General features: G+C 44.1%; 2 protein-coding genes and 3 long non-coding RNA genes across 7 annotated transcripts; all 5 read left to right on the top strand.

The window, feature by feature from the left end:
- Nucleotides 1-29,243: 29,243 nt before the first annotated feature.
- On the top strand, nt 29,244-185,206 carry plxnb3 (plexin B3). 2 transcript variants are annotated; one of them, XM_052058670.1, is made up of 39 exons: nt 29,246-29,541; nt 55,256-55,669; nt 55,746-56,466; nt 64,099-64,278; nt 66,127-66,255; nt 66,335-66,435; nt 81,292-81,424; nt 81,502-81,661; nt 81,784-81,892; nt 82,323-82,431; nt 82,777-82,893; nt 82,973-83,086; nt 83,168-83,258; nt 95,565-95,734; nt 95,806-95,957; nt 147,508-147,613; nt 147,707-147,843; nt 149,207-149,383; nt 149,455-149,620; nt 149,692-149,823; nt 153,924-154,028; nt 154,119-154,280; nt 154,364-154,515; nt 154,600-154,700; nt 154,776-154,993; nt 155,063-155,241; nt 155,337-155,403; nt 155,486-155,632; nt 155,775-155,852; nt 170,891-170,969; nt 171,053-171,156; nt 171,231-171,318; nt 171,388-171,554; nt 172,482-172,642; nt 172,725-172,872; nt 172,956-173,020; nt 174,591-174,666; nt 183,470-183,544; nt 183,625-185,206. In XM_052058670.1, exons 2-39 carry the CDS (start codon nt 55,272-55,274, stop codon nt 183,727-183,729), a joined length of 5,679 nt encoding a protein of 1,892 aa, XP_051914630.1. In that variant the 5' UTR covers nt 29,246-29,541; nt 55,256-55,271; the 3' UTR covers nt 183,730-185,206. The 2 variants fall into 2 exon arrangements, with proteins under 2 accessions (XP_051914632.1, XP_051914630.1); XM_052058672.1 differs by lacking the exon at nt 149,692-149,823 and having other exon boundaries at nt 29,244-29,541.
- LOC127596384 (uncharacterized) lies at nt 105,037-114,214 on the top strand. Of its 2 annotated transcripts, XM_052058811.1 has the most exons (6): nt 105,037-105,386; nt 107,100-107,121; nt 107,255-107,323; nt 110,490-110,540; nt 110,652-113,662; nt 113,760-114,214. In XM_052058811.1, the coding sequence occupies exon 5, from the start codon at nt 111,278-111,280 to the stop codon at nt 112,463-112,465; it is 1,188 nt and encodes a 395-aa protein (XP_051914771.1). In that variant the 5' UTR covers nt 105,037-105,386; nt 107,100-107,121; nt 107,255-107,323; nt 110,490-110,540; nt 110,652-111,277; the 3' UTR covers nt 112,466-113,662; nt 113,760-114,214. The 2 variants fall into 2 exon arrangements, with proteins under 2 accessions (XP_051914771.1, XP_051914770.1); XM_052058810.1 differs by having other exon boundaries at nt 107,100-107,323.
- On the top strand, nt 123,430-128,926 carry LOC127596429 (uncharacterized). Its single transcript, XR_007961457.1, has 3 exons — nt 123,430-124,124; nt 125,454-125,675; nt 128,857-128,926. It is a non-coding gene; the product is annotated as an uncharacterized LOC127596429 (long non-coding RNA).
- Nucleotides 176,856-177,494, top strand: LOC127596453 (uncharacterized). The gene is made up of 2 exons (XR_007961484.1): nt 176,856-176,887; nt 177,268-177,494. It is a non-coding gene; the product is annotated as an uncharacterized LOC127596453 (long non-coding RNA).
- A 3,519-nt stretch (nt 185,207-188,725) lies between the features above and the next one.
- On the top strand, nt 188,726-189,482 carry LOC127596444 (uncharacterized). Its single transcript, XR_007961475.1, has 2 exons — nt 188,726-188,800; nt 189,220-189,482. It is a non-coding gene; the product is annotated as an uncharacterized LOC127596444 (long non-coding RNA).
- The last annotated feature ends 83,322 nt before the right edge of the window (nt 189,483-272,804 follow it).

Below are 272,804 nucleotides of genomic sequence, written 5' to 3'. Positions count from 1 at the left end.
GTCAGGCATCATTGCGGCTGAGATAAGTGGACACATCGATCAATACATGAGCGAAGTACAGAAGGGCATTGGTCGAGATACCAGAGGAGCCAAACATTGGCTCCTGGTTCACAGAACAGTCGCACAAGACTGCAGGTCCCAACATACCAACCTGGGCACAGCCTGGATTGATTACACGAAAGCCTATGACTCGATGCCACATACATGGATCACTGAATGCTTGGAGTTGTATAAGGTGAACAGGACCCTAAGAGTCTTCGTTGGGAACTCGTTGAGGATGTGGAAAACCACACTGGAAGCCAATGGCAAGCCACTTACCTAAGTATCCATCAAATGTGGCATATACCAAGGAGATGCACTCTTCCCACTGCTGTTCTGCATAGGACTGAACCCCCTAGCAGACATTGAGGACAGCTACAAGTACTTTGGTATACCACAAGCCAATGCCAACCTCGAACTGGCAACAAGGAAAGCGGCTACGGAAAAATACCTCCTGCGAGTGAGGCAAGTCCTAAGAAGCCAGCTCAATGGCAAGAATAAGACCTGGGCAATTAACAGCTATGCCCTACCAGTGATCAGATACCCTGCAGGAATAATAAGGTGGCCAAAGGAAGAGATTTAGACCACGGACCTTGAGACCTGATAGCTCCTAACCTTAAACGGAGGGTTCCATCCCAAATCCAGCACCCTGAGACTGTACGCAAGCCGATAGGAAGGAGGCCGGTGACTAGTGAGTGTGAGAGCCACTGTCCAGGAAGAAAAATCCAAGCTCCATGAATACATCAAGGAGAAGGCTCCAACGGATGACGTACTCAGAGAATGTCTCAGACAATGGGGAACAGTTGATGAGGCCCTGGGCGAGGGACCATAATAGGAGGACAAGCCCCTACAAGGGACGTACCACCGGACCATAACTGAAGTGGCCGATCTCAAGAAGTCCTATCAGTGGCTAGAGAGGGCTGGCCTGAAGGACAGCACAGAGGCACTCATCCTGGCTGCTCAGGAGCAGGCCCTGAGCGCCAGAGCCATTTAGGCCCAGATATACCACACCAGACAAGACCCAAGGTGTAGGTTGTGCAAAGAGGCGCCTGAGATGATCCAACACATAACTGCAGGGTGTAAGATGCTAGCAGGGAAAGCCTACATAGAACGCCATAACCAAGTGGCTGGCATAGTCTACCGAAACATCTGTGCGGAGTATGGACTGGAAACACCAAGGTCAAAATGGGAAACACCTCCGAAGGTGGTGGAGAATGACAGAGCGAAGATCCTGTGGGACTTCCAGATCCAGATTGACAAGATGGTAATGGCGAACCAACCAGATATCGTGATCATAGATAAAGGGTAGAGGAAAGCCGTTGTATTGGATGTAGCGGTCCCAAGTGATGGAAACATCAGAAAGGAGGACCACGAGAAACTCGAGAAATACCAAGGGCTCAGAGATGAGCTGGAGAGAGCCTGGAAGGTAAAGGTGACAGTAGTGCCTGTGGTGGTCGGAGCACTCGGGGCTGTGACCCCCAAATTAGATGAGTGGTTGCAACAGATCCTAGGAACAACATCGGACATCTCAGTCCAGAAATGTGCAATGCTGGGAACAGCAAGGATACAGCGCAGAACCCTCAAGCTTCCTGGCCTCTGGTGGAGGACCCGAGCTGAATGAGGGACGGACACCACCTGAGGGGGGGTGAGCCGAGGAATTTTATATATATATATATATATATATATATATATATATATATATATATATATATATATATATATATATATATATATATATATATATATATATATATATATATAATACACACACACACACACAAGTTCAAAAGCCAGCATCTGTGATTGTATTGGGCTGTGTTAATGTCAATGGCATGGGGTAACTTACACCTTTAATTCCGTTATTGAATGTTGTTGAAGGAAAAAGTTTATTCTGAATTTTTTGGAATGTGTTGCAGTATGAAATTCAAAGTTTATGATGATTTGATAAAAAAAAATTGTTATAACATTAAATATCTTGTCTTTGTCGTGCATTCGCTTCGCAAAAGATCTGCGATCCCTAGGCTCAAATGTGCGGATCAAACCGTCGCCAATTCCTAGTGGATCGCAGTGAAGTCCGTAAGGGAGCCTCCACGCCGAATTGACGGCCTTTACATCACTGGAGAGTTGGTGCGAAGTGGTAATGACCTTCGGGTCAGCAAAATCCCGCGGGACCGCGTCCGGCGGAATACAAATCCACTGCAGTCCTAGCGTTAAGCGCCTAGCAAGGCGGCAGACCGGATCCCCAAGCCGACCATCCCCATGGGTTATGAAGAAATGCCCACCCTTCAAAATAAAACACCGGGCCCGGCGCACCCACGGTCCAACCTCGGGTGCTGCAGACCCCCTGGACCACCACCGTCGGCCACCGCGCTGCCGTGGACCCTGGCCACGGGGTCGAAGTGCGGGGGCGGGGTTGCGACCCGTCCCCCTCCCTCACGCTACATAGCCCCCAGGATGGCGATTCTCCCCCCTCCCTTTCCTCCCCCCTCAACCCGTTTCGCCCTTCTCCCGATCCCCTTAACCTCAAGAAGTCCGGCGGCGACGGCGCGGGGCGTCGGGGACAGGCTCAGATGAGGGCCCACGTGCCTAGTTCCACAACCACACGTCGGCGGCCGTGGCACGATGGTCGCTCCCCTTGCGAACTGGTGATGGTGCAGGGGAGAGGCAGCGACCACTGTGGCGGAGCAGGACTCTTTAGTCGTAGCGCTGCTCCGCTCAATCCGAGGAAGGGGCAATAAAAGGCGGCCTAAACACACCCATCACCGCCACCGATCGGCTGGAGACCCGCCTCCAGCAGATTCATCCTTCATGCGGGCGAAACAAATACAAAAACAATAACCGGACTGCTTTCCTGGATATCGGTGCTTGGAATGTACGAACCCTGATGGACAATGCAAGAGCAAAAAGACCGGAGCGCAGGACTGCCCTCATCGCCCTTGAGATTCAGAAGCTCGGCCTGGACATTGTGGCCCTCTCCGAGACCCGTCTCCCTGGTGCCGGGCAGATCGAGGAGCCTCGGCACGGGTACACCTTCTTCTGGAGCGGACGAGCTGTGGAGGAGAGAAGAATTCACGGTGTAGGGTTCTGCGTTAAGTCACGTCTGGTTAGGAATCACAACATCATCCCCGTAAGAACTTCTGGGAGACTCATGTCCATCACCCTACCTCTATGTCAATCCCAATCACTTGTGATCATCAGCGCCCCGGACGCCTCGGAGGAGACGAAGGAGTCCTTCTATGCCGCGCTGTGTGTTCTGATCCTCCGCGTCAACCCCCGGGATAAGCTCTTGGTTTTGGGGGATTTCAACGCGCGGTGGGCCGGAACCATCAGCTTTGCGGAGGGATTCTGGGGAAGGAAGGCGTTGGCACTGCAACGAAAATGGAGAACTACTCCTTGGTCTCTGCGCAGAGACAGAGATGGTAATAACCAACACACTGTTTCGGATGGCCAACAAGCACAAGACCACCTGGCAACATCCAAGATCCGGCCACTGGCACCTGATCGATTACGTCCTTACCCGCATCTGCGACGGAGCGGACGTCATGGTCACGAGGGCAATCTGCTCCATGGATGACGGATAGTCCGATCACAGGCTGGTAGCCTCAAGACTTAGGCTGAAGATCACGCCTGCGAAAAGAAGGAAGAAGATCCCCAAGATGATACGTTTCAATGTTGGGCTGCTGAGGAATCCCGAAGTCCTTGAACAGTACCAGACGTCCCTCGTGGACAAACTGGACACTCGACCTCGGACCCTTCCTACCACTGTCCACTCAAGTCAAGTCAAGTCAAGTCAAGTCAACAGTATTTATAGAGCACTTTCGATCAGCCATCGCTGCATACAAAGTGCTGTACATGGAGCGATTTAACATGCACAATAAACAGTAAGACGAATCGGTAATAAAGGCGGTGGAAAGCACCAAGCAGTAAAATCAAGAACAAATCTAAGTCATGCTGAGTCGAACGCCAAAGAATACAAGTGAGCTTTGAGGAGGGCTTTAAAGATGGGCAGCGAGGAGGCTTGCTGAATGTTCAGTAGGAGGTCATTCCAGAGAGAGGGACCAGCAACAGAAAAGGCTCGATCCCCTCTGAGCCTCAGTTTAGCTCTTGGTACCTCTAACAAAGACTGGTCCACAGACCTGAGGCGCCGGGCAGGTGTGTAGGGGCGGATGACCTCAGAGAGGTAAGGTGGCGCGAGATTATTCAGAGATTTGAAAACAAAGAGGAGGATCTTGAAAATAACTCTAAAATGAATGGGGAGCCAGTGAAGGGATGCCAGAGTGGGAGTTATATGCTCCCTCTTACAAGTACCAGTCAAGAGGCGAGCAGCGGCATTCTGGACCAGCTGAAGGCGCTTAATGGAGGACTGGCTGACTCCAAAGTACAAGGCATTGCAGTAATCCAGCCGGGATGTGACAAAGGCATGAATTACTGTCTCAAAGTGTTCATGTGAGAGGAGAGGTTTTATTTTGGCCAGCTGTCTCAGGTGAAAGAAGCTTGATTTAACAACGGCACCAATTTGCCGATCGAGTTTGAAATCACTGTCCAGTTTAAGGCCCAAGTTTGAGACCATTGATTTCAGATAAGGAGACAGGGGGCCCAAGTCTACAGGATGGAATGTACAAGGGCCACTAGGACCAAACAATATCACCTCTGTCTTCTTTTCGTTGAATTTCAAGAAATTTTGTGCCATCCAGGTTTTGATTTCTTCCAGACAGGATAGGAGTGGCCTTAATGAGAAGGCGTCTTTCTTGCTCAGTGGGACATAGATCTGGCAGTCATCTGCATAGTAGTGGAAGGGAATACCATGTTTCCTTAAAATGGAACCCAATGGGAGCAGATACAGCGAGAACAGCAAAGGCCCCAGAATTGAGCCCTGTGGAACACCACAAGACAGGGGAGCAGTGCGTGACTCAGAGCAGCCAAGGCTGACACATAAGGTCCTGTCAGCTAGATAGGACCTAAACCACTCAAGAGCACTGCCGCCAATGCCCACCAAGTGCTGCAAACGAGTCAGCAGAATACTGTGATCCACTGTATCAAATGCTGCAGTTAAGTCCAATAAAACCAGACACACGTGGTCTCCAGAGTCATTTGCCAGGAAGATGTCATTAGAAACGCGTAACAGGGCTGACTCCGTGCTATGCATCGTCTTGAAACCTGACTGGAAGACCTCCAAGATGTTATGTTCATCCAAGAAAAGTTTCAAATTCATGTGCACCACTTTTTCCAGAATTTTGGAAATGAAAGGCAGTTTGGAAATGGGCCTGTAACTTGACAGCACATCTGGATCAAGACCAGGTTTCTTGATCAAGGGTTGGACCACAGCATGTTTAAACTGTTGGGGAACTACACCAGAAGAAAGGCTGCTGTTGATGATATCCAAGACCGATGCACCAACATTCGGGAGAACCTCCTGAAAGAAGCGTGGGGGAAGAGAGTCGCAAGGGGAGCCAGATGGCTTCGTCTGGCGAACTACATCCTCCAAAAGCGCCAAGGACACAGTATCAAAAGAATTTAGTACAGCTGAACATGGAACATGGACAGAGGGGTCAGATGCGGTATTTGAGACCGGAGTCCTAGCTGTAGAGACCTTATCAATGAAAAACTGAAGGAATCTGTTGCACGTCTCGGGTGCAGAATCCGAGTAAGTAGGCAGAGTGGGTTTCAGTACAGAATCTATCGTTTTAAATAGTGCTCGTGGGTTGTGACGGTTAGCTAGAATAAGGTCTGACAGATAATCTCTTTTGGCCTCTTTTACTGTGAGCTGGTAGTTACACCAGCAGTCTTTCCAAATTTGATAAGAGACATGCAATTTGTCTTTTTTCCACTTGCGTTCAGCTTTGCGACACTCCTGCCTAGCTGCGCGGGTAATGTCGTTAAACCATGGCTTTGGTTTAGGCTTTGGGAGCACAATTTTTAAAGGAGCCACCAAATCCAGGATGGCACGGCATGACGAGTCGAACCAAGAGGCAAGTTCCTCTGTGTTAGACGAGGGTACGCAAAGGTTATTAAAGGCATCAGAGAAACCACTAGCAGTGCGAGGGTTAAAAATTTAGTGTTTACAACTAGGAGCGCCAGATTTCACAACAGCATGCGATAAGACTACGTCAAATAAAACTGCCATGTGATCAGAAATCCCATTTTCAAGGACTTCCAGATTTGACACCGGTAGACCATGAGCAAGGACAAGGTCTAAAATATGTCCTTGTTCATGTGTCGGGCTGGTCACATACTGCACAAAATTAAAAGAGTCAATAAGTCTTGAGAAGTCTTTTGCTAGCTGTTTTTCCGGACAGCACACATGGATATTAAAATCCCCCATTAGGAGGATATGATCATATCTCAGCCTCAGTGCTCAGACTGGGAGCACTTGAAAACTGCGCTCACCAAATCCGCGGAAGAGGTCCCCGGTATCCAGAAGAGGAGAAATCCCGATTGGTTTGCCGAAAACCTGGAAGAAATTGAGCCACTGATCTCAAGAAAGAGAGAGGCTCGCATTGCATGGCAGAACTATGTTTCCTCCAAGAGACTTGAAGAAGTCTACCGGGCGGCCAAGAGTGAAGCACAGAGAGAGATCCGGAGGATCCAAAATCAATGGTGGGTCAACTTTGCCCACCAAATGCAGAGTTTCGCTGACCGTCACGATACCAGATCCTTCTTCGAAGCAACGAGGAAGATCATTGGTCCGGCTCACAGTCCTCCAATGGCTGTGAAGGCAAAGGATGGCACAATCCTGCAGGAAAAGGAGGATACTCACTAGCGATGGAAGGAGCATTTCATGGAGCTCCTGAACCGTCTAAGATGCGCAATAGACGGCTTCCTCGATCCTGTCCCCCAGCTCCTCGTGCAACACTGGATGACGGAGCTGCCGACTCTCCGGGAGATCTCTAAAGCCCTGAGGAGGATGAAGAAGAACAAAGCTGCTGGAGTCGACGACATCCCCGTAGAACTTTTACAAGCTGGGGGTGCACATCTCCTCAACCGCCTCCACACCTTCATCCTCCAATGCTGGGTCGAGGAGACGGTGCCTGGAGAACTGAAGAACTCCGTCATCGTCACAATATTCAAGAAGGGCGACAAACTCGACTGTGGAAACTATCGTGGAATTTCCCTGCTGTCAACTGCTGGAAAACTCATCTGTCGTATACTGGCCGAACGACTCACCTGTCTCGCTGAGCGGGTTCTTCCGGAGTCCCAGGCGGGCTTCCGTCCAGGCAGGGGAACCGCGGACATGGTGATCTGCACCAGACAGCTCCTGGAGAAGTGCCGGGAGCAGCGGGGGGAGTTCCACGCCATCTTTTATGATCTGGCCAAAGCGTTTGATTCTGTGCCCCGAGCAGCAATCTGGAAAGTGCTGGAACGTCAAGGCTGCCCCCCCCCCCCCCCAAATTCATATCCCTCATCCGGATGTTTCACGACAGCATGAAGGGTTGCGTCCTGACTCAGGGCGAAATGACGCCCCCATTCCATTTTAATTAGTGTGAAATTTGAAAATAAACACATGTGAAAATATACTTCATTATTAAGAAATGACTGAAACAAGCACTTCTACTGTAAGCAGAAAGGCAACACTTAAAGGGTCTCCTTCCAAAATAAATATAATAATCACATTCAAAAGGTTTTTTTTGGGTCTATTTTCTACACATTCTGTACACACACACACACACATACACACACACACACAAAACCCCCTGAGAAACTTGTCGATTGCCATGTTAAGTACGATGTGAAGTACCACCTGAAAGTCTCATGGAAAGTGTGAATGCAGCACTGTGGGCGATCCCTACCGTAACAATCACGGAAACCAATGAGCTGATATACGCTTCAGCATCAGTGATCCTTGAGATGCTTGGCTATAAGAGCAACCATGAAAGCCATGAGATACGTTACCCACCATGGAAAAGACGGTTGGAGGCTAAGATCAAGGCGGCTCAGAAAGATGTAAGTCAATTGACGGAGGCCCAGAGAGGTGTGATGAAAAGGCGGTATACCCGAGAGGTACATCCATATGACCATACCTGAAGCACTCGAAACTGCCAAATAAAGGCTCCAAGCCTTGTCCAGCCGCCTAAAGCGTCATTCAAAGAGAATGAGGCCAGACGAATAAACAGGCTGTTCGCAACACAACCTGTGAAAGTGTACGCTCAGTGGCAGGGTCCTAACAACAGAGCTGACCCAAAAAGACTGGAAGCTGAAAGGTACTGGAAATGCATATGGGAGAAGGAGGTTGCACATAACAGCAGTGCACAATGGCTGGTGACCCTGAGAGAGGAGCAGAGCAACCTCCCTGAACAGAACCCAGTTACCATAACAGGGGCAGACATACAGGAAAGAGTCTCAGACATGAAGAACTGGACAGCACCAGGCTGGACATGGTCCACACCTATCCTGATCATGAAGGATCCCTCAAAGGGTGCAGTCCCATACAACTATCGGCCAATAACCTGTCTCTCCACGACATGGACGCTCATGTCAGGCATCATTGCGGCTGAGATAAGTGGACACATCGATCAATACATGAGCGAAGCTCAGAAGGGCATTGGCCGAGATACCAGAGGAGCCAAACATCAGCTACTGGTTCACAGAACAGTCGCACAAGACTGCAGGTCCCGACATACCAACCTGTGCACAGCCTGGATTGATTACATGAAAGCCTATGACTCGATGCCACATACATGGATCACTGAATGCTTGGAGTTGTATAAGGCGAACAGGACCCTAAGAGCCTTCGTTGGGAACTCGTTGAGGATGTGGAAAACCACACTTGAAGCATATGGCAAGCCACTTACCTAAGTGTCCATCAAATGTGGCATATACCTAGGTGATCAAGACCAATTTGTTGATCCAACTTGAAATGACTGTCCAGTTTGAGACCCAAGTTCAAGACTGATGGCCGGAGGACCCAAATCCGCAGGATGGGAAGTGCCACTGAGAGCAAACACCATCACTTCTGTCTTCCTTTACTTGAAATTCAAGAAAGTGCCACCCAGGTCTTGATTTCCTCCGGACAGGACAAAAGTGGCCTAAATGAAAAAGCGTCTTTCTTGCTCAGTGGGTCATAGATCATCAACAGTCATCCGCACAGCAGTGGAAGGAAAAACCTTGTTTCCTTTATATGGAACCCGATGAGAGCAAATACAGTGAGAACAACAGAGGCCCCAGAATTGAGCCCTGTGGAACGCCACACGACAGTGGCGCAATTCATGACTTCGATCTACCCAGGCTAACACAAAAGGTTCTGTCAGCTAAATAGGACCCACACCACTCAAGGGGGCTGCCACCAATGCCCAGCAGGTGCTGCAAACGAGCCAATAGGTGACTGTGATCCACTATACCGAATGCTGCAATTAAATCCAATAAAACCAGACACACAAAGTCTCCAGTGGCAATTGCCAGGAGGATGTCGTTAAAAATGTGGAACAGGAAGCTACGAAGTTTGGTAAAATGAGACCTGCGGGCCCCACACTTGTTTTTGTATTTTTTCCCTTCCCCATTTAAAAAAAAAAACGCTGATAAAGATTCATTATGTGTTTTCCTTGACAAATAGGGATAACATTGTCAGAGATTTTCTCGGACAAAGTTAAAGAAACATCTCGGCACACAGGAAAATTGTCTTCAATATCGACGGGAGCGGACCTCTGAGAGCGAACGACAGTTGTTGCTCCGCGATCACACTCAAAGTCCCGTCCCCGCGAGTTCCACATTTTATTGTTACACATGCAAAATACAAGAAAACACTGCCCCCAATATTTGCATGCCGCACCCCCGGTCCGGCCCTCGGTAGTGATTGATTACCTGTTTTTCAAACTTGAACCATCAGTACATTGGTGCCTTTTCTTTCTGGTCTACATCGAATTAGCATGTTGTAGACTTTGCGGATGGTCAATGTCGTCTGGGCGCGACGAGTGTTCTCAACTTGTCTTTTGTTGCTCAACCGCTGTTCCCGAATTATTCATTCCCCTTTTGTGACCAAGTTTCGCCTTCTCCCCTGTGGTCGCCCACCTGTATTGACGTGCTAATTGTGGACTTTAACAGCCCTCTGGCCAGGTGGCCGGCGCCTTTGTGTGTAGGCATTTGGGGGTGCTGGATATGCACCCAAATGCTTCGATGTGCCCAAATAAATGAAACTTTAAACATGACACAATTTTGCTCATAGATTCTTCTAACATTCTCACCTCTGTATCATAATTAAAGTTACGTCAAACGCCCAGGTGACATTGATATGCAATTGCACGGGTGGGAGGAAAAACTGTCCTGAGGGGAAGGGGGTTGTGGTGTAACAAAACCAGGACAGAAAACCCTTCCCGGGCAATGGCTACACATTAAAGGAAGATCAAAATCTAAACACACATAAAATGAAAATTAAAACCTAACAAAACTAACTACTAACTAACTACTATATACAAAGTAAGCCAACCCAAGAACATCAAACACTCACATCTGCAATGCTTTTCTGTGAAGACGTCCTACGGGCTTCCGTAAGGTTTCAGTAAATCAAGCACCAAAGTCAGTGTTAAAATAGTCTTCGTCAGACTCCATGTGCACCTGTTGGTACTCCGACATGGCCACAGTCAAGCTGAGCCGCCACTTCACTTTGATAGCATCCGTGAATTTGGCAGCACAACCTCTGACCAGCGGGATCGCGCAAGCGACAGGAAAACAGGAAAAGAAAAATATACCAACAATTGTCTCCTGCCTCCCGACGTCGAATCCCATGACACAAGTCACTCCTTTCGTGGGCCTGAGTGCCCACCGTGACATCTCTTAGGCCCATGAGGATGATGCCGGTGCCGATGATGCTGATGATGCATAGGCAACGCTCGACTGCCCTTTCTGTGGTCTTTCTTGAGAGGGGTGCGTTTACCACGGAAAACCCTCTCCCCCACTGTGGTCTTTCGGCGGCACGCAATGTCAGCGCACTTGGACTTAGGTGCTGATTCTCCTTCTTGGGACTGGCGTCGCTAGGCCCCTCAACCTCAAACCGAAGGAGCTTGCACCGCAACTGGTGGATCCAGACGTCGCGCCCTTCGATCTTGACCGCAGTTTTTGTTGCTGCAATCACTTGGGAGGGGCCATTCCAGCGTTCACTGTCCCAGAGAAGTCTTTTCAGCACCTTGAGGAAATTCTGATCACCACTCCGGACCTGGCGAGTCTGTGAAGCAGAACATCCTGGCAAGTCACTGTGTCTATGCATCTCTTTCTGATCATATTGTGTTTTAGTCTCTCTCATTGTCTCAATGAGTCTGGATTTGACAGTTCCGCATTCCACAAATCCAGCTGCTTGCGGGTGGTACGCACAATGTTGCTTCAAATCAGTGTCCAACAATTCGCCCAATGCTTTCACGACAGTTCCCGAATTATCGCGAGCGCTCAAAGACAGTTCAACCCATTTTGAAAACACATAAACAATGACAAGACAGTATCGTTTCCCTTATGTTTTGTTCAAACAGATTACACAATGTCTACATTTTTTGGGGGGGGGAAAATGCATAATCCTATGTGTATGATAATATTGGTGCACCTGTGCTATCAACGCTATCATCCCCGCTGTTGACACATGTGACAAGCCATGTGTCAACCTCGCAGCACATTCGAAGCTCTCTTGTTTGTCCAATGTTTTCGTTCTGTGTGAGGTGTGTTAAGGAATTATTCCGCTAGAAGTAGTAGTAGAACATTGTTGAATTTCATCTTGGTATGAGAACTATTGACACTAGTCTCTCTCCTGAGAATCTGCTGAAGTAGTTAAAACAAAGAATGTACTGTGAAGTTTAGAGCCCATTTCCCTTTGGTTAATTAACAGCCCCCCAAGGGTTTTCTTGCCTCCACCACCTCATAAAAGTCCCTGAAGGCTCTCAAGTGCCCTCAAAGAGGAACCCTAGTCTCAAGATCTGTGACCAGCAGCAGTGGTCTATACTTTATGGTGTTGTTCCTTTCTGTTGGTTGTGTTTGTTCAGACACTGAAAGAAACAATGTACAATGCGGTTGAAGGTATTTCCTGCTCAATGTTATTACAATCAACTTTAGTGCCCTCGACCCCCACCACTTCTGGGGCCCCCCTCCACGGGACATGTTTTAGAGGAGCTGTTATCTCAGGTGTCTGTGTTCCTGCCATCGCACCAAATGGGGGGTAGTGGTGGTCTGGTCTCACCTCACCGCTCCTGGCTTCCTCCAGCCACACCGGGTCAGATGACATGTTACTTTCTTTGTTTCGGGATTTGCATGAGAGGCGTACCTCCCCGCCTCTCATTATCATATTGTCTCTATATAATCTCATGAATGTGTTTCTTCGGGGCTTCCTGATGAAATCTGAGACTCACAGGAGCCCGAATCGATTCGTGTTGCGTTGCGATAAACTGAAGAAAAGACTACGTGGTGTTGGGTCTTCTTCCACCTTATAGAGAGATAAAAGAATCTGTAACCAAGGAAGGGCCAAGAGCAAATTGACAGCTCCCATTCCTCAACAAATGGCGTCACGAACAGGATCTCTCTGGAAAAAGACTGACACCGGTTTCAGGACCTTCAGACTCAGGCAGTAACCAAGGAGCGCTCCACTATAACCAGGTAAGACACACCTGTTCCTGTTATTACGGGCAAAGTGTCAAGATTCGGCTTATGTCCAATAAGGACCGATCAAATCAAACTGCTCTGAACCTGAATGTGTTGAACCAAGTATAGTGATTGGGTCTTGTAGGTGGCAAATAACAAATTGATAATGAGTTGTATGAAATATGTGACAATGGAAAAATGAAGTACTGTACAGGAAAAAGGAATTAAAGTATAGGTGTGAGGTATATTCAAAACAATATACCGTCCAAACTTTGCCACTGAGTAGTAGATAACTGAATTGGCACAGTTATTGAGTCACCAAGTAGGCGGTTTAAATTAGGTAGAACCGCTGAGTCGTAGGTTTGGCTAGTAGCTGACGAGCAAAGACCATACTGAGTTCGTAGGCAAGTAAAAAATTAGTGGTTAATTGCTGAGGCAGGTCCAGGTAATTTGTATTATTCTGGATGCTGTTAAATTGTTGTAGGACTGACGACTGGAGATCGGGGTCTGAGTAAACAGCTGTATATTTAGGGCAAGTTAGGGACAGCTCCATTGTTACAATTGGAGAATTACGTGACGTCACACGGTCCATAAGGGAGTACATTGGACGGTGAGTATGATAAAAACATGGTGAACTGTAAGATGGACGGAACGCCTGAAGGCAAGAAAACGGTTAAAATATTCTGGTGGTAAGTAGGAAAGAAAGGAAGGCGAATGCATTGCGCAGAGAGAGAAATGTCACGTCGCGTGCTCGCCAGCAGGTGGCGGGTTCTCCCGCCACCTGTTCGGCACACCTGCCCGTTATTTCGGGCTGATTACGTGCCTTTATTAGGCGACTCCGGCAGTCATCTCACTGCCGGAGAATTCCTTACCGTGCCATTGTTCGCTATTTGCTATTCTCGTCGTTCGACCATTTCTCGCTGCCCTATTGCCTTACGGCCCCAATCTTCGCGTACTTCATATTGTCATCTAATTGTTATCTCGGTAGTTCCTCGCCCTTTATCGTTTCGCGAGCGTTTTCGGTTATCTTCCATATTTTTTCCTGGTTCTTATTTGACCAGCGCTTTCTGTTACCGTTTTCCCTGTTCGGGCTCCTTTTGTTATTTATTAAAATCCCTTTGTTCTCACAAGATCTTTTCGTTGTCTGCTTCCCCGGGGATCCACCTCGTTTTTTTCTGTTGTGCACGAGGCGATTTCTCATCGCCTCGGGCTCAACGTGACAGAATTCTCCGGCCACCATGGATCCCGCAGACGCCGAAAAGATCTTGTCCGCTCTTGCTCGACAAGAGCGGCAAATGAGTCAGCACAGCCAAGCCCTTACGGAACTCAGCGGCGCGGTCTCCATGCTGGCTCATCGGTTCGATGATCTCGAACCTCGCCTTATTCGGGTGGAGGAACGAAGACCACCTTCCGGGCTTCGTCCTACCATCCCGGAGGCTCCCTCCTCGTACCCTACTATGTCGAGGGAGCCCTCGCTTCCACATCCCCCTCGTTACGGGGGTGAGCACGGGCAGTGTGGACACTTCTTACACAACTGCTCGCTAGTTTTTGACCAACAGCCGTCCTCCTATGCCACTGACGCCGCCAAGGTGGCTTATATCATGAGTCTCTTGACAGGTCCGGCGGCATCGTGGGCAATCGCGACCAGCGACGCTAAGCCGAATCTCCGCACCTCCTATCCGGATTTCGTGGCAGCCTTCCGTCGGGTGTTCCACCATCCCGTGCGGGGCAGAGAGGCGGAGGGGCGGCTGCTCGCCCTGCAGCAGGGAAGGCGTTCGGTCGCTGACTACTCCATCGAGTTCCGGATCCTGGCCGCGCAGAGCGGTTACGACGATCGGGCCCTGTGTGGACTGTTTCGCCGTGGCTTGAACTCATTACTCAAGGACGAGCTGGCGACCCGCGACCACAGCACCGATTTGGAGGAGCTGATCGACCTCGCCCTCCTTATGGACAATCGCCTGAGGGAGCGAGGCCGGGAGCGTGGAGGTGATCGGTATCCGTCCCGCCGCACCACGTACCGTGAGGAACATCGTGGGTTCGGTGATCACTCCCGGGACGAGCCGATGCAGCTGGGCGGCAAGGACGGTGGTGCGGAGGAAGAAAGGCGCCGTCATCGCGACCGTGCTACAACAAGCGGCGTCCAACCATCCCCCCGCGCCGCAACCAGCCATCCGGGATCGTCCTTCCACGCTCCTCCCGAGTACTGTGAGTCACGGCCCCGCGCGTCGCCCCCCGAGTCTAGGCGAGTCGATAAGCGACCAGGACATCCTAATAGACTCGAGCTCGAGGCGGAGGTATTCGGCGAGTCCCGGTCAAGACGGGTTCGGGCCCTGGTGGATTCGGGAGCCGATGATTGTTTAATGGACACTAATCTCGCGTCCGAACTGGGGTGCTTTTTAGAGGAGTTGGTTGTGGCGAAGCGGGTGCGTGATCTGGATGGGCGCCTCCTGGCGGTGGTAACGCATCGAACGGAGCCGTTAAAGCTTTCATTATCCGGGAATCATATTGAGCATCGTCGTTTTTATGTTATGCGGTCCCGGAACGCCCCGATCATCCTCGGTTTACCCTGGCTCCAGACGCATAACCCGGTGATCTCATGGGCGCGCCCCGCTATCGATAGCTGGAGCCCTTATTGTTACCAGCACTGCCTGCGGTCAGCCGTCGGGAGGCACGAACGCGTCACGCCCCCCGAGGAGATCTGCCTTGACGGAGTGCCGGAGTGCTATCGGGACCTTGGGGAGGTCTTTAGCGAGGATCGTGCGCGCTCCTTGCCCCCACACCGCCCCTACGATTGCGCGATAGACCTGCAGGCGGGCGCTCCGTTGCCAACCTCGCGTCTGTATCAGGTATCCCATCCCGAGCGTGAGGCGTTAACGGAGTATATTAACAGCTCGCTCGCTGCAGGTCTCATCAGACCATCACGCTCACCGTTAGGGGCGGGTTTCTTCTTCGTAGGGAAGAAGGATAAGTCCCTACGACCCTGCGTAGACTATCGTGGACTAAATGAAATTACAATTAAAAATAGATACCCGCTACCCTTGTTGGACTCCGCCTTCGCCCCATTGCAATCAGCCACCATCTTCTCAAAATTAGACTTACGCAGCGCGTACCACTTGGTTCGCATCCGAGAGGGCGACGAGTGGAAAACCGCGTTTAAGACCCCCCTGGGCCATTTCGAATATCTCGTCATGCCTTTTGGCCTCACAAACGCACCTGCCGTCTTCCAGAACCTCATTAATGACGTGCTCCGGGACATGATCAACATCTTCTGTTTTGTTTATCTTGACGACATTTTAATTTTTTCTCGTTCTCTGCATGAGCACCAGCAACATGTTCGGCTGGTGCTACAACGTTTGCTCGAGAACCGGCTCTTCGTCAAGGCAGAAAAGTGTGAGTTCCATGTTCCCGTCATCTCCTTCCTGGGGTTCATTATAGAACAGGGCAAGCTACGGGCGGACCCCATTAAGACGCGTGCGGTCACTGAATGGCCGGTCCCGTCCAACCGTAAGGAGCTGCAGCGCTTCTTGGGGTTCGCCAACTTCTATAGGCGTTTCATCCGTGGTTACAGCCAGATGGCGCTTCCCCTAACCCGCCTTACCTCGGTCAAAATCCCTTTTAAGTGGGACCCTGCCGCGGATGCGGCGTTCACGCGTCTTAAGGCGGCGTTCACTAGTCCCCCGGTTCTGCAACATCCAGACCCTGACCGCCCTTTCGTCGTAGAGGTGGACGCCTCGGATTCAGGGGTGGGTGCGGTGCTGTCCCAACGCTCCCCAGTCGACCAGAAGCTGCACCCCTGCGCCTTCTTCTCCCGTCGACTCAGTGCCGCCGAGTCGAACTACGACGTGGGCAATCGGGAACTGTTGGCTGTGGTCACCGCATTACAGGAGTGGCGGCACTGGCTCGAGGGGGCTAAGGAACCGTTTACCGTATACACGGACCATAAGAACCTCGCCTATCTCCGCTCCGCGAAGAGACTTAACGCCCGTCAGGCCCGGTGGGCCCTCTTCCTCACCAGGTTCGACTTCGTTCTCACCTACTCCCCCGGTTCCAAGAACACTAAGCCTGACGCCCTTTCCCGGCTCCACGAACCTGCGGGGAGGGACCGTTCCCCGGAGACCATCCTCCCGACCCAGTGCATAGTGGGGGCCGTCCAGTGGGAGATTGAGCAGCGGATCCTGTCCGCCCTGGTGGGGGTGCAGGTGCCGGCGGGGTGCCCAGCAGGGAAGCTGTTCGTGCCTCCTGCCCTCCGTTCGGAGGTCCTGCAGTGGGGACACGCATCCAAGGTGGCGTGTCATCCCGGGGTGAACCGGACTGTGCAGCTCGTCGCCCAGCGTTTCTGGTGGCCGGAGCTCCGCCGCGACACGACGGAGTTCGTCAAGGCCTGCACCTCCTGCGCCTGCGGCAAGTCGTCGCATCAGCCCCCGGCGGGACTGCTCCAACCGCTGCCCATTCCTCCTCGCCCGTGGTCTCACATCGCGGTGGACTTCGTCACGGGCCTACCGCCTTCCCGGGGCCGGACGGTCGTGCTCACGATCGTGGACCGCTTCTCCAAGGCCGCTCACTTTGTGCCCTTGTCCAGGTTGCCGTCGGCGCTGGAGACCGCCAACCTCCTCATCCAGCACGTCTTCCGTCTCCACGGCATTCCGGCGGACATCGTATCGGATCGGGGGCCCCAGTTTGTGTCCCGCGTCTGGAAGCGGTTCTGCCGGTCCCTCGGAGCTACGGCCAGCCTGACCTCGGGATACCACCCTCAGTCCAATGGGCAGGCTGAGCGCGCCAACCAGGATCTGGGGGCGGCCCTCCGCTGTGTTTGTCTCCACCGTCCGGCATCCTGGGCCGACCACCTGCCCTGGGTGGAATACGCCCACAACACTCTCGTCTCCTCCGCTACAGGCAGGTCGCCGTTCATGACGGCCTACGGCTACCAGCCACCGCTGTTCCCGTCCCAGGAGGGGCTGGTGGAGGTCCCTTCCGTGCAGCGCCACCTTAAGCGGGCCCATCACGTGTGGAGGGAGGCCCGGGCTGCGTTGTCCCGCACGGCGTCCCGGAACCAGCGGATCGCTGATCGTCGTCGGCGCCCGGCGCCCTCATATGCGGTGGGAGAGAAGGTGTGGCTGGCTACGAGGGATCTTCGCCTGGCCGGCTCGTCTGCCAAACTGGGGCCCCGATTCGCTGGCCCGTTCGAGGTCGAGGCCGTCATCAGCCCCGTCGCGGTCAGGCTCCGGCTGCCGGCCTCCATGAAGGTCCACCCCGTGTTCCACGTCTCCCTGCTCAAGCCTGTGTCTTCCAGCGCCTTGGCGCCCCCTCCCGCTCCGCCGCCGCCCCCGCGGGTGGTCGACGGGGACCCGGTGTACACGGTTCGTGCCATCCTGGACTCTCGGCGCAGGGGCAAGGGCTTCCAGTACCTGGTCGACTGGGAGGGCTACGGGCCGGAGGAGCGGCAATGGGTGCCTCGCTCCTGGATCCTTGACCCGTCCCTTCTGCGCGACTTCCACACTGCTCATCCGTCCAAACCGGGTAGTCCGCCGGGAGGCGTCCGTTGAGGGGGGGGTACTGTCACGTCGCGTGCTCGCCAGCAGGTGGCGGGTTCTCCCGCCACCTGTTCGGCACACCTGCCCGTTATTTCGGGCTGATTACGTGCCTTTATTAGGCGACTCCGGCAGTCATCTCACTGCCGGAGAATTCCTTACCGTGCCATTGTTCGCTATTTGCTATTCTCGTCGTTCGACCATTTCTCGCTGCCCTATTGCCTTACGGCCCCAATCTTCGCGTACTTCATATTGTCATCTAATTGTTATCTCGGTAGTTCCTCGCCCTTTATCGTTTCGCGAGCGTTTTCGGTTATCTTCCATATTTTTTCCTGGTTCTTATTTGACCAGCGCTTTCTGTTACCGTTTTCCCTGTTCGGGCTCCTTTTGTTATTTATTAAAATCCCTTTGTTCTCACAAGATCTTTTCGTTGTCTGCTTCCCCGGGGATCCACCTCGTTTTTTTCTGTTGTGCACGAGGCGATTTCTCATCGCCTCGGGCTCAACGTGACAAGAAAAGGGCGAATGCACTGCGCAGAGGGATAAGTAAAGCGAGAAAACAAGGTCTTAAGAATAAATTGTAAGAATAATAGTTTGAAATATAAAAAGAAAAAACTAAGTGTATTCAATTTGAGCTATAATAATAATATAATAATAATAATAATCCTCTCCGTGAGCCGTCACCTTACCGTGGTGGAGGGGTTTGTATGTCCCAATGATCCTAGGAGCTAAGTTGTCTGGGGCTTTATGCCCCTGGCAGGGTCACCCATGGCAAACAGGTCCTAGGTGAGGGACCAGACAAAGCACGGCTCACAAAGCCCCTTATGGAAAACAAAATCAATGGTACTCAGTTTCCCTTGCCTGGACGCGGGTCACCGGGGCCCCCCTCTGGAGCCAGGCCTGGAGGTGGGGCTCGTTGGCGAGCGCCTGGTGGCCGGGCCTACACCCATGGGGCCCGGCCGGGCTCAGCCCGAAGAGGCAACGTGGGTCCCCCTTCTCATGGTCTCACCACCCGTGGGAGGGGTCGGGTGCAATGCGAGCTGGGCGGCAGCCAAAGGCGGGGACCCTGGCGGTCTGATCCTCGGCTGCAGAAGCTAGCTCTTGGGACATGGAATGTCACCTCTCTGGCAGGGAAGGAGCCCGAACTGGTGTGTGAGGCAGAGAAGTTCCGACTGGATATAGTCGGACTTGCCTCCACACACAGCCTGGGTTCTGGTACCAGTCCTCTCGAGAGGGGTTGGACTCTCTTTCACTCTGGAGTTGCTCACGGTGAGAGGCGCAGAGCAGGTGTGGGCATACTTATTGCCCCCCGGCTCAGTGCCTGTACATTGGCCGGGCCTACACCCATGGGGCCCGGCCGGGCTCAGCCCGAAGAGGCAACGTGGGTCCCCCTTCTCATGGTCTCACCACCCGTGGGAGGGGTCAAAGGGGTCGGGTGCAATGCGAGCTGGGCGGCAGCCAAAGGCGGGGACCCTGGCGGTCTGATCCTCGAGAGGGTTGCATCCCTCCGCCTGCGGGTGGGGGGACGGGTCCTGACTGTTGTTTGTGCATATGCACCAAACAGCAGCTCAGCATACCCACCCTTTTTGGAGTCCTTGGAGGGTGTGCTGGAGAGTACTCCTGCTGGGGACTCCCTTGTTCTACTGGGGGACTTCAATGCTCACGTGGGCAATGACAGTGAGACCTGGAGGGGCGTGATTGGGAGGAATGGCCCCCCCGATCAGAACTCGAGTGGTGTTTTGTTATTGGACTTCTGTGCTCGTCACGGATTGTCCATAACGAACACCTTGTTCAAACATAAGGGTGTCCACATGTGCACTTGGCACCAGGACACCCTAGGCCGTAGTTCGATGATCGACCTTGTGGTCGTGTCATCGGATTTGCGGCCGCATGTTCTGGACACTCGGGTGAAGAGAGGGGCGGAGCTGTCAACTGATCACCACCTGGTGGTGAGTAGGCTCCGATGGTGGGGGAAGATGCCGGTCCGTCCTGGCAGACCCAAACGTATTGTGAGGGTTTGTTGGGAGCGTCTGGCGGAATCCCCTGTCAGAAGGAGTTTGAACTCCCACCTCCGACAGAGCTTTTCCCATGTTCCGGGGGAGACAGGGGACATTGAGTCCGAGTGGACCATGTTCTGTGCCTCTATTGTTGAGGCGGCCAATCTGAGTTGTGGCCGTAAGGTGGTTGGTGCCTGTCGTGGCGGCAACCCTCGTACTCGCTGGTGGACACCAGCAGTAAGGAATGCCGTCAAGCTGAAGAAGGAGTCCTATCGAGCCTTTATGGCCTGTGGGACCCCAGAGGCAGCTGACGGGTATCGACTGGCCAAGCGGAACGCAGCTTTGGTGGTCGCCGAGGCAAAAACCCGAGCATGGGAAGAGTTCGGTGAGGCCATGGAAGCTGACTTCCGGACGGCTTCGAGGAAGTTCTGGTCCACCATCCGACGTCTCAGGAGGGGGAAAAAGTGCACCACTAACACTGTGTACAGTGGGGATGGGGCGCTGCTGACTTCGACTCGGGACATTGTGAACCGGTGGGCAGAGTACTTCGAAGACCTCCTCAACTCCACCAACACGCCTTCCTTGGAGGAAGCAGAGCCCGGGGACTCTGAGGTGGGCTCTCCTATCTCTGTGGTTGAAGTCACCGATGTGGTTAAAAAGCTCCTCGGTGGCAAGGCCCCAGGGGTGGATGAGATCCGCCCGGAGTTCCTCAAGGTTCTGGATGTTGTGGGGCTGTCCTGGTTGACACGCCTCTGCAACATCGCGTGGTCAACGGGGAGAGTGCCTCTGGATTGGCAGACCGGGGTGGTAGTCCCTCTTTTTAAAAAGGGGGACCGGAGGGTGTGTTCCAACTACAGAGGGATCACACTCCTCAGCCTCCCTGGTAAGGTCTATTCAGGGGTGCTGGAGCGGAGGGTCCGTCAGGAAGTCGAGCCTCAGATTGAGGAGGAGCAGTGTGGTTTTCGTCCCGGCCCTGGAACAGTGGACCAGCTCTACACCCTTAGCAGGGTTCTCGAGGGTATGTGGGAATTCGCCCAACCAGTCTACATGTGTTTTGTGGACTTGGAGAAGGCGTTTGACCGTGTCCCTCGGGGAGTTCTGTGGGGGGTGCTTCGTGGGTATGGGGTACCGAACCCCCTGATACGGGCTGTTCGGTCACTATACCACCGATGTCAGAGTTTGGTTCGCATTGCCGGCAGTAAGTCGGAATCGTTCCCAGTGAGGGTAGGACTCCGCCAAGGCTGCCCTTTGTCACCGATTCTGTTCATAACCTTCATGGACAGAATCTCTAGGCGCAGCCGAAGCGTTGAGGGGGTCCGTTTTGGTGGCCTCAGTATTGCATCCCTGCTTTTTGCAGATGATGTGGTGCTGTTGGCTCCTTCAAACAGGGCTCTCCAACTCTCACTGGAGCGTTTCGCAGCCGAGTGTGAAGCGGTTGGGATGAAAATCAGCACCTCCAAATCTGAAACCATGGTCCTCAGTCGGAAAAGGGTGGAGTGCCCCCTCCGGGTCGGGGGGGAGATCTTGCCCCAAGTGGAGGAGTTTAAGTATCTTGGGGTCTTGTTCACGAGTGAGGGCAGGAGGGAGCGAGAGATCGACAGGCGGATCGGTGCAGCGTCTACTGTGATGCGGACGTTGTATCGGTCTGTCGTGGTGAAGAAGGAGCTGAGCCAAAGGGCGAAGCTCTCAATTTACCGGTCGATCTACGTTCCAACCCTCATCTATGGTCACGAGCTATGGGTCGTGACCGAAAGAACGAGATCCCGGATACAAGCGGCCGAAATGAGTTTTCTCCGCAGGGTGTCCGGGCACTCCCTTAGAGATAAGGTGAGAAGCTCGGTCATCCGGGAGGGGCTCGGAGTCGAGCCGCTTCTCCTCCACATCGAGAGGAGCCAGATGAGGTGGCTTGGGCATCTGATTCGGATGCCTCCTGAACGCCTCCCTGGTGAGGTGTTCCGGGCATGTCCCACCGGGAGGAGACCCCGAGGAAGACCCAGGACACGCTGGAGAGACTATGTCACCCAGCTGGCCTGGGAACGCCTCGGGATCCCCCGGGGAGAGCTGGAAGAAGTAGCTAGGGAGAGGGAAGTCTGGGCTTCCCTGCTTAAGCTGTTGCCCCCGCGACCCGGCCCCGGATAAGCGGTAGAAGATGGATGGATGGATGGATAATAATAATACATTTTATTTGGGGGGGTCTTTCTATGAACTCAAGGACACCTTACAACAAGCAGTTAAAATCACGAATACAATGTTAAGATCAACATCAAATAAAATAAGAAAAAAAATACAACAACATTGGGTCCTTCACAACAACTGGCGTTTGAATTGCTATCTGAGGTACACCCAATGACTTATTTGGTTAATTGTATGGATGCTTGGGTGACTGTCACAGGACAGGACCCCAAGTCATCCATTGAATCAAGCTTTGTTCAGGCAAGCAGTGCTGGGGGGTTGTCCGTCTGATGTGCAGAAAATGATGACTAACTCTCCCACTCTCCCCACTTCAGATGACGTGAATTGGCGAACTCATTTCCTATATTATGTGCAGCAATCTCGAATGAGAGCCGAGGAAGAGACTGAGAAAACATCCAAGCTACAGAACAACTTTTTGAATTCACAAATACAAGGGGCTAAGAGAGCCTCCAGTAATGCATGCAAAAGAGAGAAACTTGGGAGATCTAATCAAATGTCAATCAGTGTCTCTCAACAGGCTCCACCACGGCTGATCACACCCACACCGCAGCTCCAAGCCACACCTCAACATTACGGCCTGCCCACAAGGCAGGGCCGAGACGCATGGCTGGGGGGAGGTTCGAGACGGGAAGGTGGGCGTGGACGAGGAAGTCACGGGAGCCAAGCTGGCTGTTTCATTTGTGGTGATGTGAATCATTGGACAAGGAAATGCCCGCACCGCCGGCACCCACCTGTTCATCAATCAGGCTATGATCAACAAGCTCTGACTCCTCCTCCGCAAAACCAACAACAATGACAGGATACGGCACCCCCACATGGACAATACCCATCTGCTCCATGGGTACCTGAATCCCCAACAATAGGGATCACTGCTGGCCCCACTGAAAGACTGTCATGAACTTGAACATGCTGGACCACACTTGCTCCCAATGCCTGCTGATACAAGGCTGGCTGTTGCTAAAGTCAGCCGATGACCCACCACTGAACTCTGTCTTCCAACAGTATCGGCTTTGGTCTCCTTAGACTTCCTCCATATGACCTTACCATCCGCTGATCGTCCTTCCCACTGCACAATGCTTTTGACAAACTAGAGATTGAAATTTATCGCATGGCCTGGTTGGGTGAAACACAAGGCAATTTATTTAATGTTCCCTCCTCCTCAATTATTGTCCTTAAGGGTGTGGCAGCCAGAGTGCACCTGTCAGAGGATCTCATCTCATTGACTGGTATCTAGGCCTGACATGGCCGTGCCGCTCATACTTTTTTGCCGTCTACTCAAATATCCAAAAATTCTCATTCGTACACCTTTTTTGTAATCGATTTAGCTAAGGTTTTTTCCATATACCACTTTCAGAATCGTATAGGGAATTTTCTCATTCTCTCACCTTGGAGTTAAATTTTACTACACTCGGTTGGCCCACGTATTCGATTTTGTCTTCTGGAATTTTTATCCAAGTGCTTAAACAGCTACTCTACTCTTTCCGACCTACGGATGACATTGTGCTTATTCGGTATAGTAATGCATCATCTAAGATTTGTTGTTTGGATGCCATGTGGTGGCTCCTTTGACGTTTGGCTTTTTGCGGTTTCGAATTATTCCGCTAGAAGTAGTAGTAGAACATTGTTGAATTTCATCTTGGTATGAGAACTATTGACACTAGTCTCTCTCCTGAGAATCTGCTGAAGTAGTTAAAACAAAGAATGTACTGTGAAGTTTAGAGCCCATTTCCCTTTGGTTAAGTAACAGCCCCCCAAGGGTTTTCTTGCCTCCACCACCTCATAAAAGTCCCTGAAGGCTCTCAAGTGCCCTCAAAGAGGAACCCTAATCTCAAGATCTGTGACCAGCAGCAGTGGTCTATACTTTATGGTGTTGTTCCTTCCTGTTGGTTGTGTTTGTTCAGACACTGAAAGAAACAATGTACAATGCGGTTGAAGGTATTTCCTGCTCAATGTTAGTACAATCAACTTTAGTGCCCTCGACCCCCACCACTTCTGGGGCCCCCCTCCACGGGACATGTTTTAGAGGAGCTGTTATCTCAGGTGTCTGTGTTCCTGCCATCGCACCAAATGGGGGGTAGTGGTGGTCTGGTCTCACCTCACCGCTCCTAGCTTCCTCCGGCCACACCGGTTCAGATGACATGTTACTTTCTTTGTTTCGGGATTTGCATGAGAGGCGTCCCTCCCCGCCTCTCATTATCATATTGTCTCTATAAAATCTCATGAATGTGTTTCTTCGGGGCTTCCTGATGAAATCTGAGACTCACAGGAGCGAGAATCGATTCGTGTTGCGTTGCGATAAACTGAAGAAAAGACTACGTGGTGTTGGGTCTTCTTCCACCTTATAGAGAGATAAAAGAATCTGTAACCAAGGAAGGGCCAAGAGCAAATTGACAGCTCCCATTCCTCAACAGGTGCAAAAATTTGTCTTAATTTCAAATCATCCTGTGTTGTGTCCTGTGCCTCTGTTGCTAGTACGTCACGTGTTACTGCAATTTGTCAGCTGAAATGAACGGCCGGAGTAGTCATCACTTCCCAAATGATGTATTGACGCACCCAGCCATCCTGTGTTTCCTCGCACCCCGGACTGGCGGGGGAGGGGCTCCACAGGTGGTTTGGAACGGAGCTCGCAAGGTTATTCATGTTTTTCCACTCACATTGCTCTGGTTTACCGAGCGGTATGAAAATGTGTTGCCCTTGTGCGAGGAGGGGCTTGACCGCCCTTCCTACCCGCGCTGTGGCGAAACACCACTGATCTTTCCAATACACGTGCTCAACAACAATACCCTGGGGTTGCAGCCCCAGAAAAACTTGTGTAGTCAGTGTCTGGTCCTGGTGTCTGCTTACGTCTTATAGTCATGTGCAGGTTGTTCGCCGTTTGCACGTTACCTCCTGGCTTTAATTTGGTACCTGCCAATCGAACTAGACATTCGGAACTCCGAGTTACGTCATCGTTCGGTAAATCGAGTGTCCAAAAATAGCGAGCATCATCTTGACTATTCCCCATGCGGGCTTCAACCTGGCCCTTGTGATTTACGATCGTGTAAATTTCGAGTTGCGTTTGAGCATCCCGTCCCAATAAATTATGTGGACAGTGAGAATTTAGTGCGGCTTCGACAAGTGCCTTCCGATTTGGGTCTGTGGGGGAAGTAATGGTTACTGTTTGCGATAATATCAGGGGCTGCACGGAGCTATGTAATCCTTTCATGTGAATTTTGCCATCGCTTGGGTTCACAGTATCGCGATCCCAACGACCGAGAACAGTGATATCGGCACCTGTGTCAACAATGAAGACGTTCGGGATTCCTTCGACAAACAACGTCATTTCCGGTTTAGTTATGGACGAGGTTTGACATCTCAGCAGGTGGTTTTCTGTGTCGAAAAAATGATTGCTACCGGCTAAGATGTCACCCCCGTCCTCACTTGAGGCGGGCGATTCAAACAAAGGCGCAGAGGCTTTTATCGCTGTCCTAGCTACCTCCTCTTTTTTATTCCGTAATTGTTTGTTAATCCTCCTCATCTGATAAGGAGGTCCCCGTGCTACTATCACGCTCCCTCACGCGCCTGTCCTTCCGCTGTTGTCTACATTCTTTCACCATGTGACCCTTTTGCCCACAAAGAAAACATCTGCCTTCAACAAAACGTTTTTGGTCTCTAGGGGTTAATTTGAAGGGAGCAAACGATCGTATTTGTTTATTACCTTTATAAGGAGGACCTGGGATTTTCCTGTATGCATTTGGGTTTTTTGCGGCGTAATAAATGTTGGTCATGTGACTCTCATTCTTCCTTTTCTTGTTCTCGAGTCGTTCGTAATTCCGTGCGTACTTCAAAACCTCATCTATCCTACATGTTGGCCAATTCAAATGATGTCTTTTAACATATTGGGCAACATCAGGATGTGCTTGGTTTAGCAAATGCTGTTTTAAATGCGAATTGAACAAGTCTGACTGTGTATCAGGGATACCGCCGTGTATATAACCACTGTTCGCAGACGATGGAAAAAATCGTCCGTAGTTTCGTCAGCCTTTTGAATGCATGTGGCAATTCCTTTTGGGTTTTGCGTCCGCTGGTATGCCTTGGCGCAACGTTCCATAATTTGGTCAAGGGGTCCCCTACCTGTGTGAGTTCATCATAACACAGATAACCTCCCGCAGCTTTTTTACCATTAAAGTTGCCCACAACGGCGCCAAACTTAGACCCGGTAGTTAATGAGAGCAACTTCAGGGCCTCACTCGCGTTAAGCCTGTGGCTGTAAACTAAATCGGACAGTTCTCTTACGAACTCGTCCGGGTCATCCTTTGGTTTTGGAAGGGACGCGGCGATGTCTCGGAATTCAGCCGGCGTCCACGGTCTATAAACGTACAGCGATTCCTCGTTCGTCGACGGCATTTGAACCATGGGGAACGCTTGGAAAGGGTACCCTTCGAGTCTAGATTCATGCGAATCATGCTCTAGCGGGGTGGATGGGTCGAGGATCCGCCTCCACCCCCCCACTGTGCCCTTGGAGCGCGCTTGGTGTTGATGTCCAGGGTTTGGACCACCCTGCGGTTTGACCGGGTTCTCTAGACCCCAATTATGTGCGGTAGTTTGATCTTGATCGGGAGGTGTTAAGGGAGTTTGGTTCGTTCCCCCGGACGTAGGGGGTACTGAATTGTTTTCTCTCGTTGGTTGCGAGTGTGGGGCCGGGTACAGCTCTCCCGAAATAGCAGGCCGCTGGAGAGGTTAAGGGTTGCGTAGCAGCAGCCGCTGCAATTAAATCTTCATCCAGCCTCTGACGTCTGTCTTTCGCTTTGTTCGCCCGTATTCGTCTGGCCCTTTCAATGAGTATTTTACACTTATACCATTGTTTTCCGTATTCATTATTCTTCCGCTTTTCTTTGTCTTTCAGCGATAATTTGCCCAACACCGTTTCCAATTCATCGCAATCATTAACGTCTCCCGAGAATCCGTATTTCTTTTTCCACTTTTTCACGAATCGTGTTGACCCTCTGTAGTCAATTTCAGCTAATCGCGTGTTTTCAATGATCGCTTCTACATCGTGACGTGCTGTTGTCTGCTGTGTTCGGCTCAATCGCCAACAACCCGAGGACTTCCGTGTCGCCATGTTGCCTAGCAACAGCCGGAAGCGTTCAGTTATTTTACAACCCCAAAAAATCGCGATCTAGATCTGGGTCGTTACCCGAAAACAAAAACGAGCCGCGCCGCAGTTTATATTGGTTACGTTACCACAATAGCGTGATCGCCAATCACTCTCACTCACTAACACAAAACCGATACGCGCAATATACGCATACAACGTTAGATGCAAACACGCCGAGGTGGTCAACCTCCGCAGGAAGACAAAGCTTCCTCACCGTTTACGCTTAGCGAGAAACGGTGTTAAATGAGCCGATGCTCTCACAGATGCGCTTGGGCTCTGTGTCCCGGGAATCTAATTTTCCGCGTACCGCTAACCACAAAACGGTACTCGAGCTAGCCTACTCCTTTTCGGCATTAACTCGTCTAATTCCGTCATATTCAGTGGAGATAACCGACTACGCAACGGCTTCTCCACCACGCGGATGGTCAATGTCGTCTGGGCGCGATGAGTGTTCTCAACTTGTCTTTTGTTGCTCACCTTATTTTTCAGACAATTGTCCCGATGCCGAGTTGAACCCAGGTTCATTGGATGGTGGCGCTTGCTCGCTCCTCGCGGTGTCCGGTGTGGGGCTGGCTCCTCCTGAAAAAGTCTCCACGAGGTCTGGTTGGCTTCGGAGGCGCAAAACGCGCAATCAGCCACGGATCGTCCACCGGAGGAAATCGGAGAGTCCAACAAAAAAAGTTCAAATCCGTTCGAACAAGCACATCATCCTGCCAACAACGCCAAGTTTCTGTCAGAGATTTTCTCGGACAAAGTTAAAGAAACGACTCGGCACACCGGAAAATCGGCACAGTCTTCAATATTGGCGGGAGCGGACCTCTGAGAGCGAACGACGGTTGTTGGTCCGCGATCACACTCCAAGTCCCGTCTCCGCGAGTTCCACATTTTATTGTAACATATGCAAAATACAAGAAAAACACTGCCCCCAATATTTGCATGCCGCACCCCCGGTCCGGCCCTCGGTAGTGATTGGTTACCTGTTTTTCAAACTTGAACCATCAGTACATTGGTGCCTTTTCTTTCTGGTCTACATCGAATTAGCATGTTGTAGACTTTGCGGATGGTCAATGTCGTCTGGGCGCGATGAGTGTTCTCAACTTGTCTTTTGTTGCTCAACCGCTGTTCCCGAATTATTCATTCCCCTTTTGTGACCGAGTTTCGCCTTCTCCCCTGTGGTCGCCCACCTGTATTGACGTGCTAATTGTGGACTTCAACAGCCCTCCGGCCAGGTGGCCGGCGCCTTTGTGTGTAGGCATTTGGGGGTGCTGGATATGCACTCAAACGACAATGTGCCCAAATAAATGAAACTTTAAACATGATACATTTTTGCTCATAGATTCTTCTAACAAACATCGAGTAAAAAAAGATTGTGAAAAATCTCAAATCTGGAAAAAATATTGAAAAAAAAGAAAAATAATCTGCAAATATCCCAATCCGGAGGTGCCGAACTGCGAATATGCAGGGGTCGACTGCAGTTTTAAGTCACAATATCGCCTATCACCGCAGGATGGCAAGCATATGTTAATATGCTTACATTGGGGCTGAAACTGCCCAGTATATATTCCAACATGAGAAGGCCTTATAGTTTTATTATTGTTTTGAGCATATTAGAGTAACACATTCCTTTCTAATGCTTTACCAGCATAATTGCTGGAGTGTGGTGCATTTTTACTTTGTGAAAGTGGCATGTTGTTATTCAGCTATCGTTAAGGTGCTGGAAGGGTGTGGATCACTGACAAAGCAGTAACTCTTCTCTTTCTCTCCGCTGTCATAACATCATGCATCTAGGTGCTGATGAAATATTGAAGACCTCGGCCACACCCTCTGTAAAACACGCCCCTCGAGTGGACTATAATACCCCTCCCCCTCTACTTACACCTTTTTTTTCTCTGTCAGTCTCAGTGTCTCTCATCCTCTCTCTTACAGAACAATGAGTCGTCGACAATAGTGGGATTACAGCCCCCATACCCCCAATGCCCACAGCCACCAGTGCCCCGCCCCCCTCACTCTCCTCATCAGTCTGTGGCGGTTCGCTGTGCCTTACTCTGTTTCATCTACTTCTTTGAAGGAATGAAATAACGAGCGAATGTCTGCTGATTCAAGTAAGTGCCTGTCATGCTCTTGCTCTCTTTTTTATTGACATCTGCCTGTTTAACAACACTGATTAAGGTCAGCTCAGACACGCTGGCCAAGTTTCCGCAACATTGTGTTTTCTGGTTCTGGTGCTACTTGTTCGATGCTGCTTTGATCTCCGCTGAGCCCTCGGGTCCATTGTGTTGAGATGTTCTGTTTGGGATTAGAGTGAATCCTGGAATAAAATCATTGAAGAATGATGTTGTTGCATACAGGTTCATCACGATACATTTGTGAAGATTATAATGGCAAGCACCCGATTTAAAAAAAAGAGATGTTTTTCCTACAGATACACATTGGTGTTTGTCTGTTTTCCATTGTTCGTAGTTCCTGTCCAGCTCCAAACCATTGGTACTTTGTACTGTTCAAATGTTCTTTGAACATTCAACCAGCTCAAATATGAACTGTAGTCTTGACATATAAAATCCATGAAAGAGCGCAAAAGTAGTCACAATCATAGTCAATAATATATTTTATACATCTATTAATTCATCCATTTTCTATTCTGCTTATCCCCACGATGGTCGTGGGCATTTTGCAGACTATCCCAGCTGTCTTTGGGCACGAGGCGGGGAACACCCTGAACTGGTTGCAAGTCAATCGCAGGACACAATCATTGACACTCGCAATCATACTTAGGGACACTTAAGAGTGTTCAATTAACCTACCGTGCATGTTTTTGGAATGTGGGAGAAAACTGGACGACCTGGAAAAAACCCATGCAGGCACGGGAAAACAAACAAGCTCTACACAGGAAGGCTGGGGCCAGAATTGAACCCAGGACCTCTGCATTGTGAGATGGACATGATTAGTACCGTATTTTCACGACTGTAAGGCGCCATTAAAAGTCTTAAATTTTCTCCAAAATGGACAGGACGCCTTATGGTGCGGAGCGTCCTTTATATGCGCTGAGTTCCAAAATCTGACTGACACCCGACACGCTGTTTATATAGAGAAAAGGCGGAAGTGACTGTGGCCGCATGCGGGAAAGAAGTCGGCCAATCAGGGAAGGGTGGGCGTGTATATATACATATATGGAGAGGGAGAGAGGGAGAGAGGGAGAGAGAGGGAGGGAGAAGACAGGCAAGCTAGTCCGCCAATGGTGAAGGGTGGGCGTGTAAGTGGACGCCTCAAGCCAGTACCAACACTTGTATAGAGTGTGGCAATGTGCATTGTTGCAAAACAACTCCGGTTTTGGTTTCTAAGAACCCCTGAAAATAAATTCGACAAAAAGACACGCCTACGAAGCTCAGTTCAAACTTAAAGCCACCGGTTATGCTTTTGGCATGCGTGCCCATCTCACAGCAGCGGTGAAAAAAAACAAGTCAAGCAAATGAACTCTGAGCTTGCCGTTATTCCCGGAGGGTTGACTAAAGAACTCCAACCGCTGGACATTGGCATCAACCGGGCGTTCAAAGTAAAGTTGCAAACGGCATAGGAACAATGGATGATCGGTGGCAAACACAAATTTACAAAGAGTGAGAGTCAGCACTTGGCGAGTTACGCCACAATACGCAACAACGAGAGGGAATGCGGCGTTTTTGATGGATTACGGTACTTGCACAATTGTTCAATTCTTTCTACACACACACGCGCTGCCACCATGTTTCGCTCTGTTCTTTACTTTCAAATGTGGGAAAGCTTCACACGAGAGAAATGTTGACTTTGCTGTTGCTACTCCTTCTTTCCGCTCGGCAATGCGTAGCAACACACACTAGCATGTGATGCATTCAATGACAACTGAGATGTGCAGTCCTCTGCTTCTGATACAGAGGATGAGGACTTTGATGGATTTCTGGGTGATGATTGATCGCTAAACGTGAGAACATTGTACGGTGGCTAAATAAAATACACCCGAACTCAGTTCTGCTTTCGTTGCCTTTTTAAAAACGTGTTTTTATCTTATCTGTATGTCTTGGCATGCTACCGTATGCTGCAAGCTAACGTGTTAGAGTGCGCGCATGCATGACGTATGTTTAAGCTGGCGTATGTTTTACGACTGTAAAACTGCGGCCATTAGTACGATGCGTCCTGTGTATGTGTAAAATACAGAAATGTCACCCATTAATGAGACTATGGCCATTAGTATGATGCATCGAATAGTCGTGAAAATACGGTAATTGATGTTTGAATACCATATTCGAAAAAAAAAACAATTTCACAAATTTTTAAACAATAATAAATGCTTCAACCAGTGGCATTCAACATTCAACTATTACTTGTCATGATTCGGTTTAGGGACCAACGGGTGGTACTGTAGGGCTCCCCCGGCAGCAGGTCATAGGTAATGAGGGCTTTAAAAGGACTCCCAGCCCGAACACTCGGTGTCGGGTCATTGTTTGCTCTTGCTACTGTCATGTTTGTTTGTTTGCTATTCCTTTACTGCTGTCAGGTTTGTTTCGGTCACTGTTCTGTTTTAGCTTCAGCTATTATTTTTGTTTGCTACTTTGGACTGCTTGTTTTTGGATTTATTTTTCTCTGTGTTTTATCAATACACTTCTTCAAGTTCACCCTGCTCCTTCCACCTGCCTGCTTTTTGGGGTCCATGAACACCTCGCAACGTGACACTACTAAGTACTAGTACTAATACAACTAGTATTTCTAATACAAAGCACATCTACTGTTGGTAAGTATAACTACTAATCCTACAATGAGTACTAATATTACAAGTACTTTTATTACATGTACTACTACAGCTACTAGTGCAACTCCTACAACAGCACCAACGACTATAAGTATTATTACAAGTATGGAATGTGGGAGAAAATGGGAGTAACTGTAAAATGAAAAAAATAGAAACCCATTCAGGCACAGAGAGAACACGTTAAATTCACACAAGAAGGCTATATATATATATATATATATATATATATATATATATATATATTCATTCATTCATTCATTCATTCATTCATCTTCCGAGCCGCTTGATCCTCACTAGGGTCGCGGGGGGTGCTGGAGCCTATCCCAGCCGTCTTCAGGCAGTAGGCGGGGGACACCCTGAATCGGTTGCCAGCCAATCGCAGGGCACACAGAAACAAACAACCATTTGCACTCACACTCACACCAAGGGACAATTTAGAGTGTTCAATCAGCCTGCCACGCATGTTTTTGGAATGTGGGAGGAAACCGGAGCACCCGGATAAAACCCACGCAGGCCCGGGGAGAACATGCAAACTCCACACAGGGAGGCCGGAGCTGGAATCGAACCCGGTACCTCTGCACTGCTAAGCCAACGTGCTAACCACTGGACTACCGGGCCGCCCATATATATATATATATATATATATATATATATATATATATATATAATCACCGAGACAGGCTATGGATACCGCCTCAGAAATGGAGCTACAATCAGTCACCTCCTCTACATGGATGACATAAAGCTGTATGCTAAGAGCGAAAGGGACATAGACTCCCTGATCCACACGACCAGGATCTACAGCAGCGACATGGGGATGTCATTCGGGCTCGAGAAATGTAGTCGGATGGTGACTAAGAGAGGAAAGGTAGTCCGTACTGAAGGGCTCTCACTCCCTGAAGGAACAATAGCAGACATTGAGGACAGTTACAAGTACCTTGGTATACCACAAGCCAATGGCAACTTTGAACTGACAACAAGGAAAGCGGCTACGGCCAAATGCCTCCAGCGAGTGAGGCAAGTCCTAAGAAGCCAGCTCAATGGCAAGAATAAGACCTGGGCAATAAACAGCTATGCCCTGCCAGTGTTCAGATACCCTGCAGTAATAATAAGGTGGCCAAAGGAAGAGATTCAGACCACGGACGTTAGGACCCGAAAGCTCCTAACCATGCATGGAGGGTTCCATCCCAAATCCAGCACCCTGAGACTGTACGCAAGCCGATAGGAAGGAGGCCGGTGACTAGTGAGTGTGAGAGCCACTGTCCAGGAAGAAAAATCCAAGCTCCATGAATACATCAAGGAGAAGGCTCCAACGGATGACGTACTCAGAGAATGTCTCAGACAATGGGGAACAGTTGATGAGGCCCTGGGCGAGGGACCATAATAGGAGGACAAGCCCCTACACGGGATGTACCACCGGACCATAACTGAAGTGGCCGATCTCAAGAAGTCCTATCAGTGGCTAGAGAGGGCTGGCCTGAAGGACAGCACAGAGGCACTCATCCTGGCTGCTCAGGAGCAGGCCCTGAGCGCCAGAGCCATTTAGGCCCAGATATACCACACCAGACAAGACCCAAGGTGTAGGTTGTGCAAAGAGGCGCCTGAGATGATCCAACACATAACTGCAGGGTGTAAGATGCTAGCAGGGAAAGCCTACATAGAACGCCATAACCAAGTGGCTGGCATAGTCTACCGAAACATCTGTGCGGAGTATGGACTGGAAACACCAAGGTCAAAATGGGAAACACCTCCGAAGGTGGTGGAGAATGACAGAGCGAAGATCCTGTGGGACTTCCAGATCCAGACTGACAAGATGGTAATTGCGAACCAACCAGATATCGTGATCATAGATAAAGGGCAGAGGAAAGCCGTTGTAGTGGATGTAGCAGTCCCAAATGATGGAAACATCATAAAGAAGGAACACGAGAAGCTCGAGAAATACCAAGGGCTCAAGAGGAGCTGGAGAGAGCCTGGAAGGTAAAGGTGACAGTCGTGCCTGTGGTGGTCGGAGCACTCGGGGCAGTGACCCCCAAACTAGATGAGTGGTTGCAACAGATCCCGGACATCAACAACATCTGACATCTCAGTCCAGAAATGTGCAGTGCTGGGAACAGCGAGGATACTGCGCAGAACCCTCAAGCTTCCTGGCCTCTGGTAGAGGACCCGAGCTGAATGAGGGACGGACACCACCCGAGGGGTGAGATGAGGATTTTTTTTTTTTTATATATATATATATAATATGGGTGTTCAGAGATGCTCTTCTGCCTACCTTGGTTGTAACGGGTGGTTATTATATATAGAGTCACTGCTGCCTTTCTATCAGCTCAAACCAGTCTGGCTATTCTCCTCTGACCTCTGGCATCTACAAGGCATTTCCGCCCACAGAACTACTGCTCATTGGATATTTTTTCTTTTTCGGACCATTCTCTGGTGATGGTTGTGCATGAAAATCCCAGTAGATCAGCAGTTTCTGAGATACTCAGACCAGGCCTTCTGGCACCAACAACCATGCCACGTTCAAAGTCAATCAAATCACCTTTCTTCCCCATACTGATGCTCGGTTTGAACTGCAGGAGATTGTCTTGACCATGTCTACATGCCTAAATGCACTGAGTTGCCGCCATGTGATTGGCTGATTAGAAATTAAGTATTAACGTGCAGTTGGACAGGTGTACCTAATTAAGTGGCCGGTGAGTTAAAAAATAAATAAAAATTATGATAATTTGCGGATGTGGGTGTGAATGGTTGTTTGTCTCTCTATGTTCCCTGCGACTGACAGACGAGCAGTTCAGGGTGTATTTGGCCTTCTGCCCAAAGTCAACTGGCCTAGTCTCCCCCCCGCGACTCTGTAACAGAGACCATTTAGTTCATCTTTCCAAGATTATGAGTTATCCTAGCTATCCCTCATTCACCTCCTAAGGATATCGAGCATGGGTCACCAACCTTTTTGAAAATTAGGGCTTCTTCTTGGCTACTGATTGATGTGGATGGCTACCAGTTTGATAGTATGCAAAATTTGCTCGAACTACCATCACATGTTATAATTACTGTTTAACGATATTCATTTCTGAAAAGACACTTATCACATTAGCAATTTCTCACACTAATTATGAAACAGATACATATAAATTGGCCACACTTTATAGTAAATATCTGCCAGTGTTCACATTTTGAAATGATCGCTTCTACAAATGATCGCTTCTACAACATTTCTGAAGAGTCTCAGTGTCTCATCACTGGTGAGCCATTTTTGGAATAGGCCTGCGAGCTACTCATGTAGTCCTTGAGGGCTCACTTAGTGCTCGCGAGTGACACATTGGTGACCCCCTGATATAGAGCATTACATTACAATGTCAATCAGATCAGATAAGTTTGGGCGAATTATATCTTGGCTTGTGAAGATGATCACAATGCTCTTCAGAACACTCTGAAGAGAGCATAACAAATGTGCAGGACAGATACAAATACTTTAGAATTCCACAGGCATATCCCAACCACATGAAGACAGTTTGAAGGACGGGCACTCCCAAATACCTAAGGAGGGCGAGGCAGACCCTGAAGAGTCAGCTGAATGGCAAGAATAAGCTCCAGGTCATTAACATCAATGCCCTGCCAGTAATCAGATACCCCACTGGCATAACACCAGTGGAAGAGATGCAAGCTGTGAGGGTTCCTAGTCAAGCATCCTGAGACTGTACAAAAAAACGTAAAGAAGGGAGGCATGGGTTAGTGAGCATCATGAGCACAAACCATGATGAAAAAAACAGACCTCCAAGAATACATTGAGATTATGGCCCTTAGGTGTAACCTGTTGAATGAATGCCTCAGGCAAAAAAAAACCCAGTGAGGTTAAGGATGGACTGTCATCTCATGGAAAGCCCATCAAAATCAGCGTAATTTTTCTTGGCAAACTGTGTTGCCATTGCAACAGCGTTTGGAAAAAAAAGGAAGCTTTTCATGGTCATCATGAACATTTTAGGATGAAACATAAACAGTTTCAAGAAACTTGTAATCGGATGAAGTTTATTGGATGAAATTTTTAAAAATGCAACCTCTATCAAAGGCCAAATATAGTCCAAATGTGGATGAAAATTCAGCATGGCAGGCATCCTGTTAGCTTTTGCAACAGATTGTTTTCTAGATCTTGGGGTGTTAAATATACCTCGAAAATCTCTTGGTGGCATACACAGCCAGTTTTGGTTCGCTAAATATTTTTAGGGAGTATTGTTTAGCCATTTAAAAATAAATCATCCATTAACCTAATACAAACCCAATTTCATGGCCCGGTGTTCGACTGGTTAGCGTGTCAGCCTCACAGTGCAGAGGTGCAGGGTTCGATTCTGGCTCCGGCCTTCCTGTGTGGAGTTTGCATGTTCTCCCCATGCAGGTGTTGGTTTTCTCCCATATTCCAAAAATGTGTGGCAGGTGAATGGAACCCTCTAAATTGTCCCTAGGTTTGAGTGGGAGCAAGGATGTTTGTTTGTCTATGTGTGCCCTGCGGTTGGCTGATAACCAGTTCACAGTGTCCCCCGTCAACTGCACAAAGACAGCTGGGATTGGCTCCAGCATGCATGAGGATAAAACACATTTGAAAATCAATGGATGGATGGATGAAATCTAATTTCAAGGTTGGGACATAAGTTTAAACATGAATTAAAAACAGAATGCTGTTTTTTTGCAAATCATGTTAAACCCTTATTTAATTGAATACACTACAAAGACATGATATTTAGTGTAAAATTTGTTTGTTTGTTTTTCAAACAACTCTCGCTGGAACAAGATCCAAAAACGCTAGACAGGGTTATTTTTACCCCTGTTTCATCACCTCTCCTTTTAACAACATTCAATAAACATTTGGGAACCGAGGACACCAATTGTTAAAGCTTTGTAGAAGGAATTGTTTTACATTCTTGTTTGATGTACAGCTTCAGCTGTTCAACAGTCCTGGGTCTCCGTTTTTTAATTTTACGCTTCGAAATGCACCACACATTAAATAGGAGACAGGTCTTGATTGAACCCCTGCACTCTTTTATTATGAAGCCGCGCTGTCATACAATGTGCAGAATGTGCAGTTCACTGCCAATGGGCTAGGTGCACAAGGTTTTACCTACCTGCACCAGATGAACAGTTAGCACCTTGTTGAGTTCCAGTTGCATCAAATTATAACTCCTGTACATGGCACAGTGACCCATTGAGTCACATCTTCCATCCCCTCCAAGGACCAATTCCTTCTTCTTAATGGACCCCAAAAGAGCACATTGCATCTTTGTCCATGTGGTTGTCAGTGCTTCATGGAGATACGTGGCCTTGTGGTGGTAGTATGTCCACTTATTGTGACAATGAATATTCAGGAATCTGAAAACATATAACCAATACATGTTGATTTTTCAATTCATAGCCCAGAACAACAAGTGTAACATTATATGCATAGGTCAAAATTACATTTAATTTGCTCAATTTCATCATTTGTGCTTCATAACAATCCAACCTGATGTTTACCTGAACATTTGTAAAGCCTTGCTTGGCAAACTTCCAGTGAACAGGATTGCAGAGCTGAGGAGGACATTTAGTACAGGCAGGTTTCTAACAAAGGGCTGATTACACCACTGATGCTTGTTTCCACAAACAGTGCAAACTGCCTGGATCTTCAACAGTGCCCCTTTGACATAGCGGAAGCAGGCGCTTCTGCATTTCCAAAGGCCACAAACGGCCAAGAGGGCGATCAGGGAGGACTCGAACACAAGTACCGGTACTTTTGCTGCTTGTGAAGGTCTTCACTTTCATTGCTCCTGCAAATATTTATCCTCCTTACTACCAGGGGAAAAATGTTGTCCAATCATATTTATTTTGAAATTCCCCAATCTATGTGAAGTAATTGGACTACTCCAAAAGAAAATTTTGAAACTCCACTACATTTTGACACACTTGAATACTAGGCTCAAATACACTTAAAACAACTCAACATGTTCATAAGAGTCTTATAAATAAAATGCCAACAGCATTTCAAGACAAAATGCGTTTGACAAAAACTATTACTTTTCCTCTTCCCATTAAAGTGCTTTCACTAAGGGAAGCCATTTTCTTACTTTTTCTAACCCCTACAAATTTGTTATCATTGGAAAGCACTGACTGTCCTCTTTCGAGTAGCAAAAGGAGTTAATGCGATTGGATGTACTGTGTGGGAGATATTTACTGTAGGTTCATAAATGTCCTCTGTAAATTTGAACTTCTAGTAGTCAGGAGGTTACATTTCAATAATGCACAATTACCATTATGAGACAAATGTGAGTAATTAGAGCTTGAAAATGCAATTAAAATGACATATGCTCTTATCAATTTAGCAAATTTCAGTTTTGTGGTTGTAAATGTTGATTTGTATTAATCGCTTTCACAATGAAAATAATTATGATAATCTTACTGGATTTCTTCGAAGCTGACATGTGTCACTTCATCATCTGATGAACTTGGTTCATCTTTATCGCTGTCCTCCCCTGCAATATACTCCACATCTTGGTCCAGGACGTGTCTACTGTCCTTTTCCACGTCACTCTCCTCTTCATGTCTGTGTCAACCAGTGGCATACAGACCTTTTTACTGTTGGGTTCTGGTTGGCCCAAGTTGCATTGCATACCAGTGGACCGGTAATTTGCCCTCTTCTTACATTTCTCGCATGGAGGACAATACTTTAATGTCTGTTTTGTTTTTTTTTCCCCAAGATGGCGGCCGAGTAGGCAGCCTTCGGCAAGTGCTCTTCAAGAGCCTTGCTTTTTTGTTCTTTTTTGCTGTTTTTGTCTTTTGTTTTGTCACATGTTGTTTGTTGTTTCATTGTGTGGACCTGATATGGACTGTTTTCAGCGCTTTTTGGCCACGACATTCGTCAAAGGAGCAGTATCTGTGCTTGGTGGTTGCGCCTTCTCGGCAGCACGCCTGTACCAGCACAGATTTTGATTGGGAGGAATGTCGGCGCCATTGACTGTCGGTGCTGGACAGACCAGGGGCGCTTGTGTTTTTTGCGCCAGTAATGGGCAGCATTTTTCACAACCCCGATTTGTTCAGTGGCTATGTCAGCGCTGTTGGACAGTCGGCGTTGGTGCGGCTGGATGGATGGCCGCAGAAGTTGAGGATGAGGAGAGAGGCGCGTTGGCGAAGAGTGCCCATGCGTATTTGGAACCGTGAGTCGCCGCTTGGAATTGACATGGATTTCCATGTGACAGGAGAAGTGAACCAATCTCTTTTTTCGTCAATGGATGCTACAGCTTCTTGTTGACTTTGAAACTTAGCTTGTAGCCGACGTGTGCACATTTTGAGCATGACGTCTCTGATCCACTGGTTAAAGGACACTTTGATTCTCTTCTCTTTCATCTCAAACCGCTTCAAACAACAAAGCGTGTGATGGAAAAGTGGTTAGAACTGCATGACTGTCGTGTTTTATGTTATGTGTTGTGTTTATTAAACTGTTTTGTAAAGCGCTTTGTTACAGCTGCCGCTGTTGTGAAAGCGCTATATAAATCAGCATGTATTGTATTGTATTGTATTGTATTGTCTGCACCACTGAACAAATTGAAAATATACTGGATATTTATAATCAATGTATGCATATGTTTATCACTAATGGCCATCCTCATCATCATCATCACTTACCTTTATCCTCACTATGTGGTGGTATAACTTCATCATCTTGATGGCTGTTTGAACTGGATTCATCCAGCAATAACTGACCCCCACACTCAGCCGTCTCAGAGATGATAGCCTCATCTACGGTTCACTTCCTGTCTCGCTTAGCTGCTGCTGCACGCTGGACAGGTGGATATTGAATTTGCTGGTCTGGTGGAGGCAGGTGAATTGTTGGGACAGCAGTTGCATTGAGTAATAACCTGTAGAATAAACATGAGGAGACACTAGAAATATATTTTGCTCATGAAACCTATAGAACCTAAAAGAAATACTATCACATCTTTTCTAACCCGTCTTACCAAATATTTAATTATTAAATAAATGATAAAATGCATTAGGAGTGACAAATGATTGGCAGTTTTCCAAGAGGATGTGCCATGAATACAATAAAGTTGTATTCAATTCAATTCAATTCAATTCAATGTTCATTCGTCAACAAGGCAGCGCTGCCAACCGATTGAAATGTACTTCCAGAACAATTTGTCTGACTGCCGTTATTACTCATTGCTGATATGAAGAGCATCGATCGGGGTTTGCCTCGAGCCGAAAACTAACGTCGCTATCGCTAGTTTCTCCTGTCCAACGTTGCTAGCTTCTCGAGTTACCTTTCGGCTAACGTCGCGACCTTCTCCTGTTCATTCCACAAGAGTTGGCAGCTATGCTTTGACAAAATTGTAAGCTTATGTAAATTTTTTTTTCATTTTATATTTGAGCATTATATTCTTTTATGTTATAGTTATCTAAATTATATTCTGTTTAATAATTGTTGAAACATTATTATGTCGCTTGCGTCTGATTGGCTAAAGAGAAGCAGGAAGTGTTTTCGTGACTGTTAAGGGGTGTGTTCTCGTTCATCCGTTCGGAGGTGCAGACGTTTTTTTTCTTTCTCCTTTTTAATAAACTGCATTACACGATTCCCTCTCTCCATCTGTCATTCGTAAAGAAGAGCTATCAACTGAAAAACAACGAAGTAAAGCATTTTAATTGTCAAGGGTGTTGCAAAGTGTTAAACAAAGAATCTGTAAGGGTTGCATTAAAAAAATGGAAATATGCTTATAATTGTTCAGCCATTGATATTACTCAAAAACATGGTTGGCCAACTTTACTTCACACTTGGTCTTTAACGCAACACTTGAAAATCACAAGATCCTTCTTGAAGTGACCCTGCCTCTTGAATGAAGTCACCTGATACAAGTACAATTCAACACTATGTGGTCAGTATATATGTTTAACTTTTAAAGACAACATTTTAGTTGAGTCTAGTGGCATTAAGAAATAAAAAATTGAAACAGAATCAGTACAAAGATAATGTGTTTCACATTACTGTTAGCCTAAAACTAAAGGAGCTTTCCTCTTCTAATGTTGAACTAAATTCTTAAATATATCGACAAAATGACAAAGAGGTCAAACCATCCATCCATCCATCCATCCATCCATCCATCCATCCATCTTCAACCGCTTATCCGGGGCGGGGTTGCGGGGCAACAGCTTTAGCAGGGAAGCCAAGACTTCACTCTCCCTAGCTACTTCTTCCAGCTCTCCCTGGGGGATACCGAGGCGTTCCCAGGCCAGCTGGGTGACATAGTCTCTCCAGCGTGTCCTAGGTCTTCCTCTGTGTCTCCTCCCGGTGGGACATGCCCGGAACACCTCACGAGGGAGGCCTTCAGGAGGCATCTGAATCAGATGCCCAAGCCACCTCATCTGGCTCCTCTCGATGTGGAGGAGAAGCGGCTCGATTCTGAGCCCCTCCCGGATGACCGAGCTTCTCACCTTATCTCTAAGGGAGAGCCCGGACACCCTGCGGAGAAAACTCATTTCGGCCGCTTGTTGGGGCACTCCACCCTTTTCCGACTGAAGATCATGGTTTCAGATTTGGAGGTGCTGATTTTCATCCCAACCGCTTCACACTCGGCTGCAAAACGCTCCAGTGAGTGTTGGAGAGCCCTGTTTGAAGGAGCCAAAAGCCACATCATCTGCAAAAAGCAGGGATGCAATGTGAGGCCACCAAAACGGACCCCCTCAACGCTTCGGCTGCGCCTAGAAATTCTGTCCATAAAGGTTATGAACAGAATCGGCGGAGTCCTACCCTCACTTGAAACGATTCCGACTTACTGCCGGCAATGCGAACCAAACTCTAGACCTTACCAGGGAGGCTGAGGAGTATGATCCCTCTGTAGTTGGAACACATCCTCCAGTCCCCCTTTTAAAAAGAGGGACTAGCACCCTGGTCTGCCAATCCAGAGGCACTCTCCCCGTTGACCATGCAATGTTGCAGAGGCGTGTCAACCAGGACAGCCCCACAACATCCAGAGCCTCGAGGAACTCCGGACGTATCTCATCCACCCATGGGGCTTTGCCACCGAGGAGCTTTCTAACCACAGAGATAGGAGAGCCCACCTCAGGGTACCCAGACTCTGCTTCCCCCAAGGAAGACGTGTTGGTGAAGTTGAGGAGGTCTTCGAAAAACTCTCCCCACCGGTTCACAACGTCACCCATCGAAGTCAGCAGCAGTACTGAGTCACTTTTTCATTATGTCATCATCAGTGCCTGATTGTGCAAATAATTCTCAGCTTTTGCACTTTCACCAGAACAATATGTTATTTTAGGTTCGCTTTGATAAATCTGTTTACAATTACCTCAAATAATGATTGTTAAAAACACTAAGACTCTATTCTGAGCAAATATTTATGCTCGTCAAATGCTAGTGTAAAGACATCCTTATCGGATGGATGGAATTCGATGGCAAATGTTAACCCAAATTGTTCTTTTTGTCATTTTTTGGCATGCGTGCACATCTCACAGCAGCGGTGAAAAATGAAGTCAAGCAAATAAACTCTGAGCTTGCCGTTATTCCCGGAGGCTTGACTAAAGAACTCCAACCGCTGGACATCGGCATCAACCGGGCATTCAAAGTAAAGTTGTGACCGGGCGTTCAAAGTAAAGTTGCGTGCGGCATGGGAACAATGGATGATCGATGGCAAACACAGCTTTACAAAGAGTGCGAGGCAGTGCTGGGCGAGTTACGCCACAATTTGCGAATGGATTGTGGCTGCTTGGACGAACGTGTCTGCTTGCACTGTTGTTCGAGTTTTTGGCAAAGCCGGCATCATTTCTGTGGAGCCACATGGCAATGAGAGTGACTCTGACAACAAGAGGGAACACGGGGTTTTTGATGGATTACCGGTGCTTGCACAATTGTTCAATTCTGATACAGAGGATGAGGACTTTGATGGATTTCTGGGTGATGATTGATCGAAAAACATGAGTACATTGTACGATGGCTAAATAAAATACAACGGAACTCAGTTTTGCTTCTGTTGCCTTTTTAAAAACGTGTTTTTAGCTTGTATCTGTATGTCTTGGCATGCTACTGTATGCTTCAAGCTAACGTGTTTTTAGCGTGCGCGCATGCATGCCGTATGTTTAAGCTGGCGTATGTTTTACCACTGTAAAACTGCGCCCAATAATACAGTGCGTTTTGTCTATGTGTCAAATACAGAAATAGCACCCATTAATGAGACTGCGCCCAACCATACGGTGCGCCGAATGGTCGTGAAAATACGGAACGTATGATAGTGAGTTGAGGGAATATCAATTTCAATAAATAGCATGGATACAACAGGTATGAATGAATGATAGTCAATATAATAATTTCATTGTTGATTAATACTTGGATTATCAAGCAAATGTTAATTCTAAAGTTTACATTTGAAATGTTTAGGATGGGGGCGGCATGGTGGTAGACTGATTAGCACTTCTGCCGCACAGTGCAAAGGTTGTGGGTTCAAATCCGTCTCCAGCCTTACTGTGTCGAGATTGCATTAAGGGTGTGGAAAATAATCGATATTAATCGATACATCGATGCGCACGTGCGAGATGCGAGTGCATCGGCTCATTCACTGGGCACGACGCGATTGACGGGTGAAATCGCGATTCCTCACGATGCATTGGGGGGTATCGGTAAAATCCGATTCAAGCGCCGTTTTATTCATGTTAAACGTCACCTATCTGCCCTTTCCTAGGCGCAATGAATGCACCATCATTGTTTTGCGTTTTGTGTTGAATACGGACGGTAGCCGTGCGTCACATACAGTCCAGTACACAACTAGCGAAACACTATTGAAGTTCGCGCAAGCAGCAGCGAGGAAACTACTGTATTTAATGCTTTCGCAACATTCAGATCTTATGTTTGGAAATACTACGGCTTAGAAAAGAAAGACGGAAAGATTGATAAAAGCACCGTAATTTGCATAGAATGTCGCACTACGAAGCCATACAACGGCAGCACCACAAATATGCAGACCACTTAAAACGATGGCACAACATCACCGACAAGTTTCCCGCCCTCTCCCCCGCCTCCTCGTCCAGTTCCTCGTTGGACACCGGAGAAACTCTTGGCAAACCAGGTCAGGATCAGAAAAAAATCGCCTCTTATTTTGGGGGTTCACTTGCAGCTCACTGTGACCGCGCAAGGAACAACTATATATGGATGACTCTTTTGGACATTTCATTTTGACACTCAGTGAGAGTGGCTTGTCACAGCAGCTTTGAGGCTGTGACTGCCACATTGTTTCAATTGTATTTTTTTCTGTCCTATGGAGATGGATATTTCACATAAGACACTCAGTGAGTAGTCTGTTTGTGTTTACACTACAGCAACAGCTGTGAGTCTCAGGTGCCAAATTGTTTACATTTTCTTTGCACAAAACCCAATTGTGAAAGGGCATAAATAAGTTGTTTTACACGTTCTACTGTTTATAAGGAATAAAGTGGTCTACTTTTTGCAATACCATACTGAATTTCATCTTTTTTTAAACTTTTTTTCTTTGCGTATTTGCATCATGTTTAATTGCACAATATCACAACAAATTGCACTATATCGTATCGGATCGCATTTATTTGAACTAAATGTGTATCGCGTCGTATCACATCGTGAAGACGGTGAAACGTATCGCATCGTGTCGCCAGAAAATTCCATGTATCATTTAAGTATCGCATCACTGGTAGTGCATCGAGATGTGTATCGAATCGTCCTCAGTGCTGAGATTCACATCCCTAGATTGCATGTTCTCCCCGTGCCTGTGTGAGTTTTCTCTGGGTGCTACGGTTTCCTCCTATATGCCAAAAACATTATATAGCGCTTTCACAACAGCGGCAGCTGTAACAAAGCGCTTAACAAAACAGTTAACATAAAGTAAAATAATAAACACAACACATAACATAAAACACAACGTCATGCAGTTCTAACCACTTTTCCATCACACGCTTTGTTTTTTGAAGCAGTTTGAGATGAAAGAGGAGAGAATCAGGGTTTCCTTTAACCAGTGGATCAGAGACGTCATGCTCAAAATGCACACGTCAGCTACAAGCTAAGTTTCAAAGTCAACAAGAAGCTGTAGCATCCATTGACGAAAAAAGAGATTGGTTCACTTCTGCTGTCCCGTGGAAATCCATTTCAATTCCAAGCGGCGACTTACGGTTCCAAATACGCATCGGCGCTCTGCGCCAACGCTCCTCTCTCCTCATCCTCAACTTCAGCAGCCATTAAGATATCCTTTATTTGTCCCGCAATGGGGAAATTACAATTGGAATTCAGAAAGAAAAAACGCTGGGTAGGGAGAGGGAAAAAAAAAACACGCTCGAACTATCCTCTTCCGAGGATAATTTAAGTCCAGGATAAAAAAAAAAGACCCTAGCACACAAATAAGCATATGACATTTACAACAAGTCACAAGACATAACATGTATAAGGGGGAGGATGAATGTGAAGGGGGGGGGGGGGGTAACCGCGACGCGGCCGAACAATGACCAGCTGCACGGTTCGCCGTTGCGCTCCGCATTATCGAACCACGTCACGGGGGAAAAAGAATCAGAGCGATGAAGACGGTGATAAAAAGGATGTGTATGTGCGTGTGCTTGTCCAGTCATGTATGTGTATGCGTGTACAGGTCATAGCTGCTTCGTCGAGGTCTGCTCATCATGAAGACAGTCCCGGCTTATGTCCATGGCCGAGAAGGAGCGGGATGGTGGTGGGGGGCCTAGACTCCATGCGTATTTCCATCCAGGGGAAAGGCCAGATAGCATTGTTTGTTTTGGAGAGACGGCCGCCAACAATTCCAGACAGCCTTGAGTCCTTGGTCTGTATCTCCTCACTGGCGCCAATCATTCAGATCCGAAAATTCTTTCGCAGCGTGGATTCCAACGTCTCCATGGTATTTTCAATCGCGCGGAGTCGCATGTGTGTTAAAAACCATGCAGACATTAAAAACCATGCGGTTTTTAACGTCTGCTCTACAGCACAAGTTGGACGCGAAGCCCTGATACTACTGAACGGTGAACAAATGCAAGAGTTTTTGAAGGCAGCAAATGTTGCGTTGTCATCAGGATTCATCAGGGTTCATTAAATCGCACATGTTCACTAAACTGTCGCCTGTACCTTTCTTGATGCAAGGACATTTCAAAATGCAGTTAACTGCATAGACTAGCTATTATTCATACTTTTTTTAGGGGTTTCCCCCTCAACATGTTCAAAATTTCCTTGCAACAAGAACATCCCCCACCCCCCCAAAAATAAATGTATTGCCGAACATCTGGCAAACTTCAGGCGAATGGTTTGTGAACTTTTGCAACCTCTTATGAGACCTGATGAACTCTTATATAAACACATTTTCTACCTTGGTTTCCTTGGTTACCTTGGCAGTTTTTCGTCACTTTCCATGTCACTTACCAAATATGTTGGGAACTTGTAATTACAAAAATTACTTAATTGTTTACTAGCTGTTCCAGTCCCAGCCTAAATGGATCTGCGACCCAAACCTAAAAAAAAAAGCAAAACATCGAAAAATAGGTGGAAGCAGCTATTCTGCATGTTGGCGTTCCTACTTTTCCTCTCTCTCTGTGTCTCCAGACACACACACATATGCACACACACACACACACACACACACACAAATGGACGCACACACACACACTCACACACACACACACACACACACACGCTCTCACACACACACACACACACACACACACACGTCATGCATATTTTTTACCGAGATCCTCATACTTGCCATCTTCAAAGAGATGTCAAGCATGGGTGTGTGTGTGTGTGTGTGTGTTTGCATGCCTGAGGTAAGACAGCGTTTAATATCACTTGGACTTGCATTTAAATAGAGAGCGAAGGAGGAGGCGAGAACCCTGGAGAGTAATAGAAACCCAGGAACAGGAGAAGCAAGGAGGTTTGTGTGGGGGTGTTCGTGAGGTTTTGAGGCTGTGTGGGTGGGGTGCGGTTGGCTGGGAACAAAAGAACATTGTTGTTGAAACAAAACCACACACTTCACGAAGTAAACTGCTGAATACTGGAATATTTCAAACAGGCAGGCAACGTTCTTCCTCCTCACTGTTGCCATGGTTATCAGCAATGGGATGCACCTCTGAGCTTCTATGGAAGTGACCTAAAGCAGTTGATACACAGCAGCAAATCAGACCTTGGCATTGCGGTTACTTCCAGACCCCCCCCCCCCCCCCCCACACACACACACACGGTTCCCTTTCCAACACCAGTTCTGGATCCAGTTCTTTTCTGTTTCTGGGACCAGGTTCTGATCACTGAGGAGATCTGATGGTCATTATTGTGAGACCTAAAGAAGTCTGCAGGCAGTGCTTGTGGGCTCTTCCTAAGCAGACCGCATTGTGTTGAACAAACTGCTGTGTTGTGTGTGTGTATGTGTGTATATGTGCGTGTAGGTGTTTGTGTGTGTGTATGTGTGTATATGTGCGTGTAGGTGTTTGTGTGTGTGTGTGTGTGTGTGTGTGTGTATGTGTGTATATGTGCGTGTAGGTGTTTGTGTGTGTGTGTGTGTGTGTGTGTGTGTGTGTGTGTGTGTGTGTGTGTGTGTTTCGAGTCCAACAGTGACCGGGGGCCCTATTTTTATGCCAAGTGCAAGTCTAGGGCAAGGTGGAGTCTCACTTTTGTGCATGAATAGAGTTTTCTTTCTTTGGATATTCTTGTAGGCGGGCGCTGGTAGAAAGTAGCATTCACACCATTGTGGGGTTGAACACAGCCAACTTACTTCCTGGACAATACTGTAATAGTAGCTCCACTCAGTCCTTGCCGTTTGCAAGCAGTTTTTGTTCTCGTTGTTATCCTGATTATTGTACAAGTGTCCTTATTTGTACTTTGTCTGCCTCATGCCGTTTTTCTGTAAATAAATACTGTATATTTTTTGACATTCATCAGAGTCTATGTTTATAGTGTCCGATTTGTTCAGAAAATCTTCGGACATCCTGGCAAGTACATTTATAAGGAACTTGCAAGCAGCCCTGCACGGATGTTGTGAAGTTGGCCAGGTCGATCAGTTATAACTGCAATGAAGTGAGCAGTTGAAGACCGCCTTTGAGTCCAAATCTTCATTTTCCTGTGTGACCCTCCCAATGATTGCTGTGGGGACTGTTTTAATAAATTTAATAAAGATAATGATAATAATGATGCGCTGAATGTACTGATTTCTACAATGATGCAGATAATTCTGTGCATGCTGTTGTCATATTTACAGGGATGAGAATGGCGAGTGATGAAAAAAGCGGAAGGGGGCGTGTCTGGGACGGGTCTGGGCCACTTACAAAAGTGGCTCTAAACATGCTGAAGATGAAATGTATTCTATTTACACACTATTTGAAACTTAAACAGAAAAAAAATCCCAAGATTGTTCACTATTCTTTCAAGTGAAAATTTGTGCAATTTTGCTTATGCATACCTGATGAGCACCGACATGTAACTTCAAATTTGCTACTCAAAATCAAAACTAAAAAAGGAAATGCATTCCCTGCCATATTTAACACACATATATACATATATATAAGATATTGTTCATTACTTGTATTCATAAAGTCTTGTGTAAATGTGATAAAAAGGCTGTTGATTCTTACCTCATACAGTGATAGTGAAGTCCCACACTGTTACTATATATGGGTTATGAATGTATTTTATTCAATAAAGTGGATGTCTATTTACAGTATATACAACAATATTGCCATGAGGTAGAATACTTTATTTTCTCTTCATTTTAAGCGTTTTAGCAAGCGCTAAATGCTTATTGGTCCTCTACGTCTACGTCACATGCTCCAGGCTGTCGAAAAGCATCTGAGATCGAGCAGTTACTTTTCAGTAGAAATGTCTGTTTTCGGTGTTTCACCGAGGTTGCGTGACTGTCAAGCTTTCCATCCTCTCGATCCGTATAGAATGACATTGTCACACATTGTACACAGAGCTTTATCGGCGACATCGAGCTTTTTCACAAAATCCGACACAAGCACAATGGTTCCTCTTTACTGTTTCCTACTGGGGACACCGTCAGCTTTCTATCTAACCAGTCCAATCGAAACGTGCTTTCAGATCCGCATCTATCTGACGCACTTTAGCTTCGTTGCGAGTCTCGATAACATTCGGCATTCGCGAGAAAGGGATTGAGGAAGGCAAACACGGATTGGTTGTGATTTGCATTTGCCGATATAGCGACCAATCACAACAAGTAAGCATACACGTCCAATCGCAGGGCTGTTTACAATCGGAAAATGGAAAGACTGATCGGGAGAGCTCGTGAAAACTCGACGATGAGGTACCTGACCCCCCCTAAAATTTTCTCAATAGGTTTAGACAATTCACAAAAAATATCACTTTAAAAAATAAAATGGCAGATTTCCCCGTATACGCGGAAAATGGTCAAATTCCCAAACATGGTTAACCAGAAATGCCTAGCATGAAAATGACCAGTTTTTATGCTTGAGCGCATGTACACTTTCTATGAAAATAGAGCCGATGGTCTTTTTCATTCCATCACATGATTCACATGATACATGGTTTGTATCATATCTGGACACTCACTCACTGTAAAGCAGTGGCCCCCAACCACCGGTCCACGGGGCATTTGGTACCAGGCCGCACAGAAAGAACTTGCCTTAATTCCAATGTATTTATTACAGAATACGAAATATATTTTATTTTGAAAAATTACCGGATTCTCCGTTACATCTGTCTATCAGGCTTGATACATGTCAAACTTCCCCGTCACGTGACCAATTAGACTAAAAACAAAACGCCGGAGCTTGTAAAATGAGTAAAAAATCTGCTGGAGATCGCAAATGAAGGAGGCCTTAAAAGCATGTTCGAGACAACTGGATTAAAGTTATGGCTGAATACTCTGAGATTGCCACAATAGCACTGTTGCTATTTCCGACATCCTACCTGTGTGAGGCGGGGGGTTTCTGAAGCAACGGCGACTAAAACAAAATTACGAAGTAGACTGGACATAAACCACACACTTGACGTGTCATTGTCTCCTTGTATCCTGAGATGGGACCGTCTGGTTGCAGAAAATCAAGCTCGGGGCTGTGGTGAGTCGACATTTTCGTGGCCTTTGAATTTGCGTTGTATTGCATTTTGAAGACATTAAACATTACCATACCGATCAGAGTGTTGCGGCCAGATTAGACTCTCATGTTTATTATAGTATTTCAAAAACACCACAGTTTTCATGCAGCTCATACCATATTATTTTGTTGTATTATTTCCGCCACACCTTAAATGCCGGTCCCTGAAAATATTGTCTGACATAAACTGGTCCGTGGGGCAAAAAAGGTTGGGGAACCCTGCTGTAAGGCACCTCTCTCTCTCTCTCTCTCTCTCTCTCTCTTTATCACACTCACACACACACACACACGCGCACACACACACACACACACACACACACACACACGCACACACACACACACACACGCACACACGCACACACGCACACACACACACACACACACACACACACACACACACATGTATGCACACTTTGATTTTTCTCTGCCTTCCAATTTTGTCTCATTGACTTTCCGAAAACATTCATGTCTTCTCTATGAATTATTGATGAGTTTCTTTGTATTAGATGGAGCAACTTATTATAATGCTGTGTGTGTGTGTGTGTGTGTGTGTGTGTCTGTGTGTGTGTGTGTGTGTGTGTGGGTGTGTGTGTGTGTATGTGTGTGGTGTGTGTGCGCGCGCGTGCGCGGATGTGTTCATGCATGCGTAAACTGAAAGTCAGCATGGAAATATTGAACTGGTCCATGAATGTGTTTAAGGCCTGAGGCCCCAACATACAGTATCCCAGCATGCATTTTGGGAAGTTCAGAAGCAAGTGCTCATTCAACAGTGGGAGGTTGGGGGAAGGGGCTTGCTAGATTTGGAGATGGTTTGGTTCATGTTATGAAAATGGGGTTTGCAGTTGAGAAAAAGTGACTTATTTTGCTCTTTTTATATCCAACATGCACTCAAACGACATTAGTGTTCTGTCAGGGTCACCTGCTGGCTGGAATCCTCAGTTTACCTCATCCAAAGATTCATGTATGCACAGTACTTTGTGTATGAGTGTTTTATTGTATAGTTAGGGGTGGCCAACCAGACAGAGACTAAGAGCCATTCTTTTTACTGTGTTAATGCAAAGAGTCACATCTCGTACATGCATGCGCGCGCCCGCACACACACACACACACACACACACACACACACTAGGGATGTAAATCTCAACACTGAGGACGATTCGATACACAATTCGATGCACTACCAGCGATGCGATAATTAAAACGATACATGGAATTATCTGACGACACGATGCGTTTCACCGTCTTCACAATTTGATACGATGCGATACACATTTAGTTCAAATCAATGGAATCCGATACGATACAATGCAATTTGTTGTGATATTGTGCGATTAAACATAATGCAAAAAAGCAAAGAAAAAAAATACAAAGGGCATAGAGTCATATGTAACTGGCCAAAATAGTATCTAAGTCATTCCCTAAACCAAATAGGAAGTTCACCATTTTGATTTTACTTTGGAATTTGGTGCATGATTCGACCTTTTATCGATGTGAAATTTTATTGAATTCCTCCAAGAAAATGTATCTGATTGTTTTCAAACTCCGTTTGAAGACAATCAGACTTGCCAGTCAGTCACTCGGTATTTTTTATTTTTCTCTTTAAAAAAAAAATAAAAATCCTCTTCTCACCGGGGTGGTGTCCATCCCTCATTCAGCTCGGGTCCTCTACCAGAGGCCAGGAAGCTTGAGGGTTCTGCGCAGTATCCTTGCTGTTCCCAGCACTGCACATTTCTGGACTGAGATGTCCAATGTTGCAACCACTCATCTAGTTTAGGGGTCACTGCCCCGAGTGCTCCGACCACCACAGACACAACTGTCACCTTTACCTTCCAGGCTCTCTCCAGCTCCTCTCTGAGCCCTTGGTATTTCTCAAGTTTCTCGTGTTCCTTCTTTCTGATGTTTCCATCACTTGGGACCGCTACATCCACTACAACGGCTTTCCTCTGCCCTTTATCTATGATCGCGATATCTGGTTGGTTCGCCATTACCATCTTGTCAGTCTGGATCTGGAAGTCCCACAGATCTTCGCTCTGTCATTCTCCACCACCTTCGGAGGTGTTTCCCATTTTGACCTTGGGGTTTACAGTCCATACTCCGCACAGATGTTTCGGTAGACTATGCCAGCCACCTGGTTATGGCGTTCCATGTAGGCTTTCCCTGCCAGCATCTTACACCCTGCAGTTATGTGTTGGATTGTCTCAGGTGACTCTTTACACAACCTACACCTTGGGTCTTGTCTGGTGTGGTATATCTGGGCCTCAATGGCTCTGGTGCGCAGGGCCTGCTCCTGCCAGGAGTGTCCATCAAATGTGGCATATACCAAGGTGATGCACTCTCCCACCTGCTGTACTGCATAGGACTGAACCCCCTAAGCCAAGTAATCACCAAGACAGGCTATGGATACCGCCTCAGAAATGGAGCTACAATCAGTCACCTCCTCTACATGGATGACATAAAGCTGTATGCTAAGAGCGAAAGGGACATAGACTCCCTGATCCACACGACCAGGATCTACAGCAGTGACATTGGGATGTCATTCGGGCTTGTGAAATGTAGTCGGATGGTGACTAATAGAGGAAAGGTAGTCCGCACTGAAGGACTCTCACTCCCTGAAGGAACAATAGCAGACATTGAGGACAGTTACAAGTACCTCGTATACCACAAGCCAATGGCAACCTCGAACTGGCAACAAGGAAAACGGCTACGGCCAAATACCTCCAGCGAGTGAGGCAAGTACTAAGAAGCCAGCTCAATGGGAAGAATAAAACCCGGGCGATAAACAGTTATGACCTGCCAGTGATCAGATACCCTGCAGGAATAATAAGGTGGCCAAAGGAAGAGATTCATACCACGGTCATTAAAACCTGAAAGCTCCTAACCATGCATGGAGGATTCCATCCCAAATCCAGCACCCTGAGACTGTACGCAAGCCAAAAGGAAGGAGCCCGGGGACTAGTGAGTGTGAAAGCCACTGTCAAGGATGAAACATCCAAACTCCATGAATACATCAAGAGAAGGCTCCAACGGATGACATACTCAGAGAATGTCTCAGACAATGGGGAACAGAGGATGAGATGCTGGAAGAGGGACCATCATGGGAGGACAAGCCACTACACGGGATGTACCACCGGACCATAACTGAAGTGGCTGATCTCAAGAAGTCCTATCAGTGGCTAGAGAGGGCTGGCCTGAAGGACAGCACAGAGGCACTCATCCTGGCTGCTCAGGAGCAGGCCCTAAGCACCAGAGCCATTGAGGCCCAGATATACCACACCAGACAAGACCCAAAGTGTAGGTTGTGCAAAGAGGCACCTGAGACGATCCAACACATAACTGCAGGGTGTAAGATGCTGGCAGGGAAAGCCTACATAGAAGGCCATAACCAGGTGGCTGGCATAGTCTACCGAAACATCAGTGCGGAGTATGGACTGGAAACCCCAAGGTCAAAATGAGAAACACCTCCGAAGGTGGTGGAGAATGACAAAGCGAAGATCCTGTGGGACTTCCAGATCCAAACTGACAAGATGGTAATGGCGAACCAACCAGATATCGTGATCATAGATAAAGGGCAGAGGAAAGCTGTTGTGTGGATGTAGCGGTCCCAAGTGATGGAAACATCAGAAAGGGCAGAACACGAGAAACTCGAGAAATACCAAGGGCTCAGAGAAGAGCTGGAGAGAGCCTGGAAGGTAAAGGTGACAGTTGTGTCTGTGGTGGTCGGAGCACTCGGGGAAGTGACCCCCAAACTCGATGAGTGGTTGCAACAGATCCCAGGAACATCGGATATCTCAGTCCAGAAATGTGCAGTGCTGGGAACAGCTAGGATACTGCGCAGAACCCTCAAGCTTCCTGGCCTCTGGTAGAGGACCCGAGCTGAATGAGGGACGGACACCACCCGAGGGGCGAGACGAGAATGATATACAATGTATATATATAATAATAATCCTCGTCTCACCCCTCGGGTGATGTCCGTCCCCGATTCAGCTGTGGTCCTCCACCAGAGCCCAGGAAGCCTGAGGGTTGACTGCAGGGATTTCGGGGGGGGGGTGCAGGTGGCAGTGGTCAGTGACACAGTATCAACACAGTGTGTCAGTGAGTCGACATGCTTCATGAGGCCTCATGGACCCATCACTAGTTCCCAGTCCATAGCTGACAACTGGGTCTGCTGGTACCCGGGTCGCTGTGGCTTTTGGAGCCGCTTTGGGACCCAGTTGGAGGTTGCTCAACAGCCACAGCACCGACATTTCCGTTGAACAAAACGAGGCTGTGAAAAATGCTCCCCATGACAGGTGCAAAACACAAGTTTTGGGTGTTGACTGTGGCAAAAAGATTTTGTTAAAAATCGTTGCAACGCAGGGAGCAACGTTAGATCAGTTCCCACTCAGTGACAGTGTGGATGCAGGTGTGAAGGGTTGTTTATCTCTCTATGTCCCCTGCAAGTGATTTGAACTAGTTAAGGGTGGAATCGGCTTCCGCCCAAATTCAGCTAGGATAGACTCCAGCAGTAAGTGAGTGAGTGGCACAGCGTCAGAGTACATGAACGTGAATCACGTCCTCTGCAAGAGTCCTCTTTGGCTCTTCGTGAGCGTGGCCTGCCAGTGTGTTTGTGATTGACCACCCGTGATTCTCTACCTTACACATGCATAGCCTACATCCTATATTGGAAAGTTAAATGAAATAAGACATCGATCCCTTGCCCAATATTGTGCTTCCAACTTGTTGGTGTAAGTGCACTGCATGCTGACAAATTAATTGTTTAAATGAAAGTTATACTTTAGTTAATTAAATCCATACAAGAGTGCTACTATTGTTTTTAATGTACAAAACAATCTTACTTACAGATATGTGAATATGAAGAGCAGCGCTCTGTGGCAAAATGTCTGTTTGTCGGTGCATGTTTAGTTGTCACTGAAAGGCATGTCTTGTGTTTCCCCTGGCAGGTAAGGAGGAGGAGTCATGCTGGTCTCCATGACCCCCCCGTCACTCCTCCTCCTTCTCTTCATCCTCATCCCTCTAGTACCCCTCCTGGCCCAGGACTCGTCTGTGCAGTGGGTGACCCTTCGAGGAGCCCCCCTCTCTCACCTGGTGCTGGATGCGGAGACAGGGCTTCTGTATGTGGGTGGAATGGACCACCTGCACCAGCTGAGCTCGGACCTGGAGTTGATGTCCCATGTGAAGACCGGACCTCATTTGGATTCCCCCAACTGCCTGCCCCCCATTGCCCTCAAAGACTGTCCCTCAGCCCGGCCGACCCACAACCACAACAAGCTGCTGCTGCTGGACCGGGGTCAAGCAATGGAGCAGGGTAGCATGATTGCTTGTGGATCATTGTACCAGGGCATCTGTGAAAAGAGGTAAGATTTCAAAGTCTCAGCCTAACACATGCTCGCCGACATGTGCTGACTTTGTGTGTGTGATTGTTCGCTGCAGGAGTCTGACCAACATGTCGCAGCTGTTGTACCAGTCCACTAACCCGGTGGACACGCAGTTCGTTGCTGCCAATGACCCCCATGTTTCCACAGTGGGCATCGTGCTCACCACTAGGGACAGAGCTGGTGGAGAGATGCTGCGCTTCATGCTCGTGGGGCGTGGTTTCACTGGAATGGGTTTGGGCGACATCCCACCCATCACAGCCCGCCGCCTCTACCCAGCAATCCTTCCTCAGCGAGCCTTTGCTCAAGAGGACGAGCTGGGCAAGCTGATCATTGGGAGCTACTCTGAGTACGACATGCATTTTGTCAAGGTGGTCACTTTCAAAGACCATGTCTACTTCCTGTTCTTAAGGCGAGACTTTCGCAACAAGATGGAGTACCACACATACATATCCCGCGTCTGCATCTCCGACCGCAACTTCTACTCATATGTTGAGGTGCCTCTGCTATGCCACGGTGGCTACAACCTGCCCCGAGGAGCATGGCTGGGGTTACTCTCAGGGAAGCCCACACTTTTCATCGTCATGGTGGCTGGATGGACATCAACGTCTTTGGCCACAGATAACGCTGCGCTGTGCGTATTTGGGATGGCGGAGGTGGACGCCATGATGGAGCAAGCACGGGAGTCCTGTTACACCAAAGGTGGGCGTGGGGTCAAAGGGCAGGAGGAGGCCTATGTGGTCTACACACTCTCGTCAAACTGTCTCACTCTTCCTCAGGTAACTCTCACATCATCATATCATTGCATTGATAAGTTATAGCGTTACAACTCTCAGCATTCCCTGGCCTAAAGGAGGACAACATGGAGCATGACACACATTGATATCATCTTGTGATGTCACGGATTACAGGCTTTTTAGTGGGCATCGCTTCTGACTTTAATACTGTGTGTGTGTCTGAGAGTGAGTGAGTGAGTGAGTGAGTGAGTGAGTGAGTGAGTGAGTGAGTGAGTGAGTGAGTGAGGATTACACTCGATATCCTCAGCAGCTGGAATAATCATCAGACAGATGTCACGATCTTGTATGACCCGTACAAAACATACACACGCACACACACTAAAATAGTAATGCAGGAGAATGAACTGCACCTTCTTTCTGATTTTATGTGTATATGTATGTTATTTAGTGATGCGTTCCACAAGGACAATGAGAAAGGAGCACGTCTGTTGATGAGAATAACTCAGCCACTCGAAGGCAGGGGTGCCTAAGTCCAGTCCTCGAGTGCCCCTATCCAACCTGTTTTCCATATTTCCTTCTCTAACACATGCGATTCAAATGATCAGGATCATTATCAGCCTAAGCAAAAATAAATAAATAAAGGTGACAATATAAAGGACCTTAGCAACTGGGAACTTAAACGACCCAACACAAAACACAGTCACAACCAGTCACAATTGTACCCACCTCAAGGGGCACCACCCGATGCCCTACACGGCTTGTGAGGGAACTCCCTGTAGCTGAGACAGTTCGGGAACGAACTGAATGGCGATCAGATTCCACAAACGTAGACACAATTTGAACACAAATATTTATTTCATAACAAAAGTGCACCAACAAAGTATCAACAGAAATCGTTGGTCAAAAAGAACCAGGAAAGACTATAGACTAACAAAAAGTGCTTGCAAAAGCAAGGAAATAGTAAATCAAAGATTATAAATGGAATGTCCAGAGTCCAACTTCACAAAACAAAAACATGAGCAAGATCAAAGACAAAATAACATATATACTTACAAGGCAGCAGACTGGAGAGCAACAACGACAATGACAAGATTGAGAGGTCTAGAAAATAATACTTGAGCAGCAAGGTCAATAATCTGACACAGACTTGGCACTTAGGAAGTCCTTAGATACATGGCTTAACTTGATGAACAAATTGGCAGCATGTATGCATACTGGAGGGAAGGCCCTCCTCTGCCACACCTGTTGGAGAGACACAAGAACAGGACTATGATAGGAGCAGTCCTGGAGGAGGGAGAAGTCAAGGATGAAGGACCTTGAGACCCAGGAACGTTCCTCAAAGCTGTTAGGAGAGTGGCCTGTGGAAGCTAGAAAAGACCGGCTTGAGGAGAGAGACATGATAATAATAATAATGATAATAATACATTTTATTTATAAGCGCCTTTCAAGACACCCAAGGACACTTTACAATAACAAAAAATTTTCATCAGGGGAAGGTCGAGATAGCAGATGTTGTTTTGGTAGCAGGCTGCCCAAGAATTTAAGACAGCCTTGAGTCCGTGGCTCATGTCTCTTTAGTGGCGTCGATCAGTCAAATCCATGATTTCAGTCAGTAATTGAACACGGATTCCAGTTTTCTCCAAATTGTTGTCCATCCTGCTAACCCGCAACAGTTTGTGCTCTTCTCATCGAGAAAATGTTGTTGATGGCATTGAGAGACCAGCCAACCAATTCCATGTTTGTTTTTAGGATGAAAATATGACAGGAGGCTAGGAAAAGTCAGACATAAGACAGCACAAGGACTGAGTCGCGAGCAGGGAAGGGTGGGGTGAGGTGGGGGACAGCGCAGAAAGCAAAAAGGGTCCGCCTTCGTCGAGAGCCAAGCAAGAACTCAAAAAGGGAAAAGGGGGGACGAGTCCACAGCTCTTTAAATAGCCCGTTAGGAGGCCACACTTGAAGGGTGGGCAGGTGGACAGGTTTGGCCCTTCACTGGCTCTTTCTGTTGTAGTTGTCAATCCGAATTCCCAGGAGAATTCTGACTGAGAGACTCTGGCACATCCTGAGTGGACATCTGATCTTGGAGCTCCTCCCAGAGTGTGCAAAAACAAACCGTATTTTGTCCGGATTCATTCCATCCACTCTCTGAGGCCAAAAACCTGAATCCAGTGCCCTTGATCTGCAGCTGACTGAGAACACTGACCTCATGCAATCAGCCTCACGACTGATTAATAAAAGGCTGCTCAAAGACTCAAGACAAAAAGTAGCGAATGATTCCAACATGAGGGTGAAAAATTGAATCTTTGACTCAAACAAATTGGCCCATCTCCCTGATCTTCCCCGAATCAAGCTGATAACATTCGCCAGAGTAGTGCAATCGTTCTAATACACTTTGAGTTATTGCCTGAAGACAAAGGAAATGTTCAACAGGAATCGTCATAAGTCCCCATCTCACCGAATATTGTTCGGGTGATGGAATGTTGAGTTCCCGAATAAAAGGTGAAGCAGCAGCTGACGATCCCTCCCTGATTGGAAGTAGAGGGATGAGTTGGAGCAAGTGGTGATGTCTGCAACAAAGCCCTGGAGACTGGCTGGATGGCCATTGTGTTGACGGTGGTGGAAAGGTTCTGAATAGATTCCATAATTGCACGTAGTAGTTCCTCATGTGTGTTGAGGAGTGCTCCCTGAGTATGGACTGCTTGGGAGAGTCCTCAAATACAAAAATGCAAAGTAAAAATAGTGAGCCGGTCTGGATGCAGAACACAAAATACCAAGTTACAATAGAGAGCAGAGTTATTTGGAGAAGCCATGGAAGAAAGTTTGACATTCTGACTATGTGTCACTGAGAAACTCAAGCTTAAATACCAAGAGACATATTTTGTCTTATATGACAAAATAAGGTTGTTGTTGTTGTTTTTTGACAATGTATAAACAGTAATAACATTGACAGAAAGTAAAGATAAGTAAAATTGTAAAAAAAAGGAAAAGAAAACAGATTTACATGTTCAAAGGAGTAGGAAGATGTTAAAAAAATGTATCTCGTCCCACGCTTTATGTATTAATATCTAAATAGTTGTAGTTGTAAATCAATTTGAAAAGAAAAGGAAGCAGTCTGCATACAGTATAAACAAATGTTTTTACCCTGATATGTGCTATACTTATCTATTACTAAAACTTTTGGTTTGTATAGGGACTACATACATACACACTCTCGCACATTTATGTCGGTTTTCTTGCATACTCATAATCAATATTCTCAGACTCATAATCAATATAACAACATAAAGAACCAAAGTAAGTGACAAGGACCCAACCTAAAACAGTTACAAGCAGTCACAACTTGGGAAAGCTAATGAACACTCACTCGCTTTGCACTGGCTTCAAACACACATGAAGTCGTGACCACAGTATTGTGATTTAATTAATTTTATTGCATTCATTAAATTAATGCACGTACCTGATTTGTGAGTGTGCAGCGTGGGATTGGTTCCCATGAGGTATGGTTGTGGGTGTGACTGGTTGTTTGTCTCTATATGTGCCCTGCGACTGACTGGCGACTAGTTCAGGATGGAGTCCAAGTAAAGTACCGGTAAACATACTTTAGCTAAAACATCCAGAGTCACTCTTTATCATTTTGGGTGATTTTAATTAAAACAAAGCATCACTGGTGTAGACGCGATGTCAATCTGCACAGTGCTCTGAATGTCAGTGATGAAAAAAAAGTGATGAAATTCAATGAAGCGTGCTGAAACGGAGGGAGTAACTATGACCCTCTTAATGAAGCACAACGTAACCATGAACTTCGCAGGAAAATCAGCACATTGATTGTTTCACCAAAGAAAGCAACATTCTAGACCAGTGGTCCTCAACTAGAAATGCAGTCGGTCTACTTTTTTTTTTTTTTTTTAAATAAGACCATGGTCCGGTCCCATGCACTGTGGTCATGAGGAGCAGGGCTATACCAACCAATAATGGGGTGCATGAAAAAAACAATTATTCACTTTGCCAGTACACAGCAAATAAGAGAGGTATTGTGTTGAGGCATAGGAACTCTTTTATTTTGTTAAGTTGTGCCTGCTTAATAATAGAAATAGCCCTTTTAGGGAAATAAGTCATTTTTACTTTAACTTTGTTAAACAGTAGTTGTTTTTTTCCCTTAATTTAACAAAAACAAAACAATATACTAATTTTACCAAAATAAATACTAAACATAAAAGCAAAAATATCCTTTTCATTTGTACAATTCCCCTTTTCACATCCCCTCTGAAATCACTGAAAAATATATCAGAAGAGGAGTTAAGAACCACTTTAAGTACTGACACAAGGAAGCACAGGAATCTGCAGTGCTGTTCTTCCCATAAAGATAAACGCAATGTCTGAGGCATGCAAATATTATTTTCGGATTGGGATGTTCATTTACCATGTTGCGGTGTTCTGCTGTTAAACAGCTGCAAAGATCCCCGGGTAGACGGCAGCAAAACTGCACACAATCGAAACCTCCCGCGATTCGTCTTGTCTAATTGTGTGTGGCTCTCCTGGGCTGAAGCTGTGAGCACACTGTGGCGTCGCACATGCGTCTGTTTCCTGACAAGATCATCCAATTTGAATGTGCGTGTATTGGGATAGACGCGTGCTGACGCTTATGTATGGACACACCTTAAGTTCAGAGGAGCCAATCAGCGCATCGTTATCGCCGACATGCCCTGCTCAGCCTGGGTCTCCAGTGAGTCAAACATTATACACACAAAGTCGCGCTGCTGTGGTCCTCTGCATTACATCTGTTAGTGCACGCAAAGAATACAACTCATCATTTTAACAAGCGATCGCGGTAATGCGCAGATTATAGTCCACAAATATAAAATGTATAATGTAAAAATCACTTTATAAATTATTATTTTATACAATTTGCCGAGGGTCCGGACAGAGGAGGTCCAGACAGAGGAGGTCGGCGGTCCGGTCGTGGATCGCGGTCCGCCAGTTGAGGAAGACGGTTCTAAACCATTCCTACACAACACTTAAATATGCATACAGATCTTTTGCCCATGTAGCACTGGGCTTTTCTGACCACTGTTTAATACACGTAATTCCTACATACAGGCACAGACTCAAATGCGTAAAACTGGTTGTCAAGACTGTGAAGAGATGGACCGATGAAGGAAAGTTGGCACTACAAGAAGGCTTGGACTGCATCTGGGGGGATGTCTGAAACTTTAACTGGCAACTTGGATGAATACACAAACACTGGAACAACATACCTCGGTTTTCGACCATAATCCGTTCCAGAGGGCTGTTCGAAAACCGATTTGCTCAAAAACCGAAACCACGGTCTCAAAAATCTTTATTGAACACGTCTACTCACAATGGAACGCTGAACGAAGAAGCGTCACTTCCTCGTCTACCCGAGGAAGTGTCGCTTCCTCGTGTAAGGAAAGTGAGAGGAGTCAAGTGGCGCATTCAAGTGCGCTCAGTTTGGTCGAGAATTCAAGGCATAAAAACCTCAACATTTTTTATCGAAAACCGATTTGGTCGAGGACAGAGACGTTCGAAAACCGTGGTTTGACTGTTCTTCACTTTCTGAGAGGACATGTGTGTACCCACAAAGTCCCTGCGCGCCTTCAACAATAACAAGCCATGGTTCACTGCCAAACTCAGACAACTTAGAAAAGAGAAAGAGGCCACCTTTAGAAGTGGAGATAGGGCACTGTACAAACACGCCCAAAACCAATTGACAAAGGAAATAAACATCTCAAAGAGAAGCTGAAAAACATTTTTCTGCTCATGTCAGTGTGGAATGGCGTGAGACCAATGACAAACTACAGGACACCATCCCCCAAGCAGTGAACAATAAGGGAAGAGGACAACGATGACAATGTTTTTCTGCAGATTCGAAAAGGATACCTCCACTTTCCACACCTGCCCACCCAGAAACTACCTTATTCATACCCGAGACCTCATTCCCTGTCCCAGAGATCCACAAACAGGGCTTGAGATGGCTCTGAGCAGGAGAAAATCAAGAAGACCGTGGGGTCAGATAAGGTATCCCCTTCCTGCCTAAAAGTCTGCGCTGACCAGCTGGCTCCGGTCTTCATAGAGATTTTCAACAGATCCCTGGAGCTGTGTGAGGCCCTATCCTGCTTCAAACAGTCCACCATCATCCCAGTGTCCAAGAAACCAGCAGCATCGGAATTAAACGACTATAGGCCTACTGCTCTGGTGTCTGTGGTCATGAAGTCCTTTGAACACCTTGTGCTGAACCACCTGAAGAACATTGCTGGACTCCTTCTGGATCCTCTGCAGTTTGCCTACCGGACAAACAGGTCTGTGGATGAGCAACACAACGGCACAGGCACTTACACAAGGATTCTGTTTGTGGACTTAGCTCTGTGTTAAACACCATCATCGTGAAACTCCTCACAGCCAACCATCTCCAGCTTAGTGTGTCCCCAATGATCTGCCAGTGGATTCTCAGCTTCCTAATGGACAGGACATACACAACAGCTGAGGCTGGAAGGACAACATCATCAACAGTGGGACTACCCAAAGATGCGTCCTCTCTCCGCTGCTCTTCTCCCTCGACACGAATGACTGCGCCTCAAAGCACCAAGCTGTCAAACTCAGAAAGCTCGCCACAGTCATCGGCCTCATCAAAGACGGCGACGAGTCTGCGTACCGACAAGAAGTGGAGCAGCTGGTGCAGCCTACACAACCTGGACCTGAACACTGCAGACTGCAGAGGTGATCGTGGACTTCAGGAATCATCCTTCACCACAGCTACCTCTCACATTATCCAGTGTCAATTGTCCAAACATTCAATTTCCTGAGAATCACAGATCAACAATGCGAGGCACAATGTGGCTACCAAACACAGTTTTGAGCATGTGTACAGAGATGGCTAACATAGCATTTAGCATTAATATTAAAGGTGCTGGGCGGCCCGGTAGTCCAGTGGTTAGCACGTCGGCTTCACAGTGCAGAGGTTCACTCCCTGTGTGGAGTTTGCATGTTCTCCCTGGGCCTGCGTGGGTTTTCTCCAGGTGCTCCGGTTCCCTCCCACATTCCAAAAACATGCGTGGCAGGCTGATTGTACACTCTAAATTGTCCCTAGGTGTGAGTGTGAGTGCAAATGGTTGTTCGTTGCTGTGTGCCCTGCGATTGGCTGGCAACCGATTGAGGGTGTCCCCCGCCTACTGCCCGAAGACAGCTGGGATAGGCTCCAGCACCCCCCGCGACCCTAATGAGGATCAAGCGGCTCGGAAGATGAATGAATGAATTAAAAGTGCTCATTTAATTACAGAAATTATTGGTTTGGTAGTGGTGGTCCTTAAAACCACATGCTGATTTTCAATCTCTCGAGGGCATATGTACTTCATAATACTGTAAATTGGTGAGTTGTTGTATGTTGAGAGGGAAGAAATTTCATCTGTGCTGTATGTTACACATACAGTACATTTGACAATAAAGTTTATCCAATCCAATCCAATCCAATCATTTCATGCGGCTATGGATCAAAAGGAAGGTAGTGTCTCCTCTTGCTGAACCTTCTCGGTGTGTGACTGAAACCAGTGACAGGACGTCTCCCTCCTGAACTACGGCCTTCGATGATGCTAGTGATGATAATGATGCTGATAAAAGGCATGATACATCCAGCTACCTTAAAGCTCGTGCCTGGTGTTGCAGGTATCCGTCTCGGAGTATCTCTGCGGATGGGAACACACACCGAGCCCCATTGGCAGTATCAAGCCTCTCCCGGCCATTCCAACCTTGACCACTACTACCCAGCTTACCGCTGTCGCCACAGCAACAGAGGCAGGCCACACAGTAGCCTTCCTGGGTGACCGTGAGGGACGACTGCACAAGGTGACACACTTTGGCTAGCATTCGCAAGAGGAAGCTTGTTTCTTTAAAACAGAGTAATAGTAATAATAATGATATTTAATAATAATAATTTTATTTATGAGCGCTTTTCAAAACACTCAAGGACACCTTACAATCAAACAAGAGCAATAAAAACACAGATAAAATTATCAATAATAAATAAAAGAAGAGATGAGTTTAAACTGAGTATGCAATTTTAAATAGGTGGGTTTTGAGATGAGTTTTGAATGTAAGAAGAGAGTCAATATTACGGATGTCGGGTGGCAGTGAGTTCGATTTTGGGGGTGGAGCGGCTGAAAGCTCTGCACTAGTGATGGGATTTCCGGCTCTTTTCGGTGATACGGTTCATTTGGATCACCTCAGTGAAAAGAGCTGGCTCTTTTTGGCTCTCAAATGGCTATTTTAACTTGAGCTTTTCTTTTAAATATTTCTGACAAATTTAGCATACATTTTGATAAATGACTTGGTGAACTAAATATTGCCCTCTACTGACTGCAAATAGCAACAATTATCAAGCAAAGAAATTGTGTTTTATTTATTTTATTGAACATTAAAAAGGCTCCAAACAGTAAACAAGCAACAAAATTAAACTTCAACCAACAACAATCAAACACGCTATAAAATAGTGAGTATTAACTGATGATACGAGCAGCAGTGAACAAAACAAACATAAGCTACTCCTTGCTTTATTTTAACAAACATAAGCTACTCCTTGCTTTATTTTAAGGAGTGGACGGGCTGATTCGCCTCCTTCTGTCAGTAATTATTTGTCCAGTCATTGAGAACGCCCTCTCTGACGGGACAGATGTTGCTACAATGCATAATCTACTCTCGATTACTTTCATGAAACGGGGGTCGACGGAAGCTCGGTATTTCCACCAGCTCAGTGGATCAGCTGCCCTTGAAATCTGTGGTTCTTCAAGTGTCTGTCTGTGGCTGCGCAGACGCGACGCAGCATGTGCTCAGTGTGCACTCCGCGCAGTACCTACCACGCCCCTCCCCCCTCCCCTTTCTCTTCCGGTCTACCTCTCTGAGCAGGACAGCTGAGCCACTGCCAAACCTCGCTTCAGACATGTGAAAAAGAGAGAGCGACACACACACACACAGAGAGAGAGAGAGAGAGAGAGAGAGAGAGAGAGAGAGAGAGAGAGAGAAAAAACGGCTCTCGAAGGGAGCCGTTCACATCAAAGAGCTCTTTGTACCGGCTCGTCCGCGACTGACATCACTACTCTGCACCCCATCGAGCTGAGACGGGCAGAGGGAACACATAGGTGGACAGATGGGGGGCGGGGGATGGGGAGAAGGTTAGGTTGGATTTAAATGTAAAGAGGAGTATTTTGAAGTTGATCCTCATTTTGACAGAGAGCCAGTGGAGCTGTTGGAAGATGGGGGTGATGTGATGGAAGGAGGGGATTGTTCTAGTGATGATACGAGCTGAAGAATTCTGGACCAGTTGAAGTTTATGGAAGAATTTGTGATGATGTCATGCTCCTGGCTTAGCATGGGTGGGCAAGCTCTTTTGCTCAAGCAGCTTTTTACATTTTAAATCAGACAGGTTGACTTGGTCATGTGAAAATGAACAAAAAAGTTCAAATGTGTGCGGAAAATAGTTCAAACGATGAAAAGGTGTTAATATTTAGAACCTTGGGGGGCTATTTATTATTATTGACAGAATATAACACACATTTTAGGAAAATAGCCTAATTCAGCAAATGTTACAGGACTCTCGATAATATAAATGCTAAGTGGGCCACATTAAAGAACAACGCTGACAGCAGTTCGCCTTCAGGCCTCCCTTGTATTGAGCTGTAATATTGTTGTCATGCACAGGTGCTGGTTCGGTCCAATGGTTCGGGCGAAGTGTTCGGGAGTGTGCTGGTGGACAGTGGCAGTGCAATCAAAGCTGACCTCCTATTAGATACCAACCAGCAGAACCTTTTTGTTCTGACCAATAGCAGGGTGCGTGGGAAATGTCTGTTTTCCAAGGATGCTATGTTCCTTCCTGTTTTCATCCAAAAGTAATGGACATGTCTCTCAGGTGTCCAAAGTTGCCATGTCATCATGTGAATGGAATGCTGACTGCCACTCTTGTCTGGCCACCAGGGACCTTTACTGCGGCTGGTGTGTCCTGGAGGGAAGGTAGGATGTCATTCTGTGCTCCCCCACCACTAACATCCACCAACCCCATTAAAAAAATGTAATCATTGCACATTATTAATAGTATCCATTCAGTGTAATTTTACTTCAAACAATGAATTTAAATTATGCATTCCATTGGTATTCAACATGATGATGACACATTTTTCAACATACTGATGTTCTCATTGCTAAAACTTAATTTTACATTAAACAATGACTTTAAAGGATGCATTCCATTGGCATTCAACATGATGATGACACATTTTTCAACATACTGATGTTCTCATTGCTAAAACTCTCTGTTTCAACATTTTAAACCCATCAAGTCCCCTTTCAAGACATCCTTACATACCAATTGAGCTCATTCCAAGGGTTTCAGAAGGGAAGTTTTAGGTGACTTGGTAGACTCCACCTCCACCTCGGATGCTTTCCTGTTCAACTCCTGTTTCATTTTACAATTACCGTATTGGCCCGAATATAAGACGGCCCTGATTATAAGACGACCCCCTCTTTTTCAAGACTCAAGTTTGAAAAAAGACTTTTTGAACACCAAATTAATTTTTATACAGAAAATAATTACAGTACAGCGGTTCACTTGGGCCTGGGGAGTCAATTTCAGCATTCACTCCCCTGATATCTGGCGGCATCTAACGTCATGAATGGTTATAATGTCTGGAGCCCGAATATAAGACGACCCCCACTTTTTCAGTCTTATTTCAATACAAAAAAACACTGTCTTATATTTGGGCCAATACGGTATATACAATATATTCATTGATGTTTTCACATATTTGAATATCACATTCTTATAATTACACTGTGCTGTTTTTCTTATAATTACACACTACAGAACGTTAATTTCGCTGCCTTCTCCGGGACATTTTTCATGTTCAATTCCCATCTCAGTGGTCAGTCAAACCTCTTTTTCATTTCATGCAATCCATCCATTCATCCATTATCTCAACCGCTTACCCTCACAAGATTTGCAGGTGTGCTAGATTGAATCCCAGCCTTCTTCAGGCAGTCGGCGGGGTACAGCCAATTGCAGGGCACACATAGACGAACAACCACCCGCACTCACAATCACACCGAGGGACAATATTCGAGTGTTCCATTAACCGGCCGTGCATGTTATTTGGAATGTTGGTGGAAACCGAAGTACCCGGAGAAAACCCACGCAGGCACGGAGAAAACATGCTAACTCCTACAGTTGAAAATACCATGGAGACGTTGGGATCCACGCTGCGGAAAGAAATTTCAGATCTGAATGAAACGCCAGTGAGAGATACAGACCAAGGACTCAAGGCTGTCTGGAATTGTTGGCGGCCGTCTCTCCAAAACAAACAACGCTATCTAGCCTTTCCCCTGGATGGAAATACGCATGGAGTCTAGGGCCCCCACCACCACCCCCCTCCTTCTCGGCCATGGACTGTCTTCATGATGAGCAGACCTCGACGAAGCAGCTATGACCTGTACACGCATACACATATACGACTGGACAAGCACATGCGCATACACATCCTTGTTATCACCGTCTTCATCGCTCCGATGCTTTTTCCCCCGTGACGTGGTCGATATGCGGAGCGCTCGTGTGAATCCGTGCAGCTGGTCATCTCGGCCGCGTTGCGGTCACCCCTCCCCCCACCCCTCCACATTCATCCTCCCCCTTATTACATGTTATGTCTTGTGACTTGTTGTAACTGTCATATGCTTATTCATGTGCTAAGGTCTTTTTTTAATCCTGGACTTAAATTATGCTCGGAAGAGGATAGTTCGAGCGTGTTTTTTTTTCCCTCTCCCTACCCAGCGTTTTTCCTTTCTGAATTCTGATTGTCATTTCCCCATTGCGGGACAAATAAATGATATCTTAATCTTACTACTGTTACTAAGCACTACAACTAGTTAGCACTACTATGAGTGCTACTATTACTACAGGTACTGTAATTCTACTACATGTACTACGACAAGTACTGACTATAAGTAATACTCCATATACGACTGCAAACACTACTACTACATTCTTCTAACAACCAGGCGTATGCAGGAATAGTTTTTAGGCTATGATTCTGTTATTCTTAATGTTTTATGTTATGTGTCTGTTATATTATTTTTGTTATTTTATGTGAATGTTCTGTAAAGCACGCTGCTGCTGTTGTGAACGCACTATGTAAATACTGAGGTATTTGTACTGCGAGCTAGTACTGATTGATACTACGGCTACTACTACTCATTGCGACCACTAAATATTACTATTATTTCTAAATACTACCACTACAGTATTTTTACTACTAGTACTACTACGACTAAGTAATGGGACGACTTCAACTACTACAAGTACTACGACCACAACTACTACCAAAAACTATGAAGTATTACTACTAGGTACTCCTACTATCATTAACACTAAACGTTCTACTAAAACTTCTACTCGTAATAGTACTACTATAACTACTGCTGCTAAATACTACTACTAGTACTTCTCATACTATTACAACTACTACTACTACTACTACTACTACTGAGTACTATCTCTTCCATGACTAAATGCTACTAAAAAGTACGACTCCAAAGTTTCGCTACAACTACACTTTTAGCTGATTCTAAGTCATTCATTATATATCATTCCAATTCATTCATTATCATTTCACTTTATTTGAAGTCTTTCCAAATCATTCCACATTTATATATTCACAAAATCATGCCTTCCAGGGTATAATTTTCCTTGTTTCAATTTTTTGTTCACCTCCTTTTCATTCCCAAATTAATATTCATCAAAACAGATTGATTCCATTGCCCTTGGAAATTCAGCATATTCCGCTCATTCACTTAATCAAATGTGAGCATTTTGAAAATTCACACATACCCCGAAATATATCTTTTAAAATACCCCCAAAATTCACAAATTAATATAGTCTACATTCTTCACCTCTGGTTATATATTCATTCACTCTTTCACGCTATTCCAACTTCAACACACTATTAATGCTATTCAGGCCATTATTTTGGTCTTGAAAAAATTCTCATTCACAAAGTTCGAAAATATTTCACCAAATAATCACTGTTAATTTGAAATGGTGACAATTTGAAAGGTTAACTGTTAGCAGAGTCGCTTTACAGTGCGTGCAGATTGGCATCCTTCTGCCCAACATCCAAGAATGACACGATGAATGAGGTGTTTCCTTTAGCCATGTATCGGGGTGTTTATTGAACAGGTGGAGAGAAGAAAGACAGAAAAAGAAAAAGGCGTGTCCCTTTTATAGGCCGACCATGTCACTCACTATGAACAAAAGTAGAGTTATATTGCCTTCTACTGGCTCAGTCGTAAAAGGCAATCATACAATCTTAACACTCTCCCACTTAGTCAACCTACATATAACAAGGTTGCATACAAACAGTGAACGCCATACACTAAACCTTCTATGTGGCGAACATAGCCTTTGTAAATTTAATTAACTTCAATTTGGAGACAGGTTTGGTCATCGCATCGGCCACCATTTCCTCTGTGGGACAGTAAAAAATTGTGATATTTTCATCTTTTACAGTGGATCGAATGAAGTGGTACTTTATATCCAAGTGTTTACAGCGTTGTCTGCACACAGGGGTTTTGACGAGTGCAATTGTTCCTTGGTTATCTTCAAATCGTTTTCTTGTACACATTCTGTAGGTGTCTATACCCTTCAGAACTTGTTCCAAATCGATGCATTCTTGTATTGTCAGAGCCAGAGCCATATACTCGGCTTCACATGTTGATAGTTCAACTGTGGGTTGTTTGTTGGTTTTCCACGAAATCAACGCGCTTGTCTCACACAAACTCACACAGTCGCCGCTCATACTAAGTCTGTCCATTGGATGCGCTCCCCAGTCGGCATCACTGTATGCTCGGGCCAAGTCCTTCAGTGCTCTTTGGGAAACAAAATTGTTTGTCTGCTGTACCCCTCAGGTAGCGTAAAACATGTTTCACCGTGATCCAATGTTCGTTTAAATAGAAAAAATTTGTGATACTTTGCTTACCACAAAACATAAATCAGTGTGCATGTAGCCAGATAAATAAGGCAACCAACGGCTTCTCTGCATTTCTTCAAATCAGTCATCTGAGGCGAATCTTCAGAAAAAAAAATTCTTTTGGTCACACGGTCACCCTTGTTTTACACTCCTGCATGTCAAATCGTTGCAAAATCTTTCTCACATACTTTTCTTGTGACATTTTGACACACTGATCAGACTGGCTGAATTCTATGCCCAGAAAGTGTTTTAGCCTGCCAAGGTCTTTCATCTTAAACCTAGTGGAAAGAATAATTTTTCACCTGTTTTAGACTCTCAATGTTATTGGCTGCGATGATGAGGTCAACCCAAATAACAATGATGATTTTTTCCTGTCTTTGTTGACTCTTCAGCTGGGTTCTGTGTAAAGCCATCGTCAGTCAAACATTTGTGAAGCATCTCATTCCAATTGCGGTCCAACCGTAAATGGACTTCTGCCGTTTATACACCAACTTTGCTCCCACTTTTTCATAACCCTCAGGCTGTTCCATGTAAATGTCTCGGTCAATGGGTGCATGCAGGTAGGCCATTTTTACGTCCATTTGATGTGCCGGTAATATCAAATTTTCTTCGGCTGGCTTCTACATGACCACTCTCACACTCGTCAAATTTGCTGTGGGTGAGAAGGTCTCACTATAGTCTATGCCTGCCCTCTGAATATAGCCTTTAGCTTCCTTTTTATGGTCATATTGTTCACTGTTCTCTATGATTGAATAAACCCATCTACCACCCACTGTTTTCCTGCCTTCTGGTAGGCTAGTCAGGGTAAATGTCTGGTTTTCTTCTAAGGACTTAATCTCGTCATCCATTGCCTGTTTCTATTTTCTTGACTCAGTGGATGCCATGGCCTCCTTGAAGGTTAATAGTATACCACAAACTACTTTGTAGCAGTAATCTACGCTCGTTCGCGTGCTGTCTTCGTCACTACTACCATCTTGAGTATAATCAGAGAGGTAACTCAGAGGTTTACGGTCTCTATTGGGATACCTTGAGGCTTGTGGCGTCACTTGAGGGCGCTTCTCGCCAACATCCTCTGGTGACTGTGACACTTCTGTTTCTATATCTCTGTTCAGGGTCCCCAGCTGCGGTGTTTCACCCATCTCAACATCTGCAATAGAGTCTAGGCCAGGGGTGCCCATTACGTCGATCCTGATCTACGGGTAGATCTGACAGGTCCCAAGTAGATCCAAAGAGTGTCGAGGAGAAAAAAAACGAACAACCATTTGTGTGTCTTTGTATGTTAGTAACATATTTTTTTGTGTTCATGTACGCTGCACCCTAATCATCTTATCAGTTTCATTTTCACCCAAAAATATTTAAAAAATAAAATAAAGCAGGTAAATCTGAATTTACGGTGGCTTGTGATTACGTCACCGGACATTGTTAGCGCTCAGCAGCCTGCAATTGCAGGTTGTGATCAGAGCTGTTGCGCTCTATCTTTTATCGTCATTATTCTCATTCAGAGTTTGCTTCGTGTAAAATTCACCGAGGGCACAGGCAAATAATTGTAATCTAGGAGGAGCTACAATAGTTAACAGGCTGCAAAAGTGTTTCGCATGCCTCAGTTTCAGGCTGTTTCTCATCATGGCGTGCGTGTGTGTGTGTGTGTGTTTGTGTGTGTGTGCGCGCGCTCGTGTGTGTGTGTGTGTGAGTGTGTGTGTGTGTGTGTGTGTGTGTGCGTGCATGCGTGCGTGTGTGCGCGCCGGTAAGTGTAGATCCTGGGATCCTGGGATCCGAAAAGTTTGGGCACCCCTGGTCTAGGCCAACCTCCTGTGTCTGGGTTTCACTCTCACAAGTTGTCTTAGTGATAAATTTCACTAATCTGTGCTTTTGTACTTTTCCTTTACCAGGGTAGTAAATTATAAAAGCAGGGCTTCCCTTGTCGTGTCCTACAAAGAACCCTTTTCACACCTTAAATCTAATCTTTTTCTTGTTAATAGGCATAGCGCTCTGCCCCGAATTTGTGCATTTTTGATAAATCACATTTCTTGCCGGTTAGTGCTGTGTAGGGGGTAGTACCCGTATGCTTATTAAAGCATCTGTTTCTCGTGTATGCAGCTTCCTGGGTAGCATAGTGCCAAAGGCTTTTGGGTAAATTGCTATCAATAAGGTTACATCTTGCCATCTCAAAAAGAGTGCGTCTCTCCCTCTCTGAAATCCCATTCTGGTGTGGGGAATAGGGACAGGATGTTTCATGCTTGATTTTATTCTTCCTCAATCGTGTCTGAAACTCTCTGTTTGTGAATTTGGTTCCATTGTCAGACCGAATACATTTTACAGGGCTGTAAGGCGCTACATCCGCCAAAAACCTTTCTGTTGCCTGTACTGCATCACTTTTTGATTTGACTTTTGATTTGAGAAAGTAAGTAAATCATGCCCCTGTACATACATCTGTGAAAGATATATTTGAAACCGTCAATAGACTCATTGCTCACCGGTCTAAGTCAGTTTTAACCAAGTCAAGTGGGTTGTTTACTTTTTCAACTGCATCTCTATTTCTTGTTTGGGTAAACTTGCCTTCAATGCATTCTTTGTCAGGTCTATGTTTGTCACCTTTGATGTGCATACCCACTGTCACACCCTGCAACCTAAGAATGTCATCGTAATTGCAGTGGCCCATGATTTCGTGCCATGTTTGTATGTCATGCCTGATATTACACACATCACTTTCAGTTTGTAGATAATACATTCGTTTGCACACATGAATGTCAAACTTTGTGCCGTCAGGTACCACAAGACTGTCTTTACCTTCCTTGAAGATGACCATGGCACCGCTGGCAGTGGCACACTGAAAATATTGCTTGGGAAAGGAGGGAATATAAAGTGCATTCTTTAATGTCACTGAACATCTCCGTCCGCTGCTGTCCTTGAGGCACACCCGCGTGTCTCCTCTGCCTTGGGCCAACCCAAAAGTGCGTTTCCCATCCGCCAACTCCATGCTGTGCCGCTCCGGCTTGAATGAGTTGTCGAAGGTCTTGAATCTGCTCCTTTCATTGATGATATGAGATGACGCGCCTGTGTCCACAACAAGCCCTTAGATTGGTTGTTGCTCCGCCAAACTGCTGGTAAACACAGTCTCTGCTCAAAAACTGTGGCCACCTCCTTCAGCTCCTTGCTCAAGGCTTAGCCCGCAATTTGATTCATGGCCACCGCCATATTGAACACGAGCACACCGAGAGCCCCTCTCTTTCTTTCTACATGCTTTGTCTGCGTAGCTTGAGCTTTTGCAGAAACTGCACCAGGTCTTCTTTGAACATTCATCCTTCCGATGCCCTTTTTTTGCCACACCTCCAGCACGTCAGATCTGTAGGGGGGTCGCTCTTTTTCTTTGACACATATTTGGCTTGAAGTACTCTCTCCCCAGCTTCCTCTGCAGCCGGTGGGGAATCCTCTGAAGCTTCAAAGTTTCTCAGTTTGGCTTTGAACTCTGCTAGCTTCATGTCAGTTGGGCCATGAGTCATCAGTGTAAATGGCTTGTATTTTTCCGGTAGACCTCTCATAACCATCGCCATAATTAACTCTGCACTTGGTGCCTCGCCTGCTCCCTTGAGTGCTGTAATGATTTGCTCCGCCCTTATAATATACACAGTGATAGTCTGTCCACTTTCTTCAATGACGTCAGTGTAATGTACATGCAGACGATGCGTGGCCTACTTTTTCCGATGTAGTGCTCTGTCAGTACTTTCAGGCTTTATGGCTTACCACCATCTTGATAGCGCCGCACACTTCTCATCAAACTTTCAGGATTCTCGTGTCTGCTCAGCTGGGCCCATAACCTGTTAGCAGAGTCGCTTCACAGCACGTGCAGATTGGCATCCTTCTGCCTAACATCCAAGAATGACACGATGAGTGAGGTGTTTCCTTCAGCCATGTATCGGCGTATTTATTGAACAGGTGGGGAGAAGAAAGAGAGAAAAAGAAAAAGGCATGTCACTCACCACGAACAAAAGTAGAGTTATATTGCCCTCTAGTGGCTCAGTCATGAAACGCAATCATACAATCTTAACATTGACAATGTTCATATTTGAAATTAAAGTCATTCAGCACATTCAAATCACATTGGGAATGATTTTCAACATGCCCGTAGTTCCCACTTTAGAAATATTCAACAATTCCACCCTTAAAATATACCTTAATATATGGATTGGAGTCCTGAGGACTCCTCAGTGGGGCAGCCACCTTGGACAGATTATTAGGCTCAACCTGGATCGGTAGCGGGAGACCGACAGGCAGAGTGGTGCAGCGTCGAGAGTAACACAGACTCTGCAACAGTCTGTTGTGGTGAAGAATGAGCTGATTCTAAAGGCAAAGCTTTCAATTACCAGCTGATCTACACCAGTGGCGGATGCTGGTCTGTCAAGGAAAGGAAGCTCAGTTTTGGACACCATCATCAAATGTATCCGTGATGTCCACTGCCCACAGAACTCCCCGAGGGACACGGTCAAACGCCCTCTCCAAGTCTACAAAACACATGTAGACTGGTTGGGCAATTCCCACGTACCCTAGGACCCTGCTAAGGGTGGAGAGCTGGTCCACAGTTCCACGGTCAGGATGAAAACCACACTGCTCCTCCTCAATCTGAGGCTCGACTTCCTGACGGACCCTCCTCTCCATCACCCCTGAATAGATCTTAGCAGGGAGGCTGAGGAGTGTGATCCCTCTGTAGTTGGAACACACCCTCCGGTCCCCCTTTTTAAAAAGTGGGACCAGCACCCCGGTCTGCCAATCCAGAGGCACTCTCCCCGATGACCACGCGATGCTGCAGACGTGTGTCAACCAGGACAGCCCCACAGCATCCAGACCCTTGAGGAAATCCGGTGGATCTTATCCACCCCTGGGGCCTTTCACAGAGGAGCTTTTTAACCACATCGGTGACTTCAATCACAGAGATAGGAGAGCCCACCTCAGGGTCCTCAGACTCTGCTTACTCCGAAGAAGGTGTGTTGGTGGAGTTGAGAAGGTCTTCGAAGTACTCTGCACACCTGTTCACAACGTCCCGAGTCGAAGTCAACAGCACCCCATCCCCACTGTATACAGTGTTAGTGGTGCACTGCTTCCCCCTCCTGAGATGTCGGATGGTGGACCAGAATTTCCTCGAAGCCGCCCGGAAGTCGGCTTCCATGGCCTCACCGAACTCTTCCCACACCCGGGTTTTTGCCTCGGCGACCACCGAAGCCGCGGTCCGCTTGGCCAGTCGATACCCGTCAGCTGCCTCTGGGGTCCCACAGGCCATAAAGGCCTGATAGGACTCCTTATTCAGCTCTACGGCATCCCTTACTGCTGGTGTCCACCAGCGAGTACGGGAGTTGCCACCACGACAGGCACCAACCACCTTACGGCCACAACTCAGATTTGCCGCCTCAACAATAGACGCGCATTCAGAATCAGAATCAGAATCAGAATCATCTTTATTGGCCAAGTATGTAGAACACACAAGGAATTTGTCTCCGGTATAACACGCTGCACTAGTATCATCGTAAACAACAAAATCATTGAACCATTTTAGAGTATACCAGTAGTTTTGTAATACCATTTTGTGGTGCAAGAAGAGTGACTATGTCAGTGACTGTTTAAGGAGTTAATGGCTAGAGGGAAGAAGCTGTTTAAGTGTCTACTGGATTTGGTACGCATAGATCTGTAGCGTCTGCCTGAGGGGAGTGGCTGAAAAAGGTGGTGGGCAGGGTGCGGGGGATCCAGGAGGATTTTCCGTGCCCTTGTCTTGATTCTTGCAGTGTGCAAGTCCTCAAGTGTGGGTAGGGCGATGCCAACGTTTTTTTCTGCCGTCCTAACTGTCCGTTGAAGTCGGATTTTGTCCTTTTTTGTGGCGGCCCCAAACCAAACCGTGATGGAAGAACACAGGATTGATTCGATGACTGCCGTGTAGAACTGTCGTAGCACCTCCTGTGGCAAGCCATGCTTCCTCAGCAGCCTCAGGAAGTACATTCGCTGCCGGGCCCTTTTCAGGATGGAGATGGTGTTGACTTCCCACTTCATGTCCTGGGAGACTGTGATTCCCAGGAACTTGAAGGTCTCGACGGTTGACACAGGGCAGTTGGATAGTGTGAGGGGCAACTGAGGAGAAGAATGTTTCCTGAAGTCCACGATCATCTCTACAGTCTTGAGCGTGTTCAGCCCGAGGTTGTGTCGGCCGCACCAGAGCTCCAGCTGCTCCACTTGTTGGCGGTACGCAGACTCGTCGCCGTCTTTGATGAGACCGATGACCGTGGTGTCGTCTGCGAACTTTATGAGTTTGACAGCTGGATCTGTTGAGGTGCAATCGTTTGTGTAGAGAGAGAAGAGCAGTGGCGAGAGGACACATCCCTGTGGGGCTCCAGTGCTGGTGGTGCGTATTGATGATGTTGTTGCTCCCAGTCTCACCTGTTGTGTCCGTCCCGTCAGGAAGCTGAGGATCCACTGGCAGATCGCAGGAGACACACCGAGGTGGAGTAGTTTGGGGGTGAGGAGTTCCGGGATGATGGTGTTGAACGCAGAGCTGAAATCCACAAACAGAATCCTTGCGTAGGTCCCTGTGCTGTCGAGGTGCTTGAGGATGTAGTGCAGACCTATGTTGACTGCGTCTTCCACAGACCTGTTTGCCCGGTAGGCAAACTGGAGAGGGTCCAGCAGGGGTCCAGTGACGTTCTTTAGGTGGTTCAGCACAAGGCGTTCAAAGGACTTCATGACCACAGACGTCAGGGCGACAGGCCTATAGTCGTTCAGTTCCGATGTTGCCGATTTCTTGGGAACTGGGATGATGGTAGACTGTTTGAAGCAGGATGGGACCTCACACAGCTCCAGGGATCTGTTGAAGATCTGTGTGAAGACCGGAGCCAGCTGGTCAGCGCAGACTTTCAGGCAGGAGGGGGACACTTTGTCGGGCCCCGGAGCTTTCTTGATCTTTTGCTGCTTGAAGAGCCGTCTCACGTCCTGTTCGTGGATCTGTAGTGGAGAAAAAGAGGGTGGGGGGTAGGTAGAGTGGTTTCTGGTAGAGGTGGGTGTGTGTGGGAAATGGGGGTGTCCTTTTCAAATCGGCAGAAAAACATGTTTAGTTCATCAGCAAGACCCTTATTGTTCACTGTTTGGGGGGATGGCATTCTATAGTTAGTGATTGCTTTCAGGCCATTCCATACAGATGCAGAGTCGTTAGCAGAGAACTGGTTTTTCAGCCTCTCTGCATAGCTTCTCTTTGCGATGTTAATTTCCTTCGTCAATTGGTTTCGGGCATGTTTGTACAGTGCCCGATCTCCACTTCTAAATGCGGCCTCTTTCTCTTTCCTGAGTTGCCCGAGTTTGGGAGTAAACCATGGCTTGTTATTGTTAAACGAGCGGAAGGACTTTGTTGGTACACACATGTCCTCACAGAAACTGATGTATGATGTTACAGTGTCTGTGTATTCATCCAGTGTGCCCGTTGAAGTTTCAAAGACGCCCCAATCAGTGCAGTCTAAGCATTCTTGTAGAGCTAGCTTTGCTTCATCTGTCCATTTTTTCACAGTCTTAACAACCGGTTTAACACATTTGAGTTTCTGTCTGTATGTAGGTATTAAGTGGATTAAATTGTGGTCAGAAAGACCCAATGCTGCACGGGCGACCGATCGGTATGCATTTTTGATTGTTGTATAGCAGTGGTCTAGAATGTTGCCTTCTCTGGTGAAACAGTCGATGTGCTGCTTATATCTGGGAAGTTCACGGTTAAGATGTGCTCTATTAAAATCGCCCAAAATGATCAGGGGTGACTCTGGGTATTTTAGCTCGAGTTTGTTTACTTGTTCGGCTAGCGTTTGTATCGCCGTGTTAGCGTTAGCTTGTGGCGCAATGTAAACACCGACTAGTAAAAAGGAGGTGAACTCACGTGGCGAGTAGAATGGCTTGCAGTTTAAAGACAGCGACTCCAGGTCCGGGCTGCAGTGTGCGTCGAGCTTCGTGACATCAGTGCACCATTCTTCGTTGATATAGAAGCAAATCCCACCACCTTTCGATTTCCCTGATAGCTCCGTGTCGCGGTCGGCTCGGAGAAGGCGGAAGCCGGGTAGATGTAGCGCGGGATCTGGATGGCGGTCACTGAGCCAGGTTTCAGTGAAGCAGAGCGCAGCAGAACGTGCAAATGTTTTGTTGGTCTTTGTGAGGAGAAGAAGTTCATCCATCTTGTTTGGCAGAGATCGTAGATTAGCAAGATGGATCGATGGGAGCGGGGTTCGAAATCCACGCTGCCGGAGCTTGACGAGCACGCCGGCTCGCTTCCCCCTCCGGCGGCGTTTCCATGCTGCGTACAGCGCAGCCGCTCCGCTCGCGATTAGCTCCGAAAAACCCTGTGGATTTTCGTGTACTGGTGAAAAAAGACCGAGCGTAGACTCCCCAATGAGCAGCAACTTTTCCCTCGTGTAAGTAAGCCGCTCAGGGTCGCCAAAAACAAACGAAAATGACAAAAACAGGGATAATACTAGGGAGCGTGTGACCGAGGCTGCCATACCTGTCGGCGCCATTTGACCACGCCATTCGGACTCAATGCCTCCCCCGGGACATGGGAAAAGCTCTACCGGAGGTGGGCATTCAAATTTCTTCTGACAGGGGATTCCGCCAGACGCTCCCAACAAACCCTCACAATACGTTTGGGTCTGCCAGGAATGACCGGCATCTTCTCCCACCATTGGAGCCTACTCACCGCCAGGTGGTGATCAGTTGACAGGTCCACCCCACTCTTCACCCGAGTGTCCATAACATGCGGCCGCAAATCCGATGATACAACCACAAAATCAATCATCAAACTGCGGCCGAGGGTGTCCTGGTGCCAATTGCACATATGGACACCCTTATGTTTGAACAAGGTGTCGTTATGGACGATTCGTGATGAGCACAGAAGTCCAACAACAAAACACCAATCGAGTTCTGATCGGGGGGGCTGTTTCTCCCAATCACGCCCTTCCAGGTCTCACTGTCATTGCCCACGTGATTATTAAAGTCCCCCAGTAGAACAAGGGAGTCCCCCGCCCGAATACTCTCCAGCACACCCTCCAAGGACTCCAAAAATGATGGGTATGCTGAGCTGCTGTTTGGTGCATATGCACAAACAATGGTCAGGACCCGTCCGACCCACCTGAATGCGTAGGTAGGCAACCCTCTCGTCTATCATGTGAACCCCAACGTACAGGTACTGACCCGGGGGGCAATGAGTATGCCCACACCTGCTCTGCGCCTTTAACGGTGAGTAACTCCAGAGTGGAAGAGAGTCCAACCCCTCTCGAGAGAACTGGTACCAGAACCCAGGCTATGTGTGAAGGCAAGTCCGACTATATTCAGTCGGAACTTCTCTACCTCATACACCATCTCGGGCTCCTTCCCTGCAAGAGAGGTGACATTCCACATCCCTAGAGCAGAGGAGTTCTGCAGCTGAGGATCGGACCACCAGGTTCCCCGCATTTGGCTGCTTCCCAGCTCACATTGCACCCGACCCCTTTGGCCCCTCCCATGGGTGGTGAGCCCACGAGAAGGGGCACCCACGTTGCCTCTTCGGGCTGAGCTCGGCCGGGCCCCATGGGTGTAGGCCCAACCACCAGGCGCACGCCAACGAGCCTCACCTCTAGGCCTGGCTCCAGAGGGGGGCCCCGGTGCCGGGCAAGGGAAACTAAGATGATCCATTAATTTTACTAATCATAAGGGGTCTTTGAGCCGTGCTTTGTCTGGTCACTCACCTAGAACCTGTTTGCCATTGGTGACCCTGCCAGGGGCATAAAGCCCCAGACAACTTACCTCCTAGGATCATTGGGACACACAAACCCCTCCACCACTGTAAGGTGACGGCTTATGGAGGGGTTAATTACTCTCCAACAATCAATATGGTTTCAGATCTGGCAGATCGATCTAACTTGAAACAAAAGGCAAATAACAAATGCTTTTGAACAAATACAAGATGCTGTTGGAATTTGAATCAATATTAGGAAATCTTTTATTGAAATCAACAATGGTGTAGTAAGTTTGACGATTATTGCTTCAAGGCATTGGGCTGGACTAGATCCAAAGCAATTTTATAGAACATACATCACTTCAGTTTATGGGTGTTCATAATATTTTGATATTGTGTGTACTGAACCCCCTTGGGTGTTGGGCCCGAAACTTTTTATTTTGTGTATTGAAGATATTGTACCTGGTGTTTTTTTTTGTTTGTTTGTTTGTTTTGTTTTGGGTTTTTTTTTTTGTTTTGCTGATAACACCAATATTTTCTGTTCTTGGGAAAATAAAAATGATGTTTATTTGAGCATATTTTGTTCATGAGAATATTGGTCAAACTCCAATTTGTACACCTTTTGGGCATTCTACTTATTTAAGAACACGACTGCCTGTTCCTGCCCGTTCTTCATGAAGTAGTACTACGTATCAGATAGAGCGGCCCGGCGGTCTACTGTTTGCGTGTCGACCTCACAGTGCAGCGGTTGTGAGTTCGATACCGGCTCCCGCCTCTCTGTGTAGAGTTTGCATGTTCTCCCCCTGCCTGCATGGGTTTTCTCCACATAATCAGGTTTCCTCCCACATTCCAAAAACATTCACGGCAAGCTGATTGAACTCACCTAAATTGTCATAGGTGTGAGTTTTAGCGCGGATGGTTGTTCGTTTCTATGTGCCCTGCGATGTGCTAGCTGCGTCAGGGTGTCCTCCACCTCCCGCCCGAGGACAGCTGGGATCGGCTCCAGCACCCGCCTGCCCCTCGCGCGACCTTTAGAAGGATAAAGCGGATCAGAAAATGATGGAGAAAGAGAATTGCCGCCTCTTTTGGTCACCAGTGCAACTGCAGCAAAAAAGTCTGCCATTTATTTGGTACAGATGCTCCCGCAAGGACGAGTGTCAGCGCCACGTTCATGCCAATCACTGGATCTGGAGCTTTAACTCATCCAATCAGTGTGTGTTGGTGCAGAGCGTGCAGCCAGCCAATCAGAGCAAAGATGAGCAGACTCAGGTAGCTTGCACTAGAATAATGGTGATTTATGACTTTGGTCTGAGAAGTCAGAGGGTCATCGTGTCCTGATTTTTCAGGTAATGCTGACACTGCCCCAGCTGCCAGCCCTGAAAGAGACTGAGTCACTTTCTTGCATCTTTCATCATCTTCCTCCTCAGCCGGCCTTAATCACTGGAACCAGCATCAACTGTCAATCACCTGAGCCGACGCTCCTCCCACCACTGCCCACAGGAAGTGGTGAGTACACAAAGTTCTCAAAGTAGCAATCAAAGGGTTACTTTATGCAGGTGTGTGATGCTGACCTGCTCGGTGTGGCTACACGACGCCTCTCTTTTCATCTTTTGTTGTTGTTGATGTAGATCACGTGATTGTGTCTCTGTCGCTGACATTTGGTCATGTGACCATCAGCACGACCAACATAACCTTCTATGACTGTGGAGCTGTCAGCCGACTCAACCAGACTTCCCAGTAAGACAACACTTTAGAACTCATTGTATCACATTTTCTTGTTGTGTGATTGTTCCACATTATAACCCAGGTCAACACCCTCACACATTCTTGCACATTGTAACACACTAAAACACAATCCCACACTTTTTTGCATGACACAGCACACGATATCATGTTACAGCATGGTTCTAGCAGATTGTTTCACGATGCAAAATTAATATATTTTAACAATACATTATTATACATGCGAGCAAGTTATATAATAGCCTTAGAGTAACACACTCTTACTTACACTCTTTGATACCATGTAACATGTCACACAATGTATCATAATGACACATAGTATTAGTATTACACTACAACACATAGTTGTATTTTTTTTACAGTACTGTACAGCAGTTTAATTAGCAGAGATGGTGAGGAGGATGACAGAAATTATATGTTTCAGGTGTCTGGCATGTGTCTTCAGTGTGTGGAAATGTAATTGGTGTCCTCTGGACCAGCAATGCACGCACCACGACCAATGTCCGAATGAGCACACTACCCTCAGCCACAAAGTGAGTCTGTTTACCTGTCTGTCTCTCCGTCTTGCCACATATCTGTCTACTTGTCTGTCTGATGTGGTCTACTTAGCAATCTGCCTGTCTGTCCATCTACAGTAGTGATCTGTATGTCTGTCCTTACGTCTGTTAAAGACCCCCTCTGTTTACCTGTGTAATGTCTCTATCTATCTCTGTCTCTATCTATGAGTCTGCCTGTCTGAGTTGGTTGTCCGTCGATCTGTTTGTTTGTTTGTCTACCTGTCTGCATGTCTGTATTTCAGTCTAAGTGTGTTTTATTTGTCTACCTTTTGGTCTGTCTGCACTGTCTGTCTCTGAGCCTACAATCCTGTCTGTCAACAGGAGTCTACTCATCCAAGTCAGTGTCCTAAAGTGTTTGGCATTCAGAGTTCTGCCTTGGTTCCGGTGGGCCTGACAAGGAGTGTGGTTCTGAAGGCCCACAACTTGTACATCTTCCAGGTTGGATGATGCATCACAGGATGCCATGAGACATCATTCAATAAAAGTATATTTAAATAATATGTGCGACTGTGTGTAGGACGATGCGACTTATGTGTGTGTGGTCACGGTTGAGGACGTCCAAATCAACCTGACTGTTATTGTCCAGAAGGCTAACGATGATATATATTCTTTCACGTGCAGCCCCCACCAGGTAATGCTGACACACACACACAAGCGCACACATGGCAATCACAGTGAGTGTAACCTGCCTGTCTACCTGTACTCCCTGTAGTTTCAGTATGCTGTGAGTCGACTTGTGTATTCCGCACCAATCTTTCTGAGGAGAGGAGCAATGCGCATCGATACTTTACCTGGTCTTCAACGTAAGAACTTCAAGTGTGCATGTGTCCGCAGCATTGCCACAGTTACCTTGAAAACCTAAATTTGTTACTTCATTGATAACTTGATAAAAGAAATAATTTACTTTACTGATTAATTGATTTTAAAAGTTAACTACAGCATTGTCCACACCATAAGGCGCTTTGGAGCATTAGGTTTAAAGCATAAGCTTTAATGAATCCCTATGATAAAATTATTTTCACACACACACACACACACACACACAAACACACACACACACACACACACACACACACACACACACCTGTTTTAGATCTACAGGTAGATCAGGATCGACGTAATGGGCACCCCTGCGGTAGACTATACCAGCCACCTGGTTATGGCGTTCCATGTAAGCTTTCCCTGCCAGCATCTTACACCCTGCAGTTATGTGTTGGATCGTCTCAGGTGCATCTTTGCACAACCTACACCTTGGGTCTTGTCTGGTGTGGTATATCTTGGCCTCAATGGCTCTGGTGCTCAGGGCCTGCTCCTGAGCAGCCAGGATGAGTGCTTGTAGCTGTCTTCAATGTCTGCTATTGTTCCTTCAGGGAGTGAGACCCCTTCAGTGCGGACTACCTTTCCTCTCTTATTCCCCATCCGACTCCATTTCTCAAGCCCGGATGACATCCCGATGTCGCTGCTGTAGATCCTGGTTGTGTGGATCAGGGAGTCTATGTCCCTTTCGCTCTTAGCATCCAGCTTTATGTCATCCATGTAGAGGAGGTGACTGATCATAGCTCCATTTCTGTCTTGGTGAACAGCAGTGGGGAGAGTGCATCACCTTGGTATATGCCACATTTGATGGACACTTAGTCAAGTGGCTTGCCATTGGCTTTAAGTGTGGTTTTCCACATCCTCATCGAGTTCTTAGGGTCTTGTTCACCTTATACAACTCCAAGCATTCAGTGATCCATGTATGTGGCATAGAGTCATAGGCTTTCTTGTCATCAATCCAGGCTGTGCACAGGTTGGTATGTCGGGACCTGCAGTCTTGTGCGACTGTTCTTTCAACCAGGAGCTGATGTTTGGCTCCTCTGGTATCTCTACCAATGCCCTCCTGTGCTTCGCTCATGTAGTGATCCATGTGTCCACTTGTCTTAGCCGCAATGTTGCCTGACATGAGCTTCCATGTTGTGCAGAGACAGGTTATTGGCCGATAGTTGGATGGGACTGCACCCTTTGAGGGATCCTTCATGATCAGGATCGTTCGCCGTTTGGTTACCCATCCTGGGTGAGTCCCATCTCTCAGCAGCTGGTTCATTTGGCTAGGCGCTCATGGAGTGCTGTGAGTTTCTTGAGCCAGGAGGTGTGGACAAGTTTGTCATATCTGAGACTCTTTCCTGTATGTCTGCCATTGTTATGGTAACTGGGTGCTGTTCAGGGAGGTTGCAACCTCCTTCTCCCATATGACTTTCCAGTACCTTTCAGTTTCCAGTATTGGTGGGTCACCTCTGCTCTTAGGACCCTGCCACTGAGCGTACACTTTCGCAGGTTGTGTTGCGAACAGCCTGTTTATTCGTCTGGCCTCATTCTCTTTCGTGTACCGCTTTAGGCAGCTGGACAAGGCTTAGAGCCTTTGTTTGGCAGTTTCGAGTGCTTCAGGTATGGTCATCTGGATGTACCTCTCGGGTATCGGCCTTTTCATCACACCTCTCCGGGTCTCCGTCAATTGACTCACATCTTTCCAAGCTGCCTTGATGTTTGCCTCCAACCGTCTTTTCCATGGTGGGTAACGTACCTCATGGCTTTCATGGTTGCTCTTTTCGCCAAGCATCTTTAGGATCACTGATGCTGAAGCGTATATCAGCTCATTGGTTTCCGTGATCGCTACGGTAGGGATCACCCTCAGTGCTGCATTCACACTTTCCATGAGACTTTCAGGTGGTTTTCACATAGCCGTTGTAATCAGTTTCTAGGTTGCCCAGCTTTCATTCTCGCCATGATCAGGTCAGTTGCTGCCTCGCTTAGCATTTCCTTCATTGGGGCTGGCCTCCCAATCTCATTGTCTGCATTCATTGGGGCTTGCCTCCCAATCTCTGGTATGACCTCCTCCTCTGATCTGGCAGCCTGGGGCCCTTCGCCATAGAACCTGCGTTGTATCTCATCAATCTCAAGTTGTGACAGCAGTTGCCGTTTGTGGATGTTGGAACACTGAGCTACTCGTTGTTTCGTGGTCAAACGTGACTGTGGATTTCGAAGTAACATATTTAGCCCACATTCTCTGCATGTAACCCCCCTCTGGTTGCTTGAGTAGTCGCATTCCAACAGAGCCATGTTATCACAGCTCGCCGATGTCCGCTTTGTTCCAGTAGCCCATTTTTCAGGTTCCCCAGGACCTGACGCAGACGTTGTCTGGTCGGGCGACGTCATCCGTCATTTGTTTCTCATCGTTGTATGAGGTACGCATTCGCGTGAAGGATCTTGCCCAAGGACCCACACTGGATGATGTTATGTGCTCATTTTTGTCCCAACCGGGATTCGAACCACCACCTCCCGTACGCCAAACCGATGCCTTACCAACTGAGCTATCCAGCCATATATATATGATATATACAAATATATAAAATCTGTGTCTGTGTCTGTGTCTGTGTCTGTGTCTGTGTCTGTGTCTGTGTCTGCGTCTGCGTCTGCGTCTGCGTCTGCGTATGTGTATGTCTGTGTGTGTGTGTGTGTGTGTGTGTGTGTGTGTGTGATGGACTATAAACTTTTGTGACGAGAACACCGTACCCACCAGGACTGTGCGGTGATTTTCCAACAACAAACCATGGATTAATCCCGACATAAAGGCCCTCCTGAAGGAGAAGAAGAGGGCTTTTATGTCGAGAAACAGAGAGGAGCTGAAGGCTGTGCACATCCAGACGAGGAGAAGGATCAGAGAGGGAAAGAAGACCTACAGGATGAAAATGGAGGATCAGCTACAGGCCATTAAAGTCACTCTGGCCCAAAAGCCCAAAGACATTGACTAAGAAGGACAAGAACTGGGTAGATGAACTGAACCGTTTATTCAACCGGTTCGACCAGACGTCTGTCCCTCCAACCACCAGCTGCACCCACTCTCACTGAAGACTTCATCTCCTCCCCTTCCTCTTTCGACCAGCTCACAGCAACCCAGTCTGTCTCCTGGTTCCTGCTTGTCCGTCACGACAGAGCAGGTGAGGAACCAACTGAGGAAGATGAATGTGAGGAAGGGAGCAGGTCCGGACAAGAGCAGTTCCCTTCTCCTCAGTACCTGCTCTGACAATCTTTGTGACATTGTCCAGCACATGTTCAACCTGAGACTGAAGCTGGGCAGAGTTCCACAGCTGTGGAAAACGTCATGCCTGGTCCCAGTGCCCACAACCCCCCACCCTAAGAAGTTGAACAGCTACAGACCGGTGGCGCTGACGTCTAACCTGATGAAAACGCTGGAGAAAGTCGTCCTCGCCTACCTTAGACCGCTGGTGAGCTCGGCACTGGACCTGCTGCAGTCAGCCTGGCATCGGCATTGAGGGCGCCATCCTCTACCTCCTCCACTCAGTGCTGTTACACCTGGAGAAGGCTGGGAGCACTGTGAGAATCATGTTCATTGCTTTCTCCAGTGTCTTGAACACCATCCAACCTAACTTACTGGGGGACAAACTGCAGAACTGGACCACCACCTGGAGTAGACCACCACCTCACATCATGGATTACAGACTACCTCACAAACCGGCTAAAGTACGTGAGGGTACAGAGCTGTGAGTCGGACAGGCTTCTCTGCAGCACTGGAGCGCTGCAGGGGACTGTTTTGGCTCCATTTCTGTCCATTCTCTACATCTCGGACTTCAGGCACATCACTCCAACCTGCCAATTTCAGAAGTTCTCTGATGACTCTGCGATTGTAGGCCTCATTACAGAGGGAGTCACTCCTTAAGACATTCTATAACTTGGTGGTTGCTTCGGCCATCCATTATGGCATTGTCTGCTGGTCAGGCAGCATCTCGGCGGAGAAAACCCACACTGGGAGAACATACAAATTTCACTGGTTGAGTGGTTAGCGCGTCAACCTAAAAATGCAGACGTGGAGGGGCTTGATTCCGATTCTGGCCTTACTGGGTAGAGTTTGCATGTTTCCGGGTTCTCCGGTTTCCTCCCACATTCCAAAAACATGCATGGCAGGCTGGTTGAACACTCAAAATGGTCCCTCGGTGCGAGTGTGAGCGCGGATGGTTGTTCGTCTCTGTGTCAGTGTTATGTCCAAGGACCGGCAACCCAAGGCCAAGGACTTGACTCCGAGGCCAAGGCCAAGACCAAGGACTTGGAAAATTGTCCGAGGCAAGGCCAAGGCCAAGGACGTGAGAAATTTTTCGAGGCCAAGGACCAAGGACTTGCCTCCGAGGGCAAGGCCAAGGCCAAAGGACCAAGGACTGATTTTGAAGCTGAGGCCTAGCCGAGGGCATGTATAAAACAATGCTATCATACCACTTGGCAGGTGCTCATGATTTGCAACACCCCTCCATCATAACCCTTTGCACTCCCATACACTTGAATGAAGTGTTTTTATTCAAAGAGTAGAACAGTCAGAGTACGTGTTATTTACACTGAGAAAAAAAAATCATATGATATACAGTACATTTATGAATTAATGTTTTAGTGCAGTAGTTTCTTAAGATGAAGTAAAACAACACTCAACGGGCATGACATGGCACGGAACACAGGTTGAGAAATGACTTTGCATAGAAGTCAATCACTGACTGCAGAAAAAGCGGTAATCTCTCAGTGATAATTTTAGAATTTACCGGCAGCGAGTCCCAGGGACTCGCTGATCAGAGAAGTATGAGTGCAATTATGGATTGAGAGAGTCCCAAATTTCGAATTCTGAAAGGGTCTACTTATTCAATTGCATATGATAATAACACAAACAACAACATATACAGTATGTACAATGATAAACAAATGCTGCAAAAATTTAAATAATTCAGGAGTAGGCCTGAGGATTTCGGAAATTCACGGTAACCATTTTTTTGGTTCTGTCAGATTACCCAATGGGAAACCACGATAATAAATGTTGGGTTCTGTAAACGTTCATCATGGGAACCCATTTTTCTATTTTGACTGATATTGATAATCAATAATTCCGAAACTCAAAAATATAGTGTTTCAAGAGTAAATGTTTGAGAACTATGCATTAACAATGAACATTACATCAGCAGCTGTGTACTCCAGGTTTATTCCAAAAAATAAATGGATCAAAAACTGGTGTACTCATGTGGCATCATCAGAGTCTTTTTTCCAATCTCACACTGCAAAGATTAATTGACTGGTAAGTATTGATGTGGCTTGACATTTTGAAGTCAAGATGGCGCCCAAGTAGGCAGCCGTCAGCAAGTGCTCTCATGACCCTTGCTTTTGTTGTTGTTATTTTGGTTTGTTTTGTCACTCTGTGTTTGTTGTTACGTCGTGTGGCCCTGGTGTGGACTTTTTTTCAGCATTTTTGGCCACGACATTCATCAAGGAGGAGACTCTGTGCTTGGTGGTTGCGCCTTCTCGGCAGCATCGGTATACCAGCACTGTTTTTCACTGGGAGGAATGTCGGCGCCATTTGACTGTCGTTACTGGACTGTCCTGGGGCGCTTGTATCTTGCGCCTGTAATGGGCAGCATTTTTCACAGCCCCGTTTTGTTCAGCGGAGAGATCGGTGCTTTTGAATGGTCTGCGGCTGGATGGATGTAAGGCTTGAGGAGCCGGCGATGAGAAGAAAGGAGCGTTAGTGCGGGGCGCCGATGCGGATGTGGAACTGGGAGTCGCGGCTTGGAATTGAAGTGGATTTACATGGGACAGGAGATGTGAGCCAATCTCTTTTTCGTCAATGGATGCTGCAGCTTAGTGTTTGCTTTCAAAACTTAGCTTGCAGAAGACGTGTGCACATTGTCAGCATGACGTCTCTGATCCACTGGTGAAAGGACACTTTGATCCTCTCCTCTTTCCTCTATAACTGCTTCAGACAACAAAGTGTATGCAGCAAAGTAGTGAAGATTGCACGACTGTCTGTGTCCTATGTGTTGTGTTGTGTTATTTTTGTTATTTTGACTTCAAAATGGCGCCGCGTGAGTGGCTGCCTTTCCAGCAGCTCCTATATTTTGTTGCTCTACTTCTTCCTTTCATAACTTTGCTGTTGTGAATTGGGAATTTCTCCATTGCGAGACTAATAAAAGTTTTCTTATCTTATCTTATCCTCTTCCCAAGACGATCATGTATAATCTACGATCAATTTTACGAAAGAATTTAACACATGTCATCATTAGTTCTACCAACAGTTAACATAAGCATTACTACACCTTGTGACTAATGTTTTATTCATAAAGTTACCATGCTACAACCTGTAAATTATAGAGCTAAATCAACAACTCGTATACCAGTTCATAATATTTTTCATAACGATTAGCCTACAAATCTAATGACCACCTTGCCTCGTAATCGTGCCCCTCGTCGTATCTTGTGTTCTGTGCATACATTCCAGGTGAGTTTAGTGATACGCCCTTTGGACGATTCATAAGTATCAGACTGGCATTTCTATTTCTTAAATGTCATAATTGGTAGACCTTTGTGAGGTTTTTTTCACCGCCATCTCATACTTTCATCCGCGCAATTCCTTAGTTTTCGGACTAAAATAGCAACCCGCATGCGCACATAACGTCATCTGTTGCATCCCCCCCCCACCCAACAATGAAAACAAAACAAAACGAAAGTAAATTAGAAGAAAGACACTCACACACCCCACTACACCACACCACAAACACACATACAGGCACAGTGAAATCGCATTGATCACAAAGTCAACTCGTATGCGGTGACTTTTATGGTTAGGTTTTCAGTAATCCTGAAACCTCGCAGAATAACAGTTGACACGGCCACATTAATAGATAACATATTTATAAATAAGATTGATCATAAAATGGAAAGTGGACTTCTCATTAATGACATAAGTGACCACCTACCTGTTTTTGCAGTTTTTCACAATTATTTTGATAGGAAAGCTAAATCAACAACTCGTATAACAGAAATAAGACTAAGAACCCAACGTTCAATCGATGCCTTTAAGCAAGACCTAGAAAAAATAAACTGGACCGAGGTCTACTCAAACGAAGACCCAAATACAGTGTTTGTAGTATTTCAGCCTACCATAATCTCCTTATATGATAAACATTTTCCATTAACTAAAGTCTCCAAAAAGTATAAAGACCCAAGTAAGCCATGGATAACGAAAGGCATAGAAAATGCATGTAAAAAGAAAAACAATTTATATAAATTGTCTTTAAAATTGAGATCTGAAGAAGCAGAAAAAAATATAAGACCTATAAAAATAAACTAGTAAATATTATAAGAACCAGTAAAAGAGATCATTATCATGCACTATTATAGCAGAATAAAGGTAACACACAAGAAATATGGAAAATACTTAACCAAGTAATCAGAAATAGTCCTAAAAAAATGAATTATCCAGAGTATTTTATCAAAGGCAAAAATACTATTTTGGAAAAAACTGCATAAATAGCAACTGAATTTAATGAGTATTTTGTCAACATCGGCAGTAACCTAGCAAAACAAATTCCTGATCCAACAAACTTGTTTGAAATAGATAGATACGTAGAAAAAAAACTCCTCCACGATGTTCCTTACTGCTGTAAAACAAGAAGAAGTATCAAATATTATAAAAACTTTTAAAAAGTCAACTGATTGCTTTAATATTGATATGACAATAATCAAGCAGATTATAGAATATGTAGTGCGACCTTTCACGCACATATTCAACCTGTCATTCAAAGCTGGTACCTTTCCATCAAAAATGAAAATTGCTAAAGTTATTCCAATCTATAAAAGTGGAGAAAGACATCTATTTACAAATTATAGACCAATATCACTACTACCACAATTTTCAAAAATATTAGAAAAACGATTTTCTCACAGACTTGATAGCTTTATACAAAAGCATGCGCTGTTAAGTGAGAATCAATACGGCTTCAGGGAAAAACGGACCACCTCAATGGCAGTTATGGAGTTTGTGGAAGCAATAGCCACTAATATAGACAACAAATAAATTACTTTTGGGGTTTTCCTAGATCTAAAAAATGCTTTTGACACAATAGATCACAGTATATTATTGAAAAAAACTAGAAAGATATGGCATTAGAGGTGTAGCTTATAAATGGATAAAACGTTATTTAGAAAACAGATATCAGTACGTGCAACTCAACAATAAAAAAACGAATCAACTGAAAATCACTCACAGAGTTCCTCAGGGGTCATGGCTTGGTCCAAAACTATTCATCTTATATATAAATGATATCTGCAAGGTCTCAAAACAATTTAAATGTGTCCTATTTGCTGATGATACAACTTTCTACTGTTCTGGAATAAATCTGAAACAGCTCTTGACAACTGTAGAAAACGAATTAAACAAATTAAAAAACTGGTTCGACAGAAATAAATTGTCACTTAACCTAAAAAAATCGAAGTTAATTGTTTTTGGCACAAGACCAATCAAACACCAAGCTAAAATTATGGTAAACTCAATTGAAATAGAAAGAGCGTATGAAACCAAGTTTCTCGGATTAGTAATAGACTCAAACCTATGTTGGAAACCACGTATCGATAACGTAAAAAGAAAAATAGCCAAGACCGTAGGGATCCTCTACAAAACCAAAGAAGTGCTAAATAGATCTTTGTACACATTATACACTTCATTATTATTATCATATATGACCTACTGTGTGGAAATATGGGGAAATGCCTGCAAAACAAACACACTCCCTATTCTCAAATTACAAAAAAAGCAATTCGAATTATTAATAGATCAAAATACACAGAACCCACAAATCCACTATTTATCAAATTAAATACGATGAAATTTTATGACCTGGTTGACTTTAAAATCGCCCAATTAATATACAAAGCACACAATAACCTGCTCTGCCAAAACATTCAGAAGTTTTTCGAAATTCGAGAAAGCAACTATGAATTAAGAGGTACCAACTTATTCAAAAAACTCAACACAAGAACAAACATCAAGCAAAGAAGTGTATCTTGCAAAGGTCTTAATCTGTGGAATAATCTCGAAACGGACCTGAAAATGAGTAAATTGTTTGCTGAGTTCAAAAACAAATTCAAAAAAATAGTACAAACAACCTACATCAATCAGAGTTAAAATGATAAATTCTAAACGTTAAATATAATGATAAATCAGAACTAAGTTGATAAATAGAGAAAGGTATTGAAATATCCATTATAAATACAAGAGAAAATTGACACAAGAGTGCCAGGGTGTGGATGTATATAATCCCGATACAAACCAAAAGTTGTAAAAATATCACGGTTAAGGGTAAAGCATGAGCCTCAATGGAGACTTCTTCTTACTTTTTTCTTTTCTGATTGATATAAAAATGATTTAGTAGATATAAACACATAACGGGGTAGGACCAGATAAGTTTTTTACTTCATCCTACTCCCTTGAACATAATAACTGTGTTGAATGAAGACTGATTTCTTTCTTTTTACTTTTTATCTAACTTATTTTCTGTCAAATTATTACTGTATATGTTTTATGTTCAATAAACAAACAAACAAACTATTTTTCGGTACCGTTAAAATGACGCCATGGAAACGACACACTACCGGTAACGATTTTTACCGTGAAATCCTGAGCATGCTGTAGTTTTTTTTTTTTTTTACGGAGAAATTTCCTTGCGTCCCAACTGTGAGTCCCGTGGGAAAATTATGCGTCTAGGACGCGGGACGCAGAGGTAATGAGATGGCTGATCTCTAAACATTCTCTGAGTACTACTGTTATTACCACTCCCACTAACACTACATTCATGAATTTAATACCTTCAACTTCACAATAACAATAAAAAATAATTAAATCAACCATGATTTTAAACTATGTATTATCAATATTCATTATTCCAAACATGAGAAAGCATTCAGCGAACATAACTGGAATCGAGCAAAAGGACTCCAAATCCCAACGGCCAAACCCGGAAATGAAGTGCCGGCATTATTGACTCCAGGTGTAACGCAAATTACTTGGTTCACACAAACATTCTAGTGCGACCGCACAAACGTGACAACTGTGCAAAAATAACTAAATGAAAGATACCACTGTTACAGAAAGGCTTTATAAGCTATTTAAACTGCTGATCGCGAATGGAGCGAACCGTGATTGAAACTAACTGTGATGCCGCTCTTTACACGTTGCACTGACTGTCACCTGTCAGTGGCAGCCCTGCCCCTCTTAAAGTGCCAGATAAAGTCATCAACATGGGTTTCCCTGGATTGATTCTGTTTGATATCTTCTTGATTTTTGCGGTCCTTGGGCCCACTTTATATCTGTGGACGAAGGATTAAAGGCTCAAATCCTTAGTTGTGTCAGAGGACCGGCAACCCAAGGCCAAGGACCAAGGACCGACCTTCGGTCCTCGAGCCGGTACTCGATGCCCGAGCCGGTACTCGAAGCCAAGGACCGGCTCGAGGAACACATCACTGCTCTGTGTGCCCTCCGATTGGCAGGCAACCGGTTCATGGTGACAACCCCCCGCCCCCCCAGCACACCCCGCGACCCTTCTGGGGATAAAGCAGTTCAGATACCGGATGGATGGATATATGTTGAGAATTTGTGGATTATATCCATCAGCACTCCTGGACACAACTTGTACTCATGCTGCCATGAAATCACTAAGTTTGCATGGTTAGATAAGGGATGTCAAACTAGAGCCATCCATTGTTTTTAATGCTTTTTCATAACTTGCAGAAACTCTGATCGATACATCTTTGTATATACAGTATACAAAAAAATGACAGTCTTTCTCAATTTCACTTAACATAAACAGGCATTCTTGTTTTCTGAAAAAAAATTGAATTAGGACACTCAAGATTTCACAGAACACAAATAATAATAAAAAAAAAATTAACTATAAAGAAGCCCACCCTGCGATTGGCTGGTAACCAGTTCACGTTGTACCCAAAGTCAGCTGGGATAGTATCCAACACACCCATGCCCCTTGTGCGGATTAAGCGGTTTCAGAGAATGGATGGATAAAGCAACTCTCTGCTTTGCACAACCCGGCAGGACTTTTTATAAGGCTGCCATACATACTTTTCCTTAAATCAGAAAATGAATAATTCCTTTGCTTGATGGTTCTTAAAATTTACTAATTTACCCAAGGCTAAGGTGTATTTTTGAAACATCGTCTTTAGTGGAGCCATTTCATTAACCACAGTTAAAAACATCCATCTATCCATCCATCCATCCATTTTCTACCATTTCTCCAGGGTCGGGTCGCGAGGGACACGGCTTTAGCAAGGAAGCCCAGATTTGCCACTCCCCACCACATATTCCAGCTCTTCCTGGGGGATCCCAAGGCATTCCCAAGCCAGCTGGGAGACATTGTCTCTCCAGCTTGTCCTGGGTCGTCCCGAGGGCCTCCTGCCAGTGGGACATGCCGAGAACACCTAACAAGGGAGAGTTCCAGGAGGCATCCTAATCAGATCCCTGAGCCACGTCTGGCTCCTCTCGATGTGGAGGAGAAACAGCTTGAGTCTGAGCCCCTTCCAGATGACCGAGCTTTTCACCCTATCTCTAAGGGAGAGCCCGGACACCGTGCGAAGAAAACTAATTTCGGACGCTTGTATCCGGTATCTCTTTCTTTCGGGTCCAACCCATAACTTGTGACCATTGGTTAGGCTTGTAGTGTAGATCGACTGGTAAATTGAGAGCTTTTCCTTTTGACTCAGCTCCTTCTTCAACATGACAGACTGGTACAAAGTCCACAGTGAAAAACATTGATTCGGAAATTATCCAAGCATTATTTACAGACACATCTGAAGAGAGGAGACCAATTCACAGCTTTTGATGAAGATCCACCCCATGGTTCGGCCTTCTGGGATTTTATTCTCCTTGAATAATGATAACCCAGCACTGATGTCTGAACCTGACACATGAAAAATATCAAATTAACTTTTTTGATCACATTGTTTTCAAATGTTCGTCTTTCGTGATTTATTCATTTATTTTGTAAATGCTTTTAAATCTTGTACTTTTAGTAATGTGAAGCACATTATATTACCTTGTGGATGAAATGTGCTTTATAAATAAAGCTGCATTGCACCACTTGAGCTGGGGGATGGGTTTCAAGGGCTTTATTCAAAGGTACCCTCACGGGATTCAAACTTGTGATCCTCCTGATCCAAAGCCCAAATCCTTACAGATAAGCAACTTAAGAGTGTTAAACAAGATAACTTGTTGATGCTCATGTGTTTCTTCTGCTCTCCAGTCCTCTTGTACAACTGCTCAGCTGGCCAGACAGATTGCTCACAGTGCCGTGCCATTCCGAAGGAGTACGGCTGCGTGTGGTGCATGGAAAGCCCTGTCCCCAGCTGTGTCTACAACCAATCCTGTGCTGGCATTCCCACAGACAGCTGCCCAGCCCCTCAGATCATACAGGTGATTCATCAACCCGTGTCATATGTCTCCGTGCTTGTTGCCATGAAAATAGTAATATTCTCTGTCTGCAGGTGGATCCCCTGTCTGGCCCTCTGGAGGGTGGGGTCTTAGTGACCATCAGTGGCTCCAACCTGGGGATGAGCAACCAGGATGTGATTGGAGGAGTTACAGTGGCAGGTGTGCAGTGCCCTCCACAGCCTGACCAATACAAAATATCCACCAGGTACACAACACATGCACACATGAGCACAAACCAGTTGCCAGGCTGTGTGTGTGTGTGTGTGTGTGTGTTTGTACGGCTATACTTGTGAGGACCACTGTGATTATAAGACCAACGTAGTGAGGACATTTTTGACAAGTGAGGACATTTAGGCCAGTCCTCACAAGTTTTTCATTCTAAAGGCCTCTAGAGGGTTTATATAGGCATCTCTCAAAGTTTCAGAGAGGTCCTCACAAATATACCAAAAATGATTTTTTGTGTGTATTTTCATTTAAATTCAATACACACACTTTTTACTCACTACCGCCACCTATTGATTTCTGAAATATTTTTGTTCCAACAAAACTGAAACTATAGAAAACAGTCTCATGGGCTTATTAGAAAGTAAAACAATGATGTATTTTTTATTATATCTAATATTTGTCTAAGTTTAACTTTTTTAACAAACATCTTGTTATGAAATAGAACTTGTTATGCAAACCCAAATCTGGAATATGGCCTCAGACCCACCCGAAATTACACCTTAAATCAAACCACTAAATAAAAAACCTAAAATAATTTAGTGAAGTACACACTTATTCCATTTGTGACATATTGAGGTTTTAGTTGTCATTTCATAGCTCCACATTTGTAATTTGAAGTGCACATTTCTAACATTAAGCAAAGCTCTCTGTGAGTATTTTTACTGAGTAATGTTTTATATTCTATTGTATACTACTGATGGAACTATTATTTACTATTATATTTAGGGCATCAGTCTCATCTTTTCCATAAGGACACAAGGACAGAGGTGGCAGAATAAATGTGCACTCAATTGTATTAGTATTACTTTTGAAAAATATGACATGTAAAAAAAAAGAGTCCTTGAATAAGAGTAAATATGTACATAGTGGGGCAGCCCGGTAGTCCAGTGGTTAGCACGTCGGCTTCACAGTGCAGAGGTACCGGGTTCGATTCCAGCTCCAGCCTCCCTGTGTGGAGTTTGCATGTTCTCCCGGGCGTGGGTTTTCTCCGGGTGCTCCGGTTCCCTCCCACATTCCAAAAACATGCGTAGCAGGCTGATTGAACACTCTAAATTGTCCCTAGGTGTGAGTGTGAGTGCAAATGGTTGAACGTTTCTGTGTGCCCTGCGATTGGCTGGCAACCGATTCAGGGTGTCCCCCGCCTACTGCCCGAAGACAGCTGGGATAGGCTCCAGCACCCCCGCGACCCTAGTGAGGATCAAGCGGCTCGAAAGATGAATGAATGAATGTACGTAGTGAAAGAATCACAAGTACTGAGTAATTGGTGAGGAACTTCTTATTTATATTTTCAAACTACCACATTAAATAGAAATAGGAAAGTGCAATTAAATTAAAAAAGTTAAAGCTGTAAGCATATTTACGCCCTCAGGCATGTCGGAGTTCTCATTGTAACATACATTCAGTCATTTTCCGATCCGTTTTATCCTCACAAGGGTCACGGGGGGTGCTGGAGCCTATCCCAGCCGTCTTCGGTCAGTAGGCAGGGGACACCCTGAACCGGTTGCCAGCCAATCGCAGGGCACACACAGACAAACAACCATCCGCGCTCACACTCACCACCGAGGGACAATTTGGATTGTTCAATTAGCCTGCCATGCATGTTTTTGGAATGTGGGATCTGGAGAGAACCCACACAGACCTGGGAAGAACATGCAAACTTCACACAGGGTGGCCGGAGCTGAAATTGAACCTGGTACCTCTGCACTGTGAGGTCAACACGCGGACCACTAGTTCACCAGGCCGCTCCCCAGAAAATCCATCCATCCATACATCATCTACCGCTTATCCGGGGCCGGGTCGCGGGGGCAACAGCTTTAGCAGGGAAGCCCAGACCTCTCTCTCCCTAGCTACTTCTTCCAGCTCTCTCCGGGGGATCCCGAGTCGTTCCCAGGCAAGCTGGGTGACATAGTCTCTCCAGCGTGTCCTGGGTCTTCCTCTGGGTGTCCTCCCGGTGGGACATGACCGGAACACCTCACCGGTGAGGCGCTCAAGAGGCATCCGAATCAGATGCCCAAGCCACCTCATCTGGCTCCTCTCGATGTGGAGGAGAAGCGGCTCGACTCTGAACCCCTCCCGGATGACTGAGCTTCTCACCTTATCTCTAAGGGAGAGCCCGGACACCCTCCGGAGAAAACTCAATTCGGCCGCTTTTATCCGGGATCTCGTTCTTTCGGTCACGACCCATAGCTCGTGACCATAGGTGAGGGTTGGGACGTAGATCGACCGGTAAATTGAGAGCTTCGCCCTTTGGCTCAGCTCCTTCTTCACCACGACAGACCGATACAACGTCCGCATCACAGCAGACGCTGCACCGATCCGCCTGTCAATCTCCCGCTCCCTCCTACCCCCACTCGTGAACAAGACCCCAAGATACTTGAACTCCTCCACTTGGGGTAAGATCTCTTCCCCGACCCGGAGGGGGCACTCCACCCTTTTCCGACTGAGGACCATGGTTTCAGATTTGGAGGTGCTGATTCTCATCCCAACCGCTTCACACTCGGCTGCGAAACGCTCCAGTGAGAGTTGGAGAGCCCCTTTTGAAGGAGCCAACAGCACCACATCATCTGCAAAGAGCAGGGATGCAATACTGAGGCCCCCAAAACGGACCCCCTCAACGCTTCGGCTGCGCCTAGAAATTCTGTCCATAAAGGTTATGAACAGAATCAGCGACAAACGGCAGCCTTGGCGGAGTCCTACCCCCACTGGAAACGATTCCGACTTACTGCTGGCAATGCAAACCAAACTCTGACATCGGTGGTATAGTGACCGAACAGCCCGTATCAGGGGGTTCGGTACCCCATACCCACGAAGCACTCCCCCACAGAACTCCCCGAGGGACACGGTCAAACGCCTTCTCCAAGTCCACAAAACACATGTAGACTGGTTGGGCGAATTCCCACATACCCTCAAGGACCCTGCTAAGGGTGTAGAGTTGGTCCACTGTTCCACGGCCGGGACGAAAACCACACTGCTCCTCCTCAATCTGAGGCTCGACTTCCTGACGGACCCTCCTCTCCAGCACCCCTGAATAGACCTTACCAGGGAGGCTGAGGAGTGTGATCCCTCTGTAGTTGGAACACACCCTCCGGTCCCCCTTTTTAAAAAGAGGGACTACCACCCCGGTCTGCCAATCCAGAGGCACTCTCCCTGTTGACCACGCGATTTTGCAGAGGCGTGTCAACCAGGACAGCCGCACAACATCCAGAGCCTTGAGGAACTCCGGGCGGATCTCATCCACCCCTGGGGCCCTACCACCGAGGAGCTTTTTAACCACATCGGTGACTTCAACCACAGAGATAGGAGAGCCCACCTCAGAGTCCCCAGGCTCTGCTTCCTCCAAGGAAGGCGTGTTGGTGGAGTTGAGGAGGTCTTCGAAGTACTCTGCCCACCGGTTCACAACGTCCCGAGTCGAAGTCAGCAGCGCCCCATCCCCGCTGTACACAGTGTTAGTGGTGCACTGCTTCCCCCTCCTGAGACGTCGGATGGTTGACCAGAATTTCCTCGAAGCCGTCCGGAAGTCGGCTTCCATGGCCTCGCCGAACTCTTCCCATGCTCGGGTTTTTGCCTCGGCGACCACCGAAGCCGCGGTCCGCTTGGCCAGTCGATACCCGTCAGCTGCCTCTGGGGTCCCACAGGCCATAAAGGCTCGATAGGACTCCTTCAGCTTGACGGCATCCCTTACTGCTGGTGTCCACCAGCGAGTACGGGGGTTGCCGCCACGACAGGCACCAACCACCTTACGGCCACAACTCAGATTGGCCGCCTCAACAATAGAGGCACGGAACATGGGACTCGGACTCAATGTCCCCCGTCACCCCCGGAACATGGGAAAAGCTCTGTCGGAGGTGGGAGTTGAAACTCCTTCTGACAGGGGATTCCGCCAGACGCTCCCAACAAACCCTCACTATACGTTTGGGTCTGCCAGGACGGACCGGCATCTTCCCCCACCATCGGAGGCTACTCACCACCAGGTGGTGATCAGTTGACAGCTCCGCCCCTCTCTTCACCCGAGTGTCCAGAACATGCGGCCGCAAATCCGATGATACAACTACAAAGTCGATCATCGAACTGCGGCCGAGGGTGTCCTGGTGCCAAGTGCACATATGGACACCCTTATGCTTTAACAAGGTGTTCGTTATGGACAATCCGTGACGAGCACAGAAGTCCAATAACAAAACACCACTCGGGTTCTGATCGGGGGGGCCGTTCCTCCCAATCACGCCCCTCCAGGTATCACTGTCATTCCCCACGTGAGCATTGAAGTCCCCCAGCAGAACAAGGGAGTCCCCAGCAGGAGTACTCTCCAGCACACCCTCCAAGGACTCCAAAAAGGGTGGGTATGCTGAGCTGCTGTTTGGTGCATATGCACAAACAACAGTCAGGACCCGTCCACCCACCCGAAGGCGGAGGGAGGCAACCCTCTCGTCTACCGGTGTGAACCCCAATGTACAGGCACTGAGCCGGGGGGCAATGAGTATGCCCACACCTGCTCTGCGCCTCTCACCGTGAGCAACTCCAGAGTGGAAGAGAGTCCAACCCCTCTCGAGAGAACTGGCACCAGAACCCAGGCTGTGTGTGGAGGCAAGTCCGACTATATCCAGTCGGAAATTCTCTGCCTCACACACCAGCTCGGGCTCCTTCCCTGCCAGAGAGGTGACATTCCATGTCCCAAGAGCTAGCTTCTGCAGCCGAGGATCGGACCGCCAGGGTCCCCGCCTTTGGCTGCCGCCCAGCTCACATTGCACCCGACCCATTTGGCCCCTCTCATGGGTGGTGAGCCCATGGGAAGGGGGGCCCACGTTGCCTCTTCGGGCTGTGCCCGGCCGGGCCCCATGGGTGTAGGCCCGGCCACCAGGCGCCTGCCAACGAGCCCCACCTCCAGGCCTGGCTCCAGAAGGGGGCCCCGGTGACCCGCGTCCGGGCAAGGGAAACCTAGATCCATTTATTGTATTCATCATTGGGGTCTTTGAGCCGTGCTTTGTCTGGCCCCTCACCTAGAACCTGTTTGCCATGGGTGACCCTGCCAGGGGCATAAAGCCCCAGACAACTTAGCTTCTAGGATCATTGGGACACACAAACGGTAATACGTTAAGGTAAGGTAAGGTGACGACTCACGGAGGGCCCCAGAAAATCCAATTCATTTTATTCTGCTTTGGACATTGAAACTGGAAAATATGACTTGCATTCAATAAGTAAAGAATTCCAATTCCAAGAAACCAAGAAACGATTAAATTCCATATTAGAGTTTGGAATTATGTTGCTTTAAAAACAATTGTAAATTTTTAAGTCAGTTTAAATATACTGTGTGTGCGGTTGTGTTTGTGAACATATATATCATTTTATTTGCTGTAATTATTTTAGGAGTATGTGACATTGGTGATCCTCGTTACTCAAATACTGTATGTAGATGTTGCTCAAAATTTATCATGCTCTCCTTCACATCAGACCTCAAAGTTCACAAAGGCTGTGGGAACTTTGATAATTGACTTAATCATTGGCCATGAAGGGGAGCGGCTGTTACCTGCTCCAAAACGAAGTTTTTGCAGCACCCCTCCCCCCAGACATGAGTTTGTTTACATTTCATTTAGCAGAGCTGCGCAGAAGCCAGCCACAACGCTTTGCATGAAAAAAATTAGTTAGGTGCTGTATTGCAGAAGTGTCCCCAGCATATCCAATTTATTTCATTCAGCTTTGGACATTGAAACTGGAAAATATGACTTGCATTCAATAAGTAAATAATTGTTTCATCTAAATTCCATATTAGAGTTTGGAATTATGTTGCTTTAAAAACAATTGTAAAATTGTAAGTCAGTTTAAATATACTGTGTGTGCGCGGAGTATGTGACATTGGTGAGCCTAGTTACTCAAATACTGTATGTAGATGTTGCTCAAAATTTATCATGCTCGCCTTCACAGCAGACCTCAAAGTTCAAAAAGGCTATGGCAATTTTGATAATTGACTTAGTCATTGGCCATGAAGAGGAGCGGCTGTTACCTGCTCCAAAACGAAGTTTTTGCTGCACCCCTCCCCCCAGACATGAGTTTGTTTACATTTCATTTAGCAGAGCTGCGCAGAAGCCAGCCACAACGCTTTGCAAGAAAAAATGAGTTAGGTACTATATTGCAGAAGTTTCCCCAGCATATCCAATTTGTTTCATTCTGCTTTGGACATTTCAACTGGATCATTATGATTTGCATCCAATAAGTAACAACAGTAAGTATTCATTAGTAAGAAATCATGTTTGCGTTGCTCAATCAGTCTTGATAACAGAATTTCCTTATGTGGGACATGACTACGGTACACGTCCTTTATGAACATGCAAGTGTGTTAACAAAATACATGTGTAAGAACACAAGCAGTAAAATGCAAAAATATATGCCCCAACAACACAAATAACACAAAAACGGCAGTATACAGTACAGGTATATGGACAAAATACATTATAACAAGAGTAGTCACAAAATGAGGGCTCTTTGCTCCAAAATGAGACCTATAACAGCTGGTGGCTTTTCTTTCCAATCACTCACTATCTCGAACTTGACCTCCCCTCGATCACCACCCAAGACAGCGTTGCTCAGCTGATGTTGTGCAACAAATGTCTGAAGGCATCCACGGGACCCTTCAAAGTCCTCCATGCCCATAGCGCGATGGAACTCGCCTTCTCTCTGATTAGCGCTCCAGTTAGCGCAAATTGTTTTCAAATCTCTAAATGACCTTTTCAAATCTCTAAATTACCTCGTGCCACCTTACCTCGCTGACCTCATCTGGTCTGCGGACCAGACATTATTAGAAGCACCAAGAACTAAACTGAGGCTCAGAGGGGATGGAGCCTTTTCTGTTGCTGGTCCCTCTCTCGAATGACCTCCCACTGAACATTCGGCAAGCCTCCTCGCTGCCCATCTTCAAAACGCGCCTCAAAACTCACTTGTATTCTTTGGCATTTGACTCACCATGACTTAGATTTGTTCTTGGTTTTGCTGTTCGGTGCTTTCTACCGTATTTATTACAGACTGCGTTACTGTTTGTTGTATATGTTAAATTGCTCCATGTAAAGCACTTTGTATGCAGCGATGGCTGTTTGAAAGTGCTCTATAAATAATGTTGAGTTGAGTTAGCATGATAGCAGGTCAAGCATTCCAGGAAACGTTCATTTACTCTACAGTCCGTCGAGCCACAAGCAACTTGCTTTGAGCATCTAATCGGATGCATTCCATGTTCTCTTCCACAGTCATTACCATTCCTTTGTTTGGATGCAACGATCGACAGGACGTAAATGTAAATGAATGGAATAGAAAGTCGTTCACGATTCCAGTAAACGCATGCTAATAGAGAGATTCTGCTGTTTTTGTGCCAAAGAGAGTAAAAAGTGGTGCAGACAGTTATTCCGCGGTATCGAACGGGACTTGCTTGAGTTTGCTCTAATTCGAGCTTCCGTATGGCTTCCAGGTTCCATTTATCGGAACGTTCGTCCGTTGTTATGAATCGATCACTAATGTAATATCCATCCATCCATATTCCACCGCTTATCCAAGGTCGGGTAACAGGGGCAGCAGCTTTAGCAGGGAAGCCCAGACTTCCCTCTCCCCAGCCACTTCTCCTAGCTCTTCCCGGGGATTCTGAAACGTTCCCAGGCCAGCTGAGTGACACAGTCTCTCCAGCGTGTCTTGGGTTGTCCCCGGGGCCTCCTGCCGGTGGGACATGCCCGGAACACCTTTAAAACTCATTTCGGCCGCTTGTATCTGGGATCTCATTCTTTCGGTCACGACTCATTGCTCATGACAGTAGATGAGGGTTGGAACGTAGATCAACCGGTAAATTGAGAGCTTCGCCCTTTGGCTCAGCTCCTTCTTCACCACGACTGACCGATACAAAGCGCGCAGAGCAAGCAGCAGCCGCTTCACCGCTGCGCCTGTCGATCTCTCATTCCCTCCTGCCCTCACTTGCAAACAAGACCCCAAAATACTTAAACTCCTCCACTTGGGACAAGATCTCCTCCCAGACCCGGAGAGAGAACTCCACCCTTTTCCGACTGATTTTCATCCCAACCACTTCATACTCAGCTGCGAAACGCTCAAGTGAGAGTTGAAGGGCCCTGCTTGAAAGAGCCAACAGTCCCACATCATCTGCAATAAGCAGAGATGTAATACTGAGGCCACCAAAATGGACCCCCATCAACACTTACACTGCGCCTAGAAATTGCCAATGTCCGTAAAGTTTATGAACAGAATCGATGACAAAGGGCAGCCTTGGCGGAGTCCAACCCTCACTGGAAACGATTCTGACTTACTGCCGGTAATGTGAACCAAATTCTGACATCTGTGGTGGAGGGACCAAAGTGCCCGCATCAGGGGATTCGGTACCTCATACTCCTGAAGCAATCATATAATGTAATATCGTACTCAAATGTGTAATGCATAGATTTTTATTCTGGGTGAGGGAATTTTCGTTTGACAGAAGTCCATAGATGGCAATACTTACTGTAATTATGTTTCATTGAACAATTATAATATTTAAGTCTGGTTTAAAAAATATGAACAGGTATATACATTTGTGTTATTACAGTTGCTGAAACATATAGATGTTGCTTGAAATTTATCATGCTCCCCTCAAAACAGACCGCAGAGTAAAATAAAAGTTAAAGGCTGAGCAATTTTAGTTTATCGTTGGCCATGAAGGGGGGAGGGGCTGTTCCCAGCTCCAAACCCTCGCAGTTGCACTGTTTGAACCTAGTTTATTCAGCTCCCCTCCCCCACACTAGTTTGAGCACGTGATCAATTAGGAGCGCGGTTCATACAGCAGCAACAAAGCTTTGCAAGAAGAGTTGAGTGTTGCAGTCGTGTCCCCAGAAAATCTAATTCGTTTTATTCTGCTTTGGACATTGAAACTGTATAATACGAATTGCATCCAGTAAGTAAATAATAATGATGTTTCATCACAATTCCATATTAGCATTTGGGAATAATGTTGCTTTCAGAACAATTACAATATTTTAAGTCGTTTTTAAAATATGTGTGTGTGTATATACTGTATATATATACAGTATGTATATACACATATATATGCTGTGCTCATTTTAGGAGTACACATTGGTGTAAACAAGAGTTCATAAAATATGTTGATATTGCTTGACATTTACTATGCCCCACTTCAAAACGGACCTCAGAGGAAAAGTGAAGGAGTTTTGGTTATGAAGGGGCGGGGCTGTTTTCACACCCCAAAACGTCACAGTTACGTTGCAGGAAACGAGTTTCTACAGCTACCCTCCCCCACATCACACTCGCTGACCATCAATTAGGAAACGCGCGCTTTGCTACCTGCACAAAAGGAAGGCGTTGAGAAGAGTGAGCGTACGAGTCAGCATCATCGAGAAAACCCCAGAAAGTGACAAATACTTCAGAATTAAAGCAGGTAAGACACTCAAGTTTTGAATATTTTCTTACAAGTTAGTTATTCTAAGTAATTCGGGCAGGCTCAAAGGTTCGTGTTATATCAGCATTAGAGTGAAACCGACTATATGAATAACTCTACTATGCTGTACCTAAGGAGTTGTCACCAAGATGGAAAGTTTCCTTTCAAACAATAAACTTTCAATAGGGCGTCAGACACACAATACAGCGCCACAGAATAGGCCGTTGGTGTGGTAAAATCAAGTTTTAACAACCCCCCCCCCCCCCCCGCCGCCGTCGTCGTCGCCGCCATTTTAGTTGAGCAGAAAATTAGTTGCAAATGACCCAGCGTCTTTCGCCGCCGCCGCCATCTTAGTTGGGCAGAGAATTAGTTGCAAATGGAACCAGTGTCTTTCCATATACAGAAAGTAACTGCAAAAAGACGATGTAAAATACCAAGCAATTTACAGATAACAAAGTGGGTTGAACGAAATATTATACTGTGAACCATTATCAACACAAAAGTTAAAATAAAATAATAAATAAATAAATAAAATAATAGAGGTTAAATGTGTGGATCACCAAAACCTATGCATTTTGGGCTGAAAAACCCCCCACTTATGAGGAGAGATGCATATTTTCTATGTTTGTTAAGCTTTCTACTATTTTATGGGGACATTTTGATGATTTTTTTTGTGGCAACATACATTGTCACTGTCATCAACTTTGCGATTTGTAACCACACTCGCTCATCGTTTATTGATCCCAAATATCCTTATGGGCAAAGCCGAATTAGTGGTGATTGAAACTTTGACTTTTCAAACGTCAAACCAGTTATTGGCCCAGGCTTATAAAAACACACTAGTGATGCATTCTCAGCATGAATCTTAACCTTATCATACTCATATCAACTTGGTGATTAGACGTTAATCGGCAAATTAGTGGATGAATGTTGATGTAATTCAGGGAGAGAAAAAATGCTCTGGCGTGCAGAGATTTAGTGAATATGCGTTCATTTTAGTCGCCACATACTAAGAGAAATTTCCTCTTCTGGGAATATAATAGGATGAACGTGGAAGGAATTCAAACAAATTTGATTAAAAAGTACACATGATGCGTTCAAAGAATTAATGTAAATATTGTAATTATATACAGAAATTGCATCTTAATAGGTGTATGAAAAGATTGACCTGGGTACAGCTCACGTGGAAAATTGTTCTCTCCGCACTCTGTGTCGGCCATCATTGTTATTGGATTGCCAAATACTTGGAAATAAGCCTCTCTTTGTGACGCAGATGATTCGCCAAATGTGTAGTGGCAACTAGTACAGTATTAAATTTACATTTATTAAGTTTTTAATTTTCTGAAATATTGATTGCTGGTATTGGCAGCCTCCACGATAACCTTAAAATAATGCCGGTATCAGCCTGATACCATTATTTGGTTTCGGCACTTACCTATCTTTGCCAAGCACTGGAAATGAGTGATATAGACATTTTTAAAAATTATAATAAGTCGACTTTTAATTGATTACCCGGTCAGTTTCAAATGCTTTATTTGCCCATATTAAACAAAATAAGTTATTTCTATAAGGTATTTCTGTTTTGCCATGTTAATGTGTTCGATTAATATTTTATCCCACAGAACTATCTTGTCATGTAAGCCTGAATTATTAGTACTATTCTCTAACATCATTAATTGCAATGGTATTTTCTGATTTTTTTTTTAATAACAGATGGACAATCCCACTGAAGATGGTGATTATTCTGACTCAAGTCTTTTTGGATCAGATGAGGAATACAAACCAACTGAGACATCCTCTGAGTCGAGTGATGACGAGAAGATATTCCATCCAAAGGTAGAAAAATTGTTCTCTTATGATACATCCAGTGAAGACTCTACAAGTCATCAGACATATGAAGCAGAGGAGCACAGTCATGTCTGCAATTCGTAAAGAAGGTATATTAACCTATGTAAAAACAAAAGATGAGCAAAGAAGATCCTTCTTTAACCATAAAAGCATTTACAAAAAGGGAAGGCAAACGAGTTTGGCACAGAAGTCATTATTGCTTCTACTGTGGCCAATCAAATTTAAAGATGGCAAGGCAATTGGAAAGGAAACATAAGGAATCACAAAATAAATTCTGTGGGGGGGTTTGTGAACACATAACAAAGGAACAAACTACACAATCAACTCTGAGACGGTCCAGTCTCCTACAAAAGGAAAGATTACAGAAGTACAAACGAGCACGAAAGCAACACATTCTACCTGTATGTAATCAACTCTTTTCACGCGTAGCAAGTCTACTCCTGTAGCATTCACACGTCCCATTTTATATCGGTGCTGTCCCGCATACTAGCATTTACTCCAGAGTAAATGTTTAAACCACCTCCTGAGCAGGGTTACATTTACTCTGTTTTAAGCTGTTTTCAGGGGCTACACTGGTGTAACTTTGTACGTGGCAACGCTCGACTTTGGGGTGGGGCGGGGGGGGGGGGGCAGAACGGATGAATGGACATGTCAAGAGTTTTAATTTCTCCATATTTTGTTCCGGTCAGTTGTCACGCAGTATGAGGAACATATATAAATTATATTTAATCCTTGTGTATTTTTAGCCGTTATAAATCAAATGTTTCTTGGGGGAAATAATGCGGCATAAATTCACTCTAGCACCTAAAGCACTATGAAATGACATACAACAAAAATTTCTACTGTACAATATTACACGATCGATTACAGCATTGTTTTCGGTATTTTTGTATTTAGATTCATGTTCTTACCATTTCATTTATCAAATGGATTGCCCACACTGGACAATGTAATCTATCAATATAAAAGTTGTTTTTCGAAACCCCTGCTATTCGCGTTCAATAGAGACCAGGCTCGTTCACTGGCTGCCACTGGAATGCACTTGAAGGGGGAAGATAATTTATGGATGATGGTTATTTTGAATCAGGAATCAGTATTTTATTTCTGCCAAATATTTGCATTGGTCTAACAAAATTTAATTATGTCGATTGGTTCACACTGACTAGCATGAAATCATACAAGATGTTCTTGTAACATACCTTTCAAATGTTATATGTTGCCCAGTAAATCTTCTCTATTCTTAATGGAAGCACGAACTTGTATTTAATACATAATACAATGATTTGCATGTCATGTTCAACCTCTATTTAATTGGCTACACTACTATGTTGGAATTGATGGCTGCAACACGTTCCAAACAAGCTGGGACAAGGTGGTTTTGGATGCAGTGCTCTGTGATAGGTCGAAGGTCATGGCCTTTGAATGTTATCTGTTTTTGGCCTTGCCGCTTACATGCACTGATTGGTCCAGATTCTCTGAACCTTTTGATATTATGGACCAAAGATGACGTAATCCCTCAATTCCTTGCAATTATACGTTGTGAAACTCTGTCCTTCAACGATTCAACTTGTGGTGACCCTCACCCAATCTTTGCTTGTGAATTCAGGATAGCTACTTTTTGACCCAATCATGGCACCCACCCATTCACAGTTAGCCTGTTCACCGGTGGGATGTGACAAACAGGGGTTTGATGAGCATTTCTCAACATTATTTTTTTTGCTAGCTGTTCCATCTTTTATGGAACGCATTACAGCCATTAAATTCTAAGTTACCGTATTTTCACGACTATTCGACGCATCGTACTAATGGCCGCAGTTTTACAGTGGTAAAACATACGCCAGCTTAAACATATGGCATGCATGCGCGCACGCTAACACGTTAGCTTGAAGCATACGGTAGCATGCCAAGACATACAGATAAGATAAAAACACGTTTTTAAAAAGGCAACGAAAGCAGAACTGAGTTCGGGTGTATTTTATTTAGCCATCGTACAATGTTCTCACGTTTATCGATCAATCATCACCCAGAAATCCATCAAAGTCCTCATCCTCTGTATCAGAAGCAGAGGACTGCACATCTCAGTTGTCATTGAATGCATCACATGCTAGTGTGAGTTGCTACGCATTGCCGAGCGGAAAGGAGTAGCAACAGCAAAGTCAACATTTCTCTCGTGTGAAGCTTTCCCACATTTGAAAGTAAAGAACAGAGCGAAACATGGTGGCAGCGCGCGTGTGTGTAGAAAGATTTGAACAATTGTGCAAGTACCGTAATCCATCAAAAACGCCGCGTTCCCTCTCGTTGTTGCGTATTGTGGCGTAACTCGCCAAGCGCTGCCTCTCACTCTTTGTAAAGTTGTGTTTGCCACCGATCATCCATTGTTCCGATGCCGTTTGCAACTTCACTTTGAACGCCCGGTTGATGCCAATGTCCAGCGGTTGGAGTTCTTTAGTCAACCCTCCGGGAATAACGGCAAGCTCAGAGTTCATTTGCTTGACTTGTTTTTTTCACCGCTGCTGTGAGATGGGCACGCATGCCAAAAGCATAACCGGTGGCTTTAAGTTTGAACTGAGCTTCGTAGGCGTGTCCTTTTGTCGAATTTATTTTCAGGGGTTCTTAGAAACCAAAACCGGAGTTGTTTTGCAACAATGCACATTGCCACACTCTATACAAGTGTTGGTACTGGCTTGAGGCGTCCCTTTAGCGTACTTACACGCCCACCCTTCACCATTGGCGGACTAGCTTGCCTGTCCTCTCTCTCCCTCTCTCTCCCTCTCCATATATGTATATATACACGCCCACCCTTCCCTGATTGGCCGACTTCATTCCCGCATGCCTGGCCACAGTCACTTCCGCCTTTTCTCTATATAAACAACGTGTCGGCTATCAGTCAGATTTTGGAACTCAGCGCATATAAAGGACGCTCCGCACCATAAGGCGTCCTGTCCATTTTGGAGAAAATTTAAGACTTTTAATGGCGCCTTATAGTCGTGAAAATACGGTAAATATTATTGGAAAAAATTAAATGTACCAATTTGAACATTGAATGTTGTCTTGTCTTTGTAATGCTTCACTTAAATATAGGTTGGACATGATTTGCAAATCATTGTATTCTGTTTTGATTGATGAGCATAATGTCCCAATTTCACTGGAATTGGGTTACTAAATGAATGCCTTGATAGCATATTTTTGTTCAACACTGATTTAGTAAAATGTGTCACTTTGTTCTCCTTTTCATGTGGTGGTATCGACCTTTAGCCCCAAAAAGGGAAAAGCATCTCTCCAAAAGAGGGAAGACTGAATTGGATGGTAAGCTTTGGATGAGGAACTATATCTCTTTTTTCATAATTTAACCAGTTAAAATGCATGCAACGTATTTGACAATGAGTGTCAAATCAGGGATGTCCCATTTCATTGCAGATTCGAGTCCAGGCGGGGACCCTGGCGGTCCGATCCTTGGCTGCAGAAGCTAGCTCTTGGGACATGGAATGTCACCTCTCTGGCAGGGAAGGAGCCCGAGCTGGTGTGTGAGGCAGAGAAGTTCCGACTGGATATAGTCGGACTTGCCTCCACACACAGCCTGGGTTCTGGTACCAGTTCTCTCGAGAGGGGTTGGACTCTCTTCCACTCTGGAGTTGCTCACGGTGAGAGGCGCAGAGCAGGTGTGGGCATACTCATTGCCCCCCGCCTCAGTGCCTGTACATTGGGGTTCACACCGGTAGACGAGAGGGTTGCCTCCCTCCGCCTTCGGGTGGGTGGACGGGTCCTGACTGTTGTTTGTGCATATGCACCAAACAGCAGCTCAGCATACCCACCCTTTTTGGAGTCCTTGGAGGGTGTGCTGGAGAGTACTCCTGCTGGGGACTCCATTGTTCTGCTGGGGGACTTCAATGCTCACGTGGGCAATGACAGTGATACCTGGAGGGGCGTGATTGGGAGGAACGGCCCCCCCCGATCAAAACCCGAGTGGTGTTTTGTTATTGGACTTCTGTGCTCGTCACGGATTGTCCATAACGAACACCTTGTTCAAACATAAGGGTGTCCATATGTGCACTTGGCACCAGGACACCCTAGGCCGCAGTTCGATGATCGACTTTGTAGTTGTATCATCGGATTTGCGGCCGCATGTTCTGGATACTCGGGTGAAGAGAGGGGCGGAGCTGTCAACTGATCACCACCTGGTGGTGAGTAGGCTCCGATGGTGGGGGAAGATGCCGGTCCGTCCTGGCAGACCCAAATGTATAGTGAGGGTTTGTTGGGAGCGTCTGGCGGAATCCCCTGTCAGAAGGAGTTTCAACTCCCACCTCCGACAGAGCTTTTCCCATGTTCCGGGGAAGACGGGGGACATTGAGTCCGAGTGGACCATGTTCCGTGCCTCTATTGTTGAGGCGACCAATCTGAGTTGTGGCCGTAAGGTGGTTGGTGCCCGTCGTGGCGGCAATCCCCGTACTCGCTGGTGGACACCAGCAGTAAGGGATGCCGTCAAGCTGAAGGAGTCCTATCGAGCCTTTATGGCCTGTGGGACCCCAGAGGCAGCTGACGGGTATCGACTGGCCAAGCGGACCGCGGCTTCGGTGGTCGCCGAGGCAAAAACCCGAGCGTGGGAAGAGTTCGGTGAGGCCATGGAAGCGGACTTCCGGACGGCTTCGAGGAAATTCTGGTCCACCATCCGACGTCTCAGGAGGGGGAAGCAGTGCACCACTAACACTGTGTACAGTGGGGATGGGGCGCTGCTGACTTCGACTCGGGACGTTGTGAACCGGTGGGCAGAGTACTTCGAAGACCTCCTCAACTCCACCAACACGCCTTCCTTGGAGGAAGCAGAGCCTGGGGACTCTGAGGTGGGCTCTCCTATCTCTGTGGTTGAAGTCACCGATGTGGTTAAAAAGCTCCTCGGTGGCAAGGCCCCAGGGGTGGATGAGATCCGCCCGGAGTTCCTCAAGGCTCTGGATGTTGTGGGGCTGTCCTGGTTGACACGCCTCTGCAACATCGCGTGGTCAACAGGGAGAGTGCCTCTGGATTGGCAGACCGGGGTGGTAGTCCCTCTTTTTAAAAAGGGGGACCGCAGGGTGTGTTCCAACTACAGAGGGATCACACTCCTCAGCCTCCCTGGTAAGGTCTATTCAGGGGTGCTGGAGAGGAGGGTCCGTCAGGAAGTCGAGCCTCCAATTGAGGAGGAGCAGTGTGGTTTTCGTCCCGGCCGTGGAACAGTGGACCAGCTCTTACACCCTTAGCAGGGTCCTTGAGGGTATGTGGGAATTCGCCCAACCAGTCTACATGTGTTTTGTGGACTTGGAGAAGGCGTTTGACTGTGTCCCTCGGGGAGTTCTGTGGGGGGTGCTTCGTGGGTATGGGGTACCGAACCCCCTGATACGGGCTGTTCGGTCACTATACCACCGATGTCAGAGTTTGGTTCGCATTGCCGGCAGTAAGTCGGAATCGTTTCCAGTGGGGGTAGGACTCCGCCAAGGCTGCCCTTTGTCGCCGATTCTGTTCATAACCTTTATGGACAGAATTTCTAGGCGCAGCCGAAGCGTTGAGGGGGTCAGTTTTGGGGGCCTCAGTATTACATCCCTGCTTTTTGCAGATGATGTGGTGCTGTTGGCTCCTTCAAACGGGGCTCTCCAACTCTCACTGGAGCGTTTCGCAGCCGAGTGTGAAGCGGTTGGGATGGAAATCGGCACCTCCAAATCTGAAACCATGGTCCTCGGTCGGAAAAGGGTGGAGTGCCCCCTCCGGTTCGGGGAGGAGATCTTACCCCAAGTGGAGGAGTTCAAGTATCTTGGGGTCTTGTTCACGAGTGGGGGTAGGAGGGAGCGGAGATCGACAGGCGGATCGGTGCAGCGTCTGCTGTGATGCGGATGTTGTATCTGTCTGTCGTGGTGAAGAAGGAGCTGAGCCAAAGGGCGAAGCTCTCAATTTACCGGTCGATCTACGTCCCAACCCTCACCTATGGTCACGAGCTATGGGTCGTGACCGAAAGAACGAGATCCCGGATACAAGCGGCTGAAATGAGTTTTCTCCGCAGGGTGTCCGGGCTCTCCCTTAGAGATAAGGTGAGAAGCTCAGTCATCCGGGAGGGGCTCAGAGTCGAGCCGCTTCTCCTCCACATCGAGAGGAGCCAGATGAGGTGGCTTGGGCATCTGATTCGGATGCCTCCTGAGCGCCTCCCCGGTGAGGTGTACCGGTCATGTCCCACCGGGAGGAGACCCAGGACACGCTGGAGAGACTATGTCACCCAGCTTGCCTGGGAACGACTCGGGATCCCCCGGGGAGAGCTGGAAGAAGTAGCTAGGGAGAGGGAAGACTGGGCTTCCCTGCTAAAGCTGTTGCCCCCACGACCCGGCCCCGGATAAGCGGTAGATGATGGATGGATGGAAAAAATATTACACCCAAAGAGCAGGCAAAATCTAAATTGGAGAAAAAGACAAGTACTTTTATTTTTTTTACGTATAAAATCCACATTGTAAAGCTATCACAAGGTGGTCTTTGTGAGTATCATTAAATTGCAATTGTCATCATATTTAGGGTCTCCCAGAGCAAATTTGAGGAGACCATGGAATGAAGAAGAAAAGGCTGCTGTGGAAAAACACCTGGGGAGACTTATAAAAGGGTGTCAAGCAAGAACAATGCACTGACTGCAAAATGAAAGAGCCGCAGGCCTTGGCTCAAAAAACCTGTAAAGACGTAAAGAACTTCAAGAAAAGATCTGCTTCTCGAGTTCTTCATTTTTAAATTTAAATTTTCTTGCTGGAGTATTTTTTTTTTCAATTCTTTTCTATTCTTCCTGAGCAGTGTTGTTAAAAATGTTCTACTTGAGGTGAGATTTAATGTTGACATGTACTTATAAAGTTTTACAATATATTTGATTTAGTTCCGTAAATTAATTGGCCAAAGCATGGGTCACTTTTATTGTAGTAGTAATTGTACAGCAATCAATCGGTTCAAGTTGTGATTGATATATAATGTATAAATGAGGAACTCTGCTTTCTTAAGTTGAAACTATCAAATTATTCATAAAACAGACTACTCACACTTTTTAAAATTAAAATACAAAATGTCTGCTGTGTAATTGCAGGTTAATAAGAGAGGAAAAACTCTGAAGGCCATACCAAAAGTTGATTTGTATGCTTAACTGCAACAAAACCAAAAAAGATAAGATATTTTAACCAAAGTCACAACAGGAGTGAGGACTTTGAATGTGCCCATTCAGAGTCCTCACTCCTGCTATGATTTCAGTTTCAAGTCTACTTTTTATTGCTCTGTTTTTTAAAGAAGTTGAAGTGGGGAAAGTAGTTGGGGTGACATCTAGTGTACAAATCTAAGACTAGTTCCTCTCTAAACCTATCAGAAAGGGTGGTCCTCACTCCCTATCTGGAGTTACCCGGACCTCACAAATATAGTCGTACAGGAATGTGTGTGTGTGTGTGTGTGTGTGTGTGTGTGTGTGTGTGTGTGTGTGTGTGTGTGTGTGTGTGTGTGTGTGTGTGTGTGTGTGTGTGTGTGTGTGTGTGTGTGTGTGTGTGTGTGTGTGTGTGTGTGTGTGTGTGTGTGTGTTTGTACGGCTATACTTGTGAGGACCACTGTGATTATAAGACCAACGTAGTGAGGACATTTTTGACAAGTGAGGACATTTAGGCCAGTCCTCACAAGTTTTTCATTCTAAAGGCCTCTAGAGGGTTTATATAGGCATCTCTCAAAGTTTCAGAGAGGTCCTCACAAATATACCAAAAATGATTTTTTGTGTGTATTTTCATTTAAATTCAATACACACACTTTTTACTCACTACCGCCACCTATTGATTTCTGAAATATTTTTGTTCCAACAAAACTGAAACTATAGAAAACAGTCTCATGGGCTTATTAGAAAGTAAAACAATGATGTATTTTTTATTATATCTAATATTTGTCTAAGTTTAACTTTTTTAACAAACATCTTGTTATGAAATAGAACTTGTTATGCAAACCCAAATCTGGAATATGGCCTCAGACCCACACGAAATTACACCTTAAATCAAACCACTAAATAAAAAACCTAAAATAATTTAGTGAAGTACACACTTATTCCATTTGTGACATATTGAGGTTTTAGTTGTCATTTCATAGCTCCACATTTGTAATTTGAAGTGCACATTTCTAACATTAAGCAAAGCTCTCTGAGTATTTTTACTGAGTAATGTTTTATATTCTATTGTATACTACTGATGGAACTATTATTTACTATTATATTTAGGGCATCAGTCTCATCTTTTCCATAAGGACACAAGGACAGAGGTGGCAGAATAAATGTGCACTCAATTGTATTAGTGTTACTTTTGAAAAATATGACATGTAAAAAAAAAGAGTCCTTGAATAAGAGTAAATATGTACGTAGTGGGGCAGCCCGGTAGTCCAGTGGTTACCACGTCGGCTTCACAGTGCAGAGGTACCGGGTTCGATTCCAGCTCCAGCCTCCCTGTGTGGAGTTTGCATGTTATCCCGGGCGTGGGTTTTCTCCGGGTGCTCCGGTTCCCTCCCACATTCCAAAAACATGCGTAGCAGGCTGATTGAACACTCTAAATTGTCCCTAGGTGTGAGTGTGAGTGCGAATGGTTGAACGTTTCTGTGTGCCCTGCGATTGGCTGGCAACCGATTCAGGGTGTCCCCCGCCTACTGCCCGAAGACAGCTGGGATAGGCTCCAGCACCCCCGCGACCCTAGTGAGGATCAAGCGGCTCGAAAGATGAATGAATGTACGTAGTGAAAGAATCACAAGTACTGAGTAATTGGTGAGGAACTTCTTATTTATATTTTCAAACTACCACATTAAATAGAAATAGGAAAGTGCAATTAAATTAAAAAAGTTAAAGCTGTAAGCATATTTACGCCCTCAGGCATGTCGGAGTTCTCATTGTAACATACATTCAGTCATTTTCCGATCCGTTTTATCCTCACAAGGGTCACGGGGGGTGCTGGAGCCTATCCCAGCCGTCTTCGGTCAGTAGGCAGGGGACACCCTGAACCGGTTGCCAGCCAATCGCAGGGCACACACTGACAAACAACCATCCGCGCTCACACTCGCCACCGAGGGACAATTTGGATTGTTCAATTAGCCTGCCATGCATGTTTTTGGAATGTGGGATCTGGAGAGAACCCACACAGACCTGGGGAGAACATGCAAACTTCACACAGGGTGGCCGGAGCTGAAATTGAACCTGGTACCTCTGCGCTGTGAGGTCAACACGCGGACCACTAGTTCACCAGGCCGCTCCCCAGAAAATCCATCCATCATCTACCGCTTATACGGGGCCGGGTCGCGGGGGCAACAGCTTTAGCAGGGAAGCCCAGACTTCTCTCTCCCTAGCTACTTCTTCCAGCTCTCTCCGGGGGATCCCGAGCCGTTCCCAGGCAAGCTGGGTGACATAGTCTCTCCAGCGTGTCCTGGGTCTTCCTCTGGGTCTCCTCCCGGTGGAACATGACCGGAACACCTCACCGGTGAGGCGCTCAAGAGGCATCCGAATCAGATGCCCAGGCCACCTCATCTGGCTCCTCTCGATGTGGAGGAGAAGCGGCTCGACTCTGAACCCCTCCCGGATGACTGAGCTTCTCACCTTATCTCTAAGGGATAAAACTCATTTCGGCCGCTTGTATCCGGGATCTCGTTCTTTCGGTCACGACCCATAGCTCGTGACCATAGGTGAGGGTTGGGACGTAGATCGACCGGTAAATTGAGAACTTCGCCCTTTGGCTCAGCTCCTTCTTCACCACGACAGACCGATACAACGTCCGCATCACAGCAGACGCTGCACCGATCCGCCTGTCGATCTCCCGCTCCCTCCTACCCCCACTCGTGAACAAGACCCCAAGATACTTGAACTCCTCCACTTGGGGTAAGATCTCTTCCCCGACCCGGAGGGGGCACTCCACCCTTTTCCGACTGAGGACCATGGTTTCAGATTTGGAGGTGCTGATTCTCATCCCAACCGCTTCACACTCGGCTGCGAAACGCTCCAGTGAGAGTTGGAGAGCCCCGTTTGAAGGAGCCAACAGCACCACATCATCTGCAAAAAGCAGGGATGCAATACTGAGGCCCCCAAAACGGACCCCCTCAACGCTTCGGCTGCGCCTAGAAATTCTGTCCATAAAGGTTATGAACAGAATCAGCGACAAACGGCAGCCTTGGCGGAGTCCTACCCCCACTGGAAACGATTCCGACTTACTGCTGGCAATGCGAACCAAACTCTGACATCGGTGGTATAGTGACCGAACAGCCCGTATCAGGGGGTTCGGTACCCCATACCCACGAAGCACCCCCAACAGAACTCCCCGAGGGACACGGTCAAACGCCTTCTCCAAGTCCACAAAACACATGTAGACTGGTTGGGCGAATTCCCACATACCCTCAAGGACCCTGCTAAGGGTGTAGAGCTGGTCCACTGTTCCACGGCCGGGACGAAAACCACACTGCTCCTCCTCAATTGGCGGCTCGACTTCCTGACGGACCCTCCTCTCCAGCACCCCTGAATAGACCTTACCAGGGAGACTGAGGAGTGTGATCCCTCTATAGTTGGAACACACCCTCCGGTCCCCCTTTTTAAAAAGAGGGACTACCACCCCGGTCTGCTAATCCAGAGGCACTCTCCCTGTTGACCACGCGATGTTGCAGAGGCGTGTCAACCAGGACAGCCCAACAACATCCAGAGCCTTGAGGAACTCCGGGCGGATCTCATCCACCCCTGGGGCCCTACCACCGAGGAGCTTTTTAACCACATCGGTGACTTCAACCACAGAGATAGGAGAGCCCACCTCAGAGTCCCCAGGCTCTGCTTCCTCCAAGGAAGGCGTGTTGGTGGAGTTGAGGAGGTCTTCGAAGTACTCTGCCCACCGGTTCACAACGTCCCGAGTCGAAGTCAGCAGCGCCCCATCCCCGCTGTACACAGTGTTAGTGGTGCACTGCTTCCCCCTCCTGAGACGTCGGATGGTTGACCAGAATTTCCTCGAAGCCGTCCGGAAGTCGGCTTCAATGGCCTCGCCGAACTCTTCCCACGCTCGGGTTTTTGCCTCGGCGAACACCGAAGCCGCGGTCCGCTTGGCCAGTCGATACCCGTCAGCTGCCTCTGGGGTCCCACAGGCCATCAAGTATCGATAGGACTCCTTCTTCAGCTTGACGGCATCCCTTACTGCTGGTGTCCACCAGCGAGTACGGGGGTTGCCGCCACGACAGGCACCAACCACCTTACGGCCACAACTCAGATTGGCCGCCTCAACAATAGAGGCACGGAACATGGGACTCGGACTCAATGTCCCCCGTCTCCCCCGGAACATGGGAAAAGCTCTGTCGGAGGTGGGAGTTGAAACTCCTGACAGGGGATTCCGCCAGACGCTCCCAACAAACCCTCACTATACGCTTGGGTCTGCCAGGACGGACCGGCATCTTCCCCCACCATCGGAGCCTACTCACCACCAGGTGGTGATCAGTTGACAGCTCCGCTCCTCTCTTCACCCGAGTGTCCAGAACATGCGGCCGCAAAGCCGATGATACAACTACAAAGTCGATCATCGAACTGCGGCCTAGGGTGTCCTGGTGCCAAGTGCACATATGGACACCCTTATGCTTTAACAAGGTGTTCGTTATGGACAATCCGTGACGAGCACAGAAGTCCAATAACAAAACACCACTCGGGTTCTGATCGGGGGGGCCGTTCCTCCCAATCACGCCCCTCCAGGTATCACTGTCATTCCCCACGTGAGCATTGAAGTCCCCCAGCAGAACAAGGGAGTCCCCAGCAGGAGTACTCTCCAGCACACCCTCCAAGGACTCCAAAAAGGGTGGGTATGCTGAGCTGCTGTTTGGTGCATATGCACAAACAACAGTCAGGACCCGTCCAGCCACCCGAAGGCGGAGGGAGGCGACCCTCTCGTCTACCGGTGTGAACCCCAATGTACAGGCACTGAGCCGGGGGGCAATGAGTATGCCCACACCTGCTCTGCGCCTCTCACCGTGAGCAACTCCAGAGTGGAAGAGAGTCCAACCCCTCTCGAGAGAACTGGCACCAGAACCCAGGCTGTGTGTGGAGGCAAGTCCGACTATATCCAGTCGGAAATTCTCTGCCTCACACACCAGCTCGGGCTCCTTCCCTGCCAGAGAGGTGACATTCCATGTCCCAAGAGCTAGCTTCTGCAGCCGAGGATCGGACCGCCAGGGTCCCCGCCTTTGGCTGCCGCCCAGCTCACATTGCACCCGACCCATTTGGCCCCTCTCATTAGCGGTGAGCCCATGGGAAGGGGGACCCACGTTGCCTCTTCGGGCTGTGCCCGGCCGGGCCCCATGGGTGTAGGCCCGGCCACCAGGCGCCTGCCAACGAGCCCCACCTCCAGGCCTGGCTCCAGAAGGGGGCCCCGGTGACCCGCGTCCGGGCAAGGGAGACCTAGATCCATTTATTGTATTCATCATTGGGGTCTTTGAGCCGTGCTTTGTCTGGCCCCTCACCTCGAACCTGTTTGCCATGGGTGACCCTGCCAGGGGCATAAAGCCCCAGACAACTTAGCTTCTAGGATCATTGGGACACACAAACCCCTCCACCACGGTAAGGTGACGACTCACGGAGGGCCCCAGAAAATCCAATTCATTTTATTCTGCTTTGGACATTGAAACTGGAAAATATGACTTGCATTCAATAAGTAAAGAATTCCAATTCCAAGAAACCAAGAAACGATTAAATTCCATATTAGAGTTTGGAATTATGTTGCTTTAAAAACAATTGTAAATTTTTAAGTCAGTTTAAATATACTGTGTGTGCGGTTGTGTTTGTGAACATATATATAATTTTATTTGCTGTAATTATTTTAGGAGTATGTGACATTGGTGATCCTCGTTACTCAAATACTGTATGTAGATGTTGCTCAAAATTTATCATGCTCTCCTTCACATCAGACCTCAAAGTTCACAAAGGCTGTGGGAACTTTGATAATTGACTTAATCATTGGCCATGAAGAGGAGCGGCTGTTACCTGCTCCAAAACGAAGTTTTTGCAGCACCCCTCCCCCCAGACATGAGTTTGTTTACATTTCATTTAGCAGAGCTGCGCAGAAGCCAGCCACAACGCTTTGCAAGAAAAAAATGAGTTAGGTACTGTATTGCAGAAGTGTCCCCAGCATATCCAATTTATTTCATTCAGCTTTGGACATTGAAACTGGAAAATATGACTTGCATTCAATAAGTAAATAATTGTTTCATCTAAATTCCATATTAGAGTTTGGAATTATGTTGCTTTAAAAACAATTGTAAAATTGTAAGTCAGTTTAAATATACTGTGTGTGCGCGGAGTATGTGACATTGGTGAGCCTAGTTACTCAAATACTGTATGTAGATGTTGCTCAAAATTTATCATGCTCGCCTTCACAGCAGACCTCAAAGTTCAAAAAGGCTATGGCAATTTTGATAATTGACTTAGTCATTGGCCATGAAGAGGAGCGGCTGTTACCTGCTCCAAAACGAAGTTTTTGCTGCACCCCTCCCCCCAGACATGAGTTTGTTTACATTTCAATTAGCAGAGCTGCGCAGAAGCCAGCCACAACGCTTTGCAAGAAAAAATGAATTAGGTACTGTATTGCAGAAGTGTCCCCAGCATATCCAATTTGTTTCATTCTGCTTTGGACATTTCAACTGGATCATTATGATTTGCATCCAATAAGTAACAAAAGTAAGTATTCTTTAGTAAGAAATCATGTTTGCGTTGCTCAATCAGTCTTGATAACAGAATTTCCTTATGTGGGACATGACTACGGTACACGTCCTTTATGAACATGCAAGTGTGTTAACAAAATACATGTGTAAGAACACAAGCAGTAAAATGCAAAAATATATGCTCCAACAACACAAATAACACAAAAACGGCAGTATACAGTACAGGTATATGAACAAAATACATTATAACAAGAGTAGTCACAAAATGAGGGCTCTTTGCTCCAAAATGAGACCTATAACAGCTGGTGGCTTTTCTTTCCAATCACTCACTATCTCGAACTTGACCTCCCCTCGATCACCACCCAAGACAGCGTTGCTCAGCTGATGTTGTGCAACAAATGTCTGAAGGCATCCACGGGACCCTTCAAAGTCCTCCATGCCCATAGCGCGATGGAACTCGCCTTCTCTCTGATTAGCGCTCCAGTTAGCGCAAATTGTTTTCAAATCTCTAAATGACCTTTTCAAATCTCTAAATTACCTCGTGCCACCTTACCTCGCTGACCTCATCTGGTCTGCGGACCAGACATTATTAGAAGGACCAAGAACTAAACTGAGGCTCAGAGGGGATGGAGCCTTTTCTGTTGCTGGTCCCTCTCTCTGGAATGACCTCCCACTGAACATTCGGCAAGCCTCCTCGCTGCCCATCTTCAAAACGCGCCTCAAAACTCACTTGTATTCTTTGGCATTTGACTCACCATGACTTAGATTTGTTCTTGGTTTTGCTGTTCGGTGCTTTCTACCGTATTTATTACAGACTGCGTTACTGTTTGTTGTATATGTTAAATTGCTCCATGTAAAGCACTTTGTATGCAGCGATGGCTGTTTGAAAGTGCTCTATAAATAATGTTGAGTTGAGTTAGCATGATAGCAGGTCAAGCATTCCAGGAAACGTTCATTTACTCTACAGTCCGTCGAGCCACAAGCAACTTGCTTTGAGCATCTAATCGGATGCATTCCATGTTCCCTTCCACAGTCATTACCATTCCTTTGTTTGGATGCAACGATCGACAGGACGTAAATGTAAATGAATGGAATAGAAAGTCGTTCACGATTCCAGTAAACTCATGCTAATAGAGAGATTCTGCTGTTTTTGTGCCAAAGAGAGTAAAAAGTGGTGCAGACAGTTATTCCGCGGTATCGAACGGGACTTGCTTGAGTTTGCTCTAATTCGAGCTTCGGTATGGCTTCCAGGTTCCAGGTATCGGAACGTTCGTCCGTTGTTATGAATCGATCACTAATGTAATATCCATCCATCCATATTCCACCGCTTATCCAAGGTCGGGTAACAGGGGCAGCAGCTTTAGCAGGGAAGCCCAGACTTCCCTCTCCCCAGCCACTTCTCCTAGCTCTTCCCGGGGATTCTGAAACGTTCCCAGGCCAGCTGAGTGACACAGTCTCTCCAGCGTGTCTTGGGTTGTCCCCGGGGCCTCCTGCCGGTGGGACATGCCCGGAACACCTTTAAAACTCATTTCGGCCGCTTGTATCTGGGATCTCATTCTTTCGGTCACGACTCATTGCTCATGACAGTAGATGAGGGTTGGAACGTAGATCAACCGGTAAATTGAGAGCTTCGCCCTTTGGCTCAGCTCCTTCTTCACCACGACTGACCGATACAAAGCGCGCAGAGCAAGCAGCAGCCGCTTCACCGCTGCGCCTGTCGATCTCTCATTCCCTCCTGCCCTCACTTGCAAACAAGACCCCAAAATACTTAAACTCCTCCACTTGGGACAAGATCTCCTCCCCGACCCGGAGAGAGAACTCCACCCTTTTCCGACTGATTTTCATCCCAACCACTTCATACTCAGCTGCGAAACGCTCAAGTGAGAGTTGAAGGGCCCTGCTTGAAAGAGCCAACAGTCCCACATCATCTGCAATAAGCAGAGATGTAATACTGAGGCCACCAAAATGGACCCCCATCAACACTTACACTGCGCCTAGAAATTGCCAATGTCCGTAATGTTTATGAACAGAATCGATGACAAAGGGCAGCCTTGGCGGAGTCCAACCCTCACTGGAAACGATTCTGACTTACTGCCGGTAATGTGAACCAAATTCTGACATCTGTGGTGGAGGGACCAAAGTGCCCGCATCAGGGGACTCGGTACCTCATACTCCTGAAGCAATCATATAATGTAATATCGTACTCAAATGTGTAATGCATAGATTTTTATTCTGGGTGAGGGAATTTTCGTTTGACAGAAGTCAATAGATGGCAATACTTACTGTAATTATGTTTCATTGAACAATTATAATATTTAAGTCTGGTTTAAAAAATATGAACAGGTATATACATTTGTGTTATTACAGTTGCTGAAACATATAGATGTTGCTTGAAATTTATCATGCTCCCCTCAAAACAGACCGCAGAGTAAAATAAAAGTTAAAGGCTGAGCAATTTTAGTTTATCGTTGGCCATGAAGGGGGGAGGGGCTGTTCCCAGCTCCAAACCCTCGCAGTTGCACTCACTGTTTGAACCTAGTTTATTCAGCTCCCCTCCCCCACACTAGTTTGAGCACGTGATCAACTAGGAGCGCGGTTCATACAGCAGCAACAAAGCTTTGCAAGAAGAGTTGAGTGTTGCAGTCGTGTCCCCAGAAAATCTAATTCGTTTTTTTCTGCTTTGGACATCGAAACTGTATAATACGAATTGCATCCAATAAGTAAATAATAATGATGTTTCATCACAATTCCATATTAGCATTTGGGAATAATGTTGCTTTCAGAACAATTACAATATTTTAAGTCGTTTTTAAAATATGTGTGTGTGTGTATATACTGTATATATATACAGTATGTATATACACACACATGTATATATGCTGTGCTCATTTTAGGAGTACATGACATTGGTGTAAACAAGAGTTCATAAAATATGTTGATATTGCTTGACATTTACTATGCCCCACTTCAAAACGGACCTCAGAGGAAAAGTGAAGGAGTTTTGGTTATGAAGGGGCGGGGCTGTTTTCACACCCCAAAACGTCACAGTTACGTTGCAGGAAACGAGTTTCTACAGCTACCCTCCCCCACATCACACTCGCTGACCATCAATTAGGAAACGCGCGCTTTGCTACCTGCACAAAAGGAAGGCGTTGAGAAGAGTGAGCGTACGAGTCAGCATCATCGAGAAAACCCCAGAAAGTGACAAATACTTCAGAATTAAAGCAGGTAAGACACTCAAGTTTTGAATATTTTCTTACAAGTTAGTTATTCTAAGTAATTCGGGCAGGCTCAAAGGTTCGTGTTATATCAGCATTAGAGTGAAACCAACTATATGAATAACTCTACTATGCTGTACCTAAGGAGTTGTCACCAAGATAGAAAGTTTCCTCTCAAACAATAAACTTTCAATAGGCCGTCAGACACACAATACAGCGCCACAGAATAGGCCGTTGGTGTGGTAAAATGAAGTTTTAACACCCCCCCCCCCGCCGCCGTCGTCTCGCCGTCGTCGTCGTCGCCATTTTAGTTGAGCAGAAAATTAGTTGCAAATGACCCAGCGTCTTTCGCCGCCGCCGCCATCTTAGTTGAGCAGAGAATTAGTTGCAAATGGAACCAGTGTCTTTCCATATACAGAAAGTAACTGCAAAAAGACGATGTAAAATACCAAGCAATTTACAGATAAAGTGGGTTGAACGAAATATTATACTGTGAACCATTATCAACACAAAAGTTAAAATTAAATAATAAATGAATAAAAAACAATAATAAAGGTTAAATGTGTGGATCACCAAAACCTATGCATTTTGGGCTGAAAAACCCCCCACTTATATGAGGAGAGATGCATATTTTCTATGTTTGTTAAGCTTTCTACTATTTTATGGGGACATTTTGATGATTTTTTTTGTGGCAACATACATTGTCACTGTCATCAACCTTTGCGATTTGTAACCACACTCGCTCATCGTTTATTGATCCCAAATATCCTTATTGGCAAAGCCGAATTAGTGGTGATTGAAACTTTGACTTTTCAAACGTCAAACCAGTTATTGGCCCAGGCTTATAAAAACATACTAGTGATGCATTCTCAGCATGAATCTTAACCTTATCATACTCATATCAACTTAGTGATTAGACGTTAATCGGCAAATTAGTGGATGAATGTTGATGTTGATTTTCTGAAATATCGATTGCTGGTATTGGCAGCCTCCACGATAACCTTAAAATAATGCCAGTATCAGCCTGATACCATTATTTGGTTTCGGCACTTACCTATCTTTGCCAAGCACTGGAAATGAGTGATATAGACATTTTTAAAAATTATAATAAGTCGACTTTTAATTGATTACCCGGTCAGTTTCAAATGCTGTATTTGCCCATATTAAACAAAATAAGTTATTTCTATAAGGTATTTCTGTTTTGCCATGTTAATGTGTTCGATTAATATTTTATCCCACAGAACTATCTTGTCATGTAAGCCTGAATTATCAGTACTATTCTCTAACATCATTAATTGCAATGGTATTTTCTGATCTTTTTTTTTTTTTTAAATAACAGATGGACAATCCCACTGAAGATGGTGATTATTCTGACTCAAGTCTTTTTGGATCAGATGAGGAATACAAACCAACTAAGACATCCTCTGAGTCGAGTGATGACGAGGAGATATTCCATCCAAAGGTAGAAAAATTGTTCTTATGATACATCCAGTGAAGACTCTACAAGTCATCAGACATATGAAGCAGAGGAGCACAGTCATGTCTGCAATTCGTAAAGAAGGTAACCCATTAACCTATGTAAAAACAAAAGATGAGCAAAGAAGATCCTTCTTTAACCATAAAAGCATTTACAAAAAGGGAAGGCAAACGAGTTTGGCACAGAAGTCATTATTGCTTCTACTGTGGCCAATCAAATTTAAAGATGGCAAGGCAATTGGAAAGGAAACATAAGGCATCACAAAATAAATTCTGTAACATAAAGGAACAAATTACACAATCAACTCTGAGACGGTGCAGTCTCCTACAAAAGGAAAGATGACAGAAGTACAAACGAGCACGAAAGCAACACATTCTACCCGTATGTAATCAACTCTTTTCACGCGTAGCAAGTCTACTCCTGTAGCGTTCACACGTCCCATTTTATATCGGTGCTGCCCCGCATACTAGCATTTACTCCAGAGTAAATGTTTAAACCACCTCCTGAGCAGGGTTACATTTGCTCCGTTTTAAGCTGTTTTCAGGGGCTACACTGGTGTAACTTTGTACGTGGCAACGCTCGACATGGGGGCAGTCGGCTTTTGGGGTGGGGGGGGCAGAACGGATGAATGGACATGTCAAGAGTTTTAATTTCTCCATAATTTGTTCCGGTCAGTTGTCACGCAGTATGAGGAACATATATAAATTATATTTAATCCTTGTGTATTTTTAGCCGTTATAAATCAAATGTTTCTTGGGGGAAATAATGCGGCGTAAATTCACTCTAGCACCTAAAGCACTATGAAATTACATACAACAAAGATTTCTACTGTACAATATTACACGATCGATTACAGCATTGTTTTGGGTATTTTTGTATTTAGATTCATGTTCTTACCATTTCATTTATCAAATGCATTGCCCACACTGGACAATGTAATCTATCAATATAAAAGATGTTTTTCGAAACCCCTGCTATTCGCGTTCAATAGAGACCAGGCTCGTTCACTGGCTGCCACTGGAATGCACTTGAAGGGGGAAGATAATTTATGGATGATAGTTATTTTGAATCAGGAATTAGTATTTTATTTCTGCCAAATATTTGCATTGGTCTAACAAAATGTAATTATGTCGGTTGGTTCACACTGACTAGCATGAAATCATACAACATGTTCTTGTAACATACCTTTCAAATGTTATATGTTGCCCAGTAAATCTTCTCTATTCTTAATGGAAGCACGAACTTGTATTTAATACATAATACAATGATTTGCATGTCATGTTCAACCTCTATTTACCGTATTTTCACGACTATTCGACGCATCGTACTAATGGCCGCAGTCTCATTAATGCGTGACATTTCTGTATTTTACACATACACAGGACGCATCGTACGAATAGCCGCAGTTTTACAGTGGTAAAACATACGCCAGCTTAAACATACGGCATGCATGCGCGCACTCTAACACGTTAGCTTGAAGCATACGGTAGCATGCCAAGACATACAGATAAGATAAAAACAAGTTTTTAAAAAGGCAACGAAAGCAGAACTGAGTTCGGGTGTATTTTATTTAGCCATCGTACAATGTTCTCACGTTTTCGATCAATCATCACCCAGAAATCCATCAAAGTCCTCATCCTCTGTATCAGAAGCAGAGGACTGCACATCTCAGTTGTCATTGAATGCATCACATGCTAGTGTGAGTTGCTACGCATTGCCGAGCGGAAAGAAGGAGTAGCAACAGCAAAGTCAACATTTCTCTCGTGTGAAGCTTTCCCACATTTGAAAGTAAAGAACAGAGCGAAACATGGTGGCAGCGCGTGTGTGTGTAGAAAGAATTGAACAATTGTGCAAGTACCGTAATCCATCAAAAACGCCGCGTTCCCTCTCGTTGTTGCGTATTGTGGCGTAACTCGCCCAGCGCTGCCTCTCACTCTTTGTAAAGTTGTGTTTGCCATCGATCATTGTTCCCATGCTGTTCGCAACTTTACTTTGAACGCCCGGTTGATGCCAATGTCCAGCGGTTGGAGTTCTTTAGTCAAGCCTCCGGGAATAACGGCAAGCTCAGAGTTCATTTGCTTGACTTGATTTTTCACCGCTGCTGTGAGATGGTCACGCATGCCAAAAGCATAACCGGTGGCTTTAAGTTTTAACTGAGCTTCGTAGGCATGTCTCTTTGTCGAATTTATTTTCAGGGGTTCTTAGAAACCAAAACCGGAGTTGTTTTGCAACAATGCACATTGCCACACGCTATACAAGTGTTGGTACTGGCTTGAGGCGTCCACTTACACGCCCACCCTTCACCATTGGTGGACTAGCTTGTCTGTCCTCTCTCTCCCCCTCTCTCTCCCTCTCCATATATGTATATATACACGCCCACCCTTCTCTGATTGGCCGACTTCTTTCACAGTCACTTCCGCCTTTTCTCTATATAAACAGCGTGTTGGCTGTCAGTCAGATTTTGGAACTCAGCGCATATAAAGGACGCTCCGCACCATAAGGCGTCCTGTCCATTTTGGAGAAAATTTAAGACTTTTAATGGCGCCTTATAGTCGTGAAAATACGGTAATTGGCTACACTACTATGTTGGAATTGATGGCTGCAACACGTTCCAAACAAGCTGGGACAAGGTTGTTTTGGATGCAGTGCTCTCTGATAGGTCGAAGGTCATGGCCTTTGAATGTTATCTGTTTTTGGCCTTGCCGCTTACATGCACTGATTGGTCCAGATTCTCTGAACCTTTTGATATTATGGACCAAAGATGACGTAATCCCTCAATTCCTTGCAATTATACGTTGTGAAACTGTCCTTCAACGATTCAACTTGTGGTGACCCTCACCCAATCTTTGCTTGGGAATTCAGGATAGCTACTTTTTGACCCAATCATGGCACCCACCCATTCACAGTTAGCCTGTTCACCGGTGGGATGTGACAAACAGGGGTTTGATGAGCATTTCTCAACATTATTTTTTTTGCTAGCTGTTCCATCTTTTATGGAACGCATTACAGCCATTAAATTCTAAGTTAAATATTATTGGAAAAAATTAAATGTACCAATTTGAACATTGAATGTTGTCTTGTCTTTGTAATGCTTCACTTAAATATAGGTTGGACATGATTTGCAAATCATTGTATTCTGTTTTGATTGATGAGCATAATGTCCCAATTTCACTGGAATTGGGTTACTAAATGAATGCCTTGATAGCATATTTTTGTTCAACAATGATGTTTGTTCTCCTTTTCATGTGGTGGTATCGACCTTTAGCCCCAAAAAGGGAAAAGCATCTCTCCAAAAGAGGGAAGACTGAATTGGATGGTAAGCTTTGGATGAGGAACTATATCTCTTTTTTCATAATTTAACCAGTTAAAATGCATGCAACGTATTTGACAATGAGTGTCAAATCAGGGATGTCCCATTTCATTGCAGATTCGAGTCCAGGCGGGAACCCTGGCGGTCCGATCCTTGGCTGCAGAAGCTAGCTCTTGGGACATGGAATGTCACCTCTCTGGCAGGGAAGGGGCCCGAGCTGGTGTGTGAGGCAGAGAATTTCCGACTGGATATAGTCGGACTTGCCTCCACACACAGCCTGGGTTCTGGTACCAGTTCTCTCGAGAGGGGTTGGACTCTCTTCCACTCTGGAGTTGCTCACGGTGAGAGGCGCAGAGCAGGTGTGGGCATACTCATTGCCCCCCGCCTCAGTGCCTGTACATTGGGGTTCACACCGGTAGACGAGAGGGTTGCCTCCCTCCGCCTTCGGGTGGGTGGACGGGTCCTGACTGTTGTTTGTGCATATGCACCAAACAGCAGCTCAGCATACCCACCCTTTTTGGAGTCCTTGGAGGGTGTGCTGGAGAGTACTCCTGCTGGGGACTCCATTGTTCTGCTGGGGGACTTCAATGCTCACGTGGGCAATGACAGTGATACCTGGAGGGGCGTGATTGGGAGGAACGGCCCCCCCGATCAAAACCCGAGTGGTGTTTTGTTATTGGACTTCTGTGCTCGTCACGGATTGTCCATAACGAACACCTTGTTCAAACATAAGGGTGTCCATATGTGCACTTGGCACCAGGACAGCCTAGGCCGCAGTTCGATGATCGACTTTGTAGTTGTATCATCGGATTTGCGGCCGCATGTTCTGGACACTCGGGTGAAGAGAGGGGCGGAGCTGTCAACTGATCACCACCTGGTGGTGAGTAGGCTCCAATGGTGGGGGAAGATGCCGGTCCGTCCTGGCAGACCCAAACGTATAGTGAGGGTTTGTTGGGAGCGTCTGGCGGAATCCCCTGTCAGAAGGAGTTTCAACTCCCACCTCCGACAGAGCTTTTCCCATGTTCCGGGGGAGACGGGGGACATTGAGTCCGAGTGGACCATGTTCCGTGCCTCTATTGTTGAGGCGGCCAATCTGAGTTGTGGCCGTAAGGTGGTTGGTGCCTGTCGTGGCGGCAATCCCCGTACTCGCTGGTGGACACCAGCAGTAAGGGATGCCGTCAAGCTGAAGAAGGAGTCCTATCGAGCCTTTATGGCCTGTGGGACCCCAGAGGCAGCTGACGGGTATCGACTGGCCAAGCGGACCGCGGCTTCGGTGTTCGCCGAGGCAAAAACCCGAGCGTGGGAAGAGTTCGGTGAGGCCATGGAAGCGGACTTCCGGACGGCTTCGAGGAAATTCTGGTCCACCATCCGACGTCTCAGGAGGGGGAAGCAGTGCACCACTAACACTGTGTACAGTGGGGATGGGGCGCTGCTGACTTCGACTCGGGACGTTGTGAACCGGTGAGCAGAGTACTTCGAAGACCTCCTCAACTCCACCAACACGCCTTCCTTGGAGGAAGCAGAGCCTGGGGACTCTGAGGTGGGCTCTCCTATCTCTGTGGTTGAAGTCACTGATGTGGTTAAAAAGCTCCTCGGTGGCAAGGCCCCAGGGGTGGATGAGATCCGCCCGGAGTTCCTCAAGGCTCTGGATGTTGTGGGGCTGTCCTGGTTGACATGCCTTTGCAACATCGCGTGGTCAACAGGGAGAGTGCCTCTGGATTGGCAGACCGGGGTGGTAGTCCCTCTTTTTAAAAAGGGGGACCGGAGGGTGTGTTCCAACTACAGAGGGATCACACTCCTCAGCCTCCCTGGTAAGGTCTATTCAGGGGTGCTGGAGAGGAGGGTCCGTCAGGAAGTCGAGCCTCCAATTGAGGAGGAGCAGTGTGGTTTTCGTCCCGGCCGTGGAACAGTGGACCAGCTCTACACCCTTAGCAGGGTCCTTGAGGGTATGTGGGAATTCGCCCAACCAGTCTACATGTGTTTTGTGGACTTGGAGAAGGCGTTTGACCGTGTCCCTCGGGGAGTTCTGTTGGGGGTGCTTCGTGGGTATGGGGTACCGAACCCCCTGATACGGGCTGTTCGGTCACTATACCACCGATGTCAGAGTTTGGTTCGCATTGCCAGCAGTAAGTCGGAATCGTTTCCAGTGGGGGTAGGACTCCGCCAAGGCTGCCGTTTGTCGCTGATTCTGTTCATAACCTTTATGGACAGAATTTCTAGGCGCAGCCGAAGCGTTGAGGGGGTCCGTTTTGGGGGCCTCAGTATTGCATCCCTGCTTTTTGCAGATGATGTGGTGCTGTTGGCTCCTTCAAACGGGGCTCTCCAACTCTCACTGGAGCGTTTCGCAGCCGAGTGTGAAGCGGTTGGGATGGAAATCAGCACCTCCAAATCTGAAACCATGGTCCTCGGTCGGAAAAGGGTGGAGTGCCCTCTCCGGGTCGGGGAGGAGATCTTACCCCAAGTGGAGGAGTTCAAGTATCTTGGGGTCTTGTTCACGAGTGGGGGTAGGAGGGAGCGGGAGATCGACAGGCGGATCGGTGCAGCGTCTGCTGTGATGCGGACGTTGTATCGGTCTGTCGTGGTGAAGAAGGAGCTGAGCCAAAGGGCGAAGCTCTCAATTTACCGGTCGATCTACGTCCCAACCCTCACCTATGGTCATTAGCTATGGGTCGTGACCGAAAGAACGAGATCCCGGATACAAGCGGCTGAAATGAGTTTTCTCCGCAGGGTGTCCGGGCTCTCCCTTAGAGATAAGGTGAGAAGCTCAGTCATCCGGGAGGGGCTCAGAGTCGAGCCGCTTCTCCTCCACATCGAGAGGAGCCAGATGAGGTGGCTTGGGCATCTGATTCGGATGCCTCCTGAGCGCCTCCCCGGTGAGGTGTACCGGTCATATCCCACCGGGAGGAGACCCAGGACACGCTGGAGAGACTATGTCACCCAGCTTGCCTGGGAACGACTCCGGATCCCCGGGGAGAGCTGGAAGAAGTAGCTAGGGAGAGGGAAGTCTGGGCTTCCCTGCTAAAGCTGTTGCCCCCGCGACCCGGCCCCGGATAAGCGGTAGATGATGGATGGATGGAAAAAACCTTACACCCAAAGAGCAGGCAAAATCTAAATTGGAGAAAAAGACAAGTACTTTTATTTTTTTTACGTATAAAATCCACATTGTAAAGCTATCACAAGGTGGTCTTTGTGAGTATCATTAAATTGCAATTGTCATCATATTTAGGGTCTCCCAGAGCAAATTTGAGGAGACCATGGAATGAAGAAGAAAAGGCTGCTGTTGAAAAACACCTGGGGAGACTTATAAAAGGGTGTCAAGCAAGAACAATGCACTGACTGCAAAATGAAAGAGCCGCAGGCCTTGGGTCAAAGAACCTGTAAAGACGTAAAGAACTTCAAGAAAAGATCTGCTTCTCGAGTTCTTCATTTTTAAATTTAAATTTTCTTGCTGGAGTATTTTTTTTTCAATTCTTTTCTACTCTTCCTGAGCAGTGTTGTTAAAAATGTTCTACTTGAGGTGAGATTTAATGTTGACATGTACTTATAAAGTTTTACAATACATTTGATTTAGTTCCGTAAATTAATTGGCCAAAGCATGGGTCACTTTTATTGTAGTAGTAATTGTACAGCAATCAATCGGTTCAAGTTGTGATTGATATATAATGTATAAATGAGGAACTCTGCTTATCTTAAGTTGAAACTATCAAATTATTCATAAAACAGACTACTCACACTTTTTAAAATTAAAATACAAAATGTCTGCTGTGTAATTGCAGGTTAATAAGAGAGGAAAAACTCTGAAGGCCATACCAAAAGTTGATTTGTATGCTTAACTGCAACAAAACCAAAAAAGATAAGATATTTTAACCAAAGTCACAACAGGAGTGAGGACTTTGAATGTGCCCATTCAGAGTCCTCACTCCTGCTATGATTTCAGTTTCAAGTCTACTTTTTATTGCTCTGTTTTTTAAAGAAGTTGAAGTGGGGAAAGTAGTTGGGGTGACATCTAGTGTACAAATCTAAGACTAGTTCCTCTCTAAACCTATCAGAAAGGGTGGTCCTCACTCCCTATCTGGAGTTACCCGGACCTCACAAATACAGTCTTACAGGAATGTGTGTGTGTGTGTGTGTGTGTGTGTGTGTGTGTGTGCGTGTGTGTGTGTGTGTGTGTCTATAAATCCTCGTCTCACCCCTCGGGTGGTGTCCGTCCCACATTCAGCTCGGGTCCTCTACCAGAGGCCAGGAGGCTTGAGGGTTCTGCGCAGTATCCTTGCTGTTCCCAGCACTGCACATTTCTGGACTGAGATGTCCTATGTTGTTCCCGGGATCTGTTGCAACCACTCATCGAGTTTGGGGGTCACTGCCCCGGGAGCTCCGACCACCACAGGCAGGACCGTCACCTTTACCTTCAAGGCTCACTCCAGCTCCTCTCTGAGCCCTTGGTATTTCTCGAGTTTCTCGTGTTCCTTCTTTATGATGTTTCCATCACTTGGGACCGCTAAATCCACTACAACGGCTTTCCTCTGCCCTTTCTCTATGATTACGATATCTGGTTGGTTCGCCATTACCATCTTGTCAGTCTGGATGTGGAAGTCCCACAGGATCTTCGCTCTGTCATTCTCCACCACCTTCGGAGGTGTTTCCCATTTTGATCTTGGGGTTTCCAGTCCATACTCCGCACAGATGTTTCGGTAGACTATACCAGCCACCTGGTTATGGTGTCCATATAGGCTTTCCCTGTGTCATGATTCGGTTTAGGGACCAACAGGTGGCAAGCTAAGTTTCAAAGTTTCAATTCTTCATATACACCCCGCTCCTCCCTCCTGCCTGCTTTTTGGGGTCCACCACCACCTTGCTACGTGACAGAATGACCCGACCACCTGGACCCCGCAGGTACTACGGATTGGTCCCTGTTCCACCATGTCCCTGGCGGAGCGCGTCTGCGGCCGACACCCCTTTCGTCCTGTTTCGTCTCGTCAAGCCGCGTCTACGGTGGGCCGGGCCCCGTCCGCATCTACGTTGAGCCGAGGCTCGTCACGTGTCTATTGGTGTTGAGTCCCATTCACGTCGTCGACGAGCCGTGCCATGTACATGCCCACATCAGGCCAAGCACCTGTTCACGACCGGCTGTTCCTTGTCCCCCGTTACGTCGAGCTCCGTCCACGTCAGGCCACGCCCAGCCAAAAGGATTGCCGTCGCTTTTGTTCCTGTTCCCTGGCGAGGTGAAGGTCACCTCGCTTATCGTTCCTGCATTTCGGCGAGGCGAAGGTCGCGTCGCGTTTGTTCCTGTTTGCGGCGAGGCAAGGATTGCCGTTGCTTTTAGTTCCTGTTGCTCGGCGAGGCTAGCTTTTGGACAACTTTGGGATGTCTGGGATCCGTCCCTTGAGGGAGGGGTACTGTCATGATTCGGTTTAGGTACCAACAGGTGGCACTGTAGGGCTCCCCTGGCAGCTGCACACCTGTTGGTCATAACTAATTAGGGCTTTAAATGGACTCCCAGCCTGAACACTCAGTGTCGGGTCATTGTTGCTTATTGCTACTGTCATGTGTGTTGCTTTTTGCTCTTGTTTTCTGTCATGTTTAGTTCACTGTGGACTTTGTGTGTTTTGGATTTAATTTTCTTTGTTTTAAATACAATTCTTCAAATACACCCCGCTCCTCCCTCCTGCCTGCTTTTTGGGGTCCACCACCACCTTGCTACTTGACACCCTGCGCGCATCTTACACCCTGCAGTTATGTGTTGGATCGTCTCAGGTGCCTCTTTGCACAACCTACACCTTGGGTTTTGTCTGGTGTGCCTCAATGGCTCTGGTGCTCAGGGCCTGCTCCTGAGCATCCAGGATGAGTGCCTCTGTGCTGTACTTCAGGCCAGCCCTCTCTAGCCACTGATAGGACTTCTTAAGATCAGCCACTTCAGTTATGGTCCGGTGGTACATCGCGTGTAGGGGCTTGTCCTCCCATGATGGCCCCTCTTCCAACGCCTCATCTTCTGTTCCCCATTGTCTGAGACATTCTCTGAGTACGTCATCCGTTGGATCCTTCTCCTTGCTGTATTCATGGAGCTTGGAGTTTCATCCTGGACAGTGGCTCTCACACCCACTAGTCCCCGGCCTCCTTCCTATTGGCTTACTACAGTCTTAGGGTGCTGGATTTGGGATGGAACGCTCCGTGCATGGTTAGGAGCTTTCGGGTCTTAACGTCCGTGGTCTGAATCTCTTCCTTTGGCCACCTTATTATTCCTGCAGGTTATCTGATCACTGGCAGGGCATAGCTGTTTATTGCCCGAGTCTTATTCTTGCCATTGAGCTGGCTTCTTAGGACTTGCTTCACTCGCTGGAGGTATTTGGCCGTAGCCGCTTTTCCTTGTTGCCAGTTCGAGGTTGCCATTGGCTTGTGGTATACCTAGGTACTTGTAACTGTCCTCAATGTCTGCTATTGTTCCTTCAGGGAGTGAGGCCCCTTCAGTGCGGACTACCTTTCCTCTCTTGGTCACCATCCGACTCCATTTCTCAAGCCCGAATGACATCCCGATGTCGCTGCTGTAGATCCTGGTTGTGTGGATCAGGGAGTCTATGTCCCTTTCGCTCTTAGCATACAGCTTTCTGTCATCCATGTAGAGGAGGTGACTGATTGTAGTTTTTTTAAAACTATCAATACAACAACTCCAGCTCCATCAGGTCGTCCTGGTCCACCGCTCGCCGCCCACGGAAGAACACCGGACGCCGTGCGGAGGCCTCTGTGTTGACACGCGTCCTGAGGTCGGATAGCATTGCGGTCGCTTGCAGCCGCACTGCTGTCAATGTTGGCCTACTGAACATCCACTCCCTTATGAGCAAGGATGGATGTACCTCTCGGGTATCCACCTTTTCATCAGATCTCTCTGGGCCTCCGTCAATTGACTCACAACTTTCCGAGCCGCCTTGATCTTTGCCTCAAACCGTCTTTTCCATGGTGGGTAATGCCGAGTTGGAAGGCTTCCAACTCATACGTGCGGACAGGAATGAAGGGAGTGGAAAGAGAAAAGGTGGGGGACTGGCTGTTTTTGTGAACGACAAATGGTCCAATATCACGATTAAAGAGAAACTCTGCAGCCGGGACAATGAGCTGCGAGCCATTAGCCTCAGGCCCCATTATCTCCCGAGGGAATTCTCACACGTCATAGCTGTGACAGTGTACATTCCCCCGTCGGCTAATGGTTATGCAGCGTGTGATGCCCTGATGACTGTCGTGAGCAGGCTGCAAACACAGTCAACACCCTGCTGATTATCTTGGGGACTTCAACCATGTCTCTCTGTCGTCCTCCCTTTCAACCTTCACGCAGTATGTAACCTGTGCCACTAGAGACAATAATATTTTGGACTTGTTTTATGCCAATACCAAGGAGGCATATAAACCCCTCCCGCTCCCCCCTCTTGGAAGAGCAGACCACAACTTGGTATTTCTCGAGCCTGTGTACAAACCCCTGGCAGCCCTGGCACAGGCAGCCAACTGTGACCAGAATGGTCAAGAAATGGTAATCGGAAGCTGAAGATGCTCTGCGGGACTGCTTCGAGACAACCATGTGGGAACTCTTCAGCGAGGTTCAAGGGGAGGACATTGATGCACTCAGTGACACCATCACGGACTACATAAACTTCTGTGAGGAGAACACCGTACCACCAGAACTCTGCGGTGTTTTTCCAACAACAAATCATGGATTAATCCCGACATAAAGGCCCTCCTGAAGGAGAAGAAGAGAGCTTTTCTGTCGAGAAACAAAGAGGAGCCTAAGGAGCTGAACAGCTACAGACCGGTGGCGCTGACGTCTCACCTGAAGAAGACGCTGGAGAGACTCGTCCTCGCCCACCTTCGACCGCTGGACCCGCTGCAGTTTGCCTATCAGCCTGGCACTGACGTGGAAGACTCCATTATCTACCTCCTCCACTCAGAGCTGTCACACTTGGAGAAGGCTGGGAGCACTGTGAGAATCATGTTCTTTGATTTCTCCAGTGCCTTCAACACCATCCGGCCCAACTTACTGGGAGGCAAACTGCAGAACGCCGGAGTGGACCACCATCTCACAGCATGGATCACAGACTACCTCACAAATTGGCCGCAGTATGTGAGGTTGCAGAGCTGTGAGTCGGATAGGCTTCTCTGCAGCACTGGAGCGCCGCAGGGGACTGTTTTGGCTCCATTCCTGTTCATCTTCTACACCACGGACTTCAGACACGCCACTCCAAACTGCCACCTTCAGAAGTTCTCCGATGCCTCTGCGATTGTTGGCCTCATTACAGAGGGGGACGATCGGGAGTACAAGGGACTGACAAGGACTTTGTGGACTGGTGCCAGCAGAATCTCCTCCAAATCAACCCTAGGAAAACGAAGGAGTTGGTTGTGGATTTCTGCAGGAAACAGTCCTCACCAGCACCGATGAACATCCAGGGTATGGACACAGAGAGGGTGACCTCCTACAAGTACCTAGGTCTTCTTCTGAACAACAAACTGGACTGGTTTACAAACACAGACACCCTGACTAGGAAAGGACAGAGCCGACTCTTCCTACTCAGGAAACTGAGGTCTTTTGGGGTTCAGGGGTCGCTCCTTAAGACTTTCTATAACTCGGTGGTGGCCTCGGCCATCCATTATGGCATTGTCTGCTGGTCAGGCAGCATCTCAGCTCCAGTCTCTTTCTGTCGAAAGAGACTGGAGTGACTGGTCCACTTGACACTCTGGAGGAGGTGGGCAACAGAAGGATGCTAACTAAGCTAAAAGCTAGTCCCTCCCACCCCCTCCAGCCCGCCCTGACAGCACTTGGTAGCTCCTTCAGCCAGAGACTGTTACACCCGCGCTGCAAGAAGGAGAGATACCGACGCTCGTTCCTACCGACTGCTGTCAGGCTGCTGAATAAAAATAACAATAACAATAATAATAATAATAATAATTAAATGATCTTCCGAGCCGCTTGATCCTCACTAGGGTCGCGGGGGGTGCTGGAGCCTATCCCAGCTGTCTCCGGGCAGTAGGCAGGGGACACCCTGAATCGGTTGCCAGCCAATCGCAGGGCACACAGAGACAAACAAACAACCATGCTCACACTCACACCTAGGGACAATGATGTGAAAGACAATTGTAAATAGCACTGCGATTTATCCATTTTGTGTTTATATTGCACTTAATTAAACATTGTTTGTTGTTTTTTTTGTTCTTTCTTCTTTCTACCTACATTCTTGCTGCTGGAGGCTGTAAATTTCCCCAGTCTGGGACAAATAAAGGATATCTTATCTTATCTTAACGTATCTCATGGCTTTCAAGGTTGCTCTTATAGCCAAGCATCTCTAGGATCACTGATGCTGATGCGTATATCAGCTCATTGGTTTCCGTGATTGTTACGGAAGGGATCGCCCTAAGTGCTGCATTCACACTTTCCATGAGACTTTCTGGTGGTATGATCTTAGCTTTCAGGTCAGTTGCTGCCTCGCTCAGCATTTCATTTATTGGGGCTGGTCTCGCAATGTCATCATCTGCATTCATTGGGACTTGCCTCCCAATCTCTGGTATAGGCTCCTCGTCCGATCTGGCAGACTGGGGCCCTTCGCCATGTAACCTGCGTTCTACTTCATCAATCTCAAGTTGTGACAGCAGTTGCCGTTTGTGGATGTTGGAACATTGAGCTACGAGTTGTTTCGTGGTCAACCGTGACTGTGGGTTTCGAAGTAACCATTTAGCCCACATTCTCTGCAAGTAACCCCTTTTGACGAGGGTTGCTTGAGTAGTAGCATTCCAACAGAGCCATGTTATCGCATCTCGCCCATCTCCGCTTTGTTCCAGTAGCCCATTTTTCATCAAACCTAGCTTGGCCGGGCGACGTCTGTGCCGGCATGTCATTCGTTTTAATGTCTCTCATCATTGTATGAGGTACACGTTCGCGTGAAGGATCTTGCCCAAGGACCCACACTGGATGATGTTATGTGCTCAATTTTGCCCCAAGCGGGATTTGAAACACCTTCTCCCGTACGCCCACCCGATGCCCCGATGCCTTACCAATCCAGCCGCACAGACTGTATGTGTATGTATATATATATATATATATATATCTCATAACTTGAGATTGATGAGGTACAACGCAGGTTCCATGGTGAAGGGCCCCAGGCTGCCAGATCAGAGGAAGAGGTCATACCAGAGATTGGGAGGCAAGCCCCAATGAATGCAGATGATGAGCTTGGGAGGCCAGCCCCAATGAATGAAATGCTGAGCGAGGAAGCAACTGACCTGAAAGCTAAGATCATGGCGAGAATGAAAGCTGGGCAACCGAGAAACCGATTACAATGGCTATGTGAAGTACCACCTGAAAGTCTCATAGAAAGTGTGAATGCAGCACTGAGGGCGATCCCTACCGTAACGATCACAGAAACCAATGAGCGGATATGCGCTTCGGCATCAGCGATCCTAGAGACTCTTGGCTATAAGAGCAACCATGGAAGCCATGAGATACGTTACCCACCATGGAAAAGAAGGTTGGAGGCTAAGATCAAGGCGGCTCGGAGAGAGTGGGATGCCCAGAGAGGTGTGATGAAAAGGCCGATATGTGAAAGGCCGATACCCGAGTGGTACATCCAGATGACCATACCTGAAGCACTCAAAACTGCCAAACAAAGGCTCAAAGCCTTGTCCAGCCGCCTAAAGTGGTACACGAAAGAGAATGAGGCCAGGCGAATAAACAGGCTGTTCGCAACACAACCTGCGAAAGTGTACGCTCAGTGGCAGGGTCCTAAGAGCAGAGGTGACCCACCAATACTGGAAACTGAAAGGTACTGGAAAGTCATATGGGAGAAGGAGGTTGCAACCTCCCTGAACAGCACCCAGTTACCATAACAATGGCAGACATACAGGAAAGAGTCTCAGATATGACAAACTGGTCCACACATCCTGGCTGAAGAAACTCACAGCACTCCATGAGCGCCTAGCAGCACAAATGAACCATCTGCTGAGGGATGGGACTCACCCAGGATGGGTAACCAAACGGCGAACGATCCTGATCATGAAGGATCCCTCAAAGGGTGCAGTCCCATCCAACTATCGGCCAATAACCTGTCTCTGCACAACATGGAAGCTCATCTCAGGCATCATTGCGGCTAAGACAAGTTGACACATGGATCAATACACGAGCGAAGCACAGAAGGGCATTGGTAGAGATACCAGAGGAGCCAAACATCAGCTCCCGGTAGACAGAACAGTCGCACAAGACTGCAGGTCCCGACGTACCAACCTGTGCACAGCCTGGATTGACTACAAGAAAGCCTATGACTCGATGCCACACACATGGATCACTGAATGCTTAGAGTTGTATAAGGTGAACAGGACCCTAAGAGCCTTCGTTGCGAACTCGATGAGGATGTGGAAAACCAGACTTGAAGCCAATGGCAAGCCACTTCCCCAAGTGTCCATCAAATGTGGCATACCAAGGTGATGCACTCTCCCCACTGCTGTTCTGCATAGGGCTGAACCCCCTAAGCCAAGCAATCACCGAGACAGGCTATGGATACCGCCTCAGAAATGGAGCTACGATCAGTCACCTCCTCTACATGGATGAAATAAAGCTGTGTGCTAAGAGCGAAAGGGACATAGATTCACTGATCAACACAACCAGGATCTACAGGAGACATCGGGATGTCATTCGGGCTTGAGAAATGTAGTCGAATGGTGACTAAGAGAGGAAAGGTAGTCTCACTCCCTGAAGGAACAATAGCAGACATTGAGGACAGCTACAAGTACCTCGGTATACCACAAGCCAATGGCAACCTCGAACTGGCAACAAGGAAAGCGGCTACGGCCAAATACCTCCAGCGAGTGAGGCAAGTCCTAAGAAGCCAGCTCAATAGCAAGAATAAGACCCGGGCAATAAACAGCTATGCCGTGCCAGTGATCAGATACCCTGCAGGAATAATAAGGTGGCCAAAGGAAGAGATGCAGACCATGGATGTTAAGACCCGAAAGCTCCTAACCATGCATGGAGTGTTCCATCCCAAATCCAGCACCCTGAGACTGTACGCAAGCCAAAAGGAAGGAGGCCGGGGACTAGTGAACGTGAGAACCACAGTCCAGGATGAAACATCCAAGCTCCATGATTACATCAAGGAGAAGGCTCCAACGGATGACGTACTCAGAGAACGTCTCAGACAATGGGGAACAGAGGATGAGGAGCTGGAAGAGGGACCATCATGGGAGGACAAGCCCCTACACGGGAGGTACCACCGGACCATAACCGAAGTGGCTGATCTCAAGAAGTACTATCAGTGGCTAGAGAGGGCTGGCCTGAGGGATAGCACAGAGGCACTCATCCTGGCTGCTCAGGAGCAGGCCTTGAGCACCAGAGCCATTGAGGCCCAGATATACCACACCAGACAAGACCCAAGGTGTCGGTTGTACAAAGAGGCACCAGAGACAATCCAACACATAACTGCAGGGTGTAAGATGCTTGCAGGGAAAGCCTTCATGGAACGCTATAACCAGGTGTCTGGCATAGTCTACCGAAACATCTGTGCGGAGTATGGACTGGAAACACCAAGGTCAAAATGGGAAACACCTCCGAAGGTGGTGGAGAATAACAGAGCGAAGATCCTGTGGGACTTCCAGATCCAGACTGACAAGATGGTAATGGCGAACCAACCCGATATCGTGACGATGGGTAGAGGAAAGCCGTTGTAGTGGATTTAGCGGTCCCAAGTGATGGAAACATCATAAAGAAGGAACACGAGAAACTTGAGAAATACCAAGGGCTCAGAGAGGAGCTGGAGTGAGCCTTGAAGGTAAAGGTGACGGTCCTGCCTGTGGTGGTCAGAGCACTCAGGGCAGTAACCCCCAAACTAGATGGGTGGTTGCAACAGATCCCAGGAACAACATCGGACATCTCAGTCCAGAAATGTGCAGTGCTGGGAACAGCAAGGATACTGCGCAGAACCCTCAAGCTTCCTGGCCTCTGGTAGAGGACCCGAGCTGAATGAGGGACGGACACCACCCAAGGGGTGAGCCGAGAATATATATATATATATATATATATATATATATATATATATATATATATATATACACCGTATTTTCACGACTATAAGGCGCTATTAAGTCTTAAATTTTCTCCAAAATGTACAGGACGCCATATGGTGCGGAGTGTCTTTTGTATGCGCTGAGTTCCAAAATCTGACTGACAGCCGACACGCTGTTTATATAGAGAAAAGGCGGAAGTTGTTACGAACTCGGGTAAACCGAGTTAGGGAGGGGGATCCAAAAAACGTAGACAAAAACAAGGTCTCCGATGTAAAGACAATTTAATGTCCAAATCGAACCGAAAATAAGCGAGAACATAAAGCGCTGGTCCACAATGAGGACCAGGAGGTAAATCAAAAACGACTAACAAAAGGTGCTTGCACAAAAGAGCAAGAAAAGGAAAGTAAAGCCCACAAACTACGAACGAAAAACTATGTAACACTTTGTACACGCAAGAAAAGCCAGATCATCAAAACAAAATGGTACTTACATACAAACTTGGTACCGAGACTACACGCGAAAACACGACGAGGTCAAAAGCCACTAGTCAATGAGCAATGAGATAAGCAATGCCATAAACAATACTCCCACAACAGGTGTAGAACGTAGGAGTCCTTAAATAGTGTCTCTATTGATTAATGATTGCCAGCAGGTGTGCTAGGGAGACCGCTCCTGCCACCTGCTGGCCAGACCGAAAAACCGAAATGTGACAGAAGTGACTGTAGCCAGGCATGCGGGAAAGAAGTCGGCCAGTCAGGGAAGGGTGGCCGTGTATATATTAAGGGTGTGGAAAATAATCGATATTAATCGATACATCGATGCGCACATGCGCGATCCGAGTGCATCAGTTCATTCACTGGGTACGACGCGATTGACGGGTGAAATCGCGATTCATCACGATGCATTGATGGGTATCGGTAAAATCCGATTCAAGCGCCGTTTTATTCATGTTCAACGTCACATATCTGCCCTTTCCTAGGCGCAATGAATGCACCATCATTGCTTTGCGTTTTGTGTTGAATACGGACGGTAGCCGTGCGTCACATACAGTCCAGTTCAGTACACAACTAGCGAAACATTATGGAAGTTAGCGCAAGCAGCAGCAATGAAACTACTATATTTAATGCAGCCGCAACATTCAAATCTTATGTTTGGAAATACTACGGCTTCGAAAAGAAAGACGGAAAGCTTTATAAAACCTCCGTAATTTGCAAGGAATGTCGCACTAAGAAGCCATACAACGGCAGAACCACAAATATGCAGACCCACTTAAAACGATGGCACCAGATCACCGACAAGTTTCCCTCCCGCTCCCCCGCTTCCACGCCCAGTTCTTCGTCGGACACCGGAGAAACTCTTGGTAAACCAGGTCAGGATCAGAAAAAAATTGCCTCTTATTTTGGGAGTCCCCTTGCAACTCACTGTGACCGCTCAATGGCTATAACTAAGGTCACTGCTTATTTCATATGCAAAGACCTCCAGCCTTAGCGTGGTGGACAACGAGGGTTTCAGACAGCTCGTGCACGTTTTGGAACCCAGGTATAAAATACCAGACAGGTCTGTGTTCACTTACAAATTCCCGATGTGTACAACAAAGTGAGAAGTGAGATTACTGTGTCGCTGAACAGTGCGCAAAGAGTTGCACTTACAGTGGATGGGTGGACATCTTGCGCTATAGATTCATATATATATATATATATAATTATATTTCATATAAGACACTCAGTGAGAATAGTCTGTTTGTGTTTACACTATAGCAACAGCTGTGAGTCTCAGGTGCCAAATTGTTTACATTTTCTTTGCACAAAACCCAATTGTGAAAGGGCTTAAATAAGTTGTTTTACACGTTCTACTGTTTATAAGGAATAAAGTGGTATCCTTTTTGTAATACCATACTGAATTCCATCTTTTTAAAAGCTTTTTTTCTTTGCTTATTTGCATCATGTTTAATTGCACAATATCGCAACAAATTGCATTGTATCGTATCGGATCGCATTGATTTGAACTTAATGTGTATCGAATCGTATCACATCGTGACGACGGTGAAACGTATCACATCGTATCGCCAGAAAATTCCGTGTATCGTTTAAGTATCGCATCGCTGGCAGTGGATCGTCATGTGTATCGAATCGTCCTCAGTGCTGAGATTCACATCCCTAGTATATATACATATATGGAGAGGGAGAGAGAGAGAGAGAGAGAGAGAGAGAGAGAGAGAGAGAGAGAGAGAGAGAGAGAGAGAGAGAGAGAGAGAGAGAGAGAGAGAGAGAGAGAGAGAGAGAGAGAGAGAGAGAGAGAGAGAGAGAGAGAGAGAGAGAGAGAGAGAGAGAGAGAGAGAGAGAGAGAGAGAGAGAGAGAGAGAGAGAGAGAGAGAGAGAGAGAGAGAGAGAGAGAGAGAGAGAGAGAGAGAGAGAGAGAGAGAGAGAGAGAGAGAGAGAGAGAGAGAGAGAGAGAGAGAGAGAGAGAGAGAGAGAGAGAGAGAGAGAGAGAGAGAGAGAGAGAGAGAAGGCAGACGTGAGAGAGGACAGGCATGCTGGGGAGCAGTCCGCCAATGGGTGAAGGGTGGTCGTGTAATTGGACGCTAAAGGGACGCTGCAAGCAGGTACCAAAACCTGTATAGAGTGTGGCAATGTGCATTGTTGCAAAACAACTCCGGTTTTGGTTTCTAAGAACCCCCGAAAATAAATTCGACAAAGAGACACGCCTACGAAGCTCAGTTCAAACTTCAAGCCATCGGTTATGCTTTTGGCATGCGTGCCCATCTCACAGCAGCGGTGAAAAACCAAGTCAAGCAAATGAACTCTGAGCTTGCCGGAGGCTTGACTAAAGAACTCCAACCGCGGGACCAAGCGTTCAAAGTAAAGTTGCGAACGGCATGGGAACAATGGATGATCGATGGCAAACACAACTTTACAAAGAGTGAGAGGCAGCGCTGGGCGAGTTACGCCACAATTTGCAAACCGTTTTTGGCTGCTTGGACGAATGTGTCTGCTTGCACTGTTGTTCGAGTTTTTGGCAAAGCCGGCATCATTTCTGTGGAGCCGCATGGCAATGAGAGTGACTCTGACAACGAGAGGGAACGCGGCGTTTTTGATGGATTACGGTACATGCACAATTGTTCAATTCTTTCTACACACACGCGCGCTGCCACCATGTTTCGCTCTGTTCTTTACTTTCAAATGTGGGAAAGCTTCACATGAAAGAAATGTTGACTTTGCTGTTGCTGCTCCTTCTTTCCGCTCGGCAATGCGTAGCAACTCACGCTTTAGCATGTGATGCGTTCAATGATAACTGGGATGTGCAGTCCTCTGCTTTTGATACAGAGGATCAGGACTTTGATGGATTTCTGGGTGATGATCAAAAAACGTAAGAACATTGTACGATGACTAAATAAAATACACCCGAACTCAGTTCTGCTTTCGTTGCCTTTTTAAAAACGTATTTTTAGCTTGTATCTGTATGTCTTGGCATGCTACCGTATGCTTCAAGCTAACGTGTTAGCGTGCGCGCATGCATGCCGTATGTTTAAGCTGGCGTATGTTTTACCACTGTAAAATTGCGCCCATTAATCCAGTGCGGTTTGTCTATGTGTAAAATACAGAAATGTCACCCATTAATGAGACTGCGCCCAACCGCACGGTGTGTCGAATAGTCGTGAAAATACGGTGTGTATATATATAAGTATATATATTATATATCAGAGCTGTCAAACGATTAAAATGTGTAATCTAATTGAAAACGTAACTGTCATAATGAACTCAAATGAACTAAAAGTTAATCGTGATTACTCACAAATTTTTTATCGTTTCTGAATTTCCTTTGATGTTTTTTGTCCTATTTTTCCCCATTTTAATGCTGTCATCAACATGGAATCATGAATCAGTTTTCTATGCGCAAAATGAAAATATTTACTGAAATAACAATTTCGATTTTCAATTGAAAATTGAAAATCACTTGGAGCAGTTATTCACACATAATCACTCACACAATATACTGTCCATCAACAACAGTGAAAAAAATATTTTGTCAGACAACAGCTGCTGTAACAGTTCTGATTATGGAATCAAAACAGAGCAATAGTACATTATAAATTGCACATCTCAGGTAAACTCGTACTCAGCCTATAGTGGATTTAAACCACGGTTGCAGACTTCGTTTTTCTCAAGTTTGCTTTGAACACAGCAGTCAGGCTGTGTTGATTGTGTTGGTGCTTCTTGCGTGCAAGTCTCTCTACGGTTTTGTGTAGACATCATTTCGGATGACTACACTTGGTTTGATGACAACACTGGAGACGTTTTATTTTCAGTGTTTGCGAGGTCGGTACCACTGCGCTGCTGAACTCTCGGCGTGCCTCAGTGCACATTCACTGTCAGACGAACACAGAGAAGCTCCACCCGCTTTATTTATATGGACACGGAACACTGTCACCTTCCACACAAAATAGTTCCAAACAAGTAACAATCTGCCTGCTCTTTATTCACCAGAGGCTCATCAACCTAGTCTCTTATTTCTCTCCCGAAACAGTGTCTTCTTCCACTTGGTGTACCTTAGCCTTCTCCGCTATATACAATCTCTGTACACAGCTTGTAATGGAGGCTTTCGCTGGCAATCCGTAGTGGAGTCGTTAGACGCAATGTGAATTATTTCAGCTTGAGTCAAGCTGTGGACAATGTTGACAGGCTTGGATGCTTCAGTAAATTTGTTCTTCGTCATGTCATCCATTTTCTTCGCTTTAAATGATCCTTAGCTGAGCTGAAGACAAGGGAGCGGAGTACTCACGTCAGCTGTGTGCTTGGCCATTAAGTGGTATTTCAGACTCGACGTGCTGTGATGATAGCTCAGTTTACGACTGCAAAACATACACGTAACTTTGGTCTTGTCAGTGGAACAATCTGGCAACTTTTTAAAAGTAAACTTTCCATTCATAAACTCTTTAAGTATCCGTTTTCGGTGTCTCACGCTGCTGTGGCTGGCCAAACAAACGTGCATGGACCTGTGCAGCACGCGTGTTGTTTTGTTACTGGTTTATTTATAGAGCAACGTAACATCCGCTGTGATGTGTGCCACGTTAATCTCGCGAGAGAAAAATTAATCCCGTTAAAATTCATTTAAATTAATGCCAATAAAACCGCGCTAAACTGACAGCTCTAATATATCTTAGAGCTGTCCTTTTACAGTAATTAACATTCATCAGCAGTGCCTTCTGAGAGAGTCGAAGAGACTTGTCTTTTGGCGTAGAAGGCTGTCACTTTACGCTCTAACAGTGTAGCCGCCATGAGCCTCCAGCTAGCTCCTGGCCAGTAATCCCAGCGCAGCCGACATGTTTATGATCAGACATTTGGTATTAAAGCGAGGAGGTGAAGAGAGATGTGGTGCTTCTACCACAAGCCCAATCCACCCCTCTCTTTCTCTCTCTCTCTCTCTCTCTCTCGCTCTCGCTCTCTCTCTCTTTCGCTCTCCCTCTCTCTCTCTGCCCCCCTCCGTCCCTGCCATGCACGTACTGTAGCAAACATAAGTGCGTGTTTTTGTGTGTGTGTGTGTGTGTGTGTGTGTGTGCGTGCATGTGTGCATGCACACGTACAGGATTGTGTGTACACTGCAGGCCAGTGACAGGAAAAGGAGAGGGCCTGTGATTGTCACCGTGGGAACAAGCCGACCAGGCAGGTCTAAGAGCTACTTCAACTATCAGGTCAGAAGAAGCTGGCCTTCCAGAAGGTTCATCAGAAAGGCAACAATCTGATGATAGTATAGTGATGGCTATTTTTCCTCCTTGTACATGCAGGACCCACAGATCCTGGATGTGCTTCCTGACAAAGGCCCGCTTTCTGGAGGGACCAGGGTGACAATAAAAGGACAGCAGCTCCTGACAGGCCTGCCATCCCAGCTAAATATCTTCATGGGTACAAGGCCCTGCTACATGTGTGTATTCTTTATCCTTAGCCTTCTTTTTGTATACTTACGTCTCCTACCCTAACCCTAACCTTAACCCTAACCCGTTCTAAATTCCATCCCTCATTCCACTCCTACTTTTAGTTTTTCATGTTTGTCCTTGTATTACTACTCATTATCTGAGGTGTTATCCTACTTCCTGTCTTAAAATAAATTCCTACTTCGAATAAAAACAAACAAACAAAAACCAAAACGTTGTTCATCCTCATTGTCCTACTTCCTATTCCAAATGTTATGTCCACGCCGTTTTGTAATTGTACTCACGTTTGGAGTTCTACTCCCCGTTTCTATACTTGTACTTTGTGTTCCTAATTCAAAGTCTCTCTTCATTCATTCATTCATCTTCCTAACCGCTTGATCCTCACTAGGGTCGCGGGGGTTGCTGGAGCCTATCTCAGCTGTCTCCGGGCAGTAGGCGGGGGACACCCTGAATCGGTTGCCAGCCAATCGCAGGGCACACAGAGACGAACAACCATTCACACTCACACTCACACTCACACCTAGGGACAATTTAGAGTGTTCAATCAGCCTGCCATGCATATTTTTGGAATGTGGGAGGAAACCGGAGCACCCGGAGAAAACCCACGCAGGCCCGGGGAGAACATGCAAACTCCACACAGGGAGGCCGGAGCTGGAATCGAACCCGGTACCTCTGCACTGTGAAGCCGACGTGCTAACCACTGGGCTACCGGGCCGCCCAAAGTCTCTCTTCTTTTGGAAAATTATATCGGTTTTAATCCATTTTCCCTTTTCATCCCAGTTCCATTACTGCTTCATCCCTACTTTCATTCTCACTTTTGTTACAAGTTAATTTCACAATTGTTTGTTTGTATGCCTAGTTTTTATTTAAATTAAAACCAGATATGTCACAATTGATTACTTTTAGAGTTTATTATTCTATCAATTATTCCATTGATTAATTGAATAATCATATTTTATTTTGCATTATAGTGTATGATAAAACTATTGTTTTCCATGATTGTTTAAAAACCAAATATTGTAGTTTATTTGTTATTGTTCAGCGAGTAAAAACCACTTAACAACTATTTAGCAATAAATACCACAGGACAGTGGTTGATGTTGTAGTTCCCCTTTTTGAAAAATATTCCGTTTCTGGTGTGGTCATTTTTCAGTAAAAAAAAAAAAAAGAAGTAAAAGCACATGTTAGTAGATGACTTACTTTGTTTAAATAAAATATAGAAATCAGAGAATAATTACTGTTTAGAGTCTGAAAGAAAGAACATTCTGTCAATTTTAAGTAAAGCAATGCCTTTCAACAATGTCACAATTATTGCCATTCACTTCATCGTGTGCTCACCTTACATGTCCTCAGAATGGAGCAGGTCAGTGACATTTTGCTGGTCTGTCAGACTCTCTCCACCAATCAAACGGGTATAGTTCCTATCCGGGTGTTCTTCAGCAAGGCTGAGCGTTCTGTTCCCAACGTGACATTCCGTTACGTGGATGACCCGGTCATCACTGAAGCCATGCCCGCAGAGAGCTTCTATGCGTAAGACAAAACAGATTCAAACCAGTAGTTCTCATGCCTGTTGCCTGATGCTCATCACTTCGTTTCCTCAGAGGGGGGCGTGTCATTCTGGTGACTGGCAGAAACTTAGATGTGGTGCAACAACCAATCATGTCTGTATGGGTGGAGCCTGTGGACGTCGGGAGGGTGAGACGCAGAAGACGATTGGCTCTTATCAGCACCAAGCACCAGTTGGTCTTCAATGGCACCATGGCAACGGTGAGGGAGACAGCGGCCTATCAGTCAAAGCTCACACTTTTCTCTGACTTTCCGCCTGTCTTGTCTCTCAGGTATCTGAGCACTGCTCTGTCCTTTCTTCCTCTCAAATGGCCTGCCTTACCCCTTCGGTCTCCCCAGAGGTCAAAGTGAAGGGCGTCTGGTTTCAAATGGACAATGTCCATGTCCATTACAAAAGCATCAAGGTATCTCGTCTGCAGCAGTGAAAAAAGTAGTCACTACACTTCAAGTCATGGTTGACACGGGGCCTTGTGGCTGAACATAAAAATTACCTACACAGCCACGTTTATCTGGCCAAACCTTTGGCCCCATTTAGCCAGTCTTCGTTACTGATTTGAAATAATAACAATAGTAATAATAATAAAATAATAATAATAATAATAAGGCATCAGTTTTATATAGCGTGGTGTTTTGAAACACTTCTGATACTCAATTTGAATGAATATCAAGTTTTATAAAGGATCGTCGGAGATAGGCACTCAGAAATAACGACAAGACACTTCTGGCTACCAACAATAGGCACTTTATTGGTCCCACACAGAAATGATAACACAGTTCAAACAAGTTGTATGAAGCTAAAGAACTCTTACCGTGTGCCAGTAGGGTGGAGAGCCAACACCCTCAGCAGAGTGAGCTTCAATACGAGCTAGGCGTTTGTACGGAAAACCCATAGCGGACTCTGCTGAGGAGCATCGCTCCCCTCCTTTTATCCTCTAAAGTGTGTGCATCGGGAGAGGTGAGTGGCCATTCTCATCCCTCCCTACGCCACACTGTTTGTTGTGTAATCAAGTGGCATTGATCTCAATCAAGTTTTGACAATTCAAACAAAGCAGACTATGAAGTCGTCAAAGCAGGCTCCAGAGTCCATCTCTGGAATTGCTTAGGCAAGCAAGTCACCAAGTCATGTAATCATCTCAAAGCAGTTTTTTCAATGAGAAGCAATACATTGATTAAAGAAAACATCACAAAATATCTTAATATACCACGTGGTAGTAGACAATAAAGATGCTTCACAATAGATACCGTATTTTCACAAGTATAAGGCGCCATTAAAAGTCTTAAATGTTCTCCAAAATGGAAAGGACGCCTTATAATGCGGAGCGTCTAGTGCAGGCATGTCCAAAGTCCGGCCCGCGGGCCAAATCCGGCCCGCGGTCGAATTTCATCCGGCCCTCGGCCCCTATCATAAAATCAGTGCCGTCTGGCCCGCAGGTTGGGCGCAACAGAACACGTGTTGCATTGACTGAGGTCTCGTAGACTGGTGAGTGATGTTTCATAGAGTACTGCTTCCCTCTAGTGGCTAAATGAGTAATAGCATTCACTAAATGAGTAATAGCATTTAGACACTAGAGGGCATCACTCACGAGTTAACAAGACATCACTCCGTGTTTATATTGACTGATATGTCATATTTCAAATGATCCTTGCAGTTGTGGATATGTGTATTGCTTGTTCATTTCCCTGTTGTTCGAGTCAAAGGTTTTGTGACTATTGAAAGGTCATGGTGATACATTTTATGTTTCAAATCAATCAATTTGCACTCAGGAGACTTCTGTTTAAGAAAAAGTCAAGTGAATAAGCAGTTGCATGTGATATACCTGTTTCAAATGAACCAAAAGAAATTCTTAAGATTGTTGAAATTAAAATAAAAATGGAAATGTGAAACAGACTGGCTTACTAAAATTTGTTGAACAATATTGTTGTTCAATGTAAAGAATGTCAGCCAAGGTCGGCCCCCTGACATTTTACCACATAAAATCTGGCCCCCTTGGCAAAAAGTTTGGACACCCCTGGTCTAGTGTATGCGCTGAGTTCCAAGGCCTGACTGAGAGCACTTCTGGCCGACACGTTGTTTATACAGAGAAAAGGCGGACATGAGTGACGACAGGCATGCAGAAGACCGCCAATGGGTGAAGGGTGGGCGTGTTAGAGGACGCTCAAGGCACGTCCCTAGCAGGTACCAGTCGCCAGGCATGTAAGAGGACACTAAACGGCCCCTAGCATGCCGTATGTTGAAGCTGGCGTCTGTTTTGCCTGGCTGCGCCCAATAATACAGTGCGCCGAATGGTCGTGAAAATAGGGTACATTAATCATGCACTCATACATTCACGCTCTGGTGGTGGTAAACTATGTTCTGTAGCAACGGCTTTGCTGGGGCAAGCAGGCGAAGGCATGACTGCTTGGCCTGTTTCCACCACCGGCTCATCGCACCATCATCAAACATGCACACGCACAGTTACCAAGAAATACAGTATAAACTTCATGAACAATGCTACATTTACATACAGTACCTATGGTAACGTAAATCTGCAGTCACCTCAATTGCAACATTACCTCAACAGCTTTCGCCTTGTGAGATCATCTTGTCTTCTTTAAACTTTAAAGTCCCTGCCTCCCCAGGCAAATGTTTATTTCCAATAAGAGAAAAAAATCTTGCTGACAGTTTCCGCTGTAACTCTAGTTAAAGCTGTCACTGCTTTCTTGTGTGACTTCTGGCACACACTTATTTGACACGTCATATAGTTAGTGTAGAAAGAAAAAAGGGAAAGAAATTGCGAAATTTACGATCAGCATTCACTTTCACTTACATCAATTTCTTATATAATGTCTTATTTTGCTTCCTCCGTCTTTCATTTTGATCACTTTTATCCTCTCTTCCAGCATCAGAGCGCTTCTCGTCTTAGCTGCTTGACATGCAAAGGTCCGTTTTGTAGCCATTTTAGCAATGCAATGTTCATGCTGCGTCTGAATCTAACAACAACAGATACTTCCTGGACCCGGTGGCTTTTCTTTCCACTATCTCACTGTCTCTAACTCGACCTCCCCTCGATCCCCACCCAAGACAGCGTTGCTCAGCTGATGTCATGCAGTGAACCTTTAGCCAGCCGCGGGGCGCTTTGTAGTCCTTGATGGCCATAGTTAGTGCGATGGAACTCAATTTCTCTCTAATTACCGTTCCAGTTAGCGTAAAGTTTTTAGCATGATAACAAGTAAAGCATTTGAGGAAACGTTCGTTGATTTGAATGTCTCTCGAACCATAAGCAATTTATTCTGAGCAGCTAATCGGATGCATTCCACTCTATCTTCCACGGATCTAGCTACAGTATCTAAACATAGAGAGTGAGGTCCCTCTTGACCAGTCGGAGGCCAGGATGATGCTCAGTAAGCCAATGGCAGAGCAGCTATGAGTGTGTTGCTTTCAGGAAACTCGGAGCTGTTTACACCAGTGTTGTGGTTACTGTTGCTGTTTCTGAACAAAGCAGTAGAGGTCGCTGTTGGATTAGACTTCGTTGTAGTGAATCTGTTTGCGAGGCTACAGCAGAGAAAATTATTTTGTATAATGCAACAGGGTTTTTTTTTCATCGAATGGGGGCAGGTAGAATGGGAATGGTGTTAATGCATGAAGACTTTTCACATTAGGGGATATTTTAGCCCACATAGGTTTCGTTCTAGAGGAGTTTCACTGTACAGTACAAATACACTTTGATGGTCAGCATTTAAGGAGAGTAGCGCACTACACATCCACCCATCCGTTATACAAAGCACTTATCCTCACAAGGTTTGCAGGTGCGCGAGAAACTGTCCCAGTTATCTCCGAAGGGTATGATGGGTACGCCCTCAATTGGTGACCAGCCGATCACAATGCACATTACTACACATTTTCATTAAATGTTTAAGAAAGGTTTGTCTTTAAATGTATTTAGTGGAGTGTCATTCTTATTTGAAATTTCTGTTGTAATATGTACATTAAAATGTAATCATTGAAGTCCATTTTTAATTTAACACTTTTAAGCACATTTGGAGGACGATTTCTTATAATGATTCGATTCAGATCATGATAGCGGGTAGCCGTCACCACACTGCAAGGGGTTGACTGTTACCAAGTCAGCAGTCAAGCATGACACAAAATATTGTGGGATGGCTATGGAGAGGACTACATTTCGATCAGGGCTCAGTGTCACAGCTTTGCAGCTCAACATTATCACTGGAATTATATGTACTAACCCTTTAATTCTGAAGTGCAATTAGATTGTTGGGATATGCTGGGTTTTTATGTGCAGAAACGAATGTAATATTTGTGTGTTCTTCCATTGTAGGTTGGTAGCAATGGTAAATTGTTAATCGCTAACCCTCACTACCATGCCACCAATGGAAAATTTAGGAAAATGAATTCAAGTACAAATCTGCTTTTGTAAAGTAACAACGTCCAACCGCTGCCCATCTTCCTGTCACCACCTGTCTGAATGACTCATTGACACTGACCTTTTACTTGTCTTTCTTTCAGGGCAAGAGCTTTATCTACTATCCCAATCCACGCCTCTTTCCACTCAACCGCGAAGCTCTGGATGCTCCATACCACTTCAAGGCTGGCGGTGTGATTGCGGTGGAGGTGAGCTAATAAAATGTCTGTTGTTATGGAAACATATCACCACTGTGTCACTGCCTACCTTAAAATGTACCTTTGTGTGGTTGCCATCAGGGTGAGGGCCTAACGCGAGCGATGTCCAGACAGGAAGTGTCGGCTCGTCTTGGAGACGAGGTGTGTGAGGTGAAGACGCTGGACAGCACTCACCTGTATTGTGAGCCACCTGAGGTCCAACCAATGAGTGTGTATGACAGCAGCCATCTACCCCGCCTAAAGGTTGGTTTTTGGAAGTGCACTGCTGATAGAGGTGTTCCTATTAAATGGCATGCAAGTTTGAAAACACTGTGTGACTTTCACAGGTGGTGATGGGTAACCTGCAGGTGGACTTGGGAATGGTGCAGTATGACAACGACTCTCAACTGCCTCCTATCCCTTTGGCTGCTCAGATTGGTTTGGGGGCTGGAGCCGCTGTCATCATTCTATCAGTGTTCATCATCATCCTCATGTATAGGTTTGTCTTTGTCACGCTCTATTAAATATAATTACAGGGTTTTAGCCAACTTAGTGTCTTATTCATGAAAGTTTTTGCATTTAGGAGAAAGAGCAAACAGGCCCTAAGAGACTACAAAAAGGTTTTGTTGCAGTTGGAAACATTGGAGATCAATGTGGGCGATCAATGTCGGAAAGAGTTTACAGGTCAACAAAAACATCAAATTTTGGTCCAAATGTGCCCAATGTATGCTTGAAGAGTCTTCTCAATGTGGCTTATAGACCTGATGACAGAAATGACGGACTTGAGCAGCGATGTGGGAGGACCAGGTCTCCCCTTGCTAGACTATCACACATACGCAGAGAGAGTTTTCTTCCCTGGCCACCAGGTGGCGCCGCTGAGCCACCTACTAGACCTACCAGAGTCCAGAAGACACACAGTGGAGCAGGGCCTCCAGCAGCTCAACAACCTGCTCAGCAATAGACTCTTCCTCACGAGGGTGAGTGGGGCAATGTGCGAGATTGGGGGACACCGTGGATGTTGGGTGACAACCAGATCTGTCTGGCAGTTCATTCACACCCTGGAGGCACAGCAGGGCTTCTCCCAGCGGGATCGTGGCTATGTGGCCAGTCTCCTGACCATGGTGCTGCATGACAAACTGGAGTATTTCACTGAGGTCATGAAGTGTCTACTGCAGGATTTGGTTCAGCAGTACGTTGCTAAGAATGCTAAACTCATGCTGCGAAGGTATGTTAATGTTTCAGATGAGGAAACATCAAGAGGAAGAGGTTTTGATATGATATGAAAAGTGTACAAATATGTGCCCTCATTTGATGTTTCAGGACAGAGACGGTTGTGGAGAAGATGTTGACCAATTGGATGTCTATATGTCTCTACTCCTTTCTAAAGGTACATTCATTTTTGTCCCTCACTGTGTGTGCCTTGAGCCTATCATTTGTCTATCTGACACCCGCATGTATTTATTTCTCAGGAGGTGGCAGGCGAACCGCTTTACATGCTCTACAGAGCCATAAAGTATCAGGTGGACAAAGGTCCAGTGGATGCTGTGACGGGAAAAGCCAAGCGTACGCTCAACGACAGCCACCTGCTACGAGAGGACATAGATTACTGCGCTATGGTAACAGTGACAATGCACACTTGCAATCACATCATTGGATTGAGAGATATTCAATGTGTGTGTGTGTGTGTGTGTGTGTGTGTGTGTGTGTGGGTCTGTGTGTGCGTGCGTGCGTGCATGCATGCGTGTATGTGATGTTCAGACACTTCTGCTGAAGAATGCAAATGATGACAACTGCCCTTGTCCTGTAAAAGTGCTGGACACTGACACCATCACACAGGTACGTACCTCTTCAGGTCAAATCTATGGTCTGTCTGCCTGTTCCTCATGACTCACATCCACCTATGCATCAACTTATCACTTTTCTCTCTGTGACCTGTTTATTCCTCAAGTCTTGCTGAAGCAGGCTCTGTCTGGATAACAGCAAGTCAGTTTTTAAACAAAGGGAACTGTAGCTTAGGTTCTGCAAATGCTCTCTTCTCTGAAATGCTCTAATGCTAAAAAAGTATTTGGTCTGGACAGTAACCTCTTCAAACAACATAAAATAGCCCTTGCAAAACCATTTGCACACTTAATAAATCTTTCCATAAATTAATGTAGCGTGCCATTTGCCTGGAAGACTTGTAGGGTTGCTCCAGTCGGAAAGGCTGGGGATAAGACCAAAGTAGAAGACTACCGGCCGATAAGTATCATCCCAGTCATTTCAAATTAGCTCATAAATGGATTGCATCACTGCTAACTGACCATCTTAAGTGGCAATAACCCAGTGATACCAAAAATACCATTCAACCAAAACTACAATTTGTTATTTCCATGAGATCATCAAAGGTCGAGTGCATAGGTGTCAAACTTAGGTCCTGCATGTTTTCCAAGTCTCGCTGTTGCAACACACTTGATTCAAATGATCAGATCATCAGCAAGCTCTGCGGAAGCCTGACATCGAACATGTTCATTTGAATCAGGTGTGTTGCAACAGGGAGACTTGGAAAACATGCAGGACAGCGACCCTCCAGGACCTGAGTTTGACACCCATGGTCTAGTGCAGGGGTGGGCAATTATTTTCCCGGGGGAGCCAAATGAGAACCAGAAAATATTGTGGAGGGCCGGGCCAAAAGTTAGAAATAGAAATAGAAAATAAAGAAGATAGCACAATGTCTTTGTATCCCAGTAATAATGTAACATTCTCCTCCAACATCACACTCAGCACCAGTTCTCCTCAAGGATGTGTACTGAGCCCCCTGTTGTTCACGCTCTACACATTTGACTGCTCTCCAACTCTTATTAGCGGTCCAGTTTGCAGAAAGTTTTTAACATGATAACAATCAAACCATTATAGGAAATGTTCATTTACTCGAGCCACAAGCAATTCACTCTGAGCATGGAAATTGCCACAATCGGACTGAGTAAGAATCGCTTCCTCTAATGCAGGGGTGTCCAAACTTTTTGCCAAGGGGGCCAGATTTTATGTGGTAAAATGTCGGTGGGCCGACCTTGGCTGACATTCTTTACATTGAACAACAATATTGTTCAACAAATTTTAATAAGCCAGTCTGTTTCACATTTCCATTTTTATTTTAATTTCAACAATCTTAAGAATTTCTTTTGGTTCATTTGAAACAGGTATATCACATGCAACTGCTTATTCACTTGACTTTTTCTTAAACAGAAGTCTCCTGAGTGCAAATTGATTGATTTGAAACATAAAATGTATCACCATGACTTTTCAATAGTCACAAAACCTTTGACTCGAACAACAGGGAAATGAACAAGCAATACACATATCCACAACTGCAAGGATCATTTGAAATATGACATATCCGTCAATATAAACACGGAGTGATGTCTTGTTAACTCGTGAGTGATGCCCTCTAGTGTCTAAATGCTATTACTCATTTAGTGAATGCTATTACTCATTTAACCACTAGAGGGAAGCAGTACTCTATGAAACATCACTCACCAGTCTACGAGACCTCCAGTCAATGCAACACGTGTTCCATTGCGCCCAACCTGCGGGCCAGACGGCACTAATTTTATGACGGGGTCCGAGGGCCGGATGAAATTCGACCGCGGGCCGGACTTTGGCCGGACTTATGCTCTAATGTCTCGTAGATTTGAGTCTTTCCGACTCCAGGCGTCTCCTGAATGTTTCGTACCCTGTTACCCGCTTCGTTTAATCAGATACAGTACATATCACTTTCTCTTCCATGGTCATTACTCTCTCCCTCTTTCTTCGTCTTCCCCTCCCTCCCTGTGCTCTGCAACCTGAAGTAACTGCGCCACCTGGTGTTGAAATACCTGTCATTACAAGTCCAAACGAAATGAATGCAATCAAACCTTAATTGTTCTTAATTGTCCTCAATCTTCGGCGGGACGGATTAAAAAGACCAACGGTCCAGATCAGGCCCGCGGGCCATAGTTTGCCCACACTGTGGATCAAGGTGGTTATGTGGGAACTGTCTTCCTGGACCTGAAAATAGCTTTTGACCCACTCAATCATAATGTAGTCATTAAAAAAAATGTCCTACTTCAACTTATCTGATGGTGCATTCTGCTGGATGAGATCATACGTGTCAAATAGAAAACAGACTGTTCAGATTGGAAACTCAATGTCACCTTAACTTGGGTGTTCAACAGGGGTACCCCAAGGCTCTATCTTTGGCCTAATTCTGTCCAGTCTCTGTGTAAATTACCTACATACAGTCTGCTCAGATGTTAATTTGCACTGACCGTATTTTCACGACCATTCGGCGCACCGTGTTGTTGAGCGCAGTCTCAATAAGGGGTTTTTCTGTATTTGACACATACACAAAACGCACTGTATTATTGGGCGCAGCCAGGCATGATAAAACATACGCCAGCTTAAACATACAGCATGCATGCACGCACGCTAAAAACATGTTTTTAAAAAGGCAACGGAAGCAAAACTGAGTTCGGTTGTACTTTATTTCGCCATTTTACAATGTACTCACGCGACTGGTACCTGGTAGGGGCGTGCCTTTAGCGTCCTCTTACACACCCACCCTCACTCATTGGTGACTGGTACCTGGTAGGGGCGTGCCTTTAGCGTCCTCTTACACGCCCACCCTTCACTCATTGATGACTGGTACCTGCTGGGGACGTGCCTTTAGCGTCTTCTTACACGCCCACCCTTCACTCATTGGCGGACTTCCACATGCCTGTCGTCACTCACTCCGCCTTTTCTCTATATAAACAGCGTGTCGGCCAGAGGTGCTCTCAGTCAGGTTTTGGAACTCGGCGCATACATTAGACGCTCCGCATTATAAGGCATCCTGTCCATTTTGGAGAAAATGTAAGACTTTTAATGGCGCCTTAGTCATAGTTGTGAAAATACAGTATATACTGATGATACAGTGCTATACAGGTATGTCCATGATAAATCAAAACAAGAAGCTGCAAGAAAACATGACAGCTCTCGTCAATATGCACGCAATGATATTCTCACATATAGATTATTTCTTTACAACTTGGACACAGATAACATAAACTGTACTAAAACGTAACAAGTCTCTCTTTTGCTGAGAATATCTGTCAGAATCCCCTGTGAGAAAGAATTACAACTCCCACCTCCAGCAGAACTTCTCCCACGTCCCTGGGGATGTGACGGTCATTCAGTCTGAGCGGACCGTGTTCCGCGCCTCCATGAAAGAGAGGGTTCTTTGTCGATGTGGCTTTACGGAGTTCGGTGTTTGTTTTGGCAGCAATTCCCAAACCTACTCGTCGACACCCTTGGTAAGGGTTGCTGTCAAGCTGAAGAATGAATTATATTGGGCCAATTTTGGTCTGTGGCACTCCAGAAGCAGGAGGCAGCTTCAGAGGTTGCTGAGGCAAAAACTAAGCGGTGGGGTGGGTTCGGAGGAGCCATACAAAATAAGGAAATTCTGGTCTACCATCCAGCATCTTAGGACGGGGAAGCAGTGCACCATCAACACTGTGTATTTTTGAGGACTCGGGGCATTGTGAGTCAGTGGGGAGAATACTTTGAAGATATCCTCAACTCCACCACCATGCCTTACTTTGAGGAAGCAGAACCTGGGAACTCTGAGGGGCTCACAGCGATGGTTAAAAAGGTCCTTAGTGGCAAAGCTTCCAAAAATTCTGAAAGACTGTGGATGTTGTGAGGCTGCCCTGCTTGATGTGCCTCTACAATGTGTCCACGAGGGTGTAGCAGAGTAACAAGTCAAGGGTGTGGGTGTAACAAGTCGACATGAATGTGGACTTGGAGAAGGCGTTAACTGTGTCCTTCAGGGAGTTCTATGGACAGTACTTCAGGAGTATGAGGTAGCGAAACTGCAAGGACAGATGCCTGCAGTTTTGTCCCTGTACCACATGTTTGCTTTTTGCTAATCATGTAGAGGCACATAACTGGCTTCTTCAAGTTGTGATCTCCAACTCTCACTACAGTGGTTCATAGCCAAGTGTGAAGATGTTGAGATGAAAATCCTCAAGTGGAAATGGGTGTAGCACCCTCTCTGGGTCTGGAATGATATCCTGCCCCAAATGGAAGAGTTCAAGTATTTTGGGGTCGTGTTCACAAGTGAGAGCAGAATGGAGCGGGAGATCGACAGGCGGACCAGTGCAGCATCTGCTGTGATATGGTCAATGTATCATTCCATCTTGGTGAAGAAGGAGCTGTCAGAAGCTCAGTCATCTGAGAGGGTCTCGGATTTTGACCTGCTGCTCCTGCACATTCAGGAACCAGATGAGGTGGCTCGGGCCACTGGTTAGGATGCTTATTGGACACCTCCCTGGTGAGGTATTCTTGGCATGTCCAACTAGGAGAAGGGCCCATGGATGACCCTGTACATGCGGAAGGACTATGTCTCCCAGGCCTAGCTCCCCCCCCCCCCCCGGAAGAGATGGATGTAGAAAATAAATGGTTGAAAAGATATAGATAGACAGATCAAGAGATAGATAGATAACATATCATGGGTAATGTGGTTGCAGAAGTTTGCACAGCCTTTTAAAACCAAAGAACTTAAAGTCTTGTTAATGTCACGTCCCGTGTTTGCCAGCAGGGGGCAGGCCCTGTTGCCATCCTACACACCTGTCACCCATTGGGGACTAATTACACTGGCTTTATTTGTGTGCTCTGGCAGTTGACTTACTGCCGGAGAATTCCGCGCCGTGCCAAAATTTCTCTCGCCCTATTTTCCTACTTGCAATTGATTCATTGCCTCTTAGCCTTGTGGCTGTTATTACGCGTCGTTGTTCCTCTGACTAGTGAAATTTATTCTTTGTCTAATCTGACCCTCCTTGCTATCTTTTTCCGCAAGCGTTTTCTGTTGTCCTTTATTTGATTCCCTGGTCCCCATTTTGAACAGCGCTTTTTGTTATTCTCCCTGTCGGGTTATTTTGTGTTTCGTATTAAAGACTACTTTTGTTCTTTGACAAACATCTTTCTGTGTCTGCTATTTCGGGGATCCTCTTCCTTATTTTGTTGTGCACTGAGCGATCATTCTATCGCTTCAGGCACAACGTGACAGTTAAACGAACTGCCACTGTCTAAAATGATTGATTAAAAGCCTGTACTTGTCAAAATTTGCTACAGTTATTTCAGTGTTGCTTGTTTGCTCCTTTGCAGCCTCCCTGACCAGTTTTCATCCCATCATTTCATTCATTTTGGAGAGATGTCAAGTTCTTGGTAGTGTCACTATTGAGATTAAGATTAAGAATACCTTTATTAGTCTCGCAATGGAGAAATTCCAGATTTCTATAAGAATATTGTGCCAGATTATTTCAAATTCTCATTTACAATGCTGATTCGCTTGTTTATTTATTTATTGATTGATTACATTGGGACAGTGCACATTAATTGACATAAGAATAAACAGTGAAAATGTTCCGGATTTTACATAAATTGTAGTTTTCAGCCGTAGTCCCAAGGCAGGTTTCTAAAATACCACAGTGAGACAGAAAACTTTAAAACCATGATCACAGAAACAGCAGAGTCAAACTAAATCTAAAATATATCAGCAAAATACAGAGGAACACAAACAAACATATAGTGTGATATACAGTAGTTAAATATTACATTCCATTAAAACACTTTGTCAAAGATGTGTCATGTGATGGTGTGCTGTGAGTGCCCCCTCACTCATACGTGTTTCCTGCAAAAGTACAAAGTACCATGTTTTCACATCCATATGGCACATCGTATTTCAAAGGCATAGTCTCAGTTAGCGGTACTATTTGTGTTTTAGACATACAAAAGGCACATTGCATTATTGGATGCTGGCATGGTAAAACGTATGTACTGTAATCTTAAAAATTACAGTAGCTTAAAAATGCACACTAATGTATGTTTTGAAAAAGGCAGCAGGAGCAAAACTGAGTTTGGTTGTACTGATTGAAGTACCGTATTTTCACGACTATAAGGCGCCATTAAAAGTCTTAAATTTTCTCCAAAATGGACAGGAAGCCTTATGATGCGGAGCGTCTTGTGTATGCGCTGAGTTCCAAAACCTGACTGACAGCCGACACGCTGTTTATATAGAGAAAAGGCAGAAGTGACTGTGGACAGGCATGCGGCAAAGAAGTCGGCCAATCAGTGAAGGGTGGGCGTGTATGTATACATATATGGAGAGAGAGAGTAAAAAAGGCAGACGTGAGTGAGGACAGACATGCGGCGAAGAAGTCCGCCAATGAGTGAAGTGTGGGCGTGTAAGTGGACGCTAAAGGCAAGCAGGTACCAACACCCGTATAGAGTGTGGCTTTGTGCATTGTTGCAAAACAACTTCTGTTTTGGTTTCTAAGAACCCCCGAAAATAAATTCTACAAAGAAACACGACTAAGAAGCTCAGTTCAAACTTCAAGCCATTGGTTATACTTTTGGCATGCGTGCCCATTTCACATCAGCGGTGAAAAACCAAGTCAAGCACATGAACTCTGAGCTTGCCGTAGCTTGACTAAAGAACTCCAACCGCTGGACATCGGCATCAACCGGGCGTTCAAAGTAAAGTTGCGACCAGGCATTCAAAGTAAAGTTGCGAGCGGCATGGGAACAATGGATGATCGATGGCAAACACAGCTTTACAAGAGTGAAAGGCAGCGCTGGGCAAGTTACGCCACAACTTGCGAATGGATTTTGGCTGCTTGGACGAACGTGTCTGCTTGTACTGCTGTTTGAGCTTTTGGCAAAGCCGGCATCATTTCTGTGGAGCCACAGACTCTGACAACAAGAGGGAACACGGCGTTTTTGATGGATTACCGGTACTTGCACTATTGTTCAATTCTGATACAAAGGATGACTTTGATGGATTTCTGGGTGATGATTGATGGAAAAACGTGAGTACATTGTACGATGGCTAAATAAAATACAATGGAACTCAGTTTTGCTTCCGTTGCCTTTTTAAAAACGTGTTTTTAGCTTGTATCTGTATGTCTTGGCATGCTACCGTATGCTTCAAGCTAACGTGTTTTTAGCGTGCGCGCATGCATGCCTTATGTTTAAGCTGGCGTATGTTGTACCACTGTAAAACTGCACCCAATAATACAGTGCGTTTTGTCTATGTGTCAAATACAGAAATAGCACCCATTTAATGAGACTGCGCCCAACCATATGGTGCGCCGAATATACTCATGCTATATTTTGATCAATCCTCATCCACAAATGCATCAAAGTCCTCATCTAAATTCATTTTGTATGTGCAAATATTTCATGTTTTTCTACTTTCTTCCCTCCAAATGTTGCTGCTGTAAATCGCAAATTTCTCCATTGTGAGATAAATAAAGGTTTTCTTATATTATCTTTCATGCTGTCAAGGAATACAAATAATGTCAAGTCAACAGTATTTATAGAGCACTTTCAAACAGCCATCGCTGCATACAAAGTGCTGGACATGGAGCGATTTACCATACACAATAAACAGTAAGACGAATCGGTACTAATGGCAGTAGAAAGCACCAAGCAGTAAAATCAAGAGCAAATCTAAGTCATGCTGAGTCGAACGCCAAAGAATACAAGTGAGTTTTGAGGAGGGCTTTAAAGATGGGCAGCGAGGAGGCTTGCCGAATGTTCAGTGGGAGGTCATTCCAGAGAGAGGGACCAGCAACAGAAAAGGCTCAATCCCCTCTGAGCCTCAGTTTAGTTCTTGGTACTTCTAACAAAGACTGGTCCACAGACCTGAGGCACCGGGCAGGTGTGTAGGGGCGGATGAGCTCAGAGAGGTAAGGTGGCGCGAGATTATTTAGAGATTTGAAAACAAAGAGGAGGATCTTGAAAATAACTCTAAAATGAATGGGGAGCCAGTGAAGGGATGCCAGAGTAGGAGTTATATGCTCCCTGTTACGAGTACCAGTCAAGAGGTGAGCAGTGGCATTCTGGACCAGCTGAAGGCGCTTAATGGAGGACTGGCTGACTCCAAAGTACAGGGCATTGCAGTAATCCAGCCGGGATGTGACAAAGGCATGAATTACTGTCTCAAAGTGTTCATGTGAGAGGAGAGGTTTTATTTTGGCCAGCTGTCTAAGGTGAAAGAAGCTGGATTTAACAACGGCACCAATTTGCCGATCGAGTTTGAAATCACTGTCCAGTTTAAGGGTGAAGTTTGAGACCGTTGATTTCAGATAAGGAGACAGGGGGCCCAAGTCTACAGGATGGAATGTACAAGGGCCACTGGGACCAAACAATATCACCTGTCTTCTTTTCGTTGAATTTTAAGAAATTTTGTGCCATCCAGGTTTTGATTTCTTCCAGACAGGATAGAAGTGGCCTTAATGAGAAGGCGTCTTTCTTTATAGGTGAGTAGGAGGAGTTTAAACTGAATACGCTGGGGTACAAGGAGCCAGTGTAGGATTTTAAGGACGGGGGCGATATGATCACAAGTCCGGGTGTGGGTGAGTAGATGGGCGGCGGCATTCTAGATGTACTGTAGTTGACTGAGGAATTTGGAGGTTGTATCGTAGAGGATGCTCTTGCAGTAGTCAAGTCAAGTCAAGTCAACAGTATTTATAGAGCACTTTCAAACAGCCATCGCTGTCAAGGCGGGAGGTGATGAATGCATGGATGAGGGTTTCAATGGCATTGAAACAAAGTGACGGGCGGAGACAAGAAATGTTTTTGAGGTGGAAGAAAACAGTTTTGGTGATTTGGGTGATGTGTTGGTCAAAAGATTGGTTATTATAAAAAAGGACACGGAGGTTGCGACAGTGAGAGAATGGGAACAGGGTGCAATTGTCGATAGTGAGGTTAAAGTTGTTTGGGTGAGGGACCGAGAACAGATTATTAGCAGTTGCGGTTTAGTGCAGTTAAGAGTGAGAACGTTTGTTTGCATCCAGGATTTTATCTGAAAGACAGTTAGACAGGGTGGAGGAGGTTGTTGGGGTAAATGATTTGGTGGAGATGTACAATTGGACGTCATCAGCGTAGCAATGGAACTGGAGACCATGATGATGAATGATTTGGCTGAGGGGTAGAAGGTAGAGGATGAAGAGAAGAGGACCAAGCAGAGAACCCTGGGGGACACCTTGGGACAATGGCACAGTGTAGGAAGAGCAGTTGTTCATGTGTATGAATTAATTCCTGTTTCTGAGATATGAGCGAAGCCAGGTGAGGACTTTGTTGGTGATTTTTAGGGATTGCAGGCGAGATAGTAGGATGGGGTGGTTGATGGTGTCGAAGGCAGCTGTAAGGTCGAGAAGGATGAGGATGGAGAGTAGGCTGGAGTCAGAGGAGAGGAGGAGGTCATTGGTGATTTTCAGTGCTGTGTTGTGTGCGTAATCCAGTAGGCGAGGAGATGAACAGTTAAACCAGATTTTTTTTTTATATAGTCTTTTGAGCTGCCGTTTTCGGGTTTGAAGTTTGCGGAGTTCCAGGGTGAACAAGTGAGCAAGTGAAGCAAGTGAAGGAGACAGATTTGGTTTTTAATGGGGGCGAGTTTATTGAGACAGGAGGAGTGCTGTTGTCGTAGTTGGTGAGAACAGGGGGTTCATGGAACAGTGGAGGAGGTAATATGGACAGATGGTTGAGGACGGAGGTAGAAAGGTCAGTTGGGGAGATGGATTTGAGGTTTCTGAATGATATGGTGCGCTTTTCCTTGGGAAGGGCGCTAGGGAGGTGGAGGTCTAGAGTGATAGCCAGGTGATTTGAGATGTTGAGGTTGGTGTTAGAGAGTTTTTCGATGGTGAGACCGGGAGAACAGACCAAGTCCAGAGTGTGGCCCTAGATGTGGGTGGTGAAGTTATGAATTTGTGTAAGATGAGTGCTTTGATGTTGAGTGAGCGGGTGTTAAATAGAGCCAATTTGAGGATTTTGTGATGTGGGGGAGACAGTGAGGATTGGGAGAGTGGGTGGAGATTTGGATTTGACATTTTAAAATATTTTCTCTCGTTATTGTAGTCGTGAGGGGATTGGCTGTGATGATGGATTGAATGGGATAGATGGCAGCAAGACGAGACAGTGACAGCTGTGGCCTGTAGGGGGGACTATGGCAGCCTGTGTGTTGGTAAAGTGGAGGAAGGGGAAGGTGCAGGTGTGCGATTTATGCCTAGTCAACTTGTGAAGTGGTGAACAGCATGCTGGACATTTGCTGCCAGTATTCGGCTGCCTAGCTTTTTGGGGTGAAAACCATAAGCCTTCAAAAGAGATGGACGGCGCAGAAATACATTAAAATTGTCAATGAAGCCCATGTTGTGGGTCCTGCATGCATTTTGGAGCCAGATGTGAAGGCTAAGAATGCGGCTGAAAATGCCCATGCCACGGTGCGGAGAGAGTGGGCTGCTCATGAAAATTGATTTCCCGGTAGTGTTGAGGAACTGAAGAAGTTTGTAGAAGGGACCTTTGGTGATTTCTGACTGCCGGTGGGATGGATCAACACAGCCAGCATGTACAATAATTCTATGGACAGATGCTGGGAGTGGATGAAGCAGGCTGGGGAGTTTTGCGCGGATGATGGCTCCGGGTCGCTCCGGGTAAGCAGTGTGTTGTTGCATTGAAGAACCGGAGGTTTCAGGTTATGGAGTCGCCAACAATCAGGGTGGTCGGAGGAAAAAGGGGCAAAGTGAGCAGGCAGGGGTGGGTGAAGGGAGAGAGGCTCTTGGTGTCGGTTTAGTCAGTAGTGGTGAAGTGGAGGCAGAAGAGCGCGGGAGGAGACCAATACAGTGCGCTGCGGGGCCTGAGTGAACTGAGGGAATGAGCCGCGGTGAGCAATGGAGGAGAAGAGGTGCACAGGATTTTCTAAAGAAGGGTGCGCCCACGTGCACCCTTGTGCATTCACAAGGTGAACCACATTATTAGCCGCCCATCACAACAAACATAAATAAACAATACAGCTGTCACAATTGAATGTTTTTAGAACTGATTGTTGTTTTGATTATTTCATCAATTAATTAAATAAAAGTGAAAACAATGAAGTGAATTACAAAAAACATGTTTTATGTAATAACTCTTAGTTAACCAATTATTGTGGGTTTTTTTGGTATTCTTTAATAGGGTGGCCAACAGGATCAATGTGCTGCAAATTGCTGCAAACACAGGCAGAATGCCAAAAAAAGGCAAACCCCCCCCCCCCCACATAAATGCGAACTAAAAAAAAAAAAAATACACCGTAAAGCAAAAACGGTGCATGTAAAAATGCTGCAAATGGCCAAATGCTTTCCAGATGCAATATATACATTTTTTTTCCTCATCTCACCCCTCGGGTGGTGTCCGTTCCTCATTCAGCTCGAGTCCTCTACCAGAGACCAGGAAGCTTGAGCGTTCTGCGCAGTATACTTGCTATTCCCAGCACTGCACATTTCTGGACTGAGATGTCCGATGTTGTTCCCGGTATCTGTTGCAACCACTCATCTAATTTGGGGGTCACTGCCCCGAGTGCTCCGACCACCACAGGCACGAATGTCACCTTTACCTTCCAGGCTCTCTCCAGCTCCTCTCTGATCCTTTGGTATTTCTCGAGTTTCTCGTGTTCCTTCTTTCTGATGTTTCCATCACTTGGGACCGCTACATCCACTACAATTGTTTTTCTCTGCCCTTTATCTATGATCACAGTATCTGGTTGGTTCGCCATGACCATTTTGTCAGTCTGGATCTGGAAGTCCCACAGGATATTCGCTCTGTCATTCTCCGCCACCTTCGGAGGTGTTTCCCATTTTGACCTTGGGGTTTCCATCCATACTCCGCACGATGTTTCGGCAGACTATGCCAGCCACTTGGTTATGGCACTCCATGTAGGCTTTCCCTGCCAGCATCTTACACCCTGCAGTTATGTGTTGGATCGTCTCAGGTGCCTCTTTGCACAACCTACACCTTGGGTCTTCTCTGGTGTGGTATATCTGGGCCTCAATGGCTGTGGTGCTCAGGGCCAGCCAGGATGAGTGCCTCTGTGCTGTCCTTCAGGCTAGCCCTCTCTAGCCACTGATAGGACTTCTTGAGATCAGCCACTTCAGTTATGGTCCAGTGGTACATCCCGTGTAGGGGCTTGTCCTCCCATGATGGTCCCTCTTCCAGCGCCTCATCCTTTGTTCCCCATTGTCTGAGACATTCTCTGAGTACGTCATCCGTCGGAGCCTTCTCCTTGCTGTATTCATGGGCTTGGATGTTTCATCCTGGACAGTGGCTCTCACACTCACTAGTCCCCAGGCTCCTTCATTTCGGCTTGCGTACAGTCTCAGGGTGCTGGATTTGGGATGGAACCCTCCATGCATGGTTAGGAGCTTTCGGGTCTTACCGTCCATGGTCCGAATCTCTTCTTTTGGCCACCTTATTATTCCTGCAGCGTATCTGATCACTGGCAGGGCATAGCAGTTTATTGCCCGAGTCTTATTCGTGCCATTGAGCTGGCTTCTTAGGACTTGCCTCACTCGCTGGAGGTATTTGGCCGTAGCCGCTTTCCTTGTTGCCAGTTCGAGGTTGCCATTGGTTTGTGGTATACCAAGGTACTTGTAGCTGTCCTCAATGTCTCCTATTGTTCCTTCAGGGAGTGAGACCCCTTCAGTGCGGACTACCTTTCCTCTCTTGGTCACCATCCGACTACATTTTTCAAGCCCGAATGACATCCCTATGTCGCTGCTGTAGATCCTGGTTGTGTGGATCAGGGAATCTATGTCCCTTTCGCTCTTAGCATACGGCTTTATGTCATCCATGTAGAGGAGGTGACTGATTGTAGCTCCAGTCCTGAGGCGGTATCCATAGCCTGTCTTGATGATTACTTGGCTTAGGGGGTTCAGTCCTATGCAGAACAGCAGTGGGGAGAGAGCATCACCTTGGTATATGCCACATTTGATGGACACTTGCGTAAGTGGCTTGCCATTGGCTTCAAGTCTGGTTTTCCACATCCTCATCAAGGAGATGTATATATATTCATTTATTCATCTTCCGAGCCGCTTGTTCCTCACTAGGGTCGCGGGGGGTGCTGGAGCCTATCCCAGCTGTCTTCGGGCAGTAGCCGGGGGACACCCTGAATCGGTTGCCAGCCAATCGCAGGGCACACAGAGACGAACAACCATTCGCACTCACACTCATACCTAGGGACACTTTAGAGTGTTCAATCAGCCTGCCACACATATTTTTGGAATGTGGGAGGAAACCGGAGCACCCGGAGAAAACCCACGCAGGCCCGGGGAGAACATGCAAACTCCACACAGGGAGGCCGGAGCTGGAATCGAACCCGGTACCTCCGCACTGTGAAACCAACGTGCTAACCACTGGACTACCGGGCCGCCATATATATATATATATATATATATATATATATATATATATATATTAGGGATGTGAATCTCAGCACTGAGGACGATTCGATACACATCACGATCCACTGCCAGCGATGCGATACTTAAACGATACATGGAATTTTCTGGCGATACGATGCGATACGTTTCACCGTCGTCACGATGCGATACGATTCGATACACATTAAGTTGAAATCAATGCGATCCGATACGATACAATGCAATTTGTTGCGATATTGTGCAATTAAACATGATGCAAATAAGCAAAGAAAAAAAGCTTTTAAAAAGATGGAATTCAATATGGTATTACAAAAAGGATACCACTTTATTCCTTATAAAGAGTAGAACTTGTAAAACAACTTATTTAAGCCCTTTCACAATTGGGTTTTGTGCAAAGAAAATGTAAACAATTTGGCACCTAAGACTCACAGCTGTTGCTATAGTGTAAACACAAACAGACTCTCACTGAGTGTCTTATATGAAATATTCATATATATATATATATATATATATATATATGAAATATTTATATATATATATATATATATGAAATATTCATATATATGTATATATATATATATATATATATATATATATAAAAATCTATAGCGCAAGATGTCCACCCATCCACTGTAAGTGCAACTCTTTGCGCACTGTTCAGCGACACAGTAATCTCACTTCTCACTTTGTTGTACACATCGGGAATATGTTTGTAAGTGAACACAGACCTGTCTGGTATTTTATACCTGGGTTCCAAAACGTGCACGAGCTGTCTGAAACCCTCGTTGTCCACCACGCTAAGGCTGGAGGTCTTTGCATATGAAATAAGCAGTGGCCTTAGTTATAGCCATTGCGCGGCCACAGTGAGTTGCAAGGGGACTCCCAAAATAAGAGGCAATTTTTTTCTGATCCTGACCTGGTTTACCAAGAGTTTCTCCGGTGTCCGACGAGGAACTGGGCGGGGAAGCGGGAGGGAAACTTGTCGGTGATCTGGTGCCATCGGTTTAAGTGGGTCTGCATATTTGTGGTGCTGCCGTTGTATGGCTTCTTAGTGCGACATTCCTTGCAAATTTCGGAGGTTTTATCAAGCTTTCCGTCTTTCTTTTCGAAGCCGTAGTATTTCCAAACATAAGATTTGAATGTTGCGGCTGCATTAAATATAGTAGTTTCCTTGCTGCTGCGTGCGCTAACTTCCATAATGTTTCGCTCGTTGTGTACTGGACTGTATGTGACGCACGGCTACCGTCCGTATTAAACACAAAACGCAAAGCAATGATGGTGCATTCATTGCGCCTACGAAAGGGCAGATATGTGACGTTTAACATGAATAAAACGGCGATTGAATCGGATTTTACCGATACCCATCAATGCATCGTGATGAATCGCGATTTCACCGATACCCATCAATGCATCGTGATGAATCGCGATTTCACCCGTCAATCGCGTCGTACCCAGTGAATGAGCCGATGCACTCGGATCGCGGACGTGCGCATCGATGTATCGATTAATATCGATTATTTTCCACACCCTTAATATATATATATACCTTAAAGTCCTTCCGTCTCACCCTCAGCGATTTAGCTGTAGCTGGTTTAACAATCGCCCATTTCACTGTGTGCCTGTGGTCAGGTGAAGGACAAGATCCTGGACCAGGTCTACAGAGGAGTCCCATTCTCTCAGAGACCAATAGCAGACAGCCTCGATTTGGGTGAAAACCTGTCTCAGCCGTTAGTCAAACCAATGATTGGCCACTGCTTCTAACCACCCACCTTTCCTTGTTTGATTGATAAGAGTGGCGTTCAGGTCAGGCGGGACACCTGACTCTGTCAGATGATGATGTCACAGCTGTAATTCAAGATTGCTGGAAACGACTCAACACGCTGCAACATTACAAGGTAATAATTTTCCCTTCTGAGTGGTTTTCAGTGAGATGGCTTCGTTCTCTATATATTTTCTTCTGCTTCTTCAGGTTCCAGATGGAGCCACAGTCGCTCTTGTCCCGCGTTCAAAGACTTCTTGTGACACTCAAGTGAATCAGGTGTTCCAGACTGGAGAGAGTAAGAGCCTGTGCGGCACATTTTGAACTTATGGGACTAAGAACTAAGTGGAATGTCTTTTTGATGTAGAAACAACAATGTTGGAGAGTGAAGAAGAGGAGGGACTTAGATTGTGGCATCTTGTGAAAAGCAGTGAAGACCTGGAGATTCCCAAACACAGAAAGAGCAGCATGAAGGAAAGAGAACGAGCCAAGGCCATACCTGAGATTTACCTGACCAGACTCCTCTCTATGAAGGTAATGGTGTGTGTGAATGTCTTTCCCAGACAACTGTCATTTTCAGAGCAGTTTAATCTTAGGCTGGGCACACACATTCAGGCAATCAGGCTGTTTTTGTGCAGATCTGGTCTTTTCCCGACCATGGATGTCAAACGTTTGACAAACTTATGTCCCATAAGATTGTCTCATAAGATTATCCTTATATGTGCGTTCAGTTGTTGCTATAATAGGGTCCAGAACCAGTGGGACACTCCATGTGTCAGGGAGAAGCCAAGTTCTTTCTCCTGAGCAAGTTGACTCCGCAAACTGTGATGTGACAGAATGTGGTCAATTATACAACAGAATGTAGTCAGCTAATGAAGTGACTGACTGACCAACGAGGAAACGTCATTCAACAAAGTAATATCTGCTTATTCTCCCTCACCCAGGTCACGGGAGTACTAGAGGCGGTAGGCCAGTTGTCTTCGGGGGGCTACCGAATGTCATTTTGTAAAAACGTGGGTTCTCCCCATACGACACGAAAAAAACTTTAAATCATGATTGTGATATCACCCAATGTTTTTTGTGAGGGGATACATTTTTTATGTTTGTATATGTACTTCCGGGTCACCTTTCAGGGAAACGAAAGAAACAAAGTTGGAGAATCCACGTGAGGAACATTTCTTGTCCTCAATAAGCATTCAAAGTTATCGTCAAATACTCTTTTGTCAGACAAATTGCCTTTTCTCAAAAATGTGACATACTACAAATGTTCATTCGAAAAAAAACTTGTTTGAAAACACCTGTTTATGTGTGGGTTCTGCCAAAGATAAACAATGTTTAAGAAAATCCTAATGTGTGTACCTGGCCTAAGATATTTAATGACCAGACTATTGTCCCTAAAGGTTGTACTTAGGTCTTCATGTGTCCTGATGTCCTGACATACTTGTCTACGTGTGTGTATAGGGAACTCTGCAGAAGTTTGTGGATGACATCTTTGTAGCCATTCTGAGCACAAAGCGTCCTCCTCCTATTGCTGTCAGGTTTTTTTTTGACTTCCTGGATGACATGGCAGAGAAACACGGCATTGATGACCCAGAGACTGTCCACATATGGAAGACCAACAGGTAAGACACCAACTAATCACTTGGGCAGCCAACCTGTCTGTATGTCTGTATGTCTAACTTGGCTTTGTTCCTGCACAACCAGTCTCCCTCTCAGGTTCTGGGTGAATATCTTGAAGAACCCTCAGTTTGTGTTGGATGTCCAGGTGACGGACAGTATTGATGCTGTGCTATCTGTCATTGCTCAGACCTTTATTGATGCCTGCACCACATCAGAGCACAAAGTGGGGCGGGTACGTCACTCGTGTGGCCTTTCATGCTCGACTTTGTGGTTGCCTAACATGTAAAACCATGTGATTGCTTTCTGTCCAATCAGGATTCTCCAGTCAACAAGTTGCTCTACGCCCGGGAAATCCCCCGATATAAACAGCTGGTGGAGAGGTGAGTTACCATGGGTTTTTTGGCGAGCATTTAGCACACAATTCACACTATAGGCAGTTGGCTGTGCCTTGTGTCCCCCATTCACAAAGCCGTACTTGAAGAAGTCAGATTGCACATCATCGACAATTTATGTTTTTGCAGTGATTTGCAGTCATACAGAGATTTTAAGAGGACATGGGAAAAAAAAGATAAAGGATGAATAATTTGGGGGGGCGGTGGAATAACACAACATTCTTTCATGTATTTCCTGGTCAGTTTGGCAATTCTAGTGGTAATTACTCCAATCTCTATGTTGTTAATTGCATTTTTATGTTGTTGAGTAAATTCTATGCCCCCTTTGTCTTTTTTCATCTCCATCTTCTCCACTTGAGGGCCCTCTGTTCACTGCAGGGCCCCTCTGTTCACTGCAGGAAGCATTACATAGTCCTTCATGATTGCCTCCAAGGTATTCTGATTCCCAAACAGCCCCTTTCCCAAAAAAATAGAATGAAAGGTTTTTAACCTTTGATTTTTTCCCAGTTTCCCAAACGGATTAAGGACTCTAAGACGGTGTTTACTGGCAAACACTGAGTTAATGTTATATATTTTATGCCAGTCTCAAAGTAAACTTTTCAACTTTTCAATGGGTGAAGACACTCCATTCTTGTGTTGAGTTACAGTCATAAAGTAAAATGTTTTAACTGGCTCAGAAAACAGATTTGTTCAAGTTTTATTGTTTTACTGAACTATCCTAAAATGTGTTGTAGCCTCAGTGATAATTTTACAGTTTACCACCAGCGAGTCCCAGGGACTCGCTGATCAGAAAAGTACGTAAGCTACTGAAAAATAATTCAGTAGCAGGCCTGAGGATTTTGGAAATTCACGGGAACCATTTTTCGGTTCCGTTGGATTACCCAATGGGAAACCACGGTAACTAATTTTGGGTTCCGTAAACGTTCATAATGGGAACCCATTTTTCTATTTTGATGGATATTCATAATCAAGAATTCTGAAACTCAAAAGTATAATGTTTCAAGGGTAAATGTTTGAAAACTATGCATTAACAATGAACATTCAGTTCACACATTAGCTGTGTACTCCAGATTTATTCAATAAAATAAATGGATCAAAATATGTTGCACTCAGATGGCATCATGAATACAGGATACCACAAAATCTAGTATTTTTTCCAATCTCGCACTGCAAAGATTGATTTACTGGTAGTCATGAATACAGGTAAGTATTGATTTGGGTTGACATCCTCTTCCCAAAACGATGCATATGTAATCTACAATCAATTTGATGAAAGAATCGAACACACGTCATCATTAGTTCTACCAACAGTTAACATTAGCATTACTGCACATTGTGACGAATGTTTTATTCCTAAAGTTACCATGCTACAACCAGTAAATATAGAATAACCAATACTGTTTTCATAATATTTTTCACGTCTGCTGCACTGCCTCGGGATCACTGGCGTGTGTGTGTGTGTGTGTGTGTGTGTGTGTGTGTGTGTGTGTGCGTGTGTGTGTGTGTGTGTGTGTGTGTGTGTGTGTGTGTGTGTGTGTGTGTGTGTGTGTGCGTGCAGGTATTACAGTGACATCCACAGTGCCGCTTCCGGCTGTTACCAGGAGATGAACTCTACTCTGACTGAACTGTCTGGGGTGAGTGAAACTAAAGAAGCAGAACATGTGGGACAAATAAAGGATATCGTATTTCAACTACGTTTGGCTCAGTATGCACAGTATATCAAGTCAAGTCAAGTCAACAGTATTTATAGAGCACTACGTTTGGCTCAGTATGTACAGTATATCAAGTCAAGTCAAGTCAACAGTATTTATAGAGCACTTTCAAACAGCCATCGCTGCATACAAAGTGCTGTACATGGAACAATTTAACATGCACAATAAACAGTAAGACAAATCGGTAATAAAGGTGGTAGAAAGCACCAAACAGTAAAATCAAGAACAAATCTAAGTCATGCTGAGTCGAATGCCAAAGAATACAAGTGAGTTTTGAGGAGGGCTTTGAAGATGGGCAGCGAGGAGGCTTGCCGAATGTATAGGCAGTTGCTTCTTTATCACCTCCAAACAACTTGGCTAGTCACTACAGACAAGTGATGACCAACATTATGCTGAATTTACTCTGTGTGGTTCAAGTGATTTTACAATGCTTAGTTTCCGGTCGCCATGTTTTAAGGGACACACGCAAAAGCAAAAAACGAAGTCAGTGTTCTTGGTCATCAATATAATGTATGGTTTTATGAAAAAACATCTGACTATTACATTGACATATTGAAACCAGTTGTTCTAAGTTGTTATGAAATGAAATGGAAAAGTTGGTTTGAGGGAAAGACTCATATTAACTTCCAAAATTAGACTGAAGCCAGTTTATTCCCCAAAATAAGAGAGCAAAACATCTTATCATATATAATTACTTAATTCTATTTAAAAAAGTGCAAAAAACTGGGATGGACTTTCATGCTGTTAAGAGCCTCGAGTCTTATTTTTACTTTGTGTCTGGATGCGTGAATGATGTTGGCTGCATTCAGCACAACAATCTTTGCCTCATGACAGCAAAGGCACTGTGTGTTACTCGGTTGACATTGTCGATCGCCACTTCTTCAAATCGTTTGTGTTCAGATAAACTCATCTTGCTTTAAATCAAAGCCTTTCAAGCAAGCTAAGCATGATAGCTGCTAACAGAGGGACATGCTTATTTGCAACACATTGTTTAACAAACATCAAGTCTGCGTGTAAAGTGTTGTGATTAACGTCTGAAAGGGTGTGCAGGGCAAACGAAAAATGTCCTCTGATATTCCATCAATGTATAAAACTTTAAAATAACATATGAATCTTTTTTTTTTTGATGATGGCGCTCCCTGAGTGGCTGCCTCTCCAGCAGCTCATATCCCTGTTTGAGTTTCTTTTCGTCCTTTTACTTTATTTATTTCTTCTTCCCATTTTGTTTTGTGTGGTTATGTACCCCAAACCTACGGGGGGAGAGGGGCAGCTTCATTTCTGCTCATCTCCTTTATTTGCTTTAATCTTCGTATCCTGTGAACAGAGCTCCAGACAGCACACGCAACTCCATTGTTTACAGTAAGGACTAGCTGTTAGCATGGCGGGCTAACAGCAGGCTACTGGCCGGTGACAAACCGGATATCCCACGCGAGTTGAAGAGGAGGACACGAGGGTGTCAAGCCGGGAAGGAGCGCCGCACAAGGAGGAGAAAGTAGACATGTCCTCCCGTCCGTCATCATGGGGAATGTAAGATCGCTCCCTAACAAGATGGATGAGCTGGCGGTGCTAACGCGACATCAAAGGGAGTACCGCGAGGCTAGTCTAATGCTACTCACGGAGTCGTGGCTAACAGCGATCACTCCGGACACACATCCCGAGTTGGTAGGCTTCCAACTCATACGTGCGGACAGGAATGAAGGGAGTGGAAAGAGAAAAGGTGGGGGACTGGCTGTTTTTGTGAATGACAAATGGTGCAATCCAGGGCATATCACGATCAAAGACAAACTCTGCAGCCGGGACATTGAGCTGCTAGCCATTAGCCTCAGGCCCCATTATCTCCCGAGGGAATTCTCTCACGTCATAGCTGTGACAGTGTACATCCCCCTGTCGGCTAATGGTTATGCAGCGTGTGATGCCCTGATGACTGTCGTGAGCAGGCTGCAAACACAGTCCCCCAACGCGCTGCTGATTATGTCTGGGGACTTCAACCATGTCTCTCTGTCGTCCTCCCTTTCAACCTTCACACAGTATATAACCTGTGCCACTAGAGACAATAATATTTTGGACTTGTTTTATGCCAATACCAAGGAGGCATATAAACCCCACCCCTTTCCCCCCTCTTGCAAGAGCAGACCACAACTTGGTATTTCTCGAGCCTGTGTACAAACCGCTGGTGCACAGGCAGCCAACTGTGACCAGAATGGTCAAGAAATGGTAATCGGAAGCTGAAGATGTTATGCGGGACTGCTTCGAGACAACCAGGTGGGAACTCTTCAGCGAGGTTCATGGGGAGGACATTGATGCACTCACTGACACCATCACGGACTACATAAACTTCTGTGAGGAGAACACCGTACCACCAGAACTCTGCGGTGTTTTTCCAACAACAAACCATGGATTAATCTCGACATAAAGGTCCTCCTGAAGGAGAAGAAGAGAGCTTTTCTGTCGCGAAACAGAGGAGCTGAAGGCCGTGCAGATTCGGCTGAGAAGCAAGATCATTGAGTGGAAGAAGATATACAGGATGAAATTGGAGGACTAGTTACAGGCCAGCAATCTCACTGGTGTCTGGAGGGGCCTGAAAACCATCTCAGGCCATGACAGCCCAAAGACATTGACTGAGAAGGACAAGGACTGGGCAGATGGACTGAACCGTTTTTTCAACCGTTTCGACCAGTTGTCTGTCCCTTCCCCCAACCACCAACTGCAACCACTCTCACTGAGGACTTCTTCTCCTTCCCCTCCTCTTTCGACCAGCTCTCATCAACTCAGTCTGTCACCTGGTTCCTGCCTGTCCGTCACAACAGAGCAGGTGAGGAACCAACTGAGGAAGACGAATGTGAGGAACGCAGCAGGTCCGGACAAGATCAGTTCCCGGCTCCTCAGGACCTCCTCTGACCAGCTGTGTGACATTGTCCAGCACATGTTCAACCTGAGCCTGAAGCTGGGCAGAGCTCCACAGCTGTGGAAAATTGCGTGCCTGGTCCCAGTGCCCAAGACCCCCCACCATAAGGAGCTGAACAGCTACAGACCGGTGGCGCTGACGTCTCACCTGATGAAGACGCTGGAGAGACTCGTCCTCGCCCACCTTCGACCGCTGGTGAGCAGTCGAAAGTGGGCCCGCTGCAGTTTGCCTATCAGCCTGGCATCGGCGTGGAAGACGCCATTATCTACGTCCTCCATTCAGTGCTGTCACACTTGGAGAAGGCTGGGAGCACTGTGAGAATCGTGTTCTTTGATTTCTCCACAGCCTTCAACACCATCCAGCCCAACTTACTGGGAGACAAACTGCAGAACACCGGAGTGGATCACCATCTCACAGCATGGATCATAGACTACCTCACAAATCGGCCGCAGTACGTGAGGTTGGAGAGCTGTGAGTCTGACAGGCTTCTCTGCAGCAGTGGAGCGCCGCAGGGGACTGTTCTGGCTCCATTCCTGTTCATCCTCTACACCTCCGACTTCAGACACGGCACTCCAAACTGCCACCTTCAGAAGTTGTCAGATGACTGCGATTGTTGGCCTCATTACAGAGGGGGACGATCGGGAGTACAGGGGACTGACAAAGGACTTTGTGGACTGATGCCAGCAGAATATCCTCCAGATCAACCCTAGGAAAACTAAGGAGTTGGTTGTGGATTTCTGCAGGAAACAGTCCTCACCAGCACCGATGAACATCCAGGGTATGGACATAGAGAGGGTGACCTCCTACAAGTACCTAGGTCTTCTTCTGAACAACAAACTGGACTGGTTTACAAACACGGACACCCTGACTAGGAAAGGACAGAGCTGACTCTTCCTACTCAGGAAACTGAGGTCTTTTGGGGTTCAGGGGTCGCTCCTTAAGACTTTCTATAACTCGGTGGTGGCCTCGGCCATCCATTATGGCATTGTCTGCTGGTCAGGCAGCATCTCAGCCCGGGACAAAAGAGACTGGAGCGACTGGTCCACTTGACACTCTGGAGGAGGTGGGCAACAGAAGGATGCTAACTAAGCTAAAAGCTAGTCCCTCCCACCCCTCCAGCCCGCCCTGACAGCACTTGGTAGCTCCTTCAGCCAGAGACTGTTACACCCGCGCTGCAAGAAGGCGAGATACCGACGCTCGTTCCTACCGACTGCTGTCGGGCTGCTGAATAAAAATAACAACAATAATAATAATAATAATTAAATGATGTGAAAGACAATTGTAAATAGCACTACGATTTATCGATTTATGCGATTTATTATGCAATGACTATTTAAAAGTGTCCTATAAATACAGTTGAGTTGAGTTGAATAACCAAATAATAAACTAAATTTCCTCAGCAGGATGCTACTTTGATTCCCATTTGGCATTGCTGGGTGGTCACAAGGAATGAACACAGCAATTTAAACCCTCGTAGCATTTTTTTAACCATTCAAATAACACTGAAATGCAGTATCTATGAACAATTGTCCGTTTAAAGACGATTGTGCTTATTGGGCTATGCATTGATGAATCCGTTCGACCAGGGGTATCAAACTCATTTTTGTCGTGGGCCACTTTGGAGTTACATCTTCACTCCGAGGGTCGTTACGACAGTGAAACTGAATAAGTGCTTAATCATCTCATTGTCCTATTACGTGTACAAAACAAACTGAAAGATTACTATTTTTGAGTTGTGTGTGTGTTGCTTGTTGAATTACTGTTAAGCGTGTGTCAACAGGACAACAAAATTATTGTTAAATCTCCCCGTTATTTATTACACATGACAATTTCATAATTCAGGACAACAAGGAAATGTTGTCCTGAAACATTTGAAACATTTGATTATGCTTTTAAAAAGCATAATCAAATGATTTGCTTTGTGGGCCACATTAAATGGCATGGCGGGCCGGATCTGAGCCCCGGGCCCTTGAGTTTAACACTTGTAAATTAGACAATGCAAATAATCATTCAAAGAAACAGTCTAAAAATAATTTAACACCGCTGGGTACCAGAACATGGACAGAGGGTCCCAGCGGTAAAAGCTTTATCAATAAGAAAATGCAATTATCTACCGCATTCAGGTGAAGAGTGAGCAAATAGGGTGAGGAGTTTAAACACAGAATCAATAATTTTAAATAGTACAGATGGGTCGTGATGGTGAGCCTGAATTATGGCCGATAAATGTTTTCTTTTGGCCCTTTAACTGTAATCTGGCAGTTACGCCAGCAGTCTTTGCAGAGTTTATAAGAAACCTACAGTCTATCTTTTTTCCACGATGGCCACGATGGCACTACTGCTGAGCTGCGCAGGTTCTGCCATTCAACCAAGGCTTGGGTCTAGCTTTTGACCACACACTTTTTAAAGGAGCCACCCAATCCAGTATAGCGCGGCAGGATGAGTCTAACCAAGAGCTGACTTCCTTCATGTTTGAAGAAGGAATGCAAAGCTCATCAAAGGCTTCAGAGAACCAACCAGATGGTTAAAAATCCGATGGCTGCACTCCGGAGCAACACAACATCAAAGAAATCTGTCATATGATAGGAAATCACATTGTCCAAGACTTTCAAGTTTGACACAGGTCGATCAATAGTACTAGGTCTAAAGTATGCCCTTATTCATGTGTTGGGTTAGTTACATACTGCAAAAAAAATTAAAGGAATCAATAAGCCTTGAAAAGTCCTTTGCCAGTGGTTTTTCAGGACAATACACATGAGTATTAAAATCCCCCTTGAGGTGGAATGATCATACTTAAGCCTGATTTGGCTAGAAGATTTGAAAATTCCTTCAAAAAGTCCTTATTGTATCTAGGAGAATGGTAAATGACTGTGCAGAGGAAAGAGTCAGCATATCCTACTTCAAAGAAAGTTTCTTCAAAGCGGTTGATTGATTTGGTAAATATACACCCTTTGCATTAAAAATTTTTTTAAATACACTCACCGTTAGTGCACCATGTCCGGGAGTACTCGAGGAGTCCAAGATGGCACAGTCAATTAAATTAATACTGGTACATGTCTAAGTCTCAATCAGACAGAGGAAATACAGGTCGTTGGAAAGGAAAAACTCCCTTAGGATATATGTTTTGTGTCAACGACTTGGCGTTGAACAACGCAATTCTTGTGAGAGCAACAAAATGAATGTGTGTGTGTGTGTATACTGTACATATATATATATATATATATATATATATATATATATATATATATATATATATTATATATATACAATACAATACATGCTGATTTATATAGCGCTTTCACAACAGCGGCAGCTGTAACAAAGCGCTTATATATATATATATATATATATATATATATATATATATATATATATATATATATATATATATATATATATATATATATATATATATCCATGTAGACGAGGTGACTGATATTCAGGCTTGAGAAATGTAGTCGGATGGTGACTAAGAGAGGAAGGGTAGTCCGCACTGAAGGGGTCTCACTCCCTGAAGGAACAATAGCAGACATTGAGGACAGCTACAAGTACCTTGGTATACCACAAGCCAATGGCAACCTCGAACTGGCAACAAGGAAAGCGGCTACGGCCAAATACCTCCAGCGAGTGAGGCAAGTCCTAAGAAGCCAGCTCAATGGCAAGAATAAGACCCGGGCAATAAACAGCTACAGTATGCCCTGCCAGTGATCAGATACCCTGCAGGAATAATAAGGTGGCCAAAGGAAGAGATTCAGACCACGGACGTTAAGACCCGAAAGCTCCTAACCATGCATGGAGGGGTCCATCCCAAATCCAGCACCCTGAGACTGTACGCAAGCCGAAAGGATGCGTACAGTGAGTGTGAGAGCCACTGTCCAGGATGAAACATCCAAGCTCCATGAATACATCAAGGAGAAGGCTCCAACGGATGACGTACTCACAGAAAGTCTCAGACAATGGGGAACAGAAGATGAGGCGCTGGAAGAGGGACCATCATGGGAGGACAAGCCCCTCCACGGGATGTACCACCGGACCATAACTGAAGTGGCTGATCTCAAGAAGTCCTATCAGTGGCTAGAGAGGGCTGGCCTGAAGGACAGCACAGAGGCACTCATCCTGGCTGCTCAGGAGCAGGCCTTGAGCACCAGAGCCATCGAGGCCCAGATATACCACACCAGACAAGACCCAAGGTGTAGGTGTTGCAAAGAGGCACCTGAGACGATCCAACACATAACTGCAGGGTGTAAGATGCTGGCAGGGAAAGCCTACATGGAACGCCATAACCAGGTGGCTGGCATAGTCTACCGAAACATCTGTGCGAGTATGGACTGGAAACCCCAAGATCAAAATGGGAAACACCTCCGAAGGTGGTGGAGAATGACAGAGCAAAGATCCTCTGGGACTTCCAGATCCAGACTAACAAGATGGTAATGGCGAACCAACCAGATATCGTGATCATAGATAAAGGGCAGAGGAAAGCCGTTGCAGTGGATGTAGCAGTCCCAAGTGATGGAAACATCAGGAAGAAGGAACATGAGAAACTCGAGAAATACCAAGGGCTCAGAGAGGAGCTGGAGAGAGCCTGGAAGGTAAAGGTGACAGTCGTGCCTGTGGTGGTCAGAGCACTCGGGGCACTGTGATCAAATTTACTACAGTGAAAAATCCCGTTGTCAAAAAGGTCTTGCTGCAAACATGATTTCGTTGTAGAAGAGTTCACCGTACAATGAAAACAAGCCTTCCGCAAAAGTCTAATCCAACCTGAGCCCACAACGACTCCTACTGCTTTACTCCAAAACTGCAACAGCAACGACCATACTGGTTTACACATAGGCGGTAGTCCAGGATATATTTAATTGCATTGCTAAAATGGCTAAAAAAACGATCTTTGGATGCCAACCAACTAAGACAATAAGAGCTCTGACGCTGGAAGAGAAGGTAAAAGTGATCAAAATGAAAGATGGAGGAAGCAAAACAAAAGGCATCATCCAAGAAATTTATGTCTGTGAAAGTGAATGCCGATCGTAATTTTTTTTCCCTTTTTTCTCTTTGTGCACAACCGTACATTGGCTACTGTACAGTACTGTACAGTATAAAGTGTCTTTGGGATTAGGATTGTTTGATTTCAAAAATCATTGATTTAAATTCCAATTTAAATCAGCTAAAAATTTACTAATCAATACTTTTATTTTCTATTAATTCTTTTTTCACGAATGGATAGAAAATTTGAATGTTGCTTTACAACAAAATTAAAAAACTATAACAGATTTTTGGGTGTTTTTCTTCTTAATTTTGTATCATTAAATTACATATTCATAAGGTGTTACAGTACTGTTTACAGTAGACATATTATTCAGTCGGCGGGGGATACCCTGAACCAGTTGCCAGCCAATCGCAGGGCACACAGAGACAAACAACCAGCCGCGCTCACACTTACACCTAGGGACAAATTTGAGTGTTCACTCAGCCTCCCATGCATGTTTTTGGAATGAGGGAGGAAACCGGAGTACCTGGAGAAACCCCACGCAGGCACGGGGAGAACATGCAAACTCCACACAGGAAGGCCGAACCCGAGTCTAAGTCTATACATTCTTGGCCATTTCTGTTTTCCCAGCGCTTTTTTTTAACATTGCTGCTGTCACAGCATCATCTAGCTGCAAGAATGAAGGCACAGCTGGGATAAATTGGGCTTAAATATGTGCACAGTGAGGTTGGCGTACTAACAAGTCGATCACCATGCCGCCCATAAACAATCCAAAATATCAAATTGTGTTTTTATTATTTGAAGGGCTTATGAGATCTCTTGTTTCTGCTTTGTCTTTTCAGAGCTTAGCCTCTGAGATGAACAGTCTTGTTGTACTTCATGAACTCTATAAGTATGTCAACAAATATTATGACCAGGTAACTAAGACACACACACGCACACACATGCACGTGCACACACTATTGAGTCATAGTGTCCCTGTTGTGGTATTACTCAGGTCATCATGTCTCTGGAGGAGGATATCTGTGGTCAGAAGATGCAGTTGGCATATCGACTGCAGCAGGTTGCCGCGTTGGTGGAGAACAAGGTCACTGATCTCTGATGGCCCATTATGACCTCTGATGGACCCTATCCACAGCCCCACCTGGCTGCAGTCAAGAGACAAGAAGAGACTTTCTGGAGTTAGTGAGTGATTCAGGAGACACTGTGTTGTGAATAATGAATGGAGTGTCTGAGAGGCTTGAGAGCGAACACTCCAGCCTGTATCATTCAGTCAACACAATTCAATCATTCAGTCAACACAATTGACACATGGATCGCACATTCAGGTGTCTTGACACAAAATGACTCCAGGCCAAGTCCAGCTGTGCTGTAGTCACCATTAAAAAAGAACATCTGTATGACTGATTTGACACCAATGTGCATGTGACGACCTCCCACTGCGGCACCAGACTGCCACAAAACATAGATCCCATTGAACTCGGACCTGCTTTGTGTTATTTGCTTATTAACTTAATTGTGTGTATGTACTCCAAACATATTTAAGCCCGATTTATCCCAGCCCTGCCTTCACTCTTGCAGCTAGATGATGCTGTGACTGCAGCAATGTTTTTAAAAAAAGCACTGGGAAAACACAAAAGGCTAAGAATGAGCTTACAGAGTTTTACTCGTTGTTCTGACATCCCATGCTTACAGTATGAGTGTTATTGTGATTCAGCAAATGGCTTTGTATGCTGGCTCTGTACACTAAAGGTAGATCTTAAACAAAAATATCTCAAACTCAGTCTGTCAGCTTTTATGTTAACTGTCTTTTACTGATGCTATAATGTAACAGTTTTAGCTGTATGATGCTATAACATACACTGTTATGCTTGCTATTTGAACAAATTTGCTAATACACTTGCATGTTGTAAATCATGTAATCTTTATCTTATCTATCAAGCAGCTGTAGTGACTGAAGTCCATGTCCGCAAACAGAAAGAAGCAATAACATTAATAATAATAGCGATGATGATGAGTTCACAGCTATTTTTAATTAGATCACATAATGATGTGTCATGTGACCTTATCAGTGTTTTCATGCTGGGTTTTAATGTACATAACCGGTTCAGATAATGGATGAATTATCTTGTCTTTACTAAGCTTTTTTTATGAAAACAAAACTGTCAGTCAAACTTGATAACCGTGATGATGATGAAGACTGTTTTTCTGATATTTATGATGTGTGGCTTCTTTCTTTGTTTGTTTTCAGCTTGTCTTGAAATTTGAACACTATTGAGTTTGCATGTGTGTCATGATGCTGAAGATTTATGGTGTGTATTTTATCAACAAGACAACGATGAGGATGATACGGATTCATTTAATGGGAGGAAAATGCTGCTCTGTGTAAACTTTTTGATAAGAAAGACTGCTCTGATTGGACGAGCTCCCTTTGATACTGATACTTTTTATACATAGGATAAAAAAGATTGCAGATTGGCCATTCCTTCACAATTTTTTTACTAGCGTGCAACGTCAATACACAGTGTGATGCTCTTTGTACCATGACAAAATCATTAAAGTCTAATTTTTAACATGCATTATTTCGTCTGTTGGTTACTGTATCACACAAAGTACATCCTGTGGGTCAGAGCTGGTTGCTCCTGGAAGAGCTGGAAAATATGCAGGACAGCGGCCCTTGAGGACCAACTTTGGACACCCCTGGGTTATTCCAAAGCGCAGGACTGACTCAGTGGTTGCTCGATAAAAGATCAACAGAATGCTTCTTTGACGTCCGGGCAAGCCGAACTGAAGTTGGGATCCCAGAAGTGCAGACACCAAACAAGGTCTCCGTAGCAAAAAGGGTTTAATACACAAAAATTCGCACTGACAAAATAGTAACAAAGTGCTGGTCAAAACAAGGACCAGAGGGCACAAAAACGAATAACAAAAAGCGCTTGCACCAAAGGCAACTGGGGGAAAATAAGAACCACAAAGGCAAACAAAAAACAATGTAACAACTACACGCAAGCAAAAGCCAAATCACAAACCAAAAATCATACTTACAAAATACTTGGTACCGAGAGTTCAAAAAGCGAAACACGACGAGGTCTATAGCAAAAGCAGTCTATGAGCAAGGAAGCAGCAAGGCAAAATGCAAATACTCCAGCAACATGTGCACAGCAGAGGGCTCCTTAAATACAGAGTGAGAATAATGATAGATTGGCAGCAGGTGTGCACAGAAAGTCCACTAATGCCACCTGCTGGCCAGACTGACACAGAACCGTGACAGTACCCCCCCTCAACGGACGCCTCCTGGCGGACCACCCGGCTTCGATGGGTGCACAGCGTGGAAAGAGCGGGGAAGGGACGGGTCCAAGATCCAGGAGCGGGGGGCCCATTGCTGACCCTCCGGGCCGTAGCCCTCCCAGTCGACCAGATACTGGAACCCCTTACCCCTGCGCCGAGAGTCCAAAATTTCCCGCACCGTGTACACCGGGTCACCATCGATAATCCGTGGAGGAGGAGGCGAGGTGGGCGGCGGAGCCAAGGGACTGGTGGCCACCGGCTTAAGCAGGGAAACATGGAAGACTGGGTGAACCTTCAGGGTAGGTGGCAGCCGGAGCTTGACGGAGACGGGGCTGATGATCGATTCCACAACGAACGGTCCCGTAAAGCGGGGCCCCAACATGCTCGAGGTGCCAGCCAGACGCAACTCGAGTCTCTTGGGAAGTCCTGCCCTGGACACGTCCTCCTACCAGCTGCAGGGGCTCGTCCTCTGCGTCGGCTGGGCCGGAACACAAATGACGCGCGGGTCCGGATGGTCGCCTGGACTCGTGTTCAGCCGGCCGACTGCCCGCATGTTGGGGTTGAAAACGGGGAGTTCCTTGTTCGTCCATGCGTTCCCTCTCACGCTCCCGCATGCGGTTGTCCACGACGAGGGCCAGACTGATGAGCTCCTCCAGGTTGGTGCTATCATCGCGGGTAGCCAGTTCATCCTTTAAAGCAACACTTAACCTGCGGTGAAACGAACCACACAGGGCGCGGTCCCCGTAACTGCTACGGGCTGCCAAAATACGAAAATTAATAGAGTGTTCGGCCACTGATTGCTTTCCTTGCCGATACTCTAGTAACCGACCTTCGGCCTCTCTTCCCATCACAGGATGGTGGAAGACCCGTCGAAATTCTGCCACAAAATCAGGGAAGGAAGACTGAAGGCCGGTTTAGCATTGCTCACTTCCAACGCCCATGACGCCGCCTGACCAGTCAACAGACTCATAATGAACGCCACCTTGGTTTTATCCTTGGCATAGCTGTATGGTTGTTGGTCGAACACCAACGAGCATCGGTGAAGAAATTGTTCACCGAGCCCCAGTTCACCACCATAACGCGGTGGGTGTGGGATATTGGGTTCCCGCTCCGCCGGTGAACCCAAAATTTCGAGTCGAGGGGCCATCAGGGAGACCGTGCTGAGTTCCGCGAGCGCTTGTTCCTGCTGACCCACCAGTTGTCCTTGGCTGGTCAAGGCTGTCATAACCTTGTTGAGGTCTGCGGGATCCCTATTGGCTGAAGTATTCGGTCACATCCGGGCAAGCCGAACTAAAGTTGGGATCCCAGAAGTGCAGACACCAAACAAGGTCTCCGTAGCAAAAAGGGTTTAATACACAAAAATTCGACCCTGAACGGCTTACTTACACGAGGGAAAAGTTCCTTAGCATCGGGGTGTCTACGCTCTGTCTTTTTTCACCAGCACACGAAAATCCACAAGGTTTTTCGGAGCTAATCGCAAGCGGAGCGGCTGCTCTTTACAGAGCATGGAAACGCCGCCGGAGGAGGGGAAGCAAGCCGGTGTGATCGTCATGATCCGGCAGCGTGGATTTCGAACCTCGCTTCCATCGATCCATCTTGCTAATCTATGATCTCTGCCAAACAAGATGGATAAACTTCTTCTCCTCACAAAGACCAATAAAATCTTTGCAGTTCTGCTGCGCTCTGCTTCACTGAAACCTGGCTTAATGACCGCCACCCTGATTCCGCACTACATCTACCCGGCTTCCGCCTTCTCCGAGCCGACCGCGACACGGAGCTATGAGGGCAATCGAAAGGTGGTGGGATTTGCTTCTATATCAACGAAGAATGGTGCACTGATGTCACGAAGCTCCGACGCACATTCCAGCCCGGACCTGGAGTCGCTGTCTTTAAACTGCAATCCATTCTACTCGCCACGTGAGTTCACCTCCTTTTTACTAGTCGGTGTTTACATTGCACCACAAGCTAACGCTAACACGGCGATACAAACGCGAGCTGAGCAAGTGAACAAACTCGAACTAAAATACCCAGTCACCCCTGATCATTTTGGGCGATTTTGATAGAGCACATCTTAACCGTGATCTTCCCAGATATAAGCACTACCAGAGAAGGCAACATTCTAGACCACTGCTATACAACAATCAAAAATTTATCCCGATCGATCGCCCATGCAGCATTGGGTCTTTCTGACCAAAATTTAATCCACTTAATACCTACATACAGACAGAACCTCAAATGTGTTAAACCGGTTGTTAAGACTGTGAAAAAAAGAACAGATGAAGCAAAGCTACCTCATCAAGAATGCTTAAACTGCCCTGATTGGGGCGTCTTTGAAACTTCAACAGGAACACTGGATGAATACACAGACACTGTAACATCATACATCAGTTTCGTTGGTACACATCAGACGTGTGTACCAACGAAGTCCTTCCGCTCCTTCAACAATAACAAGCCATGGTTTACTCCCAAACTAAGGCAACTCAGGAAAGAGAAAGAGGCCACATTTAGAAGTGGAGATCGGGCACTGTACAAACAAGCCCGAAACCAATTGACAAAGGAAATTAACATCCCTAAGAGAAGCTATGCAGAGAGGCTGAAAAACCAGTTCTCTGCTAACGACTCTGCATCTGTATGGAATGGCATGAAAGCAATCACAAACTAGAGAATGCCATCCAGTGGCAGTTCTGGGAGGGGGGGGGGGGTGGCAATGGGGGCCAGTGCCCCTGTAGCACTGATCCTGTACCCCCCTACGGCCCCCACTCCGAGCGTAGATGACGCAGTCGCGCCGAGTCGCCGACGCGAAAGGTGGAACGAGACTGCAATAGAAGTGGAGTGTGAGACACAGACAAAGGATATATGCGCTTCAACAAGCACTGGACCATCAGGTATGTGATGCTGAAAAGAACACGATCCTGTTCTTTGTGTGTGTGTGTGTGTGTGTGTGTGTGTGTGTGTATAACTTTTTTCGTCTCCTTTTTATTTACATTTTTATTTAACAGGATACAATATATAAGACATTGCCTTTTAAAATTTGGATAATTGTATGCATGTAAAACATCTCGCTTCAGAGTATTTGCAATTTTTGTCCCCGGTCAGGCTTGAGAATGTATTCATTTATATTTATTTAATACAATTAAAACAATAATGAATACAATTAATAAATAGCATCAATTGTGTACAATTGATTGATGCTATATGTCTACAATCATTGTAGACAATTGTGTATGTTTGGTTTTGGTTTGTGAATATGCTGTGTCCATGCAAAACTTGTGTTTACATATCTTTGGTTTGTCTTTGTCCACAGACATCAGTTGATGTAAAGAGGATCCGCCAATGCAGACAGACCTAAAACAGTTTCCCAGGACCCTGATGGGGGACAGGAGAAGCAGCTTCAAGGCAGGCTGGTACCATATCAACCCCTGGCTTGAATATTCTCAACAGATGGACATGGCGTATTGTTACGCTTGCAGACATTTTAGCCCTCCTAATACTGTTTTTTTCCCTCATCACTGTAATGTTATGACTACAATGCTTTCAAAGTTTGTTGAAATAAAAAGTCAAATAAGATTTCGAATCTGTCTTTTTAGCCCTGGGTTGATGTGCCCCTCCATCAAAACCGCTGCACCTCGACAGCACAGGGACCTACGCAAGGATCCTGTTTGTGGATTTCAGCTCTGCGTTCAACACCATCATCCCAGAACTCCTCACCCCCAAAATTCTCCACCTCGGTGTGTCCCCTATGATCTGCCAGTGGATCCTCAGCTTCCTGATGGGACGGACACAACTGGTTAGACTGGGAGCAACAGCATCATCAACACGCACCACTAGCACTGGAGCCCCACAGGGATGTGTCCTCTCTCCACTGCTCTTCTCCGTCTACACAAACGATTGCACCTCAACAAGTCCAGCTGTCAAACTCATAAAGTTCGCAGACGACACCCCAGTCATCGGTCTCATCAAAGACAGCGATGAGTCTGCGTACTGACAACCAGTGGAGCAGCTGGAGCTCTGGTGCAGCCGACAAAACCTCGGGCTGAACACGCTGAAGACTGTAGAGATGATCGTGGACTTCAGGAAACATCCTTCTCCACAGTTGCCCCTCACACTATCCAACTGCCCTGTGTCAACCGTCGAGACCTTCAAGTTCCTGGGAATCACAGTGTCCATGGACATGAAGTGGGAAGTCAACACCATCTCCATCCTGTAAAGGGCCCAGCAGAGGATGTACTTCCTGAGGCTGCTGAGGAAGCATTGCCTGCCACAGGAGGTGCTACATCAGTTCTACACGGCAGTCATCGAATCAATCCTGTGTCCTTCCATCAGGGTTTGGTTTGGGGCCGCCACAAAAAAGGACAAAATCCCACTTCAACGGACAGTTAGGACGGCGGAAAAAATCATTGGCACCGCCCTACCCACTCTTGTAGACTTGCACACTGCAAGAATCAAGACAAGGGCACAGAAAATACTCTTCGGATCCCCCGCACCCTGCCCACCACCTTTTTCCAGCTACTCCCCTCAGGCAGGTGCTACAGATCCATGCGCACCAAATCCAGCAGACACTTAAACAGCTTCTTCCCTCTCGCCATTAACTCCCTAAACAGTCACTGACGTAGTCATTCTTCTTGTACAACAAATACGGTGACTGGTCATTCTAAAATGGTTCAATGATTTTCTGCACCAACTGTACAAACTGTCATCGTATTGTATTCTACCACTGATCACTTTAGCTCTGCTTGATACTTTACACATTGTCTAACAGTTGTCACTGGGTGGTACCACCGCACTATGGTTCACTTGCATTCCGAAATGTCCTTCCATACCTATTTGTCATGTCCTTGTTTATGATGACACAAATTCAGCGTGTTATACCGGAGACAAATTCCTTGTGTGGTCTACATACTTCGCCAATTAAGAGGATTCTTATTCTTATTCTGAACTTTAGCCCAGCGTCGTCGCCAAGCCTATGGGCTCTTTTCTTCCTCTTTATACATTCAATAACCTCCTTCGTAATGTACGGCTTATTGTTTGCATATTTACCGTTGAGGGATAATATGAATGCAGAAGGAGACATAATCTGTTATTACTTCTGCAGCCTCATGAACATGTGTGTCTTGGAAGAAGACGCTCCAGTCTGTGCAGAGATAGCTTCCCTTGAGCTCCTCTACTTTGTCGTTTGACCACACATTTACCGTTTTGATTTCTGGCTTGCTAGACTTAAATTTAAGCTGACCTGTAGATGGGAAATAGGTGTATTGCTTTATGGTCTGAGTTTCCCAGGGAAGGCAGGGCTCTTGTAGCATCTTTAATATTTGCATCACATTTATACAGGATATTGTTATTTCTCATGCCACATTGAACATACTGATGAAAGCCAGTGTTAGAGGAATCTATGAGCAACATTGTATCATGTTTAAAGTTTCATTTTAATTTGGGCACATCGAAACGTTTGGGTGCATATCCAGCAGCCCCCAAATACCAGTGCATAAAGGCGCCGGCTACCTAACCGCAGGGCTGTTGAAGTCCACAATTACCACGTCAATGCAGGTGGGCGATCCCGGGGAAAAGGGCGAAACTCGGTCGCAAAAGGGGAATGAGGTTGAACAACAAAAAACGAGATGAGAACACCCGTTGCGCCCAGGCGACATTGGCCATCTGCAAAGTCTGCAACATGTTAATTCAATGTAGACCAGACAGAAAAGGCGCCAACGTACTGGTGGTTCAATGTTTAAAACAGGTAACCAATCACTACCGAGGTGCCGGATTGGGGTGCGGTATGCAAATATTGGGGGCAGTGTTTTCCTTGTATGTTACAATAAAAGTCTGAATTGGCGGAAAGGGAGCTCGAGTGTGACCGCGGAGCAACTAAACCGTCGTTCACTCTCAGAGATCCGCTTCCGGCGATATTGAAGACAATTTTCCTGTGTGCCGAGTCATTTCTTTAACTTTGCCCGAGAAAATCTTTGACAGCCAGGCAGTGATTTGTCCATATTACAGTGATTTACGTCCCCGAGGATAAACATAGGGGTGTCAGGTTTATCTTGCAAACGCTGGTGGATACAGTCCGTGATTTGTCTCGCTGCCTTCGCAGCATTCCCGTTTGGTGGCACATACACTACACACACAAATATGTTGGTAAACTCTCTCGGGAGTGTGGTCGCAGGGATATGCACAGCAGCTCCAGATCGGGGTTGCAGAATCTGTCTTAAGTGGCGAAGTTCCGACACCAGCTGTCGCGAAGGTAGACGCAGAGACCGCCCCCTATCGTTTTCTCAGAAGTGTTCTCTCGATCCACGCGTATGTGAGTGAACCCATCCATTTGAATGAGATTGTCCGGAACATCCGCTTGAAACCAGGTCTCGGCGAACACCAGCAAACCAGACTCACGATATTCGAAGCTTGCCTGGGTGCGCAGTTCGTCCAGTTTGTTCTTGAGCGATCGCGGGTTGCAGGGCAGGATGGGCGGGAGTGGAAGTTTGACAGCTCTAAACACCCGCTGCCGAACACCTCCTCTCCTGCCCCGTTTCTTGATCCTCCTGAGACGGCTCATCGTTGGTGAGGGTCACCACTGTAATTCAACGGGAATGTCTTACAGCATGCTCGGCGACGGTATAAGTCCATAAACCCAGAGGTTTAGGAGCTCGATCTCGCTGAGGTGTCCCGTGCTGGAGAGCATGCCGGCAAAACACCGTGCTGGCAGCCCGGATACAATCAGCCATACAAAAAACTTTCTTCCCCAGTTTGATGCATCAACACTCAAATTAAAGCACAAACACAAGCGCAGAGAAACTAGACGCTGTGTCCAGTGTGCAGAGCAACACAAAACAACATAACACACCACAAACAGCCAAACAGAGTGCAGCAGCAGCAGTGGCCTTTCTCCATGTCGCCTGCAGAGCAGCGCCATCTTGGATTCCATCCATCCTTTCAAATGGCACCGACATTCCTCCCAATCAAAAACAGTGCTAGTATACCCATGCTGCCGAGAAGGTGCAACCACCAAGCACCTTGTCTGCTCCTTGATTAATGTCACGGCCAAAATATGATGAAAAACAATCCACATCTGGTCCATACGACACAACAAACACAAGGTGAAAAAAAAAAGTAAGGCTCATGAAAGCACTTGCCAATGGTTGTCTACTTGGGTGCCATTTTGGACTTCAAAAAAACAAAAGCCAAACTTGAGGAGATTTTGCCCGACAGCTAAATCTGACTGTCGACAAACACCAAGGAATCTGTGTTGGACATAGGCAATGAACTGAGAAACGGGTTTGCCTTACTGTCACATGACCAGCAGGCTTTGATGATCACAGCATCAATGAAAGGCATGAAAGTGGAACTTTTTAGCAAAAGAGATCAGCTTCTGGGCTACCAACAATGAGAATAGGTGACAAAGTCTAAACCTAATCTGCCATCAAATGTCTAGCAGAAAGAACACAAAGGTAATGTGTTTTGCTAAAAACATGGTGATCGATATTTCTGAAAAGGTTGCTCATCAGATTCTCAGATCAGTTATAATTCACACATGAAGATTTGATGTGTTGAAAAAACACATCTTCTTCTCCTTTCGGCTTGTCCCTTTTCAGGGGTTGCCACAGCGAATCATTAATTTCCATCTTTCCACGTTCTTTGGATCCTCTACTCTGACGCCAACTACCTGCATGTCTAAAGAGATTTTGGTCTCTTCATAAATACGCTGGCTAAACCCCGGTGGAACGAAAAACAGACGTGGAGAGGACAGCAGTTGTTTGTAGAAAAATATATATTTGATTAGAAAAAGAAAAGAGAAACATACAGATTGAAAGAGCGCGTCCGTCCGACCTCGAGCGTGGTTTCGTCTCAACTCCACTGGCTGAGCTGTTCGTCGTGGCTAAACTAGCAGAGCTGTTCAAAGAGATCAAAGCTCTTTGATGTATAATGTCCTTTGCGTCAGCGCTGATTGGTTGAACGTGTGTGTGAGGCAGTCGTTGAGCAGCAGTTTCTTCGCTCACGAATAGCGACTTTCGCTGACAACATGAGTCCGTCCTCTACTGCCGTTCAGTCCGCAATTCCCTCATCGGCTGCAGCTGCCACATTACTGGTTCCGAAAACCTCAACTGCTGCCTTTCCCATGCCCACTTCGATCGCGACATCTTCCACAGCTGTTCGATCTTCGATGTCCCTTCTAATCAACCGACCTGCACCCTCTTCATCTTCGATGTCCCATTCACCCAGCACACTTTCCTGACTTCATCCTTTCTACCCTGATCGACCTAATCCTCTCTGGCTCTTCATTCCTACGTTCCCTATTGTTTTCCTCATTTAACAACTCCTCAAAGTATTCTTTCCATCTCCTCAACACACTTTCCTCACTCGTAATGACATTTCCCTCTCTGTCTTTAATCAACCTCACCTGCTGTACATCCGTCCCAGCCTGATTTAGCTGTCTCGCTGTCAGGTTTATCTAATTTGACACTCAGGAACAAAACACATGGAGGAGACAGGAGACTCAATTCTGGTACCAGGAGGGAACGAGGAGAAGCGTTCGGTTTCAGCTCTCGGCACGTCACCATAACGATCTCCCCCTTCACCTCCTCATGTATTGGGAAATCTACTGCATAGGTGTGTCCAACCTCAAGGGTGGGGGATGTTGAACACACACTGAACTTGTTTGACTATGTGTGTGTATGTGAGTGTAAATTACGTACATGTGTGCAATTGTTACAAAAACATTATGTTGCAGCTGGTGTTGATGCCTCCATTCACTGTCCAATCTTGCTCACTGTTTAGTCTTAACACTTATCTCTTCCCAACCACGTCCTCGGAAAGGTGGTTGCGTCCCAAAACTTCCACACAGTGCACCAAGCATTGTTGATTATAAATGTGAGTATATAATGGATAAAAAGGATTATAAATGTGAGTATATTGTGATTAATATGTATATATAATGGTTAAGAAGCATTACATTTTTACTAAAAGCATAAGCGTTCTTCAATTAATGATTGCAGGCATACGCGTTCTTTGCAAGCATAATCAATTTATCATTGCAGGCATAAGTGTTCTTCATTGCGAGCATAATCAACCAATCAATCACTCAACATCAATATAACATTAATAATAACATTAATGATAAGCGAATGTGGCGGCCCGGTAGCCCAGTGGTTAGCACGTCGGCTTCGCAGTGCAGAGGTGCCGGGTTCGATTCCAGCTCTGGCCTCCCTGTGTGGAGTTTGCATGTTCTCCCCGGGCCTGCGTGGGTTTTCTCCGGGTGCTCCGGTTTCCTCCCACATTCCAAAAACATGCGTGGCAGGCTGATTGAACACTCTAAATTGTCCCTAGGTGTGAGTGTGAGTGTGAATGGTTGTTTGTTTCTGTGTGCCCTGCGATTGGCTGGCAACCGATTCAGGGTGTCCCCCGCCTACTGCCCGAAGACGGCTGGGATAGGCTCCAGCACCCCCCGCGACCCTAGTGAGGATCAAGCGGCTCGGAAGATGAATGAATGAATGAATAAGCGAATGTATGATAACTAATAATAATCAACCTATCACTCGCCAACTTGGACAATTCTTTTTCACCTTCCTTTATGTCTAACCTCTAGTATAACTCCTCATATGCCTTCTGTTTGGCCTTGGCCACTTCCCTCTTCACTTCCCTTGTCATCTTTTTGTACTTAAGCCTGTTCTCTTCTGTTCTCTCACTATCCCATCTCTTCTTCGCTAATGTATTCCTCTGTACACTTTACTGAACCTCAACATTTAACCACCAGGGCTCTCTGTCCACCTTTCTCTGTCCTGAGGTCACACCTAGCACCTTCTTGCCTGTCTCCCTAATCACTGCTGCAGTAGTCTCCCAATCATCTGGGAATTCCTCAACACTGCGCAGAACTGCCCTTACCTCCTTCCTAAATTCTTCACAACAGTCCTCGTTCCTCAATTTCCACCATTTTATTTTCTTCTCTGTCTTCATCCTCTTCCTTTTCCTCACCTCCATTGTCAGCATGCACACTATTATCCTATGCTGTTTGGCTACACTCTCTCCTAGCACCACCTTACAGTCGTTAACCTCCCTCAAATTACCTCTTCTACATAGAAGTGTGTGGACCTGCCTCCACTCCTGCAAATTATCAGGTGTTCTTCTTTCTTTTGGAAATATGTGTTTACCATGGCCATTTCCATTCTTTTGGCAAATTCTACCACTGCCTGTCCTTCCAAGTTCCTATCTCCAAGGCCAAACTTGCCCATCACTTCCTCATCACCTTTGTTCCCTTCCCCTAGATTACCATTTAAGTCTGCTCCAATCACTACTCTCCCCTGGGAATGCTCTCTGTCACTATATCCATCTCATTCCAGAACTTTTCCTTTTCTTCTAACTCACAGCCCACCTGTGGGGCATACCAACTGACTACATTCATCATCACACCTTCTATCTCTACCTTCACGCACATCAACCTGTCTGACTCTCATTTTACTTCTATTACATGTCTAGCATATTTTTCCTTTATAAACACCACTACTCCATTTGTCTTCCCATCTAAACCATGGTAGAATAGCTTGTAGGCTCCTGACGTAGATGACGTCGAAACGAGGATCTCGGAGACAGAAGAAAGAGTGCTGGGGCTGGAAGAGGCTACGAGGGAGCTGCTACAGCTACAAGCTACAATGGACGATAAGATAACTGATCAAGAGGGACGTGCAAGACGGGACAATATAAGAATTTATGGAGTTGAGGAGGGGGCTGAGACCAACTCGGCAACGATGATAGCGTTTATAGAACATCTCTTTAAAGAAAAGCTCGAGCTTTCTCCCTCCACCGATCTGAAGATAGAACGGGCGCATCGAGCGCTAGGCCGTAAACCCCCCGCCGATTCCCCCCCGAGGTCAATAATAGTAAAATTCGCCAGCAATACGATGAAGGAGGAGGTCCTGCGTAATGTTTGGCACAAGAAGGGATTTCTGTACAAAGAGAAGAGAGTTTTTGTCAACCATGACTATGCTCCAGAGACCCTGAGGAAACGCCGGGAATATGCAGAGGTGAAGAAGGTGCTGCGGGAGAAAGGGATACGATTTCAGACTCCGTTTCCAGCGAGGATGAGAATATTCTACGAGGGGGAAACGTGCCTTTACAACTCAGCACAGGAGGCCACTTCCAACATGCTGAAGAGGGGTTTTCCCGTGGTTGTATACAAACCTCCTACCACCTGGATTGACAAAATTAAGAACAGACCGTGGCATCGGCCTGCAAGCGGTGAGGAACAACAGCTGGAAGCTCCACGTGAGGGTTTCAAGAAAAAACTGGCCGCATACAGGAGAGTGGACAATGAAAATTGTTGAAGCCTGACAAGGTGACGAGATTTTCCACTGTGGAACAACTAAGGGTTATTTGAAGTGAACAGTATTTGGGTTTATGTGTGAATATGCTGGGGTATGGGTGTAAGCATGCGTGTGTTGGTGTATACGCGAACAGGCGTACGATTGAGCTGTTATGTATGATTGCACAGGGGTATGCGTGAGTAAGTGTATTAGTAAGCACTGTAGGAACATGTGGAAAGGTATGTAGGGAAATAGGTATGCACGAGTATGTGTGTGGGTGTGCGTACGTATATGTGAGATGCAACTAGGTGGTTATGCTTTAGAGTATACGTGAGTCAATGAGTATGTATACCTCTTCGTGTGTGTATGTATGTGTGCATGGATATATACATAGATATGATCGGGGATGCTTGGACTCCTATGCATAAATGTGCGTGGGGGAGCGACGATTAAAGGAGGGCCCTCTACCAGGGAACTGTAGTGGAGGCTTCCCCTCCGAGCCAGCAGAAGATCCTGGCTCTTCATCCATCCATCCATCCATCTTCCACCGCTTATCCGGGGCCGGGTCGCGGGGGCAACAGCTTTAGCAGGGAAGCCCAGACTTCCCTCTCCCTAGCTACTTCTTCCAGCTCTCCCCGGGGGATCCCGAGGCGTTCCCAGGCCAGCTGGGTGACATAGTCTATCCAGCGTGTCCTGGGTCTTCCTCTGGGTCTCCTCCCGGTGGGACATGCCCGGAACATCTCACCAGGGAGGCGTTCAGGAGGCATCCGAATCAGATGCCCAAGCCACCTCATCTGGCTCCTCTCGATGTGGAGGAGAAGCGGCTCGACTCGGAGCCCCTCCCGGATGACCGAGCTTCTCACCTTATCTCTAAGGGAGAGCCCGGACACCCTGCGGAGAAAACTCATTTCGGCCGCTTGTATCCGGGATCTCGTTCTTTCGGTCACGACCCATAGCTCGTGACCATAGATGAGGGTTGGAACGTAGATCGACCGGTAAATTGAGAGCTTCGCCCTTTGGCTCAGCTCAGCCTGTCGATCTCTCGCTCCCTCCTGCCCTCACTCGTGAACAAGACCCCAAGATACTTAAACTCCTCCACTTGGGGCAAGATCTCCCCCCCGACCTGGAGGGGGCACTCCACCCTTTTCCGACTGAGGACCATGGTTTCAGATTTGGAGGTGCTGATTTTTCATCCCAACCGCTTCACACTCGGCTGCGAAACGCTCCAGTGAGAGTTGGAGAGCCCTGTTTGAAGGAGCCAACAGCACCACATCATCTGCAAAAAGCAGGGATGCAATACTGAGGCCACCAAAACGGACCCCCTCAACGCTTCGGCTGCCCCTAGAGATTCTGTCCATGAAGGTTATGAACAGAATCAGTGACAAAGGGCAGCCTTGGCGGAGTCCTACCCTCACTGGAAACGATTCCGACTTACTGCCGGCAATGCAGACCAAACTCTGACATCGGTGGTATAGTGACCGAACAGCCCGTATCAGGGGGTTCGGTACTCCATACCCACGAAGCACCCCCCACAGAACTCCCCGAGGGACACGGTCAAACGCGTTCTCCAAGTCCACAAAACACATGTAGACTGGTTGGGCGAATTCCCACATACCCTCGAGAACCCTGCTAAGGGTGTAGAGCTGGTCCACTGTTCCACGGCCGGGACGAAAACCACACTGCTCCTCCTCAATCTGAGGCTCGACTTCCTGACGGACCATCCTCTCCAGCACCCCTGAATAGACCTTACCAGGGAGGCTGAGGAGTGTGATCCCTCTGTAGTTGGAACACACCCTCCGGTCCCCCTTTTTAAAAAGAGGGACTACCACCCCGGTCTGCCAATCCAGAGGCACTCTCCCCGTTGACCACGCGATGTTGCAGAGGCGTGTCAACCAGGACAGCCCCACAACATCCAGAACCTTGAGGAACTCTGGGCGGATCTCATCCACCCCTGGGGCCTTGCCACCGAGGAGCTTTTTAACCACATCGGTGACTTCAACCACAGCGATAGGAGAGCCCACCTCAGAGTCCCCAGGCTCTGCTTCCTCCAAGGAAGGCATGTTGGTGGAGTTGAGGAGGTCTTCGAAGTACTCTGCCCACCGGTTCACAACGTCCCGAGTCGAAGTCAGCAGCGCCCCATCCCCCCTGTACACAGTGTTCGTGGTGCACTGCTTCCCCCTCCTGAGACGTCAGATGGTGGACCAGAATTTCCTCGAAGCCGTCCGGAAGTCGGCTTCCATGGCCTCACCGAACTCTTCCCATGCTCGGGTTTTTGCCTCGGCGACCACCGAAGCCGCGGTCCGCTTGGCCAGTCGATACCCGTCAGCTGCCTCTGGGGTCCCACAGGCCATAAAGGCTCGATAGGACTCCTTCTTCAGCTTGACGGCATCCCTTACTGCTGGTGTCCACCGGCGAGTACGAGGGTTGCCGCCACGACAGGCACCAACCACCTTACGGCCACAACTCAGATTGGCCGCCTCAACAATAGAGGCACGGAACATGGTCCACTCGGACTCAATGTCCCCCGTCTCCCCCGGAACATTGGAAAAGCTCTGTCGGAGGTGGGAGTTGAAACTCCTTCTGACAGGGGATTCCGCCAGACGCTCCCAACAAACCCTCACAATACGTTTGGGTCTGCCAGGACGGACCGGCATCTTCCCCCACCATCGGAGCCTACTCACCACCAGGTGGTGATCAGTTGACAGCTCCGCCCCTCTTTTCACCCGAGTGTCCAGAACATGCGGCCGCAAATCCGATGACACGACCACAAGGTCGATCATCGAACTACGGCCTAGGGTGTCCTGGTGCCAAGTGCACACGTGGACACCCTTATGTTTGAACAAGGTGTTCGTTATGGACAGTCCGTGACGAGCACAGAAGTCCAATAACAAAACACCACTCGAGTTCTGATTGGGGGGGCCGTTCCTCCCAATCACGCCCCTCCAGGTCTCACTGTCATTGCCCACGTGAGCATTGAAGTCCCCCAGTAGAACAAGGGAGTCCCCAGCAGGAGTACTTTACAGCACACCCTCCAAAGACTCCAAAAAGGGTGGGTATGCTGAGCTGCTGTTTGGTGCATATGCACAAACAACAGTGAGGACCCGTCCCCCCACCCGCAGGCGGAGGGATGCAACCCTCTCGTCCACTGGTGTGAACCCCAATGTACAGGCACTGAGCCGGGGGGCAATAAGTATGCCCACACCTGCTCTGCGCCTCTCACCGTGAGCAACTCCAGAGTGAAAGAGAGTCCAACCCCTCTCGAGAGGACTGGTACCAGAACCTAGGCTATGTGTGGAGGCAAGTCCGACTATATCCAGTCGGAACTTTTCTGCCTCACACACCAGTTCGGGCACATTCCCTGCCAGAGAGGTGACATTCCATGTCCCAAGAGCTAGCTTCTGTAGCCGAGGATCGGACCGCCAGGGTCCCTGCTTTTGGCTGCCGCCCAGCTCGCATTGCACCCGACCCCTTTGACCCCTCCCACGGGTGGTGAGACCATGAGAAGGGGGACCCACGTTGCCTCTTCGGGCTGAGCCCGGCCGGGCCCCATGGGTGTAGGCCCGGCCACCAGGCGCTCGCCAACGAGCCCCACCTCCAGGCCTGGCTCCAGAGGTGGGCCCCGGTGACCCGCGTCCGGGCAAGGGAAACTGGATACCATCGATTTTATTTGTCATTAAGGGGCTTTGTGAGCCGTGCTTTGTCTGGTCCCTCACCTAGGACCTGTTTGCCATGGGTGACCCTGCCAGGGGCATAAAGCCCCAGACAACTTAGCTCCTAGGATCATTGGGACACACAAACCCCTCCACCACGGTAAGGTGACGGCTCACGGAGAGGATCCTGGCTCTTTTGGGGTCAAATTTGAGACCTCGCAGCGGAGCGTTTACTCGGCGGAACTTTCGCACGTTACTGAGTTTGTTCTTCTCAGGTCTTGTTCTATTTTTATTTTCTTCTTTTTCTTTTTCTTCATTAACATGTCAGAGTTCGAGTGGAAAATGGGTCGTTTAAGCAATAGTAATTACTTTTTGATGGAAAGTCACAAAATGCCACTTAGGTTCGCTTCGTACAATGTGTAAGGTATCCTAAATCCTATCAAGAGAAGCAAAATTCTGGGCAAAATGGCGAAAGACAAGATAGACATAATGTTTCTGCAAGAAACCCACCTAACTGACTTGGAACATTTGAAACTCAGAAGACAGGGATTTAAGCAGGTATTTTCAGCCTCCTACGAGAAAGGACATAGGAGGGGGGTTGCTACTGTTATTTCCACAAAAGTAATATTCGAGTTGCAGTCAGAAATTAAAGACAAAGAAGGGAGGTACACTATGAAAGGGGGTAAAATGGAGGGATCTGTTGTGACCCTTATAAATGTTTATGCTCCACCTGGGGCATCGTGGGGGTTCTATCGACATATTTTTGACTTAATGATAACTAAGGCCCAAGGACTGGTCATATGTGGTGGTGACTTCAATATAACATTGGATTTTAAAATGGACTTGTCGCGAACATCACAGCAGCACAATAACCCAGTTGCTGAGAAAGTGGGAAAGATGATGAAGGAGATGGGCATATGTGATGTGTGGAGAGAGATTAACCCAACTACCAGAGATGACACTTTTTACTCAGCGCCACATAATACTTATTCAAGGATTGATTACTTTTTCATGTACAGTAAAGATCTCGGCCTTATAAGGACATGTAAAATTGGAATAATGGACCTATCAGATCATAGCCCAGTTTATTTGGATCTGCAAGTAAAATATAATAGAGGTCCATGGGCATGGAGGTTTAACTTAAATGCACTTTGGCTGTGCATTTTTCAGTCTTCCACGTGTGTTAGTCTTTGATCTTCAATCAGTGTCTAAGTGTTGTTTACATGCGTGCTAGTGTGTGCGTTCGTGACTCAGGTTTTGTGCAAGGCTGTAACTTTATTGGTTCCGAACCATGACATGACATGACCATGACAGCACGAGTGGAACAAGCACACGTGGGGTGAGGGGCAAGGCTGAGAAGGCTGAGATTTTCTGGGCACTTCTTTCTGTCTTCTACGTGGGTTCCTCTTTGATCTTTAATTAGTGTCTAAGTGTTGTTTACATGCGTAGCGTGTGCGCATGTGTGTGTCCATACATGTGTGAGTGTTTCTTTGATCTTAATCATTGTCGAAGTGTTGTTTACGATATGTGCTAGTGTGTGCGTACCCGTGTGTGTGTGTTTGCTTGCATGTGTTTGTGCTCGCGTGCTCGGAAGCGTGTGTGCCACAGAGAAAGAGAGGGAGCGGGATCGCCGGCCTCTATGTACTCTATGTAAAACACACAGGACATTTGTAATTTCGTCCCTTTCATATTTTTTGGCATTTTAAAAAATAAATCTTATTTTCATCACTGGTTCAAAATGAGTGTCACGCCTAAACCAAAGGACTTATGCACACATTTCAACATGTATTTAGTTCAAGTTGACCTCCTGAAGCCTAAATGACCAATAATTTGACTACACAACTCATTCCTATGAAGAAACATTCAAACTCAAAAAACGTGCTCAACTCGGCCTGAACATGGATTTAAAGCAATAAAAACTCAAATTAAGTGTAACGCCTAAACCAAAGGACTTATGCACACATTTCAACATGTATTTAGTTCAGGTTGACCTCCTGAAGCCTAAATGACCATTAATTTGACTACACAACTCATTCCTATGAAGATACATTCAAACTCAAAAAACGTGCTCAACTCGGCCTGAAAATGCATTTAAAGCAATAAAAACTCCAATTGAGTGTCACGCTTTAAGCAAAGGACTTATGCACACATTTCAACATGTATTTAGTTCAGGTTGACCTCCTGAAGCCTAAATGAGCATTAATTTGACTACACACCTCATTCCTATGAAGATACATTCCAAGTAAAAAAACGTGCTCAAATCGGCCTGAAAATGCATTTAAAGCAATAAAAACTCCAATTGAGTGTCACGCATAAAGCAAATGACTTATGCAAACATTTCAACATTTATTTTGTTCAGGATGACCCCCTGAAGCCTAAATGCGCGTTAATTTGACTACACAACTCATTCCTATGAAGACACATTCAAACTCAAAAAACGTGCTCAACTCGGCCTGAAAATGCATTTAAAGCAATCAAAACTCAAATTGAGTGTCACGCCTAAACCAAAGGACTTATGCACACATTTCAACATGTATTTAGTTCAGGTGACCTCCTGAAGCCTAAATCACCATTAATTTGACTACACAACTCATTCCTATGAAGATACATTCCAAGTCAAAAAACGTGCTCAAATCGGCCTGAAAATGCATTTAAAGCAATAAAAACTCCAATTCAGTGTCACACCTAAACCAAAGGACTTATGCACACACTTCAACATGTATTTAGTTCAGGTTGACCTCCTGAAGCCTAAATGAGCATTAATTTGACTACATAACTCATTCCTATGAAGATACATTCCAAGTCAAAAAGTTCAGGTTGACCTCCTGACCTCCTGAAGCCTAAATCACCATTAATTTGACTACACAACTCATTCCTATGAAGATACATTCCAAGTCAAAAAACGTGCTCAAATCGGCCTGAAAATGCATTTAAAGCAATAAAAACTCCAATTCAGTGTCACGCCTAAACCAAAGGACTTATGCACACACTTCAACATGTATTTAGTTCAGGTCGACCTCCTGAAGCCTAAATCACCATTAATTTGACTACACAACTCATTCCTATGAAGATACATTACAAGTCAAAAAACGTGCTCAAATCGGCCTGAAAATGCATTTAAAGCAATAAAAACTCAAATTCAGTGTCACACCTAAACCAAAGGACTTATGCACAAACTTCAACATGTATTTAGTTCAGGTTGACTTCCTGAAGCCGACATGAGCATTAATTTGACTACACAACTCATTCATATGAAAATACATTCCAAGTCAAAAAACGTGCTCAAATCGGCCTGAAAATGCATTTAAAGCAATAAAAACTCCAATTCAGTGTCACGCCTAAACCAAAGGACTTAAGCACACACTTCAACATGTATTTAGTTCAGGTTGACCTCTTGAAGCCTAAATAACCATTAATTTGACTACACAACTCATTCCTATGAAGATACATTACAAGTCAAAAAACGTGCTCAAATCGGCCTGAAAATGCATTTAAAGCAATAAAAACTCCAATTCAGTGTCACACCTAAACCAAAGGACTTATGCACACACTTCAACATGTATTTAGTTCAGGTTGACCTCCTGAAGCCTAAATGAGCATTAATTTGACTACATAACTCATTCCTATGAAGATACATTCCAAGTCAAAAAACGTGCTCAACTAGGCCTGAAAGTGCATTTAAAGCAATAAAAACTCAAAATGAGTGTCACGCCTAAACCAAAGGACTTAAGCACACACTTCAACATGTATTTAGTTCAGGTTGACCTCTTGAAGCCTAAATAACCATTAATTTGACTACACAACTCATTCCTATGAAGATACATTCCAAGTCAAAAAAGATGCTCAAATCGGGCTCGAAATGCATTTATAGCAATAAAAACTCCAATTCAGTGTCACGCCTAAACCAAAGGACTTATGCACACACTTCAACATGTATTTAGATCAGGTAGACCTCCTGAAGCCTAAATGAGTATTAATTGGACTATACAACTCATTCCTATGAAGATACATTCCAAGTCAAAAAACGTGCTCAAATCGGCCTGAAAATGCATTTAAAGCAATAAAAACTCCAATTCAGTGTCACGCCTAAACCAAAGGACTTATGCACACATTTCAACATGTATTTAGATCAGGTAGACCTCCTGAAGCCTAAATGAGCATTAATTTGACTACACAACTCATTCATATGAAAATACATTCCAAGTCAAAAAACGTGCTCAAATCGGCCTGAAAATGCATTTAAAGCAATAAAAACTCCAATTCAGTGTCACGCCTAAACCAAAGGACTTAAGCACACACTTCAACATGTATTTAGTTCAGGTTGACCTCTTGAAGCCTAAATAACCATTAATTTGACTACACAACTCATTCCTATGAAGATACATTCCAAGTCAAAAAATGTGCTCGAATCGGCCTGAAAATGCATTTAAAGCAATAAAAACTCCAATTCAGTGTCACGCCTAAACCAAAGGACTTATGCACACACTTCAACATGTATTTAGTTCAGGTTTACCTCCTGAAGCCTAAATCACCATTAATTTGACTACACAACTCATTCCTATGAAGATACATTCCAAGTCAAAAAACGTGCTCAAATCGGCCTGAAAATGCATTTAAAGCAATAAAAACTCCAATTCAGTGTCACACCTAAACCAAAGGACTTATGCACACATTTCAACATGTATTTAGTTCAGGTTGACATTCTGAAGCCTAAATGAGCATTAATTTGACTACATAACTCATTCCTATGAAGATACATTCCAAGTCAAAAAGTTCAGGTTGACCTCCTGACCTCCTGAAGCCTAAATCACCATTAATTTGACTACACAACTCATTCCTATGAAGATACATTCCAAGTCAAAAAACGTGCTCAAATCGGCCTGAAAATGCATTTAAAGCAATAAAAACTCCAATTCAGTGTCACGCCTAAACCAAAGGACTTATGCACACACTTCAACATGTATTTAGTTCAGGTCGACCTCCTGAAGCCTAAATCACCATTAATTTGACTACACAACTCATTCCTATGAAGATACATTACAAGTCAAAAAACGTGCTCAAATCGGCCTGAAAATGCATTTAAAGCAATAAAAAGTCCAATTCAGTGTCACACCTAAACCAAAGGACTTATGCACAAACTTCAACATGTATTTAGTTCAGGTTGACTTCCTGAAGCCGACATGAGCATTAATTTGACCACACAATTCATTCCTATGAAGATACATTCCAAGTCAAAAAACGTGCTCAAATCGGCCTGAAAATGCATTTAAAGCAATAAAAACTCCAATTCAGTGTCACGCCTAAACCAAAAGACTTATGCACACACTTCAACATGTATTTAGTTCAGGTTGACCTCCTGAAGCCTAAACGAGCATTAATTTGACTACACAACTCATTCCTATGAAGATACATTACAAGTCAAAAAACGTGCTCAAATTGGCCTGAAAATGCATTTAAAGCAATAAAAACTCCAATTCAGTGTCACACCTAAACCAAAGGACTTATGCACAAACTTCAACATGTATTTAGTTCAGGTTTACCTCCTGAAGCCTAAATCACCATTAATTTGACTACACAACTCATTCCTATGAAGATACATTCCAAGTCAAAAAACATGCTCAAATCGGGCTGAAAATGCATTTAAAGCAATAAAAACTCCAATTTAGTGTCACGCCTAACCCAAAGGACTTATGCACACACTTCAACATGTATTTAGTTCAGGTTGACCTCCTGAAGCCTAAATCACCATTAATTTGACTACACAACTCATTCCTATGAAGATACATTCCAAGTCAAAAAACGTGCTCAAATCGGCCTGAAAATGCATTTAAAGCAATAAAAACTCCAATTCAGTGTCACGCCTAAACCAAAGGACTTATGCACACACTTCAACATGTATTTAGTTCAGGTTGACCTCCTGAAGCCTAAATCACCATTAATTTGACTACACAACTCATTCCTATGAAGATACATTCCAAGTCAAAAAACGTGCTCAAATCGGCCTGAAAATGCATTTAAAGCAATAAAAACTCCAATTCAGTGTCACACCTAAACCAAAGGACTTATGCACACACTTCAACATGTATTTAGTTCAGGTTGACCTCCTGAAGCCTAAATGAGCATTAATTTGACTAAATAACTCATTCCTATGAAGATACATTCCAAGTCAAAAAACATGCTCAAATCGGCCTGAAAATGCATTTAAAGCAATAAAAAATCCAATTCAGTGTCACGCCTGAACCAAAGGACTTATGCACACATTTCAACATGTATTTAGATCAGGTAGACCTCCTGAAGCCTAAATGAGTATTAATTGGACTATACAACTCATTCCTATGAAGATACATTCCAAGTCAAAAAACGTGCTCAAATCGGCCTGAAAATGCATTTAAAGCAATAAAAACTCCAATTCAGTGTCACGCCTAAACCAAAAGACTTATGCACACACTTGAACATGTATTTAGTTCAGGTTGACCTCCTGAAGCCTAAACGAGCATTAATTTGACTACACAACTCATTCCTATGAAGATATATTCCAAGTCAAAAAACGTGCTCAAATCGGCCTGAAAATGCATTTAAAGCAATAAAAACTCCAATTCAGTGTCACGCCTAAACCAAAGGACTTATGCACACACTTCAACATGTATTTAGTTCAGGTTGACCTCCTGAAGCCTAAATCACCATTAATTTGACTACACAACTCATTCCTATGAAGATACATTCCAAGTCAAAAAACATGCTCAAATCGGGCTGAAAATGCATTTAAAGCAATAAAAACTCCAATTCAGTGTCACGCCTAAACCAAAGGACTTATGCACACAATTCAACATGTATTTAGTTCAGGTTGACCTCCTGAAGCCTAAATGAGCATTAATTTGACTACACAAATCATTCCTATGAAGATACATTCCAAGTCAAAAAAGATGCTCAAATCGGGCTCGAAATGCATTTATAGCAATAAAAACTCCAATTCAGTGTCACGCCTATACCAAAGGACTTATGCACACACTTCAACATGTATTTAGTTCAGGTTGACCTCCTGAAGCCTAAATCACCATTAATTTGACTACACAACTCATTCCTATGAAGATACATTCCAAGTCAAAAAACGTGCTCAAATCGGCCTGAAAAAGCATTTAAAGCAATAAAAACTCCAATTCAGTGTCACGCCTAAACCAAAAGACTTATGCACAAACTTCAACATGTATTTAGTTCAGGTTGACCTCCTGAAGCCGACATGAGCATTAATTTGACGATACAACTCATTCCTATGAAGATACATTCCAAGTCAAAAAACGTGCTCAAATCGGCCTGAAAATGCATTTAAAGCAATAAAAACTCAAATTGAGTGTCACGCCTAAACCAAAGGACTTATGCACACATTTCAAGATGTATTTTGTTCAGGTTGACCTCCTGAAGCCTAAATGAACATTAATTTGACTACACATCCCATTCCTATGAAGATACATTCAAACTCAGAAACGTGCTCAACTCGGCCTGAAAATGCATTTAAAGCAATAAAAACTCAAATTGAGTGTCACGCCTAAACCAAAGGACTTATGCACACACTTCAACATGTATTTAGTTCAGGTTGACCTCCTGAAGCCTAAATGGCCATTAATTTGACTAGACAACTCATTCCTATGAAGATACATTCCAAGTCAAAAAACTTGCTAAATCGACCTGAAAATGCATTTAAAGCAATCAAAATTCAAATTGAGTGTCACGCCTAAACCAAAGGACTTATGCACACATTTCATCATGTATTTAGTTCAGGTTGACCTCCTGTAGCCTAAATGACCATTAATTTGACTATACAACTCATTCCTATCAAGATACATTCAAACTCAAAAAACGTGCTCAACTCGGCCTGAAAATGCATTTAAAGCAATCAAAACTCAAATTGAGTGTCACGCCTAAACCAAAGGACTTATGCACACATTTCAACATGTATTTAGTTCAGGTTGACCTCCTGTAGCCTAAATGAGCTTTAATTTGACTACACAACTCATTCCTATGAAGATACATTGAAACTCAAAAAACGTGCTCAAATCGGCCTGAAAATGCATTTAAAGCAATACAAACTCAAATTCAGTGTCACGCCTAAACCAAAGGACTTATGCACACATTTCAACATGTTTTTAGTTCAGGTTGAACTCCTGTAGCCTAAATGAGCATTAATTTGACTACACGACTCATTCCTATGAAGACACATTCAAAGACAAAAAACGTGCTCAACTCGGCCTGAAAATGCATTTAAAGCAATAAAAACTCAAAATGGGTGTCACGCCTAAACCAAATGACTTATGCACACATTTCAACATGTATTTAGTTCAGGTTGAACTCCTGAAGCCTAAATCACCATTAATTTGACTACACAACTCATTCCTATGAAGATACATTCCAAGTCAAAAAACGTGCTCAAATCGGCCTGAAAATGCATTTAAAGCAATAAAAACTCCAATTCAGTGTCACGCCTAAACCAAAGGACTTATGCACACACTTCAACATGTATTTAGTTCAGGTCGACCTCCTGAAGCCTAAATCACCATTAATTTGACTACACAACTCATTCCTATGAAGATACATTACAAGTCAAAAAACGTGCTCAAATCGGCCTGAAAATGCATTTAAAGCAATAAAAAGTCCAATTCAGTGTCACACCTAAACCAAAGGACTTATGCACAAACTTCAACATGTATTTAGTTCAGGTTGACTTCCTGAAGCCGACATGAGCATTAATTTGACCACACAATTCATTCCTATGAAGATACATTCCAAGTCAAAAAACGTGCTCAAATCGGCCTGAAAATGCATTTAAAGCAATAAAAACTCCAATTCAGTGTCACGCCTAAACCAAAAGACTTATGCACACACTTCAACATGTATTTAGTTCAGGTTGACCTCCTGAAGCCTAAACGAGCATTAATTTGACTACACAACTCATTCCTATGAAGATACATTACAAGTCAAAAAACGTGCTCAAATTGGCCTGAAAATGCATTTAAAGCAATAAAAACTCCAATTCAGTGTCACACCTAAACCAAAGGACTTATGCACAAACTTCAACATGTATTTAGTTCAGGTTTACCTCCTGAAGCCTAAATCACCATTAATTTGACTACACAACTCATTCCTATGAAGATACATTCCAAGTCAAAAAACATGCTCAAATCGGGCTGAAAATGCATTTAAAGCAATAAAAACTCCAATTTAGTGTCACGCCTAACCCAAAGGACTTATGCACACACTTCAACATGTATTTAGTTCAGGTTGACCTCCTGAAGCCTAAATCACCATTAATTTGACTACACAACTCATTCCTATGAAGATACATTCCAAGTCAAAAAACGTGCTCAAATCGGCCTGAAAATGCATTTAAAGCAATAAAAACTCCAATTCAGTGTCACGCCTAAACCAAAGGACTTATGCACACACTTCAACATGTATTTAGTTCAGGTTGACCTCCTGAAGCCTAAATCACCATTAATTTGACTACACAACTCATTCCTATGAAGATACATTCCAAGTCAAAAAACGTGCTCAAATCGGCCTGAAAATGCATTTAAAGCAATAAAAACTCCAATTCAGTGTCACACCTAAACCAAAGGACTTATGCACACACTTCAACATGTATTTAGTTCAGGTTGACCTCCTGAAGCCTAAATGAGCATTAATTTGACTAAATAACTCATTCCTATGAAGATACATTCCAAGTCAAAAAACGTGCTCAAATCGGCCTGAAAATGCATTTAAAGCAATAAAAACTCCAATTCAGTGTCACGCCTAAACCAAAAGACTTATGCACACACTTGAACATGTATTTAGTTCAGGTTGACCTCCTGAAGCCTAAACGAGCATTAATTTGACTACACAACTCATTCCTATGAAGATATATTCCAAGTCAAAAAACGTGCTCAAATCGGCCTGAAAATGCATTTAAAGCAATAAAAACTCCAATTCAGTGTCACGCCTAAACCAAAGGACTTATGCACACACTTCAACATGTATTTAGTTCAGGTTGACCTCCTGAAGCCTAAATCACCATTAATTTGACTACACAACTCATTCCTATGAAGATACATTCCAAGTCAAAAAACATGCTCAAATCGGGCTGAAAATGCATTTAAAGCAATAAAAACTCCAATTCAGTGTCACGCCTAAACCAAAGGACTTATGCACACAATTCAACATGTATTTAGTTCAGGTTGACCTCCTGAAGCCTAAATGAGCATTAATTTGACTACACAAATCATTCCTATGAAGATACATTCCAAGTCAAAAAAGATGCTCAAATCGGGCTCGAAATGCATTTATAGCAATAAAAACTCCAATTCAGTGTCACGCCTATACCAAAGGACTTATGCACACACTTCAACATGTATTTAGTTCAGGTTGACCTCCTGAAGCCTAAATCACCATTAATTTGACTACACAACTCATTCCTATGAAGATACATTCCAAGTCAAAAAACGTGCTCAAATCGGCCTGAAAAAGCATTTAAAGCAATAAAAACTCCAATTCAGTGTCACGCCTAAACCAAAAGACTTATGCACAAACTTCAACATGTATTTAGTTCAGGTTGACCTCCTGAAGCCGACATGAGCATTAATTTGACGATACAACTCATTCCTATGAAGATACATTCCAAGTCAAAAAACGTGCTCAAATCGGCCTGAAAATGCATTTAAAGCAATAAAAACTCAAATTGAGTGTCACGCCTAAACCAAAGGACTTATGCACACATTTCAAGATGTATTTTGTTCAGGTTGACCTCCTGAAGCCTAAATGAACATTAATTTGACTACACATCCCATTCCTATGAAGATACATTCAAACTCAGAAACGTGCTCAACTCGGCCTGAAAATGCATTTAAAGCAATAAAAACTCAAATTGAGTGTCACGCCTAAACCAAAGGACTTATGCACACACTTCAACATGTATTTAGTTCAGGTTGACCTCCTGAAGCCTAAATGGCCATTAATTTGACTAGACAACTCATTCCTATGAAGATACATTCCAAGTCAAAAAACTTGCTAAATCGACCTGAAAATGCATTTAAAGCAATCAAAATTCAAATTGAGTGTCACGCCTAAACCAAAGGACTTATGCACACATTTCATCATGTATTTAGTTCAGGTTGACCTCCTGTAGCCTAAATGACCATTAATTTGACTATACAACTCATTCCTATCAAGATACATTCAAACTCAAAAAACGTGCTCAACTCGGCCTGAAAATGCATTTAAAGCAATCAAAACTCAAATTGAGTGTCACGCCTAAACCAAAGGACTTATGCACACATTTCAACATGTATTTAGTTCAGGTTGACCTCCTGTAGCCTAAATGAGCTTTAATTTGACTACACAACTCATTCCTATGAAGATACATTGAAACTCAAAAAACGTGCTCAAATCGGCCTGAAAATGCATTTAAAGCAATACAAACTCAAATTCAGTGTCACGCCTAAACCAAAGAACTTATGCACACATTTCAACATGTTTTTAGTTCAGGTTGAACTCCTGTAGCCTAAATGAGCATTAATTTGACTACACGACTCATTCCTATGAAGACACATTCAAAGACAAAAAACGTGCTCAACTCGGCCTGAAAATGCATTTAAAGCAATAAAAACTCAAAATGGGTGTCACGCCTAAACCAAATGACTTATGCACACATTTCAACATGTATTTAGTTCAGGTTGAACTCCTGAAGGCTAAATGAGCATTGATTTGACCACACGACTCATTCCTATGAAGATACATTCAACGTCAAAAAACGTGCTCGGCTCGGCCTGAAAATGCATTTAAAGCAATAAAAACTCAAATTGAGTGTCACGCCTAAACCAAAGGACTTATGCACACATTTCAACATGTATTTAGTTCAGGTTGACCTCCTGAAGCATAAATGAGAATTAATTTGACCACACAACTCATTCCTATGAAGATACATTCAAAGTCAAAAAACGTGTTCGGCTCGGCCTGAAAATGCATTTAAAGCAATAAAAACTCAAATTGAGTGTCACGCATAAACCAAAGGACTTATGCACACATTTCAACATGTATTTAGTTCAGGTTGACCTCCCGAAGCCTAAATGAGCATTAATTTGACTACACAACTCATTCCTATGAAGATACATTCAAAATCATAAACGCGCTCAACTCGGCCTGAAAATGCATTTAAAGCAATAAAAACTCCAATTCAGTGTCACGCCTAAACCAAAGGACTTATGCACACACTTCAACATGTATTTAGTTCAGGTTGACCTCCTGAAGCCTAAATCACCATTAATTTGACTACACAACTCATTCCTATGAAGATACATTCAAAGTCAAAAAATGTGCTCAGCTCGGCCTGAAAATGCATTCAAAGCAATAAAAACCCAACTTGAGTGTCACGCCTAAACCAAAGAACTTATGCACACACATTAACGTGTATTTTGTTCAGGATGACCCTCTGAAGCCTATATCACCATTAATTTGATCACACAACTCATTCCTATGAAGATACATTCAAATTCAGAAAACGTGCTCAACTCGGCCTGAAAATGCAATTAAAGCAATAAAAGCTCAAATTGAGTATAGTCATGTTACCCGCGTTGAGTTATAATTAGTTCAAGAACAAAGAGTCATGGAATAATTGGCTGAAGCGGTCATACAGTCATATAAATGAAAATGGTTTCAGGCCTGGAAGACAATATCCGACTTTGGTCAGTAGAGGGAGACACAGACCATAACATGATTCAAGACATCTTTTGAAAACCTTCTCAGCTCCGCCTGAAAATGCATTTAATGCAATAAAAACTCAAAATGAGTGTCACGCCTAAACTAAATGACTTATGCACACACTTCAACATGTATTTAGTTCAGGTTGACCTCCTGAAGCCTAAATGACCATTAATTTGACTACACAACTCATTCCTATGAAGATACATTCAAACTCAAAAAACGTGCTCAACTCGGCCTGAAAATGCATTTAAAGCAATAAAAACTCCAATTCAGTGTCACGCCTAAACCAAAGGAATTATGCACACATTTCAACATGTATTTAGTTCAGGTTGACCTCCTGAAGCCTAAATCACCATTAATTTGACTACACAACTCATTCCTATGAAGATACATTCCAAGTCAAAAAATGTGCTCGAATCAGCCTGAAAATGCATTTAAAGCAATAAAAACTCCAATTCAGTGTCACGCCTAAACCAAAGGACTTATGCACACACTTCAACATGTATTTAGTTCAGGTTGACCTCCTGAAGCCTAAATGAGCATTAATTTGACTACACAACTAATTCCTATGAAGATACATTCCAAGTCAAAAAACGTGCTCAAATCGGGCTGAAAATGCATTTAAAGCAATAAAAACTCCAATTCAGTGTCACGCCTAAACCAATGGACTTATGCACACACTTCAACATGTATTTAGTTCAGGTTGACCTCCTGAAGCCTAAACCACCATTAATTTGACTACACAACTCATTCCTATGAAGATACATTCCAAGTCAAAAAACGTGCTCAAATCGGCCTGAAAATGCATTTAAAGCAATAAAAACTCCAATTCAGTGTCACGCCTAAACCAAAGGACTTATGCACACACTTCAACATGTATTTTGTTCAGGTTGACTTCCTGAAGCCTAAATGAGCATTAAATTGACTACACAACTAATTCCTATGAAGATACATTCCAAGTCAAAAAACGTGCTCAAATCGGGCTGCAAATGCATTTAAAGCAATAAAAACTCCAATTCAGTGTCACGCCTAAACCAAAGGACTTATGCACACACTTCAACATGTATTTAGTTCAGGTTGACCTCCTGAAGCCTAAATCACCATTAATTTGATCACACAACTCATTCCTATGAAGATACATTCAAAGTCAAAAAATGTGCTCAGCTCGGCCTGAAAATGCATTCAAAGCAATAAAAACCCAAATTGAGTGTCACGCCTAAACCAAAGAACTTATGCACACACATTAACGTGTATTTTGTTCAGGATGACCCTCTGAAGCCTATATCACCATTAATTTGATCACACAACTCATTCCTATGAAGATACATTCAAACTCGGAAAACGTGCTCAACTCGGCCTGAAAATGCAATTAAAGCAATAAAAGCTCAAATTGAGTATAGTCATGTTACCCGCGTTGAGTTATAATTAGTTCAAGAACAAAGAGTCATAGAATAATTGGCTGAAGCGGTCATACAGTCCTATAAATGAAAATGGTTTCAGGCCTGGAAGACAATATCCGACTTTGGTCAGTAGAGGGAGAGACAGACCATAACATGATTCAAGACATCTTTTGAAAACCTTCTCAGCTCGGCCTGAAAATGCATTTAATGCAATAAAAACTCAAAATGAATGTCACGCCTAAACTAAAGGACTTATGCACACACTTCAACATGTATTTAGTTCAGGTTGACCTCCTGAAGCCTAAATTACCATTAATTTGACTACACAACTCATTCCTATGAAGATACATTCAAACTCAAAAAACGTGCTCAACTCGGCCTGAAAATGCATTTAAAGCAATAAAAACTCCAATTCAGTGTCACGCCTAAACCAAAGGACTTATGCACACATTTCAACATGTATTTAGTTCAGGTTGACCTCCTGAAGCCTAAATCACCATTAATTTGACTACACAACTCATTCCTATGAAGATACATTCCAAGTCAAAAAACGTGCTCAAATCGGCCTGAAAAAGCATTTAAAGCAATAAAAACTCCAATTCAGTGTCACGCCTAAACCAAAAGACTTATGCACAAACTTCAACATGTATTTAGTTCAGGTTGACCTCCTGAAGCCGACATGAGCATTAATTTGACGATACAACTCATTCCTATGAAGATACATTCCAAGTCAAAAAACGTGCTCAAATCGGCCTGAAAATGCATTTAAAGCAATAAAAACTCAAATTGAGTGTCACGCCTAAACCAAAGGACTTATGCACACATTTCAAGATGTATTTTGTTCAGGTTGACCTCCTGAAGCCTAAATGAACATTAATTTGACTACACATCCCATTCCTATGAAGATACATTCAAACTCAGAAACGTGCTCAACTCGGCCTGAAAATGCATTTAAAGCAATAAAAACTCAAATTGAGTGTCACGCCTAAACCAAAGGACTTATGCACACACTTCAACATGTATTTAGTTCAGGTTGACCTCCTGAAGCCTAAATGGCCATTAATTTGTCTAGACAACTCATTCCTATGAAGATACATTCCAAGTCAAAAAACTTGCTAAATCGACCTGAAAATGCATTTAAAGCAATCAAAATTCAAATTGAGTGTCACGCCTAAACCAAAGGACTTATGCACACATTTCATCATGTATTTAGTTCAGGTTGACCTCCTGTAGCCTAAATGACCATTAATTTGACTATACAACTCATTCCTATCAAGATACATTCAAACTCAAAAAACGTGCTCAACTCGGCCTGAAAATGCATTTAAAGCAATCAAAACTCAAATTGAGTGTCACGCCTAAACCAAAGGACTTATGCACACATTTCAACATGTATTTAGTTCAGGTTGACCTCCTGTAGCCTAAATGAGCTTTAATTTGACTACACAACTCATTCCTATGAAGATACATTGAAACTCAAAAAACGTGCTCAAATCGGCCTGAAAATGCATTTAAAGCAATACAAACTCAAATTCAGTGTCACGCCTAAACCAAAGGACTTATGCACACATTTCAACATGTTTTTAGTTCAGGTTGAACTCCTGTAGCCTAAATGAGCATTAATTTGACTACACGACTCATTCCTATGAAGACACATTCAAAGACAAAAAACGTGCTCAACTCGGCCTGAAAATGCATTTAAAGCAATAAAAACTCAAAATGGGTGTCACGCCTAAACCAAATGACTTATGCACACATTTCAACATGTATTTAGTTCAGGTTGAACTCCTGAAGGCTAAATGAGCATTGATTTGACCACACGACTCATTCCTATGAAGATACATTCAACGTCAAAAAACGTGCTCGGCTCGGCCTGAAAATGCATTTAAAGCAATAAAAACTCAAATTGAGTGTCACGCCTAAACCAAAGGACTTATGCACACATTTCAACATGTATTTAGTTCAGGTTGACCTCCTGAAGCATAAATGAGAATTAATTTGACCACACAACTCATTCCTATGAAGATACATTCAAAGTCAAAAAACGTGTTCGGCTCGGCCTGAAAATGCATTTAAAGCAATAAAAACTCAAATTGAGTGTCACGCATAAACCAAAGGACTTATGCACACATTTCAACATGTATTTAGTTCAGGTTGACCTCCTGAAGCCTAAATGAGCATTAATTTGACTACACGACTCATTCCTATGAAGATACATTCAAAGTCAAAAAACGTGCTCAACTCAGCCTGAAAATGCATTTAAAGCAATAAAAACTCAAATTGAGTGTCACGCCTAAACCAAAGGACTTATGCACACATTTCAACTTGTATTTAGTTCAGGTTGACCTCCCGAAGCCTAAATGAGCATTAATTTGACTACACAACTCATTCCTATGAAGATACATTCAAAATCATAAACGCGCTCAACTCGGCCTGAAAATGCATTTAAAGCAATAAAAACTCCAATTCAGTGTCACGCCTAAACCAAAGGACTTATGCACACACTTCAACATGTATTTAGTTCAGGTTGACCTCCTGAAGCCTAAATCACCATTAATTTGACTACACAACTCATTCCTATGAAGATACATTCAAAGTCAAAAAATGTGCTCAGCTCGGCCTGAAAATGCATTCAAAGCAATAAAAACCCAACTTGAGTGTCACGCCTAAACCAAAGAACTTATGCACACACATTAACGTGTATTTTGTTCAGGATGACCCTCTGAAGCCTATATCACCATTAATTTGATCACACAACTCTTTCCTATGAAGATACATTCAAACTCAGAAAACGTGCTCAACTCGGCCTGAAAATGCAATTAAAGCAATAAAAGCTCAAATTGAGTATAGTCATGTTACCCGCGTTGAGTTATAATTAGTTCAAGAACAAAGAGTCATGGAATAATTGGCTGAAGCGGTCATACAGTCATATAAATGAAAATGGTTTCAGGCCTGGAAGACAATATCCGACTTTGGTCAGTAGAGGGAGACACAGACCATAACATGATTCAAGACATCTTTTGAAAACCTTCTCAGCTCCGCCTGAAAATGCATTTAATGCAATAAAAACTCAAAATGAGTGTCACGCCTAAACTAAATGACTTATGCACACACTTCAACATGTATTTAGTTCAGGTTGACCTCCTGAAGCCTAAATGACCATTAATTTGACTACACAACTCATTCCTATGAAGATACATTCAAACTCAAAAAACGTGCTCAACTCGGCCTGAAAATGCATTTAAAGCAATAAAAACTCCAATTCAGTGTCACGCCTAAACCAAAGGAATTATGCACACATTTCAACATGTATTTAGTTCAGGTTGACCTCCTGAAGCCTAAATCACCATTAATTTGACTACACAACTCATTCCTATGAAGATACATTCCAAGTCAAAAAATGTGCTCGAATCAGCCTGAAAATGCATTTAAAGCAATAAAAACTCCAATTCAGTGTCACGCCTAAACCAAAGGACTTATGCACACACTTCAACATGTATTTAGTTCAGGTTGACCTCCTGAAGCCTAAATGAGCATTAATTTGACTACACAACTAATTCCTATGAAGATACATTCCAAGTCAAAAAACGTGCTCAAATCGGGCTGAAAATGCATTTAAAGCAATAAAAACTCCAATTCAGTGTCACGCCTAAACCAATGGACTTATGCACACACTTCAACATGTATTTAGTTCAGGTTGACCTCCTGAAGCCTAAACCACCATTAATTTGACTACACAACTCATTCCTATGAAGATACATTCAAAGTCAAAAAATGTGCTCAGCTCGGCCTGAAAATGCATTCAAAGCAATAAAAACCCAAATTGAGTGTCACGCCTAAACCAAAGAACTTATGCACACACATTAACGTGTATTTTGTTCAGGATGACCCTCTGAAGCCTATATCACCATTAATTTGATCACACAACTCATTCCTATGAAGATACATTCAAACTCGGAAAACGTGCTCAACTCGGCCTGAAAATGCAATTAAAGCAATAAAAGCTCAAATTGAGTATAGTCATGTTACCCGCGTTGAGTTATAATTAGTTCAAGAACAAAGAGTCATAGAATAATTGGCTGAAGCGGTCATACAGTCCTATAAATGAAAATGGTTTCAGGCCTGGAAGACAATATCCGACTTTGGTCAGTAGAGGGAGAGACAGACCATAACATGATTCAAGACATCTTTTGAAAACCTTCTCAGCTCGGCCTGAAAATGCATTTAATGCAATAAAAACTCAAAATGAATGTCACGCCTAAACTAAAGGACTTATGCACACACTTCAACATGTATTTAGTTCAGGTTGACCTCCTGAAGCCTAAATTACCATTAATTTGACTACACAACTCATTCCTATGAAGATACATTCAAACTCAAAAAACGTGCTCAACTCGGCCTGAAAATGCATTTAAAGCAATAAAAACTCCAATTCAGTGTCACGCCTAAACCAAAGGACTTATGCACACATTTCAACATGTATTTAGTTCAGGTTGACCTCCTGAAGCCTAAATGCGCATTAATTTGACTACACAACTCATTCCTATGAAGATACATTCCAAGTCAAAAAACATGCTCAAATCGGGCTGAAAATGCATTTAAGGCAATAAAAACTCCAATTCAGTGTCACGCCTAAACCAAAGGACTTATGCACACACTTCAACATGTATTTCGTTCAGGTTGACTTCCTGAAGCCTAAATCACCATTAATTTGACTACACAACTCATTCCTATGAAGATACATTCCAAGTCAAAAAATGTGCTCGAATCGGCCTGAAAATGCATTTAAAGCAATAAAAACTCCAATTCAGTGTCACGCCTAAACCAAAGGACTTATGCACACACTTCAACATGTATTTAGTTCAGGTTGACCTCCTGAAGCCTAAATCACCATTAATTTGACTACACAACTCATTCCTATGAAGATACATTCCAAGTCAAAAAACGTGCTCAAATCGGGCTGAAAATGCATTTAAAGCAATAAAAACTCCAATTCAGTGTCACGCCTAAACCAATTGACTTATGCACACACTTCAACATGTATTTAGTTCAGGTTGACCTCCTGAAGCCTAAACCACCATTAATTTGACTACACAACTCATTCCTATGAAGATACATTCCAAGTCAAAAAACGTGCTCAAATCGGCCTGAAAATGCATTTAAAGCATTAAAAACTCCAATTCAGTGTCACGCCTAAATCAAAGGACTTATGCACACACTTCAACATGTATTTAGTTCAGGTTGACCTCCTGAAGCCTAAATGCGCATTAATTTGACTACACAACTCATTCCTAAACGTGCTCAAATCGGCCTGAAAATGCATTTAAAGATATAAAAACTTTAATTTGAGTGTCACGTCTAAACCAAAGGACTTATTCACACATTTCAACATGTATTTAGTTCAGGTTGACCTCCTGTAGCCTAAATGACCATTAATTAGACTACACAACTCATTCCTATGAAGATACATTCCAAGTCAAAAAACGTGCTCAAATCGGCCTGAAAATGCATTTAAAGCAATAAAAACTCAAATTGAGTGTCACGCCTAAACCAAAGGACTTATGCACACACTTCAACATGTGTTTTGTTCAGGATAACCCCCTGAAGCCTAAATCACCATTAATTTGATCACACAACTCATTCCTATGAAGATACATTCAAAGTCAAAAAATGTGCTCAGCTCGGCCTGAAAATGCATTCAAAGCAATAAAAACCCAAATTGAGTGTCACGCCTAAACCAAAGAACTTATGCACACACATTAACGTGTATTTTGTTCAGGATGACCCTCTGAAGCCTAAATCACCATTAATTTGATCACACAACTCATTCCTATGAAGATACATTCAAACTCAGAAAACGTGCTCAACTCGGCCTGAAAATGCAATTAAAGCAATAAAAGCTCAAATTGAGTATAGTCATGTTACCCGCGTTGAGTTATAATTAGTTCAAGAACAAAGAGTCATGGAATAATTGGCTGAAGCGGTCATACAGTCATATAAATGAAAATGGTTTCAGGCCTGGAAGACAATATCCGACTTTGGTCACTAGAGGGAGACACAGACCATAACATGATTCAAGACATCTTTTGAAAACCTTCTCAGCTCCGCCTGAAAATGCATTTAATGCAATAAAAACTCCAATTCAGTGTCACGCCTAAACCAAAGGACTTATGCACACACTTCAACATGTATTTAGTTCAGGTTGACCTCCTGAAGCCTAAATGACCATTAATTTGACTACACAACTCATTCCTATGAAGATACATTCCAAGTCAAAAAATGTGCTCGAATCGGCCTGAAAATGCATTTAAAGCAATAAAAACTCCAATTCAGTGTCACGCCTAAACCAAAGGACTTATGCACACACTTCAACATGTATTTAGTTCAGGTTGACCACCTGAAGCCTAAATGAGCATTAATTTGACTACACAACTAATTCCTATGAAGATACATTCCAAGTCAAAAAATGTGCTCAAATCGGCCTGAAAATGCATTTAAAGCAATAAAAACTCCAATTCAGTGTCACGCCTAAACCAAAGGACTTATGCACACACTTCAACATGTATTTAGTTCAGGTTGACCTCCTGAAGCCTAAATCACCATTAATTTGACTACACAACTCATTCCTATGAAGATACATTCCAAGTCAAAAAATGTGCTCGAATCGGCCTGAAAATGCATTTAAAGCAATAAAAACTCCAATTCAGTGTCACGCCTAAACCAAAGGACTTATGCACACACTTCAACATGTATTTAGTTCAGGTTGACCTCCTGAAGCCTAAATCACCATTAATTTGACTACACAACTCATTCCTATGAAGATACATTCCAAGTCAAAAAACGTGCTCAAATCGGCCTGAAAATGCATTTAAAGCAATAAAAACTCCAATTCAGTGTGACGCCTGAACCAAAGGACTTATGCACACATTTCAACATGTATTTAGATCAGGTAGACCTCCTGAAGCCTAAATGAGCATTAATTTGACTACACAACTCATTCCTATGAAGATACATTCCAAGTCAAAAAACGTGCTCAAATCGGCCTGAAAATGCATTTAAAGCCTCATCACGCCTAAACCAAAGGACTTATGCACACACTTCAACATGTATTTAGTTTAGGTTGACCTCCTGAAGCCTAAATGAGCATTAATTTGACTACACAACTCATTCCTATGAAGATACATTCCAAGTAAAAAAACGTGCTCAAATCGGCCTGAAAATGCATTTAAAGCAATAAAACCCCCAATTCAGTGTCACGCCTAAACCAAAGGACTTATGCACACATTTCAACATGTATTTAGTTCAGGTTGACCTCCTGAAGCCTAAATGAGCATTAATTTGACTACATAACTCATTCCTATGAAGATACATTCCAAGTCAAAAAACGTGCTCAAATCGGCCTGAAAATGCATTTAAAGCAATAAAAACTCCAATTCAGTGTCACGCCTAAACCAAAGGACTTATGCACACATTTCAACATGTATTTAGTTCAGGTTGACCTCCTGAAGCCTAAATCACCATTAATTTGACTACACAACTCATTCCTATGAAGATACATTCCAAGTCAAAAAACATGCTCAAATCGGCCTGAAAATGTATTTAAAGCAATAAAAACTCCAATTCAGTGTCACGCCTAAACCAAAGGACCTATGCACACATTTCAACATGTATTTAGTTCAGGTTGACCTCCTGAAACCTAAATGAGCATTAATTTGACTACACAACTCATTCCTAAACGTGCTCAAATCGGCCTGAAAATGCATTTAAGCAATAAAAACTCCAATTCAGTGTCACGCCTAAACCAAAGGACTTATGCACACATTTCAACATGTATTTAGTTCAGGTTGACCTCCTGAAGCCTAAATGACCATTAATTTGACTAAACAACTCATTCCTATGAAGATACATTCCAAGTCAAAAAACCTGCTCAAATCGGCCTGAAAATGCATTTAAAGCAATAAAAACTCCAATTGATTGTCATGCCTAAACCAAAGGACTTATGCACACATTTCAACATGTATTTAGTGCAGGTTGACCTCCTCTAACCTAAATGACCATTAATTTGACTACACAACTCATTCCTATGAAGATACATTCCAAGTCAAAAAACGTGCTCACATCGGCCTGAAAATGCATTTAAAGCAATAAAAAAACCAATTCAGTGTCACACCTAAACCAAAGGACTTATGCACACACTTCAACATGTATTTAGTTCAGGTTGACCTCCTGAAGCCTAAATGAGCATTAATTTGACTACATAACTCATTCCTATGAAGATACATTCCAAGTCAAAAAACGTGCTCAAATCGGCCTGAAAATGCATTTAAAGCAATAAAAACTCCAATTCAGTGTCACGCCTAAACCAAAGGACCTATGCACACATTTCAACATGTATTTAGATCAGGTAGACCTCCTGAAGCCTAAATGAGCATTAATTTGACTACACAACTCATTCCTATGAAGATACATTCCAAGTCAAAAAATGTGCTCGAATCTGCCTGAAAATGCATTTAAAGCAATAAAAACTCCAATTCAGTGTCACGCCTAAACCAAAGGACTTATGCACACACTTCAACATGTATTTAGTTCAGGTTGACCTCCTGAAGCCTAAATCACCATTAATTTGACTACACAACTCATTCCTATGAAGATACATTCCAAGTCAAAAAACGTGCTCAAATCGGCCTGAAAATGCATTTAAAGCAATAAAAACTGTAATTTGAGTGTCACGTCGAAACCAAAGGACTTATTCACACATTTCAACATGTATTTAGTTCAGGTTGACCTCCTGTAGCCTAAATGACCATTAATTTGACTACACAACTCATTCCTAGGGCAGCCCGGTAGTCCAGTGGTTAGCACGTCGGCTTCACAGTGCAGAGGTACCGGGTTCGATTCCAGCTCCGGCCTCCCTGTGTGGAGTTTGCATGTTCTCCCCGGGCCTGCGTGGGTTTTCTCCGGGTGCTCCGGTTTCCTCCCACATTCCAAAAACATGCGTGGCAGGCTGATTGGACGCTCTAAATTGTCCCTAGGTGTGAATGTGAGCGTGGATGGTTGTTCGTCTCTGTGTGCCCTGCGATTGGCTGGCAACCGATTCAGAGTGTCCCCCGCCTACTGCCCGAAGAGAGCTGGGATAGGCTCCAGCACCCCCCGCGACCCTAGTGAGGATCAAGCGGCTTGGAAGATGAATGAATGAATGAACTCATTCCTATGAAGATACATTCCAAGTCAAAAAACGTGCTCAAATAGACCTGAAATTGCATTTAAAGCAATCAAAACTCAAATTGAGTGTCACGCCTAAACCAAAGGACTTATGCACACACTTCAACATGTGTTTTGTTCAGGATAACCCCCTGAAGCCTAAATCACCATTAATTTGATCACACAACTCATTCCTATGAAGATACATTCAAAGTAAAAAAATGTGCTCAGCTCGGCCTGAAAATGCATTCAAAGCAATAAAAACCCAAATTGAGTGTCACGCCTAAACCAAAGAACTTATGCACACACATTAACGTGTATTTTGTTCAGGATGACCCTCTGAAGCCTATATCACCATTAATTTGATCACACAACTCATTCCTATGAAGTTACATTCAAACTCAGAAAACGTGCTCAACTCGGCCTGAAAATGTAATTAAAGCAATAAAAGCTCAAATTGAGTATAGTCATGTTACCCGCGTTGAGTTATAATTAGTTCAAGAACAAAGAGTCATGGAATAATTGGCTGAAGCGGTCATACAGTCATATAAATGAAAATGGTTTCAGGCCTGGAAGACAATATCCGACTTTGGTCAATAGAGGGTGACACAGACCATAACATGATTCAAGACATCTTTTGAAAACCTTCTCAGCTCGGCCTGAAAATGCATTTAATGCAATAAAAACTCAAAATGAGTGTCACGCCTAAACTAAAGGACTTATGCACACACTTCAACATGTATTTAGTTCAGGTTGACCTCCTGAAGCCTAAATGACCATTAATTTGACTACACAACTCATTCCTATGAAGATACATTCAAACTCAAAAAACGTGCTCAACTAGGCCTGAAAATGCATTTAAAGCAAAAAAACTCCAATTGATTGTCACGCCTAAACCAAAGGACTTATGCACACATTTCAACATGTATTGAGTTCAGGTTGACCTCCTCTAGCCTAAATGACCATTAATTTGACTACACAACTCATTCCTATGAAGATACATTCCAAGTCAAAAAACGTGCTCAAATCGGCCTGAAAATGCATTTAAAGCAATAAAAACTCTAATTTGAGTGTCACGTCTAAACCAAAGGACTTATTCACACATTTCAACATGTATTTAGTTCAGGTTGACCTCCTGTAGCCTAAATGACCATTAATTTGACTACACAACTCATTCCTATGAAGATACATTCCAAGTCAAAAAACATGCTCAAATCGGGCTGAAAATGCATTTAAAGCAATAAAAACTCCAATTCAGTGTCACGCCTAAACCAAAGGACTTATGCACACACTTCAACATGTATTTAGTTCAGGTTGACCTCCTGAAGCCTAAATCACCATTAATTTGACTACACAACTCATTCCTATGAAGATACATTCCTAGTCAAAAAATGTGCTCGAATCGGCCTGAAAATGCATTTAAAGCAATAAAAACTCCAATTCAGTGTCACGACTAAACCAAAGGACTTATGCACACACTTCAACATGTATTTAGTTCAGGTTGACCTCCTGAAGCCTAAATGAGCATTAATTTGACTACATAACTAATTCCTATGAAGATACATTCCAAGTCAAAAAGTTCAGGTTGACCTCCTGACCTCCTGAAGCCTAAATCACCATTAATTTGACTACACAACTCATTCCTATGAAGATACATTCCAAGTCAAAAAACATGCTCAAATCGGCCTGAAAATGCATTTAAAGCAATAAAAACTCCAATTCAGTGTCACGCCTAAACCAAAGGACTTATGCACACACTTCAACATGTATTTAGTTCAGATTGACCTCCTGAAGCCTAAATCACCATTAATTTGACTACACAACTCATTCCTATGAAGATACATTCCAAGTCAAAAAATGTGCTCGAATCGGCCTGAAAATGCATTTAAAGCAATAAAAACTCCAATTCAGTGTCACGCCTAAACCAAAGGACTTATGCACACACTTCAACATGTATTTAGTTCAGGTTGACCTCCTGAAGCCTAAATGAGCATTAATTTGACTACACAACTCATTCCTATGAAGATACATTCCAAGTCAAAAAACATCCTCAAATCGGGCTGAAAATGCATTTAAAGCAATAAAAACTCCAATTCAGTGTCACGCCTAAACCAAAGGACTTATGCACACACTTCAACATGTATTTAGTTCAGGTTGACCTCCTGAAGCCTAAATGACCATTAATTTGACTACACAACTCATTCCTATGAAGATACATTCCAAGTCAAAAAACGTGCTCAAATCGGCCTGAAAATGCATTTAAAGCAATAAAAACCCAAATTGAGTGTCACGCCTAAACCAAAGAACTTATGCACACACATTAACGTGTATTTTGTTCAGGATGACCCTCTGAAGCCTAAATCACCATTAATTTGATCACACAACTCATTCCTATGAAGATACATTCAAACTCAGAAAACGTGCTCAACTCGGCCTGAAAATGCAATTAAAGCAATAAAAGCTCAAATTGAGTATAGTCATGTTACCCGCGTTGAGTTATAATTAGTTCAAGAACAAAGAGTCATGGAATAATTGGCTGAAGCGGTCATACAGTCATATAAATGAAAATGGTTTCAGGCCTGGAAGACAATATCCGACTTTGGTCAGTAGAGGGAGACACAGACCATAACATGATTCAAGACATCTTTTGAAAACCTTCTCAGCTCCGCCTGAAAATGCATTTAATGCAATAAAAACTCCAATTCAGTGTCACGCCTAAACCAAAGGACTTATGCACACACTTCAACATGTATTTAGTTCAGGTTGACCTCCTGAAGCCTAAATGACCATTAATTTGACTACACAACTCATTCCTATGAAGATACATTCCAAGTCAAAAAATGTGCTCGAATCGGCCTGAAAATGCATTTAAAGCAATAAAAACTCCAATTCAGTGTCACGCCTAAACCAAAGGACTTATGCACACACTTCAACATGTATTTAGTTCAGGTTGACCACCTGAAGCCTAAATGAGCATTAATTTGACTACACAACTAATTCCTATGAAGATACATTCCAAGTCAAAAAATGTGCTCAAATCGGCCTGAAAATGCATTTAAAGCAATAAAAACTCCAATTCAGTGTCACGCCTAAACCAAAGGACTTATGCACACACTTCAACATGTATTTAGTTCAGGTTGACCTCCTGAAGCCTAAATCACCATTAATTTGACTACACAACTCATTCCTATGAAGATACATTCCAAGTCAAAAAATGTGCTCGAATCGGCCTGAAAATGCATTTAAAGCAATAAAAACTCCAATTCAGTGTCACGCCTAAACCAAAGGACTTATGCACACACTTCAACATGTATTTAGTTCAGGTTGACCTCCTGAAGCCTAAATCACCATTAATTTGACTACACAACTCATTCCTATGAAGATACATTCCAAGTCAAAAAACGTGCTCAAATCGGCCTGAAAATGCATTTAAAGCAATAAAAACTCCAATTCAGTGTGACGCCTGAACCAAAGGACTTATGCACACATTTCAACATGTATTTAGATCAGGTAGACCTCCTGAAGCCTAAATGAGCATTAATTTGACTACACAACTCATTCCTATGAAGATACATTCCAAGTCAAAAAACGTGCTCAAATCGGCCTGAAAATGCATTTAAAGCCTCATCACGCCTAAACCAAAGGACTTATGCACACACTTCAACATGTATTTAGTTTAGGTTGACCTCCTGAAGCCTAAATGAGCATTAATTTGACTACACAACTCATTCCTATGAAGATACATTCCAAGTAAAAAAACGTGCTCAAATCGGCCTGAAAATGCATTTAAAGCAATAAAACCCCCAATTCAGTGTCACGCCTAAACCAAAGGACTTATGCACACATTTCAACATGTATTTAGTTCAGGTTGACCTCCTGAAGCCTAAATGAGCATTAATTTGACTACATAACTCATTCCTATGAAGATACATTCCAAGTCAAAAAACGTGCTCAAATCGGCCTGAAAATGCATTTAAAGCAATAAAAACTCCAATTCAGTGTCACGCCTAAACCAAAGGACTTATGCACACATTTCAACATGTATTTAGTTCAGGTTGACCTCCTGAAGCCTAAATCACCATTAATTTGACTACACAACTCATTCCTATGAAGATACATTCCAAGTCAAAAAACATGCTCAAATCGGCCTGAAAATGTATTTAAAGCAATAAAAACTCCAATTCAGTGTCACGCCTAAACCAAAGGACCTATGCACACATTTCAACATGTATTTAGTTCAGGTTGACCTCCTGAAACCTAAATGAGCATTAATTTGACTACACAACTCATTCCTAAACGTGCTCAAATCGGCCTGAAAATGCATTTAAGCAATAAAAACTCCAATTCAGTGTCACGCCTAAACCAAAGGACTTATGCACACATTTCAACATGTATTTAGTTCAGGTTGACCTCCTGAAGCCTAAATGACCATTAATTTGACTAAACAACTCATTCCTATGAAGATACATTCCAAGTCAAAAAACCTGCTCAAATCGGCCTGAAAATGCATTTAAAGCAATAAAAACTCCAATTGATTGTCATGCCTAAACCAAAGGACTTATGCACACATTTCAACATGTATTTAGTGCAGGTTGACCTCCTCTAACCTAAATGACCATTAATTTGACTACACAACTCATTCCTATGAAGATACATTCCAAGTCAAAAAACGTGCTCACATCGGCCTGAAAATGCATTTAAAGCAATAAAAAAACCAATTCAGTGTCACACCTAAACCAAAGGACTTATGCACACACTTCAACATGTATTTAGTTCAGGTTGACCTCCTGAAGCCTAAATGAGCATTAATTTGACTACATAACTCATTCCTATGAAGATACATTCCAAGTCAAAAAACGTGCTCAAATCGGCCTGAAAATGCATTTAAAGCAATAAAAACTCCAATTCAGTGTCACGCCTAAACCAAAGGACCTATGCACACATTTCAACATGTATTTAGATCAGGTAGACCTCCTGAAGCCTAAATGAGCATTAATTTGACTACACAACTCATTCCTATGAAGATACATTCCAAGTCAAAAAATGTGCTCGAATCTGCCTGAAAATGCATTTAAAGCAATAAAAACTCCAATTCAGTGTCACGCCTAAACCAAAGGACTTATGCACACACTTCAACATGTATTTAGTTCAGGTTGACCTCCTGAAGCCTAAATCACCATTAATTTGACTACACAACTCATTCCTATGAAGATACATTCCAAGTCAAAAAACGTGCTCAAATCGGCCTGAAAATGCATTTAAAGCAATAAAAACTGTAATTTGAGTGTCACGTCGAAACCAAAGGACTTATTCACACATTTCAACATGTATTTAGTTCAGGTTGACCTCCTGTAGCCTAAATGACCATTAATTTGACTACACAACTCATTCCTAGGGCAGCCCGGTAGTCCAGTGGTTAGCACGTCGGCTTCACAGTGCAGAGGTACCGGGTTCGATTCCAGCTCCGGCCTCCCTGTGTGGAGTTTGCATGTTCTCCCCGGGCCTGCGTGGGTTTTCTCCGGGTGCTCCGGTTTCCTCCCACATTCCAAAAACATGCGTGGCAGGCTGATTGGACGCTCTAAATTGTCCCTAGGTGTGAATGTGAGCGTGGATGGTTGTTCGTCTCTGTGTGCCCTGCGATTGGCTGGCAACCGATTCAGAGTGTCCCCCGCCTACTGCCCGAAGAGAGCTGGGATAGGCTCCAGCACCCCCCGCGACCCTAGTGAGGATCAAGCGGCTTGGAAGATGAATGAATGAATGAACTCATTCCTATGAAGATACATTCCAAGTCAAAAAACGTGCTCAAATAGACCTGAAATTGCATTTAAAGCAATCAAAACTCAAATTGAGTGTCACGCCTAAACCAAAGGACTTATGCACACACTTCAACATGTGTTTTGTTCAGGATAACCCCCTGAAGCCTAAATCACCATTAATTTGATCACACAACTCATTCCTATGAAGATACATTCAAAGTAAAAAAATGTGCTCAGCTCGGCCTGAAAATGCATTCAAAGCAATAAAAACCCAAATTGAGTGTCACGCCTAAACCAAAGAACTTATGCACACACATTAACGTGTATTTTGTTCAGGATGACCCTCTGAAGCCTATATCACCATTAATTTGATCACACAACTCATTCCTATGAAGTTACATTCAAACTCAGAAAACGTGCTCAACTCGGCCTGAAAATGTAATTAAAGCAATAAAAGCTCAAATTGAGTATAGTCATGTTACCCGCGTTGAGTTATAATTAGTTCAAGAACAAAGAGTCATGGAATAATTGGCTGAAGCGGTCATACAGTCATATAAATGAAAATGGTTTCAGGCCTGGAAGACAATATCCGACTTTGGTCAATAGAGGGTGACACAGACCATAACATGATTCAAGACATCTTTTGAAAACCTTCTCAGCTCGGCCTGAAAATGCATTTAATGCAATAAAAACTCAAAATGAGTGTCACGCCTAAACTAAAGGACTTATGCACACACTTCAACATGTATTTAGTTCAGGTTGACCTCCTGAAGCCTAAATGACCATTAATTTGACTACACAACTCATTCCTATGAAGATACATTCAAACTCAAAAAACGTGCTCAACTAGGCCTGAAAATGCATTTAAAGCAAAAAAACTCCAATTGATTGTCGCGCCTAAACCAAAGGACTTATGCACACATTTCAACATGTATTGAGTTCAGGTTGACCTCCTCTAGCCTAAATGACCATTAATTTGACTACACAACTCATTCCTATGAAGATACATTCCAAGTCAAAAAACGTGCTCAAATCGGCCTGAAAATGCATTTAAAGCAATAAAAACTCTAATTTGAGTGTCACGTCTAAACCAAAGGACTTATTCACACATTTCAACATGTATTTAGTTCAGGTTGACCTCCTGTAGCCTAAATGACCATTAATTTGACTACACAACTCATTCCTATGAAGATACATTCCAAGTCAAAAAACATGCTCAAATCGGGCTGAAAATGCATTTAAAGCAATAAAAACTCCAATTCAGTGTCACGCCTAAACCAAAGGACTTATGCACACACTTCAACATGTATTTAGTTCAGGTTGACCTCCTGAAGCCTAAATCACCATTAATTTGACTACACAACTCATTCCTATGAAGATACATTCCTAGTCAAAAAATGTGCTCGAATCGGCCTGAAAATGCATTTAAAGCAATAAAAACTCCAATTCAGTGTCACGACTAAACCAAAGGACTTATGCACACACTTCAACATGTATTTAGTTCAGGTTGACCTCCTGAAGCCTAAATGAGCATTAATTTGACTACATAACTAATTCCTATGAAGATACATTCCAAGTCAAAAAGTTCAGGTTGACCTCCTGACCTCCTGAAGCCTAAATCACCATTAATTTGACTACACAACTCATTCCTATGAAGATACATTCCAAGTCAAAAAACATGCTCAAATCGGCCTGAAAATGCATTTAAAGCAATAAAAACTCCAATTCAGTGTCACGCCTAAACCAAAGGACTTATGCACACACTTCAACATGTATTTAGTTCAGATTGACCTCCTGAAGCCTAAATCACCATTAATTTGACTACACAACTCATTCCTATGAAGATACATTCCAAGTCAAAAAATGTGCTCGAATCGGCCTGAAAATGCATTTAAAGCAATAAAAACTCCAATTCAGTGTCACGCCTAAACCAAAGGACTTATGCACACACTTCAACATGTATTTAGTTCAGGTTGACCTCCTGAAGCCTAAATGAGCATTAATTTGACTACACAACTCATTCCTATGAAGATACATTCCAAGTCAAAAAACATCCTCAAATCGGGCTGAAAATGCATTTAAAGCAATAAAAACTCCAATTCAGTGTCACGCCTAAACCAAAGGACTTATGCACACACTTCAACATGTATTTAGTTCAGGTTGACCTCCTGAAGCCTAAATGACCATTAATTTGACTACACAACTCATTCCTATGAAGATACATTCCAAGTCAAAAAACGTGCTCAAATCGGCCTGAAAATGCATTTAAAGCAATAAAAACCCAAATTGAGTGTCACGCCTAAACCAAAGAACTTATGCACACACATTAACGTGTATTTTGTTCAGGATGACCCTCTGAAGCCTAAATCACCATTAATTTGATCACACAACTCATTCCTATGAAGATACATTCAAACTCAGAAAACGTGCTCAACTCGGCCTGAAAATGCAATTAAAGCAATAAAAGCTCAAATTGAGTATAGTCATGTTACCCGCGTTGAGTTATAATTAGTTCAAGAACAAAGAGTCATGGAATAATTGGCTGAAGCGGTCATACAGTCATATAAATGAAAATGGTTTCAGGCCTGGAAGACAATATCCGACTTTGGTCAGTAGAGGGAGACACAGACCATAACATGATTCAAGACATCTTTTGAAAACCTTCTCAGCTCCGCCTGAAAATGCATTTAAAGCAATAAAAACTCCAATTCAGTGTCACGCCTAAACCAAAGGACTTATGCACACACTTCAACATGTATTTAGTTCAGGTTGACCACCTGAAGCCTAAATGAGCATTAATTTGACTACACAACTAATTCCTATGAAGATACATTCCAAGTCAAAAAATGTGCTCAAATCGGACTGAAAATGCATTTAAAGCAATAAAAACTCCAATTCAGTGTCACGCCTAAACCAAAGGAGTTATGCACACACTTCAACATGTATTTAGTTCAGGTTGACCGCCTGAAGCCTAAATCACCATTAATTTGACTACACAACTCATTCCTATGAAGATACATTCCAAGTCAAAAAACTTGCTCAAATCGGCCTGAAAATGCATTTAAAGCAATAAAAACTCCAATTCAGTGTCACGCCTAAACCAAAGGACTTATGCACACACTTCATAATGTATTTAGTTCAGGTTGACTTCCTGAAGCCTAAATGAGCATTAAATTGACTACACAACTAATTCCTATGAAGATACATTCCAAGTCAAAAAACGTGCTCAAATCGGGCTGAAAATGCATTTAAAGCAATAAAAACTCCAATTCAGTGTCACGCCTAACAAAGGACTTATGCACACACTTCAACATGTATTTAGTTCAGGTTGACCTCCTGAAGCCTAAATCACCATTAATTTGATCACACAACTCCAAACTGCCTTTCATTTCCAAAATTCTGGAAAAAGTGGTGCACATGCAGTTGAAACTTTTCTTGGATGAACATAACATCTTGGAGGTCTTCCAGTCAGGTTTCAAGACGATGCATAGCACGGAGTCAGCCCTGTTACGCGTTTCTAATGACATCCTCCTGGCAAATGACTCTGGAGACCACGTGTGTCTGGTTTTATTGGACTTAACTGCAGCATTTGATACAGTGGATCACAGTATTCTGCTGACTCGTTTGCAGCACTTGGTGGGCATTGGCGGGAGTGCTCTTGATTGGTTTAGGTCCTATCTAGCTGACAGGACCTTTTGTGTCAGCCTTGGCTGCTCTGAATCACGCACTGCTCCCCTGTCATGTGTTGTTCCACAGGGCTCAATTCTGGGGCCTCTGCTGTTCTCGCTGTATCTGCTCCCATTGGGTTCCATCTTAAGGAAACATGGTATTCCTTTCCACTGCTATGCAGATGACTGCCAGATCTATGTCCCACTGAGCAAGAAAGACACCTTCTCATTAAGGCCACTCCTATCCTGTCTGGAAGAAATCAAAACCTGCATGGCACAAAATTTCTTGAAGTTCAACGAAAAGAAGACAGAGGTGATATTGTTTGGCCCCAGTGGACCTTGTACATTCCATCCTGTAGACTTGGGCCCCCTATCTCCTTATCTGAAATCAACGGTCTCAAACTTGGGACTTAAACTGGACAGTGATTTCAAACTCGATCGGCAAATTGGTGCCGTTGTTAAATCCAGCTTCTTTCACCTTAGACAGCTGGCCAAAATAAAACCTTTCCTCTCACATGAACACTTTGAGACAGTAATTCATGCCTTTGTCACATCCCGGCTCGATTACTGCAACGCCCTGTACTTTGGAGTCAGCCAGTCCTCCATCAAGCGCCTTCAGCTGGTACAGAATGCCGCTGCTCGCCTCTTGACTGGTACTCGTAAGAGGGAGCATATAACTCCTACTTTGGCATCCCTTCACTGGCTCCCCATTCATTTTAGAATTATTTTTAAGATCCTCCTCTTTGTTTTCAAATCTCTGAATAATCTCGCGCCACCTTACCTCTCTGAGCTCATACGCCCCTACACCCCTGCCCGGCGCCTCAGGTCTGTGGACCAGTCTTTGCTAGACGTACCAAGAACTAAACTGAGGCTCAGAGGGGATCGAGCCTTTTCTGTTGCTGGTCCATCTCTCTGGAATGACCTCCCACTGAACATTCGGCAAGCCTCCTCGCTGCCCATCTTTAAAGCCCTCCTCAAAACTCACTTGTATTCTTTGGCGTTTGACTCAGCATGACTTAGATTTGCTATTGGTTTTACTGCTTGGTGCTTTCTACCGCCTTATTACTTATTACTTATTACTTATTACTGATTCGTCTTACTGTTTATTGTATATGTTAAATCGCTCCATGTACAGCACTTTGTATGCAGCGATGGCTGTTTGAAAGTGCTCTATAAATACTGTTGACTTGACTTGACTTGACTTAACTCATTCCTATGAAGATACATTCAAAGTCAAAAAATGTGCTCAGCTCGGCCTGAAAATGCATTCAAAGCAATAAAAACCCAAATTGAGTGTCACGCCTAAACCAAAGAACTTATGCACACACATTAACGTGTATTTTGTTCAGGATGACCCTCTGAAGCCTAAATCACCATTAATTTGATCACACAACTCATTCCTATGAAGATACATTCAAACTCAGAAAACGTGCTCAACTCGGCCTGAAAATGCAATTAAAGCAATAAAAGCTCAAATTGAGTATAGTCATGTTACCCGCGTTGAGTTATAATTAGTTCAAGAACAAAGAGTCATGGAATAATTGGCTGAAGCGGTCATACAGTCATATAAATGAAAATGGTTTCAGGCCTGGAAGACAATATCCGACTTTGGTCAGTAGAGGGAGACACAGACCATAACATGATTCAAGACATCTTTTGAAAACCTTCTCAGCTCCGCCTGAAAATGCATTTAATGCAATAAAAACTCCAATTCAGTGTCACGCCTAAACCAAAGGACTTATGCACACACTTCAACATGTATTTAGTTCAGGTTGACCTCCTGAAGCCTAAATGACCATTAATTTGACTACACAACTCATTCCTATGAAGATACATTCCAAGTCAAAAAATGTGCTCGAATCGGCCTGAAAATGCATTTAAAGCAATAAAAACTCCAATTCAGTGTCACGCCTAAACCAAAGGACTTATGCACACACTTCAACATGTATTTAGTTCAGGTTGACCACCTGAAGCCTAAATGAGCATTAATTTGACTACACAACTAATTCCTATGAAGATACATTCCAAGTCAAAAAATGTGCTCAAATCGGACTGAAAATGCATTTAAAGCAATAAAAACTCCAATTCAGTGTCACGCCTAAACCAAAGGACTTATGCACACACTTCAACATGTATTTAGTTCAGGTTGACCGCCTGAAGCCTAAATCACCATTAATTTTACTACACAACTCATTCCTATGAAGATACATTCCAAGTCAAAAAACGTGCTCAAATCGGCCTGAAAATGCATTTAAAGCAATAAAAACTCCAATTCAGTGTCACGCCTAAACCAAAGGACTTATGCACACACTTCATAATGTATTTAGTTCAGGTTGACTTCCTGAAGCCTAAATGAGCATTAAATTGACTACACAACTAATTCCTATGAAGATACATTCCAAGTCAAAAAACGTGCTCAAATCGGGCTGAAAATGCATTTAAAGCAATAAAAACTCCAATTCAGTGTCACGCCTAACAAAGGACTTATGCACACACTTCAATATGTATTTAGTTCAGGTTGACCTCCTGAAGCCTAAATCACCATTAATTTGATCACACAACTCATTCCTATGAAGATACATTCAAAGTCAAAAAATGTGCTCAGCTCGGCCTGAAAATGCATTCAAAGCAATAAAAACCCAAATTGAGTGTCACGCCTAAACCAAAGAACTTATGCACACACATTAACGTGTATTTTGTTCAGGATGACCCTCTGAAGCCTATATCACCATTAATTTGATCACACAACTCATTCCTATGAAGATACATTCAAACTCGGAAAACGTGCTCAACTCGGCCTGAAAATGCAATTAAAGCAATAAAAGCTCAAATTGAGTATAGTCATGTTACCCGCGTTGAGTTATAATTAGTTCAAGAACAAAGAGTCCTGGATTAATTGGCTGAAGCGGTCATACAGTCATATAAATGAAAATGGTTTCAGGCCTGGAAGAAAATATCCGACTTTGGTCAGTAGAGGGAGACACAGACCATAACATTTTTCAAGACATCTTTTGAAAACCTTCTCAGCTCCGCCTGAAAATGCATTTAATGCAATAAAAACTCAAAATGAGTGTCACGCCTAAACTAAATGACTTATGCACACACTTCAACATGTATTTAGTTCAGGTTGACCTCCTGAAGCCTAAATGACCATTAATTTGACGACACAACTCATTCCTATGAAGATACATTCAAACTCAAAAAACGTGCTCAACTCGGCCTGAAAATGCATTTAAAGCAATAAAAACTCCAATTCAGTGTCACGCCTAAACCAAAGGACTTATGCACACATTTCAACATGTATTTAGTTCAGGTTGACCTCCTGAAGCCTAAATGCGCATTAATTTAACTACACAACTCATTCCTATGAAGATACATTACAAGTCAAAAAACGTGCTCAAATCGGCCTGAAAATGCATTTAAAGCAATAAAAACTCCAATTCAGTGTCACGCCTAAACCAAAGGACTTATGCACACATTTCAACATGTATTTAGATCAGGTAGACCTCCTGAAGCCTAAATCACCATTAATTTGACTACACAACTCATTCCTATGAAGATACATTCCAAGTCAAAAAATGTGCTTGAATCAGCCTGAAAATGCATTTAAAGCAATACAAACTCCAATTCAGTGTCACGCCTAAATCAAAGGACTTATGCACACACTTCAACATGTAATTTTAAAAGAATACTTTCCAGAGAGTTGGGTGCGGAAAGCCGTCCAGAGGCCGGGATGTGCACCGGTTCTTGTGTTCATTGCAAATAATTTACTATTTTGTAATATGAATTTTTTTCATATTATTTGTACATTATTCATTGTTATCTTTATTTTTGCTCCGTCCTCTTTGGCTCATTTGTTTTAAATGCATCATGTTTTTTGCCAATGTTCATGTGACATTTTATTGTTAAATACATTCACATTTATTACCATGAATACCACAAAAGATACCAATTTTCAGTACGTTGTACTGGATTTGATTCTCAGGAACTAGGAATCGGAACTGACCGGTTTAAATGTGAATGGTACTCATCATTACATGCCTCTATAGATCCGCACACGTTTGCTGTTGTCGATGGCATTTTAATTTTTATTTTTTCCCCCCCTCAGAAGTTTTGTCTGATTTGGGCTTCAGAGGGTCATCCTGAACTAAATACATGTTGAAATGTGTGCATAAGTCCTTTGGTTTAGGCGTGACACTCAATTTGAGTTTTTATTGCTTTAAATGCATTTTCAGGCCGAGTTGAGCACGTTTTTTGAGTTTGAATGTATCTTCATAGGAATGAGTTGTGTAGTCAAATTATTGCTCATTTAGGCTTCAGGAGGTCAACCTGAACTAAATACATGTTGAAATGTGTGCATAAGTCCTTTGGTTTAGGTGTGACACTCAATTTGAGTTTTTATTGCTTTAAATGCACTTTCAGGCTGAGTTGAGCACGTTTTTTGACTTTGAATGTATCTTCATAGGAATGAGTTGTGTAGTCAAATTAATGCTCATTTAGGCTTCAGGAGGTCAACCTGAACTAAATACATGTTGAAATGTGTGCATAAGTCCTTTGATTTAGGCGTGACACTCATTTTGAGTTTTTATTGCTTTAAATGCACTTTCAGGCCGAGTGGAGCACATTTTTTGACTTTGAATGTATCTTCATAGGAATGAGTTGTGTAGTCAAATTAATGGTGATTTAGGCTTCAGAAGGTCAACCTGAACTAAATACATGTTGAAGTGTGTGCATCAGTCCTTTGGTTTAGGCGTGACACTGAATTGGAGTTTTTATTGCTTTAAATGCATTTTCAGCCCGATTTGAGCACGTTTTTTGACTTGGAATGTATCTTCATAGGAATTAGTTGTGTAGTCAAATTAATGCTCATTTAGGCTTCAGGAGGTCAACCTGAACTAAATACATGTTGAAATGTGTGCATAAGTCCTTTGGTTTAGGCGTGACACTCAATTTGAGTTTTTATTGCTTTAAATGCACTTTCAGGCCGAGTGGAGCATGTTTTTTTACTTTGAATGTATCTTCATAGGAATGAGATGTGTAGTCAAATTAATGCGCATTTAGGCTTCAGGGGGTCAACCTGAACTAAATACATGTTGAAATGTGTGCATAAGTCCTTTGGTTTAGGTGTGGCACTCAATTTGAGTTTTTATTGCTTTAAATGCATTTTCAGGCCGAGTTGAGCGCGTTTTTTGTCTTTGAATGTATCTTCATTGGAATGAGTTGTGTAGTCAAATTAATGCTCATTTAGGCTTCAGGAGTTCAACCTGAACTAAATACATGTTGAAATGTGTGCATAAGTCCTTTGGTTTAGGTGTGTAACTCAATTTGAGTTTTTATTGCTTTAAATGCATTTTCAGGCCGAGTTGAGCGCGTTTCTGATTTTGAATGTATCTTCATAGGAATGAGTTGTGTAGTCAAATTAATGCTCATTTAGGCTTCAGGAGGTCAACCTGAACTAAATACATGTTGAAATGTGTGCATAAGTCCTTTGGTTTAGGCGTGACACTCAATTTGAGTTTTTATTGCTTTAAATGCATTTTCAGGCCGAGTTGAGCACGTTTTTTGTCTTTGAATGTATCTTCATAGGAATGAGTTGTGTAGTCAAATTAATGCTCATTTAGGCTTCAGGAGTTCAAACTGAACTAAATACATGTTGAAATGTGTGCATAAGTCCTTTGGTTTAGGCGTGACACTCAATTTATGTTTTTATTGCTTTAAATGCATTTTCAGGCTGAGTTGAGCAAGTTTTTTTAGTATGAATGTATCTTCATAGGAATGAGTTGTGGAGTCAAATTAATGCTCATTTAGGCTTCAGGAGGTCAACCTGAACTAAATACATGTTGAAATGTGTGCATAAGTCCTTTGGTTTAGGCGTGACACTCAATTTATGTTTTTATTGCTTTAAATGCATTTTCAGGCTGAGTTGAGCAAGTTTTTTTAGTTTGAATGTATCTTCATAGGAATGAGTTGTGTAGTCAAATTAATGCTCATTTAGGCTTCAGGACGTCAACCTGAACTAAATACATGTTGAAATGTGTGCATAAGTCCTTTGGTTTAGGTGTGACACTCAATTTGAGTTTTTATTGCTTTAAATGCACTTTCAGGCCGAGTGGAGCACGTTTTTTGACTTTGAATGTATCTTCATAGGAATGAGATGTGTAGTCAAATTAATGCGCATTTAGGCTTCAGGGGGTCAACCTGAACTAAATACATGTTGAAATGTGTGCATAAGTCCTTTGGTTTAGGCGTGACACTCAATTTGAGTTTTTATTGCTTTAAATGCACTTTCAGGCCGAGTGGAGTACGTTTTTTGACTTTGAATGTATATTCATAGGAATGAGTTGTGTAGTCAAATTAATGCTCATTGAGGCTTCAAGGTCAACCTGAACTAAATACACGTTGAAATGTGTGCATAAGTCCTTTGGTTTAGGTGTGGAACTCAATTTATGTTTTTATTGCTTTAAATGCATTTTCAGGCTGAGTTGAGCAAGTTTTTTTAGTTTGAATGTATCTTCATAGGAATGAGTTGTGTAGTCAAATTAATGCTCAGTTAGCCTTCAGGAGTTCAACCTGAACTAAATACATGTTGAAATGTGTGCATAAGTCCTTTGGTTTAGGCGTGACACTCAATTTATGTTTTTATTGCTTTAAATGCATTTTCAGGCCGAGTTGAGCGCGTTTCTGATTTTGAATGTATCTTCATAGGAATGAGTTGTGTAGTCAAATTAATGCTCATTTAGGCTTCAGGAGGTCAACCTGAACTAAATACATGTTGAAATGTGTGCATAAGTCCTTTGGTTTAGGCGTGACACTCAATTTGAGTTTTTATTGCTTTAAATGCATTTTCAGGCCGAGTTGAGCACGTTTTTTGTCTTTGAATGTATCTTCATAGGAATGAGTTGTGTAGTCAAATTAATGCTCATTTAGGCTTCAGGAGTTCAAACTGAACTAAATACATGTTGAAATGTGTGCATAAGTCCTTTGGTTTAGGCGTGACACTCAATTTATGTTTTTATTGCTTTAAATGCATTTTCAGGCTGAGTTGAGCAAGTTTTTTTAGTATGAATGTATCTTCATAGGAATGAGTTGTGGAGTCAAATTAATGCTCATTTAGGCTTCAGGAGGTCAACCTGAACTAAATACATGTTGAAATGTGTGCATAAGTCCTTTGGTTTAGGCGTGACACTCAATTTATGTTTTTATTGCTTTAAATGCATTTTCAGGCTGAGTTGAGCAAGTTTTTTTAGTTTGAATGTATCTTCATAGGAATGAGTTGTGTAGTCAAATTAATGCTCATTTAGGCTTCAGGACGTCAACCTGAACTAAATACATGTTGAAATGTGTGCATAAGTCCTTTGGTTTAGGTGTGACACTCAATTTGAGTTTTTATTGCTTTAAATGCACTTTCAGGCCGAGTGGAGCATGTTTTTTTACTTTGAATGTATCTTCATAGGAATGAGTTGTGTAGTCAAATTAATGGGCATTTAGACTTCAGGAGGTCAACCTGCACAAAATACATCTTGAAATGTGTGCATAAGTCCTTTGGTTTAGGCGTGACACTCAATTTGAGTTTTTATTGCTTTAAATGCATTTTCAGGCTGAGCCGAGCACATTTTTTGACTTTGAATGTATCTTCATAGGAATGAGTCGTGTAGTCAAATTAATGCTCATTTAGGCTTCAGGAGTTCAACCTGAACTAAATACATGTTGAAATGTGTGCATAAGTCATTTGGTTTAGGCGTGACACCCAATTTGAGTTTTTATTGTTTTAAATGCATTTTCAGGCCGAGTTGAGCATGTTTTTTGTCTTTGAATGTATCTTCATAGGAATGAGTTGTGTAGTCAAATTAATGCTCGTTTAGGCTTCAGGACGTCTACCTGAACTAAATACATGTTGAAATGTGTGCATAAGTCCTTTGGTTTAGGCGTGACACTCAATTTGAGTTTTTATTGCTTTAAATGCATTTTCAGGCCGAGCCGAGCACGTTTTTTGACTTTGAATGTATCTTCTTAGGAATGAGTTGTGTAGTCAAATTAATGCTCATTTAGGCTTCAGGAGGTCAACCTGAACTAAATACATGTTGAAATGTGTGCATAAGTCCTTTGGTTTAGGTGTGGCACTCAATTTGAGTTTTTATTGCTTTAAATGCATTTTCAGGCCGAGTTGAGCATGTTTTTTGTCTTTGAATGTATCTTCATAGGAATGAGTTGTGTAGTCAAATTAATGCTCATTTAGGCTTAAGGAGGTCAACCTGAACTAAATACATGTTGAAATGTGTGCATAAGTCCTTTGGTTTAGGCGTGACACTCATTTTGAGTTTTTATTGCTTTAAATGCACTTTCAGGCCGAGTGGAGCACGTTTTTTGACTTTGAATGTATCTTCATAGGAATGAGATGTGTAGTCAAATTAATGCGCATTTAGGCTTCAGGGGGTCAACCTGAACTAAATACTGTACATGTTGAAATGTGTGCATAAGTCCTTTGGTTTAGGTGTGGAACTCAATTTATGTTTTTATTGCTTTAAATGCATTTTCAGGCTGAGTTGAGCAAGTTTTTTTTGTTTGAATGTATCTTCATAGGAATGAGTTGTGTAGTCAAATTAATGCTCATTTAGGCTTAAGGAGGTCAACCTGAACTAAATACATGTTGAAATGTGTGCATAAGTCCTTTGGTTTAGGCGTGACACTCATTTTGAGTTTTTATTGCTTTAAATGCACTTTCAGGCCGAGTGGAGCACGTTTTTTGACTTTGAATGTATCTTCATAGGAATGAGATGTGTAGTCAAATTAATGCGCATTTAGGCTTCAGGGGGTCAACCTGAACTAAATACATGTTGAAATGTGTGCATAAGTCCTTTGGTTTAGGCGTGACACTCAATTTGAGTTTTTATTGCTTTAAATGCACTTTCAGGCCGAGTGGAGCACGTTTTTTGACTTTGAATGTATATTCATAGGAATGAGTTGTGTAGTCAAATTAATGCTCATTGAGGCTTCAAGGTCAACCTGAACTAAATACACGTTGAAATGTGTGCATAAGTCCTTTGGTTTAGGTGTGGAACTCAATTTATGTTTTTATTGCTTTAAATGCATTTTCAGGCTGAGTTGAGCAAGTTTTTTTTGTTTGAATGTATCTTCATAGGAATGAGTTGTGTAGTCAAATTAATGCTCAGTTAGCCTTCAGGAGTTCAACCTGAACTAAATACATGTTGAAATGTGTGCATAAGTCCTTTGGTTTAGGCGTGACACTCAATTTATGTTTTTATTGCTTTAAATGCATTTTCAGGCCGAGTGGAGCATGTTTTTTTACTTTGAATGTATCTTCATAGGAATGAGATGTGTAGTCAAATTAATGCGCATTTAGGCTTCAGGGGGTCAACCTGAACTAAATACATGTTGAAATGTGTGCATAAGTCCTTTCGTTTAGGCGTGACAATCAATTTGAGTTTTTATTGCTTTAAATGCACTTTCAGGCTGAGTGGAGCACGTTTTTTGACTTTGAATGTATCTTCATAGGAATAAGTTGTGTAGTCAAATTAATGCTCATTTAGGCTTCAGGAGTTCAACCTGAACTAAATACATGTTGAAATGTGTGCATAAGTCCTTTGGTTTAGGTGTGGAACTCAATTTGAGTTTTTATTGCTTTAAATGCATTTTCAGGCCGAGTTGAGCGCGTTTCTGACTTTGAATGTATCTTCATAGGAATGAGTCGTGTAGTCAAATTAATGCTCATTTAGGCTTCAGGAGGTCAACCTGAACTAAATACATGTTGAAATGTGTGCATAAGTCCTTTGGTTTAGGCGTGACACTCAATTTGAGTTGTTATTGCTTTAAATGCATTTTCAGGCCGAGTTGAGCACGTTTTTTGTCTTTGAATGTATCTTCATAGGAATGAGTTGTGTAGTCAAATTAATGCTCATTTAGGCTTCCGGACGTCAACCTGAACTAAATACATGTTGAAATGTGTGCATAAGTCCTTTGGTTTATGCGTGACACTCAATTTGAGTTTTTATTGCTTTAAATGCATTTTCAGGCCGAGCCGAGCACGTTTTTTGACTTTGAATGTATCTTCATAGGAATGAGTTGTGTGGTCAAATTAATGCTCATTTAGGCTTCAGGACGTCAACCTGAAATAAATACATGTTGAAATGTGTGCATAAGTCCTTTGGTTTAGGTGTGGCACTCAATTTGAGTTTTTATTGCTTTAAATGCATTTTCAGGCCGAGCCGAGCACGCTTTCTGAGTTTGAATGTATCTTCATAGGAATGATTAGTGTAGTCAAATTAATGCTCATTTAGGCTTCAGGAGGTCTACCTGAACTAAATACATGTTGAAATGTGTGCATAAGTCCTTTGGTTTAGGCGTGACACTCAATTTGAGTTTTTATTGCTTTAAATGCATTTTCAGGCCGAGTTGAGCACGTTTTTTGTCTTTGAATGTATCTTCATAGGAATGCGTTGTGTGGTCAAATTAATGCTTATTTAGGCTTCAGGACGTCAACCTGAAATAAATAAATTTTGAAATGTGTGCATAAGTCCTTTGGTTTATTCCTTAACACTCAATTTGAGTTTTTATTGCTTTAAATGCATTTTTGGCCGAGCCGAGCACGTTTTTTGACTTTGAATGTATCTTCATAGGAATGAGCCGTGTAGTCAAATTAATGCTCATTTAGGCTTCAGGAGGTCTACCTGAACTAAATACATGTTGAAATGTGTGCATAAGTCCTTTGGTTTAGGCGTGACACTCAATTTGAGTTTTTATTGCTTTAAATGCATTTTCAGGCCGAGCCGAGCACGTTTTTTGACTTTGAATGTATCTTCATAGGAATGAGTTGTGTGGTCAAATTAATGCTTATTTAGGCTTCAGGACGTCAACCTGAAATAAATAAATGTTGAAATGTGTGCATAAGTCCTTTGGTTTAGGTGTGGCACTCAATTTGAGTTTTTATTGCTTTAAATGCATTTTCAGGCCGAGCCGAGCACGCTTTCTGAGTTTGAATGTATCTTCATAGGAATGAGTAGTGTAGTCAAATTAATGCTCATTTAGGCTTCAGGAGGTCTACCTGAACTAAATACATGTTGAAATGTGTGCATAAGTCCTTTGGTTTAGGCGTGACACTCAATTTGAGTTTTTATTGCTTTAAATGCATTTTCAGGCCGAGTTGAGCACGTTTTTTGTCTTTGAATGTATCTTCATAGGATTGAGTCGTGTGGTCAAATCAATGCTCATTTAGCCTTCAGGAGTTCAACCTGAACTAAATACATGTTGAAATGTGTGCATAAGTCCTTTGGTTTAGGCGTGACACTCAATTTGAGTTTTTATTGCTTTAAATGCATTTTCAGGCCGAGTTGAGCACGTTTTTTGTCTTTTAATGTATCTTCATAGGAATGAGTTGTGTAGTCAAATTAATGCTCATTTAGGCTTCAGGACGTCAACCTGAACTAAATACATGTTGAAATGTGTGCATAAGTCCTTTGGTTTATGCGTGACACTCAATTTGAGTTTTTATTGCTTTAAATGCATTTTCAGGTCGAGCAGAGCACGCTTTTTGACTTTGAATGTATCTTCATAGGAATGAGTTGTGTGGTCAAATTAATGCTCATTTATGCTTCAGGAGGTCAACCTGAACTAAATACATCTTGAAATGTGTGCATAAGTCCTTTGGTTTAGGCGTAACACTGAATTTGAGTTTTTATTGCTTTAAATGCATTTTTGGCCGAGCCGAGCACGTTTTTTGACTTTGAATGTATCTTCATAGGAATGAGTCGTGTAGTCAAATTAATGCTCATTTAGGCTTCAGGAGGTCAACCTGAACTAAATACATGTTGAAATGTGTGCATTAGTCCTTTGGTTTATGCGTGACACTCAATTTGAGTTTTTATTGCTTTAAATGCATTTTCAGGCCGAGCCGAGCACGTTTTTTGACTTTGAATGTATCTTCATAGGAATGAGTTGTGTGGTCAAATTAATGCTCATTTATGCTTCAGGAGGTCAACCTGAACTAAATACATGTTGAAATGTGTGCTTAAGTCCTTTGGTTTAGGCGTGACACTCAATTTGAGTTTTTATTGCTTTAAATGCATTTTCAGGCCGAGCCGAGCACGTTTTTTGACTTTGAATGTATCTTCATAGGAATGAGTAGTGTAGTCAAATTAATGCTCATTTAGGCTTCATGACGTCAACCTGAACTAAATACATGTTGAAATGTGTGCATAAGTCCTTTGGTTTAGGTGTGGCACTCAATTTGAGTTTTTATTGCTTTAAATGCATTTTCAGGCCGAGGCGAGCACGCTTTCTGAGTTTTAATGTATCTTCATAGGAATGAGTAGTGTGGTCAAGTTAATACTCATTTAGGCTTCAGGAGGTCAACCTGAACTAAATACATGTTGAAATGTGTGCATAAGTCCTTTGGTTTAGGCGTGACACTCAATTTGAGTTTTTATTGCTTTAAATGCATTTTCAGGCCGAGTTGAGCACGTTTTTTGTCTTTGAATGTATCTTCATAGGAATGAGTTGTGTAGTCAAATTAATGCTCATTTAGGCTTCCGGACGTCAACCTGAACTAAATACATGTTGAAATGTGTGCATAAGTCCTTTGGTTTAGGTGTGGCACTCAATTTGAGTTTTTATTGCTTTAAATGCATTTTCAGGCCGAGGCGAGCACGCTTTCTGACTTTGAATGTATCTTCATAGGAATGAGTAGTGTGGTCAAATTAATACTCATTTAGGCTTCAGGAGGTCAACCTGAACTAAATAAATGTTGAAATGTGTGCATAAGTCATTTGGTCTAGGCGTGACACTCATTTTGAATCATTGATGAAATTAAGATTTATTTTTAAAAAAGCCCAAAAATGTGAAAGGGACGAAATTACAAATGTCCTGTGTGTTTCACATAGAGTACATACAGGCTAGCGATCCTGCTCCCTCTCTTTCTCTGTGACACACACGCTTCCGAGCGCGCCAGTACGCAGCAAGCACACTCACACACGCACACAAACACACGCACACACACTCACACAAACGTACGCACACACTAGCACGTATCGTAAACAACACGCCGACAATGATTAAGATCAAAGAAACACTCACACATGTATGGGAACACGCAGACGCGCGCACACACACACAAACACATGAGAGGCACACACATCCGCACACGATACATGTAAACAACACTTAGACACTGATTGAAGATCAAAGACTAACCCACGTGGAAGACTGAAAGATGCACAGCCAATCAGCATGGCTTTGCATCTTTTCACCTCCCCCTTCCCTCACACCACGTGGGCTAGATCCACTCGGGCTGTCATTGGTGGACGTCGTCGGTGTCAGAACAAATAAAGTGAAAGCCAAAGTTAAAACCTCTGAGTAATTCGTCATTTTTTTCCGAATACAGTACTTTTGGAGGGGGGGTGAACACAACACACACACACACACACAAACACACACACAAACACACACACAAACACACACGAACATACACCCTCACACACACTCACACGAGGCACCTGCACACGTACGCACACATACACTAGCGCACGCATCGGAAACAACACTTAGACGTTGAAATATGTGCAGACGTCCTTTGGTTTAGGCATGACACTCAATTTTAGTTTTTATTGATTCAAATGCATTTTCAGACCGAGCTGAGCACGTACTGCCTTTGAATGTATCTTCATGGGAATGAGTTGTGTGATCAAATTAATGCTCATTTAGGCTTCAGGAGTTCAACCTGAACTAAATACATGTTGAAATGTGTGCATAAGTCATTTGGTTTAGGCGTGACACCCAATTTGAGTTTTTATTGCTTTAAATGCATTTTCAGGCCGAGTTGAGCGCGTTTCTGATTTTGAATGTATCTTTATAGGAATAAGTTGTGTAGTCAAATTAATGCTCATTTAGGCTTCGGGAGGTCAACCTGAACTAAATACATGTTGAAATGTGTGCATAAGTCCTTTGGTTTAGGCGTGACACTCAATTTGAGTTTTTATTGCTTTAAATGCATTTTCAGGCTGAGTTGAGCACGTTTTTTGTCTTTGAATGTATCTTCATAGGAATGAGTTGTGTAGTCAAATTAATGCTCATTTAGGCTTCATGACGTCAACCTGAACTAAATACATGTTGAAATGTGTGCATAAGTCCTTTGGTTTATGCGTGACACTCAATTTGAGTTTTTATTGCTTTAAATGCATTTCCAGGTCGAGCAGAGCACGTTTTTTGACTTTGAATGTATCTTCATAGGAATGAGTTGTGTGGTCAAATTAATGCTCATATATGCTTCAGGAGGTCAACCTGAACTAAATACATGTTGAAATGTGTGCATAAGTCCTTTGGTTTAGGCGTGACACTGAATTTGAGTTTTTATTGCTTTAAATGCATTTTCAGGCCGAGCCGAGCACGTTTTTTGACTTTGAATGTATCTTCATAGGAATGAGTCGTGTAGTCAAATTAATGCTCATTTAGGCTTCAGGAGGTCAACCTGAACTAAATACATGTTGAAATGTGTGCATAAGTCCTTTGGTTTATGCGTGACACTCAATTTGAGTTTTTATTGCTTTAAATGCATTTTCAGGCCGAGCTGAGCACGTACTGCCTTTGAATGTATCTTCATGGGAATGAGTTGTGTGATCAAATTAATGCTCATTTAGGCTTCAGGAGTTCAACCTGAACTAAATACATGTTGAAATGTGTGCATAAGTCATTTGGTTTAGGCGTGACACCCAATTTGAGTTTTTATTGCTTTAAATGCATTTTCAGGCCGAGCCGAGCACGCTTTCTGAGTTTGAATGTATCTTCATAGGAATGAGTTGTGTAGTCAAATTAATGCTCATTTAGGCTTCGGGAGGTCAACCTGAACTAAATACATGTTGAAATGTGTGCATAAGTCCTTTGGTTTAGGTGTGGCACTCAATTTGAGTTTTTATTGCTTTAAATGCATTTTCAGGCCGAGCCGAGCACACTTTCTGAGTTTGAATGTATCTTCATAGGAATGAGTAGTGTGGTCAAATTAATACTCATTTAGGCTTCAGGAGGTCTACCTGAACTAAATACATGTTGAAATGTGTGCATAAGTCCTTTGGTTTAGGCGTGACACTCAATTTGAGTTTTTATTGCTTTAAATGCATTTTCAGGCCGAGTTGAGCACGTTTTTTGTCTTTGAATGTATCTTCATAGGAATGAGTCGTGTAGTCAAATCAATGGTCATTTAGGCTTCAGGACGTCAACCTGAACTAAATACATGTTGAAATGTGTGCATAAGTCCTTTGGTTTATGCGTGACACTCAATTTGAGTTTTTATTGCTTTAAATGCATTTTCAGGCCGAGCCGAGCACGTTTTTTGACTTTGAATGTATCTTCATAGGAATGAGTTGTGTGGTCAAATTAATGCTTATTTAGGCTTCAGGACGTCAACCTGAAATAAATAAATGTTGAAATGTGTGCATAAGTCCTTTGGTTTAGGTGTGGCACTCAATTTGAGTTTTTATTGCTTTAAATGCATTTTCAGGCCGAGCCGAGCACGCTTTCTGAGTTTGAATGTATCTTCATAGGAATTAGTAGTGTAGTCAAATTAATGCTCATTTAGGCTTCAGGAGCTCTACCTGAACTAAATACATGTTGAAATGTGTGCATAAGTCCTTTGGTTTAGGCGTGACACTCAATTTGAGTTTTTATTGCTTTAAATGCATTTTCAGGCCGAGTTGAGCACGTTTTTTGTCTTTGAATGTATCTTCATAGGAATGAGTCGTGTGGTCAAATCAATGCTCATTTAGCCTTAAGGAGTTCAACCTGAACTAAATACATGTTGAAATGTGTGCATAAGTCATTTGGTTTAGGCGTGACACCCATTTTGAGTTTTTATTGCTTTAAATGCATTTTCAGGCCGAGTTGAGCACGTTTTTTGTCTTTGAATGTGTCTTCATAGGAATGAGTCGTGTAGTCAAATTAATGCTCATTTAGGCTTCGGGAGGTCAACCTGAACTAAATACATGTTGAAATGTGTGCATAAGTCCTTTGGTTTAGGCGTGACACCCATTTTGAGTTTTTATTGCTTTAAATGCATTTTCAGGCCGAGTTGAGCACGTTTTTTGTCTTTGAATGTATCTTCATAGGAATGAGTCGTGTAGTCAAATCAATGGTCATTTAGGCTTCAGGACGTCAACCTGAACTAAATACATGTTGAAATGTGTGCATAAGTCCTTTGGTTTAGGTGTGGCACTCAATTTGAGTTTTTATTGCTTTAAATGCATTTTCAGGCCGAGGCGAGCACGCTTTCTGAGTTTGAATGTATCTTCATAGGAATAAGTTGTGTAGTCAAATTAATGCTCATTTAGGCTTCGGGAGGTCAACCTGAACTAAATACATGTTGAAATGTGTGCATAAGTCCTTTGGTTTAGGCGTGACACTCAATTTGAGTTTTTATTGCTTTAAATGCATTTTCAGGCTGAGTTGAGCACGTTTTTTGTCTTTGAATGTATCTTCATAGGAATGAGTTGTGTAGTCAAATTAATGCTCATTTAGGCTTCATGACGTCAACCTGAACTAAATACATGTTGAAATGTGTGCATAAGTCCTTTGGTTTATGCGTGACACTCAATTTGAGTTTTTATTGCTTTAAATGCATTTCCAGGTCGAGCAGAGCACGTTTTTTGACTTTGAATGTATCTTCATAGGAATGAGTTGTGTGGTCAAATTAATGCTCATATATGCTTCAGGAGGTCAACCTGAACTAAATACATGTTGAAATGTGTGCATAAGTCCTTTGGTTTAGGCGTGACACTGAATTTGAGTTTTTATTGCTTTAAATGCATTTTCAGGCCGAGCCGAGCACGTTTTTTGACTTTGAATGTATCTTCATAGGAATGAGTCGTGTAGTCAAATTAATGCTCATTTAGGCTTCAGGAGGTCAACCTGAACTAAATACATGTTGAAATGTGTGCATAAGTCCTTTGGTTTATGCGTGACACTCAATTTGAGTTTTTATTGCTTTAAATGCATTTTCAGGCCGAGCTGAGCACGTACTGCCTTTGAATGTATCTTCATGGGAATGAGTTGTGTGATCAAATTAATGCTCATTTAGGCTTCAGGAGTTCAACCTGAACTAAATACATGTTGAAATGTGTGCATAAGTCATTTGGTTTAGGCGTGACACCCAATTTGAGTTTTTATTGCTTTAAATGCATTTTCAGGCCGAGCCGAGCACGCTTTCTGAGTTTGAATGTATCTTCATAGGAATGAGTTGTGTAGTCAAATTAATGCTCATTTAGGCTTCGGGAGGTCAACCTGAACTAAATACATGTTGAAATGTGTGCATAAGTCCTTTGGTTTAGGTGTGGCACTCAATTTGAGTTTTTATTGCTTTAAATGCATTTTCAGGCCGAGCCGAGCACACTTTCTGAGTTTGAATGTATCTTCATAGGAATGAGTAGTGTGGTCAAATTAATACTCATTTAGGCTTCAGGAGGTCTACCTGAACTAAATACATGTTGAAATGTGTGCATAAGTCCTTTGGTTTAGGCGTGACACTCAATTTGAGTTTTTATTGCTTTAAATGCATTTTCAGGCCGAGTTGAGCACGTTTTTTGTCTTTGAATGTATCTTCATAGGAATGAGTCGTGTAGTCAAATCAATGGTCATTTAGGCTTCAGGACGTCAACCTGAACTAAATACATGTTGAAATGTGTGCATAAGTCCTTTGGTTTATGCGTGACACTCAATTTGAGTTTTTATTGCTTTAAATGCATTTTCAGGCCGAGCCGAGCACGTTTTTTGACTTTGAATGTATCTTCATAGGAATGAGTTGTGTGGTCAAATTAATGCTTATTTAGGCTTCAGGACGTCAACCTGAAATAAATAAATGTTGAAATGTGTGCATAAGTCCTTTGGTTTAGGTGTGGCACTCAATTTGAGTTTTTATTGCTTTAAATGCATTTTCAGGCCGAGCCGAGCACGCTTTCTGAGTTTGAATGTATCTTCATAGGAATGAGTAGTGTAGTCAAATTAATGCTCATTTAGGCTTCAGGAGCTCTACCTGAACTAAATACATGTTGAAATGTGTGCATAAGTCCTTTGGTTTAGGCGTGACACTCAATTTGAGTTTTTATTGCTTTAAATGCATTTTCAGGCCGAGTTGAGCACGTTTTTTGTCTTTGAATGTATCTTCATAGGAATGAGTCGTGTGGTCAAATCAATGCTCATTTAGCCTTCAGGAGTTCAACCTGAACTAAATACATGTTGAAATGTGTGCATAAGTCATTTGGTTTAGGCGTGACACCCATTTTGAGTTTTTATTGCTTTAAATGCATTTTCAGGCCGAGTTGAGCACGTTTTTTGTCTTTGAATGTGTCTTCATAGGAATGAGTCGTGTAGTCAAATTAATGCTCATTTAGGCTTCGGGAGGTCAACCTGAACTAAATACATGTTGAAATGTGTGCATAAGTCCTTTGGTTTAGGCGTGACACCCATTTTGAGTTTTTATTGCTTTAAATGCATTTTCAGGCCGAGTTGAGCACGTTTTTTGTCTTTGAATGTATCTTCATAGGAATGAGTCGTGTAGTCAAATCAATGGTCATTTAGGCTTCAGGACGTCAACCTGAACTAAATACATGTTGAAATGTGTGCATAAGTCCTTTGGTTTAGGTGTGGCACTCAATTTGAGTTTTTATTGCTTTAAATGCATTTTCAGGCCGAGGCGAGCACGCTTTTTGACTTTGAATGTATCTTCATAGGAATGAGTCGTGTAGTCAAATTAATGCTCATTTAGGCTTCAGGAGGTCAACCTGAACTAAATACATGTTGAAATGTGTGCATAAGTCCTTTGGTTTATGCGTGACACTCAATTTGAGTTTTTATTGCTTTAAATGCATTTTCAGGCCGAGCTGAGCACGTACTGCCTTTGAATGTATCTTCATGGGAATGAGTTGTGTGATCAAATTAATGCTCATTTAGGCTTCGGGAGTTCAACCTGAACTAAATACATGTTGAAATGTGTGCATAAGTCATTTGGTTTAGGCGTGACACCCAATTTGAGTTTTTATTGCTTTAAATGCATTTTCAGGCCGAGCCGAGCACGCTTTCTGAGTTTGAATGTATCTTCATAGGAATGAGTTGTGTAGTCAAATTAATGCTCATTTAGGCTTCGGGAGGTCAACCTGAACTAAATACATGTTGAAATGTGTGCATAAGTCCTTTGGTTTAGGCGTGACACTCAATTTGAGTTTTTATTGCTTTAAATGCATTTTCAGGCTGAGTTGAGCACGTTTTTTGTCTTTGAATGTATCTTCATAGGAATGAGTTGTGTAGTCAAATTAATGCTCATTTAGGCTTCAGGACGTCAACCTGAAATAAATAAATGTTGAAATGTGTGCATAAGTCCTTTGGTTTAGGTGTGGCACTCAATTTGAGTTTTTATTGCTTTAAATGCATTTTCAGGCCGAGCCGAGCACGCTTTCTGAGTTTGAATGTATCTTCATAGGAATGAGTAGTGTAGTCAAATTAATGCTCATTTAGGCTTCAGGAGCTCTACCTGAACTAAATACATGTTGAAATGTGTGCATAAGTCCTTTGGTTTAGGCGTGACACTCAATTTGAGTTTTTATTGCTTTAAATGCATTTTCAGGCCGAGTTGAGCACGTTTTTTGTCTTTGAATGTATCTTCATAGGAATGAGTCGTGTGGTCAAATCAATGCTCATTTAGCCTTCAGGAGTTCAACCTGAACTAAATACATGTTGAAATGTGTGCATAAGTCATTTGGTTTAGGCGTGACACCCATTTTGAGTTTTTATTGCTTTAAATGCATTTTCAGGCCGAGTTGAGCACGTTTTTTGTCTTTGAATGTGTCTTCATAGGAATGAGTCGTGTAGTCAAATTAATGCTCATTTAGGCTTCGGGAGGTCAACCTGAACTAAATACATGTTGAAATGTGTGCATAAGTCCTTTGGTTTAGGCGTGACACCCATTTTGAGTTTTTATTGCTTTAAATGCATTTTCAGGCCGAGTTGAGCACGTTTTTTGTCTTTGAATGTATCTTCATAGGAATGAGTCGTGTAGTCAAATCAATGGTCATTTAGGCTTCAGGACGTCAACCTGAACTAAATACATGTTGAAATGTGTGCATAAGTCCTTTGGTTTAGGTGTGGCACTCAATTTGAGTTTTTATTGCTTTAAATGCATTTTCAGGCCGAGGCGAGCACGCTTTCTGAGTTTGAATGTATCTTCATAGGAATGAGTAGTGTGGTCAAATTAATACTCATTTAGGCTTCAGGAGGTCAACCTGAACTAAATACATGTTGAAATGTGTGCATAAGTCCTTTGGTTTAGGCGTGACACTGAATTTGAGTTTTTATTGCTTTAAATGCATTTTTGGCCGAGCCGAGCACGTTTTTTGACTTTGAATGTATCTTCATAGGAATGAGTTGTGTGGTCAAATTAATGCTCATTTAGGCTTCAGGAGGTCAACCTGAAATAAATAAATGTTGAAATGTGTGCATAAGTCCTTTGGTTTAGGTGTGGCACTCAATTTGAGTTTTTATTGCTTTAAATGCATTTTCAGGCCGAGCCGAGCACGCTTTCTGAGTTTGAATGTATCTTCATAGGAATGAGTAGTGTAGTCAAATTAATGCTCATTTAGGCTTCAGGAGCTCTACCTGAACTAAATACATGTTGAAATGTGTGCATAAGTCCTTTGGTTTAGGCGTGACACTCAATTTGAGTTTTTATTGCTTTAAATGCATTTTCAGGCCGAGTTGAGCACGTTTTTTGTCTTTGAATGTATCTTCATAGGAATGAGTCGTGTGGTCAAATCAATGCTCATTTAGCCTTCAGGAGTTCAACCTGAACTAAATACATGTTGAAATGTGTGCATAAGTCATTTGGTTTAGGCGTGACACCCATTTTGAGTTTTTATTGCTTTAAATGCATTTTCAGGCCGAGTTGAGCACGTTTTTTGTCTTTGAATGTGTCTTCATAGGAATGAGTCGTGTAGTCAAATTAATGCTCATTTAGGCTTCAGGACGTCAACCTGAACTAAATACATGTTGAAATGTGTGCATAAGTCCTTTGGTTTAGGTGTGGCACTCAATTTGAGTTTTTATTGCTTTAAATGCATTTTCAGGCCGAGGCGAGCACGCTTTCTGAGTTTGAATGTATCTTCATAGGAATGAGTAGTGTGGTCAAATTAATACTCATTTAGGCTTCAGGAGGTCAACCTGAACTAAATAAATGTTGAAATGTGTGCATAAGTCATTTGGTCTAGGCGTGACACTCATTTTGAACCATTGATGAAAATGAGATTTATTTTTAAAAAAGCCCAAAAATGTGAAAGGGACGAAATTACAAATGTCCTGTGTGTTTCACATAGAGTACAAACAGGCTAGCGATCCTGCTCCCTCTCTTTCTCTGTGACACACAGCGCGCCAGTACGCAGCAAGCACACTCACACACGCACACAAACACACGCACACACACTCACACAAACATACGCACACACTAGCACGTATCGTAAACAACACACCGACAATGATTAAGATCAAAGAAACACTCACACATGTATGGGAACACGCACACGCGCGCACACACACACACAAACACATGAGAGGCACACACATCCACACACGATACATGTAAACAACACTTAGACACTGATTGAAGATCAAAGACTAACCCACGTGGAAGACTGAAAGATGCACAGCCAATCAGCATGGCTTTGCATCTTTTCACCTCCCCCTTCCCTCACACCACGTGGGCTAGATCCACTCGGGCTGTCATTGGTGGACGCCGTCGGTGTCAGAACAAATAAAGTGAAAGCCAAAGTTAAAACCTCTGAGTAATTCGTCATTTTTTTCCGAATACAGTACTTTTGGAGGGGGGGGTGAACACAACACACACACACACACACACACACACAAACACACACACAAACACACACGAACATACACCCTCACACACACACTCACACGAGGCACCTGCACACGCACGCACACATACACTAGCGCACGCATCGGAAACAACACTTAGACGTTGAAATATGTGCAGACGTCCTTTGGTTTAGGCATGACACTCAATTTTAGTTTTTATTGATTCAAATGCATTTTCAGACCGAGCTGAGCACGTACTGCCTTTGAATGTATCTTCATGGGAATGAGTTGTGTGATCAAATTAATGCTCATTTAGGCTTCAGGAGTTCAACCTGAACTAAATACATGTTGAAATGTGTGCATAAGTCATTTGGTTTAGGCGTGACACCCAATTTGAGTTTTTATTGCTTTAAATGCATTTTCAGGCCGAGTTGAGCGCGTTTCTGATTTTGAATGTATCTTCATAGGAATGAGTTGTGTCGTCAAATTAATGCTCATTTAGGCTTCGGGAGGTCAACCTGAACTAAATACATGTTGAAATGTGTGCATAAGTCCTTTGGTTTAGGCGTGACACTCAATTTGAGTTTTTATTGCTTTAAATGCATTTTCAGGCTGAGTTGAGCACGTTTTTTGTCTTTGAATGTATCTTCATAGGAATGAGTTGTGTAGTAAATTAATGCTCATTTAGGCTTCAGGACGTCAACCTGAACTAAATACATGTTGAAATGTGTGCATAAGTCCTTTGGTTTAGGCGTGACACTCATTTTGAGTTTTTATTGCTTTAAATGCATTTTCAGGCCGAGTAGAGCACGTTTCTGAGTTTGAATGTATCTTCATAGGAATGAGTTGTGTGATCAAATTAATGCTCATTTAGGCTTCAGAATGTCAACCTGAACTAAATACATGTTGAAATGTGTGCATAAGTCCTTTGGTTTAGGCGTGACACTCATTTTGAGTTTTTATTGCTTTAAATGCACTTTCAGGCCTAGTTGAGCACGTTTAGTGACTTTTAATGTACCTTCATAGGAATGAGTTGTGTAGTCAAATTATACTCATTTAGGCTTCAGGAGGTCAACCTGAACTAAATACATGTTGAAATGTGTGCATAAGTCCTTTGGTTTAGGCGTGACACTCATTTTCAGTTTTTATTGCTTTAAATGCACTTTCAGTCCGAGTTGAGCCCGTTTTTTTACTTTGAATGTTCCTTCATAGGAATGAGTTGTGTAGTCAAATTAATGCTCATTTAGGCTTCAGGAGGTCAACCTGAACTAAATACATGTTGAAATGTGTGCATAAGGCCTTTGGTTTAGGCGAGACACTCATTTTGAGTTTTTATTGCTTTAAATGCATTTTCAGGCCGAGTAGAGCACGTTTTTTTACTTTGAATGTATCTTCATAGGAATAAGTTGTGTAGTCAAATTAATGCTCATTTAGGCTTCAGGATGTCAACCTGAACTAAATACATGTTGAAATGTGTGCATAAGTCCTTTGGTTTAGGCGTGACACTCATTTTCATTTTTTATTGCTTTAAATGCACTTTCAGTCCGAGTTGAGCCCGTTTTTTTACTTTGAATGTATCTTCATAGGATTAAGTTGTGTAGTCAAATTAATGGTGATTTAGGCTTCAGGAGGTCAACCTGAACTAAATACATGTTGAAATGTGTGCATAAGTCCTTTGGTTTAGGCGTGACACTCATTTTGAGTTTTTATTGCTTTAAATGCACTTTCAGGCCTAGTTGAGCACGTTTTGTGACTTTGAATGTACCTTCATAGGAATGAGTTGTGTAGTCAAATTAATGCTCATTTAGGCTTCAGGAGGTCAACCTGAACTAAATACATGTTGAAATGTGTGCATAAGTCCTTTGGTTTAGGCGTGACACTCATTTTCAGTTTGTATTGCTTTAAATGCACTTTCAGTCCGAGTTGAGCCGTTTTTTTACTTTGAATGTATCTTCATAGGAATAAGTTGTGTAGTCAAATTAATGCCCATTTAGGCTTCAGAATGTCAACCTGAACTAAATACATGTTGAAATGTGTGCATAAGTCCTTTGGTTTAGGCGTGACACTCATTTTGAGTTTTTATTGCTTTAAATGCACTTTCAGGCCAAGTTGAGCACGTTTTGTGACTTTGAATGTACCTTCATAGGAATGAGTTGTGTAGTCAAATTAATGCTCATTTAGGCTTCAGGAGGTCAACCTGAACTAAATACATGTTGAAATGTGTGCATAAGTCCTTTGGTTTAGGCGTGACACTCATTTTCAGTTTTTATTGCTTTAAATGCACTTTCAGTCCGAGTTGAGCCCGCTTTTTTACTTTGAATGTTCCTTCATAGGAATGAGTTGTGTAGTCAAATTAATGCTCATTTAGGCTTCAGGAGGTCAACCTGAACTAAATACATGTTGAAATGTGTGCATAAGGCCTTTGGTTTAGGCGCGACACTCATTTTGAGTTTTTATTGCTTTAAATGCATTTTCAGGCCGAGTAGAGCACGTTTTTTTACTTTGAATGTATCTTCATAGGAATAAGTTGTGTAGTCAAATTAATGCTCATTTAGGCTTAAGGACGTCAACCTGAACTAAATACATGTTGAAATGTGTGCATAAGTCCTTTGGTTTAGGCGTGACACTCATTTTCAGTTTTTATTGCTTTAAATGCACTTTCAGTCCGAGTTGAGCCCGTTTTTTTACTTTGAATGTATCTTCATAGGAATAAGTTGTGTAGTCAAATTAATGGTGATTTCGGCTTCAGGAGGTCAACCTGAACTAAATACATGTTGAAATGTGTGCATAAGTCCTTTGGTTTAGGCGTGACACTCATTTTCAGTTTTTATTGCTTTAAATGCACTTTCAGTCCGAGTTGAGCCCGTTTTTTTACTTTGAATGTATCTTCATAGGAATAAGTTGTGTAGTCAAATTAATGGTGATTTCGGCTTCAGGAGGTCAACCTGAACTAAATACATGTTGAAATGTGTGCATAAGTCCTTTGGTTTAGGCGTGACACTCATTTTCAGTTTTTATTGCTTTAAATGCACTTTCAGGCCTAGTTGAGCACGTTTTGTGACTTTGAATGTACCTTCATAGGAATGAGTTGTGTAGTCAAATAAATGCTCATTTAGGCTTCAGGAGGTCAACCTGAACTAAATACATGTTGAAATGTGTGCATAAATCCTTTGGTTTAGGTGTGACACTCAATTTGAGTTTTTATTGCTTTAAATGCATTTTCAGGCCGAGTAGAGTACGTTTTTTTACTTTGAATGTATCTTCAAAGGAATGGGATGTGTAGTCAAATTAATGCTCATTTAGGCTTCAGGAGGTCAACCTGAACAAAATACATGTTGAAATGTGTGCATAAATCCTTTGGTTTAGGTGTGACACTCATTTTGAGTTTTTATTGCTTTAAATGCACTTTCAGGCCTAGTTGAGCACGTTTTGTGACTTTGAATGTACCTTCATAGGAATGAGTTGTGTAGTCAAATTAATGCTCATTTAGGCTTCAGGAGGTCAACCTGAACTAAATAAATGTTGAAATGTGTGCATAAGTCATTTGGTCTAGGCGTGACACTCATTATGAACCATTGATGAAAATAAGTTTTATTTTTAAAAAAGCCAAAAAATGTGAAAGGGACGAAATTACAAATGTCCTGTGTGTTTCACATAGAGTACATACAGGCCAGCGATCCCGCTCCCTCTCTTTCTCTGTGACACACACGCTTCCGAGCGCGCCAGCACGCAGCAAGCACACACACAAACGCACGCACACACACTCACACAAACGTACGCACAGACGAGCATGTATCGTAAACAACACACCAACGATGATTTAGATCAAAGAAACACTCACACATGTATGGGCACACGATCACGCGCGCGCCAACACACACACAAACTCATGAGAGGCACACACATCCGCACACGCTACGCATGTAAACAACATTTGGACACTGATTGAAGATCAAAGAGTAACCCACGTGGAAGACTGAAAGATGCACAGCCAATCACCTAGGCTTTGCATCTTTTCACCTCCCCCTGCTCTCACACCACGTGGGCTAGATCCACTCGGGCTGTCATTGGTGGACGTCGTCGGTGTCAGAACAAATCAAGTGCAAGCAAAAGTTAAAACCTCTGAGTAATTCGTCATTTTTATCCGAATACAGTACTTTTTTTTGGGGGGGGGGGGGTGCGCACAACACACACGCACGCACCCACACAAACACACACAAACACACGCACACACTTACACACTCTCACACACGCACGCACACATACACTAGCAGGCATCGGAAACAACACTTTAGACGTTGAAATGTGTGCAGACGTCCTTTGGTTTAGGCATGACACTCAATTTTAGTTTTTATTGATTCAAATGCATTTTCAGACAGAGCAGGGCACTTACTGACTTTGAATGTATCTTCATGGGAATGAGTTGTGTGATCAAATTAATGCTCATTTAGGCTTCAGGAGGTCAACCTAAACTAAATACATGTTGAAATGTGTGCATAAGTCCTTTGATTTAGGCGTGAAACTCATTTTGAGATTTTATTGCTTTAAATGCACTTTCAGGCCGAGTTGAGCACGTTTTGTGACTTTGAATGTACCTTCATAGGAATGAGTTGTATAGACAAAATAATGCTCATTTAGGCTTCAGAATGTCAACCTGAACTAAATACATGTTGAAATGTGTGTATAAGTCCTTTGGTTTAGGCGTGACACTCAATTTGAGTTTTTATTGCTTTAAATGCATTTTCAGGCCGAGTAGAGCACGTTTTTTTACTTTAAATGTAGGTTTAGGTGTGACACTCATTTAGATTTTTTCTTGCTTTAAATGCATTTTCAGGCCGAGTAGAGCACGTTTTTTTACTTTGAATGTTCCTTCATAGGAATGAGTTGTGTAGTCAAATTAATGCTCATTTAGGCTTCAGGAGGTCAACCTGAACTAAATACATGTTGAAATGTGTGCATAAGGCCTTTGGTTTAGGCGTGACACTCATTTTGAGTTTTTATTGCTTTAAATGCATTTTCAGGCCGAGTAGAGCACGTTTTTTTACTTTGAATGTATCTTCATAGGAATAAATTGTGTAGTCAAATTAATGCTCATTTAGGCTTCAGGACTTCAACCTGAACTAAATACATGTTGAAATTTGTGCATAAGTCCTTTGGTTTAGGCGTGACACTCATTTTATGTTTTTATTGCTTTAAATGCACTTTCAGTCCGAGTTGAGCCCGTTTTTTTACTTTGAATGTATCTTCATAGGAATAAGTTGTGTAGTCAAATTAATGCTCATTTAGGCTTCAGAATGTCAACCTGAACTAAATACATGTTGAAATGTGTGCATAAGTGCTTTGGTTTAGGCGTGACACTCATTTTGAGTTTTTATTGCTTTAAATGCACTTTCAGGCCTAGTTGAGCACGTTTTGTGACTTTGAATGTACCTTCATAGGAATGAGTTGTGTAGTCAAATTAATGCTCATTTAGGCTTCAGGAGGTCAACCTGAACTAAATACATGTTGAAATGTGTGCATAAGTCCTTTGGTTTAGGCGTGACACTCATTTTCAGTTTTTATTGCTTTAAATGTACTTTCAGTCCGAGTTGAGCCCGTTTTTTTACTTTGAATGTTCCTTCATAGGAATGAGTTGTGTAGTCAAATTAATGCTCATTTAGGCTTCAGGAGGTCAACCTGAACTAAATACATGTTGAAATGTGTGCATAAGTCCTTTGGTTTAGGCGTGACACTCATTTTGAGTTTTTATTGCTTTAAATGCACTTTCAGTCCGAGTTGAGCCAGTTTTTTTACTTTGAATGTTCCTTCATAGGAATGAGTTGTGTAGTCAAATTAATGCTCATTTAGGCTTCAGAAGGTCAACCTGAACTAAATACATGTTGAAATGTGTGCATAAGGCCTTTGGTTTAGGCGTGACACTCATTTTGAGTTTTTATTGCTTTAAATGCATTTTCAGGCCGAGTAGAGCACGTTTTTTTACTTTGAATGTATCTTCATAGGAATAAATTGTGTAGTCAAATTAATGCTCATTTAGGCTTCAGGACGTCAACCTGAACTAAATACATGTTGAAATGTGTGCATAAGTCCTTTGGTTTAGGCGTGACACTCATTTTCAGTTTTTATTGCTTTAAATGCACTTTCAGTCCGAGTTGAGCCCGTTTTTTTACTTTGAATGTATCTTCATAGGAATAAGTTGCGTAGTCAAATTAATGGTGATTTGGGCTTCAGGAGGTCAACCTGAACTAAATACATGTTGAAATGTGTGCATAAGTCCTTTGGTTTAGGCGTGACACTCATTTTGAGTTTTTATTGCTTTAAATGCACTTTCAGGCCTAGTTGAGGACGTTTTGTGACTTTGAATGTACCTTCATAGGAATGAGTTGTGTAGTCAAATTAATGCTCATTTAGGCTTCAGGAGGTCAACCTGAACTAAATACATGTTGAAATGTGTGCATAAGTCCTTTGGTTTAGGCGTGACACTCATTTTCAGTTTAAATGCATTTTCAGGCCGAGTAGAGCACGTTTTTTTACTTTGAATGTATCTTCATAGGAATGAGTTGTGTAGTCAAATTAATGCTCATTTAGGCTTCAGGACTTCAATCTGAACTAAATACATGTTGAAATTTGTGCATAAGTCCTTTGGTTTAGGCGTGACACTCATTTTATGTTTTTATTGCTTTAAATGCATTTTCAGGCCGAGTAGAGCACGTATTTGACTTTGAATGTACCTTCATAGGAATGAGTTGTGTAGTCAAATTAATGCTCATTTAGGCTTCAGGACGTCAACCTGAACTAAATACATGTTGAAATGTGTGCATAAGTCCTTTGGTTTAGGCGTGACACTATTTTGAGTTTTTATTGCTTTAAAAGCATTTTCAGGCCGAGTAGAGCACGTTTCTGAGTTTGAATGTATCTTCATAGGAATGAGTTGTGTAGTCAAATTAATGCTCATTTAGGCTTCAGGAGGTCAACCTGAACTAAATACATGTTGAAATGTGTGCATAAGTCCTTTGGTTTAGGCGTGACACTCATTTTCAGTTTTTATTGCTTTAAATGCACTTTCAGTCCGAGTTGAGCCCGTTTTTTTACTTTGAATGTATCTTCATAGGAATGAGTTGTGTAGTCAAATTAATGCTCATTTGGGCTTCAGGGGGTCAGCCTGAACTAAATACATGTTGAAATGTGTGCATAAGTCCTTTGGTTTAGGCGTGACACTCATTTTGAGTTTTTATTGCTTTAAATGTACTTTCAGGCCTAGTTTAGCACGTTTTGTGACTTTGAATGTACCTTCATAGGAATGAGTTGTGTAGTCAAATTATACTCATTTAGGCTTCAGGAGGTCAACCTGAACTAAATACATGTTGAAATGTGTGCATAAGTCCTTTGGTTTAGGCGTGACACTCATTTTCAGTTTTTATTGCTTTAAATGCACTTTCAGTCCGAGTTGAGCCCGTTTTTTTACTTTGAATGTTCCTTCATAGGAATGAGTTGTGTAGTCAAATTAATGCTCATTTAGGCTTCAGGGGGTCAACCTGAACTAAATACATGTTGAAATGTGTGCATAAGGCCTTTGGTTTAGGCGTGACACTCATTTTGAGTTTTTATTGCTTTAAATGCATTTTCAGGCCGAGTAGAGCACGTTTTTTTACTTTGAATGTATCTTCATAGGAATAAGTTGTGTAGTCAAATTAATGCTCATTTAGGCTTCAGGACTTCAACCTGAACTAAATACATGTTGAAATTTGTGCATAAGTCCTTTGGTTTAGGCGTGACACTCATTTTATGTTTTTATTGCTTTAAATGCACTTTCAGTCCGAGTTGAGCCCGTTTTTTTACTTTGAATGTATCTTCATAGGAATAAGTTGTGTAGTCAAATTAATGCTCATTTAGGCTTCAGAATGTCAACCTGAACTAAATACATGTTGAAATGTGTGCATAAGTGCTTTGGTTTAGGCGTGACACTCATTTTGAGTTTTTATTGCTTTAAATGCACTTTCAGGCCTAGTTGAGCACGTTTTGTGACTTTGAATGTACCTTCATAGGAATGAGTTGTGTAGTCAAATTAATGCTCATTTAGGCTTCAGGAGGTCAACCTGAACTAAATACATGTTGAAATGTGTGCATAAGTCCTTTGGTTTAGGCGTGACACTCATTTTGAGTTTTTATTGCTTTAAATGCACTTTCAGGCCTAGTTGAGCACGTTTTGTGACTTTGAATGTACCTTCATAGGAATGAGTTGTGTAATCAAATTAATGCTCATTTAGGCTTCAGGAGGTCAACCTGAACTAAATACATGTTGAAATGTGTGCATAAGTCCTTTGGCTTAGGCGTGACACTCATTTTCAGTTTTTATTGCTTTAAATGCACTTTCAGTCCGAGTTGAGCCGTTTTTTTACTTTGAATGTATCTTCATAGGAATAAGTTGTGTAGTCAAATTAATGCTCATTTAGACTTCAGAATGTCAACCTGAACTAAATACATGTTGAAATGTGTGCATAAGTGCTTTGGTTTAGGCGTGACACTCATTTTGAGTTTTTATTGCTTTAAATGCACTTTCAGGCCTAGTTGAGCACGTTTTGTGACTTTGATTGTACCTTCATAGGAATGAGTTGTGTAGTCAAATTAATGCTCATTTAGGCTTCAGGAGGTCAACCTGAACTAAATACATGTTGAAATGTGTGCATAAGTCCTTTGGTTTAGGCGTGACACTCATTTTCAGTTTTTATTGCTTTAAATGTACTTTCAGTCCGAGTTGAGCCCGTTTTTTTACTTTGAATGTTCCTTCATAGGAATGAGTTGTGTAGTGAAATTAATGCTCATTTAGGCTTCAGGAGCTCAACCTGAACTAAATACATGTTGAAATGTGTGCATAAGTCCTTTGGTTTAGGCGTGACACTCATTTTGAGTTTTTATTGCTTTAAATGCACTTTCAGTCCGAGTTGAGCCCGTTTTTTTACTTTGAATGTTCCTTCATAGGAATGAGTTGTGTAGTCAAATTAATGCTCATTTAGGCTTCAGGAGGTCAACCTGAACTAAATACATGTTGAAATGTGTGCATAAGGCCTTTGGTTTAGGCGTGACACTCATTTTGAGTTTTTATTGCTTTAAATGCATTTTCAGGCCGAGTAGAGCACGTTTTTTTACTTTGAATGTATCTTCATAGGAATAAGTTGTGTAGTCAAATTAATGCTCATTTAGGCTTCAGGACGTCAACCTGAACTAAATACATGTTGAAATGTGTGCATAAGTCCTTTGGTTTAGGCGTGACACTCATTTTGAGTTTTTATTGCTTTAAATGCACTTTCAGGCCTAGTTGAGGACGTTTTGTGACTTTGAATGTACCTTCATAGGAATGAGTTGTGTAGTCAAATTAATGCTCATTTAGGCTTCAGGAGGTCAACCTGAACTAAATACATGTTGAAATGTGTGCATAAGTCCTTTGGTTTAGGCGTGACACTCATTTTGAGTTTTTATTGCTTTAAATGCACTTTCAGGCCTAGTTGAGCACGTTTTGTGACTTTGAATGTACCTTCATAGGAATGAGTTGTGTAGTCAAATTAATGCTCATTTAGGCTTCAGGAGGTCAACCTGAATTAAATACATGTTGAAATGTGTGCATATCCTTTGGTTTAGGCGTGACACTATTTTGAGTTTTTATTGCTTTAAAAGCATTTTCAGGCCGAGTAGAGCACGTTTCTGAGTTTGAATGTATCTTCATAGGAATGAGTTGTGTAGTCAAATTAATGCTCATTTAGGCTTCAGGAGGTCAACCTGAACTAAATACATGTTGAAATGTGTGCATAAGTCCTTTGGTTTAGGCGTGACACTCATTTTCAGTTTTTATTGCTTTAAATGCACTTTCAGTCCGAGTTGAGCCCGTTTTTTTACTTTGAATGTATCTTCATAGGAATGAGTTGTGTAGTCAAATTAATGCTCATTTAGGCTTCAGGGGGTCAGCCTGAACTAAATACATGTTGAAATGTGTGCATAAGTCCTTTGGTTTAGGCGTGACACTCATTTTGAGTTTTTATTGCTTTAAATGTACTTTCAGGCCTAGTTTAGCACGTTTTGTGACTTTGAATGTACCTTCATAGGAATGAGTTGTGTAGTCAAATTATACTCATTTAGGCTTCAGGAGGTCAACCTGAACTAAATACATGTTGAAATGTGTGCATAAGTCCTTTGGTTTAGGCGTGACACTCATTTTCAGTTTTTATTGCTTTAAATGCACTTTCAGTCCGAGTTGAGCCCGTTCTTTTACTTTGAATGTTCCTTCATAGGAATGAGTTGTGTAGTCAAATTAATGCTCATTTAGGCTTCAGGGGGTCAACCTGAACTAAATACATGTTGAAATGTGTGCATAAGGCCTTTGGTTTAGGCGTGACACTCATTTTGAGTTTTTATTGCTTTAAATGCATTTTCAGGCCGAGTAGAGCACGTTTTTTTACTTTGAATGTATCTTCATAGGAATAAGTTGTGTAGTCAAATTAATGCTCATTTAGGCTTCAGGACTTCAACCTGAACTAAATACATGTTGAAATTTGTGCATAAGTCCTTTGGTTTAGGCGTGACACTCATTTTATGTTTTTATTGCTTTAAATGCACTTTCAGTCCGAGTTGAGCCCGTTTTTTTACTTTGAATGTATCTTCATAGGAATAAGTTGTGTAGTCAAATTAATGCTCATTTAGGCTTCAGAATGTCAACCTGAACTAAATACATGTTGAAATGTGTGCATAAGTGCTTTGGTTTAGGCGTGACACTCATTTTGAGTTTTTATTGCTTTAAATGCACTTTCAGGCCTAGTTGAGCACGTTTTGTGACTTTGAATGTACCTTCATAGGAATGAGTTGTGTAGTCAAATTAATGCTCATTTAGGCTTCAGGAGGTCAACCTGAACTAAATACATGTTGAAATGTGTGCATAAGTCCTTTGGTTTAGGCGTGACACTCATTTTGAGTTTTTATTGCTTTAAATGCACTTTCAGGCCTAGTTGAGCACGTTTTGTGACTTTGAATGTACCTTCATAGGAATGAGTTGTGTAATCAAATTAATGCTCATTTAGGCTTCAGGAGGTCAACCTGAACTAAATACATGTTGAAATGTGTGCATAAGTCCTTTGGCTTAGGCGTGACACTCATTTTCAGTTTTTATTGCTTTAAATGCACTTTCAGTCCGAGTTGAGCCGTTTTTTTACTTTGAATGTATCTTCATAGGAATAAGTTGTGTAGTCAAATTAATGCTCATTTAGGCTTCAGAATGTCAACCTGAACTAAATACATGTTGAAATGTGTGCATAAGTGCTTTGGTTTAGCCGTGACACTCATTTTGAGTTTTTATTGCTTTAAATGCACTTTCAGGCCTAGTTGAGCACGTTTTGTGACTTTGAATGTACCTTCATAGGAATGAGTTGTGTAGTCAAATTAATGCTCATTTAGGCTTCAGGAGGTCAACCTGAACTAAATACATGTTGAAATGTGTGCATAAGTCCTTTGGTTTAGGCGTGACACTCATTTTCAGTTTTTATTGCTTTAAATGTACTTTCAGTCCGAGTTGAGCCCGTTTTTTTACTTTGAATGTTCCTTCATAGGAATGAGTTGTGTAGTGAAATTAATGCTCATTTAGGCTTCAGGAGCTCAACCTGAACTAAATACATGTTGAAATGTGTGCATAAGTCCTTTGGTTTAGGCGTGACACTCATTTTGAGTTTTTATTGCTTTAAATGCACTTTCAGTCCGAGTTGAGCCCGTTTTTTTACTTTGAATGTTCCTTCATAGGAATGAGTTGTGTAGTCAAATTAATGCTCATTTAGGCTTCAGGAGGTCAACCTGAACTAAATACATGTTGAAATGTGTGCATAAGGCCTTTGGTTTAGGCGTGACACTCATTTTGAGTTTTTATTGCTTTAAATGCATTTTCAGGCCGAGTAGAGCACGTTTTTTTACTTTGAATGTATCTTCATAGGAATAAGTTGTGTAGTCAAATTAATGCTCATTTAGGCTTCAGGACGTCAACCTGAACTAAATACATGTTGAAATGTGTGCATAAGTCCTTTGGTTTAGGCGTGACACTCATTTTCAGTTTTTATTGCTTTAAATGCACTTTCAGTCCGAGTTGAGCCCGTTTTTTTACTTTGAATGTATCTTCATAGGAATAAGTTGTGTAGTCAAATTAATGGTGATTTAGGCTTCAGGAGGTCAACCTGAACTAAATACATGGTGAAATGTGTGCATAAGTCCTTTGGTTTAGGCGTGACACTCATTTTGAGTTTTTATTGCTTTAAATGCACTTTCAGGCCTAGTTGAGGACGTTTTGTGACTTTGAATGTACCTTCATAGGAATGAGTTGTGTAGTCAAATTAATGCTCATTTAGGCTTCAGGAGGTCAACCTGAACTAAATACATGTTGAAATGTGTGCATAAGTCCTTTGGTTTAGGCGTGACACTCATTTTGAGTTTTTATTGCTTTAAATGCACTTTCAGGCCTAGTTGAGCACGTTTTGTGACTTTGAATGTACCTTCATAGGAATGAGTTGTGTAGTCAAATTAATGCTCATTTAGGCTTCAGGAGGTCAACCTGAACTAAATACATGTTGAAATGTGTGCATAAGTCCTTTGGTTTAGGCGTGACACTCATTTTCAGTTTTTATTGCTTTAAATGTACTTTCAGTCCGAGTTGAGCCCGTTTTTTTACTTTGAATGTTCCTTCATAGGAATGAGTTGTGTAGTCAAATTAATGCTCATTTAGGCTTCAGGAGGTCAACCTGAACTAAATACATGTTGAAATGTGTGCATAAGTCCTTTGGTTTAGGCGTGACATTCATTTTGAGTTTTTATTGCTTTAAATGCACTTTCAGTCCGAGTTGAGCCCGTTTTTTTTACTTTGAATGTTCCTTCATAGGAATGAGTTGTGTAGTCAAATTAATGCTCATTTAGGCTTCAGGAGGTCAACCTGAACTAAATACATGTTGAAATGTGTGCATAAGGCCTTTGGTTTAGGCGTGACACTCATTTTGAGTTTTTATTGCTTTAAATGCATTTTCAGGCCGAGTAGAGCACGTTTTTTTTACTTTGAATGTATCTTCATAGGAATAAGTTGTGTAGTCAAATTAATGCTCATTTAGGCTTCAGGACGTCAACCTGAACTAAATACATGTTGAAATGTGTGCATAAGTCCTTTGGTTTAGGCGTGACACTCATTTTCAGTTTTTATTGCTTTAAATGCACTTTCAGTCCGAGTTGAGCCCGTTTTTTTACTTTGAATGTATCTTCATAGGAATAAGTTGTGTAGTCAAATTAATGGTGATTTAGGCTTCAGGAGGTCAACCTGAACTACAGTAAATACATGTTGAAATGTGTGCATAAGTCCTTTGGTTTAGGCGTGACACTCATTTTCAGTTTTTATTGCTTTAAATGCACTTTCAGGCCTAGTTGAGCACGTTTTGTGACTTTGAATGTACCTTCATAGGAATGAGTTGTGTAGTCAAATTAATGCTCATTTAGGCTTCAGGAGGTCAACCTGAACTAAATACATGTTGAAATGTGTGCATAAGTCCTTTGGTTTAGGCGTGACACTCATTTTCAGTTTTTATTGCTTTAAATGCACTTTCAGTCCGAGTTGAGCCGTTTTTGTACTTTGAATGTATCTTCATAGGAATAAGTTGTGTAGTCAAATTAATGCTCATTTAGGCTTCAGAATGTCAACCTGAACTAAATGTTGAAATGTGTGCATAAGTCCTTTGGTTTAGGCGTGACACTCATTTTGAGTTTTTATTGCTTTAAATGCACTTTCAGGCCTAGTTGAGCACGTTTTGTGACTTTGAATGTACCTTCATAGGAATGAGTTGTGTAGTCAAATTAATGCTCATTTAGGCTTCAGGAGGTCAACCTGAACTAAATACATGTTGAAATGTGTGCATAAGTCCTTTGGTTTAGGCGTGACACTCATTTTGAGTTTTTATTGCTTTAAATGCACTTTCAGTCCGAGTTGAGCCCGTTTTTTTACTTTGAATGTTCCTTCATAGGAATGAGTTGTGTAGTCAAATTAATGCTCATTTAGGCTTCAGAAGGTCAACCTGAACTAAATACATGTTGAAATGTGTGCATAAGGCCTTTGGTTTAGGCGTGACACTCATTTTGAGTTTTTATTGCTTTAAATGCATTTTCAGGCCGAGTAGAGCACGTTTTTTTACTTTGAATGTATCTTCATAGGAATAAATTGTGTAGTCAAATTAATGCTCATTTAGGCTTCAGGACGTCAACCTGAACTAAATACATGTTGAAATGTGTGCATAAGTCCTTTGGTTTAGGCGTGACACTCATTTTCAGTTTTTATTGCTTTAAATGCACTTTCAGTCCGAGTTGAGCCCGTTTTTTTACTTTGAATGTATCTTCATAGGAATAAGTTGCGTAGTCAAATTAATGGTGATTTGGGCTTCAGGAGGTCAACCTGAACTAAATACATGTTGAAATGTGTGCATAAGTCCTTTGGTTTAGGCGTGACACTCATTTTGAGTTTTTATTGCTTTAAATGCACTTTCAGGCCTAGTTGAGGACGTTTTGTGACTTTGAATGTACCTTCATAGGAATGAGTTGTGTAGTCAAATTAATGCTCATTTAGGCTTCAGGAGGTCAACCTGAACTAAATACATGTTGAAATGTGTGCATAAGTCCTTTGGTTTAGGCGTGACACTCATTTTCAGTTTAAATGCATTTTCAGGCCGAGTAGAGCACGTTTTTTTACTTTGAATGTATCTTCATAGGAATGAGTTGTGTAGTCAAATTAATGCTCATTTAGGCTTCAGGACTTCAACCTGAACTAAATACATGTTGAAATTTGTGCATAAGTCCTTTGGTTTAGGCGTGACACTCATTTTATGTTTTTATTGCTTTAAATGCATTTTCAGGCCGAGTAGAGCACGTATTTGACTTTGAATGTACCTTCATAGGAATGAGTTGTGTAGTCAAATTAATGCTCATTTAGGCTTCAGGACGTCAACCTGAACTAAATACATGTTGAAATGTGTGCATAAGTCCTTTGGTTTAGGCGTGACACTATTTTGAGTTTTTATTGCTTTAAAAGCATTTTCAGGCCGAGTAGAGCACGTTTCTGAGTTTGAATGTATCTTCATAGGAATGAGTTGTGTAGTCAAATTAATGCTCATTTAGGCTTCAGGAGGTCAACCTGAACTAAATACATGTTGAAATGTGTGCATAAGTCCTTTGGTTTAGGCGTGACACTCATTTTCAGTTTTTATTGCTTTAAATGCACTTTCAGTCCGAGTTGAGCCCGTTTTTTTACTTTGAATGTATCTTCATAGGAATGAGTTGTGTAGTCAAATTAATGCTCATTTGGGCTTCAGGGGGTCAGCCTGAACTAAATACATGTTGAAATGTGTGCATAAGTCCTTTGGTTTAGGCGTGACACTCATTTTGAGTTTTTATTGCTTTAAATGTACTTTCAGGCCTAGTTTAGCACGTTTTGTGACTTTGAATGTACCTTCATAGGAATGAGTTGTGTAGTCAAATTATACTCATTTAGGCTTCAGGAGGTCAACCTGAACTAAATACATGTTGAAATGTGTGCATAAGTCCTTTGGTTTAGGCGTGACACTCATTTTCAGTTTTTATTGCTTTAAATGCACTTTCAGTCCGAGTTGAGCCCGTTTTTTTACTTTGAATGTTCCTTCATAGGAATGAGTTGTGTAGTCAAATTAATGCTCATTTAGGCTTCAGGGGGTCAACCTGAACTAAATACATGTTGAAATGTGTGCATAAGGCCTTTGGTTTAGGCGTGACACTCATTTTGAGTTTTTATTGCTTTAAATGCATTTTCAGGCCGAGTAGAGCACGTTTTTTTACTTTGAATGTATCTTCATAGGAATAAGTTGTGTAGTCAAATTAATGCTCATTTAGGCTTCAGGACTTCAACCTGAACTAAATACATGTTGAAATTTGTGCATAAGTCCTTTGGTTTAGGCGTGACACTCATTTTATGTTTTTATTGCTTTAAATGCACTTTCAGTCCGAGTTGAGCCCGTTTTTTTACTTTGAATGTATCTTCATAGGAATAAGTTGTGTAGTCAAATTAATGCTCATTTAGGCTTCAGAATGTCAACCTGAACTAAATACATGTTGAAATGTGTGCATAAGTGCTTTGGTTTAGGCGTGACACTCATTTTGAGTTTTTATTGCTTTAAATGCACTTTCAGGCCTAGTTGAGCACGTTTTGTGACTTTGAATGTACCTTCATAGGAATGAGTTGTGTAGTCAAATTAATGCTCATTTAGGCTTCAGGAGGTCAACCTGAACTAAATACATGTTGAAATGTGTGCATAAGTCCTTTGGTTTAGGCGTGACACTCATTTTGAGTTTTTATTGCTTTAAATGCACTTTCAGGCCTAGTTGAGCACGTTTTGTGACTTTGAATGTACCTTCATAGGAATGAGTTGTGTAATCAAATTAATGCTCATTTAGGCTTCAGGAGGTCAACCTGAACTAAATACATGTTGAAATGTGTGCATAAGTCCTTTGGCTTAGGCGTGACACTCATTTTCAGTTTTTATTGCTTTAAATGCACTTTCAGTCCGAGTTGAGCCGTTTTTTTACTTTGAATGTATCTTCATAGGAATAAGTTGTGTAGTCAAATTAATGCTCATTTAGACTTCAGAATGTCAACCTGAACTAAATACATGTTGAAATGTGTGCATAAGTGCTTTGGTTTAGGCGTGACACTCATTTTGAGTTTTTATTGCTTTAAATGCACTTTCAGGCCTAGTTGAGCACGTTTTGTGACTTTGATTGTACCTTCATAGGAATGAGTTGTGTAGTCAAATTAATGCTCATTTAGGCTTCAGGAGGTCAACCTGAACTAAATACATGTTGAAATGTGTGCATAAGTCCTTTGGTTTAGGCGTGACACTCATTTTCAGTTTTTATTGCTTTAAATGTACTTTCAGTCCGAGTTGAGCCCGTTTTTTTACTTTGAATGTTCCTTCATAGGAATGAGTTGTGTAGTGAAATTAATGCTCATTTAGGCTTCAGGAGCTCAACCTGAACTAAATACATGTTGAAATGTGTGCATAAGTCCTTTGGTTTAGGCGTGACACTCATTTTGAGTTTTTATTGCTTTAAATGCACTTTCAGTCCGAGTTGAGCCCGTTTTTTTACTTTGAATGTTCCTTCATAGGAATGAGTTGTGTAGTCAAATTAATGCTCATTTAGGCTTCAGGAGGTCAACCTGAACTAAATACATGTTGAAATGTGTGCATAAGGCCTTTGGTTTAGGCGTGACACTCATTTTGAGTTTTTATTGCTTTAAATGCATTTTCAGGCCGAGTAGAGCACGTTTTTTT

Source organism: Hippocampus zosterae, chromosome 2 (assembly GCF_025434085.1).
Source record: "Hippocampus zosterae strain Florida chromosome 2, ASM2543408v3, whole genome shotgun sequence".
Lineage (NCBI taxonomy): Eukaryota > Metazoa > Chordata > Actinopteri > Syngnathiformes > Syngnathidae > Hippocampus > Hippocampus zosterae.
This window is presented reverse-complemented; position numbering and strand designations above follow the sequence as displayed.

Bases quoted from the DNA above. Each gene is read 5' to 3' on its own strand.
- plxnb3 (XM_052058670.1), top strand. From the start codon at position 55,272: ATGCTGGTCTCCATGACCCCCCCGTCACTCCTCCTCCTTCTCTTCATC. The intron at 154,701-154,775 runs GTCAACAAAAAC...TGTGGCTTATAG, and splicing joins ATGTCGGAAAGAGTTTACAG to ACCTGATGACAGAAATGACG. The intron at 172,873-172,955 runs GTACGTCACTCG...CTGTCCAATCAG, and splicing joins CAGAGCACAAAGTGGGGCGG to GATTCTCCAGTCAACAAGTT.
- LOC127596384 (XM_052058811.1), top strand. From the start codon at position 111,278: ATGTGCACTTGGCACCAGGACACCCTAGGCCGCAGTTCGATGATCGAC.